At 38.4% G+C, this 259,232-nt stretch overlaps 3 protein-coding genes across 10 annotated transcripts; 2 read left to right on the top strand and 1 right to left on the bottom strand.

Moving 5' to 3' along the window:
* The first annotated feature begins 1,643 nt into the window (after nt 1-1,643).
* On the top strand, nt 1,644-40,513 carry arhgap21b (Rho GTPase activating protein 21b). 2 transcript variants are annotated; one of them, XM_079452901.1, is made up of 25 exons: nt 1,644-1,872; nt 2,752-2,964; nt 15,984-16,157; nt 16,298-16,319; nt 21,650-21,742; nt 21,835-21,913; nt 22,101-22,155; nt 26,646-28,212; nt 30,585-30,725; nt 30,865-30,967; nt 31,057-31,093; nt 31,245-31,367; nt 31,508-31,807; nt 32,350-32,402; nt 32,721-32,848; nt 32,947-33,089; nt 33,204-33,362; nt 33,450-33,528; nt 33,865-33,938; nt 34,029-34,118; nt 34,216-34,341; nt 34,417-34,458; nt 34,697-34,802; nt 37,217-37,248; nt 37,559-40,513. In XM_079452901.1, the coding sequence occupies exons 2-25, from the start codon at nt 2,878-2,880 to the stop codon at nt 39,080-39,082; spliced, it is 5,337 nt and encodes a 1,778-aa protein (XP_079309027.1). In that variant the 5' UTR covers nt 1,644-1,872; nt 2,752-2,877; the 3' UTR covers nt 39,083-40,513. The 2 variants fall into 2 exon arrangements, with proteins under 2 accessions (XP_079309027.1, XP_079309028.1); XM_079452902.1 differs by lacking the exons at nt 1,644-1,872; nt 2,752-2,964; nt 15,984-16,157; ... (2 more) ...; nt 21,835-21,913; nt 22,101-22,155 and adding an exon at nt 25,755-26,042.
* Nucleotides 40,514-40,709: 196 nt separating this feature from the next.
* dpp6b (dipeptidyl-peptidase 6b) lies at nt 40,710-140,791 on the bottom strand. 3 transcript variants are annotated; one of them, XM_079452836.1, is made up of 27 exons: nt 140,501-140,791; nt 140,356-140,427; nt 62,271-62,385; nt 58,773-58,871; nt 56,059-56,171; nt 55,818-55,892; nt 55,479-55,531; nt 54,727-54,808; nt 50,872-50,992; nt 48,505-48,659; nt 47,856-47,953; nt 47,496-47,622; nt 47,127-47,165; nt 46,922-47,029; nt 46,609-46,700; nt 46,430-46,477; nt 46,228-46,340; nt 44,762-44,815; nt 44,319-44,417; nt 44,173-44,242; nt 43,843-44,037; nt 43,544-43,598; nt 43,094-43,211; nt 42,952-43,010; nt 42,806-42,878; nt 42,567-42,640; nt 40,710-42,275 (listed from the first exon to the last, which is right to left on the bottom strand). In XM_079452836.1, exons 2-27 carry the CDS (start codon nt 140,410-140,412, stop codon nt 42,126-42,128), a joined length of 2,442 nt encoding a protein of 813 aa, XP_079308962.1. In that variant the 5' UTR covers nt 140,413-140,427; nt 140,501-140,791; the 3' UTR covers nt 40,710-42,125. The 3 variants fall into 3 exon arrangements, with proteins under 3 accessions (XP_079308962.1, XP_079308961.1, XP_079308963.1); XM_079452835.1 differs by lacking the exons at nt 140,356-140,427; nt 140,501-140,791 and adding an exon at nt 114,631-115,288; XM_079452837.1 differs by lacking the exons at nt 140,356-140,427; nt 140,501-140,791 and adding an exon at nt 78,762-78,890.
* Nucleotides 140,792-174,269: 33,478 nt separating this feature from the next.
* kmt2cb (lysine (K)-specific methyltransferase 2Cb) lies at nt 174,270-258,002 on the top strand. 5 transcript variants are annotated; one of them, XM_079452903.1, is made up of 61 exons: nt 174,270-174,986; nt 177,777-177,959; nt 188,602-188,690; nt 193,321-193,474; nt 195,514-195,702; nt 199,176-199,273; nt 200,256-200,365; nt 204,914-205,076; nt 205,647-205,818; nt 206,004-206,118; nt 206,553-206,725; nt 206,853-207,139; nt 210,686-210,769; nt 211,406-212,115; nt 214,416-214,535; nt 218,195-218,311; nt 218,406-218,510; nt 218,702-218,806; nt 220,615-220,796; nt 221,183-221,347; nt 221,524-221,633; nt 221,744-221,836; nt 222,420-222,632; nt 226,061-226,195; nt 226,527-226,640; nt 227,168-227,313; nt 228,106-228,283; nt 231,718-231,822; nt 232,466-232,513; nt 233,630-233,764; nt 233,855-233,887; nt 233,975-234,100; nt 234,515-234,656; nt 234,778-235,010; nt 235,241-235,314; nt 236,054-236,257; nt 236,426-238,297; nt 238,391-238,707; nt 238,787-240,399; nt 240,549-240,660; nt 240,767-240,833; nt 240,915-240,978; nt 241,092-241,324; nt 241,419-242,993; nt 243,212-243,403; nt 244,482-244,643; nt 244,735-244,873; nt 245,161-245,302; nt 245,763-245,941; nt 246,044-246,180; nt 246,270-246,480; nt 248,401-248,540; nt 249,360-249,461; nt 249,562-250,705; nt 250,850-250,986; nt 252,016-252,146; nt 252,261-252,429; nt 252,858-252,974; nt 253,066-253,139; nt 255,427-255,535; nt 256,133-258,002. In XM_079452903.1, the coding sequence occupies exons 2-61, from the start codon at nt 177,778-177,780 to the stop codon at nt 256,223-256,225; spliced, it is 14,640 nt and encodes a 4,879-aa protein (XP_079309029.1). In that variant the 5' UTR covers nt 174,270-174,986; nt 177,777; the 3' UTR covers nt 256,226-258,002. The 5 variants fall into 5 exon arrangements, with proteins under 5 accessions (XP_079309029.1, XP_079309031.1, XP_079309032.1 ...); XM_079452905.1 differs by having other exon boundaries at nt 249,363-249,461; XM_079452906.1 differs by having other exon boundaries at nt 236,444-238,297.
* The last annotated feature ends 1,230 nt before the right edge of the window (nt 258,003-259,232 follow it).

The raw sequence follows: 259,232 nt of genomic DNA on the forward strand, positions 1-259,232 counted from the left end.
CAACTTTTAATACTTTTTAAGACCCCGCGGACACCCTGGAATTAGCATAGATCAAGTCTGAACAAGGATGGACACTGTTCCTGTTTTCAGGTTATAACTGGAAGGCGTATTTCCAACTTGGTCACAAGAAAGACACGCAGCTGACTGACATTCTTCCTGAGTTGGCTGCTTCCCGGGAGAGTGTCTGCTGTGGCTTAAGCTCCATTTCTGACCAGACTGTAGAGAGAGGAATTCCCTGGGCCGGGAAGTATTGTGAAAGTCCCTGGTCAGGACGACCTCGGAACAAAGGCCACTCAATCCCTGCAACAGGTGGCCCCTTCTGCTGGCCGTGAATGAAGGGAACATTTGTACATGCCTCTAGAAACTGGACACATTTTGCAGGTCTCTCTCTTTTGCTTTTTGTGTTTGTGAATATGTACAATGATACAGATTTATTCAAAGAAAACTGAGCAGATAATTTCTTCTCATCTAATTCAGAGAGTAAGTTTAAATCTGCAAATATCTCTTGTTTGCATGATATGTATATCTATGAAGTAATGGTCCTCTGTCTGCTTCATAAATCTGCATCTGACGATTATCAGCTCATAAAAGAAACAATGCTACAACATGACTGGACTCACATCCAAATATTGACACTGATTAAAGTGTTTAGTGATGTCACTGAGATGATGGATAAACTCTGGTCAAGCGGTCTGAGATTGTGAGCATAGCTGCCACTCCTCGTGTGTTCGCTGTGGGGCACAGTGTGTGTGCACAGACATTCCACAGCCACTGCCAATCGCATGCCAAAACTGCCCGACCCTGCTTTGAACCGGGCCAACATGTGACTCCAGTAATCCAGACAAACAGTTGTATTTGCGAAAGAAAGAAATGTAGGACAGAGAGAGGGAATGAGAGATTGGAGGAGGCCATGGATATAAGTAGAATTGGCATTTAAAGGAAAACTTTTAATTGAAATTCGGAATAAAACAGACTGGAATGTCTGTATCTCTGAGATGCCGATTAATGTGAGACCATAAAATCAAATTATTGATTGTGTAAACAGCCCAATGTTAATCTTTATGTACACTTACAACACATATGCAGTATTTAATCATTGTTCTCCGTGCTACACAAAATACAAAAACCATGGGACGTTGCCCCTAAAATATTTTTCTACCCATATTTATTTCTACATAGAGCTGTGTATTTGTTTGTTAAAAGTGTTCTTTAAACAGTGTCTGTGGATTGAGTCAAAATGTGTAACAGTGAGATATATAAACATCAACACTGTCATTTTTGTGTTTAGAGACAAAACGTCCTAACAAGACGTTCCATCCCACAACATTGCTCCATTTGTGCTGCTGGTAGCATATGACAACTAAACAATCAGAGATGGGAGGAAGCACATAAATCCCTATGGGTCTGTATTCACCCTTGTGAAGTGAAACTAAATGTTAACCTTCGAAAATTAGACCGTAAAAATAAATCAGCGTGATTAAAATGTATTTATTCATAATTTTTTAAAACGACTTCAACAAACTGTTTTGAGAAAGTACCATTTGTAACAACGCTGCCCATTGGACAGAATTTAAACAAGAAATGTTATACAGAATGTGATTGGACGGAGGTTTGCCAGCTCGCAAAAGGGTGGCGTTTCCAAGGATTCCGAGAGCGCTCGAGCTCCGCTCCAACGAATGCTGCGCGCGCGCGCGTGGGCTGGTTGGACCGGGAATAGGAAAACTTTCGCACTGTTTTTATCCATCAAAAACATTCGGAACTTGGATATGACGCGAACTCTCCCTTCTGTTTCGATGAATTTACCGACTTTGTGCGATTTTCTGGTCTGCAATGGGCGTCCACAACCTTACATCGGCGCTTTATTCCCAACAGGTAGGTGCTGGCTAGCCTTTACAATACCAGTTAGCCTTTACTTTGTTTTGATAGCTACTCAAGCTAGCAGAAACCCGTGGCATTGTAGATCACTCGAGAACACTCAAAATGTACAAACCCGGTGCGAAATGCTTTTTTTAACGCATTCAAATAAAGTTTGACACTTTTGAAGTGTGCGTGTTTTGTTTGTCGTGTTTAAGTACACGACATCAATCCAGAGCAGAAAGTTTCCAGCGCTGTTAGCCGCACAGACACTCGCTCAGTGTAACTACACTAGATAAAACTTCGTCGCTTACATTCCCATAATGCTTTCGGTCGTGGGTTATCATTTTCTTTTAACGAGATTAAACATGTTTAATGTGCTCTTGTGTTTGATATCAACGGTTTGAGTTGTAAGTGGATAAACAGGGGGGGCACATGCGACCATGTGGCATTGTGGGAAAGACTCGTGTTTTGCTGGAATAAGCGATTTTTTATAGTTTCTATCAGAATGGGCTTTATTCGCAAAGTGTTCACATAATGCAAAGAAATGTGTAGTGGTTTCTATGCGCTCTCAGTAGTTACATACTAATAGAAATTAAATAGGTAGTGTAAAAATTTTAAGTTGTAAGTAGGACAGTTTTGTACAGATGTGAATAGTAATGTACTGTGTATACAACTATACAAATATTAATATGTACTTACACAATTCTGCATGATCACTAGCGTAGAAAATTGAGTAAAGTGAAATTTTACTTCGCAAAGTGACACTGATAGAACAAAATACTCCAGTTGTCAAGTCAATGCTTATTGCTAATGAGAAATTTCACAGCTGTGGACAGTTTAGGCAAAAACATTTTTAATAAACACCTACGTATTTGTGTGTTTTTGCCATTCCAGGGTCATTCACCCATGCATGTGAAAAATGGGATCGAGTCGGATGTTAAAGTGTGACGTAAGAAGTGTTTTAAGGATTTTTCTCTACATGTGGACTGCAACGGTACTCCGGTGTTTCTGTGAAGTGATATGATGGACACACATTGGAGGAAAGCAGATGAGGATGAGGATGAGGATGATGAACTGAATTATGCTGTTGTATCTGCACACTGCGAGGTGAGACCCGTGTTACAGAACAGTTATTACCTGGAGTGTCAAAATTTGGGTGGGTCCATGGATCAACCCTAGTTAAATAAAAATTTTCATTACCAGTTTAGTACTGTACCCACTAAGCATTTTCGTGCCACCAAAGTCTTTTATGAATTCTTTATTCCAGACACCTCGAATTTAGGATATTTTCCACCTCAACTCAGATATAATTTGCTGTTTTAATGCTAATAAATACTTTCAATATTTATATGTTACTAAATCATTAGTAACATTGTTTGAGTTTACTTAATCCATACGTTACATCCGGGTATGATGTTTGTGGGAAATATCCTAAATCTAAGGTGTCTGGAACGCAGCATTACCCCAATTATGTTACCTGAAGGATTAGGAATAAAAATACTGGCCTCATTTTAAAAGTTCTCAGGTCTAAAAGTGATTTAAAATGGGCAGGGAACGCATTTATATCAAAGTGCACCATTTAAGCATACAGTTCTTTTACACATACAGTGTAACACCCTTTGTGGATTAAGGAATGATGTTTTAAGTGAGGTATTATTGAGATTAATTTCTACTTGTTTGTAACTTCCTCGCAGAGACATGGAAATCAGATGGAAAGCTCTCAGCAAAAACATGTTGTTCAGGTCATAAGATCAAATTAAAGTGCGTTGTTGTTGTGTCGCTGACGGTGCTGGTTTCTAATAAATCATTCCCAAGTGAAAAGAACTCCTTATTCCTGAATGCCAACTGTAGATCTAACCTCAACTCTCTTTTAGTGGAAATGCTTAATCATGTTCTTTCTTATTTCGGTATTATCAAAACGTTGGAGTTGGCGCTTCATGATTGTTGGTGATATAATTTACGTTGTGTTCATAGCATTCTTTGTTTAAACCTGTTTTCTGATGTGGCAAATTTGAAGTTCCAAAGACGACATTTGTATGGTTGGGCTAGTCTTTGTCCAGAATGGTTTTTACTTGGCTTAATGTTTAGAACTCTGTTGTCTTTTAAACATGGTGTTTAGATGCATGCACATTTCAGTCCATATCACAAAACTCTCTGGATTTCTCTCCACTGTCCCACTGTCTGGAGTTTATTCTCTGAAATTCCTCTCTAGTTTGAGAGAAACATAAAGTTCTGCAATCTGCATGCGTAAATGTTTTCAGCAGAAATGAAATTCCTTGGATGTTCTTGAAGGAAATTCCCTGGCAGGTTTTCCTGGTAGCAAGAGCATCAGTTTGTCTGCGAGCACGCTGTGGGGGAAGCTTTTCTAAACAGTCTGAACTAAACCACCAGATCTAAGTGTGGCTTCATGGCAAACAGCTGATGTGAAACCCCTTTCTTTAAACACATGGTCAATGTGGTGACCTTCTGAGTGCTTGACACTCAAATAATATGCAAATGCAATATTTTTTATATGGAAGTTAGCTTTCAAGTTCCATGTAGTTTTTCAGTTGGCTTTAAACTGGACGTGATTTGCTGACTTGGTTAGAAATGGAAGATTTTTTGTTCAGTAACACCAGAGTTATTGTTTTTCCCCATTTTTTGCAGTGAAGTCTGGCTCTTTCCTTGCAAATGTGAGAGTGGTTCAGATTTATCAGTTTTATATTTAGAACAGACTCATGCCCGTCATGCATTTAAATCAGAGTCTCTGGCATGGTTGGCAATCAAACTGCGCGTTCTGTGCCTGAGCCACAAACAAGAAATACTCAAAAAAAATTTTAATAAAGAAAACGAAATATATCAAATATACCATACCACTATTTTAATGGCTGCAACAGTTAAACAGTCTCCTTCATGTTATGCACTTAAATCCGCACTCCAGTGCAGTTAAACAATGCTAGCACCTGAACCACGAGCAAAAAATACTCCTAACATTTATTCTAAATGAATTTAATACAGAAACTGAACGAAATATAGTTTGCCATTATAAACTAAAGCAAACAATTTTAATGTGAGGCGCGTCGCTTCCAGCTCGCGCCGTCTGTAGTTTATTAAAAGTTTATTAATTCTGAACATGTTGCTTGTCCATATTGCACCAAAACGCCACACAAAACTCCCTTGGGGCCGCAGCAACACACCCGCCACGTGTGAACTCGTTTGGATGAACTGTTCTTGACATAATAAAAATGTAAACAGACATACAGACACAGAGATTCCCGCCTTTATTAGAGCGAAGAATATGTTCCCTCTGAAGCTTCGAATATTCTGTGTTGATTACTTTCAAAGCTGCAAAAATGGTATTCGGACCAGCCCAAGTTTCAAAGTATCACTGATGGGTTTGCTGCCCTGGTACGCTATTAGTTCACTCCCATGAATTAGCATTTTTGTGTGCGGTCTGACAACATCTTCCACCAGCTTTCTGAATGAAGACCTTTGTATAAACTCATGCCCACATTCACAGCAGGTTGAAGGTCACTTATTTATAGAATCTATTTATTTCTGTACACATCGTCCATCCCCTTTAATCTAATATGCTGCAGTGGCTCTGTTTTTCTGCTCATGGAGATGGGGAAGGGAAGTTTCTTGCCTGCCAGTGGTAGGTCTGTCTTCATTACTGAGTGATGTGGTTTCAAACTGAGCAGTGTGGAAAGGAAACTTGTTGCCTGCATGCTGATTAGATAAACTGAGAGTTTATTGGATGAAAATTCTGAGCTCTGCATCCACACAGGGTTTTAATGAGTTACTTATGTTTAGGTTTTTGCTTTGTTGGCTAATTTTATATGATTAGTCCTTAGCTTATCATACTTGCAGGGCTCATTTTTCTCATGCATATTTATTGTTTTATGTCCTTTTTGTCCTTAAAATGTAAAGAAAAATTATTTATCTTCTAAATTAAGAATATACTTCTATGGAAAATATTTAGTACCTGCTATTGGTGCTTGTCCACTGCATGGTACGGTAAGGTTTAGTTAGACTCAGTTCATTTCACTTCGGCTCACTTTGCTTTTCCACAGCAGCTTAGTAACGCTTCTAAGTGGGTGGGGATTATAAATGTATCGTCATTGTTGCGCCGCCTCTACTGCCGTAGTGAACACGAAAAACACACGCACAACACAGGAGTAATGGAGCATATTGATGACGAATGGCAGCAAAACAAAAAAGCTAAAGTAGCATTTAGCATTGCGTTTAGGGGGAACTGAATAACAAGATATCGTATTAAAATGCAAATCCAATGACGCTGGTAATAATTCTCTCTGCCCAATCAGTGATCTGTGTGTAAACACGTCACATTTAGGTATCGGTACAGTACGCTTGGAACCTCAACCGAGGTGGATCTAATAAAAAGTATCAGGTTCTAGGTACTGTACCCAGTGGAAAACCTCCCAAAAGTGAGCTGTACCGCACCGTACTGTGCAGTACTATGCAGTGAAAAGCGCCATATGTCATATCCAATTTATTGGTAGACCACAGTTTACTAAGTGAATAAAGAGACATTGGTGGGTTTGACTGACCTTTCCTGGTATTTCCTCGTTGTGTATAAATTCTTATTATTATGCTTTTTTTGTTTTCAAAATCAGAATTGTATACAGGACCCATTCTTTTACAAGAATCTCTGATAAGTGTCCAATCACAAACACAACAAGCATTTCAAAGCAGGTGTGCACTTTGCACAGTTAAAATAACAGTTATTTATTAGTAATTATTTGACTCTTCTAATATTTATTTTGAAATCATGTCTACCTATGGTATCAAAATAATTATTATTAGCAACATCCTAATTTATGTAGCCTGCTGTTGCATGATTTTGCACGTGGCATAGATGCTATTTTAGTTACCGATTGTCATATGAACAGCTCCTGGGCCGGAAGAGTAATATACATTCCCAATTCAATAGAGAAAGACAAATTGATTCCGGTCACTGCCCAGTTCCTTAAAAGAGCAGCATGCCAGACTCATTTAGTGTAGTTATTTGTCCATTTAGGATGGTAAAAATCATTTGACTTGTACAATGAAAATGCAGAAGTTGCAAACACCTCGCAGAAATGTACCATCAGCAGGACATGATGAATTCGCATTCGTGCTAATCTTCTCTGGATCACCTCTTGCCAGCTGAAGACACCAGAATCATAAACACCTTAAACATCATCAAATGTCCGTGTTTATATCCGTCAGGGAGATTATGAAGTAGCTTATCTAAAAAGGGAAATTCTTATGGCTTATGTGATCCCAGCACTCCCCAGGGAGTGTAACATGTTGTCCAGGTGCATATGTAATGATCATGAATTATAAACTGCCGTATCCTAAAAGAGTTGGTGCTCCTTACTCTTCCAAACAATGGGAGTGTGTGTGGAGGGTATCACAAACATTTGTAGTATTTGTGCCAGGTTTAGTCATAGATCTTATTAGAATGTGCCAGTGGGCCGAATGGAAATAACCTGTAACTCGCACCACTGTTTGCTGTGGTGTCTGTGTTAGTTTTTATTTAAACATTTCAAGATGTGTTCTGTTGGATTTGATCAGCTAAACTCTGTCTAGCACTTATTTTTGCAACAGCAATAATAACTGATAATTATATAATTTTTTCATTGATTGTGAAAATATTGAGTAAAATGTTTGTGTGTGTGTATTTGATGTATATATTGACACGACACTAGTCACCATACATTTTGAATATCAACATCGGTTACTGATTAAATTCATATTGGGTTGGCTACCTTTCACATTTCTACCGGTACCAATGGCTATAGCTGAATTTTGATACCTTTTTCGGTACTTGACTCACTGACTTTAGTGATTTTCAGTGAAAAAATAAATAAGCCCAAAGATTTTAACATTTTTCTATTTATTTCTAAATGTTCCACACAAAGGTAATGGTGATGAAGTTTTCTGCGCCAGAGTGAAGGCTGTTACCTCCGCTGCTCTCACTGTGACAGAAGGGCAGGTTGAAAGTGGGACAGCAGAACTTTTCAATGAAGATAATATTGTAAATAACAGGACTCAGACAGGTGCTCACAACAACTCAGTTTCATTAAAGGAATAAGGGTATTTTTTACTTGGGCCTTAGTTTTCCCGACCTTACTTAGCTAATATTCTGCTCACGTAGATTAAAGATTACCCTTCAGTGGGTCCTAGGTTTTGGAGCAAGCTATTATTTTACGGATGTTTACTTTAGTAACTGTAAATAAACTAAGTTATTTATAGAACAGTTATTGACAATAATTAATGCCGTTGCTGACTGCCACAGACTTTGATGTCAGTAAAACAGTTGGCAACTAGTAATAGTCAAACTATGGTTTCGTATACATCTCATGATGTTAATGTTACTCTTTTTAACATACATTGCCGTGTATGGAATTTCAATGCAGCCAATGGTTAGCTCACACTAGTTTCTCCATGCTATGTTAACCTGAACCAACCAAAACAGTGAAAATTTTGTTTTCTCTAACAAGTTATAGATCAAATAAGATCGGTTAATTAATTACCTGTAGATGTTGAAGATGTTTTCAACGCTGATGCTTCACTTAATGTGTCGTAAAAGTACCGAGTTCGGTACCCAACCCTATCGTCCAGTGACAACCACAAATTGTAACGAGATACAAAATAAACTTTTTACTCAAGTGCTCATTGAACTTAGGCCCACCAGACTCTCTAAAACCCCATTCACAAAGTCTGTTTATCCCGGATAAACAGATTATAAAATAATTGCATTCTGCGTGAACGCAAACGCATCCCGGTAAATCAAAAACTAAAAAATAAGCTTATTATTTGTCTTTAGCTTAATCATGTATGAATGCAAGAATCCTAATCACCAAACATAAGGACAGATCCGAGAATAGAGTTGTCTGCTTCTAAACGCTGTTTAAACTTAAAATGAATTAAATAAAAAATTTAATGACTTCTATCAAAAATATTAATATTAAGACAAAAAAACAATGATAAAAGCTTCTATTAACTTGATCGCTTGCCAACCTATAAAACATGGCGGTGTGCACCTTCCATGCTCGTGCTGCAGAGAAGCCTGTGTGTTTCTCTGCAAGATATCGCATAAAACATTAGCGAATAAGCACCGCTTCCATCCAGCTAGTCCACTGTCACTGTCCTAATAAACTGCCACTAAATAACAGGAAGAAAAGTAAGAGAATAAACGAAACACAATAAATGCAAGATTAGTACTCTCGTCAGTCAGGTTTCGATATCTCATAGTGCAGCTATGTGACTTTTTGGTGGAATTTATTAGGCAAATGTGTTTCCAACTCCCATTATTTGCATTAAGTATTTTTTATAAAAATAGAAAACCCCCCCAACAGAGCATAAATACGTTTTTAATTAGAAATTTGGTGTAAACCCGCTTGTTAACAGACTAACTCCGAACATTGATGTGCTTGTTTTTCTCAACAAAAACATTATAAATAATATAGCTGTGAGCAGCGATTACCGGGGCAAACCAAATATGTTTGACATATTTGGATTCAATTTGGAAATTAATTCAAATTTCCATTGTTAAACATTTGCTACATATTGAATAATAAGAAAACCTTCAAAGCAATAGCCTTTTTAATACAGCATGCCAGTCATACAAAGTGGTTTGTTTCAATTTTACGGAGACAGATGATTGTTGAATTGATTGATGATTGAAAGCTGAATCATTTCCAATCCAAAATTGTCTTAATACACAATTAATTCATCATAAGAATGTAAGACGAGCCCTTTCCTTTTGCCTTAACCCTATACACAATAAAACATTTTCCATTGGTTCAAATGAATTCAGTACTAATTTGGTCTGGTGTATTCAGAGTTTAAGTCTCTTTACTTAGCAGTTTACTTAGGCAAGGAATCCCTATACACCAAATTCAAAATTTGAATTTTTGGTATCTCATGACCCATAAGTGCCGATGTACCCACCTTTGGCATGGGCCTCAGATCATGGTGTTGATGAAGTGTACCAAGTTTGGTTTCGATTGATCAAAGTTTCGCCGAGATACAGCCTGCGAACCAATTTTGGGTCGACCTCGTTAGGTTCACAATATCATAACTTTTTTACACTAGTAAGTCAAAAATTCTGTTCAGTCATGTGTGGATCAGTCCAAAGATCATCTGAGCCAATTTTGCAAAGAATTGGAACAATATTGAAGGAGGAGCAGCGAAAAGACAGATTACGGTACTTTTCTAAATGACCGCTACTGTAATGGGTGGAGTCTTATCATTTTCCTTTCCTACGGAAGAATATAAAAACATACAATTACAGTAGGGGCTATAGCCCGTTGGGCCTGGCCCCTAATAAACATCATGATCATATACCGACCTTAGTGTTTATTTGTGTTTTTTATAGGATTATGTGCACTATTAGCAGGTTTTTAATTCTCTTTTTTTAGGTTTTTAGTTCTGCGTGATCTTAATTCTGAAATGGCTACAAAATCTAAATGCTAAAATACTTTTCTCAACCTTTGTTTTAAAAAACACAACTTATTTTTAAACTCACATTGTTGTTCATCATTACTGAAAAATTATTATACCGTGGCTATTGTATTGCATTGGGCTATGTTGCAAAAATAACGGCTCATTTTAACTTATCAGCATTTCGTAATATTTTTTCATTAAGGTTGTGTAAATTTGCACTGAACAATACTGAACAATTTGCTTTTATATGTTTTCATAAAGCCTAGTGGCAGTGATGATGCAGAATTTAGCATCCTCAAGTGATTTTACTTAAAATCAAATGTTTATAGTTGAAATGTCACACCAACTATGATGCGTTTTTCAGTTTAGTAGTGTTAATTATAGCTGTTGTTTTTTACATTTTGCTAATATTCTCATTCTCTAAAGGTTGTGGTATAGAGTGTGTGGTAGAGCAAAATGTGTTGGATAGTTCGAGGGAGTGTGTCTACTTTGCATTAGTGGCACAACCCGGTTACGTAAACACAGTTCAACAAGATTGAGAGAGGACACAGGCAGGTTTTTTATTTTACATGGACATTTTTTTAAAGGCAAATACATTTTGCAGCAAGCTTTTTGAAAATAACAAATGAAAAAATTAGACTAAAAATACTAATGTTTGTATCACTTTATTAAACTCAGGAAAAGCAAAGGTATCTTTGCAAATATTTTGACGATTTAGCAGTTTATTGTGAACTATATCTGAATCAATCAAGCCTGAAGCTGCTGAATGTTTGGAAATCTGTTTGGAATAGCAAAGCCTTGCCCACTCGTCCCAGAGCGAAATCACCACATCCGTGCTGCATGACTGGGCACTATTCCGGATTTGAATCCGGTTGGGATTGTGATCTCACATGAAGGACACAGTTTCTTTGTCCCCGAATGTACATACGCAGGTTCAGATAACTATTTCCGTTGTCAGCAGAGTTTCCAGAAGTTTGTTGGCTCTTGAAGGCATGCTTTCGAATACACTGGAAGGGGTCTTGTCTAGGGATGGATAAAAATATTGACTTTTTTTATCGATCTTCAATTTAAAGAAGCAATATTGATTGTCAAATAGTATCTTTGTCCAACTTTAAGGCACATCCTTGGCTGAACAAGTTAAGAAACATCTTATGGTCTGCTAATATTTGGCCGCTTAAATAGTAGAGGGGGTGTCAGCTAGGGATGCACCGATACCAGTATCGGTATCGGGCCCGGTACCAAGCTCATGTACTCGTACTTGTAAAAATTCCCCGATACCAAAGACCGATACCTCACGTGACGTAATTGACAGAACGTTCCAGTGCACACAGAGACACCTGCCGTAGCAGACACAATGTCATAGAGTGTTCACACCTAAATCGCGCTATCCGTGTGTAATTGAACGCTTGAACATTTTGAGTTTACTCGCTTCATTCATGACTGGAATTCGCGTCATGGGAGGGGCTTCTGGCAGGCGGCTCCAGTCTTGTTGCGAAATGGCGGACATGGATTTTGTTGGCAAGGTAGCTGCGCATAATGTGCTATGGAAGGCTGAAGATAGATGTAGACTCGTTCAGCGCCGTGTCTGCGTCCACAGGTGCAGTCCTTCATTGTTGTTTCAGATTTCTGCCTCTGCTCGTTATGTCATAATCACGTCCCTACTAGAGCAAGCTCCTGATTGGTTAATGCAGTGAAAATTTTCACCAAAGTTCAGATTTTTCAACTCGCGCAATAACGCGAACGCTCAATTCGCGCCACCTCATTCGCGTGAATCGCACCACAAGTAGGTCTTTGCATTGACTTAACATGTAAATCACTCTCTCTTAACGCTTCATTCGCGCTTAGCAGTGTGGAAATATTTCAAAATCAATGATGACGACCCACGCATGGCAATCTGCATGCTTATGTCCTCAGTTTTGTCCTTTGGAGGTTATTGGACAATTTTTGATAAGCACATAAGATTGATTTATTTTTTCATAATATGAGTTGAAGTTGTTAAAAATAAAGATGCTGATATTAGTCTCATTGTGTTGTTCTAAGAAAATTGCCACAAACAAAAAAAACCTAGCATCTGTGTCCGTATCGGTATCTGCGAGTACCAGGGAAAAAGTATCGGTATCGTACTCAATCCCTAAAAAGTGGTATCGGTGCATCCCTAGTGTCAGCACTGTGGGTGTACACTTATGAATTTGGCAGACGCTTTAATCCAAAGCAATTTATTTATTCTGCTCTTTTGTAAATTTTAGTTCATTGCTACAAAGTTCAATTAAAGCATTTTAGCTTGGCTGCACTGTTGATTATTTCATTTGTCAGAAACCTGCTCCACAGGTTCACACAGGGTCTCCGATTTCTTGTGCACTTGCTGTGTTTCGCACTTATTTACTCATTCCTCAACTGCAACTAACTGAATTCCAGCAGCCAAAAACAACTTGAAGACTGCTTGTGTAAGAGACCAAAATAGACCAAAGCCTCACAGTCTGCTACACATTGAGTCTATGTTCTCTAGCCCACACCTGACAAACTCCGTGGAGTTTTTTTTCAATTTCCATTTAGTAGTGAATTAACCAACTAACCATGAGAGGGGTAAGGATTTATTATTGCACTCAGGGCTCCAGACTAACCTTTTTTACCAGGGGCACTGTAGCCCCTGATTGTCAGGAGTTTAGGACGGAACCAAAGCGCAGGCAGACGTGTGTTAAATAATAAAACTTTATTTAAACCAAAAACCCTCGATGGGGAAAACAAGAACAAAACAAGTTAAAGGTGCAAACAAACAATGTCCTTTGAATAACAAATAAACTATAATCCACAAAACTGGGAACAGGAACACGGGTAATCCAACAAGGTGATAAGCAACGCACGATAAGGACAAAGGTGATAATGACAATGAACCGACAAGGGACAGAGGGAAACTGGGACTAGATAAAGGGAAACACTAACGAGGACCTATAACACGGGGAGAGTGTCAGCAGATGACAGGAAGGGAAAGCTAACAGGAGGATACCACGAGGCAGGTGAGTGGAATGAAATACTAAGAGAAAGATGGACCAGGGACTGTGACAGGACTAAACACTAATGCGCCACTAACAGGGAAACAAGGGGGCGGGGCTAAAGGACAGAACACTGGAGAGAGAGCATGGCGTGACAAACCAAACAATGCTCTTTCTCCACACAAAACACATGACACTGACTGACATTTTTAGGAGCGCAAGCAGAAAATTCAGGGGCACAATTTACCCCGAAATATCTGTATTACTGACAACTACCTTTAAACTTTACATTGTCCTTACATTATGTGGGTTAAGTCTATTTATTTTCTCAATTGCAGGGTCATACAGAATCTGCAGACTTCTTTATTAATTCTGTGCTAAAATATTGGTAAAATTGCGTAAATGCGTTTACATTTGTACATTAATGTAAGTATGTGTAAATGTGTTAAAATAGTTTTAAAATACTACCTGTCTATGCATTTAAGGTGACAGTGGTTTAGTTCTTCTCATCGTTTAAATAGAGGAAGAGCCTACAGAGAAACTTTAAGTGCTAAGTAAAGAGACTTTAACTCTGAATACACCAAACCAAATTAGTACTGAATTCATTTGAACCAACGGAAAATGTTTGATTGTGTATAGGGTTAAAGCAAAAGGAAAGGGCTCGTCTTATGTTCTTATGATGAATTGATTGTGTATTAAGACAATTTTGGATTGGAAATGATTCAGCTCTGTCTCAAGAAATCAACAGATAAATAGCGTATTCTGTACTCCTCAGATTCCGCGGTTAGTTCAGTTTTAAACATATCAAATATCAAATCGTTCGTCCTGAGCCTAAAGAAATCGGTCACTGCAAACAGCGAATCGTAGTAATGCGCTCATGTTTTGTCTGTTAACTTGATGAGCTGAGCTCAAAATAGACTAGGTGCGTATCTTTAGCGAGGCGATGCGGAGAGCGGCTTTTGGGACGCTTTGGTGCTGCGCGGCTGGTATAAACAAAAGTTCATGGCGCACAGCTCCAGACTCTTCCTTCTAACACACATAGGCCTACCCTAGTTAAAAATTGCATTCCCTAACTCAAAAACTAGTTGCAAAATGTCTGGAGCCCTAATTTCACTGCAAATATCTTAGAAAATGCTTGGGCTGTGACGGTGGCCGTGACAAGTGCCTTAACGGTGGTGAACTGCCACCGGCGGAAGTGCACGTCACTGTGACAAATATAAGTATAAAAAAACTGACAGTTCCAATAAGGATTGGTATTCGAAACCTTTCAGTTTTGGATGTTTTAATTTAAAAGCTTTTACATTAACAAAGAAATTATTGGCATACGTTGGTAGCCTGCACTGGAAAACCCAGGTTTTGCAATGGATCTTGTTGTGAAATGAACAATTACATAAATCAAAACGGGCTATGACTCACTTGCTTTGTGTTGGTGAGCGCGCAGGTTGCTGCGGTTGGGGAGACACATCTATTAATTTGCACTCTGAGCACATCTTTTGAATGCGCATAAAGTGCAGCTGAACACATCTTAATCTGGACAATTTCAACATTTCAGTTCCCCATCAATGAGTAGGAAAAAGTAACTTTTTATGGCAATCTGAATAGGAAAGGCAAGGTAGGTTTGAACAGTTTGTTTCAAATGAAATTGTTAAGGGCTACAAGGGTTACTCGACTGACTGAAGTTGTCACTGCAACGAGAGCTTTTTTATTTAATTCTTAATTTTCATAAGTTTTCATTATTCACTTTTGTTAATTTAACTGTTACTGCTGTGTGCCGTTTCACTGATGGATTTGCGCATTAAACTTGCACATGGATATCGTCCATGACTCTTGATAGCTTGCTTAATTACTCAACTTTTAACAATAAATATAACTTTGCATATTTATTTTTGCCTTAATGTACAGTATAATGATAAAATGTTTGCAATTAAGGATGTCTTATACATTCATTGTATGAAAAGATTGCAGTCAAACCTTTGTGAATTTTGGTAGTTGTTAATAGGGCATTTTACCTACCAGGTTGTTTGTGCAGAGGAAATGCTTAGACTTTTACACCTTTGCTAGAGTGGGTTTGGTAGTAAAGGGTAAGGCGTGACAATTGGTAAGGTGTGAGGCTGTAAATTCTCTGTAAACCGAGTGGTGCATGTCGGAAACAGAATGCCTTCTCTGCAAATGTAAGGCATTCCGACCCAAGAGTAGGCCCTAGACATTTGAAGCATTTGTATATTATACGGAGTTACCATATTAAAAAAACTTGTGTCATTGACCATATTTTCCTGTATTAGAGTTAATAAAGTGATGTCCAGGAGTGTTAATATATGCTTCAAGGAAATTACTTTCACCCACACTCTCAAGACATGACATCAGGCCAGTCTTGACTCTGTAGGTGTTCCTCAGTATGTAGAGGAAAATGTCAAGGATGATGATGTCACAGCAGGTGTGATTCATCCTTGTGTGGAAACTATGTTGAATACATGTGTCATTTTGATTTACCACAACTTGTTTTGGTGTGCCTTCAGTTGTTTATTGATTTTTGTTTTGTCCTTAAGATATTGTAAGATTTTAAGTTAAAACAAGTGGGTAATGTGCAAATCTGTACTCTCATGATCCCACATAGTTATTATGGCTGCCACTAAATTGCACTTTTATTGACAACCTTAGTTGTCCTTCTGTTTTGTCATGATTTTGTATGTTTCTCTGTAGGATGTGGCAGATGAGGACGATACCTCAAGAGTGCTCTTCCAGACGGAGGAAGAGCCATTTTCCTGGCCGGGACCAAAGACGCTTCGATTGCGCCGCACTTCACAAGGCTTCGGCTTTACTCTGCGTCACTTTATTGTGTACCCACCGGAGTCTGCTGTACACTCAAATTTGAAGGTAGGTTGGATCATTAACATTTCTAGTAGTTACTTGTAATATTACTGCAAAATATAACAAATGTGTTTATATATATATGTATATATATATCGAGTTGGGAGAATTTAAAATAAGGTTGTCTTTTTGTTTTGTTATTCTAGGATGATGACCATGGGCCAAGAGGTTAGTCATCACTTTTACTGACATTCATCTTTGTTTGAATAATTTATGAAACTTGATGTAAGGCTCTCAATTTCATATTCATGAAAGCGCCCAGTTATTTTGAGAGTGCTCTGTTTAGTTTAATATGGACTTCCTGCTCCCAATAATCTGGCACTGAATCAGAGCAGCTCTTCTAACTGTGAATGATTGGCTTTTATTCAGCTCCCATCACTGATCGCTCTCATGACGCGGATCAGTGCAATCGGTTATAGCTGCCAGACATAACTCATCCAGATTCTTTCCCCTGCTCAACCTTCCACTGTGTGAACTTTTGACCTGATGTGTGTGTTTTTAAAGATTGCACCATTTTATTGCAAAAGAGCTGCTTTAGTATATTTAATCTGTTTTCTTAGTTTGTTTACAGTTTTACACTGGTGTAAATGACAGATGTGCAAAAGTTCATATTTATTCAAACTAACTTGTCAATGGATGGTTTGAATGGCCAGTTTGTTTAATATGTGATGTGTTTCTAAAGCGGCACATCAGGATACCCCCTTGATAGCGTCGGGTTTACTCATAAGCATTTCCAAAACGAATTATATTAATAAATTAGTGTTCTTCTCTATGTAATAACTCAAGCTCCTAAAGTGACTGTTTACTTGCCGCCATCACTAAATGCTTCAGACAGCGTACACAATGAACCACTTCTTCGGATCTTGTCTTGGTTACACAAGCAACACGCCTGTGGACACTGACACCTAGTGGCCATTGCTTGTCTACGTGGACAATAACGCACAAGAATAAACAACAACTGGCGCATTGCCTGAATTAAAAACCCACCTTAAGTCTCAGGAGATCCTTGTCTTAAATTTTCCGCATGATCATCTTCATTCAAGGGGAACTCCGGCCCAAATTTTTATTCTGCCATTAATTACTCGCCCTTGAGTAGTTTAGCATCTGTATGACCTCCATTTCTCTCGAAAATGCAAATTTTCAGATTGCAACACAACCAATAACACAAGCCACATGACAGTGCATCCGGTGTCAGCATCACACAGGCTCTATGTCAGAATGCACATGCGTCAAGCAATGCTGACACTGGATGCACTGTCATGTGGTTCTCGGGAATGCACGCTGGAAATTAACACTAAAATCAGGATGTTTTTGAATATAGTCGTTAGTTTTGTTTGTTTGCGCACAAAAAGTATTGCTCGATCACTTTTGGTCCTTTCCTGTAGTTTGTACAGTGCTGTTTGACAAGTACATGAAACCATAGTGGTATGAAGTGCCCAACACAAATTAGTTTTTATTTAAGATTGTAATACTGATTTCCTACTCATGGAAAACTCGTGGAAAACATTCCACACTAAATATGATCTTTTTTTATTCGACACCAGCCAAGCCACATGTTCTTTTGAAAGAATGTAGTATAGGAGGATGAAAGAACATCTGTGTGGAAACACTTTTATTTCATTGATAGTGGAAGATTGTAGAGAATCGCCAGGTGTGGGCCATAGTGGTTTAAGAATGATGGTTTAAATCCAGCATGATTGTTTCCCACAGAACAAATGCCATATTCCATCGCTGGCCTTTTCTGTCAGGGCTTCATAAATTATCCTTGGCTTGCTAAAATGATATTTCTTTTATTGGGCAAAAATAATATTTTGACAGGTCAGGTGTACTGGTATGACTTCCTGGTTTAGCTTATCAATATATGTTGTAAGTGTAATCTGTGTGTTAAATAAAAATACTGATGGGTCACGATGGTCAACTAGTTCTATATTCATTTTTAGTTGGCTTTGATGTATTTTGTCTGAATTAGGAGATGCATTTATTCAATAAGTGTTTAAGTGTGTTGACAGTGCTGGTACTGTTATACCCTAGAGCACAGCACATTGACACAGCATGCCAAAACCCTTTCTTTCAGCTAGTATTTCTACATTTTTCTTATTCTACTGCAGCAGTCAAATTTCCACTTTTCTAATGAATCCCGACATTGCATTTACTGAGCCTACACTTTTTGACACAAGCTTAAATATATTGGGTGTCCTTAAAAGCAACCAGTTGTTCAGACAACCAACCATTTACACAGTTTTGAAAGTTGTAGAACTTGATTTTTACTTAACAAATCTTGTCCTAATTGTGCTTGGTTTTTGCATTAAAAATGAAAGCTATGAAATGATAAAAAGAGATATAAAAACTATAGTTTTTCTGTGGCCCTCGTGTTTAAAGCCATAGCTATTGTAGATTGAAAGCATGAAACTGAAAGAAGTTTTTTTAATTGGATTCAATTGGATTGGATTCAATTTATCGTCATAACACACATACAAGTACAGTGCAATACGCTGTTTAACAGAAATTTGGGTAGTTTTATATGGTTTTCACAAGTGTCAGAATGCAGTTGCAAGTCTTACATAATCCCATTAAAAGGGCATGTACTTCTGTACGCAAAACAGTCAGGGAGTTAAAAAAGCAGCCTAAACTCGTCCCAGGGTACGTGGTAGTAAAATGTTGAATTTGCATGCTGTCTAAATGCCAGTAGTGTTTAACTACACTTGTAGCTTTTCTGTTTTTCAGGTTTGTAGCTGTGGCTTTTCTTTAAGTTGTTGTGTATGTACATAAATAGAAACGTTATTGCTGGGGTTTGTGTACGTAATCCAAATCAGTGTACATGCTTTGCTTTAGAATTTTATGAATGAAGTATTGAATAAAGCAACAGAAATTGAAGAAATATGAATTACAGGTAAACACAATCTATACCAGAATATGAAAGCCAGATCAAATAATTATTAAGCTTGGTTTATGTGCACAGATAAATACAATTCTTAACTGAGAACTATTTACTTTACAGTTTAATTTAATTAGTAAACTCGGTTTTTCATGAAAATAAATGTTATTGAAAACTGCAGTGTATGATGGATGACACAAGAGGGTGCTTTAAATCTTATCTGTATGCATAAAATACATAGATGAACCACTACTTATTATCTGTATGCATAAAATACATAGATGAACCACTACTTATTATCTGTATGCATAAAATACATAGATGAACCACTACTTATTATCTGTATGCATAAAATACATAGATGAACCACTACTTATTATCTGTATGCATAAAATACATAGATGAACCACTACTTATTATCTGTATGCATAAAATACATAGATGAACCACTACTTATTATCTGTATGCATAAAATACATAGATGAACCACTACTTATTATCTGTATGCATAAAATACATAGATGAACCACTACTTATTATCTGTATGCATAAAATACATAGATGAACCACTACTTATTATCTGTATGCATAAAATACATAGATGAACCACTACTTATTATCTGTATGCATAAAATACATAGATGAACCACTACTTATTATCTGTATGCATAAAATACATAGATGAACCACTACTTATTATCTGTATGCATAAAATACATAGATGAACCACTACTTATTATCTGTATGCATAAAATACATAGATGAACCACTACTTATTATCTGTATGCATAAAATACATAGATGAACCACTACTTATTATCTGTATGCATAAAATACATAGATGAACCACTACTTATTATCTGTATGCATAAAATACATAGATGAACCACTACTTATTATCTGTATGCATAAAATACATAGATGAACCACTACTTATGCAGTATACATCAGAACATACTAATGGGAATGCTGACCCCATAATGCAATGTTCTCAGTTTGACCATCAACTTATATGTAACATTTTTCTGGACTACTTGATCAGGTTGTATAATATTAATTTGCTTGAAATAACCGTTTATGATAATAGAAATAAAAATGTACATAATGCAAGTTAATGCGACAAAAATATACACTGTGCAGAAAGCAATCATTTAAACTATGTTTTGTCTCCTGATTCACGTTGTTTCACTATTATATTAAAATAATATAGACAGTTATTCGGTATATTCTGTATAGCAGGCTGTATGCTAACCACATCATAGTCCAGAGATCTCTGGAGATCTCTACCATAGTCGTAGATCTCTGATCCACATCTCATCATAGCCTTTTCTATTTTTTCTCATGCTAAATATGTAGGAATATAATGCCCCGGGCTCTGAAGCACTGCAGCATTCTTTCCGCAATCTCTACAGGCAAGACCTTGAGCAAACACATTTTAAACATGCAGTCACAACCTGTAGCACACTGTTCAAGTATGGTGATATTACAGTTTAATGATGAGCATGTCATAATGCAAAAGCATAAATGTTCTAATTTCGTATTTTTTATCCACATTCATTCCCCTTCTCTCTTGGTTTCTCCTTTTAGGAGTACTTTTATTGTATTATTATACTATTACTATGGACAATTTAAGATCCAATTTAAGATACATTTACATGTAATTGTAACATCCTCTCCAGACTCTCTGAATTCTATCTGACTTCAGCTATATTTTATTTACAGCACAAAGCCCACTCCTTCACACCTACAGCACAGCTGCATTTTATTTGCTTTCACTTAAGACTTCAGATTGAATGTAATTTCTGTTTTACGTTCTTGCATTCCTGAAGAGTCTGAAAACAATTAAAGCATCTGTACGCCAGGCCTAAGTGACTTTGTTTGTATTGGTATCATGCTGAATTCCGCTGAGCATGTTTGAATAGCTGTAATGCTTTAGGTCTAGCAGCAAATCTAGTTGATTCAAATTTATTTAATTTATCTAAACAGCAAAAAATATTTTAATTCTTGAATGTTCAAAAATGTGTCTCTTATTATAGCTTGAGAACTATGCTTCATTTTACTGATGCCTGATGTGGTTACCATGGCAACTAATGTAGATCGACTTATATTATTGTTAATCTTATCTCATTAATTATTGTTGTTTTAATAAACAGATCCAAAGTACCCAGATCTGATAAAGATCAGATTTCATATTTAGGTTTAATGAGTATAAAGCCTCCAGTCACCATGATTATAGTCACTTTTGTCGCCAGGAGAAAGCATCACACTTCCCCACACTAAAACTGCCTGTTCTCTTTAGTGCAAGTAAACATAGGTCACATCAGTAAAATCCCATAGCGGTCATCCACAGGGAGTCTACAGTGTTAGTTTTTCACTGTTGGTCCTGTGATCTATGTGCCGGCAGATTGAAGGCCCATAGCATTCACGTATAGGCTTAGTTAGAGTTGTTACATTAAATGTTTGAGTACACCGATTATTCGCATTCGATGGGTTAAACGTTTTCTTGGAGCTTGTATGTTAAAAATGTTTGCTGCGGCTCGATCTTGTGATCGCTCGGTTCTTCCTGGCTTTGGTTTGTTGTGATCTGGGACACTCGTGACACTGCTGCTTTTGTTGTTGCCAGGGAGACCACGGAACAGACTGGAGCCTATGGACACGATATTTGTGAAGCAGGTCAAAGAGGGAGGGCCCGCTCACAGTGCCGGACTCTGCACTGGTAATTACACCATCACTTTAAAGGGCACATCCTTTTTTTGCCTTTTTATGTCTGATAATCTGGAATTTAACATTGGAACTGTATGTCAACAGGAGACAGAATAGTGAAAGTGAACAGTGAGAGCATCATTGGAAAGACGTACTCGCAGGTCATTGGGCTCATCCAAAACAGGTGAGAGTTTGGTTATTACATTTACATTACTTGTATGTTGAAGTGACCAAAAATTTGAATAATTCAGTAATCTGTAATATTGTTGTAGCAGTAGTGCTATACTTTTATAGTGATATAAAAGTAAGAATGTTAGGCTAGTAACACTGGAGAATTTCTTTTCTGATTTGGTTTATTTTTCTCCATCCAGTCATACATTTTTGGAATTGTGTGTGATGCCAAAAGATGAAGATATTTTACAGCTGGTAAGTTTTTACTGATGTTTGTTGTCTGTGTATTTGTGTCAGGCATGATACATGACAGGATATATTGTTGGTCTGTATTGGCATTAGGCCATATCATGTTTTTAAATTTGACTTAATTGTGTAGTCCTTATTCTATTGAGATCTTCATATTCACTATGACTTTGTTATCCATTTGGTGGAACTTGTTCTATTTGCACCCATGGAAATGAAACATCTGACCCGTTTCAGAGGAAGGAGGCGGGTTCCTCTGAGTGCGGCTGTAACTGGGACTGCTAACCAGGACACTGCATCCTTCCCTGCGAAACTCTCAAAGCATCACAGCTGCCCTCAATTACACACAACTGGAGTGCAGTTGTCTGTTTTGCATTTTCTATTAGACTTTCTTTTATAACATCAGTACACTGTTTCTGGAACTTTGGACAAATATTCTTATTGAATTAAAAGTGATATATGCTGGGCGGCTTGAGTAGTTTAGAAGCACAGCTTTCTGATTCCTTGTTTCGGCTGCTGTTGGCCCTGTGGACTTTAGATGACAAATAATGATTAACTTGTGAGGTTAGTCTTTGCTGCAGTATAATGACACTTTTAGAGTTTGGAGAGGTGTAGAGCAGGATGTTCTCTGAGGCAGGATGGAAGCTCTCGCTTCATGAAAGGCTGTTTGTGTTGAAGCAGCCGCTCAGCTAGGAGAGAGATGCCAGCTGGGGCCTGGCACATGAACTCTCGCACACACAGCTCTTATACAAATTGATCCTTTATATGCTGCTGACCATTGGTACAGGAGTAGCTATTTTAGAGTACTATAAGATGACTATTACATGGCTCTCTGGGACACTTAATTATGATTCGTCAGTTGTGGTATTCTGAAGTCAGATTTATTTGTGTAATGGCCATTTAAACAATATAATGGTTTGTTGTTCATGGATAAAGATGTGCAGTATAGCTATGCTACTGTTATGTACATATGTGCACTTAATTATTAAGTTGTTAGCAAACCAAAATGTCGTTCTTAAAGGTTTAATTGCATCATGATCCCTTGTGATGTTTTTGTTTTTGTTCATCATTTACTCTCCCCAAGTAGTTCCAAACCTGTAGACATTTATCTTTTCTAACTATCTTTCTTTGGGTTCAACAGAACAATGTAAGCAACTAAGATTTCAGGGGTAGTCAAAAAATGGTAGTCAAAGGTGCCCCAGAAATTTTAGTTGCTAACATTTATTTAAATGTTTTTCTTTGTGTTGAACAGAACAAACAAATGTCTGAAGGGTTGAAATAACCTTGAGGATGAGTCAATCAACTTCATTTTGGGTGAAAATCCCTTTAATGGTTTAAGCTAGTCATGACGTAAAAATCTATTCGCATCATATCTCTTTGAGTGAATGTACTTCGCGTTGTGTCGTTGACTGATTATGATTTCAGCATTTTACTAACATCCATTTGAAAGGCATCGGGGTGTAAAGTGACTTCACATGATGTCTTCTGCACATTCCTTTGAGAAATAAAACTTATCCACAGCGTCTTCAGAGGCTCAGATGTCGGGAGTAAATGAAGACTTATGTTCAGTCTTGCATCCAACAACAAAACACCTTGTTTGTTTACAAAACATGCTTGTAGAGCATGTCAACAGCTCGTTCAAGAGGCGACTTTAGGTTTATTTTTTTATTGAATTTGTATCATACTAGGGTGATTCTGTACACACACTCCTGACACACGGATATGTTAAAAGTGCATTTTCTGGATTAGGGGGGCTTTAAAGCAGAAATGAATGATGATCAATCATTCCACCGAAACATCTTAATCTTGTTTATTTTTTAAGCTGAATACCTTTGTGATCCTAAACATAACTTGTTTTTCTACAGATAAACCATTGTTCACTGGACTCATGTTCTGACTGTTTTGTTTGAATAATCACCTCATGTTCGTGTTTCATCTGAAAGTCGTTTTCATGCTTTCTATAATGTCTACACTTTCACACCGCTCAGCGAGCACATTGAGTCCTGCACTCATTTGTTTGCCCTTTAGATTAACTTTTAATGCGTGCCATTTACTGTTGTAAGCATCGTTTGAACCCTCAACGGCTCAAAGCATCTCTGCTGTTTCATGTTCAGATTGCAGTCTAATAACTGCTTTTCAGGAATCTGAGTTACAGAAATAAAACCATTGAGACCTTTTCTTGTTGTAATATTTTCTTTTGATAGCGAAGATCAGATATCTCAGTGTGATGCTTTACATTTTCCAAAATGTACTGAATTTTATTACTGTCATATATCTTGGCATTGAAGTGTATTTCAGTACAATATATACATTTATATGTAATGTATTTGATTAGAGGCTGTATAACACAATTACCTTTATGTATAAATTGGTGACCGGTTTAGTGTATAATATTTAAGAGTTATTGAGATTTTATGGTGCCGTTTTAATGTTTGTGTCTGTGCAAGCTTGTACCGTGTCTGAGTTTGTGCGGTTACGGCGGAGTTGTGGCCTGTCTCAACAGGGTTTTCAGCTGTTTGAATGAATAATCTACATTAGTCACACTAACCGAGTTGATCTGAGGAGGCATCGTAAGGATGCTACAGTGGGCAGTGGCTTAAGGACTTTACTGAGAGAGAGAGAGACAGGAAAGACGAGATTAGATCAGCTGGAGTCAGCTGGCTGCTGTGTTGTGAACAGGTTAGTCTGTCAGGCAGCAGTGCGAGCTCGAAGAGGAAAGGAGGGGGAAGCTGTACCATCGGAGCTGAATGTATAATCAAGCATCTGCCTCCGACATGTGAATGGTTACAGCTTTCCAGGAAGGGAGGGTGGGAACAAGTGAGTGGACATGCTAGCTGAGAGGGTGGGAGTGTGTGCGCGTGTGATCTGCGAGTAATCTGTCTGCGGATGGATGGAGAGGAGAGAGATGGAGAACCGATCGCCGCTACTACACGAGGCAGGCTGCAAGCACCTCAGCCCCCACCTCGACTGGGAGCGTCGAGAACGAGCAGGTGGCATTACTAACGTGACATTCTTCCCACGGTTCCTCCTCACCGGCAGCATTGCAGCTCCCGTGCATTTTTTGCGCTCTGTACAGAGATATCTACAGTGATAGTGGCTGCCTGATTTTCTTTTACGTTTGGATATATGTTGATCTCTCTCTTTTCCCTCTGTTGATTTGTGATGTAATGGCTGCAGTTTTTGCTGGAATTTACTAGTCTGGTAAGCAGATGAGCTGAAATGTTGATTTTTGTTGTTATTTTTTCATTTAGAAAAGTCATGCATGTTGTTATTTGTCATGTTGATGGTTGATTTCCTGTTCCTCGTTTTTTCAGCAGACTGTCATGACGTTTCTCTTCTCATTTAGCGTACTACCGTAAGGTGTGTTACATATCTCGGTCATAGCAGCGTAAAGATTATGTGACCTGTTTGATTCAGGCTTATGGGCAGTGCTCAGCTGTATTCAGCGGGCATGTTTGCTTTGCCTCGCCCCTTTTTATCCTTCCATTTTTTGCCCCTCATTTCAAATGAAGAACTTTGGCCTCTGTGACTTCACACGACATCTATGGCATTTCATAAAAGGAGGGGCAAAGTTCTCTATACTGATATCAGATTCAGTCCATGTAGTTACACAAAAGGAATGTAACTCTATATGATGGTTTAAAGTCCAGTTACGTGCAAGTAATGAAGAAGCTGTCATGTTTTGGATCTTGCCAATAGAAAAAATAAAATGGAAGCTTGTGTTTGTTTTAAATCTGACAATACTCATGATTTAACCGAAGTGTTGTGGTAGTATTTTATTCTGGATTGTGGATTTTAACATGATTACGGAGGTCAGATTCTGTGCTGTCGCTAACCAGGGCAGTCGCTCGGCTCTTGCTTCTGTTTCTCTTCGATCACGTGTGGTTACCCGAACGGTCAGTTAACATTACATTACTATTACTCTAAATTGATTGTTTTGTGATCCTTTTTGGTTTCCTGTAGCTCATTGGTAAGAGCATTGCGTTAACAACGCAAGGTTGTGGGTTGGATCCCAGGGGATTGCACATACCTATGTATAAATGTATAGGATAATGCAATGTAAGTCGCTTTGGATAAAAGCGTCTGCCAAATGCGTAAATGTTTAAATGTAATGTAAATGTTTCTGCTGGAGTATCAATGGGGTAATAGTGGCTGGTTGGCTGAATGCTCTTCAGCACAGGATTTAAAGAGAAGAAACCAACGTCTCACCTCAGATTGTTTTTATCATATACAAAATAACCTACAGAACTGCAAATCTTTGATTGGTTGTTTAAAGTGTATTGTTGGTCTGTGTTAAATATTGCTTTCGGTGTTGTAGAATTCTCCAGCACTCTGCATTACCGCTCACACTTATGACTTGTCAAACTCCCACTTCCAAACTGGAATGCAATCCTCCCACACAAGAGCGTATTTGTAGGAAGTGTTCATGAATATCAAGTATTCTCACCAGTACTATGCATACCATGTTTGAGCATAATTTGTTCTTCTGTCTTTCACAGGCCTATTCCCAGGATGCCTACCTTAAGGGTCATGACGCGTACAGTGGAAATGCCCGCCATATCCCTGCGCCACCCCCTGTATGCTACCCCAGAGTAGACTGCAAGCCCCCGGGGATGGCACAGGCCACTGAGACATCAGCCCCGGGGGGTTTACCATCTGATTTAGGATACCGCCTGGAGATTCCAGTACCCCCATCGCCTCCACCACCGATTCCAAAGACACAGACAGCGGTGTGCGTGTGTAATGAAACCGTTCGGACAGTGGTCTTACCTCCTGATGTTCACATGGGCCGTATGGTTCATAGGGGGGACTATGGTCTTTTAGGTCCGGATCCAATGTTGATCAGAGCTAGACCTGGTACCATGTCAGGCGGTCGCCCGCCATACCTCCACCCTCGCAAAGCGGACATGTTCCCTTCAGGTTACCATGGAGATGGTTATGCCATTCCACCTACACACTATTCGCCTGCAGCCCCTATTACACACCAAAACATTGACTGGAGGACTTACCAGACGTACCGGGAATATATCGATAATAAAGGTCTTCACACTTACAGTCGTACTATTCAGGAGCGTTTGGACAGCCTGCGAGCTGCATCCAAAAGTGTTCACGGTGGGGCTCACTGTGGACCCCAACCTAACTGGGGAAATATGTTACGCCGCAGAAGCACATCTCATGAACGGGCTTACCAGGGCCCATCTGTGCTTCCTCCTCGCAGTGCCTCGCAGGATAGAATGACCGGGGTAGAGAGAGCAGTCCATGCAAGGGACTGGCCTCCTCGCAGCATGTCTTCTGACGGCCTCATGCGGAAGCCCCTTGTTCATTCCTCAGACTATGTGGAACACTGTGAACTAGTTTCTGGTGCGCCATGGGCTGCAGTGGACCGGCAGCTGTATGGCCGAGTAGACCAGAGGAGTCGTCCTAGTAGGCAGTCCCTCCCACCACGGGCGGTCCTTTACCGCCCTCCCACAGGGTATGGCGTGAATATCAGAGGCGTTGCCAGCTCCCATCAGCACAGCTCCAGAATGGACATCCCTCCAACCCCTGGTTTCCCAGAGCGCCTTCGCAATGGTGTAAACCAGGCCAAAGAGCCTCCTCCCCCGAAAGACCAAAGTGGAAATATTCGTATTTCTAATTCTGCATCGAGCCAATCTAGAACTAGAGCTGAAACCATGCAAAGTCCAGAAATTGGGAACGAGACTTCTGTGGGAGCCAGGTCAGCATCGTGTCCTGCACCGCCCCCTCAGAGGCCACAGGGCGTGGCATCTGCTCAGCGGACACACCCACGTGATCTCACAGGGTTAACTGTAAATGGGTCGAATCTGGTGGAAGGCGTTGTTCTCAGAGAGAAGCCCCCAGCAGGGAAGGGTACACCACAACCTCTCCGCCACCCCTCATACATCCTGGCTGTGAATGACACTGATGGATCTGAGCCAGCAGGGGCCGGGGTCTGCTGGTTGCCCAATGATGCACGCCGAGAAATGCACATGAGGAGATTGCGGGATGTTGACTCCTCCTTTTGCTCCAGTAATCTGGACGAATCACTCGACTCCATTCCCTTCATCGGTAAGTGCAGTCTTTGTAACCATAGTAACGCCAACCCCGGCAACATGCTTGAGCCTGCAGTAGATATTGTTTAGAGCTGCAGCAGATATTTTGAGGGATAATTGGATATATGTAGGAAATTATGATTCTGATGCAATTTTCTTGATGCACACACCTTATGCCATCTCATACTGTGACATTTCAAAATCACATTATAAAATCCCAACACCAATTGTGATCTGAAAAGAGGATTATCATGGGCAAATCATGCTTTTGCGTTGTCTGTGTTATCTTAGTTTCATGGTATGAAGAGTAGGGGTGATTTATGCTGGAAGTGAGTGCATCTTGGCCTGTGAGTGTGGTTGTCTGGGAGTGACTGTGTGTGAGTCATGGTGGTGTTCAGTGAGGAGGTGGCCTTCTCTCATACTCTAATGCCTGAGGATTGGTCTGGCATATTGAGTGATAGCCTAGTTGTGCATTGCCACAGTTTATTTTTGATGTGTGTTCAGTGGACCTCCTGTTGATGTTTGAAGCAATGAATATTAAAGGTAAAAATGTTGTGTTGTCTGGTTGGACTGTCTAGCCATTAGGGCTGGGTATTATACACATTATTCTTAATTTTGCCAGTGATCTAAAACAATTTCAAAATCAATTTCATAATTCAGGATATTTTTATCTTTTTAAAATATTGACTAAAATATGTAGCTCAATGTAGCATTGATGTACACGTTTCATGTAGTAAATCTGTGTTATTTTTATTATAGTGTATAGCATTTTATGGGTTATTATAGAGTATAGCATTGTTCGGGATGGTTAAATAAACTCCCCCAGCTTTTAAACGTTTTTTATAACATGTTAAACAACCAGTGATGTAAAAAATACTAGTTGTTGACGTGTTTTTAAAGTGCTCTCTTTCTTATAACAGGTTTACCAAGCTGTTACGTACGTAGCTGATTCAGTAACATTAATTAGATTTTAGAAATTGTGTTTTTTCTGCTGCCTTTGAATGTCAACTATATGCTGTTTATGGTAAAAAGCTTTTTCATATACTACAATATTATGCAGACACATCTACAATGGTGCTTTTCCACTACATAGGACTGCACGGTACAGCTCACTTTTGGGGAGTTTTCCACTGGGTACAGTACCTAGGACCTGATGCTTTTATATCAAACAAAATAACTTTTTAGCAGTATTTCGTTTTGCTGCCATCCCCCATCGATATGCTCATATATCTCCTGTGCTGTGCGTGTGTTTATGTCTCATTCACAACGAAGACGTATAGTTTATAATCCCCACCCATGTTGAAGCGGTACTAAACTGCTATGGAAAATTATAAAAGCATCTGCTAAATGCTAGATATAAAGGAAAAGGATAAGACGTATAAAGAGTATTGTTGCCATCTCTGTCTTGCAGAAAATTCTGGTTTTGTCCCCCTACTCTCCTTTGTAATAGAGTGTGTTAGATGATATTTACATTCTTGTGTCTTGAGGTGAGTTGCGCTGTATTGTACTTTAGGCTAGGCCTGAAGAGGATTTTGCACACTTTTCTGTTGGCCCTTTTTGAGACGCTGGAGGATGCCGGATCTGGGGCAGTTGCTTTAATTTTAGCTGCTCCAGCTCTCTGGCAGCACAGAGCTGCTTTGTACTCCAACCTTTTTTGGCTGACACCTACAGTGGGCCTCGAAAGTTTTTAGTGTTCTTGAAAACGGGACATGTCAAAATCGAAGATAAATAAAACTGTCCTTGTTCTTAGGAAAGTTTTCACAGACTTTCTGCCTGCAAGGAAATGAAGATGTACTATAGTGTTCATGTCTTTTAACGCTAGACCCAATGTCACTCGCCACAAAAAAACTGTTTGTGGATAATGCAACAGAAGTTTGTTTCATTGATTGGTTCAGGTTATGCTCTTAATCAGGTTCACCTCTCCATGTTTGTAAAGTGAGACAATAATGCCACAAAACATATTCTGTAGAATTTTAGGAATGCATATATAACTTGCATAGATAAGCAATATTTAATGAAGTTCCATCAAAGGGAAGGAAGGAGGTGGGAACCGGCGAACAATTAACAAAACTTTAATCAAATGAAAAAAAACTATAAATATGGAAGTAAAAGACCATAAAAAAGGCCATAAAACATAAACGCAAACTAACATATGTCCGGGCCCGGTCCCCTCTCACTGACGCTCGTCCTTTTATGCGCCCCAATCTCTTCCGTGGTACGAGACCGGTGCGTGTACAGCTGACACTCGTTATCACTCATGGACCTCGCATCCTGGCTCTTGTCCCGTCTACCTCGCTACACAATCATTTAAAACAAATATTTCTAATATTAAGTGTTGACTTGCTTTGGTGCTTTATACTTATATGTACTCTGTTACTATAATTTCAGATGAGCCTGCCAGCCCTAGTATAGACCATGATGCCAGCCATATTCCTGCATCGGCTGTAATATCTGGAGGTCAGGCTGTGCTGTCTGACTGCCCAAGCACTCCCAGTCCCCTCATGCGCCGTCAACTTTCACATGATCAAGGTAAACATTTCGACACAAGCAACATTACTACACGCTGAAATCACATGCCTCATGTAAGGTTAAGATGGTGGTCCACATCCACTTGATGGACATAGTTCAGTGTAAGCATTATGTTTAATTTGTTTCTATATGCCTTTAGAGTCTCTCAGAAATGCCATCCTGGGATCACAAACTGGAACCAAAACAGAGCGCTCAAAATCATATGATGAAGGTCTGGACAACTACAGAGAGGAAGGCCGCGGGTAAGCACATGTGAAATCATAATGTTTGTGAATCCTGATACTGTCATGTGAATGGTTGTTTGGACTAACATAATCATCTATTTCTGCAGACGATCCAGTAAACCAAGTCTGAGGGTTTTCAAGAAGGTGAGAGATGCCCCTTAGAAATCACAGCTTTATTAAAAAAAGTACACTGTTCTGTTCCCAAATCTATGTGGGGAGCATTTTAAGGGTTTAAGATATTCACTTAACCCAAAGTCGGAGATCAGTATTTCACATGTTTGTTTTAATCTCATAGGCACTGGATGGCCATAAGTCTGATGACTCCAGCTCCAGGAGAGATTCCTCCACTGAGATCTTCAGTGATTCCACCAAAGAAGGCTGGCTGCATTTACGACAGCTCAACACGGAGAAGAGCAAGGTAAGGAAAAAAATCTCCCAGTTCCTCTCACTGATAATTTTCCAAATGAGTAAATTAAGAGCAGCGTTTTATTTGACCAGATTCGATTGTACCTCAGCCCCAGACCACTATATATAAGATCCTCTTGCTTCTCTTGACAGCGTGTGGGTGGCGGCATGCGGCCATGGAAACAGATGTACGCAGTGCTGCGGGGACACTCCCTTTATCTCTTTAAGGACAAAAAGGAGGGACTTGCTCATGTCAACTCACAGCTGGAGGATGAGCCTCAGGCTATCAGCATTAAAGCCTGCTTGATTGACATCTCTTATAGTGACACCAAGCGCAAGAATGTTCTGCGGCTAACAACTTCAGACTGCGAGTATCTGTTCCAGGCAGAGGGGCGGGAAGACATGCTGTCCTGGATCAGAGTCATTCAAGAAAACAGCAACCTGGACGAGGAGGTTGGTTGACACTGAAAGGTGATAGGTGATGTGGCCTCGATCAGATTTTTTCCCTAAATCTGAGCATGGCACATACGTGATTTGGATAAATTACAAACCGCGTCTGAATCACGGATACACTGAGTTTTAACAACATTGATCTGATATCAATCGGAAGTTAGTGTTAACTAAAGTCTTGACATAATAATAGGGCTCTTCGTGATATAGCCTTCATTATCAGAAGTCTCTACCCATGTCTGCACCCACAAAACTGAATTAAGACACATTGTACTATTACATAAGTATGTCAGCATTTCTCCAGCAAAAAAGTCTTTGTGAACACCAGTGTACAGCTAACAAAACACAACGCCTAGTCATCTGCTGCAATCTGTGTAAAGGTGGAATTGTTTGCTGAAGGTGTGAGGATTACCAGAATTTCTTTTGTTGTTTTTCTCGTTTTGTTTGCCAGAGGATCTGGTTTACTTCAATTCTCAAATGCAGATTGCAGTCACTGACTGTTCACAGAGGTTTGCATTTAATGTTTTATTGTCTTGTGCTTTTAGAATGCTGCCACTGATTTGATCAACAGAAAGCGCAAAGAGTATATATCAATGAGGTAAGGAGTAGGTTACAAACTAGAATATTCATTTTTAACATAGTGAGCCGTCTTGCTTTCGGCTGGTTTGTATGAGAATTCTCTTAGTTTGCAGCAATGCATTGCAGTGCATTTTATTGCAATGCATTTGAGAAAAGTTCAAGTTTGCTCTTGAAGGTCTTCAAAGCACACATGCAACCTTTAAGCAAATTTTTTATGATTTTGCTGCCTGTTGTTAAGGGGAGTGCAACATATTTATTATAACTAAACGTGCAACTCAACTGGTTTTGAAACAGAACTGCAAATCAAATTTCTTCAATTTCTTTGTGTTCGTTGTAGTGCTCCCAGCAGTAAGACAGAACCATCACCAAAGCCTTCACGACAGTCTCTCAGCATTAGACATACGCTGCTGGGTGGCAGCAGTAAGAGTCAGAGCCCCCACTCGCCCAGAAACGAACAAGACAGAAGTAAGAGTAAAACACAGTTCTCTGAACTGACACTGAAATACATTGTTTCTTCCTGAAGTCAGTGAAATGTGTTGACATTAGACATATTTATGTCTCAGATGACTCGAGTCCTCCAAGAGATAAAGCTGCATGGAGGAGAGGAATTCCAGGACTGAAGAAAAAGCCCCAGGACAAGAGGCCGACTGCTGGTGTCACATTTGGAGTGCGACTGGATAATTGCCCCCCTGCACAAAATAATAGAGTAAGAGATTTTCGTATGATTAAGTATGACCTAAACATGTCCTTGACAGGTTACATGAAGTTGATATGCTTGTATAATAATACAAAGGGCATTAATGACATATCTGTGTTTTAGTTTGTGCCTTTAATCGTGGAGGTGTGTTGTAAGCTGGTGGAGGAAAGAGGATTGGACTACACTGGCATCTATAGAGTCCCTGGAAACAACGCTGCCATCTCTAGCATGCAGGATGAACTTGACACAAAAGGCATGACAGACATTGATATCCAAGAGGATGTAAGGCAATCTTTTCCGTGTGATATATCATGAATCGTGTGTGATCAAAAGAGCCTTGATCCCATCATCTTGCGTTTCCTTGAGCAGAAATGGCGAGATCTCAATGTGATCAGCAGTCTGCTGAAGTCCTTCTTCAGGAAACTTCCAGAACCTCTGTTTACTAATGGTGAGAAACACGGTCATTGTTTTCAATAAGAGATGATTCATTTGGATATAGAAAAAGATCAGCGCCCTCTTGAAGAGAACGGCATGCATCCAAAAGTGGTTTTCTCCATTTCTGGAGGAAGGACTCCTTCTAGTGGACAACATTAGCAGTGTTTCATATGGTTATGAGTTTATTAGGAAATGGATTTGTTGATTTCCAGCCAAAGATAAGGAAATTGAAAAAGTAATTGACTTGGAGAGATCCAAGTCCTAGAAATGCATAGTGAATATAATTTAATTTCCAGATTGTTTCAAATAATGTAAAACATTTGCATGATCTAATGTTTTATGGTTTTAGAAAAATATTCCAACTTTATTGATGCCAACCGGATGGGGGATCCAGTTGAGCGGTTAAAAGGACTGAAGAGACTGGTACGGTTTATTTAGAAATAATGACAAGCTGTGGTTATAATAACATGCAAAGAATTGATATTAATTATATACTGTGTTTATTCCTCCCAGATCCATGAGCTGCCAGACCATCATTATGAAACACTCAAATTCCTCTCTGGACACCTCAAAACTGTCTCTGAAAGCTGTGAGAAAAATAAGGTATTAGAGAAACTTGGACAGGACTATTGCACTGAAACATTTCCTCTTTAGACTAGAGAAACACAGAGCCCACAGCACTCTTTTTGTGTGTAATTAGATGGAGCCACGTAACTTGGCCATTGTGTTTGGCCCAACACTTGTAAGAACATCGGAGGACAACATGACCCACATGGTCACGCACATGCCTGATCAGTACAAGATTGTGGAGACTCTCATTCAGCAAGTGAGTACGCTTCTCTGTCGATCACATGTCAGTAATGTCTTCTATGAAATGACAGTCTTTATTCCTCTGTTACAGTACGATTGGTTTTTCACTGAAGATGGAGCTGAAGAGCCAACTGTGAGTGTTCATTTTGGATGTCTGTAGGTTCCTGATGTTCAGTGTAGAGAAAATCAATCACTTTTTAAGAATAATGGATAATCAGAAGATTATGGCCATATTATATTTTTAGCATAGGATGTAACATCGAGATCACCTACTCAATGACAACTGTTCCCATAGAGCATTATCTCTCTAGGGCCGATTTAGTTTGAATGAATTTACGATCTCATCGCTTGTAATTACTTGTGTATATCAGACCACCGTGGAGCAGGAGAGCACAGTTCAGTCGCAGCCTGTGCCCAACATCGACCATCTGTTGACCAACATTGGCCGCACGGCTCAGTCGCCAGGAGACGTCTCAGGTAATCTTGCCATTACAGTTCAGCCTTGGCTTTTATATGAGAACTACAGGTCAGGATTTGATTCAGAGAGCAAAACAAGAAGTGATCTGTGTGTTCAGATATGTTTCGTCCATTTACACGCTGTCTTAGTATCTAAATGATGATAAGTAGATACTCATGCTTTCTGTTTTTTGAATGTTTAAAGCAAACAATAGCAAGCTTGCAAGAGATACATGGTGCATATGTAAAGTTGAACTATTTTAGCAATTTTGCATTGGTCAGACTTGATACACTCCCTGCAAATTGGATAAAATAGTTCCTGTGTATGTAAAGCTTATGAATCAACTTCATTTTTGTTTGACGTTTCCTTTTTGGTCATTGATTTGACTGGTTGTGTTTATTTTAATGCTATGATTTCTCCAGAGTTCTCCTTTTGCTTTGTATTGGTTTGAACTTCACCCTGTCATCCCTCCTTAATGCTTTAGTCTCCGTTACGACTCCACTCCTCCTTTTCTTTCAGTTCTTTTTCCTCCTTACCCTTCTCTTGTGCTAACCCGGCATGTTCTTTCCCAAAAGAAAAGGAACGATCAATGATAAACCACCCAAGGTTTACCCGTCTGACCCATCTTGTCTCTAGTGTTTTTCTTCTGCCTTGTCACTGTCCAGCACTGCTCACGCATTACCCAATCTTGACACAGGCCAAGTGGGCGGCGTCTATCACTCGGTGATGTCCCTGATGGACTCTGTAATGTCTGTGATGGACAGCTGGGACTGTAGGAAGAAGGAGGAGTGTTGTCCCCAGTGTAGCTGCCTAGTCTGCAGAAATCCCAGATTCTTGTAAATTGAAAACGAATCCGGGACAAACCCACCAGAAAAGAAACGAAACAAAAAAAAGAATGTCAGAGAAGTTGATATTTGTCATCGTCGTGTTGCACGTTTCATATCTTATAAGACTATTATTAACAGAGAGGATACAGAGCTGTGATGGTGTCATGTGTCTGAAAAGCCTCTTTGCTGTCTCTCGTTGTCTCTGAAGCTGACCGCATGGAGTTCTAGCATGGTACGGTCTCCAGGATCTCCTCCAGTCATGTGGCTTACAGTAACTGTCATGATGATGTCTGAAGGGGTGTGGTGAGGGGCTGAACCGGCTTAAATCATAAAACCAAAACGACACTCGGTGCAAGATGAATCTCACCCCATTCAAAAGGATGGCGAGTGAGCAAAGGGGCTTTTGAGTGGTGTAGTAGCCCATCTGAAGGACTCGGATCATCCCAGCTACTCTACCACCTAATAGCTTGTGCCCCTTTAGCCCCTTTCTGCCCTCCTGTCATATCTGACCCTTGTTGTCCCGTGTCATAGTCTCTAAGTGCATCAATGCATTTCCATATTATGTGCCGACAATATGATGTACTGATAAACACAAATATGCTTCTCTAAGTGATGGATAGACTCTCGCTGTAAACGGGCGTTCATGCTGATAGTGGTTTACAGTCACTGGAAGTCGTTCCGATTTGATATTGGCGTGATGTCACAGATAGCCATTCCATTACAGTACAAGCAATGAACAGTAGAGCTATTTTTCGACCTCCAGAAATGTAAATGCAGTCAGAGTGAACGCCCTTTAAATATTCCTTTTTCTGCCAACCTCCCATATCCTGTTGCACAATGAAATTGCAGTTTGATCTTGCGAGTTGTGTCAACCGTTATCATTGTGTTTTATAGCCAACCGTTATGTGTTTTATATCATAACCAAAGTTGCACGTTTTAATAAGGGACTCTGATATGGCAATATTATGATAAAAAATGTAAGAAGATTTATAAGGAGTAGAATATGATTTTAAAAAATCCATATTCAATATGTTTTTAGCATTAGTTAGTTAGTCCACCCATGATGTATTTGCTAATAAATCTCAATAGTGAAGCATTCATTTTATGTTGCCAAATATGATTAAATGACTTTTTTGAGGTTTTACAGCAGTTTTTCATAGGTGGTACTAAGTTCACCTAAGTTACGCATTATACAGTAGCAAAAGACGTTCCAAAAGATGCGCCACACTTCTCCCTCCCCCAAATATGTAGCTGTAAAGTTGTTTTTAAGTTGGGAAAGAATGGCTATAGATGTATTTTGCGATTCTCACTCTCACCGTGGACAGTCTGTCTATCTGTATGTGTGAATGTATGCATGATCTCTGCCTCCCGTCTTACTGCACTTTGCCGGATTCATGTCATCGTTCATTCCTCTCTGCTCTATGTCTCTCTTTGTGATGGCTCAACTTTGTTGCCTCCATCTCTCAGATCTCTACATGACTTCACTGTCTGTGCTGTTCCGCTGCTGTTGTGGTGAAGGATATTTTGGTCTCTTGTCTCTGGCTGTTTGTCCCTGTTGTATTTTACTTGATATGGCCTACTTAACTTTTTTCTTTGTGCTCCACTAGATTCAACCACCAGTGACTCTGCAAAATCAAAGGTAAGTCCTTAACTCAAAGAGCAATTCATTTCTGAGATCATTTCGGAATCACACCAGATGAATGAGAAACGTCTTGCTTTAACATTAGATTTCCTGAGCAAACACTGCATCTTTTGTATTATATTGAAAACCATATATGTTTTGCTTGGTTTGTTCTGTGATTTGTTTCAGATTTTTGTCGCCTACATGTTATATAAAGACGTTCATATATCAAATATATTTATATAAGCGTGGCTTAAGTTCAAATACTTTGTGGCTGTTTCAGTGTATTGTATGCTTACTTTGTGGTCTGTATGTGCTTGTTTTTCAGCAGGGTTCCTGGGGGTCTGGTAAGGACCAATACAGTAGAGATTTGCTGCGTTCTTCCATCTTTGCCAGTCGCAAACGCAAAAAGCCCAAGGACAAACCTCAGCCAAGCAGTTCTGATGATGACCTGGATGCTAGTTTCTCGAAGGACCTTTCAGTGCGAAATGATCCAAATTGGCCCACTGATGACCAAACCGAAGAGGCTGAGAGCGAAGTTGGACTCGATGACAAGTTACAAAGGACTGAGGATGGTGACCAGAGCCCAGGGGATAGCCTTGATCTGACTTCCAACAACAAACAGATCAACTCCGAACATTTGCCCCAGCAAATCTCACCCTCACCCAAGATTATTAGTTATCACATTCAGTTGACACGCCAAAGTTCCTTGTCAGATCATCCTTCTAACTATGATGATGGATGCATCTCAGATCTGGGCACACTTAACAGCACCAGCTCCCAGGCCTCGGTACCAAGAATGAGACATGTGAGAATACCAGGCCACTGGATGGAGAATTCAGGAACAGGTCCAGGAGCAGAGGTGTGCTCTATTACTTCAGATTACTCCACCACCTCCTCAATGACCTTCCACACCGGGGTGGAGTCCATCGCTCTCAGTCCAGAGGTACAGTCTGTAGCTGAAAGCCGTGGGGATGATGCTGATGATGAAAGAAGTGAGCTCATCAGCGAGGGACGGCCCATGGAGACGGACAGTGAGAGTGACTTATCAGTGTTCGCTGTTGGCCGAGAAAGTGGGCCATCTGAAGATAACAACCCACCTGAAGGCGAATTGATGCAAGATGTGCCCAATTTAATCCCTTCCCATCGAATCATTGCATGTGATACTCTGGCACGCAAGAGAGGGAGCCGACAGAAGACAGATAGTGAGTCCTCAGCCGAAGGAAGCCGCAGCGACAAGGAGTCTAGTCGACTTTCACGAGTCCTGGATGCAGTTAAAGGCCGATCCACTGGCAGTCCAAGCTCTTCCTCTCGCAGCGAATCAGAGCGAACCGAACCTATGTGGCGACTCAAAATCACAGATCGGTTAAAGTGCAGACTACGGACATCAGCGGACGACATGTTTGGGGTGGGTTCTCAGCGCACCAGATCCCCTGAGACTCGAAGTAAACGAAAAAGCAATATCCGCCGCAGGCACACCATGGGTGGTCAACGTGACTTCGCAGAGTTGTCAGTAATTGGAGACTGGCAAAGGGTGGATGGCACTGAACTATCAGCTATGGATCGTTTAAAGCCCAAGTGCAGTTCACAAGACTTTTCCATCAGAGACTGGATAGCTCGAGAGCGACACCGTGCTAGCAACCCTGAAGTTAGTCTAGATATGCTGGACCTGCACCCTTCCAGATCACAGGACCTGTTATTCGCTAGGCCATCGCACTCATACCAGAGTCAGCTGCTCAATGGTGATGTAGCAGCAGCTCAGATCAAGAGTCTAAACCTAGGCTCTGATGCCCACCCTCACAAACTCTCTGGTGCTCAAGTGGTCCGTTCCCGTTTCTATCAGTACCTGTGAAAGTTTGTGTGAGTGTAAAACACACACACACACACACACATACACACAAACACGAGTACACTGGTTATGAATGTCTGAGTATTGGCATATTTTTAAGGTACTTGATGCTTATAAGCCATGTTGGCGTCAATTGTGGGATGAGTCGAACACTATGAGTGAGAGTGTTATGTTCAAGATAAGGAAAAGGTGTCTAACATTAATGTTGAGCGTTCGCTGATGGTCATGTGGAGGTGAAGGCAAGATTCTGTAATATTTCCTTCTGTGAATGAAATGACGTACTGACCCAATGTTGTAAAGTGAATAGAGGCTCCTCACTGAACTGCAGTATTGCTGGAAAACTGGAAGTCCCAATGAATATATCTTTGACTATAGCGTCGAGATGATTGAAACGTTACATACTGGCACCGTTTTAGTCCAAATGGTTTGGAAGATAATGGCAAGTAACCATGAATTAGGGTGAGCAGGTAGGTCAATAGTCCGGATTAGCAGGATGTTGAAAAGACTAGTTTCTTAAGCTTTGGAAAAAGATGCATTTTCTTGAAAGCGTAAAGAGGTCCCAATGTTGTGATAGATCTTTAAGTAACCAAAACAATGCTTGTCGTAATACTAAACAAACTGCCACTTTCGGGTATGAAGTGTACATAGTTCTCCGTGCTTTTGTTTATTCGGCCTGTGTTTGGACTGCTTTGCGTGCCGTGCAATGGATTCATTGTCTGTTTCGTTTTCCTTTTTAAATGCGGTGCATGGCAGACGCTCGGCACAGTAAACTGTAATTTTTTATAACAAAGACAAAAAGGAGTTCAAAACTACCCTCTGATGCAATTTGCAGTGTGTATATGTTGTTTGTTATACTTTGACTACTCGTCTCTGGCATAAAGCTGGAAAAAATGATGGGAAAAGAATGGATTGTTAAAAATCAAATCAGGTGTCTTTGGAATATGAAAGTGCCTCATTGAATATCGATCTTGGGTTTGTTGAAGGTGCCACATCTCATCCTGATAAATAAGGTGTACAGAAATGTTTGAAAGATGATTTTTTTTAAATCTAACCTTAGCCAGATATCATTCATTCCCTACAGCATTCCTTTGGTCTTAACACTATTTTAATGCATTGTTTTAGGTTTTCCATTTGGTATTTTAACCAGACTTGAATTTTAAATACGCCTGTAAAGTAACTTAAATGTAAATATCTATTACATGTTTTAGCTGCTCGTCTACCTGCAGTTGTCATCATTGCATAAATTCTATTTTGTAAGTATTGTACTATACAGAGGTGAGTTTAAGGGACCTGGGGAGTGGACATGCTACTCATCTCTGGGGGTCTTTAGTTTCCCCGTGTGTAAACAATGCTTCCCAAACCGGTTGTATCATGCTGGGTTCGTTCATACATTGGACGCAAATTGTAAAACACTGGAAAATAAACCCTTTTTGTCTGATAAATGACTAGTTGTATTTATTTATTCTCATTGTGGTGGAATCATCGATTTCAGCATGACACCACAAGGGGGCACACTGCCACCACAGGACATTGCATGCTATTCCATCCCTTGTCTTTAACTGTGAACTACCCACACGCAGCAGTTTAGAAGACTGTAATGGTTTGTTTTTCAATAAATAAACAAACTAAATAGCTTTGAAAATGCTTTATGTACAAGGTACACACAATTAGGGACCAAAACAGTTGTCATTTACACATCAGTGCGTCTGCTTACAAGACAGAACTTAACTTACAACAGTAAATTCAGTGGAATCACATAAAAACATTCAAGCTGTCAAAAACAACACGTAGTTACATTAAAACAAAAAACACCTCACCGCCGTGCCAAATTATATAGAAGGAAAATATATTCTATGCAAAAATAATTTCTTTAACAGCCATTAAATGACAGAACATAAACCTGCCAAAACAATCTAGCTCTATTACTGCATACTTCAATCTACTTTTTCACAACTTAACTAGTACGCAGGTCTATAAGGAAATGTTCTTGGCAGGATTCTGGCATATGTTTCTTATTTGTACATTTTTAATCTGTCCATAAATTATTCAGCCTACCTCATGGACTGCCTGTCTTGAGCAGGTTTATTCCAATAAGGCACAGTGACTAAATTAATATCCTTAGACATTTGTAGCTGCACTCAAACAAAAAGACCATTATCCATTGAATGGGCCTGTTCACACAGAAACTATATGCAATGTGTCTTAAAAGAGAATGCTGCTAATGGATGTTGACAACAATAGCTTGATTTAAAGGATGTTTTACAGTAGTTTTGATTCATGTAACATGAGCAACATATCAGACCCGTTCGAAGAAAAAATAGATTTCCTAACAATTTAGGGAAACGTGTTCTGTGTGTGTAAATTGCTCATAAGCCTCTTTATTCCTTATTCTTTTCAATTCAGGTTAGGATGTTATTACACACAATTTACACAGTCACTCCTCTCATGTTTCATGAATGCAGCTCAACGGTTATATGAAGTATTTACACATTAATTTTCCTCATTGTTATTTGCGTAAATTGGCACATTAAATACAAACAATTTATGTAAGAATGGTTTTAGACGGAACAACTGAGATAGTAATACATTCATAAAGAATGAGGCCCAGTAAGTTTGACATTAAAGACAGAAACAAACTGACATCGATTTATCCAAATAAAGTCCTGTATAATAAGAATGAACATTAGAAGGTTACAAATAAAGGTCATTTGCAGCTTTTCCTGCCATTGACTCATTCTCTTCTGTATATTGTGCTGTCAGCTCAAAGCTTTCCATGAGCAATGTTTCAACGAGCAAATCACAGCCGCCTTCTCGCACCACTTGTGCATTATTCATAAACATGCCACGCTTCAGCATGTACTTCCACAGGTTCTTTTACCATTAAGTCATTTACACTCTTCCTTGGAGCCAATCAGAGTTGAGGGGCGTGGTCCATGCAGTGGCTCAGGAGAACCCATCAAAACTGGGAAATGAAAGAGGTTGTAATGGCGGGAGAAGTTTGCATATTGGGTTATAAGCTGGTCTGTTCAAGGATATCAATATTCATTTAACCGTCATCTTCATTGTCTTGCTCCACTTTTTCCTCGATAAGTATCTCCGGTGGTCTGAAACATTCTACAAAGAAGTTGACCAGTGACAGACTCAGATGTTGCTGTGAGTCTTTCGAATGAATGAAGTGTCCTTCATCTGGGTAGATCTGTGGAAAAATAAATACATTTGGATGAACAATAGTATCTCACTCCCACTCTTATATAAAACAGATTGATTTGCTGTACAAAAAGCACGGATCCTGGTGCACCTACTTCAGGTTTAACACCCACAGACTATACGTCTAAAACCCATAAAAACAACTAATTCCAATTATGAATGGCAAGAAAAAGTGATGCCTTCATAAACAACATTAAAAAGGATGAAGCATTTAAGTAAATAAGGCTATATAAATATTAAAGGCTATAAATGTTAATAGCAGCAGATCAACATCTCTTACCTGTAATGTATAATTGGCCTTTTCACTTATCATGTGGGTGATAAATTTAGCTGTGTGCTGAAAATGCACTTTCTCTGTGTGCACAAAAAGAAATGATTACAGATCATTTTTTTCGCTATGACTGGATTAAATCTGCCAGGCCTGATGTACAGTTCATTCCACTTGGCAATAAAGCACATGCTGTACATGATAGATCCATGAGAATGTGTGCATTTTAACTGGTTAAATCAAGTATTTACCATCAGCCGTTGGATGAATTATTAAGAGTTTCTTGTCCTTCATTTGCTCTATTTGGTCTGCTAAACGTGCCAGCTGCAAAAGAATTGTAAATTATCTACGTCACATGCAAGTATTTGTTTGTCCTGAACGAGAAATCGTACATTACCTCGTATTCTCGCTTATTGAACTGTGGTGATCCTAAATATCGTTCTGAAAATGCAGAAGCTGTGGACAAAAATTAAACAACTAGATCATTTAAACCAAAGCATTATCAGACTTAAGGTTAAGTAAAAGCTGTAAGATCATACCATATAAACTGAAATCTGTAATGGGCGAGACGGCAGTGCCACACTTGATTTTGAATTTAAAAATGTTTGGAGATTCATCTGAGCGTAAGAGTCGGCTGACCAAATATCCTCCATACGCCTGCAGTAGACAAAAAAGATATACTGTAAGTTAAGCACTACACTTAAACCTTTATCAACAAACTGACTGCATGAGAAAAGTGATATAGATATTATTTGTTAATCAATATCTATATTACATTAGATTATCAAACAAAACTGTCAGAATTTAAGACATTTTTATAAGAAGCGTACGCCTTTATTTATGACATAATACTTGACTCACTTCGAGGTCTTGCATAATAATCAATTTATGCTAAACAATATTTCATGTCCATTTGTTTGAAAAGTAGCAGTGTAATAAATGGAATAAATAAATGTAACAAATTGATTCAACTTAAAAGGCCAACATACCTTTCCATAAACTCCAATTCTTGACATGTCAATGTATTTCAGCTGTGATACTAATCTGTAGAGAATCACAAAGGAGATGAGATATAAACCAGCGCTTCTCAATTTCATTACCCAAATTGTGCTGTAGGTCTGTTCAGACAGCATCATGGACATCATGAATTTATCATGTAATTGCATATTTAAGAGTTCGATAAACAGTTACTGTGCACCACTTTTTGATATCCATCTTAACTACTTTCTTTGGTTCCATAAAATGATGCGCGTAATGAGCAGCCTGTTGTTTAAATTATTGATCTGACCTAAGAGCATCTAGTTGGTCTCTCTCCTCAAACTCTCCCAGTTTCTTCTGAACTCGATGAAGAAGGTTTGTCCCCTGAAATCCACTGCCTCGCCCATCCAGACGCATGACAACAGTGTTGAAGTAGCTGACAAGTACAGTTGTCCAGTCCACCTCAAATTGTTCCGTTACCACCTGCCCACCGGGGGTCCCATCCCTGCCATAACAACACTGGTTTTATTACCTGATAGTAGATATGATAAATAGTCTTTGACGGATGAACGGAGTATAAAATATTATTCCAATATGGTGGTCATTAAAATAATGTGTCAGTTGTCTATGAATAACTTACACAAGCAGCAGTAATGGGTAATGGGCTGTTTCTACGAATCCAGCTGGTTTCAGAATCTGGACGTTCAAGCCTGTATAAATGGCAGAAATTCAGTGCACATTTTAGGAAACTGGACTGATATGAATAAGAATGTTGCTGATACTCACAATAATCGTCTACATTGAACTTCTTGTACTCTACTTTGGGCATCTGTGTGTTGTTTACTGTGGCGGTTAACTCTTCATTGGCCTCCACATCCTGCAGCTCTGAGGGAAATTGAGTAAAAGTGCATTAAGTGTCACTGTTTAGCGCAGTCCACTTGTGATGGGATTGTTAATGCCAGGTACAAAATTTCCATCTACTGTGTCCTTCTCCCTCCAGCCGCAAGAACACAATGATAAAACAGACATTTGAGGATTGTATCTTACATCTTGATACTTTTATATCACTGTATCTACAAGCATGCCGAGTAGATGCATATCTAAGCCTTCCACCACCTGAAACATATCTTTCCAGTGGTCTTTTTTTCACACAGCCAGTCACTTCCAGTTCAGAGCTGATGAGATGAATGTGATGATGTGTCTGCAGGTGCTGACAGTGTTATACTCACTTTGATACAGCCCGTCTCTCGTGCTGTACACTGCTGAGTATGGTACACCAGGACCTAAGAATTAAAAACAAAAGAGAAAAGGGGACGATTGGATTCTGTAGCACATGCGATACAGATGTCACAATGATAGTTGACACAAGGTGCTAGACGGATTATTGCATGGAATTCTGCATGTTGTTTCTACAGTAGCCCTAAACTGCTCTACAGAGCACGATTCATTAATACGTTCGGTACTTTGGCAAAGAAGCGAAAACGTGACAACATCTTAGTTCTGTGGCAGACACCGTAGTACTTCGGATGGGTGGGGATGAGTGAGCCGTTGACTGCACTTTGCAACCTCACCGCTAGATGCCTCCACATCGCTACACACCACACAATCGTAACATTGAAAATTTCACCACAGCCAAAAGGTTTTACGTTGTTAAAAAGTACATTTACAAATACAGGAATCCAGATAATCCATTTTTGCTCCGATCTTCTCTTTTGAATGACACATTCTGTGAGGCAGTGCGGTGTGCGACCATAAGGCTCTACTCCGAGTTCATCTAATTTAATAACACAAACGCTGACCTTTCTGTTTGCTCAACAGATCCTGCTAAGCAGATCAGCGGCCATGGCAACCGCGCTGTATTGTGTTGATAAAAGACACAGCAGGGTAATGTCATGACTAACACGCTTAGATCAGTGAGAGAAAACCACGCTGCGGCTTGCCGGAAAGAGAAACTTTGTAACAGACAGAAGATACAAATTCCTGTAGCTCAGTTGGTAAGAGCACTGCACCAGGAACACACACACTGCTAAAAGACGTGTATTTACGTATGGAATGCAAGTAACTTTGGATAAGTCCCTGCCAAATGCATAAATGTAAATGTTCAGTAGAATAAAGCTTACAAACAAATGTAAATAGTTCTTTTGTAATTCTCTGTGACTGTAAACTAACTTTATAATCATTTTAGGCTAAATCGCTGAACAGGATGTCTGGTATCACATTAAGTGGGTTTATTTTGTAATTAGTAGATGGATATCAAATATTCATTTAGGTTTCAAATGATTATGAAAAAGTAAAAAAGTGTGGAGTTGAAGCATACACCTTCGATTCGATATTATGCGTGATGCTGGGTTCACGATAAACAATTGATATTTTGGTAACACTTGACAATAAGATGCTATTTGTTAACAATTTGTTAATGTAATGCATTAGATAAAATGAACTAACAATGAACAATACTTCTACAGCATTTATTAATATTAATTCATTTACTAATACATTATTAAAATCAAACGTTGTCAATGTTAACATTAGTTATACTAACACGAATAACTGTATTGACATGAATGAATATTAACAGGGATTAATAAATACTGAAAAAAAACGTAATCGTTCATTGTCAGCAAATGGATATCATCCACCAATAAGGATCATTCCAGAGTCAAGTGATAATTGAAGATGAACACTGGGCACAAACCTTTACAATTGAGCAGGAAGTAGTTAGCGTCAGGACTGAATGTCCCAGAGACATAACCGCAGGTGAACTCACAGGACAGGCAGCGTCTGTTGAAGGAGCCTGTGGTATTTGCACTGAAACACAACACATGTCATCACTGCACAGGTTTCACACGCTTCACTGCGGGTTACTGTTTTAACATACGGATGTCATCTTGTCATACCTGTAGAGATGACGCCGTCTCGCATCATCTTCTGTGCTCAGAAAATATCTGTTAGATTAAATGACATTTTTTTATAATATGGTTTTGCTTGTATTGGACTATTGACATTTCTGTTGACACGAAATGATGGGCAGTGTGAAGTGTAAGGGTGACACAGGACAGAAATGATTATTGCTTACAAAAGTTTGGTATCTTCGTTGAATGCTAAGATCTGCGTCACATCCCAATCTCCCGACGTCAGAGACTGCAGCGTGTCCGTGCTACTGTTGGGCTGAAACAAACATGACTGTAGGTCATCACCTTTAAAGTCACACATCTCTGCACTCTTTAGGAAGGAAGGTTTGATTTAGAAAAGTATGCATGTTCTCAAAATGCACTCAGCTCTTTTATTACAAAAGATGAAAGGAAGTGTGATTCCTCATGACCCCTGAACCACGCTGTTAATATTTCATGAGGATATCAATATGATTCAGTCCACAGTGATAGGCTCACCTGTGAGGTGGACATGGATATGTGGAAGAACTTTCCCCGACCTCCCTGTGGAACCGCTCGGGTGAAGAAGAACTTGTAGCCGTCTCTTGAGAACAGTGGGGGTTCGTTCTGCTCAGCGAGACAGAATGACATGAGGAGGTAAGTTAAAGTTGGAACAACACTGCGTGTGTGTTTGCTCCGAGAGCTCATGTGATGCATGACTCACCTGTCTGTGGAGCCAGCTTTCACTCTCATCTTCATGTTTCTAAAACATACCAAAACAATAGTGATGTACACTCACGAATCACAATATATATTGACAGACGCTTTTATTCAAAGAGATTTCGAGCATTCAGGCTTTACAGTTTATCAGTATAGCAAGGGAGACGGTTCACTATTTCTCTTTTGTGTGACAAAGCTTTACATTACTGAGATAACATTTCTGTTTAATATAAAATATTGTCAAAGTATAAGAGTACATTGAAAATAAGATCATGCAGCGATCAAGTAAATGAGACAATTGAGAGAAACTATTTCACTAAGTTTCTAATTTGTAAAACACAATGTTTATCAGAGACTAGGTTTATAAATATACCTTGGTACAGATGCCTGTGGTTGCCTCGCATAAAGTCAGGACGGAGTTATTCTGTGCACGATTCAGCCAGTTTACTGCAAGCTTAGTGCTGGTTGCCCATTTTACCATGGTGATGTAGTACTCCTTCCTGCAGAGAGATGCTAGTTAAAAAATGACTCTGTACCACAATATTGGAGTTAAAAGAGCTGTTTTAAAAGTAAAGCTTTTTTTCATGCTATTCTTAAAGGTCCAGTCAGTACTTTCTAGGTTGCGAATTGCAATGAACCGCTCACTCCTCCCCTTCCTTTAGAAAAACTACGACGGCGGACGCAACATGGCGAATTACATGTCAATCACACTTCATTTGTGTAAGATCCTCACCTGATTCTGGGGTCTTCTGGTTTCCTCATCCTTACTGTGTGTAATGGACCGTTCAGACTCGCTACTGACAAATAGATATCAGGATTTTCCTCTCCAGCCTACAGAGAGACGCCAAGAGAGATTACTACATCACCACTTAAATTTGATCTCAGTATGATGGTCAGACGTGTGTCCTGTCACGTGTGTCCTGGCAAGGGTTTTGTGATGGCTGCTAAGTGGTCAAATGAGCTCAGCCCAGTTCTCTATGATATTTTAAGGGTTTAATATATACATTTTTTGGGGTTAATCTAACACCTACAACAGACAAACTCTGAATTTTTAGAACCAGTTTTAATAGAAATCAATAAATCTCAAGGTCATGAGATCAAATCCCAAGCAACACACAAACTGGACAAAAGCTTGAGAGCTCTGCTTTGGGATAAAAGTTATCTGCAAAATGAATAAATGTACAGTACATTAGGTTAGGTAATGTGATTGCTAGTCATGACTATTACGCAACCAGATTTAGTTCAGCCACTAATACATACAAATATAATTCAGGACAACAGCAACCAATCAGATCCCACGTCAAGGTCACAGTGCCATTGCATTACATTTAGGATATGTTGATTAACCCTTAACGTGTTGTTAAAAAGCAGCAGAGATTTACTTTTGGGTATCGGTACTCCTGTCCTGCTGGATACAGTGCTCCTGTGAACATGGGTATCTCCATCTTGGGTACCAGAGTATCGTTGATGGTGGCATATGCCAACCTGAGACCATCTGGTGACCACCAGTGGGCAATGTGATTCTGAAAGATCTCCTCTACATGGACATAAATGACAAAATGGAATCTTTCATCATAAACATAGATGTCAACAATGTACTGTATACAAAAAAGTAACACACGTCCTGCAAGTTTAAAGATTTATTTCCATGCACCCGTATCTCTGTCAGATCCAGGACAATAATAGACGTTTCAGGATGAAATATCCTTCCGAGCAAGCGCAGGCCGAGGGCACGGTGCAAAGATAAATAACTGCAACATGCACAAAAGCCAGCGAGAGTGATTTATCACATCCATTTGGCTCCAGCCTCAGGTGTCTCATCCATCACTTCATAAAGCTGATGGCCTTAGATAGAGAAGCACCAGAAGGGCTGTCACATGAGAAAGCGTAAAACACATCCACCTGTAACACGCAGCCACCGTTCTGCTTTTGAATCATTATGTAACCATTCACATTACCAGAATTAAATACGGAGAACACTAATACAGTATATTTTACAGCATGTTTGCTTGCAACTTTGACAACAGAAACCTTGAATCAAATATATATTGTTACTTTTATGAATTAACTGGAAACCCATGCGAGCACCACAGCTAAATGTTTCAGCATGCATTCATTACTGCACAGCTTTAACTCTCTAATCTTCTAATTCTGTAAAATCTTTCTGTCCCAAGAGACATGGAACCACATGATGGCAGAAAAGATCCAAGTGTGACTAAGCACAACCCCAATTACTTTAGGTTAAAACCATGAAATGTTCAAACTACACACCTGCGAATTAGTTTAAATAAACATTAAATTGTACACTAAATATTCCATCATTATATTTAGAATACCTTAGCGGTATACTGCCCTACAAAGACAAAATGCAGTGACTACACAAACACTGAAATGGAGAAAAAAAAACTGTAATTTTAACTCTCTTGTTTCTCTGAAATGGGACAAAATTGAACCAGGTGACTGGTCGAAAGACAGAACAGATTTTAGAAAGCCCATTTCAAACCTTATCTTAATTTTGACTAAATGTGTAGTTACTGCACTTTGCCTTTGTAGGGCAGTATAGTTGTGGACATACAGTAAATACAGAAGCAGTGTAGGTAAATATTAATCAACTATAATAAACAAAAACATTTGTAATATGAACATTAACACTGTAATGGTGGTAAAATGGCATTATTTAAGTTTCTTAAAAGGACTAAAACAATCAATCAATATATGAAGAGTATCATTTTGTAACCAAACTCTTCATATGTCTAAACATACAGCAAATTGTCTCTATGTTCAACATATAATGTATATTTATAATAATAGTAAAGTCATTCAAACTATGAGCACACATGGTAATGTCTGGCACGACCATCCATTTTATAAACGTTGTGAAGAAGTGTCATACGTTTGCACAATGTTTCTTCATGCACACAGAATAAAACATGTAATACAATGGGGAAATCAACAACCAAAAGTCTAAGTGAACATAATCCCCAAAGTAAACACAATTCTTTTGACACAAACTGCTACATTAATTACTATGAATATTAAAATCCCAGGATATTGTGGGAGATTATATTTAGCACAAATCCTAATAGTGCATAATACATTACATAAAGGTTCACTTTTGAGTTGACACGCCAGTGCTGTTCAGAGACAGATGCTGATAATAATCTATATTTCATTAACATGGATTGGAAAATGTCCATCTGATTTTGTTTAGTGTTTTATTATATGATCTTATTAAATTGAAACTTGTTTAGTGTATTATTTCTGAATTCTGAAATTAATAAAAGATTAAAGAATGTCACAAATTTGTCTGGCTCTGAAATCTTCTTGACTGTATGTATTGAAAGGTTTTAGAGAGTGTCTCTTGCTATGAACTGCAAAAACCTTGAAAGATCGTGTTTTCAAAGACAAATTCTTGCCTTAATCCTATTGTTTATATGAATTTTGTAAGGATAAACACAAAAGTGACTGCTAATTTCGTGTTACTAAAGAATGCCCAGACCAAATCTCGACTCAAAGTCATAAAGCAAATACTAATATATTTTATATTATTTCTTAAAAAGTGGTACAGAAAATGTAAAGTGCTAAAATACAAATATCAGTAGAACAGTGCTGTTGCACACATATCTACATAATGTGTACAAATAAACTCTTCCTTTCCCACAAAATATAGACTTTCACAATCACATCCTTCATTACATACACACACACAGTCCACTGGGTCTTTTATTATTCATGCTTATGGGCTTTACCTTCATACAGCCAGTCGGCAAGTCCATTAAATATGACCCCTTGACTGCCTGTGGAAACCAGCCGGATTGATGGACTGTTCACTCGTGCTTTGTAGTAGATGTTATTCTCAAAAATGAAAATCTGTCAGGAGAGAGGAAAGATTCTGTGAAACACCAAGATGATTTAGACAAAGTAACTCCTCATGTTAAAAGCATACGCAGCATAACAATAGGGTTGTGTGAACGGATATTGAAGTGGTTAAGATAGACATGATGAACCCCGAGGCACAGGGGGTTGTTAAATGATTATAAAAGTCAATTTGATTTCACCTTTTTTTATGTCTAATTCCTAAATACAAATCAACAGAGCCAACAAATTATGGTCTGTCGCTTTATATACTGTCATTTCTTATAAGATTACATCAGTTGCAATCTTCATGTATATATCATCAGAATTTAAAGCGAAAGTTCATCTGAAAAGAAACTTTTCCAAACCTGTATGATTTACACAAACCACAAGGCAGATTATATGCACAATGTTACATGTGGAAAGCATCCGTTATGTTTCCGCCTTGAAATGTTTTTTATCAGACAGCTGGTTAGTTGTGTTTAAGGGCTGTTTCAAATATTTCATATTTAACAGTAACGCTTTAGATTACGGCCTGCAATGTACCGTAGAATTAAACAGAATTTCCAGAGTGACTTATTGTAACAATAATGTACCTCTACAGTACATATCTGTAGGTAAAGGTTTGGGAAATAAAGTAGTCATTAAATAAAAACCTGCAGTATGCTATACAACAATCTTAGCATGAACATACACTACATTTTTGTAATCACAATGTACCCATAAATAAACTATGATGCTATTAATTTAGTACGGGGTTCTTATTTTATTTTTATAGCTAACATGAAACAAGGGGAAATGATATGTTCAGTTTTTGCGCAAAGAAAACAGCACAAATGAAGCACGCAGACTGTTAGCATGTCAACTGTAAATATGACTTAAGTTTTGACTTTATTTGATTGATTTTAGGATTGTTGCTTACAAATAATTAATTTGAACTATTTGAAGTTATTTGGATGAGTTTTAATGTGTAAATTGTGCAGAATCAATGTTGATCTTTTGAGACTATTTTTCCCATACTTTTAACCCCTTCATTTCCCAAACTTTGCATAATGTTCCCCTTTACCTACAGATATGTACAGTAGAGGTACATTGTTGTTACAATCAGTTACGCAGTAAATTCTGTTTAATTATGCGGTACATTGCAGGCAAAAATAAAGCTCTTTAACAAAAATGACCTCGTATTCACTCTAACTCTGAGCACAAACAAAATCACGAGTGCTATAGCACCATTTTGTGTATGGAACACCTCTCTGGTATTTATCTTGAGTGTTTCTGTAGCTTAACTGGTAGTACGATGTTAACAGTGCGAAAGGTTGTGGGTTTGATTCCCAGGGAAAACACAAACTGATCAAACTTTGATGGCACTGTAAGTCATTTGGATATAAACGTCTGGCAACCGTGTAAATATATTTGCAGTACTCTGTTGATTGCAAGATGATTGACAGCAGTGAGAGAAGCAGCGTGTGGCAAACTCTTGTGAGATTTACTGAGAAAAAACAAGACAATCTCCTCACCTCTAACAAGCAGCAAGCAGATGTTTATTACTTTTGTCTTACATAAATCTATCAAAGACTGCAGCTAAAAAAATGCCTCACCGGCCGTCCCAAGGGCTCTGTGCATGTTAAGATATAATATTGATAAACAACAATATTGATAACAAAAATCCTTCAGAGAAAAGCTTACTATGCAGTGGCAAATCTAAGATAACATTAGAAATGCTGAACACTGGTCGTTTTGCATCATTTATATTATTTAACTTTGTTGGCATCATTTATTAGGAAAGACTTTAAACCTGTAATTTTCTCTTATTATTGTTGTCCACGAAACCCAGTCTATCCGTGGTCTGTATCTAACTAATGGTTGAGATTGAGGCCTGGTATTTAATGTGTTTTTGTTATGCATTTATTGACTCACTGTCATTTCCTCTGAATGTGAATAGATGGAGTGGAGCAGAGAGACAAACAGATAATAGCTCAGTGTTCTGTCATTAGTGGCTTCAGATGGAATGATGAACTGAATCAATCACACTTAACTGCTATATAGAATCCGTTGGACACCCTGTCAAAGGCTTGTTGCCGAAACGTCGGTGTAATAAAAAGCTTGCACAAGTGAGCGTGCGGTGGGTGGTTCTTGTACATAGATATTTATCTTCCTTGAGCGGCACTTCTGAAGGTGTGCGTTTGCTTCTTTACACTTTTAAGAATGAATCTGTTCCAACACATTGTCAAATCTATGTATACATTTGTTTATGCACAATTTAACTCAGTTGTACAGACATACGACAAGAATATACAGTATTAAAATGTTTCAAAAATAAACATTAAAGTGTAAAACTTTGTGAACAGAGTTTTTTATCTGCTGAGCTGCAGGTCCACTTCCAAGGTTACACATCAGCCAGGATGTTACATATTCATACAGCAATTTCCAGCAACAAAGCCACCTAGAGTCATTCATCTTTAATGAGAGCCACAACATGAGTGACAGTAACCCTGTCGATGACAAGTAATGAGTTACAGTAACACTTTATGCAAATAGCAGCATTCAAATGCACTTCAAGTCCATGTGATCTTCAACCTGTCACCACATCATGTTTAAAATCAATTTTCAAAACCTATGTGGGTCAGCAGAGAGCGACGATACTCTTACGTTTTGGAACAGAACCAAAGTACACGTCTACAAAAGTTCTCATTGGTTCTTTTGGCACCTGTCCTGCTGTCTGTAAGTTTTCCTCCATCACACCTGTGATGTATAGCGGCGACTCCTCTACATCTCAATCTCTGCTCATCCGTGACCGCCATTATCTGTCTCACTATCTTTCCCTGTTGGAGTTGGAGATGTGACCTTCAGTGTAGGTTCTGGCACGCAGACCGGCTCCTGCTGATTGCTCTGTCATGGAAAACTAATTGCCTGAGGCGTCAGTGAAGCATTGGGCGGCATGCAGGCGCCTACGAAATTACACACCTGATGCTCCCTAACTCGCATACACACACATGCGTATACGTTGTGCTTGGCACGTTACGGAGAAAAACTATCGAAACATATGCCGGTGTACGGCTATGACAATACATTGCAATTACAACATTTCTATGAGGTTTGTATTTAGACTTGGTGTAAATATCAAGATTTAACACTAATGCATTCATTAATATGCTTCATATTTTTCTATGCAGTAATATATTTTTTCATTTCAACACAATTGTGCCACAGTATGGTTTATCATTGTAATTATTCGTTATTCATCATCCGTGAGGTAAAAATAGGTCTGGCTGTTTAGAAAACTAATACCACACCTCCCTTCAACAAGCTGAATTATTTAAGGTGCGTGTAACTAGCATAACAGAGACGCGTTTAATTGAATACTCAATTATTGAAGTATGTTCTAATTCCAAACCCAAAAGATAAGCGATAGAAATAGAGAATCTTCCCACTAATAAGATAAGAAAGGAATGTATGGAAAGGTGCCCATTTGTGCCATCTGCCACTGGGTCGATAAAGATCTTAGCTCATCCCTGTCAGCATGACCACGAGAACAGCCACAACCAGGAAGAAAGTAGCTTTAAGAAAGATGCGCTTTAAATATGGTAAAGTGTTGAAAGAGAGTTTACACATACCATAAAAATAATGTGTATTCGTTTCTAATTGATTTATTTTCTTACATCACCCCATGACTGAATAACTTGGTAGCACCAGTGCCACCTCTCTCAAATGTTAGTCTAGAGCCCTGAATATGTTTGAGAGCCTCTTACCAGTTGTTGTCCTTTGGGCCCCCATCCAGCATACTGGAGTGGAGTTTTCGGTACTTCATTAGGGGTCAGTTCCACTTTCTCCCTGTGAAAAAATACAATCCAATCTCAGGAGAGTATGTTTTTTTGCATTTACGTACTCTAGAAATTTGGATGTGATGGAAAGTAGGCCTTTTTTGAAGACTTGTACTGTATATGTCACCAAAAAAGGTCAAAATAATATCAATAATGCATAACAGATTAAAAAATGATGAAAAAGTGTGCGTTTTTTCTATCTTATGGGGAACAATGGAAAGTGATTATAAACATACTATAAAAATACTAAATGATGAATCTTTCAATATTTAAAAATAAAAAAAGGTTTATGCTGAATAATTGGGGATAGAATATACAGTAGAATTTGTACAGAATAAAAGTCATTATGTCTATGGAGTGTGTGTGTGTGTGTGTGTGTGTGTGTGTGTTTAACCTCTCAATTACACTCCTAATTACTACAGTAATATATACTAGGATATGTGTTAATGCATTTCACAGGTCAAAACCCGAATTCACTCGAGATACTAAAGGCTAACAGTAATGAATAATTTACACCGGGGTGGACAAATTATACCAAGCGACCCAAATTAAAGGCCCATATTTCTTCAGAAAAACACTAGGTGGCAGTGCTACCCACAATTCAGTTATTCACAATGGCTCTTTCCTTTTACAATATAAATGTGAATGTGAGAGCATGTAATTAGAACAGTGGGACTTACGGAGCGTCAAGGCTGCAGATGATGTAATAGGCCATGTAGGAATATTGATAAAGCTGCAAAACAAAGAAAACACAGAGCAGCCACTCTCTTATTAAAGTCATAGCAAAAGATACGAGAAACAAGCAACACGAGAAGAACAAAAAGTATGAAAACTAGAGTCTAATCTTTTTCAGAGAAAATATTTGTGATGCCTTTTCCTCTGCGGCAACACTCTAAAAAACGGTACTATATAGCACCATCCTGAAATAGTGAAATAGTGTATGCCTATTTCAAATACACATTAGACAAATACACCCTTTGCATATTCATCTATTATAAATAAGATCATGAAAAATTTACCGGCACAATATTGTAGGCCAACAGCACATATTTTAAATCAGGAGAGACTTGGTATTTGGTGGGCGTGTAGGATACCTGAAATCAAAGAGAAAAACTTTTAATCATTCCTCTTTAAGTCTAAAATTACATTACAGCACATGAGTAGTGGTACAAGATCTAAAATATGTAAACATATGTTGACTTAACTGCTAAACATTTACAAAGCAGCACGCAATGCTCTTATTTATAAAACTGCACAAACCTGGTTGCGAAAACTCTCAAACATCTTGTTCTTGGCCAGAACCTCTGTATGTTTGTTCACCACATTCCGTTTGACCACATCTCCCTCCCGTGTGCGGTATATCAGTTCAAAATCTGATGAAAGAAACAACTTATAGGTCATTATAAAGGTCAACAGTGACAAAGGTCAAGAGACAGTGGGACCAGTCAGCTAACTCATTTTATGGAGAAAGGGTTTATTTTGACAATAACGACTGAGTGACTATACATTATCTTATTAAGTAACTGGACATAAATTAAAGACTTGAGTTAAATTAACAGACATTGGACTAAAACAAGTACCATAAAGTTAGTCGCTATCTATTCCACGATTTCTATAAGTGGTTATTATAGAAACTCAGAATCCACAATGCTGTGATTGACCAATCAGAATAAAGCATTTTAGAGAGCTTTGTAAATGATACCTGATGCATTTATTTTATTAGCAGGGCTCACCATAGTTATTTACTGTATACTATACCCAATTTAATCGTTCTATATAAACTATCACACTCGTGATAAATGTTAAAGGTTCACCATCAGTGCACAAAGGATCCATTCGGCTGATGGTAGATAACTGTTTACTGGTGAGCTCTTCCATGCATGTAAAATGGCCTGAGATCTTTTTAATAACCCATAACAATTTATTCTTCCATTTACTTTGAACAGGCTTTTAAAACCTTTTTACAAACTCATTACAACCGTTGGACCATTTGTCTCTGCTCTAAAAGTTCTGCGTTTTGCAAAGGCAAAGCCGTGTTCTTTATTTATTCAGGTTGTAAATGTTATACCTACCCTGGTAAACAAGCCTGCGACAGCCCTGAATGCAGATAGCTCCCGGCTTGATAAATAATACAGACGAGTGATCCCTTTTAAAAAAGCTCTATGATGGGTTGTGGAGCATGTCAGAGTCAGAATAATGTGGCTCTTTCTCAGAGGTAAACACAGCCTTAAATCAACAAATGCATTTTCAAGGGCACAATAGCAAAACATGATTTATCAAAACATGCTATATTTACTTATGTTAAGATATACATCTTTCAACCTGTTCTACATGGTACCAGGGCTGCACTTTTACAAACCTTTATACCACTAACAGGGACCAATTATACAGTAGCTCCCCATTCTCTATCCATAGCCTTCCCAAATAAATCTAGCACTACAAAAACTGCTTTTACATAGAAGTGCGCTTATTTTCCTTGCCGTTTCATTATTTATAATATTTATATTATTTATAAGTTCACAAGAAAGACATTGTCTGCGCTGTTGTTTATCACAAAATGCGTAAACTCATATCACAATCACCTTAACAGATCTGTTAATGCCAAGAAATAATCCATCGTTCTTTTTTTCAATAAACCAAAGGATTTTTATATATGCAAGCCACAGTTTCAATGACAGAGGTTATGCAGTATTAGTGCTTCCAGACAAAGTGGCACCGTAAAGCTGTATTCTGCATCATTACATCAGAATAGTCAAACTTTTAAAATAAACAGTAGACCAATTTTCTGTTTGCAGCTTGATGTCTTGTTTTATTGTAATCATGCACCTTTTGTACGTTTACTGATAATGGAGAGTAAAGTCTGATAGGATATTCCATATGGAGCATCAAAAGGGAAAATGATAATATAAGACTGTACACAGAAAGAGTTTATGGAATAAAACAAAAAGTAAATAAAAATGTTAAATACAAATATTGTTGAGGTTAATGTGGCATAATAATGTGGACTGATGGTTCAGAGAGCTGCAGATATACTAATACTGTATTACAATAAGAATATGTTCAATGCTTAGGTGTTTCAAGTGGAACAAGCAAGAAGTTACTGGCCTACATTCATTCAAAAAATCATCCTTCGGTCCATCGTCTACTATTTTTTAATATCATTTTGATTAACAAAATAAAAATAAATAACTGCAAAAGTAAACAGTGAATATTTGTGCAAAAAACAAGCATGTCTTAACACAAAGAATGTATCAATAGCTGTATGAACACCTCTTTTTGGAGTAGTTTGATGCACTTATGTATTTTGTTGCCTATGTTGTTATAATTGCTTCCAATGTTTCCTCATCTGTAAGTCGCTTTGGATAAAAGCGTCTGCTAAATGACTAAATGTAAATGTAAGTGTTTTTAAATGTCATCATATAAAGGACACAGTGTGATTTTAGGTGCAGTATTTATGTCAGCATAAGATGAGCTCTAATTGATAAAAAAAGGTGGATTTACAATCATGATGTTTTTATATACATTCACATTTAAGATATAATTATGAGTTCATATTTGTTAATGGGTAGTCGACCAGCTTTGTAGATGATCACACATCATCACAGACGACCAGCTAGAAATCATAGTAAATTAACTATTTTCCAGCAAGATATGCAGCTTTATTACATTCATTCATTTCTCAGCCGTGAAAAGTTACTGTATCCAATAGGTAATGTAGTACAATTTTCACAGGCGATAAAAACTGCACCATTTAAGTGTATGATGAAAACCTTCAAACACCAACTCAAAATGATTCAAAACTGATCTGAACAGAGGGTTCGGTGGAAAAGTAACGGTGGAAATATAACTCAACAAATGTATTTTACCTGAAGTTTCACAAAGATGATGCAATTTCTTATTTAGTTGTCATAAGATGTTGGAACTAGTGCCTGCAGCCACGCAGAGTCTGACAGGAAAACTCAAATGTTACTCACTGTTAAGCCATGTAGCCTCAGGGTCGTGTGCCTGGAGCTGTCCATTGAATAGGTCCTCAATAGTGACTTTCTTCTTAGAGGCCAGACTGTCATCCTCATCTGTGAGCAGAAGATTAAAACGATATTTCAGCAGAATTCAACTAGAACTGGAACGATTTGAAGATTCACTTTGATGTTGCCTATAGGTTTTAAAAGTCTATTTGAATATTTAAGAAAATACAGACTTAAGACAAAGAGAGGCAGACAGATACAAAAAAATCATAACCAAACAGAACACAACACAATGTAAACAATGCAAATCTTAATTAAATCCCTTTGAACAGTCTAGTATGACTTTCAATACTGGTTCTTCTTATTAATGAATAACAAAAACAAAAAAACAAAAAATGTATTTATAATATCTTGAATGATTGTTTGAATGTTAGAAGCATCTCCATGTCTGATTCATATGTGTAGATCTCTACCAACTCTGCATGCACAGCACTGAAAATAACCAACAGCAAAGTAAAATATTTAGTTTAATCCATTGAATCTTAAAGGGATACTTCACCCCAAAATAAATCATTTACACACCCTCAAGTTGTTCTTAATCTGTATAAATGTATTTTTTGCATAAACACAGAGAAAGATATTTTAAAGAATGCTTGCAACCAAACAGTTCTTTGTGACCATTAACTACCATAGCAGAAAAAATACAATGGTAGTCAAAATTGCGCCAGAACTGTTTTCTGTCCTATATTCTTCAAAATATCTTATTTTGTGTTCAACAGACATTTATAAAGCAATTTTTCCTATTATGGTAGTCAACGGTGGCCAAGAACTGTTTGGCTACAAGCATTCTTTCAACAAATATCTTTGTCTGCGTTCAGAACAAAGAAATGTATACAGATTTGGATCAACGTGTGAGTAAATGAAGACAGAACTTTCATCCTTTAAATACAGCGTTTTATCATTTCTCCTCCTGTGTTGCATGAAAAAAAGTCAGTACTACAGGTTTGTCCCAGAATGGCTTAATAGGCGTAATGAGACTACTGCAACACCCCAATATGTACTAGACATCCTTCTACCTTCTCCACATGGAATCTCTATTGCCCACAACTCTCTCTTCTACTCCACAAGTCATCCAGCTCTCATTCAGTCAGTGGTGACTCATAGATTGTTATAAGGGTATCAGCGCACTTTCCTGGCGTTAGCAGTGCCAACACAGAAGCTTGTGTACTCTGTGATGCAATCAATGATACCTTCAATATTGTCCCTAATAATTCCCAAAGCACATCCAGATTTGCTGCATCGAAGTTAGTGATTTGGCCTTGGATGACCCATCTCATCCCAGTTTCGCAGATCTCTATTTGTAGAAACTTCATTTTAAATGTTAGGAGCTTAAGATTGCACCGTCTACCTTATATTGCACAAGCTCATCCTTCAGTTGTACCTTGGTTTTCATTTGTTTAATAAAATCAGGAATCATTTAATTTAACCTTTTGTGAAATACACAATGCCCATTGATCCATTTGCATCATTGCCAATTTGACAGAAAGCAGGTTTATATAGAGGTTTTGTGAGCCACTTTCTCTAGTATCTGATAATATAATAAGACGTATTTATCAAAACACTGGAATAAATCTTTAAATCAATGTAGAAAAATGTTTAATAATGTAAAAATCTTCCACCGCTTCTTTAATCAATTTAATATTTTTGTTCATAGAACACTTTTTATGTCAGTTGAACTTTGTGAGGTTAAAACACTGGTCTTCCAGTTTTCTTCACTGGTGGCATAACTAAAGAAAGAAACTTAAGAATTTGTGTTCAGATACCATCTCCCTCCAGACACGCGGAAGTGCCACAAACAAGGCAAAATAACGGCGGTGTCTTTTAAGTGTGGGCAAAACTCCCACCATCTTGTCGTGTTTCTTGTCCCGTGAGAGTCGCCTTCAGCAAACAACTCCCTCGCCAGCGCACAGGGCCACAGCCAATTACCAGAGATGACGTGAGGGAGAAGGTGAGACTAGGTTTCCCCAGTGTGTCTCATTCTATTTAGAGCTCTATTGATCTGCACACATTGATGTAATTAAAGTTTTTCTCTGTTAGGCGAATGCGCTCTCCTACATACGTTGTCTGGCTATAATGGGCTCCATTCAGGAGTTTAAACCTCTGTAACTTTGTAAGTTAGATTAAGGAGTGGGAGTGCGATCTCCAAACTTGGTTTAATGTGATTTTTCATTGTACCATCTCAGATATCGAAGTAGAACCTAACACATCACTGTTTGCGGAAAAGCCGAATACTTTGGAGTTCAACTTTTTAGAGAGAAGCTAATCTTTTGCTTTAGTTTTATGGGTTATTGGTATCGTTCTTTAAGCACGACGAGGAAAACAACTCGCTCTCAATTAGGCTGAGGGTTAAAAATGAGTTCACTCATTTCTTCAGGCTACTCTTAATTTAGGCTCTTCAACAAATGATAAGTGTATGTGTGCATATTTAATAATTCATGTTTGAAAAAATTATTCGGCTGAACTCTGGGGAAACACACTGGCCTACTTTCTCTTGATAAAGAACAGTCAATTATACTTATTACCCAGAAAAATCATTTTTGAGACATTTCGAGGACCTAATGTAATAATCTAACTATCAACCATTAAAAACTTGTTGAATTTCTATAACTTTTGCCGCACATGTTTCTATAAATCTATTATGTTTCTATTATTAATCATTATAAGTGTCTTAATTCAAAAGAATTCTTGACATACAATAAGAGGATAAAGTGATAACATTTTGGGTCCATATTGAAGTCTGACTTTTTAGTAGTTAATCTGAACAAAGTCTGCAACATTGTGAAGATCTGTTCTTAAACTCCTGACAAAGACAAGAAAGGTTACAAAGACCTTTTTCTAAGAAGAAAAATCTAAAGCAAAGTTTTCATGCAATCTCAAAGAGACATTTGTAATATTAAAGAAATGTAAGAGTTATAATAATTCAGGTTTTCTCTTTGTTCCGGGGTGTGATAAAAAGGGCGAAAAAAACAACACACAAAAGCTACCTGTGATGTCCTAACCAAGAATGCGCATAACAAAAAATAATATAGTTTAGAAATGTCTGATCAATAGATCTCTTTAAAATATACATTACTGTATATCCACACTTTTCTGTAGAGGATGACTTAGAAAGCTTGTAAACTAAGAAAATAGACTGAAAAGACTATTTATACAGACTTTAAACGTCTTTTTTAGCCTTCTTATTTTTTTAAGAAATGTTATGACAACGATTTAGAAGATCTACTGTACAGTAACTATGGTTTAGTAAATAATGCGTGAGGTTAATTTCAAGAACAAGAAACACATACGAATTTAAAAAGATCTACTGTAACTACAAATTCATGTCAAGACCACAGATATAAAGAATATGGACACACGTGTTGGTCTACAAAACATTTGACTAGCTACGACAGTGCATTGATTATTGGTGTATTGATTATTGTATGTCAGAGGTGCACAGACACTTACTGGGTGTCAGCAGAATGACAGAGGTGACGATCAGAGAGCAAATGACCAGAATAACCAGCAGTGCAATAGCGATGCCTTTCCAGTTCCTCTGTGGAGGACTGCTTCCAACCAGCTCCTGTCAATCACACAAACAATAAATATTCTACTTTAGAAAAGGAAAAATGCAATAGAGAATAGCAAAGAAAAATAAAATCCTAGTAAAAAAGGCTTTAGTGGACAGGTGTTTTGACTTACTGAGCTGACTACTTGTAATGTATGTTTTCAGTGAGAGAGTTTCGCAGTTCGCCACTGTGATGACTAAAGGCTGATTCATCACTATTTTTAGTTGGTACAGGTACAACCATCAATTTGCGAGTCAGTATTCCTGCTTTATATTTAGTAAGCATATTGCACAGGTGGGGACAGTTCCATTAAAGATCATTCTGAGAAACACGTTTTCCCAAATTTTGTTTATAAGTACGTTATTTAATTAAATACCACTGTATATAATGAAACATGTATAAATTATTTTATTTATGAATTTCCCTTTCAAATTCAGTTCAGGAACTAAATTGGATTTGAACGATCTTTCTCAGTATTCAAGACTACATGTGACTATATAATTATTTTCTCAAATGAAAAACACTTCTGACAAATCTGTTAAGCTTTTGCAGTTGCAATTATGAGACATCTGTCAATGTTCTGATCTGTTATACCAACTGTTAAAACAAGAAAAACACAGAATATACAGATTGACTGTGATATTTAGAGGCCGTAAACACAAGAACGCTTTCAACTGAAAAAGCAAAAATTGTATAAGTTTTGGCTGTCTGTATACAAGGAACAGCATTTTAGGGGACTGAAAACGCAAACTTTTGAAAACGGGAATCAAAGTGTAACTTTTTGAAAACGCCGCCGTTTTTGTTTCCATGAAACCGCAAGACGGAACTTTCTGAAAACGATGACATCACGCACATGCGTATTACGCGATCAGTCGTGAGAGTATAGCCAAAATAATGTGCCGGCTTCCCATACAATTAATGGGATGGTTGACTATGCATTACATTTTCCCCAGCAATAAGACTAGCTTTAAAGCTGACTTTAAACAAATATACATGTCGACCAACGGTATTAAAAAGCACTTTTGGCCTATAACTGTGCATGTGTACGTGCCACGGCAGCTTCTGTTTTTTTTACTTAAGAACATCGCCAAGCGTTTTTATCTGTTTTCCTGGAATATATGCAGACCGTTTTGATAACGCTGCCATGTGTACGTGAAACTTTTCAAAAACGCAGAGAAAAAACTTTGGTCTAAAGGTCAATTCACAGAGTAGACTATTTATTCAGTGAGACCGTGCAGATGTTCATTGGTGTGATTAGTTTAGACCAGCGCTGGTGTAATGGGGCTGGTGGTCTGTACGGGAAAGACCAATCACCAGGGGCATTTTCAGAATGTGATTGCTCAGGACAGCTTCCTGTCTGGGTTGGGACCACTGGGGAGTTCTGAATTGTGCTGGTCTATTTCAAGAGTGAAATGAGCCAGAGACTGAGCTGACAGAAACAAATCAGAGAGGAGAGAAGAAATGATTGGAAGTCACTACGCCTGATGTTTTTGTAAACCGGAGCGAACCGGAGTGTAAACCAGAGCGGCTTAAGAAAACATTCTGTGCTGTTTATAGAGGGGACAGGTCAGGATTCTGATTGGACGAGTCGCGATTAAAGCTTGTTGATTGTGTTGATGAAGTGCCCGATTCTATATTAATACGACAAGTTGCTATTGAGCTTGTGAACCATAAACATCCTAGTGCTGACTAATGAACCATATGACTTAGTGCAGGAATGCTTTATTCTATTTAATAATATTAATAAATCGAACTATTTATTGTACGCTGGTGGCTGTTATTATAATGCTGCTGTGGCCAGTACATAAAAACAATTTACACAAGGCCAAGTGAAATTGTGATTTCACTGACACATTCCAATGACTAACTTGTATCAATTCATGTTAAAGTATGATCTGCATTCGCCCAAGTGAGCAATTAGTATTATACTGAATTCATGCAAAATTACCACATTGTAATGTTTCCCAGTGAGATCAGGTTGGAAATCATATTTTTTAACCAGCTAAGATGACTATAATACACAATCGCTTTTACATGCAAGTGGTTTTGTAAAGAATGATTTTTTCAAGAGCAAGGAAAACATTATGACACACAGCTTTTTGTTTTAATTGATATGCCTGGTGAAATTGACATATTATTTAACCCCTGTAGATGAACAGTGCCTCTATTAGAAATCACATCACGAAAGCAGATCACAAATAATGCAGTATCACTCAATTCGCAATAAACACTGTAATCAATGTTGGTTAGTCAACAAGCCATGTTATCCTAAAAGAAGAAATCTATCTGTGTCCAAATAAAGGTCAAGTGCCCTTCAGTGAAATGAAGCGACAATCTGCTATCACCAGATAAACTTTATTTCCTAAAAGCAGAAGTGGCTTTTTGACCACACTTGAAAAGCATCCTTGAGTAGTGCTATGATTTACTATGTCTTTGAAGGGGCCTTTTCACAAAAATCGGACTTTTTCCCATGTTTATGTGCTATAATCAGGATACTGGTGAATCTACAGACTCAGAATACGTGAAAAACGAGCCGATTTTGCATCCTTTCAGACATAGGTAGCAGATCTTATTATTATATAACTGCCCCTAAATCTGAACGTGTCCACCACAGGCATTTTTTTTAGTGTCAATTTGTAAAAAAAAGTTAAATGTTACTTTGACACATTTGTCCGATTACTCCTAGAAAGCAGTGTCTGTGGTTTGTCATGTGTATTTTTGCATATAGAAAACTTGACGCGTTTGTTAGAAGTCCGTTCACAAGACACAGTGTTTTTTATTTGCTTATTTGCTTTATGTGACCTTTCTTTCTTGTTTTGACATTGAAAGCACAGGCTCACAGCCCTGGCTGCTTTTTCTGCTAGAAAGGGGGTGGAGACTTGCACTTAAAGAGACACAAGAAACACACACACACCCAAAACAGTGCGTTTCTCCTCGCATGCAAAACTGGGCATTTAGGGCATGGTACACTAAAAGATCTGCAGTGTATTTTGAGCTGAAACTTCACAGACACATTCTGTGGACCCCTAAGAGTTATATTACACTTGTAAGTAATGTGTAAATGTAGAAATAATTCTCTCTATTAAAATATTATTTATAGATGTGATGTTAAAACCAAGCATTGGCAACTATCGAGCAATTATATAATATATATAAAGACCATCACATCTACGATTCCTATAGAAATAATCTTACATATTGTGTGTTGGTTTACTAAACATTTGGCCCACTTATGACACTTTAATTGACCAATAGCGTCCTCAATAGCAAATTTGACCACGTTTAGAATATATTTAACAGATTTTCAGGTATTGAACGGTAACTAAACTTGTTCAGCAAGCTTCACAGCTCACATAATACATCAGCAAAATGAATATCCAGCATTTTCTCATGAAGCAGCCCATGAAGGAAGAATAAGTTATTTCTCATAATTGGCTGGTTTTAAAGGGATACCTTACCCAAAAATTTAAATTTGATCATCATTTACTGACCTTCGAGTTGTTCCAAATCTTTTCTTTATATTTGGAACAATTCTTATAACCAGACATTTGCCCCCTATTGACTACTATAGTAGGAACAAATACAATGGTAGTCAAAAGTGCCCAGAACTGTTTGTTGTCCTACATTCTTCAACAGAACAAAAAAAACTATAAAGTATTTTTCCTACTATGGGAGTCAATGGGGGGGGGGGCAAGAACTATTAAGTTATAAGCATTCTTCCAAATATCTTTCTCTGTGTTCATCAGAAAAAATGTATACAGATTCGGAACAACTCCAAGATGAGTAAACGATGACAGAATTTTAATTTGGGTTAAGTATCCCTTTAAGGGCAGAGCATTGTTTTACCAGCTAGCTCCAAGGCCACATCAGCCTGATGAAATGTCACTGGAAAGCTAAAGGTTGATTGTCTCCATTACCTCTGCGCATGAGATGGCTAAAAACGAACTGCATTAGAGTCCCTCTGACAGATTTCATTTCAATTCAATTACATCAATTCAAAACATGGTGAACTGGGGCTATTTGTTACACTTTTTAGCTAAGAAAAGATTTCGAAGGGTAGGTTTATTTTTGAAAGGCATTTTCTTTTAGACACATACTGTACCTGTACAGGTATGATCAAAGGTCTATACTTTGTTGTGAGCAATTTGTTTACATCTCTGCAAACTATCTTTTTATAGATGTTATTTATTACTATTACTCCTTGCTGTCTAAATTGCCTAATGTCACTGCATGGATGCATTTGATAAATGGGAAATAGTTCTGCTGACAGAAAATATTTCATAATTACAGTCACACAACAACTTTATTCGTGGATAGTAAGAGCGAAAGGGTTTCAGATAACACTTTGGATCTGAGTAGCATACACTGAATAAAACAAAGTGTGCCCACTCAATTGCGATGCTCCTCACATAGGCCAAGTTGACAAAAAAGCATCTGCAAAACGACTCAAAAACATATAAACTAATATTACTAAAGTCATTAAAACTATAGTTAAATAGTTAACAACCTGATTCACAAATAATTTCTTTGCACAGTGAAAAGTGTTTGAAGCTAGAACAAAAGCATCTGCACTACAGTACAAATACACATAGTATACAATAAGCAAATGTGATTATAAACGTTTCACAAAAAGAACCCTGCGTGTGATATGACAGAGAAATCCTAAAACAAACCAAGCCAACGTTTTGCCTTTGTCTGTATATAAGTATGCTCTTCAATCTGAAAGTGAAATGTTTGTCTGAAACAAACAAAAGACGCAATGTCAAGGCAAATCGGGCAAGTCATCTTTAATTTCGGGATCCAATATTCTCAACACTAAAGCAACAGCCTCTTGTTGAACTGGTTTGAGATAAGGACCCTGCCTGTGATAAATAAAATGAACTAGCTTGTGTGCTTTGACTTAACGCAGGAGAACAAAAGCATCGCGGCAGGTGCATGGGCTGCTATGAGAGTGTCAATTGTACAATTCCATCAGCAATCACTGACAGACTGATTCCTTTCATGCTTTCAAAATTAAAGATGTCTATCTGTCTACCTGTCTGTTTGTCTCTTTATTTTTACAAATCACACACAAGCTATAATTGTGAACCCATTCCAATAATTCTGAACTATTTTAGAAAGCCTTTTTTGCCAACACTTGTGTAAATAATGCAATATAAATAAAGTGACCCAAAAAGTATTTTGAAGAGGCAAACCTTCAGAACGAAGGTAAACCAAACTGCTTATAATTGGTTGGTAGATGTGATATTTCGTCACTATCTGAGGCCACATATTCCTCACGAATGTATAGATTGTTGTTTAAAGCTTCACGGTATAGATGCACGTGGTGTAATAAATTCTGAAAGGTACAGAATGTACAGGTACAGAAAACCACTAAGTATGGTCGGTGGATTTAGAGATAAAAAGAAAACAAGATATTGTTTTCTTCATGATGGATTACTCAAGTCAAATACAGAGATAATGGTGTTATGTACACCTTCAGCATTCTCTGTAATCTGCAGTAAGCGTTTTCTTCTGTTTACTAGTTTATAGGCGCCAAACTCTAAATCTCATTTCTTGCTAGCAGAATAAAGCACTCAACAGCTTCAAAGAGCCAAACTGAAATCTATTGTCCCAACACAAAACATCAATGTGAGCCATGCAGTGCAAAAAATAACATCTTTGTCTGGCACTCATTTGGCAGATGACGTCAGCGTTTCCAATGGAGAACATGTTGCACATGCATTTATTAAAAGTGACAAATCCATGCGAGCTTCATTTAACCAACACTAATAAAGGTTGGAATCTGATGATGTTCATGCGTTCATTAATTCTGGTGATAAATACTGAAGGTGACAAGTATTTTTTAACTTGATCTTACTGAGGATAAAGCAAGCTAATGCTAGGAGAGTTAAGCTACTGGTAGGATCCCAGAAAGTGTAACCGTGCATTGGGTCTCTGTAGAACCCTAACACCTCAACAGAAGCTGAAAATCTGGAGGTAACAGCAATTTTTCATTATCTGTGGAGTAATAAAAATATCCATCAAACCCCAAACTATTTTATTACTATTGCATGTCTCTCACAATGTTTCCTCTAGGGTTTTAAACACCATAGTTTCAAAACAGTCCTTTTTTATAGCTTGTTTATCTGTTTGACAAACACCAAAATCACTGTTTTCCCCTGAGTGCCAATATAATTGTCCAATAAATCTCATACACAAAACAGATAAAAGCATTCTCAACAACAACAAGGGATTTAGTTCTTAGGAGTATGTGTGTATTAAGCAGATTTCCACTGGGATGTGTGAACGAAAAACATTTCGGAAAATTCTCAGATGAAATGAAGATTGTATCTCAACACCACCCCACCTCAACTTTCTGGGAGGTTCAGGCACTTCTGCCATCCCATTCATTGTGAAAACAAAAATAATTAAACAAGAAATGAGAATCTGATCTCAGGAAACCGAAACTGCTTGTGATATCAGCATCAGATATGAGCTTCAATCTCATATATTCATTCCTTACATGCAGTACATAATAATAAATTACATAAATAAGTCTCACTTCACAGAAGGTTTTGAAATCCACAGAACATAACCTATCCACATCCAAATGTAACTAATAACTAAAGATATTCCAAACCATACATTAAAAACACTAATGTAAATCATTGTAATACAGATATCATTAGATAAAAGCTAATCCCCCTTTAAAAAGTTGCCAAATTTAAGTTTCCTGTGGAATTTTAGGTTTACCTAAACAAATATGTTTTTAAAAGCCTGGTTTTACAGCAGGCTACAAATGGAAGGAATCCAAGGCTCAGTAATAATTGCGATAAGGATAAAACATCACAAACCTCATCCATGATGTTTCACAGTAAGAGTGTTTCGTTAGTTTGTGTCCCTTCAGCAGAACAAGGGTAGCATCTCCTCGTGTGCCGGTGAAGGATGAAATAGATCTTCCCTGATCTCCAAATCCCTGTTTCCAGGGGAACCGGGGAAAGCAATGACAACGGGCAGCAGAGAGGGAGGGTGTGATCACGGTAATGGTAAAGTTGGGGCTTATCACTGACCGAGAGCAGAACAAAACTGGCATCGGTGATTTCAATTGACTGATGCTTCTCTGAAATACAAACTGTATCTGACCAGTAGGACAGGTGGATCTTTTAAGCCTCGTCGGATGGGATTTTCCAGATGTCCTTGTAGGGTCAAGACAGAAAAGCACAGCTAAATTACTTATGAAAGTTGTTGAGTTAAATCAAATATAAATGATGTTGCTACACTGAAACGTGACGGACATGACACAGGACTGACTGTCCGCCGTAGTTGCCAACTCCACATTACTTTACACTGATGCCAGGGATTGTTTCTTTTCAAAGTTTGCCTTTTTTTTGCAGAAGTTAGATTCATTTTGTATTTATTGTTACATTTATAATATATCATATGTTTGTTTTACATTTACCGGTAAGGTTGTTTCTGGCACTTATTACATTGACTCATTGACTTAACATTTGATTGTTAAGTTCCCTTTCCAAATTTTGAATGTACATGCCATATAATATATCTTAAACCTACAAAGAAAAGTAAACTGAAATTGTTTATTGTGTTTGTATGTAATAGTGTGTCTTTCCTGCAGAGCTGGCAAGCCTGATGTCATCTCAAGCAAACTTACAGCATCCGCAATATGAAACAGACTCCATTTAACATCAAGGATGAATCTATTTCAAGCTCAAGCAATATCATTAATATATAATCGATGTAAAGTTCTAAATTAAGTATTCATGCTGGCAGAGGATCAGATTCAGGGCTGAATGGTCATCCGTCTGATGACATTCATTTGAAACTACATCCTGCTGGAAAGTTGGGGATCTTCTTTGGGGTTACAATAAGCATCGTCACACAAACCACAGGGCCGAAAGAGTCCTTTTAAGTCCACAGCAGGGCATATTACATAATAAAGACCAGTATGAACTATAAATAACACCCTCTGTTCATAATGTGGTTCACATTGCCGAGACAGCAGAGAGCTCTTGATGTTATAATTGAACAGACAAAAGCCTCGGAAAACATAGCATTTTCCATTGCGCAGAATATAGATACAAAGAGAGCTCTATAAACCGTGTCACAGCGATAGTCTAACCAAACTCTCGTTTTTGAAGTGGAAACACTGTGTTTTATATTATGGAAAAACAGATGTTGAATGAAATGTCATGTTTCAGCCACAAAATACCAACTATTTATTGACACTAAAGACATCTGTGCTGGATCTTTACTGCTGTACTGTCCACTGGAATACTATGACAGGAAGTACAGGACAAACTCACCCAAAAATAAAAAACTTAACTAATCTGCTATCATGTGTAAATATTTAAAAATCGTCACATATTTTTATAATAACACTGCAGATATATTCATTCCTAGTGTGAACCAGATGGATTTAAGGGCTCAATAAATCTTGTAAAAATATACAACAGAAGAGGTCTGTAGAATGTCTCATGCTCACCGCATCTTATAGTCTCGTCTCTCTGTTCTTGTATTACACTGCCACATTGATGTAAATTGATATTTGACCTTGAGTCACAGGAAGAGTTTAGTGTTTGGGATAGTTTTGGCTCTTGCAGTATGTCCTTCGGGTCAGGTTACAAGAAATGTCAACCATTCAAGATCATCTGTTTTATCAGAAAGAACTACAAACATTGAAATTTGATTATATACAGCACACAAAGGAACTTTAATAAAGAAGTACCAATGCTATTGAATTAGAAAACAAAAACTGTTTCTACTGGAAATGATGCTAAAGCTCTGTAACAGTGTTTTGCTTGCCAAGTGTTGAAATGCCACTTGCACAAGTGTTGAAATGCTTGGCTTTATTGACCAAATATCCAATTTAGAAATAAATGTATATACACGGTAGGCCTATGTATACATATTAATGTCCAACATATATATGTGTCAGCTCTGTTATGGAATGCTTGCAGTATGCATGGTATATAATATACAAGCTGAAGCTTACATTTCAAAGTTGATGTAAATCATTAAAAGAATATCACAATAAGAACACTGGAGAAATCTGCTCTGGGGTAGAATTGCAATATTCCACAACTCTGTTTGGTTGTAATTGAAATCGTATTGATTTTGGGATGACCTTTGCAACAGCTAACTGCTTTGTTTCTGGCGCTAGATAAACAGATGTGTTTGTAGGACAACAATCTTTCTAGGATCCTCCATAAAACTGTAGTGTATATTCGTTGTTAGCAGAGCTTTATTTTATCGTTGTTTAAACCCTGAAAGATATTTTGTATGTGTTTCTTTAAATCTGCAGCACTTGACTTTGGCCTCTTTGTCGCCATCTCAGTTTGAGACATAAAACGTCAGTTATTTTCTTTATATGGCTTGTGTTTTGGCACTGCTGCTCCGGCGGATTAATCTGAGCTCTTTGCTGAATAACAGACTGCTCACACCGCATCGGAGCACATCTGTACATCAACGTGACTGTAACATGTGTGACCGTGTCCGTGCCTAAATTGATCGCACAAATGATCGTACAAGTGATATAAATATTACGGTCTGTTCCTCAAAAGCATCGTAACTTAGTTAGCACTTGAAAATCATTTAGATCTACGGTTGCTCTGGAGTAAACGTAAAGCCCTAAGTGCATCGTAAGAAGACAGATATATGAGGTCACCTGCAGGACAACCGGAGAATTGCGCATACACTTAAACAATCCTCTGTGTGAATGCTTACATGGTGGTTGTCAGTGTCTATGTCTTTCTACTGCTGCTTTAGTGCAGCCAAACTTTCCTAATTTCCTCACTATCCTCTAATCATTTAGAGGAACTATGTGATTCAAGATTTTCAGGCTGTTACAAACCTTATATATCACACACTGACTAACATGTGTCCCAACAACTGGAGAAGCCATTTCTTAAAGAAACCAAATCCCTGATTTGATGAGAAACGTTATTGTTCTCTAATCGAAAGGTTCATATTCATAATGACCAAATTTTGTGGTTATTATTAATGAAGTGCTGGTAATATACGTGTACAATAAACATTTAGTTTGGAGCTAGAATGCTAAATAATACATAGGCCCTAATTAAAATGTAACTTGAAATTGACACCACCACACCACCCAAAAGTGTAATAAAATGTTGTTCAACAAAAACATACAGCATTTTTTTAACTGTTGATTTAAACATTTTTAGTTATATACATTGCACAATTACATTAGATAAGTCCTATCTACATATAGAAAAAGTATTAAACATTGCACAAAAAATATGTTAAACAACGTTTAATACATTTAATATTCACCTACCGCGTGCACATCGGGTGAAAATAATTAGCTTAAACATTTTGAATACAAGCGTGTGCTACAAAAACGAGTCATTGTATAAGGTGACATATCAGCACCTGACAAACAGATAGCGATTTGTAAGTAGCACATAAAGCCCTGCTACATGCAGTCGTGTCAAGTGCAATTTTGGGAAATGCACGTGAAACTATGAGGAACGGTCGCAATGTGGCTCATAGAAAACGTTCTTAAGTGAAAAGATCCATCGTTATCGGGAAACCCAGCCCTGTCAATGTATTGACTCAACAATTGATTTCTGATTATTTTACTAAAACATTATCGCGGATTGCCGCTTTAAACATCACGCTCCAATAATGAATACGGAATCAAAATGGTTTGCTGTAATTAAAGCCAATATTCCCCGTCAGATTCCCTTAGACGAATTCTAGACCGTGAGCAACCATTGAGTTTCTTGTGACGTATCATCTCCTTGGAGATCCCTCTATTATATTGAGGTTGATGTTTAGAAATGGTCTAAAATTGTAGAATATAGCATTAATCCCAAAGTGCAGAAATTGCAGATATGAATATCTAACCTGTACAAAATCGTTTTACTTCTAAATTCTGATATTATTTATTCACCCATGTGTTGTTTTAAAAATACATAAATAAAAAATAAGAGAACAATCATACAACTAAAAGGATTGTATTTTTTTTAAAGCTGGTTGATATGAGCATAACAATGCTATGATATTTAGTGTAGCTTATGGCAGAAGCTACATTTCTTAGAAATATAAATGTTAAATCTATAGATTTCTGAGAAATATAAATAGCACCAGGTGACGCATGGAGGAGTGATGTTAAGTATGGTGTAGGCTGTAGGATAGACAATTCACAAATGAGATCTTATTGAGTATTCTCAAACGTTTCAAACACATTTCAAGCACTTTGTACATGAACTAGACACTCAGTAGCATTACAATTGTTCTTACTTTGTATAATAAAGCTGACTACTTTCAGACCGATAGAAATTCTGATAGTTTGCGTACAGTCATGGAAAAAATTAAGAAACCACTCCAGTTTTGACTTTAATGAGAATTTCTGCATGTATTGTGGTCATTCCAATGAATTTCAGCAGAAACAAACTTCGGGATTGACACCCAACAGCAATGTGAAAGACTGCAAAGATGCATGAAACTTGTGAAATATTAGGCTTGTTGCATTAAATATTGTGTTGCTTAAACATTAACATGACATTTGTTGGCACTACACAGACTGACAACATTTTTTTACTTAAATATAAACAGTCAAATTTGGAAAACTAAAAACTTTTTTGAAGTGGTCTCTTAATTTTGATGCATTTGCTTCAGTCACTTTATTTCCCACCAGCCGGGTATTAATGCAATAATCAAAAATGTACTTGCCCCAAAATGTCATAAAAACCAAAACAAGATATTTTCTTTTTAAGCAGTTTGGCTGCAAAGCAGATCAGACTACGGCAAGAGACTGCCGCTGCAAGACCAAAGAGACCATAACCAAAAAAAAAACAAGCCACGATCAGGGTAACCTTGAACTACTTCAAGAAAGTGACAATGAACAAGACATGTTCATTAGTTTCAGCCGAGGAAGCTGAAGATAGAACTCTGAGCAAGAGGAAACTGGAGGCGACGCTAAAAATGAAACGATCTCATTTGTTAGACCTAATGGGCAAACTAGAAAACAGGCAACAGGAAATGATGGAGTAGGAAAACAAGCCATTGTTACAGCACTCATACATAATGTGGCATAGTTTTCTTGCATACAGAGCTTCACTAAAGAGCCATCTTCAGAACCGAGCAAAACCGTCTAAATGTTTTTATTTCTTTATGGGAATGCTGGTGCAGAAACCATAAATCGATTTGTGTCACATTTCCTGCGAGATATGTTTTACTTCACTTCCCAAAAGGTCATCCAGAGACATATAGTGATGTCTTTACGGCATATAACCGTCCCACCAATTTATTTCACTATTTATAACCTTTCATTTCCCCATTCTGACAGCAATGCCTCAATTGTATTAGGAAAATATTACAGAGGGAAGACATATAAAGCATATGATACAATATATCAGCTCTCCACTTTGCACCTATGACAACACCATACATTTAGTCTGCAAAAAAGCGGTCACCTTTCATCTTCCAATACCAGTCCTAACACATCACAACAGCAGACGTTTGTGAAGGAAAGCACTCTATAGCACTCTGGATGGGCACTCTATAAGCATGACACGGACAGGACACATGTGGGACGTCAATAGTTACAGTATGTGATGCATTCCTTCCCTTCCTTAAGGGACCAATTATAATCTGAATCATGATTGCTGTTAGAAACAGGTCTGGGAAAATAGTCACAGGATAACACCATGAATCCTGTTCCAAAAATTTTGCATATGCAATATCATTGTATCATTGCATAAATTCATCTCTAAACATTCCCCAGCAATAAAGAAATATGAATTTCGTCAGAGAGGTAAATTACAGGAACCTAAATATATTTTTTTTTACTGCAAAATAACATTTCTTCCCAAAAGTTTTACTAATGCAGTGTGAAAAAAATGCACTGTTCTGTAAATAATTTGTTGCTATCGTTCTGAAACCTTGGATGTCCAAATTCCAGGAACCTGGCAGACCTGTACGCGCTACATCAATAGATCAAGAGACGAACTGACAGGGTTATCTCTAAGTGGCCTGACATCACCTACCAGACAGAGAAACCAAGCGTTTACAGTTAAGATAAATCGAGAGCGTATACCTGATAGATGCTTGATTTGGGCAAAGTTGAGATATTTTTGGACACATACCCAAATCATAATCCACATCAACAACAGACAGTAGTTTTCATAGCTTTCCTGTAGCTCAGTGTTAAAAACGTGGCGTTAACAACGCCAAGGTCATGGGTTTGATCTCATGGGATTGCACATGCCTGGCAACAAATGTATAGGATAATGCAATGTAAGTCGCTTTGGATAAAAGCGTCTGCCACATGCTTAAATATAAATGTAAAATGTAAAGTGTTATGAAGTGAGTAACAAGCATTCTTGATGACCGTTTCTGTTCTGTCCGCTCGTTTAATTGTGTTTAACTACAGCTGTCGTCAGTGTTTTTGTTTGGCAATGGCAGCAGGTACTGTATTCTGTCGATTGTGGCTCTAAACAACACAAAAAGATGATATTTTAAACTCCTTATGTAGCCGTTTTGTATTGGCTTCCTCCAGTTTTCCCTTTGTTTTGCCTCCAGCTGATGCCGTGACGTACAGTAAGTGTGACGCCAGCACAAAAAGGGTCTATATGGCAAAAAAGGTAGAAAATCAAATGGCGATATGACGTGTCAGAATGACAGCAGCGATATATAACTGTAAAAACAAATTACACATCACTGTCTGGACATTTGTTCGTTTTATTCCTATTTTATTGTACCTGTATATTTATGTATTTCTAAATAACAGTAATGAGAATAAGGTTATAACAGGCTACTGAAAATTGTCATGTCATGAAAATCCTTTTGGACCTGACAGGCTTCATTTATTTTACACCAAATAGCTTCACAGGTTTCCTTTTAATTGACAATTTTACAACATTCACCCACAAAGGAAATTATTAATGTCATTAGGCAAATCTAGACATTGTTTTGAGTAGACAAGACAAGCTTTAGTAGGGTTAGCAAACCAATGGGTTTCCACTGTTAAAAAACAAAGAAACAAAATGCATGCTACAGACGAATCCTGAATTAATCAGAGCAGTTATGCTGTAGACTAATATGGGTCAAAAACTCTCACTACATTTCAGACAAGAGCTGACAGAATCTATTTCTAAAACCAATGTTTGCATCCTGCGGCAAAAGGACCCGAGTGTAGCGAGGACATGTGGAGATGTGCCCTGAAGGTGGTGGGGGATAGAAAGACTAACAGCTCTAATAGAGATTGTCAAGAAACCAAGCAGTTGGTATATGAGCAATGTTGCTATACTTACGGTTAACACATCGAACTCCTTAGCAACCGTACATCAACACCCTGGTTACCATTTATTCCTCTCGCAACTACAAAGCAATGTCCAAAAAAACCCTGCATGTGTGAGAGTATAACGTTTTATATACCTGTGTATATATATTTTTTCTTTCTATTTGATGTCAAATTAAACCAGAAGAATAGAGTTTTCATAACAGACCAAACAGGCACTCAGGCAGGATCACTTTGCATTTCTAAACCCTATAATAGTCAACTTATAACATTTACTGTCTGACGGATATTGAAATCTGTCACTTCTACAAATATGTTATGAAAAGCCAGATGAATGTGATAGAAGTAATGATAAGCACACTTCACGCAATACAGCAGCAACCCACACAAAAGGTTAAACAAAAACCCACACCTGTTGTGTAAGTCATAAGCACCTATTCTATCTGCAAAAATGGCACGAGATATTAAACAGACGCCAATAATATGAGATGTTCCATGCATATTTAAAATAATAATGATTATTGAAGCTCTAGGGTTTAAAAATCCTATACGTAAGAACAAACACAATCTCAAATTGTAACTTCCTTATTAGTATTGTTAGGGTAATAAATGCGATCCAAACTAAACTCCTGTCAGCTGAGCTGTTTTCAATGCATTGCTGTACTGCAACATGCGCTCTCTTTATAACTGTATAGCTGAACCAATAGCTCGCAAATGTACTTCGCGAGGGATATTCTATTTCATCTGGGTTGCAACATCAAACATAATTCTCAATTAGTCCTGTTTATCAGACCCACTTTATCGCCAGTACTCCAAATAAAACCCCTCCTTCCAGGAGAATCAAAGACAGCAATTCTTCCACTGCTTAAACCTTAATCATTGCCATCTGAGAGCAATACTTAAGGTTAAAGTGCAAAGAGAAGCTTGAGTGGGTGGGTAAGAATTTACTTTTAGAGCATCTCCGATCCTTCTAGCAATTCGATTTGAATGAGCAATGTTCACGGATGTTTTAAAAGCATCTCTGTCTCCTGCAGTGTCTCCAATGAATTTTAAAGTGAGACATCAATAGTTGATGTTAAATGCTTGACAATGGGTCATGTGTTGGAGAATAATGTAACAATTCAGGTGAATGTTTGATTAATGGATGGGATGGAGGTAATCGGAGCACAACAGATGCAGTAGTTTGGCTTAATTGATTTTAATGAGTTGCCATGCTTTGCTTCTGATGCCACAATAGACTGTCCATCGGGACAATAAAGAGACAAAAGTGAAATAAAGAGTCATATTTACATCAGCCATCTGTTGTTGAGACAATATATAGTCTATATCCATAATCTAACAAAACTATATGTCATTTTGTATAAAACAATAAATGTTCTCCTAATTGTAAGTCGCTTTGTACGTTTATTAAATGTGAATGTAATGCAGTCTACAGCCTTGAATTGAATTTTCTCAAAAGAGAAAAAAAACTAAAGGAAACGAATATATCAGCAATATATATAGACAATCAATCATCTTTGCTGTAATATATGATATGAAGATTTATTTATTTCAATATTTATTAATTGCTTATTTAGTTTGATAAACAACTCATTGATACCCTTTGTAATATTAATCATGGTTTAACTATATTAGAACTGTTAGAAAAGTATAGTATGCTCACTATGGTCTCACCACAACCATAGTATTTGGTAATTAATATGCTAAAAAATAAATGGTTACACATGGTTAATTTTTCAACAGGTAGTCACTTTACAAAACACATTATATACGTATAAATTCTATTCAATACACATTTACTTATATAGCGCTTTGCAGGCTGCATACTCCGTCAAAGCAGCTCTATAGATACGTATTCAATATCACTACTGTAACTATACCTATACCTAGGCTGTGTTATGTTTTGCACTGGTATGACAATCACAAATAGTAATGTAAAATAATATCAACTGCACATACTATAATGAAACGAAATGAATGCACATTGTATCGAATACAGTATAATAATAAAAGAATAAAGGTTAATAATAGCGCGCTTATAGCCTGACAGTTTTTTCTCAGACATGCCAAGATAATTTCAACAGAGACTATAAGGGAGAAGCTCGACGATTTTAAAGTGGCTACCTGCTCTTGTTGAGACGCTTTTCCCAGCGCACCGGAGTCCGCTGAAGTCATGCTGAAGAGGGGAATATCAACAGAGATGCAGCCACTGTGAAGACGAATGGAAAGCGCTACACACGGTGAAACCCATTCAATGAGGGCGAGAGAGAGAGAGAGAGAGAGAGAGAGACAGAGAGGAGGCGTGCGAGCAGAAGAGAGGTAGCGTGGAAAAGCTAGACGAGCTGTATTTAGAGTGGAGAGTGGCATGCTGAACAGCATTCTCTTATTCTGAACAGCAGCTGAGAGAATATGAGATGCGCTAAGGGGTTTTCCAATCATATGGCAAATTATTTGTCAACCAGAAGTTTTAATATATTGCATAAGAAAGCTTGTAAAGTATTCAATTGTTTTTAATATTATATTAAGTTACTTTTCTTTGATTAAAATATAGATCACTGGGGTCAGTTTTAAACATTTTATTTGAGTAGATCTGCAAGTGGACTTAATTTTCCTTAAACTGTACTTACATCGAAATCTTTTGAACAAGACATGTTTTCTTTATTACTTTCTTTCCAGCTACATAGTCCTTTCTTACATCAAAAAAAGAAATAACATACCGCCATGCTACTCTCACACTGTTATGTATCTAGCAGAATACACTTTGGCCACTCCACAGTATATGCAGAATTTGTGTAGAAGTTAAAGCGTTAAAAATGTATGTCATACATATTTCTGCCGACACTCTAAAACAAGCTCCTGATGATAAAGAATTGATAGAAACCAATGAACAGCACTTAAATTTGTGCCAGCAACTGTTGGCACCATGTGAAATAAACAAAGTAATTAGAAATGTTATCTGTTTATGGCCGGTCCTCTGCACAAGCAGTGCTCTCTGCTGCTTTGATGTTGCCTATTAGTTGGGGCACTTTGCCATCTCTTTTATATTACTGTATGCATACACGTAGCGTGTTCATGCTGGTAATTGCAACTATTGTACAGTAAATTTATTTTTATGTGTGTGTGGCATCTCGCAGTTGCAGCTGTATTGCAACCATTTTTATATTGTATATAAAACAATTTCAATAGGGAAACTCCTTGGATTTTTGTTTTTACTTGATGGTAGAAATGCATAGTATATGGCTACACAATGTAGATATTACAGTGTATATAAATATACCCGCCCAGGTATATTTATGGCAACCCAAGTATATTTGGCATCACATTTTTTTATCCCTCCCTGCTAATGACAGTATCTGTGACCGAATAACTAGTGAATACATTGCGCTTACGCGTCTTCTCTCTTTCCTGACTTGCTTGGTGTGAGCGTGGCCTCATGTGTTAGCAAGCACTTGCATTTAAAATCCAAGAATACAGCGGTATACAGCAAAACATTGTCGAGAAAGAGCAAACAACATATAGCCGCTCCTTAATGTAGATGTACAGTATTGTGATTTTGTCCGATGATGTTGCGTTTATAAATCAGGATTTTAGCAGCGGTTAAAGTGACTGCTGGTGGTATCCTGTTATAAAATACAGTAAAATGTGACAGACAAGAAAGTGCAAAAAAAAACAGATAAGTGCTAACACTAACACGACGTGATGACATCACAAATATGCTCATTACGTCACCAGCACCACAAGTCTGTCAAAATCCTATGGGAAACACTGTATTATCCATAAAGAATCACAACTTAAAGTGCATAACTAAAAAGTAAAATTGTTTCAAAAGTTTCAGATTCTGAAGTCAATTAAAATTTTGATAAACCGCCTCAGATGTGATTTGAGCACATCAGAACATAAAGCTTTTGAGATGAGCACCACGGTAGTAATCTCTCATTCAATTAATATTCCATGGTACTGCCATAGTATTTTCTTGCAAAAGTGAGCAAAAAGCAAGAAGATAGTCTGGCAGAACTAAATTATCTTTTCTTTAATTGTACCCGTTGAGTAAGGTCAGACCCAAACTGTTCCAGAAGCTACACATCATACCTCATTCAAGAGTCTCTTTAACCAGCAGCGACTCCCAATTTAGCACATGTGAGAGGGCTCATGCTGCACCTTCCAATTTCCCCTTGTTCAAAAGCCTGTGTATCTTAACACATTCATATGGAAATGTAACAGAACAAGCAGAGAGAAATTGGACTTTAATGAGTGACAGAAAGCCCAGGGTTGAATAGGTGGAGAGATTGATCTACTTCAACAGCTCAGGAGGCTTTATTCATTAGAGAAATGTTACTGACACTTCTGCATTGATTCAGAATTCATGAACCAATGACGCTCTCATTAAAAAACACTCGTTTATCAGATTAATCCTAATGAGAGGAAACATTAAGGACATTTGATTCAATCATTTACTTGAAAGATGTCATAGCTGTACTTTTTATTGAAAGTTATTTGGCAAGTTAGTCTTAACAGACCGTTCATTCAAAGATGATAATACAATACATTACCTCACAATTACTAGTTTCAAAGAGTCAAGAGATTAAACTAAATAAGTAAATAACTAATAACTAAAAAATATTAATCAATAAAGATAAATCTCTCTGATGCTATTTTGAATTATACATGCATATATATACACACACATATATATATAAAAAAAATTCTACAATTTAAAAAATTAAGTTTGTTTTCTACAATTTTGCTATGTCACACCAAAGGACACATATATCTCACACACACACATTATATATATATATATATATATTTGTCAGCTACCCATTCATAAATCTGGACTACACATAAGTATGGACTACATTCATGATGCATTTTGTTATAAAACTGCTGAATTATTTTAGATTGAACAGGAAAAGAAAACAATCGTGCAGGTTTCGAACAACATGAGTATGGCAAGAGAATGAAATGTAGTTTTTCACTACGTATCAACTCGGTAGCTTCAATGGAAACGTATGATATACTAAACCATCATGAAATAACCAAATTATTTTTGCATCAAACAAAAACTCATCATTAAGGACGAATAGGGCCTGCAGTCAATAAGGCAAAACAAACAATACACATGAATATGCCATGTGATAATTAAAATGGTCAGGTATTTGGGGTCCTTAATTGCATCGTAATTTGCATGAATAAAAGCGTACGTCCTTTTCTTGCCGTTGTATTTTACGATAAATGTTGTCATGGCAACTAAGACCAATTGCCAGGCCTGTTTTGTTACTTGGCTAGCAGAGCAGCGAGGAAGTGAACAATGGTTTCCACCTCCCACACTGTTTTGTCATGTAGTCATTTACATGCATGGAACGAATGCTACAGTAATAAATTAATCTTACTGCTGGAAATAGAGCAATTCAATTGAACAATGTTACAGAAATGAAATATTATATTATAACAAATATTTATAAAATATATACTGTATATTATGATCCTTATAAAATGTTTTATATGTCAGGCAGAAAAAAGTCAAACAATACCAAAGATTTCAAGCTGTTGCTTGCTGTATAAAATAATATGGCATTAAAAAAGAAGGATACAGCCATTGTAGATCATATACAGTAATCCAGCATTTAGTGGAAACAGCTAATGGACAGCATAAAGCAACAGTGAACTGATATCTTAATAAACACAAACATCTCAAGGCCAGAGAGTCCACGTGGTGGTAAAATGGGCACTAGGTTTTACACTGACTCATGTTGAACAATATCTTTCAAATGCATCAAGAACTGATGCTCTGGTTCCCATCTATCATGTGCATTTGTAATGCTTGTGAAAGATGATGCTTTAGTCACTTGCCGTGGATTGATTTACCAGCATGTAAAACCGGAAGATGTCTATAATTTACAGTATGCAGTTGGCAGATCCAAAACGACTTACAGTGCATGGAAGAAATACAATTTGTGTGCTATGAAAATCTAAACTTTTGTGCCGCTAATGCAATGCTATACAGTACCAGCAATGCTATACAGTACCACTTGAGCTACAGGTACATCTATGTCTTGCTTGTTGAGTTATTGATTTAAAAATACAGGAGAAACTTCTTACTAAATGTGGCAGTGTATATTGCCAAATGTTTTTTTTAAGCATGTGAAACATTACACATTATGTAATGGTCAACAATTAAAACAGGAGTATTGCATTATGTGATACATTGCAGGCAGTCTGCACTGTTGTTGGTTATTGGTCTTGTATGCATATTAAAAATGTGAAACATAGGATAGAGTACACACTACATACTGCAAAAATATTAAGAGAAGTATTGCAGCATGGTATTTAGACAGAGTCCTGAACCCCCTGCTTTGACATTTTCATCAGAATTTTATATTTCCTCAATCTCACACACTGGTGGTATATTCAACAAACTGTAATAAAAGGCTGTATAAATGTACACACTCCCACGTCTGCATTTGACTGCACTTTTTTATAATGTATTATTCATTGTTGTCAGTGAAATATATCAGATACTCATCAAAGTTACACGAACACATCTGGCATCACTCCAGGAACAATGTGCTATTTTCAAGAGTCCAATTACAAAAGAGAACCACAGACAATGGCGTCTACAGTATAGCACTCACCCAGGAATATTCAATTTATCCGTGCCAAAGCATGATTTTTTTAATGTAGAGTCTAAAACTTTAACCTCATCTCCCCTTGAGAACAGATGAAATTTGCCTGAATTGCTGATGGTGCACACACTCTTATTGCTGCTTTTCTATGCTATTTATGGCAAGTGATTATGTTTGGAGAAAGCGCAGGCTTATGGTGTTATTTCACTGAATATGTTAACTAAACTGCTAAACCATTTTGTACTAATAATATTGCTATGGCTTAAGCACAATGCAGTAAATTGAAATTATTTGCAAATATAAATATTCATATATATATATATAATATTACATTTGACTAAAAGCTGTGTTATGAATAGAGGGCTCTAGGCTTATTTTTCCCACTGGTGTAACTCACTTTCTTAGTTGGTCGCACCAACTTACAATTTGGTCGCACCTTTTTTATAGTAATCATAATAATCTTGCATAATGACCTCAGGTGATGAAGTGTTCTGTCTTTTAAAATAGTCGGCTATAGACTGCTTCATATTTGCGCTTCAACACTTCCTAGCCCAATAAATCCTAAACAAATGCAAAGAAACTTTGTATTTTTTATATTATAAAGTTGTTATTAGTTAGTTATATATTCAAGTTATATATTTGCTATTAAATGATCTGACACAAATGTAACCTGTCACTCTTCTCAATCCTCCTTTATTGCCCTCTTTGCAAAAATCTGGAATTTTGCCACTGGCCTTCTTTATTTCTACCACATAAAATTAAATCAAATTAGTTAGCTCAAAATTCAAAAGTAACTCGGAACTAAATTATTATGTACGTTACTACACATTGTCATAAATAAACTTTAAATACTTAATTTTACTAATCTTACAGTTTTGTTAAATAGTCTAAGCAGGCTTGTGTTGTGAGGTGTTCTGAGTGACTGATTTGATGGGTGAGTTCAGTGTTTGACATATGAGATGTTTCAACAAAATGAATTGGTTCAAATGAGCCATTACGTCGCGAATCAGACATTAGCAGACATTGATGCACTGTTTTTTTTTACAGCTGTTAGGACATCGCAAAAGATAGAGGTTAACACGGAAAACACATCACTGGATAGTGGATTTATGTCAGCTGCATGTGCGGGACACTTGTCAGGGAAGAAAAGGCCTAGACGTCTAGGTCCCCTAAGAAAACCTTTGTAGTTAAATTTAGATCAACATAACTGTAAACTATGAGAATTAAAAGTGTAAACAATTCTTTACCTAATGTAGCGCGTGGTTCTGAAACCATCTAGCTGTTAACAGTTAACACGCAAATGTGATGTGTTTTAACTAACCAAATGAGTGATCAACAAAAACAAAACACGATAAATATAGTTTACTCAAGAAAGCTAAACATACGAAAACACATCAATAATTCTCTGACATATTATCATGGGCAAACATACAGTGGATTGCAGTGGAGTGCATTATGGCTGACACCCACATGAACACTCTACAGCTGTTTTTGTGACTGTTAGTCATTCCCCTTAAATGCTATTGAAGTAAGAAACTTCAGTCGCAGTCTAGAGCCCTGAAATAGTCATGAAAAACCATTAAAGCTCTTTAAGACCCGCTTATCTGTATGTAAAATTATGACAAAATATTGCTGCAGAGTCAACAGAATAATTTGGATGTGAGTCACTTTAATATTATACGTATAATCACTTACATATTTATCAAACAAAAAACAACTAACTATTTTTCACAATAGCAATATCTAGCGGATGTTAATAGAAAAATGTATATCCAATAATTTGTTACCTTTGAAGATTTTTTATTTCCATTTCCAAATCCTATTTCTTAAATCAAATATAGTTTTTCATGGTATTGCCTCCCCAAGCTGAATCGCTATGAATAAAAGTGAGAAGCCTGCAAGTAAAGCTTTACAGTAAATTATAATAACATCAACCATATTTGTGTTGTAATATTATTGACAAATTCTTGACAATAATTTCTTCTTCAGCCTGACACTCCCATCTGACTTTTAGCAGATTTTACAACGCAGTCAAGGCTGTGTAAAAATGTTCTTTGCTAAGAGACATCGTTTGACATGTTATTTACATAAGTATCTATTCTACTGCGGTCTTAGAAAAAGTTACACAGCGACAAAGACTCTGTTAGCATACTCAATCTCCAAACAGCCAAATCTCATTCTGGAAAGTCCTCAGATAGGCACCCCGACCAAATTGCTTCAATCAAAGAAATCATTATGTAAATCAGGTGCTTTATTGCTTAGCTGGAATAGATCATTACCACAGCGGGCATTCTCTCAAGTCCAACTGTCCTTTTGAATTATCGTAAAAGTATGAAAGTATTTATCAAGCAAACTCAATTCAACTAGCAAAATTGAGAAACGCTAATTGGTTTGCTCGAAGAGCCTGTGATGAGATCGCTAATTAGCAGCACATGCAAATGGGGAGAGCAAAGCCTTTGGTAACACGGTTGATATTCAGCCAACATGATATACAATACAACTACAGACTAAGTTGTGGAAACAGGTAGCCAACATGAGTGAAGTTGAGTTTATCGCGTCCAGACAGATCGTCTTGAAACTCAACAAACAGCAGGTTGAGTTTTCTGTCTACAATTATACACCCCTCAACATGATAAAACATCTTTCAAATTACAAATGTTTCAGAAGTAGAAGAATATTAAATTGAGCCAGAATCTAACACTACCTATGTCCTAAAAGGTCACTAGAAGACAAAATGCCTTGTTTGTGAGTTTTGAATTTTTAATATAGACCTCACATTCTTTGAATGTAGTTAGTTGGGACCGTGCCACTTCAGTACTACTGAATGTCCTTTCGGTTGTCTAATTGGAAGAGGTTTTAATGGCAGGACATACAAATAAAGGTAATGTTACAGCAAATAGCTTAATCTAAATAAAGCAAAATATATTTACAAAAAGCTGTGATTGAATTATTGAGTCTCAATGGCATGATGATTCACAAGTGCCCTACATTCAGAAGCCACAATTAAGGAACTGATGCTTTGTCATGGTTCTCGAGTGGTGAGACACGGAGAGAGGACCCAGGTGCAGACAGCGGGTAAGGGGTTAACAGATAATTTAATAAATAATAAAACAAAGACCCACGTGGGGGTAACATAACAAAACATGGATACATAACATGACAGGACTAAGACTTACTACACTGAAACAAAACTTAAATTAACTCTTTGACATAAACTACACATGACTAAACTAACATAACACAGGAACTCACCACACAAACCACAATGAACCAGCACAAGACAGAAGACACAAGGGCATTAAATAAGGGAGCAAATCAAGAGGGGAACAGGTGTAGGGCATTAATCAATAACGAGGTAACGAGAGGATGGGAACAGAGCCGAGACCAGAGCCGAGACCAGAGAGAGTGTATGTAAGACCATAACCATAATTGCCTCTCTCCGCATTAAACATGAGGTTCTGTCATGATCCTGCCACTATACGAAGAGAAACATGACATGATGCAGCAAAATCATGACATGTTTGCACCCAGCAGGCTGTTTCCTCCATAAAAATCTCTGGTTTCTTTCCAGCGGGCTGGCACCACTGATGACCTTCCCAGAACTCCCTCTAAGAGGACTGATGTGGAGGTCCATCCAAACAGTGGACAACCTGCTGTTCCAATAGACTGCAAATAAGCTGAACATAATGGCCCCCGTAAGTAAAGTATTTAACCCTGGATAAGCAGACAGGTTAAGCAAAGTCTATTTAATGGCTCATGAGTTCTGGTATAGTATTATACTGAACAAGCACTTACATATTCTGCCAGTACTATGAATGTCAGATAATGACACTTTTAAAGGTATTTCAATCTTATCAAAAGTGTTGTACTTGCATTATCTGATGAAAAATTAAGGGAACAATGTAGCCCTAGATTTCTGCACGGCTCTTTATGAAAACATAAAATTTGGAAAATCCAAAAAAGTTAAAGCACACCACAAACTGTGAATTTTCATACCATTGATTTGCAATAACATTACTGTGTTGAGAAAAAGGTGGATATTATACAGAGCTCTTAGCAGTGTGTTTTCCAGTGAGATGGAAACCGAACACACAGGCTAGATTCACAGAAAATCTGCAATTGAACAAATATTTCCTCTCTTTAGTCTTTGGATGATTCAGCACACATTAAAAGTTCATTAACTCTAGCGCTGTTATGGTGCAATTCCACAGACTTACACCCCGCCTGAATTTTATTTCCTCCAATCAATTTCTATCCTAATGGCATTAGAACCTGCCTTAGAAACAAAACAAATTATATATAGGCAGACCAAATCATGGTTTATTTGCCACAAAGCACCTACAATAACAATAAAATACTAATTATCAACAATTCGATTGGTATGGTGAATGAGGTCTGTGTAGCATGTCGAAATCTCATCGGTACAAAAATCCATACATAAAGTGAAACTCAATAAAAAGAAGAGAAGATAGTATTGAAGAATATAAAGATATTACAGGGACAAAACTAATCAAATGTTTACATTTTAAAGTTAAAATTACTAGTGAACCCTGATTTACAAGCATGGGTTAAAGCATATATGAATCTACTTTCAGGGGAAAATAAATACATTCTGATTTGAAATTTAGAAGATTTATTTCTTTTAAACCAGTCCACACCTTGGAGAACACAATTAAGTAGACCTAAAACCTGTAAAATGTTTAAAAAATATATAACAATAAATAATTATCAGAAGCTAATGTTTAACCATTCAATTATATTCCTTCAATAACATCCTCATTGCAAAGCAATATGACAGACACACAAAACAATCCACATTGAAAGTCAGACTAAAATGATTAGGAATCTTAATCTAAAAAAGCAATCTATTTTTCAAGTTAGTTTCAATAAATGTTTATAAATGTGTTCAATAGTGTTTTCATTGGAAGGAAGGGTAGTTTTTGACAAAAAATTTCATGGAAAAACTGATATCACATATGACTTCTTTCAACTGGGCTTTTAAAAACGCACATTTAAGGCATCATTGGATTTGAAGTATGACTATGCTATCTCCTGCTACTACTCAACAGAGACAAGTATGACATCACAGTATTTAGATTTTCTGTAAAGCTGCCTTGAAACTATGTGCATTGAGGAAAGTGACTTGACTACTGTGAATAGGGTGACTAGGACTTATGAACACTAATGAATGCACCTTTTAAGGATCCTTAAGGTTTGGCCTAAATAACACAAGAGCAAGAACCACTCAAAACATGACACATTTTAAGTAATGTCTTGGGTGTTTTTATATGAATGTCAATTAAATCCTACTTTTAATGCTGAACTTTCAAATGTTTTGTATACTCATGTATGTTCATGTCCCTGCTAATAATGAGATTTGTCTTCACATTTATTTTATATATATGTTTCATTTGATAACCTTTTATCAAATTTGGCTCTGCTTCCAAAATATTATTTTCAGCCAACTGAGTCTATGCATAATTGTCAAGCCCTGTCCCTAGTTGTTATCATTTTTGTTTAGTTTTTTCCTTTCACTCCTCTCCCGCCTGGTCCCTGATTAAGCTACTCACGACAGCATCGGTTATTACCCCACCTGTTCCTCATTAACTGCTCCTCTATTTATGCAGTTTCTTTCTCACACTCAGCGTGGTGATGTATTGTTTGTGCGCTCGTATCCGGACTAGACTGTTGTTTGTGCGCTCGTATCCGGCTAAAGACTGTTGTTTGTGCGCTCGTATCCGGCTAAAGACTGTTGTTTGTGCGCTCGTATCCGGCTAAAGACTGTTGTTTGTGCGCTCGTATCCGGACTAGACTGTTGTTTGTGCGCTCGTATCCGGACTAGACTGTTGTTTGTGCGCTCGTATCCGGCTAAAGACTGTTGTTTGTGCGCTCGTATCCGGCTAAAGACTGTTGTTTGTGCGCTCGTATCCGGACTAGACTGTTGTTTGAGCGCTCGTATCCGGACTAGACTGTTGTTTGTGCGCTCGTATCCGGACTAGACTGTTGTTTGAGCGCTCGTATCCGGACTAGACTGTTGTTTGAGCGCTCGTATCCGGACTAGACTGTTGTTTGTGCGCTCGTATCCGGACTAGACTGTTGTTTGAGCGCTCGTATCCGGACTAGACTGTTGTTTGAGCGCTCGTATCCGGACTAGACTGTTGGGACTAGACTGTTGTTTGTGTGCGCTCGTATCCGGACTAGACTGTTGTTTGAGCGCTCGTATCCGGACTAGACTGTTGTTTGTGCGCTCGTATCCGGACTAGACTGTTGTTTGTGCGCTCGTATCCGGACTAGACTGTTGTTTGTGCGCTCGTATCCGGACTAGACTGTTGTTTGAGCGCTCGTATCCGGACTAGACTGTTGTTTGTGTGCGCTCGTATCCGGACTAGACTGTTGTTTGTGCGCTCGTATCCGGACTAGACTGTTGTTTGTGCGCTCGTATCCGGACTAGACTGTTGTTTGAGCGCTCGTATCCGGACTAGACTGTTGTTTGTGTGCGCTCGTATCCGGACTAGACTGTTGTTTGAGCGCTCGTATCCGGACTAGACTGTTGTTTGTGCGCTCGTATCCGGACTAGACTGTTGTTTGTGCGCTCGTATCCGGACTAGACTGTTGTTTGTGCGCTCGTATCCGGACTAGACTGTTGTTTGTGCGCTCGTATCCGGACTAGACTGTTGTTTGTGCGCTCGTATCCGGACTAGACTGTTGTTTGTGCGCTCGTATCCGGACTAGACTGTTGTTTGTGTGCGCTCGTATCCGGACTAGACTGTTGTTTGTGCGCTCTCGTATCCGGACTAGACTGTTGTTTGTGCGCTCGTATCCGGACTAGACTGTTGTTTGAGCGCTCGTATCCGGACTAGACTGTTGTTTGAGCGCTCGTATCCGGACTAGACTGTTGTTTGTGCGCTCGTATCCGGACTAGACTGTTGTTTGTGCGCTCGTATCCGGACTAGACTGTTGTTTGTGCGCTCGTATCCGGACTAGACTGTTGTTTGTGCGCTCATATCCGGCTAAAGACTGTTGTTTGTGCGCTCGTATCCGGACTAGACTGTTGTTTGTGCGCTCTCGTATCCGGACTAGACTGTTGTTTGTGCGCTCTCGTATCCGGACTAGACTGTTGTTTGTGCGCTCTCGTATCCGGACTAGACTGTTGTTTGTGCGCTCGTATCCGGACTAGACTGTTGTTTGTGCGCTCGTATCCGGACTAGACTGTTGTTTGTGCGCTCGTATCCGGACTAGACTGTTGTTTGTGCGCTCATATCCGGCTAAAGACTGTTGTTTGTGCGCTCGTATCCGGACTAGACTGTTGTTTGTGCGCTCGTATCCGGACTAGACTGTTGTTTGAGCGCTCGTATCCGGACTAGACTGTTGTTTGTGCGCTCGTATCCGGACTAGACTGTTGTTTGTGCGCTCGTATCCGGACTAGACTGTTGTTTGTGCGCTCGTATCCGGACTAGACTGTTGTTTGTGCGCTCGTATCCGGACTAGACTGTTGTTTGTGCGCTCGTATCCGGACTAGACTGTTGTTTGTGCGCTCGTATCCGGACTAGACTGTTGTTTGTGCGCTCGTATCCGGACTAGACTGTTGTTTGTGTCAAGGACATTCACAGTGTTGTCCTGTAGCCACTCCTTTGTTATCTTGACTGTGTGCTTAGGGTCATTGTCCTGTTGGAAGATGAACCTTCGCCCCAATCTAAGTTCCAGAGTGCTCTGGAGCAGGTTTTCATTGAGGATTGCTGCATTCATCTTTCCGTCGATCCGTCGTAATTTTGAGGAAAATAATAAATTGAATCCATTTTGGAATAAGGCACAAACAATTAGAGTACAGTAGGCCTATATGTAAACTGGCGTTCATTGGGTCTGTACTGTAGGTCTTCATCGCTCTTTACTCACTATTAGATGAGCATCTTTAGTGTGTTGCGACTCTGTCTTTAGGTTTGTTTATTCTCATGCTTGTCTTTGCACTGAGAGTTTCAAGCTAACAGACATTATTATGTAAACAGAGATTAACTGTACATGAAATTTGATTGTTTATTGACCCTTGCTTCATTGGTTGGTAAATCTTTACCATCTCATTGAAGAAGCAGTGCCTTGTCTTGTATATTTGTATAAGACATTTAAGGTAGGCCTATAACATAACTACCCCTAAAAGCCAGACTGGCACCAGCTCGGGTCAGAACCGTCACTGCCTACAGACATTTACAGAAATTGCAAACATAATTTCCTAGGTGAAATGCCTGACAATGCATGTCAAGTTTTCTGTTAAGTAGTTTGTGCATTAAGGGAAGGCAGTGGCCTCTCGAAAGACTGCAGTAAATGTGTTGCCGTAGTCCATTACTGTAAGTGGCTAACAGCTAAATGGATCCTCTGGTACAGTAAAATTGGTGATTTGCTGAAACTTACACTATGGTACAACATTATTTATTGTGTTGATGAGTGTTATGTTGCAACACAACACTATGACAAAGTAATATATACAATTTGACTACTGACTCCATGAGCTGGGTTTTTAGGCATGGTGTTCTTTTACAATGTGTGAGCATTGAGTAAAGTGATGTTCCTGTATATACGGTTCAGCTTCGAGCAGAAAATTTCAATTAATTGCACGAAGTAGAATCAGCGATCGAAGGAGATTAAAACGATATACCTCTCTTGCATGATGAAGACTTGATGGTCGAAACGTCAATACATTTTTGAGAGCAGTTATTTCAGTGTGTGGACATTTGAATGTTTTGTTTGTCTTCTGCTTCCCAAAAAATGTTGGAACACTTATTGATTGCTGTATCAAAATTCATAAGTGAAGGGAAATATTAAATTGTAATGCGTAAGCTTCCAATTATTAAATAATTATGTATAGAAAACTGAAAATAAGTGAAAAAATAGCAGTGCAAAAGAATTATTTTAGGAATATTTAGGAACTTTACATTGATTCAGTTGTTGTGACAGTGAAACCAATGAGAAATTTGAAAATCGTGGATAGTTTTCAATATCTTCACATGATGTCGATTGTGTGCTATTTAAAGATGTGGTAAATCATAATTTTTTTGTTTTTAAAAGCGAACTGGCCATGTGCACATATCATAAAGCTGGCCATTAATTTGATAAACATTGTAACGTTACTAGAGATCACGTACTAAAGAGTGCCTTTTTACATTTTTAAACATTCTCTCTTTGCTTTGTTAAAAAGACGATAAGTACTGCACCAAGACGAGAAATGTAGTCCAAGTCCACTTAACATGATTTGATATATTACAACAGATTTTGACAACACGTCTGTAAAATATAGGAAAGAATCCTTGTAAATACAGTTTACTGTCTTGCGTTTTTATTGTCGGATCATACAGTGGTTTGATGATTACGCAAAATCTATTAAAACTGCGTAATCTCTTTATAAAGTATGAGCACATTCAGTCTAAGTAATGCTTATATTTGTTATCTATTTAATTGAGATAAGCGGTCCACATTTCAAAGTTTGTATTTTAAAAATTGTAGAGTCTCTCACAGGAGCAGTCCATCTTAACTTAAGATCTGTGTGTGAAGCACTCTTTTTCAAGATGCAAAATTTTAGGTTCGCCTGGTTGTAAGTGCAGCCGCGAACAGCAGGTGTTGCTCATTAGTTGCAAAATAATTTTTAATAGATTCTAGAAGAGTTTTACAATTCTAAATATGAAACACAATCTCATTTTCTGTCATCAGAATAAGTTATTTAATGCTGCGATTAGTGCAATACACCACTTCCGCCGCTTCACAGGAAGTTTTACCCACTTTCATTTTTAAAGTAGCGCCCTCCGGAAACTTGTGGATACAGCAACATTATTTTCAATAATAATATTTAGACAATTGCTCTTATCAACTACATGGGGAAACTGTGGGCATACTTTTAACAGTATTGCTTTAAATGAAAAAAACTTGTATAACAAGTACAATATTCTGCCAAAATGTAGACAAAATAAATCTTAAATACAATATTTCTGTTGAGTTCTATTACTGAACGGAAAGGTTGATAAATGTACTCGAAGATGAAAATATACTTGATATCAAAAACATCACAATATATTCAAATAACAAAATGTTGATAACAAGGGGCACAGCTCAAGCTAAGAAATATCAACAGCAATGAGTAAATGTGCAAAATGTCGATTTCTAGTGGTTCTCACAGGAAACCACATTAGTGCATTACCGTTTAAAGGGATTTGGTTTAGCAACCAGTTTATGAAAAAAAAGAGGATAAAAAACAGTGTAGAAAATGATACCAGAGTTCTTAATACAGTGAAATTAAAGCAATATTTGTATCCTTATGAGAGGTGCAATCAGTTTAAACATGCTAACAAGTCAGTCAAATGTTTATGATTACAGTTGAAATCTCAGATGATATTCCACATACCTGGCTATATACATATATATATATATGTGTGTGTGTGAAAATATGCTTTGTTATTGTGAGTATGGCTTTGATGTTCACTCATTACTGAGATGAGAAATTCAGCAACTAGATTTAACTGAATCTCAGAGTATTTTTTCCCCTAGAGTCCAAGTCAAAGAGCAAAAAGTCATTTTGTAATCCTCACTTACTTGAGAAACTTTCCGGAGTGCGACAGAAAGCCGACATCTAAGGACACTTCTGAGGAGACATCATTTACATTCTGGGATTTCTTTGCCTTTCATTTCAAATACGGCATAGAATTGTTTACAGGGTTTGCATACGTTTTGATGTATGAATGTCTATAGATCTTTTACAGTCATTCACTGCTCATTTAAATTTTTTTATAGTGATAGCACTCACAAAAGGCTATTTCAATCTGATATATTTTGTTAGAGACTAACTTTTCACGTTAGAAATTTCCATGACTTTGAGACATAAAAAACTTATTTTATCATAATATTGTTTAGGCAACACTTTACACTAAGGTACTATTTGTAAATAATTAGTTAATGCATTAGCTAACATGAACTAACAATGAACAATACTTTATATTAATTCAATTGAATCAATATAAATTCATGTTGATTTCAGCTTTTACTAATACATTATTAAATCACACCTTATTATAAAGTATTACCATTGTTTATAATTCCAACTTTTCCATGACAATGGGGAAATACTGATAAAAATATATGTTATAAAGCAAAATCTAGTTATTTGTACATTTATGTTTTTTTTGTTTTAGGCATAAATATAAAATGCTAAAATATACAATGCCAATGGGTTAAAAATGGCTACTTGCTTGAAGTCCCCAGAATATCTACAGTATAATGTTAAATATATAGTACAGCGACCAGCCTACAATTAACAGACCAACATTTAACAATCGATTTGAGGAATGAAATGAAACTGCAGAGGGCCCAATTGTGTCAAACATGTGAAATGAGCCAATAAAATCAATACAGACCCATATTACATCCCCTGTAGTATGGGTCTATCCCCCGAGACCTGCCTTGCAAAAACAGCTTACATACAGCTTACATACAGAACCGATTTGTTTTCGATCGCATTCATAGACTTTTTCTCAGAAGCAATCCATGCACAGCGCATGCAAAAATATTACTTACAACCCACAACCTCTGGATTCTGGACAGCTTGCGTGTCTTCATGCTGTGAGGACGGTGCAGGTTAACAGAAGGATGCGTGTGGGAGAAATGCGGACCAGGTCATGGGCTGAAGATATTTTAATGGCGACGACACACCTCAACTTTAAGTGCACATGATCTGGATCCTAACCACACGCTGAGACTCAGCACTAACCCTGCCAAACACTCACATTAGAGGCCTCCCCGATGTCTACTGTAAGTGTGTGTGTCTCTGTCCAAGGTCCGTTTCTTACTTAACTGTTGACTGATCGACCTGTGTATGAGTGTGTGCTGTACGATGCTTAATGTAAGAAAGCAATATTTAATTCCAAAATTCTGTTTTCGTTCACTTACCTTCATGTCGTTTCAATTCTGTGTGAGTTCTTTCTTTCAAGAAACAAAAAGTGAGACGTAAGTTCCTACAGTCCCAGCTCCTGTTATCCATACAAGCAAAGTATAGCATTTATAGATCCAAGACAGACAAAGACACAATAAAAGTGGTCCTCATGATTTGCGCTGTACGTTCGAGCCTTCCGAAGCGATTGATAACTTTGTGTGAGCAACAGACTGAAATTCAAGTCGTTAAGACGGTGTGACGTCATTGACCACTGATTCTAACTTGTTACATCACTAAGCACGGTTCAAATGCAACCACAAATGAGATTTGAGAGCTGAGACAGACTGGTATCGGTAGACTTTCGAATATCGTGTGTCTTCCGAGAGTCATATGGACTGCTTTTGTGGGTTTTTCTGTCCTTATCACCACTCCGATAAGTTCTGAAAACAAGCTTAGACACAATTCCTTACATCTCATATTGGGTTGAGAGGAGGAAAATGTACCTCATATTATTAAGGGGTATGTCAATTATTTATAAGATTTATCTTTCTGTTGACTATTCCTTACAATTTTTTTAGGATGTACTTACATCCTATGTACGTCTGTGTAAGTTCTTATGGTGTATGTGCGCAACTGCAAAACAAACTGACCTTTCTCAAGTACCACTGAGATTATTTGAAACCCCTGCTAAGTGGAAAAGGGACACATGAGAACAGTATCAGCCTTCATCAGGTCAACCATGCGCAGACTCTGACAGCCACAGATCAACGCGCACAAAAACACAAACACACACACACACACACACACACACACACACTGACAGAAAGCTGTATCAGAGCATTTTCCAGCATCAGCATCGAAGCACTTACCCGGCCATTAGCCCCCATTTACACTTCAGCGCATATCAGCATTACAAACTACAAGTCTTAACACTCCAACAAGCTCCTACTTACCTCTTCACTACAGCTGGTAAGTTCTGCTTATGCAAATGCATCGGATTCACTCTGCTGCAGTTAAAAGAGGAGAATTTATCCACAGGTACTGGAGCGGTGCACGCGACAATAACCGATGCCTACTCCAGGCCTGATGGAGAACTTAAAATGGCATGAAAGTGGATGAGAGCGTGCTGTTTTGTGAGTGTAATGGCTTGGCTTTGTATATTGTGGAATAGGCAGTTTGAGTCTGTGAGCTGCCTGAGAAGATAATTACGTTCTTCAAAGAGTAGCACTGCATGCAAAAACCACGCTGAGCTTGGAAAAGGAAAAGTGAGACAATAAAATAAATGGATACAGCACAAAAATCTGCTTTTTACATAGTTTGAAGAAATTGTGGGTGGCGATTGATTATTCCAAAATCAACTAACTGATCAGTGTGCATCTGGTTGGTGAGGTCAGGTGCATGTAATGCTACTTTAGCACATCGCTATATTGTGCTCAGTGGCTGCAGGGTGGTCGCTTGAGACCTTTTGATATAATGGTATGATCTTGCTTGGTCTATAATCACCATGCACTGTGCTGTGTTATACCTTTTCTGTGCTTTTGTGGGGTTTTTTCCCATTGTGTAAAGCGCTATATAAATAAAGTTGAATTTAACTGAAGGTCCTAGAACAGCACATATTACTTCAAAAAGCACAGCATGAGACATCATTACAATATGTCAATAGCACAAAGAAAACAGATGTTTATTTAGGAGGAGTAGCACTTCAGAATGTAATACTTAAGGATTCAATGTATCAAGATTAGCGGCGTCTAGTGGTGAGGTTGCGAATTGCAACCAATGGCTCACTCAACCCCTCTCAAGGCACTATGGTGGCTGACACAAAATTAAGATGCTGTCACGTTTTCACTTCATTGCCAAAGGAGATTTCAATGTAGGGTGTATATAGATAGAAATAGCTCATTCTAAGGTAATAAAAACATAACGCTTCATTATGTAAGGTCTTTATACACATTCTGAAGACAAAGTTATGAATATATTTCGCATTTCTGTCAATAGATCCTCCAAAAAAATACACATTGAACCTTTAAAATAAGAGACTTATTTTAAACCCCAACCCTATGAGTAATATCACATGCTTTAAAAACATCACTAAATAAATTAAAAAAAAACTTTATTTGGCATATTAGTAACAAAAAATACTTTCTATATTTAAAAATATGCTTTAGTTCTTTTGTCATTGAATAACAGCAGATGATGGAACTAAAAGGCTACAAACTTGGAACAAAACCGTTTCATGTGGACTTAACTATGGGTTATTACATATAATTGCTTTGATGTCTGCTTGGTTCTGAGCTCTGTCTGAATGTTGTTTCAGTATCAAAGGAAAGGATCATCAATTAAATTGCTTTAATGTTTTATCGTGACTCTGCAACAGAGTTTTATTTTTCTCTAAGACGTTAGTAATTAAAGAAAATATGTTTTAATTGGGCGATATCATTTCTTCCTCATACTTCATATTGTATTTTAATGTACTGTAATTCTATTGCCTTTAAAAGCACAGTCGGTCTGGTAATGAGAAGTGGGACTGTTCATACAGACACAGGTGTTTAATGGTTTGACTCTGAACTATGAAAAGAATGACGATCACTGCAGTACAATTTAGCTGAAGGTGAATGATTTTAATTGCTTGTATTCAAAGAAGTATTTTCTGTGTTACTGGCCAAAATATACTGTATTGATTGTTTGGTATTTAAAACCTATATAAAAGGTATATTAAATGTAAATTTAATTCTCCCTATTGAAGCTTATATACAAAACCCGGTGAGTTGAAGGACTTTGCAAATGCATGACAAAATAACAACCTGCCAGCCACAGCGAATAATGTTGTACAAATGTACCATCAGAACGGCCTCTCAAGAGCTGCTACCTCCTCATATAAGCCTTCATTTAAACCAACGTGGACACTGAAACATTTAATATCTGCCTGTTGTACGGGAAGGTGGGTGAAGTGTGCTTGATGAGAGCTCTAGAATATAAGGAGCTATGACTCAGACACTACATCACGAACATTGCCACCAAAATAACCTGAAGGATGCTCTAAATCAAATAAATTAGCACAAAATTAGCCGATTGTTAGGGAAGCCGATAGGTGTCACAGTGCTGCAACGGAAGAAAAGACATGCAAACAGAAAAAACACAAGCAAATTCAGAAAGCACCGTGATGCACTGCACACAAACACATGCACTGGAAATACTCGCAACAGAAACGCCCTGCAAGCAGCACAAACGACCTTCCTTCAGTCTGTAGTTTTGTGATCCTCTCCAGTCCGGCACTTTCTCTCTCATCCGCAGTGCTCGTGCAGGGATCTGCGCGTGCATATTAAAAAGCTAATTCTCACCACGTTTTTCAGGAGTCAGATTGCTTTTTAAAGCTGTTAATAGCTTTAATATATTTTAACTTTAGGCGAGCCAAGGTGAAACTTGCATTGAAATGAGCGATGATGCTCGCCGCATGAGTGCTTTGACGTGACGTGCCACTTGACTCCGTTTTGGGAGACGCGTGTGGAGTCAACAGAGACTCACAGTGTAAAGACAAGCGCGGGAATAAACAAACCTAAAGACAAAGAGTCGCAACACACTAAAGATGCTCATCTAATAGTGAGTAAAGAGCGATGAAGACCTACAGTACAGACCCAATAAACACCAGTTTCTACCTGTCATGTTCTGTACTCTCATTGTTTGTGCGTATATTCATACTTCATTGTTGGACATTTTGTCTATCTTCCTACTGTATACATATGACATAGCCAGAAGATAAATATAAATACATGATAAATCTGATTATCAGAATTTAATCTGATATCTTAAATTCACTTTCATAACTTGCCTACATTTTAACTATGGTGAGCAAAGTAAATCAATCTAAGAAAAAATCTAAGAAAACTTTGGTATAAGATATAGAATTATAATGGGAGATTGTTACGGTGAAATAAAATGACTCATTCCATGAAAAGAATATCTGCCATTCCCTTCCGTTGCGTTGAAAACAAAATTAGATATTTTGAAGAATTTAGGAAAATTAACGATTCTGGGGCACCTAGACTACTAGGGATGTTCATTTCGGATAATTTTCTTAACCGAAAACCGACGCTCGTTAACCGAACATTAACCGTTAACTGAGATTTTTATATAAATCGGACGTTGAAAAAAAAATACAGTTGCCAATTGTCTGTGACCCAGTAAAAACTCATTTTATGGGTTTATTATGAAAGTGCAAACAGTAGCGTACAAAACGGATCAACAACGATCACAAGAGAACCTTGATAACGAACAAACATAATATTATTCACAATATAAATGAAGAATATAATTTAATAAATAAATAAACCTAAACTGAAAAAAAATCACATAAATTAAATAGTTAACAAATCTTCTGTAGTGGCCATTGCCAAAGATGCACATTTCTGTCGAAATGCTCTCACACATTACTTTTTTTCGCTCGCTTCATTTTGCGTTCTCAGCGAAATGTCTGTTGGCACATGTGGCTTCACGCGCCGACGTCTTTCACGTGTTGACGTAAGTTAAAAAGTATTAGCACATCTTTCGTTGTCATGCAAAAAACATGAAAATCTATTATTTATTATCTGCATTGTCATACCAAAAAATATATATTTTTCTCTATTAAAAGAAATTAAACCGTTTAACTGAAGTGGGCGGAATGGTCAAAAATCTATTTCAAGAAATGAGTAAATAATTTTAAGGTGACGACATATTCATGAAATCTTGCATTATAATGCTATATTTTACACCGAATTTTTCTTAGATTGATTTAACTAATTTATTTATTACAGTTTATTTAAACGCTCACCATAGTTAAAATGTAGGCAAGTTATGAAAATGTACTAAAGATATCAAATTAAGTTCTGACAAGCAGATGTATTATTTATTCATATCTATATCATATGTATACAGTAGGAAGATAGACAGCATGTATAATAATGAAGTTTTAATATGAACAAACTGTGAGAGTAGAGTATTCGTGTTATAAACTGCTGTGGGGTCTGTACTGTAGGTGTTTATCGTTTTTACTCTCTATTAGATGAGCAATATTCGTGTGTTGCTCTCTGTCTTTGTTTATTCACTATGTTTACTCCTCACGCGTTTCCCAAAACTGGATGTTAGCGTGTCACAGGGTTTTACTATCTGTTAACGGTTAAATGATTAATATGAACATCCCTATATACTACCATTTAATTTGACCTGCTATGGTGGTCAATGATGCCTCAGAAGTGAAAATTGCTTACACTCTTACAAATATCATTCTGTGTTAGAATTTTCATTTTTGGGTAACTTTCCCTTTAAGGCTACACATCTTTTCTTTGCATATTAAAATATTTATTAGGGTTTCGAGCCCGAAGGGCTGAAAACCTATTGTATTTGTAAGGATTTTTATTAGGGTTTCGAGCACGAAGTGCTGAAAACCTATTGTTTTTGTAAGGATTTTTATTCTTCTTCTTATTATTATTTTTCCACGATAAAACGCGTTGGCCAGCCCAAACCGTAAGTCGTAGAAACTCGAGATTTTGTCAATTGGTTGTATCTGTGCAGGTTACTCAGATACAATGACCCAGCCAAATCGGCCCATAGGTGGCGCTATATCAATGGCCAATGCGTTTGGGCTCATTGCTCGTAAACCGGATGTCGCACAACAAAGTTTTTGGTGTCATTGGAATCCTTGGCTCCAAACTTAAAAAATGGCTATCTCCGATTTCATTTCCGGTATGCAAATTTTTCCGCTAATTTGCATTTTATAAAAAAAAAAAAAAATGAACTAGTCCCTGGATTTTTGCCCGATCGGAACCAAACCAATGCTGATGAATTCTGTGGAGTGTGAATATGAATAATCATAAAAAGAAGTTGAAATTTCGAATCAGGGTCGCTAGGGGGCATCAAAACGTCTGAACCGGAAGTAGCCTATTTCACTCAAATGGCCATAACTCGTGAACCGTTTGAGCTATCTTCACGGGGCTTGGACCCTATGTGTAGACTCTCAGTCCAGGGTCACAGTAAAAAGGAGTTTACGTTTGGCCACTAGGTGGCGCTATAATAGCAAAGAACTCCAAAAGGGCTATAACTACGCAACCGTTTGCCCGATCGACTTATTATTTAGTATGTTGTGTCTTTGTGTCATGCACCATGACTGTATAAAAGGACTTTGACGTTTCTCAAAAAACATGGCCGCTATCGGCCAATGAATTTTGAGCACTCATTACACAGGGTTAACGGGGGCCGATCGAAACGACACTCGCTGGGCTTGTTCAACTCGTGGTCCTGAAGGTCTGTAAGAAATATGAACTCATTCGGCCACCAGGGGGCGAAGTAACGGTTTTAGAGCGCATAAACAATTGTGTATCACGTGACATTTGACACATACTCAAACTATTTACATCATATGATAGCTCTTCTCATTCTGAACAACTTTGCCTCTGGACACGCTTCTGTCGATCAAACGGATCGTGAGTTATCGCTGACGATGTCAAAAATCTACTTTCGGAACTAGTCCTTGGTTTTTCAACCGATCGGAACCAAACCAATGCAGATGACTTCCGTGGAGTGTGAATGTAAATAATTTTTGAAAAAAAGTTGAAATTTATATTCATACACGGTAGGGGGGGCCAAAAACTGAACTGGGCGGAGCCTATCACATTAAAATGGCCATAAATCCAGAACGGATTAACACATCATCATGGGGCTTGGAACATATGTGTAGACCATCACTCTGAGGTCACCTACAAAAGAAGGTGGCGTTTGGACACTAGGTGGCGCTAAAACAGTAAAAATGGCAAAATTTACGCGTATTTCATTTCTTATTCAATTGTGCATCACGTGACATTTGACATTTACACAAACTAATGATATCATATGATATTCCTCTACAGTCTGAACAACTTTGCCTCTTGATCCATTGATGTCAATCAAACGGTTCACGAGTTATCGGTGACGATGTTCAAAACTTACTTTTGCAGACTAGTTCTTAGATTTTCAAGCAACTTCAAAATTTCCACCACAGTACAATTCTCTGGACTCTCTAGGTCAATAATGATCAAAAACATGTTGAGTTTTTTTTGTTGTGTGACCATTACAGGGTCCTTTTTTATATTAACGTGAAAAATGTACGTTAAAGGTTGCTACTCCTTAATAAATAATCCAACTGACTTGCAATTAAGTAGTATTATACATATTATGACTCAAAACAAGCATGCTCATCAGAAGAGGCGTGCCTTCATAAAAGTCCAAAAGGTGAAATATTCATTCAAATGGGCTTTTCATACATGTCTTTGTCAGCATGCGTAGTCTGCATAGACTGTTACTGATCACCTAAGTCAAAATTCTGGGTCTAAAGGCCTATCATTCATTGAGGATGTGTGTTAGGGCCATTTCTGAAATGGATTTGACCTATTTATCCTGATAACGTGAGTCTTGCTACTGAATTGTCCGAATGACTTGATATGAGAAAATGTAATCTATGTCCTATATGTGCATGTGTGTGTGAGCATGCCTGGGTCTGTATGAGCCAATGCTGACCCTTTGACTCATTTTTCTGGGTGTGGGGTTGTATTGTCGATTGTGGACATGTTAGTTTGCCATCCCTGAGACTGGTCGACGTTTACTTACCTAAACTTCTCGAAACCCGATAATTGCTGCTTGCAGCTATATTTCTTCTTCTTCTTATTATTATTTTTCCACGCTAAAACGCATCGCCCAGCCCAAACCGTAAGTCGTAGAAACTCGAGACTTTGTCAATTGGTTGTATATGTGCAGGTTACTCAGATACAGTGACCCAGCCAAATCGGCCCATAGGGGGCGCTATAGCAATGGCCAATGCGTTTGGGCTCATTGCTCGTAAACCGGATGTCGCACAACAAAGTTTTTGGTGTCATTGGAATCCTTGGCTCCAAACTTAAAAAATGGCTATCTCCGATTTCATTTCCGGTATGCAAATTTTTCCGCTAATTTGCATTTTATGAAAAAAAAAAAAAATGAACTAGTCCCTGGATTTTTGCCCGATCGGAACCAAACCAACGCTGATGAATTCTGTGGAGTGTGAATGTAAATATTCATTGAAAAAAAGTTGAAATTTCTATTCAGGGTCGCTAGGAGGCATCAAAACATCAAAACCGGAAGTTGCCTCTTTCACTAAAATGACCATAACTCGTGAACCGTTTGAGATATCTTCACGTGGCTTGGACCCTATGTGTAGACTCTCAGTCCAGGGTCACAGTAAAAAGGAATTGCCGTTTAGCCACTAGGTGGCGCTATAATATACATGAACTCGAAAAGGGCTATAACTACCCAACCGTTTGCCCGATCGACTTATTATTTGGTATGGTGTGTCTTTGTATCATGCACCATCACTGTGTAAAAGGACTTTGGGGTTTCTCAAAAAACATGGCCGCCATCGGCCAATGAAGTTTGAGCACTCATTAGACAGGGTTAACGGAGGCCGATCGAAACGACACTCGCTGGGCTTGTTCGACTCGTGGTCCTGAAGGTCTGTAAGAAATATGAACTCATTCGGCCACTGGGGGCGAAAAAACTTTTTTGGAGTGCTTAAACAATTGTGTATCACGTGATATTTGACTTATACTCAAACTATTTACATTATTTGATAGGTCTCCTCATTCTGAACAACTTTGCCTCCTGAAATGCTTCTTTCGATCAAACGGATCGTGAGTTATTGCTGATGATGCCAAAAACCTACTTTTGCGAACTAGTCCCTGGTTTTTCAACCGATCGGAACCAAACTAATGCAGATGACTTCTGTGGAGTGTGAATGTAAATAATCATTGAAAAAAAGTTGAAATTTGTATTCATACACGGTAGGGGGGGGCCAAAAACGGAACTGGGCGGAGCCTATCACATTAAAATGTCCATAAATCCAGAACGGATTAACACATCATCATGGGGCTTGGATCATATATGTAGACCATCACTCCGAGGTCACATACAAAAGAAGGTGGCGTTTGGACACTAGGTGGCGCTAAACCAGTAAAAATGGCAAATTTGACGCGCATTTCAATTCTTAAACAATTGTGTATCACGTGACATTGGACATATACCCAAACTATTTACATCATATGATAGCTCTTCTCATTCTGAACAACTTTGCCTCTTGAAGCATTGCTGTCAATAAAACGGTCCATTAGATATCGATGATAACGTTAAAAACCTACTATTGCTAACTACTTCGCGGTTTTACGCCCTATTGGAACCAAACAAACGCAGAGTGCTTCTGTGGAGTGTGAACATCAAAAGTACTCGAAAAAAAGATGAAATTTGTATTCATACACGGTAGGGGGGGCCATAAACTGAACTGGGTAAAGCCTATGACACTTAAACGGACGTTGTTAGAGAAGGGTTTGAGATAGCTTCACGGGGCTTAAAACATATGTGTAGACCATCGCTCTGAGGTCACGGTAAAAAGAACGCGGTGATTGGACACTAGGTGGCGCTATAACGGGAAAAATGGCACTAAAAACTGTAATTATGCAGCGGTTATACATCTACAGGTTCTGATACGCTTTGAAAATTAACGTCTCGTCCCAGGAACTTCAGACTTCTTGAGTTTGAAAGCACGTTCTCTCCAATTTAAAAGCCAACAACAATGAAAATCGGATACTCATTAACGAATTGTCCAAATGATTTGACAGTCAGAAAAATAACGTTCTTGTAGTATACGTGCATGTTTCTGTAAGCATGCATAGTTTCTTTGAGTTCATACCTGTCATTTTTCTGTGTGTGTGTGTGTTGGACTTTGATCCTTCATGCGTGTGTTGAGGTGTGACCCCCTAAACTGTTCATGAATGCATGACTGCTTTTGACTGCCTTAAAACTCGAAACCCGCTTAAAGGCTGCTTGCAGCTTTAATTAAATATAGCATTTGCTATAAAGCATAATACTCCCTACTGTCACCAAATGACAAGTTCACATTTAAAGGAAATGCACACAATGACATATGCAAAAAACATTCAATTACATTTTTTTGTGTTTCACTAGTGAGCGAATACAATAGTAAGCAAAACCGTGTCTGCAGTTCGATTCCTCTTGGTAATTTCTGAGTCAATAAATGACAACTTGTGTGACACGTCACATTATTTCTATGGCTTCATCTTCAAAAGCAAAAACAACTCCCATGCTGTGAGGAGACACAATACAGCCTTGCCTTTTATATTTTAACACAACACAAGACAGGAAACTGATGTGTACAACATCTTTTTGCACAATAAATATTTTATAATAAAGTAAAAGTATATATCTATTTTGTATTATTTTTTTTGCCAAGAGGGTAAAGTCTATTTGCAGCTCAAATGCTTTCAGGCTGTAGATAACATACATTTAAAAGATTTATCCACAGGATCTCGGAAGGTTTTACTGCCCCCTGGCGATACAAATTTGGAGTTGTCACCTTAATGAAGGCTTGCATGCTTAAGCTTGTTTTTGGAAAAGAAAACGGCATCCTTTCTGTAGTAGAACATTATGCACTTTAACCATAATTCAAACATATTTTCACTATCACCTTTGTGATTAATTGTCTGTTTAATCAAGTTTTCACTATATACAGACATATTCAAAAATATTAAAATAAATGAGACATTTAGAATTCATTGCGTTGATTCATAAACTTGGTCTCCTCAAGTAACAATCTTTTTCATCAAATACATTTAAAGCATGTTTTTGAGCTGAAAGGTTGCTTATAATCAGTTCTCATGAGAAGTCACAACCTGATACATAAATGTTAGGTAGCTATATTCTAAAAAGGACTCTCGGACCCTCAGCAGACATAGGAGTTTACTCATGCAACTTTCAACAGCATGAATCTTCTAACTTGCCACACACTCATCATTTGCTCATGAATCCTGCTAAACCAGTGTTAGATTAAGTAGCTCAGGGCGTTTGACTTTTTTCTTTCTGTGATGACCACGTGGACAAAATGATCGCTTTTGCTCATTAATATCAGCCTTAGGGGGGAAACGCTGAACTCTCATTACCTGCCTCACTCAATCCCCTTCACACTCGATGCTTAGAGTGTTAAAGGCTAAAAATAGATGTAGCCTGGACCCAGAAATGGGTTTATACTAAAAGTCTTATTTTCTGGTTCTCATGGTTTCTCATTTTGACTTCCCTCCTTCCCTGCCTCTGTTAATCAATGTCAAATGGATCTTCACAGTTTTCCGTTTTCAATGTATAACACATCCATTCACATTATTGGTCCATTTAAACATGAACTCATTCAAATAAATGTAGGACGGCATACATTTTTTCCATCCAGGATTGACTGGGTAGTGAAAAGTGGGGGGTATTAGAATGGGACCATTGGAAAGCTTGACAAATTAGATGGATTCATTGTGATGTCAGCCAACAAGAAAAGTCATTTTAGGGTTAAAACAAGTTACTACAGTACATAGTATAGTCACACACATTTTACTATTAAGTTTGTTATGTAGATGGATTACAGAATTTATATAATAGTAAATATATGAAGAGTTTATTTCCATATATAATATATATATATATATATATATATATATATATATATACACACACGTTTACAGTTCTATCAGTTCTAATGCACAGAAAACAGTACAGCCTGTCTTTGTGCCAATGCCATTTGCTGGAGCAAGAGCTCCCCTGGAGGCCAGCAGGTGTTTCAGCAGGTGTCCATAGCTCACAGGATGGTTTGCCCTACTTTTACCCTGCAGATATCAATAGGCAAACTGCACACAAACAAGCGATAATCATCTTCTCTCAGGTTCCCATATGGAACAAATAAGCCCCAATTCTACCCTTACAAGGCAGAAAAGATTCAAAACTGTATCACACAATGGCAACATTAATTATTTAAAGTTGTAATTAAAACCATGAAATGTCAGTGGGATAAGAAAAATAAACTTGAATTAGGTACTTGAGAACTTAAAGGGATAGTTATCCAAAAATCTTTATTCTGTTATTTACTCGCTCTCGAGTTGTTCCAGATCTGTAAACATTTCTTTGTTCTGAGGAACACAAATAAATACATTTGGAAGAATGCTTGTAACCAAACAGTTCTTGGCCACCATTGACTACCAAAGTATGAAAAATGACAAAGGTAGTCAAAAGTGACCCAGAACTGTATGCTTTCCTACATTCTTCAAAATATCTTCTTTTGCGTTCAACAGAACAAAGAAATGTACAAAGATATTGTTCCTACTATGGTAGTCAGTGGTGGCCAATAACTGCTTGGTAATATCTTTCTTTGTGTTCATCAGAATAAAGAGTAAGACTCAAACCCAGGTCCCTGTGATCCCTCTCTTTTACATCGCGAGCATGTGCATGAACCACTGCACTACAACTCTGAAACTGTTTTTAATATCATCATAAGGAAGACGAATTCAGTTAAATGATTCCAAACATTTGAGTGGCAGTGTGTGTGAGATGAAGGTCATGCAAACTGTACACACGCTGGTATTATAATTCCTTTTAGACAGTTCTGTTTTTCATTCACAGCTCTGGATATTGCCTGCTAGTCATATTACTGTAATGTGTTCTTGGAACACTGTGGCCTTGGTCATATTAGGACGTACAGCTGCAGACACAAAAGACTGTTTATAATATACAACCCTGAGCTGAACCTGAAAAATGTATCCAGCATACAGCTATTGAATCATACTTCGACTCTAAATTGTATCTATGGTTTTACACCATAACCTCATAGAAAACAAGTTCAGAGAAATAAATTAGCTCATATCAGACCAACGTTAAAGTAGCAAAGTAGCACAGAGTTGTTTATCACTACTGGCCCAGTAAAACTTGGGAAAGGGCTTACGGTGAAAGTAGGGAGGAAAGTGGAGCAAAGTAAGTAAACAGAGTGCTATTCTTAGCACAGAGAGGATGGAGATGTTCTCCAGCCAAAAGAGGTCTGATAGAGAACGTATAAAGAAAGAAAGAACTGGAGAAATTAGATTTCACAAGCAAGGCTTAGATTATTAAGTCAACATAAATACAAAAATGACTTGATTTACTTTTTGAGGTAAATATTTCTGATCTTATTGTCAATTATTGTTATTTAAAGTATACAAAATGCCTGTCGATCAAGATGGTTACCATTAAAGGGATAGTTCACCCATAAGTCTGTCATGAATCACTCACCTTCTAGTTGTTCCAAACCTGTATATATTTCTTTGTTCTGTTAAACACAAAGAAAGATATTTGGTAAATAAATGTTAGCAACTGACAATTCTGGAGTATCATTGACTACTATAATAAAAAAAACATTTTTTGGTTCTGTTGAACACTACAATCGATATTTTGGGGAATTTAGGAAAGCTAACAGTTGTGGGGCACCTTTGACTACCATTTTATTTTTAGTCAATGATGCCGCAGAACCTTCAGTTGCTAACATTTTTCGAAATACCTTTCTTTGTGGTCAATCGAAAAAAAGACATTTAAACAGGTTTGGAACAACTAGAGAGCGAGTAATTCATGACAGAATTAACATTTTCGGGTGAACTATACCTTTAAGTCCTACATCACATACTACAATTTCATTTATTATCTTTTCATTGTTGAAGTGCATTATGTCACAATTCAGTGATGTTCTCTGTGAAAGCATGCACATACAGCAGCTGTTCAATGTTTCTATCTCATTTACCATTTATTTATGTAGTACATTTAACTTTTGAGCACCATAATGCTAACAACCATTACTCATTCAGTCACCTCTGACAGGCAGCCCTGCTTTACAGAGAATTTATCACCCATTACATACAGCTAAATGCCTGTGATTCTATTTACACTGTGTATTTAAAAAAAACAATCACAGCTCTCAGACCTCTGCAATCACTTGGCTGAATAAGGCAAGATTTTCCTTCGCTGAGCTGGCCCATACTGATGGCCTGCCAACACGTCCCAGGGCGTGGCAGGAAATGACAGATAGGCTGTCATCACAGCCGTGGGCGGGGCTGAGAGCTGACTGATGGCCCGTTGAAAAGCTCCGGGGTGGGTTGTAATGAGGGAGGTTTGGCAAGGAAAGCAGATCGATGCTCGGTGACAGCAAGCTCTCGAAGACCTGAAGACGAACGTGATGTGTGAAGAGAGCCTGTCACCCTCACGCACACATTCTTCGCACATGCCTTCTTTTTAAAAGGGTAGAATTATTTATGTGTGTAAATAACAGATTTTAGTAGTACTAAATTAGAAAAACATGTGAAAGTGGTGAAGAAATGCTATCAGAACACTGGCAAATATAACCTCAGATGATGACATGATATCATATTTGGCACTTCAGCTTCTGATTTTGCGAAAGTCTGCATCAGCCTCACCCTTTCAACCCAGAAACCATGGCAACGGTGTGGCAGAGGACCTTTTGAGGGAAGAGGGAGCTGCTTTTGTGGCAGAGACAGGAAGCCATTACAACAAAAAGCAGTCAAACTTTCAGGCCCTTCAGACTGATTTAATAGGTAGACAGGCAAAAGAACAGAGCCAGGTCTGCTACGTTTATTTGATTGTGGTGAAAGTTCAATTGGAGTGAACAGGAAGTGTCTATGCTTGTAAGGAAAGTTTGTCTCTTGGCTAAAAATGTATGAACCGTATATTAGATCAAAAAGAATTATGAGTATTCTGGCTTCTATAGGAGGGTTTATTTAATCAGGTTTTTCATTCATTTTTACAAATTGAAGGATGGCTATGAATAATGACTGTATACTGTAGATAACCTGCAGAGGCTGTTCCAAAAATGTATGTTAGGTCAAAAATAACCTTTATGCTCGAGTTTCGAAAATGGAATTGGTTTTATTTTTTAACTTTTTCTTCATTTTTACATATTTACGTAGCATGGCCTAATATTAACAAAATGTGCACTAAGAAAATGTGACGTACAGTTCTGTGATATCATTCTGCACGTCAGCTTCTTATTATAGGAAACTGGGGACTGGTCCAGTGTGTAATTTTTCCCAGGATTCATTGACAGAAACGCAATATAAAATACATTACTATGTATTCAGATGGTTATAAAGACCTTACATAATGAAGCGTTACGTTTTATTGCCTTAGAATGAGCTTTTGCTACAGTATCTACATACACCATGGGTCCCTTTACATGGAATTTGCCATGTTGTTTCTACAGTAGCCCTAAGGGGACAAACTAAGTGTATTGTGGAATAGAACAACCATTCTTCCTTACAATTCCCATGCCTACTTATAAACAATTCTATTGTGCAGTTTTTTCATTATAAGTGGGAAATGCAGATAATTTGTTCTCATTGGTCATCAGAGAAACAGACATTGTAATCAGCTCTAAAACACTCACTCCAGATGTCTGTACGGCCTGTGACCCTTAAAGGAGTTGATTATCTACCCACAATCATCTGTCTGCATAAAAAAGGGCTACAAACTAATTTGCCAACTAAGGGTCAAACCAAAAAGCATCAACTAATGTGATACAGGTGGAACATGTTATCATAAAATTATCTGGACAGCAAAGCCAATACTTGTGTGTCTGTGTCAGTGTGTTTAGTCAGTGGGGAGTGTTTGCACATTCAAACTGGAGTCTAACGCTCACCATGACAGCTGGGGTTTGATATGACAGGCCTGAATTGTTGCTGCCTGCCGTCTGTTCGAATATGATGCATTTCACAGAGTCACATTTCAAACGGGCAGAGCCAGTCTTTCCAATCAACTTCCTTTCCACACTCAATCAAACTCAATTCCGAACACATGAAGAGATTATTATTGGACGAGGCAGGTCGGGCTTAAGGTTTGGTAGGATTTCAGCTGTTCAGCTGCAGTCTATATATAACTTCTATTGAAATCAAAATCTGTTCGTCTCAAGAAATCAGTCTAGGCATTTGTGTTGGCTGATCTTTACAAGTGACAGACACTTGAAGAATTCACCGTGAACCGCGTGCGATGACAAGCAAAAAACTGCGAAACAATCGCGTTTGATGAGAAAAATGTAACGCTTTGTGTTGTGCCAGTTTAGGTAAAAATAAAACGTATTTATAAATCTAGTATGTAAACGAGAACGTAGAAAGAAGAATAACAAGAATAAGAAAGAATAACATTTCATAAGTGCACGTCGAGTCCTGAGGGAGATCTCAGTGATACGTCTCTCTCATGCTGAGCCACTCGGAAACAAAACATGCATCAGGAATAACAACCTGTTCTGCCATTTTCACAGTTGGAAACACAGACATACTGTATGAACTCTCAAATGTCACTTATTTTAAATATGTATGTTAGTTTCTCTTTGGTCTTGACTATAAAACATCTGAACAGATCAAAGGTATCTGCATCATTGTCATTCAATGACTTAGATGCATTTTAGCATTAAAAGCACATTTCAAAGAAACTGATATATTAGCCTTGAGGTTTTCTTTAAGCTTGTGTGCCTCAAAGCAATGACAATGACCTTGTAACAATGCAACACACACTCAGGTCTGAACAACCTGCGGTGGGCCTCCCTTGACTGAGGGTGTCTTGTGATAAAGTGCCAAAACACCCAATGAGTATTGCATTGATGGGAATCATACAAAGGGCATTATTAGCAGCACCTCACCAAAAGGCATCTTTCACCCAGGATGATGGATGTGATGAAAGTTGGTAAGAATGTTGATAACCAAACAACAGCGGAACCCATTCATTTAGATTATATGGAAACAAAACCAATGCAAGTGATTGGGTACCGCCGTGGTTCGATTACCAACATTCTTCAAAATATCCTCTTTTGTGTTCTGCAGAAGAAAGCGGATGAGTAAATGATCACAGAATTTTGGGTGAACTATCACTTTAAAATGAGCAGAAAAAGTCACTTTAGTAGACAGGATAACATACAGTATAGGATAACCACCACATCCACATACTGCAGAGAGAATTGTTTAGCTTTCAGACATAAAACCATCATAGTCCCTCACACCTAACAGATTTTGCCTCGGGATGTGTAGTAAAATGGCTGAATGACTCGAATATGCCCCAGAGAGATGTGATGTAACCAAGAGATTAGAATTGTGGATTAATATCTTGGAACAGATCTAAGCACATAGCAAAGCACGTCCAACCAGAGAGTGTGCATTTGCTGAAGCTTAAAAATCTTTTATACGTCTATTGTAGGACATTTTCTCAGAATGAATATGATTTAATGTTAACACACTAAAGGCATCAAGTACTGCTCATGTAATTCTGTGCAATGCCATTTGCCATGTTGGTATAGTTACACTTAATAGTGTATTCATAATAGAGAATTAAGCCTATAATTGAGTGTAATATTTCAGCACAGATGGTATTATTTTCACTGGTGTGTGGAAGGGTAATTAAATGGATTGTGTCGATCAAGCTACTCAAATGTCCTAACACGAGCTGAGTCATGTGGCTATGTTAAACTAGTGATGCATATGAAAACCAACAGTTGGGTCTGGAGGCTCAGCCACAATTTTCAACCTCCTGTCTTCAGGCCCCTGGTTGATCTTATCTAGCCTGTCGCAAGGGGTGGACGCTAGACAAAGCCAGACTGTTTGACAGCCACCCCCCAGCTGAGTATATAGTAACAGTCAATATGTTTCTCTTCATTAATGGAACCGTATGCAAAGGCCTCTGTCCTTTTAAATGTCACTCTTTTCTGGTCCAGTCACCTATGGATGATTAATTAAGGTCACCTTATTGGCTCACAGCCCTGCTGAACAGAACAAAGAAGCACGAGATGAAAAACTTGGTGTGACATTTCCTACACTGACAGGATCTGAGAGTCTAACTGCATACTATTGACAGAAAAAGACGGATTATTTTGATAGTGTGACAACATTTTAAAACACACCATGTCAACACTGTATTAACACCAAGTGTAAGTAACAGTTTTTTTAGTCCCAAATTGGTCATATTAGATAAGATTATATACAAGTACAGTGTAACGAAATGTAGTTTAGGTCTAAGCAGAAGTGCAATTAGCAAGTGCAAGATATACAGTTTGAATAAGATAAAGCTGATATGAAGCTGATAAAGGGGCTCTAGAGTAGTCAAATCTTTTAAATACAAAAAGTTAATGATGGCGATGTACCTTTATTCTGAAATGTAACTATTTCATGTAAAATTCCATAAACTAAATATGAAAAATAAAAAAAGAGGTTGCTCGTTTCACCCATCTGTTTGCACAATAGTTAATATTTATAAAAGAGGACAGGTTATAAAATGAAGGGGGGCTGACAGACCCCATCTGTTGATAGTCAGTGCATTGTTCATTAAAGATTCAGATCAAACCACTTGTGTTGACAGACTTACACTGGACAGTGTGTGTTCTCATAGGGTCCACAAGTCTGTTGGCCCCCTGCAGTTGCTAAGGCTATATAATACAAACAATAGAAGGCAACAAACTGTAAACAGACACCTCCAAGCAAAACTGCTATTGGGTTATATAGACGGTATCATTGGATACACGTGCCTGGCCCAAAGTAAGCTTCTGGTCTGTGTTTGGTTATCGGGGAGGGGTCAGGGTAGGGCTAATTCATGGATTATTTGATCGTGAAATTACAGTCTGGAACAAAGACAAATCTATAATGTTTTGATTTGTTAGTGTGTGGATTGATTTGTTTTGATTTCTACCAACCTGCCTGGTCAAAATAAAAAAACAAATTTTGCATTGCGAGTGTGAAATTGGAAATATTTAGTTAAACGTGCTCAATATCTCCAATCCATTGCCAAAAGTCTTGATTATTCCTAAAACTTCAAGTGCTCAGTATCATGGTTTACTCAACGAAATAAACTGGCCAATGCTGTCTCTGAAGGACAACTTACTGTATTGATAGACAGCAGGTGGTACAAAGCTAAGATACGCTTCGAAAGCATTTTTATTTATTTGCTTATTCAGATCATTATTTGTTTTTATCATTTGTAATATCATAGCTTTACTACAAATATCGTGGATAGACTTGGTGGAGTAGGTCTAGAAACATTCGATACAATTAAATCCACAGAAAATAAAATAAACACTAACATACTACATCAAGACTAGGTTCATGTAAACAACACAAACGTATTTACGTACAAAATTATTCATGTCATATTAGCAGCAGGTGGTATAAAGCCGACAATTCGTGACGCATCATAAACTATGACGTAATTCTCGTCTTCGAAGGTCAACTCGATGAAAACAGCAGCACGCGATCAGCCTGTGGCGGACGCAACGTAAAACTCAATGTGATGTGTTCAACACCAAAGCACCCTACTGGTCACTAGTTGTTTTGCTTCTATTTAGATGAGACTTAAAACAACCCAGGACCCTGTAACAGTTTTGCGTCAGTTTAATAACCACACAACGTCTGCTTAAAAATAGACGTTAAGTGCACTAAACAGCCATTGTAAACCTTTTGTTTTACAAATATATTATATACTAACTTTTAGCGCGTTCTCGTCGCAAAAAAATGTAAACGCAACACCAAATTACAAGTATTCTAGACTGCATTTCTGTTTGGTGCGTAAATGGGTTAGAAAGGCGATTTCTTACGTGTTCTTCCTCGCAGGCGTTTCTCTTGCGGCACTGGGCAGGAGGTCGGGATGAGGGATGATGGGGACTCTTCCCAGCCTTATTCTCTTCCTCAGGAACCTGTCCACCCAGGAGATGGCTGGCTTCAGGTGGATGTGGGAAAGACTTGTTGGTATTAATCTTCCCCGTTAATCTCTGGTAAAGCGAAGCCATGGGTCCGGTATAAATCACTTAAGCATCTCAAAACGTGAGATCTCTCATTAGCTGCGCTCCCAATGTGCTTGTTTTATGTTATTTTCCCTCTTCCGTTGAAGGTAAACCCGTTTCGTCTTCTTGAATAGCGCTGGGGCAAATGTCTTCAAAAATTCAATTGAAACGAAAGTATCATGCAGTCGGAAAAATATAATATTTCTCTGCCTTGGCATTGACTCGAGCCCGCGGTCTCGGAGAAAGTCTTCTCTGTATTCAAAGCACGTTGTTTCCTGTAGCCAGTCTGCCGAAAAGCGACTATAGCGTTTAAAATGTAGTATGTATTCAACTATATTCAGCTATCGAGTTTAACAAATGGAGTGTACAACATTGCACTACACTGCAATTGTGAAATGAGACGAGCGATGTTAAGAGAGCCGTGTGAGTATGAGCTTTACGCAGAGCAGTGCATGCGCGCGCGTGTGCGTGTGTGTGGAAGAGACGCGTGCTGCATGAGAAGTGACCACAGGATATTTAACTGGAGAACTCCTTTCACCCATTACACACGAACTATAATGACTACAAACTTCAGCCTTTTTAAATAGTTTATAATCCATAATCAATTTAGGAAAGTTCAAAAATGCTCAATATTTAAGAATAACCTTTCCTTTCACTTCAAATGACGCCGGAAAGGTCAGATGCGCAGTACTGGAGTGCCACTCTGTGGTACAACACAATAATGCATCCAAAGGTAAGACAGCGTTACCGCGACAGCGCTGCTTCACCGCGGATCAAATAAAAAAGTAGTTAAAAGAAAGCAAAAGAAATAAAGAACAAGGAACGAAGGGTGGGATACTGTAATTATTCACGTTTTTCTCCATGTATCAAAAATACAAATACTGAATTACTACCTCATTTTTTATAGATAATATATATTTTTTAGAATTTAATTATAAAAATAAAATGTTTTAGGCAGGTATTTTATTTACTTTCTTATTATGTTTATTTATGTTTTATGTTTTGCTTTATGGTTTGCTGGAATTTGTTTGTCTGGAAATAATTCCATACTTTCTATTCCAGATTATTTTCTATTCAGTCAGATCTGAAAACGAATTCAGCTCGTTCAGTAAATATACACATGACACTTTAAGAAAAATACATTCAAATAATAAGACTAACCTTGTTGGTCGATATAATAATCATACGTTTTCTGTCAGTAAAGTTGCTCACCTGTCTAGTAAAACACATTCAAGATCAGTGTCTCTGTCTAGTAAAACACATGCTAGATCAGTGTCTCTGTCTAGTCAAAATGTCTTGGTTGACATAACCAGCTGCAAAAAGTAAAAAATAATTGTGCTGCATAGCGACTGCGCAAAACAAGATAGTTGCTTGCTAGACCAATACTTCCACATTTGTCCACGGGACTGCGTTGTCATGGTTTCTATGGCAGTAAAAGCGACTGTGTCATTAGGAAGATGCAAGGTCTGGAGAAACGTAACGGCATACACGAATTGTGTCAGCCAATCATATAACAGCCTCTAATCGGCTTTCCTGAATTCCGCGATTGACTGAAGGTTGCAGGATTACCTTCTTTGGTTACTCGGATATGACGCCATTGACAGGCGACTGCCAGAAACGGCCCCGTGTCACAGGTTAAAATGAACATTATCTCACGATTTACATATAGTTGAAAATATTTAAGATGTTGTAAGTACTCAAATTAACAAAATACATAACACTGGACTAGTGGTTTTCGGATATTTTACTACAAAAAAGTTACAAACTCAGTGGCGGCCGGCCAATAGAGGGCGCTAGGGCGCCGCCCCCCTTAAGCCACAGAAAAAAAAAAATTAAAACAATTAAAACAAAAATAGTAATAATAATGAGAAAAACATCAGTATGTCAATATTTGTGTGTTTTAAATATGGAATGCACCCAGTAATACATGTAAAATATGATACAAAATCATATTTGCAACCTTTCCTCTGCCTGTCTGACCGCTTCATCAGCTCTGGGGCGATAGAGAAAGCGCCCCAAGGAGGCGGGTCTATGTAGCAGTTAAGCCAATTGCTAATTTAAGATATGAATGTATGACGTAAAATTTAGCCAATCAGCGTTCTTAAATAGAATCCAAGAAGGGCGATCATTTTATCGCCCCAAGCCCTGATAAAATAAGGACTGGGCTCTAGGGGCGCCATTTTTACTAAACGACAATGGCGAGCGCGGACGTTACTCCTCCAAGACCCAACCCTAACTCGGTGAAATCTCTCCTCCAAGATCCGTTTGAGAGGAGAACTTTGTCGGAGAAAGTTCGGGTGAAAGAGCTGGGCCCAGATCAACCTGACCTCTCAATCAAACAGCAGGCTAGCGAAAAAGGGAAGCAGTATATGCGCGGCTTCTCCCGTAGCTTCACACACACACACACACACACGTTTCTTTGTATATAGTTGACCTTAGCATAAAAATCATTCAGTTATATATGGTACTCTAAAAAATGTTAATAGTGTGTTTGCTAATATTACTGTATATATGTTTTGTATCAATTAATTGTTGCAGTTCTGGAGCACATTAACAATTAGTTACATTTAGTTTGATCATAAAATACTTTATGCTATTCTTCCAGTCAAAGGTTTGAGTTCAGCCACTTGATATCCATTTCTATATTATACATCCTTTATACAGTGTAAGAATTCCTATAAACTTTATAATAATTTAATGTTATTGTCCACTTTCCACTCTGTTCTGACAGCATGCATATTGTGTTGCCTATTTACTACCAATGGCACCAACAGCCTTTCCAAAAGATGTTACTTATATGTAGAAATAGTCAATTGTTTACAAGTTCAGTTTAAATGCAAATAAAAGGCTTGTGTTTGTGCATCATGATGTTTATGTTTTTGTGTACGAATGCCTCAACTTTTTAATATTGGCATTAAATAATTACTGACTATTTCACTGAGCACTGCTGTCCTGCAGTTTGTGTTAAATTTTATTGCGATGGTTACGGAAACAAAAAAGTATGGCACAGCCCCACCGAGAATATTTTTCACCAGCCGCCACTGTACAAACTGTATCTTTAATGCTTATGTCATTATGATGTGTGGCATGGAGACCATTATGCTCCAAAGCTCCTGAGATGTCAATGGAGATATTTACCAGACATACATTGATGAAGATGATCTACAATGATCAAAAATCAAACAGTAGGTAGGTGCTCTCTACCACCGCGCTGGGTGCCGCCGATGGGGAAGGCCGGCAGTTCAAAAACATTTACATGTGAAACTAGTTCGTGAATGTTCCGCCAGGAGGCGCAAATGGACGGTTTGCACCTTCAGTATTTAACCACATGTAGGGTACTGTGCGCAGGGGCCCCAGGAATTTTGGGCCCCATGACAAAAAGATTGAATTGGGCCCCCTCGGTGCAGCTGTTGGCACCACATCTCTAGGACCTAACTGTCCAATCAAAAGCTTTAAATAACTCTAATCAAAGGCTTGCAACTGTCTTGCTTCTTGTAGTTCAATACTAGTACTAGCAAAATATTTACTGCTGGTGATCTGTAAATGCAAGTCTGCATACAGTATACAGTTCACTATTTGATGCAAGATTAAAAGCCACCATAAAAATGTCCATTCTCAATGTATTTTTATTGTAAAAATATTGACAGATTTAAAAAAAAAAAGAAAATACCTAAATATATATTAACTTTTTAATAAAAATAAATTAACATCATCATCTCAAAACAATGAAAACAGCTGATTTATTTCCTTAATTGCACATATATGCTAACAACAAAAAGTTGACATGTAAAATGGAATTTCCACATCACGGTTATTATAGTGCTACAAAACAGATCAAGTGATCACTAAATCAATAGGTTTTTAAGGTTTGGAATATGGTCATAACAAAACTAACAGTACAAGTGACTTCACATTAAAAGGTAAGTTAACATTGCAAAAATAAAAACAATGGAAATATATACCAATAAATGACACTAACACTACAGAACATTGACCCAAATTACCTATAGTTCTGTATTATCATCACTTGATTACATACATTAGATATGATAGGTGTGTGCTAGCGAGCTTCTCAAATAAATTGGACTTCATGATGGGAATAATAAGGTCTGTATCTATAGATGTTATTTAACGGACAAAATTCAGTCTAAATGAACCATCAAACTGGATTATTTTACATGCTTATTGTCTGTAACTTACATGCAGGTTGAGGTAAACTACTCATTGTTTCTAAATGCATCTAATACAGACAAGAGGTTCTTTTCTCTTTTTTTATGTCATAATGGTCATTATGTGAGAAAATAATTTGTGTTTGATTTCTGTCATTGATGAATATTCCACTTTCTTTTTTGTTATAGTAAAAATATCAAGAGAGACAGTGAACCCCACACAGACTCCCTGGAATGATGTTAAGTCCTTAACACAATGTTGCTCACCTTCTTCACTGGGACAGGACGGGGTGCAGTTATGGGGAGACTGGGGTGCTGCCGACTCATCTGTTGTTAAGTCTGCTAAGATGGGCATGGACAATTATTTAATATGAATATCTTGCTAAACGTTTCCCTGCACTGATTAAATGTTGATGAAATGCTGGCTGACACTAGCCTGCAGCTAGTTAGCTTATTTCACTATGGACAACAGGTTAATACCACTCTACCCGTCTTTCTTGGTGAAAAACTGGGTTACAGATTGACACCCTTTCTTTTGTCTTTGCTCTCTCCATTTTCTTTCTTTTTCTTTTTTGAAAACCAGATTTTTTACTGCGCAACATAGTGGTCTCTGTTTCTGACGCGACGCGACTTTCTGCAACTAAACACAGTCACTGATGAGTGTGCTAAGGCAGGACCAAACCATGTCATGCAGATACAGGGGGGTGGTCGGTCAATATGGATGTTAACTTTTTCGTCAATTGGGGATATTTAACTTTTATTGCCAAAATAAGTAAAATAAAAGACATCGTCATTTTATTATTATTTGAAATATACTTAATGATGATGATTTATATAGTGTATAATATAATAAAATTAATTAGTTTTTACCCATTTGTTGGGGCCCCTGTCAGTCAGGGGCCCTTGGAATTGTCCTAACTTTTACCCCCTATACGGCGCCCATGACTGTGAGACTGTGAAATGGTCTGGAAAGTGAACTCCTTTAGCAGGCAACATATTTAAAAACTATAGGCCTACCTTAAAAAAAAACTGAACCTAAACTTAAACTTGATCCTTACATGCTTATCTACCTGATAGGTAGGCCTATAAAAACACACCAATAATACAAATATTAACCAGTCTTCTATGTCCTTACACGCAAATCGTTGAACCGCCTGGTTTGTTTTCAATTGAAATAAAGTTTGATAACCACAATTTAATGCGTCCCTTAGTCGCGGATATAAGCCTGTTTACGTACTGTTTCACTGAAAAACAGAGTCACCAGCGGAATTCACTAGCATGCTATGAACAAACAAGCCCCATGAAATATATAAGGCCTATTTATGAACACAACAATGTCTTTTAAAAAGCGTTTTTATCATTTCAACATTAATTCAAAATATATTATGTTATGAGTGCAAACATAGTAAGGTAAGGGATTTCAATATAAACTGGGGATATAAATAGAAGGCAAAGATTAATGTGTGAACATAACTTAAAAATAAAAAGAACAAACCTTTATTCAAATATGAAAATATAATAAACCAACAATAAACATGTAGAATAAGATATCAAATATATAAATAACCTCTTAATAAAAATAAAAAAAACTCTTAAACAACCCTATAACAGACAAAACCATATGTAAAACAAAATATGTGACCCCAGACAACAATTACATCAGTCTTATTTTTATTTATTCATCATCTGAAAGCTGAATAATTAAGCTTTCTATTGATGTATGGTTTGTTAGGATAGGAACAAAATTGGCTGAGACACAACCATTTAAAACTCTGGAATCTGAGGATGCCAAAACAGAAAGAAAAAAAACGCCTTTGGAGTTGTTAAACAGAGGTAGTTGGCTGTTGCTAAAAAGAAACAGATTTGTGTTAACACTCTCTGTGGGCTTACTGCTGTGATGACGTTGTGGAGAGTAGAAGAACCCGAAAGCTGAAATTCTAAGCTTTACATATAGATAACAAACTTGAGTGGGTAATTTCCAAAGAACTGGCAGCAGCGAGCTATGTTTGTGTGCATGTTTCTGGCCATTTTTGTTGACGACTTTGCTGCATCCACTCCCAAAAATAAATTTTGATATACGTGTATGTGGGGTTGGAAATTTACTAAATATCTTCATGTATCATCTTAATATCCTAATGATTTATGGCGTAAAATATTGTGGCTTTAGCCACAAATATTTCCATGCTACTCAAGACTGGTTTTGTGGTCCAGGGTCTTATATAGCATAATCATTGCATCATTTACCAGAGCCTAACGGTATTAATTGCATTCTTAGAGTTCTTTACTTGTGCTTTCTTAAAAACTGCATAGAACAGTTGTAATCCATATTAACATGGTAAGATTAGTACACCATGCAGACACATTTAGAGAAATATGCCTTTAGCAAACTCACCCAAAGCTCCTAATACATTTTAAAGTTGTTGTTAATGTGGTTTTAACTCTATCACAATTATTTCTAGAATGCACAGGAAATTAAATAGCATGTAAGAATCAATTACTTTTTCTTTTACCGGGAGTAATTTCCATTTTCCTGCAGAGCATGCAGCCATCTGAAGTGTGCTTACTCAAAACAGAACAGCTGGAGGCTGAATAACTTATAGCATGCATTATTCATGCAGTCTGTGCTACAAAGGTGTTCGTATTTAATTGATCTCAACAGGCAAAAGTAGAGATAGCACTATCATGAATATACTTTAATCATTTCTTCTAGATAATAAACTATTAAACCTTCAAGGGACATTGTCTAACAAGCAGTGTCTACATTCAATAGACAGGGTCTTTCATGTGAGATATACTGTTTACTGTTTTTTAAAATCAACTGGTCAACACATACTGCACAAAACCCCCCTGATTCACGTGTCTGATGACTGATATCAGAAAAGTGCAGATGTTTCTACGTGTAAATGTGTCATGAAATTCAGTCAGATTGTCAAATAGGATACCTGCAGAGCAACAAAAAGTAGACAAGAATGAAAATGCACTTTGGTGGATAAGAAAATAAGACTGATTGTGATGAGAGATTCACATGCTTACATCACCTTGTCAGAAACTTTCTCACTGTCCATTTGTCTTGGATTCAGAGTACATTAAACTAAATTGAGATTTTGATCAATTTGAACATCAATCTTAATGTCACTCTTGGCACTGAGTAATGCAAAGACAGGTCTGTTTATCATTTTGCAGTTATCTTTATAGAAAAATCTAGACATCACAGATAATTGTATGCCCTATGTATGACAGACAGTGAAACATGCCTAATTTAGCATGTATATAAAAATCCAATTAAGCACAGCGATGCTGACCCCAATAAGATCCCAGATAGTAGAGAAATAAAGTCCTTATCAATCATTTATGCTTCAACATTCAATTACAGCTTTGGCTCTTTTACACTCTAATGTGACACTGTTGAATACAATTAAAGTGCTTCAAGTCTCAAAGCACCTTCATGGCACAGAGCCAACGGGTATGTCTGAAAGCCTCTAGAAGGATTGCAGAGCCTTGAGCAATTCCAATGCTTTCACATTCATTCAAGACATTCGGTTGCCTATGATAGCCCATAATCCTGCAGTTCATGAAAATGCATGTTAAATTTGTTTAAAGGAATTGTTCACTTTCAACTTGCATTTTCATGATAATTTACTCACCCTGTTGTCATCCAAGATGTTTATGTACTTTTTTCTTTAGACGAAAAGAAATTAATGTTTTTTTTTTAATGAAAAAATTCCAGGATTATTCTCCATATAGTGGACTTCAATGGACTCCAAACGGTTGAAGGTCAAAATTACAGTTTCAGTGCAGCTTCAAAGGGCTTTAAACGATACCAGACGATGAATTATCGTCTTATCCAGCAAAACGATCAGTCATTTTCTAAAAATCATCTTCATTACGATGAAAAGGTCACGTTTGACGTAGGCAGAATCCAGATAATAATCCGTTTCGCTAGATAAGTCCCTTATTCATCGTCTGGTATCGTTTAAAGCACTTTGAAGCTGCACTGAAACTGTAATTTTTGACCTTCAACCGTTTGGAGTCCATTGAAGTCGACTACATGGAGAATAATCCTGGAATGTTTTCATAAAAACCTTAATTTCATGAAAATGTATGTTGAAAATCAACAATTCCTTTAAGACTTTTAAAAATTCTCTTTGGAATTGGCCTACTGGCAGTTGCATTACAATGTACAAGAGCTGACTCTAAATATCTACTCAGGTGTAAACAACTTGAGATTTGATGAGTTGGATGTTTGTGGCTTTATCTTTGAGCTGTCATCTCTCTTTAAAAGCACATCTTTCTTTCTGGAGAGTTCAGCAGACCTCAGCCCATCTCAAGCACTGAAGATCAATAGAGTAATCTGTCATGACGCTCCGCAAACACTCTATGTAATGCCAACCCAGGTCATAGGATGACAGAGAAACATCACTTCAAGGTTTGTAGTGCTGAGTAACCAGAAAAAGTATTTTTAAATATATAAGGAACACAGGGGCTCAAGGCTTGTTATGACTGTGATTCATCTCAACACAGCCTGCCATTGGACCTCAAGCAACTGTTAACTCTGCTGTATTAAACAGTACACATCTTTATACTTTTTGTGTCATCATACTTTTCTCTGTTGTTTTGTTGTTCTCACAATTACCTATAAATATCTAAAACAGTCTTACCCACTAATAGCTTCACAATACTGTATAACATACAAAAAGTTATAAAGCAGGCCAATAAGATCAGTGCCCCGGGGTGCCCTGAGATCTTTGACCACCAGGGGCCTAAACTGAACATCCCTAAAGATTCTCAGTAAAAGGTGTCACTTTTGATTTCATGTGGATTTTTAATTTGAAATTCCTGGGTCCTTTTTAGGCCTAACAGTGCTCCCGAGATCTCTCTATTTCCGTATTTTTTATTAATTGACAATAGATGGTGTTGGCTTAAACTATACATAATAGAGTCTGCACTTTATGGTACGTTTCACATTTATTTATCGGAGTTTCTATTTACACGGAGTACAAACAGCCCACCTTGTTGGAAGAAATTATTTCCACTAACTCCGCCCATCAGTATCTGATTGGAATAGAGAAAATGTTAGAACGAAACCTTTTAAGACAACAACTCCAGTGGTATAAGGTGTAAAGTGTGTATAGGTTTGATGCTGGAAATCGCTCTTTTACATTTTTCCAGCTTCGATCAGATCATGAAGGCATTTGTTTTAAATACAATACCCTAAACTTAAACTTTATGAATAAAACGTAAAGTTGGCGGTATGTGTAGGGCTTTATTTTCTCAATAAGTTTACCATCCTTTTGATATTTTTTATACATATTATGATTTGCACTCTATTATTATTGCATAACGTTTAATGCAGAATAATACTGAGGTGCAAAAAGTATCTGCCACTATGTATAAGTACCAATAGAATCTAGCAGCTTTCCTGTAGCTCAGTGGTAAGAGCATGGCGCAAGCAATGCCAAGGTCATGGGTTTGACCCCAGGAATTGCACATACTAAGAAACAAATGTATAGTAAAATGCAATACAAGTCGCTTTGGACAAAAGCGTCTGTCAAATGCATAATTCAGGGCTCAACGCTAAGGATGAGCAAGTGTTCAAAAGCGGTCAGGCAAGCGTTTAAAATCTTTACTGGCCCCACCTTAAAAAATAATAAATAAATAATATTGTCTAGTTGTTTTTTTACATATGTAATCTCAATAAATAAGGTAATGATATAAAACTGTTGGCCTAACTGAGATTTCAATACTGTTCATACTGTTGAAGACAACTAATAAGTAGGTATTAAAATAAAAAAGTAGTATGCTTTTGCACATATTAACCTACTGCTTTATAAACTTAGCGGAAATAGCATCTGCATGTCCCTATTTTCATTTATTGTCTACTTACAATTACTGCGAATAGCCGCTGCCTTTATTTATTGTGCTATTGTGCTTTATTTTGAAAAGTATTTTCTGGACACTCACACTGTGGTGCTTTCAGCACAGCAGTTTAGTTTCATTTACATCTTTAAAGGTTACTTTATTTATTTCCATCAAGCACTCATCATAAAAGTGACTTGGAATAGCTTATAGTGTAACATTTCTTCAGTCGTGCAGGGCTGACATTAAGTTTAATTTTGAACTTCAATCTCAAATTCTTAACCGATTTTCAGCACCTGAGGTATATTAAAAAAAATCACTTTTGCAGACTCAACTGATTGCAATGGTGGGCAATTCATTCATAACTACTTTGAATTCTTATGAAGCTTTGATTAAAATCGTGGTACGACAAAGACATAATTCTTTCAAGTTGTATCGACAAACTATGATGCTCAGAACCTTCATATACACCTATTGAATCACACTTTCATCTTTAATATCTCTCTTTTCAAGTAAGTTGCATGAAACGGAGCATGAAAATTAACATTTGTTCTCCTCTTTACTGAAGCCAGTTTTCTGAGACAGATGATGTGCTCTGTGAATCCAATTTTAAAATGTTCAAGATAAGGGTGCCAGCAAAATAAAAACTATGGATGATATGCAGAGGGCTTTGGTAGTAAATCGCAAATGACTAAATAAGCAAATATCTCTATTGTTCGACAGAAAGGGCATGCAGAGCTAGATATATGGACTGGAAACTGGAAAAATCACATTTTAAACTGGTTTCACATCTAAAGGCTGGAATATCCTACAAGACTTTTGCTCATATTTTGACCAGATTTTCAGTCTGGACTTGTTGGGGAAAGTCTGTGCCAGTCTGCAGAGTTTAACGTGTGGTGTGTGATGCATTTTAATCTGTTCAAATTTTATAAAGTCTTGTATTGTATTCCAGCCTTAAAGGTGGTTTTGGCTTAAGATCAATCTATGGTAAAGTATGATTCTATAACTGCTGTACCACTATAATAAGCGTATCCATTACAAGGTGTGATAAACATTTCAAGCCATTATGAACAACAGAATGCATTTCATAACTTGGTACAATAAATAATATTTATCCCATAACTCAAAATATCTGTACACGAATATGCATCTTTATATGTTTGTATCTTCTAAAACAAGTTTATATTTCTAAAAGGCCTTAGACTGAAAGGGAGATACATCTATTGTGTTCATCTTTAATGAAGTACATGCATTGAGGTGGTATAAACAAGGCATGCAGGGAGCAATTGAAAAGTTCATATAACAGTTGGAGGTGTCCTTGGTGACAAAAATGTCAAGGAGCTCTCTTGACTGTACAATAAACACATCAAATCTTTCAAGTTATTAAAGTTACTTTAATAACTACAACATTGACAATATTCATGATCTGTCATCAGAAGTCTGTAATCTTTATCTTATTCTGCTTATATAGCTCTAACTTCAAAAACCATCAACCATTTAGCATTGTACTCATAAAGAGGTATATAAAGCTTATGAGTGTTGTAATAAATGCTACAAATATAAGGCCTTACCTTTCCTGTTGAAGTGCTGGTGTCGATCTTTAACTGACTTGCAATAAGAACTGACATTGTGGATCTACAGAACCGGCAGACGGTTTTGAGTTCGGTGCAGTGAGGTTAAAAAAACTCTACTTGAGGTGCAGCCTGCCTTTCCTGCCTAAAGATCATATTTTTTCTCTGTTCTTGCTCTTAAATGTTCAGTCTTGTCCACAGCCCAAGTATACAATTCCACGGCACATGCTGCTCTAAGCTGTATTTTTCTCCTCCCACTGAATTTCTCTGTCCTTTAAAGCTTCCCTTACACTCTTCCATCACCTCCCTCTCGCCCTCCCTCTCTCTGGTGTTGCCCCACTGAAGCGTGAGGGTAAACCACTTAAATATTCTGGGCAGATTTCACAAAACACAAATAAAAACAGCGGCCGGTGACAGTAAGCTCTTGCCAAACAGATTGGAGACCAAAGAAAGGAGCAGGGATGTGTGTCTTAGGGATAGGTAATATAGCAAACATTCACAGTATTTTTAACAATGTCATTGTTGGAGATAAACACGAAGAAACTGCAAATACAGTACTGTGATGATTTTAATGTGCTTTGAGTCTGGTCATAGTTTAGTTATAATTTAATAATTTAAGTAATGCTAGCCAACATTTTATTTTACAAATAGCAAGTATAAAAGTGTAAGCAGATATTTTAATAGCCTACAATCTGTAAATCTAGTGTTTTGCATCCCAAATGGTTTTAGTTAAATTGTTTTATTGCTGTGTACCACCCATTTAAAAGAACCTATTAAAAACACTAATTAAAATGTATGTGGCATCTTACGTAGCAACTTAAAAATGTTCAAATATCCTTTTTAAACTTAAAATATTATGATCTATGTATCTTTAAACTCATCCAGCACTAGTGCCTTGTTGTGTGTGCAATGTTAAATTTATGGAGCATAGTTGCCTTGTGCACGGCCAGTCCAGGATTCTGACACCCAAAATACAATTTATTACACAAACCCCAGTGACTCTGCTCTGCCAGTCACTCTGGAAGATTTGTTCAGGACACAGGGGAGGAGATGAGTAATGCGAGAGAGAGAGCGAGAGCACAGTGGCGCAGTAGATTACAATTTGTTACAAGACCAGAGAGTTTTAATAAAAACAGACAGTATTGATGGCCAGCAAGCTTCTAATTGTCTGAGATAGACTCTAGAAGCGTTTTTACAGTTCAAACACATCCAAAACAACAAGAGCCCAAAGATGGCCAAATTAACTGGCAAAAGAACAGTGCATGTGTGCGATCACATCAAAGTGTTTTTTTAATGTCAGCATACAAATATTTTTCCTGTATTTAATATTTACTGTATCAATTTTACTGTTGAATATTTACGAGTAATACAAATATTTTAACACCTGTGAATGTCTGGTATTGGATCATCAATTGAATTAATATTTATTAATTATTAATAATAGGATCACATTTAATTATTGTCAACTTTTAGTTGAAATGAGATACAAAACAAAAGCTCAAATCTGATGAAAAGCAAGTCAAGCATGGTGCAAAAACAACACTTCAGTAAAAGAGCATGCTTGCCATCTGTAAACAGCTAAACTTTGCATAGTGATGCATCTGACAACACTCCTCAAATATCTATCGTCCTGACTTGTTTAAGACGTGTCTTGCTCTGTTTTGCATTAATCAATGTTTCTTCATAGTGGTCACATGCAAGTTATTATCTACTACCATTCAATTAAAATGGTAGTCCAAAAGTGCCCAAGAACAGTTTGCTTTTTCTAAATTCTTCAAAAGATCTTATTTTGTGTTCAACAGAACAAATAGGCCTAAATTTATAAAGGTTTGGATCAACTTGAGGGTGAGTAAATGGTGATAGAATTCTTTGGGTGAAGTGTTCATTAAATGTGCAATGCAACTTGCACAAATACTGCAATAAAACACTTGAACACTTGGTCTTGTTGCCAAAGAAAGGCATTACCAGAAAATTATGATCGAAGACCAGAATAAACAATCATGAATGCACTGCATTGGTCTGGCATAAGAATAATTAATAAATTGCTATAACATTGCTTTTTCAATGTTATATTTCAACAAATGTTTCAACCATTGCATCACAAAGACATATAATGGATAGCACAGACTTCCCTGTATCTAGTGTTGGACTAAGAGCACTAGCAAAAAGAGCATTCTTATTTTTCAATTCACTCCCTGGGCACAGTTAACAAGCTTGGGCCCTCTTGGCTGCCTCATAAGGACTGATATATGAAATGTGGCAGAGTTGTGCAGCACCCTCCATTAGGGTCAGTTTAAAGATGTGGTGTAGGGCTGTGGAGAGAAGGTTATCGGCATGTGCAGACTGATAGTGCCCACACATTTATTTGCAGAACATTGCATGCTTTTAGGCAAGGAGCTTTTAATTTGACCTATGCTCTAAACTTGATTTCTGATGGCTTAGAATAGAAACTTGAAAGATTGATAATCAATAGCTTGTTACATGTAAGTGTGTATTGAAGACTGAGCTAAATTTATTTAGTGATTTTTCATTTCATGCCAGCACCAAGTTTGATTGCAAATTTTGGTGAGATATTAAATGTCACCTTGGTGCCAGAATTATGAGTTTGAAGGGTCATTGCACTTCCTAATTTTATTCATCCCAGTTTGATGAAAGCAGTTAGGTTGGGTAAATTAATTACTGCTTGTTCCTATTATATTCCAAAATCATTCCTATACTGAATAAATGTTTGACTATAAGATGCAAACCATACATTTTGCCCCCGTCAGCTTGTTTTGCCAATGACCGTGAAGGGACTGAAGACACTCCATACAAATTCACAGAGACAACAGGCAACTGTCTGCCAGAATATTTCCCATAGGCTTACGAAGGTTACCTGGATCTGTCTTGATTGAGTTCTGCTTGACCACCTCTCTGTAAAGTAGACATCCTGAACATATTGCCTTTTCTCTCTTGAGTAGCTACGTTTCCTCCTTTTCAGTCCAGGTAGGGGTTTTAAAAAAAGGAGTATTATGTCTGCCAAAAAAGGAACTAAAAGCTCCCCTATACACCAAAGTTATTTACTGCATATTTGTATAAATTGTTCCTAGGGCTGGGCGATATGGCTTAAAAAAAAAATCTCCGATTTTTTCACAACAAACCCGATTTTCGATTTTAATCGATTTATTTTTTCTATTTAAAAACAAACTACAACTGACAAAGAACTTGCTCAAAACAAATGTACTCTTTATTTTGTTCTGATTTTCCTTTATGCAGTTTAATCTAAATTTCCCATTGGGGCATAAGTGTAACAGGAAACAACCCTTAAAACATGCTTGTAAACGAGATGGCAGGCCCTGCCATTGTAAACAGTGAAAATGTAGCTTATCAGTTTTCTAATAACCTCAAACTTACAGTGACACAATGCACCTTCAAAATAACTTAAAATATGAAAAAATAATTTAATTGTGTCCCTTTTTGGTCAAATAAATGTGGCAAAAATGACTAAATTAGAATGTACAAAAATACATACAGCAGTGGTATTCATAAAGTGCAAACAAAACTTTAAACGGTTTTCCTGAATCCCTGAAATTGTAAACAAAATGAAACATCTACATCCATTACTTTAGTTTCAACATTCTTCATTTACACATTTTTAGCCAGGAAGACAAGCCTGTCTACTACTACCTCTGGCTTGAGGCATGCCCGGTTACATTGCCCTCTCCCACACTGAAAAGCCTATCTGATAGGGCACTTGTAGCAGGGACAGACAAGTGTTTTTTGGCCGGATTACTGAGCCTTGGGAAGTTTGGTTCGTGACGCTTCCACCACTGCAGTGGATCAGTGTCTGGGTGTGCCGCTACCCTCTCAACAAAATCCATGTCGCAATTAGACGCGAGCCGCTTGCCAGAAGCCCCTCCCATGATGCGTATTTCACTCACGAATGGCGCGAATTACACGCGCAAATGGCGCGAATTACACGCGTGAATGAAGCGAGTAAAATCAAAATGTTCAAGCGTCCAACTACTCGCGAATAGCGCGTTTTATTCGCGCAACTCGCGTTTGGTGTGAACACTCGAGAGCGTCGGTAGTAGAAGTTAAAGAGAAAACCGATTTTCATTAAAAAAAATCGCCCTAAACGTCAAATTCGAGTTAATCGATAAAATCGATTTATCGCCCAGCCCTAATTGTTCCTGTTAGCAAAGTTTGTATATATTCATAATGTTATAATGCTTGAAGAAACTCTTTGATCTGATTTATCTTAGAAATCATACAAGTTGAGTCATGCCATTGTCATTTGTATGGCTGCCTTTGCGATAGCATAGGCTCCTCCCCAGTCATTTCAATGTTAAAATTCAGCAGGATGAAGGCAAATAAAGAGGCTCATTTATATTGGCTGTCAAAATCGAGACTTTGCCACCAGCACAATCAACAGAAGCACAACTGAATCATCCATTTACCAAATGCAGCTAAGCAGAAAATAGATGTTTTGTTTCCCTGTAAGCTCAGAAGTAATCCTTCACTTTGGGGGGTTGAAGTTTATTATTTAGATTAAGACTGTTTTCACGCTGGTTTGGGGTATGAATGTTTGTGGTCATTTCACTTAATCGGGTGTTGTTTAGGTTTCAAAAGGAGAGGTGTTTGGTAACGTATGTAATTCTACTTTTTACACCTGGCCACCTCTCAGTTTGTATCTTGGTCTATTTTCTACCGAACAATGCATTAACCCTGTACAACATAACTGTATCACCTCAAAACAAATCTGAATCCAATCTTATATACTTCTATCTAGATGATGTTGATTCCAGACAGTGAACTTCTGTTGCCAACCACCGGAGATTAAACAAAGAAAACTGTTTGTCGTTGCTGTTTCTACAGCATTCAGAAGTATACAAGTAGAAACCCGGGAGAAGGAACAGTGAGAAGGCTCATGTTATGTGTCAGGTGTGTGTTCAAGCTGCATTTTCTAACCTTTGCCACTGTTAGTACTAGGGCTGTGACGAGATCTCATGGAGTGAGATCCGATGTGTCCAATTGGTCTCGCGAGAACACAATATCCTCATGCAATTGGTATGATGGAGTGCTGAGCTCGAAATTGCGAAAATTTTAGTCACATATGACCCCAATATTTAACTTGTGCCACCTCAAAATATATTTGGGAGCATTTGTGTGAGTGCACATTTTGTTTTCATTACTGTACAGAACACGCTAATAACTGCACAAAGTATGTGCCTGCTGTGAGCTACAGTGACCCAGCCATTCATAAAGACAACGTGATTCACCATCCCGCAGCGCTACTTTCCTACCGTTTCTCTATGTAAACATGCGCTAGATGGATGGTTTCAACATTCACGTACACCTTTTGCATCCGCAGCGCCTCGCACACTAGTGTTTAGGTCGGTTCACACTGCCAGCAGCGCTTTGAGAGTGTGCAGCGCGCAGTTGAACTGCAGAGGACTGTACCACAACAAGTTGAGTATAGCAATTGCAAGTTCACATTACGTGATTTTAAATACATTCACAGGCAAACCTCTTCAAAAACTGAGGATCTGTCTCTTACATATGCGCAATGTAAGCATAAAATATGTTGTGTTTATGTTGCATTAACTGATTCTCTGACGACTCTGAGGGTTCAGTCAGTGGAGGAAGGAGGATTGACAGTGTGATATGATCCCCACCTCTGCTAACATGAGCACTATTCAAAAAATATGTAAAGAAAATAACCACAGCTCTTTCTTAAAGCTGCACCTGTTAAGAAAACAAAGCATAATTTTTGTGCAATTACTGCCTGTGCAAGTTCTGACTAAACATTTTTTTTCTCTATGTGGTATGTGTGGATGTCAGACCACTTAACTGGAGGTAACGTAATCCTGACAGTTTGTTCATCCATTTAGTGAGCGTGTACAGGTCGGATAATCTGGTTCCTTCCGTTAAAGTTAACTTTTTCAATAACAGTCACAGTTCCAGGCTGTGACTGACCTTACATATGGAAATTAAACCGGATTCTCTCCAGGCACTGTCAAAAAACAAGCTATCGAAACGTAATCACTAGCGTTAGTAAAGCAGCCACATATGCTCCACCCACGAAAACGCTAACAAAATTTCACTTACAAAAAAGGGGTCTATACCCACAGTTCTGAGTTGCTTTTATAACGTGCGGATAAACTTTTACAGCATCACATTGGTGCGTTGGTTATATAACATTTAATATGATTTATGAATGGTGAATGACACTCTTGTCATAAGTGCAGGAAAGAGCGAGCAGGGAGCTTGTGTACTCCCTCTGTCTCCAAACTAAAGTGTGCGTTTGACTTCATTCGGTGTAGATCAGACCGAACAGCATAGGTCCATCGTGGGGCAGACTGCTCCAACGCTTTTAATACACTCTCATGGAACATTGATGTCATTTACATTTACATTTAGTCATTTAGCAGACGCTTTTATCCAAAGCGACTTACAGATGAGGAAACATTGGAAGCAATTATTACAACATAGGCAACAAAATACATAAGTGCATCAAACTAGTCCATTAAAGCCTAGCACAGTATAAAAAGCTAAGAATAGTGAGGTTAGTAAGTGTGTTTTTATTTATTTATTTTTTTTTACGGAAAGGGAAGAGAACTAGGAAAAATCAATCAGCGACGTGTTGACGGAAGAGATGCGTTTTTAGGCGTTTTTTAAAGATGGCATATGGCAATATGACATAAAGAATGTCATATTACGATCGGTCTGTGCAGCCCTTAAGGAGCAGTTTCTGAACTGTCTCCCTCACACACTAATCAAAAGCAAAGTCGGAAGTCAGCATAAATGTTTTTGTGTCGCATTCAGAGAACATTTTTACCTGAATTACATTGGTTGAATGTGCTCAAAAACATGTTGCCTTTCTTTCCCTGACAAGTGTATCGCACATGCAGTGGAAAAATCCTATACAGTAAAGTGTTTTCAGTGTTAACTTTTATCTTTTTTATGTCCAAACAGCTGTGAATAAGAAACTAACTTAAGTCTAACTAAGTCTGCTAATGTCGATTCGCGACCTAATGACTCATTTGAACAGATTCATTTTGTTGAAACAACTTATATGTCAAACACTGAACTCATGAGACTCACTGTCGGAACCCATCAAATCAGTCACTCCGAACCCATCAGAACATAAGCGTGCTTAGACTATTTAACAAGACTGTAAGATTAGTAAGATTTAGTAATTAAAGTTTATTTATGACAATGTGTATTATATAAAGTATATATAAAATAATTTAGTTCAGAGTTACTTTTGAGTTTTGAGCTATATAGCTAATTTAATTTAGTTTTATTTGGTAAAAATAAAGACTGTTACTTAAAAATAAGTTCAGGCAAAATACTGCTTTTTGCAAAGAGGGCAATAAAGGAGGATTGTGAAGAGTGACAGGTTATATTTGTGTCAGATCATTTCATAGCCAATTTTATTACTTGAAGTTATAAAACTTAATAATTGTCATGGTTCTGCAAGGTCTTGTCAAGTTTTTCAAAGAATAATGAATCATTTAAAGCTAAATCACAAGACAACGCAGGATGTGAATGAGCTTTGCTCATTTAGTAAGACAGGTTCATTTAGTTGGCTATTGTGTGCAGAAACGTTAGTTGAAAAGCATTAAAAACCTTTATTTAATTTTAAACCATTTCTGTTTGTAATTTAATAATTGTAATTTTCATCAAATTCTTAGAACGTTTAATATGTTTTAATATGTAATGAGGTTGGTTAAGCCACTTTAAGGTACAGTAGGCCTACACATGCATGTGTGTGTGCATGTGCGTGTGTGTGTGTGTGTCCAAGATCAGGTTGGGCATGCACCTCATTTTGAACCAGGAAAAGTGTAGACTAGATGCCGCTAAAATCTCCACATTGCTCCTTTAAAACACAACCAACAAAAGGATTAGACATTTGGCTTGTGGTGAAATACTTATTTAGAACTGGCCTTAAAAGACATAACTTGGGAGTCGAAAACAAAACACTTAAAACAGCGGCTCGGTGCATCTTAGCAACAAGCCAGTCAAAAATATTTAAAAAATGTCTGTGTCTTTACAACCAAACCAATACAAACGTAAATCAGGACTAAGAAATGGTTATTTTCTTGCCCAATTATATAGCACCAACTTTGAAACCACTCTCTTCCTGATCTAGTGCAGAATACATCTGCACCTGAACAAGGAAGTAATATCTACAAGACTCAGCAGTATCTGCACTATTAGTTAATAAAAGTAAATGATGGTACCTAACCTTTCCTTCTGGTATAAATTGCAGAGAGCAGTGACAGGCAGTGGATGAATACTGGCATCATATATGAGCCGCATCAGCTCTAGGAGACAGATGGCACATAAAATAACAGAATCGTGCACAGGAAAGGCTCCAGCAATGTTAGAGTCCACTGAGCAAAGAGCAGACTATAGCAGACATGACACTGTGAGGTTTGATTGAAGAAAGGTTTCTGAGGTCATCATCCATTCAGGCAGCAGCTGTGATAGATTTCACTGTAAGCACTGATTCCAATAGGTCTATCTTTTGTAGTGCTGTTAAAAGGTTGAAAGAATAAAATGGACTAAAATGTCAAAATCGAGTCAAGGCTTTCATCAGATGAAACTTCAAATGAAATGCATTTACTTAATGAATGTGAAACGGATGCAAATAAATGCTTTTCCCATGGCAAGTTTAAGGTGTTATTTGTTTATTTAGGCCACGTTTCCACGATGAAAAACGGAAAAGTTGAAAATGAGAACGCTGTGGTTTTCAAAAACTTAACTTTGAAACCCGTTTTAAAAAGTTTGCGTTATCAGTCCCCTAAAATGTTGTTGTGTAAACGACCCCTTACTGTGAAAGCTGATGTCTAGGCCCAAAGGATTTTTGCCTTCAAGAAGAAGGATGAGATTTCAGAAATGGAAGCTCATCCAAACTCTCTCTTGTTTACAAATCTGTCGTTGTGCCTGGCTCTCTGACTTACAACATATCAGCCCCTGAAGCAGAACGGGATGGGTTCTCTCTATAACGTGGTGATATATTACGAGCAATGCAGTAATTTAGATGCTTCCAATGACACTTTACAGCTCCTCCATTCACAGCTCCAGCAGACTGGCTTCTGCTGATATGTGCAGGGTTATTTAAGACAGTTATGAGCATCGGGGTGGTGCGACAAGGACAGAGGACCCAGGCGCAGACAGCGGGCAAGGGGTAAACACAAGACTTAATATTAAAAACAAAACAAAACCCACAAGGGGGTAACATAACAAAACAGGGGAATATAATAACATGACAAGACAAGACTAACTACACTTAAACAAGACTTAAATTAACTTTTAACATGAATTACAAGACTAGACTAGACTAGACTAGACAACTCACCAAACAACCACAATGCATTTCTGTCTGCCTACGGCGTGTTTTCTTTTGTTTCCAACAGAAATGCAGCATTTTTTGAAACCGCCAGCAGCTGACGTTCTTTTCGGCAGGCTCAGTGTTTTTATCAAACTTGGCTTATCATCGTAACCAACGTCCCTCTGCTTTACAAAAATAAGCTGTTCAAGCGTCAATGACGGAGCATTAAAGAACAGGTTAACTACAGATTTAAAAACTCAGTAAGTGCATAACAAACCAAACTTACAGACAAACAAAAAAGAAAATGTGGATAATATAGAAAACTGGTAATATGGTAAAAGTTAAACGTGGGTAAATGGTTAGTAATGATATTTTTTATAAAGTAAATTATATTTAGGCATGCTTTCTAGAGCCAAAATACAACAGTGACCTCTTTTCCACTATCACACCGAACCGTTCTAAGCACAGTCTGAAACTTTTACAACTATGTTTTCCACATGAGCATGGCTCATAATTTTCGGTACGGTTGTCTAGCTTAATTGTGCTAATGAATATGCGCGCAGAGGTGTTATAGTTCAGTCTCTTGTGTAACCAAGGCAGCGCGTGACGCATTTGTTTTAACATTCTAAAAATGTCCGTTATCAGTCCTGCGGTGGAAAATGAAACCATTTACGTACCGGCTGGCATGGATCGGCACAGAGTATAACGATTAAGCAAAGAGAACGATTAGGCGCGAAAAGCACTGAGTGTCTAGATGAGTAATGTGAGCCATTGCAACTCAATTTTTGAGAAATGTAATCAAAACAACCTTTCACCGGTCAAAAATCATTTTGTGTAATCATTTTATTCTGCAATTCATTAAGGTAGACTGTTTTACATTGATGTTGCCTTTAATTCTATTTGCCAATTGTGGTCGGTGTATGGTGTGTAAAGAACAATGAAAATGTTTATATTCAAATGGCTTTTGCTAGGTCACTGACATAGAGTCCTCATATGTGAGTGCAAATCATTTTAATCTACTTCTATATAACAAAATGTACTATTGATTTCTCTAAACCTTTTAATAAGGAAAAAAATATTCTTTGGAAGAAAAACTTTATTGAAGAGGAAAAAATACTAAGAGCACCTATCATTTTAAAGCTGAAAGTCACACTTTCCTCCTTAACAATGTCAGAAATATTGTCAAAAAATGCACCAAAGCTGTCCATGGGACAGTACGCAATTCTCTAAACGTCCACAAGATGGCGGCACTTATCGGTGAATCCGATATTAGAAAAATAAACCCAATGATGGGAAAATGCTTAAATATCGGGACAATTATCGGGGAAATTATGTATCAGTTGATCTCTAATATATATTTACATTCTAACTCTATATAGAAATAGTATCTACAATTATTTTTAACAAATGTTCATATATATCATAGTAGCACTTCCTGCAATCCCATTGCCAGCTCAATCAACAGGTAAGATGCTTTTTAGTCAATGGACGACAACAACCATAGGCGGGATTTACAGGTGGGACTAGGGCTGGGTGATCTTCCCAAAAAAGCATTTCACGATCTTCATAACAAAGAATCTCGATCCACGATCTGAATGGAAATTTAGGGTTGCACATTAAGTTTTTTGCACATAGCACTGGTGCTAGAGATGTTTGAAGTTTTGTAGCACAGGCCAAACAGCAGGTTGTAAAAAACATCTATGTAATCACCTTGATCATCACATAAATAGACTGGTTAACAATAAAGGACATTCGGATCACTTTCGTCGACAAACATGAAAGCATGCAAAGCTCTCTGCTCTCGCGGTGCTTCAATGTCATACACCAATGGGTCTGTGCAGCGCAGAACGTTTGTCGAACAGACCTCTTGTTTTAGACGACAGACAAGATCACGATCCTTGCGATTCCGTTGAATAGTGGATTGAGGACGCGTTCAAGATCGATTTTGATTTATCGTCAGATCACCCACCCCTAGTTGGGCACGTCCGCACCACTTTTTGGAAGTAATTAAGAAATGCTTGCGGAAGGTGTGTATTATTAAGGTGTATTATTTAGATTATTAACATCTAAAACTTGTTAAAAACTCTGGATGCTCCGCTTTCTCACCATCTTCCGTGACTTCAGAAACACGCCAGTATTGACATGCGTGCATCGTAGGTGGCGCGTGCTTGTGCTTCCAGTGTCAAAGTACAAAAATGCGTTAACAAGTGACATTTTTTGTGATAGGAATAAACAATGCAACCCAACAGCCAAGTGACCTTCCCCAAATGACAGTTTGGGACCCACATACCGTGTTCAGCCCCGACAAAACGTTGCAAAACGTTTTTTAAACGGAAACTGTGATGACACAAGTCTTGAACTAGGCAGGTGGGAAGGAAAGTATCTTCGGAGCCTGATGAAATCAATATAAACATATGTGTTGAATACTGCAAAATACAAGTCTTCTTATATATTCAATTGTTGCGTATACATAGCTGCAGCGAACACAATTGTAAACGACTTTACTTGGACCCATTGTGCGAGCTGTCCTTTTCATACAGCATGGGTTATACACGTTGCTACTGATTGTGCTGAAAAACCAAACAAGAGAAAACGTATCCCAAACACTGTTGCAAGGGTGCACACTGTTTCCAGGAATTTTGTCGTTCAACGCAAAACGTTGCGCACCAGTTTGAGCTTGAACATGGCCCTGGAGTCGAAAAGTGGAGTATCTAATAGACGGACCGCCCACTATACTCACTGTTAATGATAAATATTACCAACAAAGTTATAATTTATTAAAGTATTGTTTTTGTCATCTCTGTGCCCACCATTTTTCAAAACAAAGTTTAAAGTTCTGAAGTCATGCACTTACAAGTACACATTTTGCCAGCAGAGGGCACACTTAGCTTAGTTTGCTGCATCCTCAAAATGCGGAACACTTCTCACAATCTCACAAGAACATGACAAGAATAATACCACTGTTGCAGTCCATGACATAAGAGCCTCTTTTCCCCAGTAAACATAACATTAACAAACCACTGAGTAATAACCTTTTCACTTCCTCCTCTTTTCCCGCCTCCCAAAACATCAAAGAAAAACAATATGTTCCAATGTAAGCTGTTGACAGTTTTGATTTTTCAAAACTTGAAGCCATCTGCCTCACAGCAGAGCGAGACAGAAACTTTTCAAAGTCTGGAAATAATAACACCCCCATCTTCTCCCTGCCTCAGTTTTCACTTTCTTGTTCATATCTGGTGGGTGCAAAGTTGTGTGACTATTTCAAATGAGTACTGAATTGCTAATAAAATAAACACTTGATGTTTTTATCCCTCAGTTGCATCTTCATGGGGAATTGACTTAAATATCCTTTTTATGTGGGTCAGGATGCTGGCAATTGCAACCTCAGTGATGTTGTTAAGACCTCAAACTTGGTAAAACAATGCCCGGAGGTGTTTTCAGATCACAGTGTCACAACAAAATAAGAAAAACACGGCACATACATATTAAGACAATAATTCAACTCTGATGTTGAGGATAACTAGGGTAGGAATAGCTGGGAGGTTTAAGTAGGCTAGCACTTGATTTATTCACAATATATATGTTTTGAACATGCACCATGGCTAAATGAGATATAGGCCAAACAAAGGTGGAAGAATGGAATCGTGGAGATAGAAAAAGGAACTCTGCACGGAGGCTCCAGATTTGCTTGAGTGGCAGAAAATTGTGTGTTTTAAGCATGGATTTCTTAATATGTCTTAATATGCAGCAAGCATACTGTCATCTGTGTCTAATATATTGTCAAACACCTGGATGGCTTTTGTTCTGGAAAAGCGCAGGGTTAAGTTACTTGTTGTTGTGTCGTCTGTAGGATCAGGTCACCAAGCCAAACACTTACTGTAAGTTAACTCCAAATATTTTTACCAGGTCATTAGGCACAAGTGTGACTTTGTACAACTAAGCCTAACTGCATTCGACCGTAAGTACATTTCCTATGCATTTCTGAGTTGAGTAAGTTATTTGTACTTAAAGATGTATACTTTTTATTTCATCCAAGTTAACCTATGTAAGGTTATTCATACAGCTTGTTGGACATATGCAAGGTCATGTACATACACTTCGCTTTGACAATATTATCAATGTTAAACAAAGGTCACAAAATTGTCTCTCTAAACAGGAGCATGTAACATCAATACGACTAATATTTCCAATTTCCATTCAGTTTATGGAACATTCACGTTCAAAACTATTTTAAAACACCACAGGTTCAACATCAAATTCTCAAAGGGAGCTTTCCTGGATGCTCGGCTTTTGGCAGTCCTGCCATCCCTTTCTTAAATCCTGACAAATTCACCCAATTGTTCTGTCCCCTGAAACTCGTGATGGAGTTTGTCACTGCAAAATGAGATGCAGTAAAACAGAACAAAACAACAAAAGCTAACAGAAACAGAAAAGGTGAAAATCATTAACCATTTAATCAAGGTAGACAATGGACGTGACACTATTGTTGATGTGTGCTGAAGCTGCCTCACGATGAGCAATTATATCCACCATTTTTATACTGAAATGGTCCAAAAGGAGTGTGAGACCGATACATTTCTTAAACACATCTTCCATTCGTTGTTTTAAATGAACATCTTACCTTTTCCCCTTTGGTCGAACCTCTCCGGTAATTACCTGCTCCAGCCGACGAGTTCATCCCTCAACCTTATGTCTGTGAAAGATAAACCGGAAGTTACTCCAAAAATAACGTTTTAACAGTATATCCCAGCGCTCCGTTTTCATACCAGAAGTGTTGTTATGTCGAGTGAGTTCAAGGAAAACGTATAATACGGCGAACTGGCGAAGTGTGTGAATTGCAGTCTAGAACTTTCCCACGCTGATCTATGAGGTAAAATGTTGACAGCGCGGTTGAAGACAGTTTCCCGCCAGCGGGAAGTGAATCTATCTTAAAACTGCACGCGCCCGGTGGCGTTGACCCTCCCTCACAACCGCACGCGCAGTGAATACGACGTGCCTGCGGGAGTTCGGAGACAGAAACGTTGCGCGCGCGGAGCCGCTGGGATATCAGCCTCTGTGCACCGCCTACCACAGACAGCTAATTATTCAGCATGCAAAACGATCCTTTAAGAAGCTTTGCCTCTCTTCAATGGTCCCGCAGCTTTACCTGCTTGAAGATAGGCTTACACAACTCTCACTTGTCACATTCATAATGTTTAGAAAAAAAAACAGAAAGCCGGTCTGGAGGCATTTGACTGAGGATATATATGAATAACATTTTGATTTAAGTTGAAATGATCGACAGGTCTGAAACTAACTAAATAAATAAGCTGCTTTTCTTCACAAAACCAAAATTCGTTGTTCAAAGATGTTGGACCAGTGAGAAAAGCTGCCATTCCAAGTTATATTAGATTCAGAAACAATTCGGAGATGCATTTGGTTTATATTATTTCTGCAGTCGGGTGGATGTTACTTGTTTTAATTCTCTTTCTGACATTTAAAATTGTTGAACAGTACAATTCAATTATTGTAGCACAAAATTTAGATTTTACAGATAGTTTCATGCATATTTGGCTTCCCATTGGACTTTCCTAAAAGGGCACAGAAGCCTCTTTTCTCCCATTAATAGTTTAATTAGTTTAATTAGGGGACAAAAGCAATTTTCCATTGAATGTGTTTATTGCGTGTGAAGTAAAAAGGTAAATTAGAGACACAGTTGGGGTGAGGGTGTGATCTTTATATAGGATGATTACTTCTGGTTTGTTTATTAAAAAGGGGGACAAGAGAGGAGAGTGCATTGTGGTCATAATAGGATAGGATCATTTAAGCTTGTTTGTTGAGATGTTCATTTGGAAGTACACTGTTAAAAAAAGCTGTTAAATTTACGGTAAAATACCGGCAGCTGTGGTTGCCAGGAATATACCGTGAAAAAATGTGGAATCTGTAAAAGACAATACGGTATACTGGTTTTGTAACCCTACATTTTACAGTAGACAACATATTTTTTTACCAAAATCATGGTAGAAAAAAACAAATATATTTGTCAATTATACGGTAATTTTATGTAAAACAAATTCAACTTTCCATAGCTTTTTACAGATATTTGCAGTAAAAAAGTTCTAATATAATAATATTTACAGTAATTTGTTTTTAATTTAACAGTAATAGGAGAGACCCTATTATGGTAAATAACTGTAAAAATATCAGAAATACGTTAAACCTTATTAAAACCTTTGACAGTAAAAAACACAGTGAAATTGTATAACAAATTACAGCATTTTATTTTGACCAGATACATTTTACGGTAAATTCCTGGCAACCACAGCTGCCGGTATTTTACCGCTAAAAATACAGTACAATATGAATTTACATTTGCAACCGCTAAATATAGAAAAATCTAAAGATGCTCATATATAACCAAGGTAGTGAATATTACTGATAAACAATGAGAAAATTTGACATACCATTTGAAAACAGACATATCATTTTCTCTATTCCTACCAAACAGCATAGATCTTGAGAATACAGCATGTGTCCATATATATGGCTGGTAATCCACGGAGGAATTAATAAACATGAAACAAAAAATGCTGTATTCTCAAGTTCCTTCCTCAAGTGGAGGAGTTTAAGTATCTCGGGGTCTTGTTCACGAGTGAGGGAAGGATGGAACGGGAGATTGACAGACGGATCGGTGCAGCTTCTGCAGTAATGCGGTCGATGTACCGGTCCGTCGTGGTGAAGAAAGAGCTGAGCCGCAAGGCCAAGCTCTCAATTTACCGGTCAATCTACGTTCCTACTCTCACCTATGGTCATGAGCTTTGGGTCATGACCGAAGGACAAGATCCCGGATACAGGCGGCTGAAATGAGCTTCCTCCCCAGGGTGGCTGGGCGATCCCTTAGAGATAGGGTGAGAAGCAAGGTCACCCGGGAGGAACTCGGAGTAGAGCGGCTGCTCCTCCACATCGAGAGGGGTCAGCTGAGGTGGCTTGGGCATCTGTTACGGATGCCTACTGGACGCCTTCCCCGGAAGGTGCTCCGGTCCCGTCCGACCGGGAGGAGACCCCGGGGAAGACCTAGGACACGCTGGTGGGACTATGTCTCCCGGCTGGCCTGGGAACGCCTCGGTGTCCCCCGGGAAGAGCTGGAGGAAGTGTCTAGGGTGAGGGATGTCTGGGCATCTCTGCTTAGACTGCTGCCCCCGCGACCCGGCAACGGATAAGCGGTAGAAAATGGATGGATGGATGAAACAAAAAATGACCTGCCCCTGACCGATCAACAGTAATTAGTCACTGGGTCCTGCGTTGGTAAAGGAAAGCACTCAGTGGACTTTCTAATGCGCATGGTGTCGAAGAAACAAGCTCTGCTGGAGTACTGCAATGTCCATCAGGAGTTCACTTTGGACTGGCAGGATCCCCTCTGCAGCAAAAAAAGGACAAAGTTTCAAAAGTTTGATCAGTGCTTGAGCAAAATTTGCTTTTTTTAATGGTATTTACTGGTTGTATTATTACGGTGGACCCTATTTTTTAACATCTTGCTTCTGTAAAAAATGTTTTTTCTTGCTTAAAAATCTACAGATTTATACTGTGAATTCCAATGTGCACAACCCCAAAAGATGTAGTTTTACTCAAATAATACCGTAAAATCTAAGGTTCAGACATTTTCAAAATTACAATATTTAATTGTAAAATGTATGCATATTTATTTGTTTTCACAGAAAATATTTATAATTTCAACATTTTAGTACAGTAAAAAACACAGTTTTATCCAGTCTCACAATTAACGGTTATTCAATCTATTTAATACAGTAAAAGGAAGTTTTGGGTTTTACGCTCCATTACCGTTGGAATTTGAAGGTGTTTTGCTGTATATTTTGCTTTTTTTACAGTGTATTTATTCAGAGTAATCCCATATGTTCAAGCAATTGTGTGGGAAATGAAATATTTAAGACACTAAACTTTCATCACATTGTGGCACAGCTCATATATCACATTCTCTTTGTAAGTGAAGAGATTATTTGACATACTGTGCGACTATCGCCTCACTTCTCATGAATTAAGCAGACCTTGACAACCTGTTAGAAATGAAAAAAGCATACATTGATTTTCATCATACATTGATTCCTAATCTAAACTTTCATTCCTAACGCAATGGCACTAAGGATTTTTGTTGTTGTTCGTGCCATTTTTGGGTTAGAATTATATAGAGGCATAATATAACTATGAAACTGCACATTTTACTACAGTATTTTAAGTCATTTTATTTTAATTGAATCACTGTCACAAACTATATGAAGTCATTTGAGCACCCCTTTATTGGCATTTACCCTATATAACATAATGAGATTTTTTTTTCTTAAGATCTAATTTATATTTGTCGCTGTGCGGACCTCTCAGCATATTACATCAAAGAACCATGAGAGTGAGTCGAGGGGCTTGAATTGCACTGATAGCTATAAAAATCACACAGATTTAGTCATGTGATCTAGTCAACAGTATACAATCAATATGGCAGTTGTGTCCACACCTAAACATATGTCAAAATACATTATACTCTGAAAAAGCAGAGTGTCTATTTGTACTGAGTACAAATAGCCTGCCTTGTTGGCAGGGACTATTTGCACTCTGCCCACCAATATATGATTGGAATAGAGAAAGTGTTAGAATGACACTATTTCAAACAGCGACTCCAGTGGTTTAGGTTTAAAGTGTGTTTGTCTTGGCCAGGGTTCTAATCCACCTTTTGCTGAAACCCGCTTTTACCTCTTTCTATTACCTTAGAGATCATAAAGGCATTTGATTTCAATGAAATTGATTTGAGACTTAAGTCATTTTTATTCGTAAGGTTTAGAATTATGGTAAGGTTCTGGGTAGGTATATGGCTTTAATATCTCAATAAGTTGCAATCATTTTAATATTTTTTGTTATTATTGCATAGTGTTTAATTCACGAAAATACTGAGGTGCAAATAGTAACGTTATCTGTCACAATTTATAAGTAGGCCTTAATACCATCTAACTACTATTTCTACCTAACTCAAAGAAAATTGATTTTCAGTATAGTGTAAACAGCATATATAGTTTTTTACACTTAGTGCAAATTGCTGCTGCCTAAAAAGACTATTTCTAGAAATCTTGGTCATCATATAACCCCAAGATTTCTAGCGGGCTTTATTCTTGAGCATACTGTACCTGTATGTTGCTTTCTTGACGGGTGGGATGCCAAGAACTTATCTTTGTGAGGTTGAGCTGGAGATGGCATTGCTTTACCAAATCTAAAATGTCAGAAAGACATGAAGAAATGTGCCGAGATCATGGGGTCACTGGGTTGAAATGACAGGAGCTGTGTATTATCAAGTGATGGGAGAAGCAATGAGACACTAGTATATATAGATATTGCATCATACGTGTGTATGTTACATGAGTCTGTTTTTCTTAGTTAATGGTTTTTATAGTCCATATCAAGTCTTAACCTACTCATGTTTTTCTGTCTTTTAATTGTATACTTTGTACACTGTTAACGATTTGCTTGTATTTTTACAGTAACTTACTGGCAGCACGGTTGCCAGTAAGTTACTGTATTTTGATTTACAGTGCTGTACTGTAATAGATTACTACAGTACAAAAAAATATTGCTGTATAGATACAACACAGTACTTTACTGTATTTTTACTATATTTTTACTGCAATTTACTGTAATACCTGTAATTGACAAATTACTATTTAATTCTTATTGGCAATAATTACAAATATTATTATATATTTTAGCTAGTTTGGATATAAATCTGTAGTTATTAATATTATAAAACTGCTATACTTGACATTATGAATCAAAAGGCAATCCAGGCAAATTTTTTATTGAATCATTTCATTGAAACAAAAAGTATTAAAACATTTAAAACAGTATTGAAAAATGATGTATTACATTAACAACATATAATGACTATGTACAGTAGTCAACATTTAAAGTGGATCAAAAAGGCGAGAACAATACCTATTCTTGTAACTTTTTTGACCCACTTCAAATGTTGACTACTATATATATTACAACATTTAAGTGAGCAAAAATATTCATACATTACATATCAAAACAAACAATAGCAACAAAGTGACAGGATTCATCTAACACTGGCAAAGAAAACACTGGTCTGTAGTTAAAATGTTCCATTCAAACTGAGTGTCGTGTGTAAGAGTGTTGTGTGTGGCTGTGTGAGAGTGTTGTGTGTGGCTGTGTGAGAGTGTTGTGTGGGGCTGTGTGAGAGTGTTGTGTGTGAGAGTGTTGTGTGTGGCTGTGTGAGAGTGTTGGTGTTTGGGTGAGTGACAGTGTTGTGTGTGGCTGTGTGAGAGTGTTGTGTGGGGCTGTGTGAGAGGGTTGTGTGGGGCTGTGTGAGAGGGTTGTGTGTGTGTGTGAGAGTGTTGTGTGCGGGTGTGTGAGAGTGTTGTGTGGGGCTGTGTGAGAGGGTTGTGTGTGTGTGTGAGAGTGTTGTGTGCGGGTGTGTGAGAGTGTTGTGTGGGGCTGTGTGAGAGGGTTGTGTGTGTGTGTGTGAGAGTGTTGTGTGCGGGTGTGTGAGAGTGTTGTGTGGGGCTGTGTGAGAGGGTTGTGTGTGTGTGTATGAGAGTGTTGTGTGCGGGTGTGTGAGAGTGTTGTGTGTGTGTGTGAGAGTGTTGTGTGGTGCTGTGTGAGAGTGTTGTGTGGGGCTGTGTTAGAGTGTTGTGTGTGTGTGAGAGAGTGTTGTGTGTGGCTGTGTAAGAGTGTTGTGTGTGGGTGTGTAAGAGTGTTGTGTGGGGCTGTGTGAGAGTGTTGTGTGTGAGAGTGTTGTGTGGGGCTGTGTGAGAGTGTTGTGTGTGAGAGTGTTGTGTGGGGCTGTGTGAGGGGGCTGTGTGAGAGGGTTGTGTGTGTGTGTATGAGAGTGTTGTGTGCGGGTGTGTGAGAGTGTTGTGTGTGTGTGTGAGAGTGTTGTGTGGTGCTGTGTGAGAGTGTTGTGTGGGGCTGTGTTAGAGTGTTGTGTGTGTGTGTGAGAGTGTTGTGTGTGGCTGTGTGAGAGTGTTGTGTGTGGGTGTGTAAGAGTGTTGTGTGCGGGTGTGTGAGAGTGTTGTGTGTGGGTGTGTAAGAGTGTTGTGTGTGGGTGTGTGAGAGTGTTGTGTGTGGCTGTGTGAGAGTGTTGTGTGTGGGTGTGTAAGAGTGTTGTGTGTGGGTGTGTGAGAGTGTTGTGTGTGGCTGTGTGAGAGTGTTGTGTGTGAGAGTGTTGTGTGGTGCTGTGTGAGAGTGTTGTGTGGGGCTGTGTTAGAGTGTTGTGTGTGTGTGTGAGAGTGTTGTGTGTGGCTGTGTGAGAGTGTTGTGTGTGGGTGTGTAAGAGTGTTGTGTGGGGCTGTGTGAGAGTGTTGTGTGTGAGAGTGTTGTGTGGGGCTGTGTGAGAGTGTTGTGTGTGAGAGTGTTGTGTGGGGCTGTGTGAGAGGGTTGTGTGTGTGTGTATGAGAGTGTTGTGTGCGGGTGTGTGAGAGTGTTGTGTGTGTGTGTGAGAGTGTTGTGTGGTGCTGTGTGAGAGTGTTGTGTGGGGCTGTGTTAGAGTGTTGTGTGTGTGTGTGAGAGTGTTGTGTGTGGCTGTGTGAGAGTGTTGTGTGGGGCTGTGTTAGAGTGTTGTGTGTGTGTGTGAGAGTGTTGTGTGTGGCTGTGTGAGAGAGTTGTGTGTGGGTGTGTAAGAGTGTTGTGTGTGGCTGTGTGAGAGTGTTGTGTGGTGCTGTGTGAGAGTGTTGTGTGGGGCTGTGTGAGAGTGTTGTGTGGTGCTGTGTGAGAGTGTTGTGTGCGGGTGTGTGAGAGTGTTGTGTGGTGCTGTGTGAGAGTGTTGTGTGGTGCTGTGTGAGAGTGTTGTGTGGGGCTGTGTTAGAGTGTTGTGTGTGTGTGTGAGAGTGTTGTGTGTGGCTGTGTGAGAGTGTTGTGTGTGGGTGTGTAAGAGTGTTGTGTGGGGCTGTGTGAGAGTGTTGTGTGTGAGAGTGTTGTGTGGGGCTGTGTGAGAGTGTTGTGTGTGAGAGTGTTGTGTGGGGCTGTGTGAGAGGGTTGTGTGTGTGTGTATGAGAGTGTTGTGTGCGGGTGTGTGAGAGTGTTGTGTGTGTGTGTGAGAGTGTTGTGTGGTGCTGTGTGAGAGTGTTGTGTGGGGCTGTGTTAGAGTGTTGTGTGTGTGTGTGAGAGTGTTGTGTGTGGCTGTGTGAGAGTGTTGTGTGGGGCTGTGTTAGAGTGTTGTGTGTGTGTGTGAGAGTGTTGTGTGTGGCTGTGTGAGAGAGTTGTGTGTGGGTGTGTAAGAGTGTTGTGTGTGGCTGTGTGAGAGTGTTGTGTGGTGCTGTGTGAGAGTGTTGTGTGGGGCTGTGTGAGAGTGTTGTGTGGTGCTGTGTGAGAGTGTTGTGTGCGGGTGTGTGAGAGTGTTGTGTGGTGCTGTGTGAGAGTGTTGTGTGGGTGTGGGTATTTTTGTCGAGAAACTACATGACTTGCAGTTGTAACTGGACATCCTGGGATGACTTGCTTGGTTTAAAAATGACCAAATCCAGCCAAAATATCAATGGTGAGACTGTAAAGCCAAAAATAACAAAATCTGTTAGCCATTGAAATAAGTACAAATTGTGAAGTAAATGGTGAAAGAAAATTCATTAACACTTTACTATAAGGTTTTATTCCATAACATTTATTAATGGTTTAGATAATATGAACTAACAATGAACAATATATTTTTCAACATTAATAATATTTGAGAATTCATTATGAATTAACTAATGTGAACAGCGATAAATTGATTGATTTAAAAATGTATTGCCAAATGTTAAAATGTATTAACATCCTATGTTAACAAATATAACCTTATTGTAAGTGTTACTAAAAAGTCAGAAGTAAAACCAGAAACAAATTTGAATAAAAGTTGTATTATATATACATGGTGAATACTTACAGAAACTCATAAGCCCAGGGTGCAAAAGTGGACCAAACTGTGACGTTAGAGCTGTAAGAAGAAATATATAATGATATGTTACTTGCTGAAATTTAGAAACCATGTTTATTATATACGCTTAAGATAGTCAATCAAAAATGTAGCAAAATGATCATTTAAATGTTTTTCCCTGTATACATTAACATTAAGAGTTCAAATATTTGGGATTGCATTTTCTATACCGTTGGTGTAGCGAAAGTCAATGTGTTTTTGGAAATGCATTTAAAGCTGATCGCGCTCCTCTTTCCGTACAGCGTCATTACGTAAAGGCGGAGTCAGCAGCGCTCTTTAGCAAAGTACGAGCATTGGTTTGAGGTGTTGGAAGCAATATCGCTACAAATATATTGTCATACAAAACTTTTTGGCCAACTGAATGTAAAACACTCTAAAGAACATCATATCTGCTTCTGCGGATATACCGTAAATACAGAAATAAGCGCCGCAAACACATTTATAAATCTGTTAGTAATGAAATCTGTATGGATCGCACTCATCGCAGTTAAATATGACGTTTCATTTTGTGTGAAGCAGTATGGTAGCTGTGTGGGCTACTTTACAGTGACTTTGTTATTTCGTATGAGATTTATTTAGGAGGAATCTTAGTTGAATTGGTCAAAGATTATTTTATTTGAACACAAACGCGAGTTTATCTATTACCAAATACAAGTCGGTTTACCTAGCTTGCCATTATAAACGAACTTCAACTATTTGACAGAAAATAAACTCACCAAAACCCTCATAAATGGTTGAAATAATCCTATATTCATTAAGTGAGATGTGTAAAACGGGTTTAAGCAGTGGGCTGACTTAGTTTAATTTCTGAGGTAGAAGCAACTGGCGACCATATCTCTCTCATTCCACGTTTAAAACAACACTGTGACAAACTGTTGTGCAAAATACAAAAACAAAATATTTTTTTGTATGAAACACATAAAATAAACAAAACTAAAAACTTACCAAACTGCCAGAAATCGATTATCCTCCTCCAGCTGCAGCCAGGATGTGCTCTGTGTGATTTGACGTGATGACGTTGTGACGCACTTTCGTTACACGTTACAGCAAAGCTACAGCGAGGTTACAGCGAGACCAAAATTTACTGTAAAAGTTTCCCGCTCAATGAAAATTACCCAGAATGCATTATGAGCTGCAGTATTTTACTGTAATATACAGATGCAGTATTGTACTGTGGATTTTTACAGTAATGTGCTGCTAATCTACAGCGACATCTAACAGTGTAGGGTTTACACTTTTCAGCATCTTAAGAGAAGGTTAAAACAGCATGACTGATAAAGACACATTAAGTTAACACGTTTGTGATATATGCCCCGAGCCATATAGAGAGGAAATTAAACCTCGTTGATCTGAGCTTGGCAGTGTCTAAATACAGATCTGTGTTTCGCATGCTCTTATACTTCACACATTTCCGCACCAGAATGTTTTACAAGTAAATTATAACTTAACTAATGTATAGTTCCTTTGTTCTCTAAAAGAAAGTATCAGATCACGGTGCAGACATAATGAAGTTCAAGTTCTGGTCCATCAACCAGATAATGATCACAAAGTAATAGATAGCTTTGGCTGTACAGCAGCATTCGTGTTAGAAAATCAAGACGTTCAGAGTGTGATTTGGAATTCTTATTCCTTATTCTTTCAAAGCATGCTTCAAGGCCTAATGTTTCAGCAAATTATATTCTCTTGAAAACAAGGGTTTGAAATGGGTTTCTCTCAAATACTAAACAAAAAGACAAATCAAATACATAATTATCACAAAATCCCTTGAAATTGTTTAACTTTAGCTGCTGTGTCTCTGGCCAGATCTACATGACTTGTTTCCATTAGATGCAGGGCGACAATTATAGCAATGTTCCCAGAGAGGACAAAAGACATATGATCTAGAAGAGAGCCTCAAACATTAAAGATTGTGTGTTTCCCAGTCTGCATCTCTGTGTGTGTGTGTGTGTGTGTGTGTGTGTGTGTGTGTGTGTGTGTGTGGGAGACATATACTTTATGCAAACCTGTGAGTGTCTCCTATGTTCTGGCATTGGCTTACAACAATCGATTGATATGCCACATTTCCCAGTTCCTGCTGTCAACAAGTCGTTGGAAGAGATCTTTAGAAGCATTATGATAAACTGTGAAATCATAACACCATTTCAGTCTTATTTCTCAAAGGGTTCTTCCTGAATACACTCACATTCTTATAACAAAAAAAGAACATACATTAGTGGGCAGTGAAATTAACTTAAAGGATTTTCTTTCAAAATGCAATGCACACCCAAGTTAAATTGTATTGTCAGGCCATATCATTAAATGTACAACTTTATCTGTTGACTTCAAAATGTGGGCCTCATAATATTTCATGCTCTGCTCTTGTTCCTGAATAAAGTCCTGGGTGTGACCAAAAATATAAATTTCCCCAACCTCGTGAATCACATCTAGTTGTTTACAATGACAACACCAGACAATAAAAAGTCTGAAGCACTTTATTCTTTCAGATAATTGCCTTTGGTGTGAGGTTAAGTAGTGGTTCACTCAGAGCAAAGTGCAGAAAGCCAGTTAACAACTGATTTGACTTGCTAACTCACTTAATGATTCACTCACTTGCTAAGTCACTTTGATTGCTTACTTTTCTGATTGCTTCCACCAAAAATCTACCATGATGTAGAAACAAATGTATAGTATAATGCAATGTAAGTTGCTTTGGATAAAAGCATCTGCCAAATGCATAAATGTAAATGTGACTATTGTGGCAAGTCACCCATTGCTTTACCAGCGTCGCCATGGACACGGAGGCAATCAGCCCGACACACCTGCTGGTCGTCAGCACCTGCAGCTAGTTCCCGGGCTGTATAAGAACGTAATCACTTTGGCAATTCAATAAAACACTCCAGGGGTTTGCAAACTGTTTGTTCGTTTACGAGACGAGCCGATGCCGACGGAACCTGCCTCTCCAGGACCACTGGCTTAGCTAACCGGCTGCATGGTCCCCCACTCACTGCCTACAGGAGCCCCGGAGAGAACGATACGCATCGGCTGAATACCGGCGACCTGCTGCAACCAACAGTGGTGCGGTCCCGGTCCCAAGAAAATTGTCGATCCCCATTACTTGTGTAGGGAGATACCCACAATGAGCAAAGAGAGGATGAGTGACTAAGGAACTGTTGGGCCAAGGAGCAAGTAGAAAAATGACTACTTTCCTCCCCCATCTTCTGGGCGACACAGTAGAGCAGACCATTTTGTCTTTTCATACCTCTGCCCATGATCAAGGTGCCCTTCGAGCACATTGAGATGGACCTGGTGGGTCCGCTGCCGAAGTCTGCCCGCAGCCACGGGCACATCCTCGTCATCCTGGACTACCCCACACGGTATCCTGAGGCACTCCCCCTGAGAAAAAAACCTTGGCGAAAGGCCATTGCCTAGGAGCTCTTCCTCCTGATGGACCAGGGGACTCCTTTCATGTCCCGGCTGATGGCGAAACTCTGCCACCTCCTCAAAGTCAAGCAGCTCCAGACCTCGGTGTTCCATCCCCCAGACAGATAGTGGAATGCTTCAACCAAACCCTCAAGAGGATGCTCTGGCTGGTGGTGGCAGAGGATGGGCGTCAGTATGACTTGGTATCCAAACAGCGACATTACCCATTCACTTCTATTGTATGGACACGAAACCAATGCAAGTGAATTAGTACCGTCGCTGTTTGGTTACCAGCATTCATCAAAATATCTTCTTTTGTGTTCTGCAGAAGAAGAAAAAGTGAGTAAATGATGCCAGAATTTTCATTTTGAGTGAACTTTCCCTTTAAGTTGTCTGCATACATAACTTAAACTCATAATGCAGTTCTGGATTACAGGAATACAGCTGGATTTTATTTCCACCAGTTGCACAGCTACTGTCCAAGCTTAACAAAATAAAGAAGCAGTAATGCAGTAATTATCTCTTGTGGCGAGAAGCTCGATGGGGGTTAATAGTTTGATAACACAATTATTTCTAAAGCATGCATGCCTTGGCCAGGGCCCAGATAACTATAGAGAACTATAATTTGCTTGGATTTCAAGGGCGTGGTACTTTTAAACTATATACATAGTACTATGTAGTAAATAATTATATAGTACATACCTAATATAAGGACATGTATGCAGTGAATATGTTTTAGTTATGTTTTGTTTGATTACTTTAAAAAAACATGAAAAAAACAACCTAAAGAAAATGTTAATTACCAAAGATGCATTCAATTAATTAGGAATTACAGTAAATTCATGTACAATGTAAAAAAACTTAGATTTCGTTACAATTAAGTTGCACAGTGTTTTTAGTGCAGTCTAAATAAAAATAAAACACAAATTATATATATAAAAATTAGGGATGGGGGAATTAACGCGTTAATCTTTGCGATTAATTTTAGATGTTTAACGCGTTAAAAAAAAAATAACGCAATTGACGCAGCACTTTTTTTTTTTTTTTTTGCCTCGATCGTTTCCATGACTTCCTATTGCTTATTGTGAATGTGAACAAATGTAAACCGACTGGTCTGTCTCAGTTGCTGGCTTAATGTAAAAGAGTAGGCAAAATCTTTGGGTGAAAAAAAATAAACATTCTCCTTTTGTTATTCATATTGCAAAGACTTATGTTCCTTTTTGAAATTCAACTGGCACTTAAACATTTTTTTTTTAAATATATTGTTGGTGCATAAAGAAATTATTTCTTTTGGCCAATTGGCTTAAGTTCTAAACTGATCTAGACTTTTTGATGACCTTGATGGTTTTAATATTCAACTTTCACTTTGTTTATAATGTTGCTGCACACATTTTATTTGATGGGAACAGCTACTCTGTGGTTCTGTGGAGAGTCTGTTTACAGTTCAAATGTCATTAAAATGTTATGTCATTAAAAACTTTGTGTTGTTTAATTTAATTAGGTGATTCTACATTTAAATATTGATGATAACAAGCTTGGGGGAAAACACAATTAATTGCAATTAATTACAGAAAATGTGCAATTAATTAGTTAATTTTTTTTAATCGATTCCCAGCCCTAATAAAAATATATTTATAAAGTATGCATCAGAATAACTAAAAAGTTTACAAATATCTATCATTTGTAGAACATAAAAGATGCAATGGTGTTTTTTTATATTGTAAAATATATCCGAGTGAAACGGCTTTTTGATGAGTGGGACTTGATTTCATCCTATGGGAATTAATTGATCAGATGATTGGAAGTTCTAAGCCAGGCCAATTTGCATGTCAATTTTTCCCAGCGATGAGAGACACGTCATGTCGTTTGGGGGTGGGAGTTATAGTTTTGGACCCTAGTTATGAGGACAGTGTTCAATTAAGATGAGTTGTTAGTTTTGAATTCATAGTAACTTCAATGGAATGTGCTTTAAGATGGCTGTAACAAAACGATTCACAATTCAGTAGGGACACTTTGTATAGATGCAAGGTGAAAAACAGGCATGTTTCAAGTGTTGTTTTTATTGATTGTAACAGTTTAATAGCAGGTAAAACAGCATGTTCTGGTGTCAATGAAACAGTATGACCTATGTGTGCAAAACTGGAGCCCAGATGATACTGTGACACTGAGCCACTAGCCGCTTCCTGTGATAGGATATAGCAGAGCAGTCTTACTTTTTGCCAGATAATGTTTCCTTCACACAGATACAGCAGGGCTTCATCTATCCCACTCTATCTGTAATTTACATTATGAAGAACACCAGCAGGGAGCTCTGAACGCTCTGATTTAACAAAGAAAGAAACATATAGGTAAAGCATGTGGCATTTCATGCAAAAAACATACATTTTTTAGAAAGCAAGAACAAAACACGCTGCTAAACAGGGGCGGAAGCAGGTCGAACTGAAATGTACAAATGAGATCACACAAGTCCATAAAAATGTGCCATTTACTGGAGTTGTTTGGGCAATATACATAAATTGTACTCCTTCTGAATGGATCAACATCAGCTGGTTTGGGAGCCCCACAACCCACATACAAGCAATCACTGATGAGACATACTGTATGAAGACTATTGGAAACCATGTTGACTGTGTGCTGACCCGAGTTTGGGTTCCAGCTCACGGTCCTTTCTCGCCTCCCATTTAAGGAGACAGACCTTAAATACGTGTGGATTGTAGGTCACTTTGAAAGGAAGTATATGATCGATAGAAATCTAAATGTGAATTGCAAATATATTGATTACAGTCTGTTACTCTGTCGGAAACAGAAGAGTGGAAATTAAAGATGAAGAGTTTCAGAGCACATAACGAGAAAGCTACAAGCAACATGAAAGGCAAAGTGGAAGAAAGTGAAGAGAGCAATGGTGTCTGTTTACTTTATTCTTGTCTTTTATTCTGGCATGTTAAAAACCACACAGACATTATTTTGAATGTAAGTCAGCAAAAGTTGTGAGTTATGCACTAAGCATTTAAGTATTTAAAACAGATGCATGCAGAACATCTTTTGTGTTCATTTGAATGGGAATTTCATTTGAATTTCATTTGTTTTAAGGGAATCTTCTTTTGGGGGGGTGAACAGTCTTATTTAATACAAAATTTGATTAATCTTACTATTATTTTAGTTTATTTTAAAGTAAGAAAAAACAATATGCATGGTCATATGGGCACTGCAGAGTGGGGATGCAGTGCATATATTTACGTGCATATATTTAAAATATGCACCTAATGGAGTGTTTCTGTCATGATTCTGCCTCTTGTCATGCTTTTCTGAGTCTTGTGGCAGAATCATGACAGACCCACGTGTCTAATGTGGAGAGACACATTTATTGTTATTGTGGCTTGCCATACACTCTCTCTGGTCTCGTCTTTGACCGCGCCCCCTTGTTTGCTTCCCATCAGTTTCATTCCTGACACCTGCCCCTTGTTAAAGTTCCTTTGTTAGTCTCCCTATATATGTCTTGTGCTGTTTCGTTTAGTTCATGGCCGTGTTTTGTTGGTTTGCCATACCTTGTTGGGTCTCCCTGTCAGTGTGCGTCTCCCTGTCAGTTTGGGTTATTTTAGTTATCCCGTTCGCTCGTCTTTTGACCCCTTGTGGGAAGTTTTTGTTTTCAAGTATATATATATATATTAGTTGGGTTCATTGATTTGCTCCCTATCACGGGTTTTGTTTTGATTTAAATAAAGTTACGTTTTTAACGCACTGCTGCCTTGCATTCTCTCCCTAGAACATCCTTGACAGTTTCACTCATATATCATATCTCATTTGTAAGCTTTGAAAATTCCTTCATTCAAGAAATGTTAAACTTTCATTCTGAAATTAATTTTGAAATATGTTTTTACTATTTTACTTAAATAATATTTAAGGTAATACTATATAATAATATTATTTAAATTGTAAAGCATTTTACAGGTCTGGATGATGAGAAAGCAGAATTGAGTTCTGCTGAAGGGGCTGTGAAAAACTGCTTTAGCCAGCTACTTTTATGAAATATGATGTCTTTATTTGCGTCCCAGAGTTATAATAGTGCCGAGTCAGATCTAATCCTATGCATTTCTCCAGCTACATCGAAATCCGAGTACATGAATTAGAAAGTGCATGACATGCTAAAAACCATACAAATGATACTAGGCTAACGATTGTATTTGGGAATTTATACAGACTTGTGGTTAGGTATCGGAAGCAAGAGTGATATGAAAATGGGTTTGCATGAAACGATTAATTCCAGATTTTTTAATTTTTTCAGTTTCTGAGGCTTTTTGTAGATCTTGCTTATGTTACCCTCTATACAAGCCTAGCTAAATTCTTTAAAAAGTAATCATCCATCTAACTGGCTGCTCTGAATATCTCTTGTCTATGATGACTGCAGAATGTAAAGCATTGTGATAACCTTGTTTTCATTCAGGTACAGAACCTCCACTACCTTAACATTTTTAAATTCTGATTCCAAAAAAGCAGCTTTCATAGCCACAAGGCCTTGCTGCAAGCCTAGCTTTTAGTCAGATTGGTCTGAGGTTCTGCATCTTCAAAGAAATGTTACAATTTGTCTGAGACTTCAAATGCTGGTTGGTGAGTTCCTTTTCTCCCTGCATCCTTCCACTTGACTGTCATGTGACCTATGACCAAGACTAAAAAATACATATCAAAGAAAACCATTTTAATACGACCAGCTCATTATGCTCATCATCGCACAAAATTGTTGATTTTTTAATGTCCAAGGGAGTGTTGAGCGTAATTTCTGCAACAGTCGCTCAACACCATCTGCCACCAAATACTACAAGAAGATCGCGATCAGGACGTGTGCAGAGGCTGCATAGTATGGCTGTTATTATAAAAAATTACGTCTAGTTTTATGAAAATATTGAACGACTGGCTTCACAAGACGTCAACATGTCGCCAGGAGCCGCTTTTCTGGAATTATGTGCTTTAGGAAATCTTAGACAGGTGGACCCCATAGACTCCATTTTATGAAGCAAAGAGGGCTGCGGATTTACCAAACAATCCTCTTTATGGTTGGCCTGGGGGTGAGTAAATAAACAGCAAATTTGACTTTTTGGGTGAACTATTTAAAATATGCCCTGTATAACATACACAACTATACTTTTACTTTGACATTTGTTATCTTTTTCTGTAATCTTATAGTTACTTTTATGTGATAAGTTATCTTTGGATGTATCATGAAACTACACAAGCCCTCCTTACTTGCCTACTTATACAGCTGCTCCAAGCCCTTAATTAGAGTTCTGTGTTGGCAATTCATGTGTTTGCACATTGCACAATATTTTGTCATTTCTCATGAGAAGCAGCAAGTGGAAAACAAAGGAATTGAGCATGCCCGTCTTCTATTAGGATAAAAAGTGTCTGTGAATGTCACCAGTAAACATGACCATGTACATAGTGTTGAGATGGCTCGTAAATTTCTGTTCATATATTGGTTATTGGTACATTGCTGCTGTACTAGAGTCATACAGGTATGTAGCTTCAAATGATCTCACAATGCAATGTGTGCTGTGTCACAGGCCTTCAGAGAACTTGTATAGCACATTTCACATACTGTACAGTATCAGGTCTTGTTGTCAGGGTAGCATATGTGAAGTGTTGTAACATAAGATTTGTGATACTGAAGAAAAATTTATTATCGTATAAAAAAGTTCTTTAACTTGAGAAAACCAATATCGGCCAATGCCGAATTTTTGCAATCGTAGTATTTTATTGCTAAATTTGTATTTATTTCTTTGGCAAAACCTTAATTTTCTTTTGCAAAAACCTGTGCTACCTTCCACGAAGGACGCTACTTCATTTCAGAATATTGTGATATATTCTCTTCAAAGTCAAGTCAGTTAAGGTCTGGTCAAGTGTTGTCGAGTTAAGTTCAGTTTATTTAGTGCCCTGTGAAGTTCATTCATTGTCGCCCCGTTGAATTGTGTTTTACCCCTCGTAGAGGTTTTCGTTTTGTGTTATTCACAAGTCATTGGCTCCTTCCACCACCATCTGCATTTGGGTTCTCTCTCTCTGCGTGTTCATGACAGCAAATCTAAGAAATGTAAACTTGTGTATAAACTGAAATTCTACCAGGAGTATATACATATATATTCAAATCCATTTCTGGATGGCGAGTGTTTTGCTCTAAACACAACATGTTAAAGGGCGAAAATAAAACATTGTATCATTTATTTACCTCATGTTATCAAAACCTGCATTTATTAAAGACAAAATATAATCTTTGTTTTATTGTATGGGCCATACAATAGAAGTTAATAGGTGCCACAGTTGTTTAGTTACCAACATCTTTTTAAATATATCCTGCAGCAGAAGGACAGACATGAAGGTTTAGAATGACAGTAAATGATGAGTAACTGATCAACAAATTTTCATTTCTGCATTCTAAAGTGATGGGTCAAAAAGAGAATTTTTCATTTTTGACACAAAAATGGGTTAAAAATAACCCAGTGTGGGCCAGAGTCTACAAAATACAACATACTATAAAAATGTGCCATTATTAAAAATGATAAAATCAACTAAATGCCATCTCAAAATGCAATTAATTTTGTCACCACACTTTTAAAAGCCAAATTATGGCAAGCATAGTTTTTTGTTTTGTATGCACACAAATTCATATTTATGGCAGTCTCATTCTGAGGTAAAGCCTCCACTTAGATAAGCAATGGCCTCTCTGAAATTTTCCCCTGAAACACTGCTTCGTTTCAGAATGTTGAAGTTCGGTGAGTTTAGCTTAATGGCTTGTAGCGAGTTTACCTTCTGCTGAGCCCTTCCGCATTGCAGTTTGAATATGTTTACTGCTCTACTCTGAGCTCTCCACTGTGGCTTCTGCTTCGACAGACAGAGAATGTTCTCCATTTGCACCACTGAACAGCACTAGTTAGCATTTCAAAAGCTCAGCGTCTGTACAGCCTCGCCTACTCTTATTCCCCCAATATCTGCAGCACATGTCCCAATATCTCAGACTCAAATTTGGTCACACATTTCACCTCCGACAGTGCTCTGTTTACATTTGCCTTACTAAGTCATGTTAATATTAAACATCTATCTGAACTTTTAAAGGTCATCAAACGCCCTCCCCCTCCTTACGTGTCAAAATAATCACCTCTTGCCTCAGAGTTGTTGAGTTTAGTGATCAATTTTAGGAAATCAGGATGTGCTTAAAAAAGCAACACTCAGATCCCAAGTTCTAGAATCATCCATGAGAGCTAAAAAAGTTCAGTTTTTATAGAAGTTTAGGTCCAACATGAAGAAAAGAGAGGCTGGATCCAAGCGCAATTTAGAGCAAAAGATGATGATGCAAAGTGGTCAATGGAAGAGGCCTTTGAAGTGGTCAGTTTTGAACACTTCATTTGGGAACGACCCTTCAATATGGCGACCATGATTGTTATCACTCCAAAGTGCTCGGAGGTGGACCCTTTGATGATTCATGAATCGTTCAAATGTAGTGGCTCTGACCAAATATGAAATGCTGCACAGCAAAATATCAGCAAACGTTTGAGTGAATGAATAAGTTAAAAAACAACAGCTGCCTGCTACATTCATCTGGTTCCTTGGGAACTCCTGACAAATTGTAGTTATTGCTGTTTATAACCATACTGTAGTATACTACAGTTATATCATCATGTGGTGCTGCTGTGTCTCCTTATCTAAATTAATATTATTGCATTTCTTCATTAATTTAGCTTTTTTGTATAATAAATTATGAGTGTATTAAGGCAGAGAAAGCGTTTGTAACCACTGTTGCTTTGTGTGTGCAAAATGTTAATAACGTGACAACTAGATACTGGTACAACAATTATTGACAGTTACCTCAATCTCTAAATGTTGTATTTCAGAACATTATTGAATTCCCATGATGCCCCTCACAACTTTCTCTGTAAATGAGCTCTCATTCACGTAATACTTTGGATAATTACTTAATGCATCCATTTTACCTATAATCTCTGGTGTACCTTCATTCTGATATTGCAACTTTTTTTGCAATTTTCATGTTATGCAGTTTAATAGATTTAAAAGATATTTTAAATTCAGCTGTATCTAAATTGTTATCCTTAAAATGCTTCAGTAAACATATTCAAATCATTTGATGTCAGATCACCAGGCATACAATATATACAGTATACTGTATATATTTATTTATTCCTATGATTCACACTATGACATCACTCACTACATCACTATGTATGGTAAAGGCACAGATGTTTACAGCCATGGATAAACAGATTTGTAAAGTGGGAAATATATTCCATTATTTATCCATTAACCTGATTTCATGACTTTGATGTGGTGAACTCTCCTCTTATAGTTTGTGGCAATCACTTTAGTCATGCAAAAAGATGAGAAAACAGCTCTTTACTTCCAGTGTGTCTCATCTTAAACAACAGAACAGAAACGAAGGAGTCTAACAGAAACTAGTTCAAAGAATTTAATTTTTAGGCTGCATGTGAGGATTGACCAAAAATATTAAATATTTTGGAGACATCTGATTCAATCAAAAAGATCTGTATAGAGGATATGTTAGATATTCATTGACTTGATCCTGTTTCACAACATTCCCATCCTTTTACCTTCCTATCTCCCGCTGTTTGATTTAGGGCCTAACTGTTCTGTCTTATTTATTATGGTCTTAATCTCAGTTTTCTGCCCCGGAGAGTATTTAATTGGACCAGATTGTTAATTTAAGTAATCTGTGTGATTTATTTCATTGTGGCAAACCATTGTAATTCATATGTGCATGGTGTTGTGTAACACAATTAAGTTATTAGACCTCGTTTCTGTGATGCTGTAACCCCAGACATTCCGTGCATAACAATTACTGTCTGGTGTTTGATGGTTTCATCTTGTTAAATTAAAATAGAGATAGAAAACAAATCTTAATCTCCGTCCGGACAAGGGGTTGAATGACCTTATATTTTTTGAAGTCGACTATTATATGATAAAAGTTGCGATGATGTCATTAATAAATCAAATAAGAGCCAGATAATGTTTTGAGACGGTTGTTTGCAACAAGATGTGAAGGAGAATGGCCTCAAAATAGCCTATAAATACATGTATCAAAATACAAATAAACTGTTGTTCATCTATTGCACAAGAGCAACAACAACTAACCTAAAATAAAGCTATTTTAAAGCGCGAGTCAGCTGTGCAGTAAAAGAGCAGCAGATGGATCTCTACTACAGTGTTACTTCAGATCTGAGGCGTGCACAGACCAAACTTTTACATGTCAACTGAAACCGTCATGTGCACTAATAGATGAAACAACAGAAAGAATGTGTCAAGTTTGTTTGGGACAGGCTATGACTATTTAGAACAACGTCAATATATTTATTAGACCAATGCAGCAGACACAGTAACAGTAACTCTAAATCGTTGTAATGTGTTTCAGCAATGCAATTTCTAAGATCTACATTGGGCCTCATTTTTTAACCATTCTTAAATATAGGAGTATATTTTCCGAGTAATTTGCGCGTAAAACAGACCTTCCCAAAACCTTTCCTCCGGATTCACAAATACTTCGTAAACGTTAGATTTGATAGTAAAATGTGTGAAGGTTAATATATATTCCAATAATATAGTAATATATATTCCACCGCCTATGAATTACAGCTATGCAAATTGCGTATCTAGGATTGCCGGAATCCTCTGGACTTCGAACTCTGGTACTTTGGCTACATTATATTGCATAAATGCATAATATACTAATAAGATATATGCTTACCAAAATATTATTCAATTAAACTGTGTCAACCATAGAGTTTAGGCCAGCTAAAATAATACCTGGTGCTGTTCTGACAATGACCAGCTGTTGATGCCTGAGAATACCGGAGGCACTGCGCGTTATTCCGGAGATGCGTTGGTTGGTGTGAAGAGTTAGCCTACTTGTTACTAGTATCGTATTTTAAAGACTATAACTTAACATGAAAATGCAGTAACCATTCATATTAACTTCTCCATTGTTGTGTATGAGAAAAGAATACAGAACGTTACGTGCGGTTTTACGCACTATTTACACGTCGCATGGAGCAGGTGTAGGCCTACATTTCTTTCGTACCAATTAACATTTTGAAAATACGAACATTGTCATGAATCAGAAAATGTACGTCAAAACGACATTACGAACGATTTACACAAAAAATCATTCTGCACGTGTTTCATGAATGAGGCCCAATGTGTTTAAGCAATTCTCTTTACCCAGACTTTAAGTGTATTACTTCATTTCATACCCCTCCTGTTTTTTTATCTTTCTCTGTCTCTCTCTATTATTTTTACGTGATCTGACATGATGTGAATTGAGTTTCCGGGGCTAAAAGGTTTCCTCTCCTCTACTACTCACAAAAGAGACATAAGATATCTGCTGATTTTCTTTAAGCACATGAAAGGCATTTAAAGCTGAGCCTGAATTAGAGAAAAATTGAACATTGTTAAACTGATACAACTGATGTCATTAACGGTTTGAGATAACACGGGGTTGCAGGTGCATGTGTGACAGACAACTTGCGAGTCTAGTTAAATATGCATGACCAGATACAGCACATGAGCTCAAGGTGGTGTCACTGGGTCTATTTATAATGAATGACTGTTGTTCAGGTGTTCTACACACTGCTTGACATTAATCACCACTCATGCCGTTCTTCAACCGGTGTCACAATGACCATTATCATCAAGCCATTCAAAAGATTATGAGGGAATTTCTGAACTTTTCATTTATAATATTAAATGTCACCTATTAAATAATCTGAAGTATGTTTTTAAACCCAGTTTGCCACTGCCAGGATGTGAAATCAACACCATACAACTCGGGAAGAACTTGTATAAACCAATGACCATTTAAAACCGGATCTCTTATCTTAAATAAACCAAATCATGACATAGAGTGTCATGCACAGAACAAAACCTCAAGATAAGCCAGTCATGTTCTCACATGTCACCTTCACTTTACAATTTAGGATGCAAACAATGAAACAACAACTGCTCTGTGCTGAGAGACAAACTTCAATACTTCAGTCATGGTATAGCATGATAAACAAAATGATCAAAATCGAAGTTTAACCACATTTAACAATACAAACCAAATATAGAAAAAATATTTAAAATTAAGATTATTGAACGAGGGCAAAACTTATTTTCATAATAAGAACACTGGCACAAAATAATAAGCACTACGAAATAAAACAAAACAGAAACCCAGCTGAGAAGCATGACAAACAGTAGCTTTCAACTAAATATTTTGTTACAAAAATAGAAAACGGTGCAGATGTATGTATGTGCACCCACTTCAATTAATCAGGATATAATTGTTCAAACTAAAAGGAATCACACTTCCGCCTGCCACAGTACATGTGATAAGAGAGGGAGGACATTTTAGGTGTTTAATTACTGCGCCAGTGTACTTGGCTTTAATGCAAGATCATCATGCACTCTTTTACCATGATTCATTGCTACTTATTGGATAAAAGGCTTTGTTTTGTTAAAATCATCTTTGCATCTTTCATGGGATATTAAAAAGTAACTACGACACAGATATACTGATTATTTAGTGTAACAACAGGGGTGTTTATCAACACAGAAAGCAATGCTTTCTGAGCCAGTTTACATTTGACATCATTTAAAAAAATGGCTGATAAAATAGCCTAATGCACACCACTACTGTACAACTCCTTTGTTACATTACAACTGAAAAAGAGACATATATCCAGTTAATTCACCAAATATAACACAGGTACATCATCCTTATACAGAAATTGCTGTATACGTGTATGACAAAATAAACAGATCACTGGCGTCTAGTCCACTAAACACTATAAATCACTGAACCAAACATGTTGCCAACCAGAAGCCAGAGTCCTGTAACGCAAACACCCTTGAAAAGCATCAAATGCTTGTGACTTGTTTTTTCAAAGTAAACATAACAAGCAATTTGGCAGTGCAGCTGAACCTGAAAAGAACTGAAGTCGTACTTGAAACCTTTGATAAAACCTTTAATTCATTTTATAAACTTCTCATACATCTTAAGATTGGTGTGAGACCCTGGTATGGTTACTCTTTTGTCTTATTTTGAACATTTCACACATTGTCCTCACCTTTGTGGCAAATCATTGCAAACTCTACACCCATCATTCACAGTGCAACATACATTTTCTTAATACTGCTTACGTATGCGTTTACATTTACCTTTATGCAATGGCAGACACTTTTATCCAAAGCGATTTACATTGCGTTATACTGTACATTTGTATCAGAGTACGTGCGATCCCTGGGATCGAACATATGACCTTTGCGTTGTTTAGCGCTCTCTAACTACTGAGCTACGGGAAAGCTTTTAATTTTTATCAAGTCAACTTATTTTGTTACTTACTTAAGTGAAGTATACAAAATTCCCTTAATATTTATCGAATTGTTTCCACGTTTGGACTTAAAATGGATGTCGTTTACATAGGACTTTTAAAGATATACACCAGATACTATTAAACATAGATGTAGATTTAAATTTTAAAGTACATGTGTGTTATGTGTGTAAGCTTTTAGCAATTTCGATAGCAAAAAGATTTAAAATCGTTAAACGAGGGTATAATATCCATAGATTTAAAGTCCTATTTTTTATGAAATATTGCAGTGTTTATTGTAAATTGATTTTCAATGTGGGTCATTCTCTTTTTAAAATTTGTGTGCCCTCATAATCTTTAGTTAAAATCTGAAAATGCACTTCCTTACTGTAATGACTATCCATTGTAAATGACGTATGTTAGACAGCTTGGGCGGAGCATCGGTTAACTCGGCCTATTCAACTGTCAGTCTGCTGCCAGTTCCAAAATGCAACAGCTTTTTTTATACATCCAATCAAATCGCAGAGAAAGACGAAAGCCACGCCTACTATTTTTCTCATTTTAAATTCCATTTCACTAGCCCTTATAGCCTAAAATAGTGCACTATTTGAGGGGACATCCATTTTTAGTGGTGTCTGAATTCATAGTGGACATTATTGAGGGCACTTATTCAATCCCATGATGCATCATAATAACAGGTGTACAACCCATATAGCCTCACGGCTAGCTGTTAGCCATCTATTATGATACTCGCTCTGAATGAATTACAGCGTCTTGGCAGAAGATGGTCCCCGCAGCGATTGTCTAAATTTACTCGATCGTTTTCACCTGCTCCTTAAAGTGGACAAAAGTGAACTAATGTAGGGAATAGTGAATGAGGGTATAGTGGCCAATTTTGTACACATCAACTTGCGATCGACACAGTGGGCAATGGTCACAGATTCTATATGGAAGCAGCGTTAGCGTTCAAAAAATGCTTTTTTGTGATTGACTGTAGGAAACGTGAGTATGTGAGCTTCATAGTAATATATTTTTATTATTACAATACTACAAAGTATGTAAGAAGCATGCAGTTTCACGTGAGGTTTGTCTTTTATCCTGTAAAAAGCCTTGTGTTTCATGAGAACACAGAGATCCCTGTGACATTATTTGTCATATTTTGTCACTGCCCTTTTGATCAAAAACTCCTCTTTTAAAAAATTCTAAAGAAAGAGAATGATTATTTGAGGACAATGTAACATCTCTCAGGATTTTGTATCTAGCAAAATTAATAATAATATTCATATATTTCTGAACCAAATTTGGGCAGACTTCTGACTTTAATGGACATTCACCTGATAACTGAATAATCTCATGGAATCTTATTAGCTTCTGTGTAACAAGTTATTAGCAAGACTTTAAAATACATTTGTCATTGCCACAGAACATAACTCATATGAGGTTTCATTAACCAGGTGCACCACAGTGATAAAACTTTGAATAATTATTGAATCTTATTAAGAGCTTGGTTTGCTAACAAAAAGTTCATCAGGTTAATGGACCTTATTTTTTGCAAGGGGTACAACAGGCCTTTTTTAAAGTTAAAGAATGCTAAAACAACTCCACGCAACAATCCATTAGCCTGGATCCCCTGATCATCCCATCGTGATTTTGGTCCCTTTCATTTAGTTCCTCACACGTTTGTTATGATTACGTCATTACATAAAAGACAATTTCCAACCTAAGGGAATAATCTGTTTTCATTGTAACCTTTAGACTTTCCAATATCATCAAGTTATTGTTATCAAAAAATAAAAGCAATATTGTAGTCTCATTAGAGGTGTTGTGAAAAAGCAAAGGACATGGTTATAGTTGCATGAAATCATTATGCAATTTTATTCAATTATGATTGAAGTAATAAACTCTGAATGAGGACAGTCCAACTGGGGAAACAACCGGAGGCTGGTCGGAGGGGGGGGTTGGGAGGTAAAGCGACACAGAGATCCTCCACACGTTTGATTTGGTTTCATTTTTATCGCTTGCGGCTAAAGGCACAGATTTAAAAAACATTGTCTTCAAACGGAGGGATGTGTGTGTGTCCATGTGGTCTACTGACAACCTAAATTAAATATGCCACATCTCGCTATTTTCTCCTGTTACACCGTGCTGTTTTGTTCCTTTTGTGATGTTTGGCTTTCCAGAGTTGCCAGACACTCAGTGTTCCACACAAAGCAGAGCTGCTGATTATTTGTTTCATTGAAGACTATTTCTTTTTCTTTTTAAAACTGAACACAAGTAAAAATGTTTAAAGACACACAGAGAGCGCCTTCCTCTGACACCTCACTAGTTCAAACAGAGAACTGTGTGACCACTCTTACTAAAGCCTGAAACAATTGCCAAGTCTACAGATTGACATTAATAAGGCTTGTGTAATTACCAGTTAATGATTGAGAACTTCATTTTATTACATGTTGTAGTATACAGTTTTCATAGAAAGGATCTGTCGTTGTTCCAGTTTTACAAAGCATTGTGGTGAAGAACCCTCTTGTGCAGAGAATACAGAACCTGCGGTAGAAAGACCTGGAAGATGTTTCAAGCTTTGGTCCTGGGGATCTTGCCAGTTTTCTTTGGGCACAATGTGAGCAAACTGTGATAAAGTGCTGAATTGAGAACAAACCCTCATTTGTAGCCTATTCAAGAACTAAATTTGACATTGACAAAAAATTCTCTTTGAGACGTGTTTAGAGGTGGCATACAGGGCATCTCTTACATGTTTGTAATAAGAAAGCAATATTATTAAAGACTTAAACATGAACAAACGTTTATCTTAGTAGAATCGACAATAATTTAATATTTCAAGAATTTTGAGATATTACTAATTTCTTCTTTTTCTCAGCAATTTTAGAAGACAAAGTTCTGTCCACGAGACAGTTCAGGAGCGGACATGAGCCTGTTTCCAGGGAATCAAGAATGCAGATATATTTTCAGTAAGGTTTGTTAGAATGCACTCTAGAGGACACAAGAACCAGAGGACACAGACAGGTGTATGGGATTCATAAAGAGCAATGACATTAACTGGTTAGTATTAGCATAATATACATCATACCTTTCAAGGGTAATATTACCTTCTCTCGATAATACACCCAATCTGTATCAGCTGGACAGTGAAACTGTATCCTGGAAGAAGCCTACTGCTACACCTAGTGGTGCAGTAGGGTTGTCTGTGCCACCTTGTAAGGTTCTTGTTCTTCTGCACTGTAAGGTGAGACGGAGGAAAACATGTGAAACCCTGTCTCTTTTGCTGACTATTAACAGTAAATTGTAGCTCATTAGACCTGACATTGTGGTTCATTATGGAAGCTGGTCTGAAACCAATTCTTATGAAGCAAGAAAACAGTTTCTAATACCGCTGACTTTATTTACATTTAGTCATTTAGCAGACGCTTTTATCCAAAGCGACTTACAAAGAGTTCGGGGAGCAATAAGCGATATGTCATAAAAGAGCAATAGTATATTAGATGCTAATACAAAGCTACTAGTTTCAACAAAGGCTAGACCACTACCTGTTGAGAGAAGAGGGTTAGTGTACTTTTTTTGGTCATGTATTCACAGAAGTGGTGTGTTTTAAGTAGTTTTTTGAAGGTTGTGAGTGATGTGGTTGACCGGACCGCGTTAGGAAGAATGTTCCACCAGGAAGGAGAACGCAGGGTTCTTGATGGGAGTGTAGTAGGGCGTGAAAGTATGCTGGCGCAGATCCAGTGATAGTCCTGTATGCAAACATCAGTGACTTGAATCTGATCCGGGCTTCAACCGGTAGCCAGTGGAGAGAGATGAAAAGGGGTGTCACATGAGCCCTTTTGGGCTGTTGGAAAATGAGGCGTGCTGCTGCGTTTTGAACCAGCTGAAGTGGTTTGATAGCCTTTGCAGGAAGACCAGCAAGGAGAGCATTGCAGTAGTGCCTGGACAAGGAGTTGTGCCGCATGCTCAGTGAGATAGGGTCTAACCTTTTGAATGTTGAATAGGGCTTATCAACAGGATCGATCTTTGCAATGTGATCATTGGAGGACAGCTGTTCATCAAATTTGACTCCGAGGTTCCTGGCTGATTCGGATTTATATGGTAGCTGTAATCGCTTTCGGGTGTAGCCAACCTGGAATCTTTATTTATATAATTTTTTAATACTGGTGATCTAAGAAAAATACAGGTAGGGTAAAATTCTCACTGACATCGATACAGCAATGCCAACAGGGGTTTATTTTGCACCCAAAAAAAGAAAATTTGTTTTTACTCATGTCATTTTAAACCTGTATGACTTTCTTTCCTCTGTAGAACACATAAGATAATTTTAAGAATGTTGGTAACTGAACAATGGCGGTATCCATTTGTGTCCACACAATCTTAGTTGAATGGGTACTGAAGTTGTTCGGTTACAGGTCTGTTGCAGTCAATGTCTTTCTCTTTGTCACAGCAGTGTCAAGACAAACTAAAACATTTAATCAGAACTCTCGTTTTGTTTTTGGGGTCCATTTTAGAATTGCAGTGAGCAGAATGATCTTCAAATTCCAAGCATGTTATTATGGAAAACACATCCCACTCCCTGCTAAGACAAAAGAGCCTCTTCAGCACAGACAAATCACACTAATGTTCTTGAGAAAAAAATATTCCAGTCTTTTCTACATACAACATTTGAGTTTTACATAAACCAAAGAGCAAGTGGTTGTTTCATGTAGGCTTTCCGTTATCACCAAAATAAAAAATAAAATTTTTAAAACCACATTCCTTAAAACTATGCCAATATTTCATTGCATACCCGTTCAATGTTTTTGCTTCTTGTTGTTATTCGTGATGTTTTGAATAATTTGTGAAAGTGATTTTTTTATTATTGTTTACTCGATTCCATCCCCACAAAGACATCATAACAAAACCTTCTTTTCCACTGATTTATTTATTTATCTTTTTATTTATTGTTTTAATCCTTTGAGCATTCCTGCTGAAGCTGGGACCCGTTTCAATAAGGAGGTTCAAGCAACACTGAGTTAAAATATGAACTCTGAGTTGATTTACTCAGATAATCGCTACTCTGAGTTTTCTGTTTCAGAACAGCTGGTTTCAATGAGTTCAATCCACTCTGAGTAAGTTCACCCGAGGTTACTCGTGTTCACCGCGGCTTTAAAAAGCCATCATCAATTGAGCGAAGATAACACGATTCACCATGGCAACGCCACGTGACAAAAAACGCTCCGTTTATTTCTCGCCAGTCGAATTGGAGGAACTATATATATATATATATATATTATGTATATCGTATATGTATAAACATATATACCTACGATTTTTTGTCATGTAGGTGCAATCCTTCTGCAATAAAAAGAACGTGGCAGCAGCTGGAAATGAAATATAAAAACATCATTCAGTCCGGTGAGTTTAAATGCTCTTGCTGGTAGGATGCCTGACTGGGAAATGTTTGATATATTTAATAAACTGGCCTTGAAAGTTATGAGGATATGAGAACCGAGCACTGTGGCTATTGAAGACAAAAAACTGGCCATGCTTGCCCCTGCTCCAGCTATGTGTAACGGAGGCCAGCTAGAGATGCTCTAGCGACAGACGTAATAGGGACTGCGGTCGTTAGGCTCGTGGTTAGAGCGCCGGTCCCTCGTTCTGACCGACGGCAGTTCGAAGCCCGCGCAGAGCGGGGCGAGTGGGACCTTTTAAATGTGCACCCAATCACATTGGGAAATCCTAAAGGGTATTTGAATTATTAGAGGTGGCAGCAAGAGCACATTTATTTGATCAGCTTATTCAGAAAGACGTTCACCATTCACCTGCAATCCTATGAAACTCCTCTTTGATGGCTCTCACAGGAAACTTAACACAAATGTATATAAAGTGCTTGAGAGCGATACACACTTTTCTTACTGCTCTGCATACAGTTGCCTTGCTAACGTGTTCTGCATCCCCGGTGTTATATAGAAAGCTTCCGTTAGCAAAGAAACGTAACAGAGAATCTGCTCAGATGTAAGAGTGCAGCCACGACGAGTGAGGTTTGTGATGTAAGGATGAAGCAGAGTGTGAATATATTTAATGGACTGTAAAGAAAAACTGTGCCTCTCAAATAAAGAATCCTCCGGATATGATAAAACATCCAAACGTGGCTTCACCATATATTCTCTCCCGACGTAAATGTAACTCTCTCTGAATGAATGCAGCTTCCTCATCTACGGGTACTGAATAAACGGACATTTAATGTCTGTGTTACGAACTTGTGCGCGATTAAGGAAAACGAATGAAAAAACGAACGGCGAAGGCAATTTCAACACCGCTCGCGCTTCGAAAAGGGGCGGAGATTGTAACAAACCTCGGGTTAGTGGAATAAAACCTGCTCCCGACCAGGTTAGGTTCACAGAGTAGGTTACTATGGTTACTCACTCTAAGTATAAGATACCTTGATTTCTGAAACGGGGTTGACTTACCCCGCGGTCACGGGTTTGATATACCTCGCGTTCTGAAACTGAAAACCCAGAGTATCCCGTTTTCTGGGGTTAACTTACACTGAGTTTGCTCTTACCCTGCTTTCTGAAACGGGTCCCTGGTCTGGTGTTTTTGTTTTGTTGCTTTGTCATCAAACAATTCAAAAAATCGGGATCCCGTATATATTTTCAACATGAAATTAAAATGAACTATTTTCTTTAATGAATGCACATTCCTAAGCGTAGTACCTGTCTCCATAATGGTGTGCAGCTTTTTTTGTCACAAATTCACAAAACTAATTTTCGCCCTACATTTATTTGAAAAGAAATACTAGATGTCTGAGACAATTGGCTGCCTACACCATTTATTTTAATTATTTTGAGAGGCCATCCTAAACTTATTTATAGTATCTAATTAGCACAAGCTACAGGCAAAAGTATAGATGTTAAAAAGAGAGCCTTTTACATGAATGATGTATAATGTAATGGATAGCAATTCAGTATGGTTTGAAAACATAATACCCAAAGCTAAAAGAAAACCTTGAAGCCATCAAACTACTCCAACCTATTCTATTAGAATGCAGAAGCAAACTGGGTTATTTCAAGCAAAAACTGACTTTTCAATGAATTTGTGTCCTCATCACAGGATATTTAACTTTTTAAATGTTTTGGTACTTCAGGTTAGCTCAGAGTCAGAATGAGATCTATGATCATTATCATATTGTGTAGCGTTGTTGGGAGGGAGGCCTTGGCTTAACCTGTTGAATTGTAATGAGAGGTGAAACTGAGAAGGGTTGGACCTGACAAGGCTGCAAATTTTGAATTCAAGGCCCTCTCTGTGTGACATATCTCAGAGAAGACCCAAGACCCAGTGTTCGAAACCTCTATGGTATCTCATTATTCATACTCTGAGGAGACTGCTTTGTGTTTTACTGTCACAGTGGATAAAGATTAGGCATGGCAACTGAAGGTTGTACGTTAGAACCCCATGCTGGCCAACCTGTGAGGCATTATTATCATGCCCTTAAGCAAGACTTAACCCCAGGATGCTTTTGGAAATGAGAATTCAGCTACTGCTACAGGAGGTTTAGTCTCTAAATTTATTTCCAAGCAAAGGTCCTTTCCTTCATCCCACTATTGGGAAGAGCCAGTGCTGTATGGGTATGATATGAAATATTTCACATTTTCTCAGGAGCAGTTAAAGATTCTAGGATAAATGTATTGTGGGCATATCATTATACTAGCAATAATCAACCTAAAATATTTCACGTTTTACATAATTTTATAGCAATAACCTTTTTGACAATCGGTAGCCTCCAAGTCACTTTTTAGCACTGCATTACTCATTCTTTCAAAGAACTTGAAAACCTCTCCAGACCTCTCAATCTTTTTTCAAACAGCCCATCTGGCTTAAAGTAGTATGCCCACATTGCCCAGTGGACAGATTGTGGCAGTATAACCCTGAAGCTCAGCCCATTACATAGATAGATCTTGATGGCTTTTGTGTATGAAACAGCTCAACGCAAGCCCTTTAACAAGCTCAAGCTGAATGTGTGTAAATGTACTCTAAGGCCTTCATGTTGCATTATAACATGTTATCGATCGCCTTTATTCATTGATGGCTCAATTATCAGTTCTAATTTAAGGCTTGTTTCACCCAAGGTTACCAGACACTGATCAGAGTGCTGACATCACGTTGTTCTTTGAAAAGTGATGCATCTGATTTTGGGGACTGGCTGCCAAGGATTGTTAGTTATTGTGACTGTTTTTGTCTGTTTTAACATATTTGTCCTGGCATCATTTCTACTATCTTCCCACAGGTCTTAACTTCTATAATACAATTCTCAATCACAAAATGAAAATAATTTCCTTTTACCTTCTTTTACGGTAACCAATTACACATATGCCATGATCTGAATATGTTCTGTGACTTGATAATCCTTGATGATCATAGTTTGTGGCTGACACACACACATAGCATATAGTTATGTTGATATACAATAAAAATAATCTGAAAAAAAATAATCTAATCATTAAAACAGAGACATGGTGAACAGGGGTCACGTTAAACAAATAGACAAACCATCCATGGTGAGAAGACGATATATTTTCCAACTAAATACTTAAGTATTGTTAGCAGATGGTAAATGAACATTAAATCCGTTTTAGAAATCTCTCTCAAGACATTCAGAGGAACAAAGTGCGTTTTGTGTGTTCCAATGTATGAATAAGGAGTGATAGTAATCTTATCTCAGGTGTAAGAAACAGTAAGTAGTGTCATACTGCCCCCTGGCTACATTTATTTGTAGCAACTTTGTGAAAAGCCTTTGATCAACTTGTTAATCAAAGAGACCAATTAATTGCCGGTAAGATTTTATAATTTTACCTCAATATTGACTTAAACATAAAAGTTACTTAAATCTTAAAACAAATGTTCTGTCAAACCAATTTAAATGAAATATTTAAGGATATATCTACATATATTTTAATCAAAGTATGCCCTTACATTGCATATGCAAGATTTAGCAGATTTGCACGTTTGACCAAAAAAAGTAAGAAATAAAAAGATCACATACTTTCATATACTTAATGCTTTCCTGTGGCTCAGTGGTTAGAGCATGGCGCTAGCAACGTCAAAGTCATGGGTCTGAACCCAGGGATTGCACATTCTTAAGTACAATGCAATCTAAGTCTGCCAAATGTATAAATGTAAATATACAGACATGTTTTTTTATTCAATATATCTAAATATAATAATAAAATGTTTAATGAATGTGAATGTTAATTTGTTTGGGTAACAGTTTTAAAGCTGCTTGTTTTTGTTTTAATTGTTAGGGAACATTGTTACTATCCTCTCCTGAAATTTTAAGGAAACTATAATTTAAAGTGGAGGTCTGCTCCTAGATCTCAAAATTGCAAACAGCCTGTGCAGTCACTTATCAGTGATAATCCCTGAAAGATAAAAAAATAGATAGATCTTTACAGTGTACCGTTTGAAAATGCATTACAATATATATTTAAACACTAATAACCAACTGAAAATAATGACCGCTTCTCCTGTGTGGCTTGGATAGACGGCGAAGATCAGGCGTTCCGCTTCAGTACTGGGATCCGTTCCGCATTTTGAAGAGATTTTTGTGCGTGGAAAAAAGTCGCCTCACCTGCTGAGCCTCCAACGTATTACTCCGCAGGGTCAGTTTATAATATTTTCATTTTGCACTAGGTTTTAAAACGACTGTTCGGGTTTTAGAAATACATTACAATTTTATCACGAAGAATAATAAAATGTATTTTTAAACGAGATGGCTCTATTCAACACAAAGCAGCGGTTAATATAGTGGTACTACTTAACATGGCATGGTTCGCTGTGCGTACTTCGGCTACACTCAAATATGGCTGCCATGGAGTGAGAGCTATAACTTTAATATTTGTATTATTACTGAAATGTAACGTTCTGCTTTGTTCTTCGTTATACAGCCTCGTCTAAATGTCGTATTTGTGTTGTATGCATGGCTAACACGTAAGCAAGGAAACCAAATCGACCTGTTTTGTGCTAATAAAGTGTTGCTCGTAATTTCAGCTTGCTTCGCGAGCTGCTCGAATCGTCGCGATTGCAAACGAAATCTGCTTTCGGTTTTTCCATCGTTTGTGGATATTGTCGCTATTTTTGACCGAATGTGGCGAGGGATCGGCTCCTGCCATCGCCTCGCGTGAGCTCAGATAGCGGTCGGTATGGCTTGTTTTCGCACGAGCCTCGCTGGATGAGGGATGTAAACCCATAAGGATTTGGCGATGTGGGATGAAGCGGAATAAAGAAAAGTGATCCGTTCTAACCGAAGGAAAGCAACCGCTTTCTGCTTATGGATTACGCATCGTTATTATATTGGATATAAAAGTGGATTTGACCGGAATACGTGTACAATATCGCAGAAGACATTGCTTTGTCACGTTGGCTTATTTTCCAGAGGAACAGTGGTCCGTTCCTCCCCAACCCCCCAGCGCCACAAACACTAAACAAAAGTCACATATATGACGATTCGTGTCATGACGGAAATAAATCAAAATTGCTAGGGTCGAAGAGGTAAGTAAACGTCGAACGACGAGTGTTATGTGTTTCTCGTAATTATTAGCGATGGGTTTTTGTCGTTTTTATGGCGTTTCTACACGCCGAACAGTTTATTTCGACCGAGTCTGCAACCTTTCTTCCACAACTAACGTCATAATATTCCGATAAACCACTAGAAGAGCTTTTCAAGGCCTTGCATCTTTACAGACACTACCTTTAATGGGCCGTTATATGATTCCCGCTTGGATAGGCGACTCCAGGCTCGAGTGATGTTTCCAAGTTAATCAAGCCGGCTTGCAAGGCCTCTACTGTATCCACGTATAACCTTTCCTTTGCGTTTGCACTCGTCTTTAACACCGACACATTTTAAGTTGTCATTACTTAAATTGCACGCTTTGATCACCAGCCGAGGGACGAATGTTGTGTCTTTAGGCAAGTGATACAGCCAGGCTCAGCCTTTGGACTCCCTAAGCAGTGTCGATCCGCAGCTACTATGCAAAGTCACCGGCCTTTCAATGTTTTTCTGCTTTAAAATAAGGATTTAACAATGAAAAACTTTGGAGTTTTTCATGGTACGAAGGCATTATTGGCACCCTGTGCACATAACGCTCTGAAACACAAAGCTCTGGAGACAAGTGAACAAAGGCAAAAAGCTGGACATGCCCCCTCATGTGAAGAAGCACTGGCTTTGTGTGCTTCTGTTGTTTCCACAGGGCTGTCCTTCCGACTTGGCTTTATTCTTGCACGTAGTGTGACATTAGATAATTTGAGATGTATGGTTTTATATGCATTATGATCGGCTTTGTGGTGACCTTATGAGTTCAGTGTATGGAAGTCTTTATACATTTGATCGTTTAGGGACCTACGAATCAAGATAACTTGGGAAAAGTCCCCTATACATGGCTGCTAAAAAGTGATTTTATCATGTGAGATAAACAGGCATACATAAGTGTTCCAAAGAGGCAGTTTCATCTGTATGGTGTTTTTCTTTTGGTGGACATGGGTATATTTGAAATAAATATGTTTCTTAGGAGGGGGCAACTTCATATGCTAAGGTTGATTTAGTCATTTGGGATGCTATTGACAAATTGTAAATAGAAAAGAAACATTGGGACGTCAAGCACGTTTTAGGATACTTAACAGAACATAGTTAACAATGCAGATGGGGTATTGACCACAACAATAAACAGACAAAACGACATCAAATATACATTATACATTTTTTTTAATACCGAGCCCTTATGTAATGTGTATGTGAATGCAATGCATATAGTGTTGCTACCAAGTGAGACAAAAAACCTTCAGTACACATGATTTATGAGAAAGCCCATTCCATATTGGATTTGTATGAGAAACAAGGCAAAAGCAGTGTAAGATTCAATAATCTATCCACCCTTCTATTTTCTCTTCTCATGGCAAGTACACCAACTATTTCAATAACTGTTTTGTTAAAATTGAGGCCATCTGTAGTTTTGGATGTTCACAAAATAACCTCTCTTCAGATGCATTCATTGAAAACCTTTTCTTTATGGGTTAATGCACCTAGATGTAATGACTCATCCTGCACACAGAGGCATATATACATGTTTTTGTTCAATACAAAAAAATCACCTTCCCCAGTACCACCTGCAGCAGACTAGTAACTTGCAAAGCATGGTTCACCAACAAGAACCTGTTAAAAATGACCCCTTCACCAATGTCCCCCCACTTCCTGTTTTTAAAGGAAATACGTCAACGTAAAAGAAAATTGTGCTCATTAAGCTTTTAAGTGGAGTATTTCAACGACTGGCGCACACAGTTGTGTCCATACAGGCTAATGGTAATGCACACAGCCTCACTGAAGGCTTGACTCAACCATGTGAGGTCTAATTGTTTACTCAAGGCAGGATACAATGAGCGCAGCCCAGGGAGGGATCACACGTAGTTCCCGGAAAAGACAGCATCCCGTTGGCAGTATGCCTTGTCAGCTGAGTGGACAGGTTGGCAGAAGCACCATGCAGAGCAGGCAAGCAAGGGTCAGTGCTGTGGATCTGGCAGAGCAGCAGCTAACAATATGCACCGCATTTAGGAGGAATACAATAACACAGCTAAAACTTGGTCTCTCGGTGTGGCGTCCTCAACCTTACAACGTGTCTATTCTGGAATTTGCGCGTGTTGTGTGTAGACACGGTGTTAGGGTGCCGTTGTAGAAAGAATCAAAGCACAATAAGAATAAGTCTTTTGTAGAAAGCTGATTTCTATACAAAACAATCTGTTGGTTGATAAAGTTATTAGTGCAATTGCTGGTGTAAATCATAAATAATTCAACTAAACCAAATAGTTATTCTATATGCAGCAGGCACACCAGACTATGTTTTTTACTTTTTCTATGTAGAAGAGTTTATAATATGTACTTTTTGTGAAAATTTTTCTGAGTCTGTTTTTTTTTGTCTTCGTTGGATTGTGTGAACTGTTATTATTTGGAATTAATAAACGTGCAAACTCTGGTTTTGACTCATTTTTATTTAACTTTTGTTGCAAATAGGAGTTTTGTCGACTCCCTGCAATGAGAAAATAATACAAGCTTTATAAAATATTGGTTAGGCATTAACCTCGAGGTGTATTTTCTCTTCTAGTTTTCATAAATGAAAACACCTAATAAAATATGCGAATGTTATGTTTAGAACATGCAGTGTTAAAAGCTTACCTCAAAGTCATTTATGTTTACATTTTGAATGGCTTACATCTATATGGTGTTTATTACCCAATTGTTAATGCACATCAAGTGTAACTTAATTGAGCTAAGGATTTTGATTTCTGTCACAGAATGTCATCAGAGGAGAAAAGTCTGGAGCCCTCTGACAAAGGACCCTCGCCACCCCCTAGCAGCTCTGGGGCCACTCCCACTGGAAGTCCAGCCCCCACAGATAAGCGGCCCCGTGGCCGCCCTCGCAAGGACATATTATCCACAGCACCACCACTTCCATCTGTGTACCGACAGAGAAAGAAGTAAGTTCAGTTTAACTTCTGGTCTAACGCAGGAAAGAGATGATTGTAAATTGACTTTGTAAAATTGAATAGATTTAAATGCACTTCAAAAATGTGTATAGCATTGCACAGCTGATGAGCTTGAAACTAAAGGCATTTCTTCTCTAGAATTTCTTGATTTGTCATGAAATAACTGTTTCCTAACCTCTGGAATGAATTTTCTCATCTAAGTTAAATGTTAAGATGTGGAGCGGGACTTGGGTCCAGTGATTGTTCGATGTGGGTGGGGCAACCCAGTGCGTTGACACAAATAGAAACCAAGCGGCCAACAACATGTAGTGACGCTTGCCGCTGTCATGGTTGGTTATGTTAGAAACTTGTTTTCAAACACGGTGGAGATCACTGTTTTCGCTAGTCGTATCATATTAATCCAACTAGTCTCAAACTATGTTTATTACACGTGTAGAGTAATGCACCGATATGTCTCTCTGACAGACAGACCTGAGTGATGGAGATTTCAATTATTTCCTCCAAACCCTTTAGCTATGTACTTATAGAAAATATTCACAGAAATCATTTGAGTTAATTTACTCAGAAGGACTTGTTAAGAATTTACCTGACTGGCAGTGATCCAGGGATGGGCTTCAGGCTTACAAGAGTCAACTCAATGTACAAGAGCAGGTATTGAACTGTATTTCTGTCAGACTTCCTCAATTTCATATCTGGATTTGTGAGAAGTGTATACATCTTATGTGGCTTACATAATCATCTAAACGGAGGGGAGGTGCCAGGCATTTTTCCTGAGGGATTTAATTATATAGGAGCGTTTGAAGTGAAAAGCGCAGGTGTCTCTGCCAGCTTTGGAGCTAAATGTAAACGTTTTAGGTGTGATGTCAGTGTCTGCAAATGGAAACCGTGCCATGCAAAGTGCGTTGTTTCGTTTCTGATCGCAAAAATTGTAAGTGCTTTCAAGAGGTATTAATCAATAATAAGTGGATTTTATATAATATTTTTAGACAAAGTGTTTGGTCCTTGGCCACCCAAAAAATCGCTGCAATGATGCAATGGTGTTGCAATGCGATTGCTAAAGTTTTACACATTGCATAGGTTGCTTGGGTTGGTGGGTTGCTAGTTGATTGTTTACTGTGTGTTCTGACTGTCTCAACTGTCTTTATGATATTCTAATGCAGAGATGTCTGATAATAAAAAGAATAGAATAAATCTGATTGCTTAGAAAAGAAATAGCACACATCTCAAGCCAAAGTTGTTACACAAACAGTTACATACATAATAACTTTTTCTTGCCTTTATCTTTAGTGTAGTGGATTTTGAATTTGCTCCCATACTGTATGAGGAAACTATATGTGACCTTAGACCACAAAACCAGTCTTAAGTAGCACGAAAATATTTGTGGCAATAGCCAACAATACATCGTACGAGTCAAAATCTTTTAGTTTTCTGTTATGCCAAAAATCATTAGGATATTATGTAAAGATTAAGGGTGGGAATCGTTTGGTCCCTCACGATCGATATAGAATCGATTCTTGACGTACTAATTAGCATACAGTCTTTACTAGTCAGACTAGTGTTGGCACTTTCACTTCCAGTCTTTGAACTGTCACATATTATATTTTAATATAAATAAAGCCATTCTCATTGTGGCCGCCAAGTGCCCAATAAAGTCTCATTGACATTTTCTGTTGTCAGTCATTAAAACAAGTGTATAATAGTAAATTAATGCGATTCATTAGTGCCACATGTTAAACGGCAGTCACTTTCACGAATTGACACATTCTCTGACATAATCATCATACATATAAGAGAGGTGATTCTGCACCTCTCTCGCGGTTTACGCACGCCTTTTTTGTTCTGATGACATCACGTTATTATAGTTAATGATAACATTGAACATCTTTTTTGTTTTTAAATGTGTGAATACTTTTGAATCGCCAGAAGACTGAATCGCGATTCATATGTGAATGAATCGTTTTTTTTTCTCCCACCCCTAGTAAAGATCATGTTCCAAGAAGACATTTTGTAAATATCCTACCAGAAATATATTAAAACTTTATTTGTGTGAGTAATATGCTATGCTAAGGACATCATTTGGAATACTTTAAAGGCCATTTTCTCAATATTGTGAATTTTACCCTTAGATTCCAGATTTTCAAATAGTTGCATCTCGGCCAAATATTGTTGGATCCTTACATATCATACATCATTGGAAAGCGTATTCATTTTGATCAGAAATTGGAGCCTTATAACTGCTTTTATGGTCCAGAGTCACATATGATTTGTTTGACCTATTGAGAGCATCCGAAGCTTCCAGTCCATTTTGAAATTCCAGTCCAGATTTTATCCTACTCATCTGTTGGCTCTACTTCCTAAAACAGTTTTTTTTCTCTCTCTATGGTGTGTTCATGGGGATAAGTTATAGGTCTCTGGGCTTGGGGGTTGGGTGCTGTGCAAGCCTAAATGGACCATGCAGTTCTGTATTACCCTCTTTTCTTTTTACTTAACCAACAGTCTAGCAGCGTGTATATACACAAATATGCTTAATCTTTAATCTACAAGTGTTGAAAATGCTTTTGATTTCAACTGAAGAAACAACATGCGAGTTAAAAACATGCAGCGGCAACAGTATTGTGTAGTGCCATCTGACAGGGAATTGGAGGTTTGCTGTGCACCAATGTGTATCACTTCCATCAGTCCTGTTTTACTTCTGAATAGGACCAAGATCATGACGTACAGTAGTATTTGAAGTTACATCCATATTGTACAGTTAGCAGTTTGTTTAGTCAGTAGCAGGTTTCATCCGTGCCATCACCCAGACAGAACTGATGTTTAACTGTCGGGGTACCGTGATGCATTTTTAATTCTCTGTCTGTTACCAAGTCATTTGGGGGTTGGGCATTCAACTTGTTTCAGCAGTGCCTCCATCCAACCAGTTTGCATAGCTGAAAATTCACTACAAATGTGCTGTGGCAACTGGACGAATTGATCATTGAATACATTGTGGTCGGTCTGATTATGTGGCACTGTCGTGTTAGCATGCACATTAGCATGTTTGTGTTGTTCTGAATGATTTTCTCCAAAAAAGTAAATTTGACTGGTTATCAATGTGCTCAGGTTGTAAACAACTTTTGTCGTCTGTTCTAAGCAAGTGACACTTTTCCACCATTGTGCCGTACCGTTCTGGTTGCTTTATCATTGCACTTCATGCCAAACTAGGCCAGCCGCTACGTAATGCTTTATGTATATGAGAAATATATTTCACTGCAGCACTTTGCACCCCTTGACACCCTTGCAGTTTTGAGCATATACTGTTTACTTATTAGGGGGTGTAGAAATATTGTGAAGTATTGCACATTGCAATACAAAAACATTAAGATATGTATCAAAGAGCTATAGCACTATATTTTTGAATGAAATACATTTATACATTATATTTTTATGTTAAAATAAAATAAACTTGTTTTATTTCTCAGTGACAGATCTATTCTGTTTTTTAGTTTACATGAAAATGGTTGAATTTAACCCTGGATTTTAACAAACTATTACAAGTTACTAAAAACTGTTAATATATTGGCGGAAAATCTGTCATTTGAGTCTTATATTGTTAGTTTTTTTTACAAATATCATGATGCAATCGTAATCATAAACCCAGTATCCTATATCGTATTAAATCGTGAGGGGAGTGTATCGTTGCACCCCTATTACTTTAATAATATACTGTTTGTTTATACTATATGCATTATAATAATTATTATTATTATTAAGTTCTGAACTTAAATATGTTCAATATGTTACTATCATTTGTATGTGAAATTTTGTTGTGCTTGCACAATGACAATATTCTATTCTTAAAATATATATAGATATTTATTAATTCAACGTTATTTCACATAGAAATGTTATTTCAGCTAAATGAAATATCAAATGTTTTTTCTGGGCTTGATTTGTGGCCTATGCTTTTTTTTATCAATGTGTGTTTTTAACCTCTGGGGTGATATCGTTCAGCCTTGTTAACTGTCTGCCATAGGAAGTTATTTGCAGGGAGGAGTCATTTTTGGCATGGGACAGACTGTGATTTCTCTCTCCAGTGGCACTGGTAATTACCCTTCCATCTCTCACGCTCCCTCCTTACTGCGGCCCTAGAGAGGGGCTGGCTTCCCTCTCAACTCTGCTCGCTGTACCTCCTTCGAATTTAAAACGAGACTTTAATTTGAATGCCTGACAATTATCACCCTGATGAAGTGATACATAGATCAGACAAGGAGAGCCCCCCACAGGATTCTGACACCAATGGATCTTTACTGCACTTCTGTGGGGTGAATGTGCGAGTGCATATGTGGTTATGGATGGATGTGTTGCTTGTTAGTGATGACTTATGCAGTGGTTGTGAACTGGTGAGTTGTGACCTTTTGTAATTGATGTCAATAATTTTTCATGTAATATAAAAGTAACCCAAGTTATAATGTAATTCTTTTGTATTCTTATTTTGTTTTATTAAAACATTGCTGAGTGTCAGATATCACTGATATTGTGGATGTGTGCTTGTCCAGCAGTACCATGAAACTTTACTGTTACTGTATTTCTGTATTATATGAACTAGGGATGCACTATAAATTATCGCCCATATCGGTATCGGACGATAAATGTTATTTTTTATGTTATCGTATCAGCCAATAATACAATTTAGGCCGATATATATTATAGGAGATAAATAATTTTTTTTTCCTCAGGTTAAACTTCTTCAGCTGCACACTGCTTGCAGTTAAAATACATTGTGATCATTCCCATAATGCTATTAGCAAAACATTGTTGATGTATGTACATTATGTAGATACAGTTTTTATGAATGCCTAAATTATAGAAACAAAAGCACATTGTTGAATCAGACTGCTGTCAGAATGCTTTCTGTCTTGAGACGTGTGACTGTTATGAACACTTATCTGGGTTGCTCGGGAAGAACATCTATGAATTGTTTATTAAATAAAAATATACAAGAAAAGTTAAATGGTGAAAGAATTGTTAACTAGTGTAAAGTAGAGGCTTGGTACAAGATTTTCATTTGGAAAAGAGAACTAAACGATACCTTGTTTTCTGCAGTGAATGTTTTCAAATAAAAGCAGTTGTCCAATTTTTGCCTTTTGCTAGTATACAGGTGCATCTCAGTTAATTCGAATATCGTGAAAAAGTCCAATGTTTTTTGTCGCTCATTTCAGAAAGTGAAACCCATATATTATAAAGATTCATTACACATCGAGTGAAATATTTCAAGCCTTTATTTGTTGAAATATTGATGATTATGGCTCACAGATAATGAAAACACAAAATTCTGTGTCTCAGAAAATTAGAATATTACATATGATCAATAAAAAGAGGATATTTTAAACAGAAACGTGAGGCTTCTGAAAAGTGTGTTCATTTCTATGCACTCAATATTTGGTTGGGCCTCCGTTTGCATGAATTACTGCATCAATGCGGCGTGGTATGGAGGCAATCAGTCTGTGACACTGTTCAGGTGTAATGGAAGCCCAGGTTGCTTTGATAGCGGCCTTCAGGTCATCTGCATTGTTGGGTCTGGTGTTTCTCTTTCTCTTGACAAAACCAGGTCAGGTCAGGCGAGTTTGCTGGCCAGACACACACGGTAACACCATGGTCATTGAACCAGCTTTTGGTACATTTGGCACTGTGGGCAGGTGCCAAGTCCTGCTGGAAAATGAAATCAGCAACTCCAAAAAGCTTGACCCAAAATTGACGTCAAAAACTTAATTAGCATACTTGTGACGTAATCAAGTCGTGTTTGCGTCGTGTTAGTGGTAGCACTTGATATCTGTTTTTCTTCTACTCTCTGATCTGTCACATTATACTGTATTTTACAACTGAATGCCACCAGCAGTCACTTTAACTGCTGCTTAAATCCTGATTTATAAACGCATCATCATCAGACAGAATCACAATCACAGAATACAGTATATATACATTAAGGAGGGGCTATATGATATGCTTTCTGCCCTTTCTCGACCATCTGTTGCTGTATTATGAATGTTTTTTTTTTTTAAATGCAAGTGACAGTTAAATACACTACACAGCTAGCTAATCGGAAGTGAGTGCATGCGAACATGCGGCACTCACACCAAACAAGTCAGGAAAGAGAGAAGACTGGGAACCGCTGTTTATCCGCTAGTTAATTGATCACAGATACAGTCATTATCACGGATGGATAAGAAATTACAACATGTGATGCCATATATGCTTGGGCGCCCAAGTAAATGCGTTCTATGGGAAACGCTGGGTGTATTCAGACTTTAAACAGTCGTCTATGCATCGATCAATAACAAAGCTTATCTGCCTCTATTTAAATGATCAGATCCAAATCTGCTATCAAATACATTAAAATATACAGTAGGGATGCTCCGATATGTCAATTTTGGCCGATAACGATAACCGATGATTCTTTAACCGATATACACTCACCTAAAGGATTATTAGGAACACCATACTAATAATGTGTTTGTCCCCCTTTTGCCTTCAGAACTGCCTTAATTCTATGTGGCATTGATTCAACAAGGTGCTGAAAGCATTCTTTAGAAATGTTGATAGGATAGCATCTTGCAGTTGATGGAGATTTGTGGGATCCACATCCATGACACGAAGCTCCCGTTCCACCACATCCCAAAGATGCTCTATTGGGTTGAGATCTGGTGACTGTGGGGGCCATTTTAGTACAGTGAACTCATTGTCGTGTTCAAGAAACAAATTTGAAATGATTCAAGCTTTGTGACATGGTGCATTATCCTGCTGGAAGTAGCCATCAGAGGATGGGTACATGGTGGTCATAAAGGGATGGACATGGTCAGAAACAATGCTCAGGTAGGCCGTGGCATTTAAACGATGCCCAATTGGCACTAAGGGGCCTAAAGTGTTCCAAGAAAACATCACAGTGGTAACAAGGCATGTTGGATCCATGTTTTCATTATGTTTACACCAAATTCTGACTCTACCATCTGAATGTCTCAACAGGAATCGAGACTCATCAGTCCAGGCAACATTTTTCCAATCTTCAACTGTCCAATTTTGGTGAGCTCGTGCAAATTGTAGCCTCTTTCCTATTTGTATTGGAGATGAGTGGTACCCGATGGGGCTTTCTGCTGTTTTAGCCCACCCGCCTCAAGGTTGTGCGTGTTGTGGCTTCACAAATGCTTTGCTGCATACCTCGGTTGTAACGAGTGGATAATCCAGTAAAAGTTGCTCTTCTATCAGCTTGAATCAGGTGGCCCATTCTCCTCTGACCTCTAGCATCAACAAGGCATTTTCGCCCAGAAAAAGGTTCTTAATAGCCAAAAGTCTAACAGGTCAGCATTCAGACAGCAGTCAAACAATATGCTTTTGTTCCTATAATTGACACATTCATAAATACTGTATCTACATACTGGACCTACATCAACAATGTTTTGCTAATAGAGGTAAATGAATGATCACGACAGAAAGACAGTACTGTACTGTATTTTAATTGTGAGCAGCATGCAGCTGAAGATGTTTCACCAAAGGAAATTATTTATGAATTATAGGCTATAATATATCAGCCTTTTTTATTGGCCTACATTTTATAACATTAAAAAAACTGTGAAAGTGTGATGACCTAAACTGTTGTAATTTTGTTTTTACTTTAAACTTTAAAAGTAGCCCGATTTTCCCTATTACATATGTATACTTGACTTCCTGGATTGATGCGGACTCTATCCACATGATATTTCCAAGTCACAAGAGAGTAATTGAAGACCACGGAGCAGTCGCAGTTCTGCGATATCATTCGCTGTCTGCTCATGCTGCAAGAAGTAGAACTTATGCTTACACGGGGTCTGGGCAACTTGTAGTAGCAAACCTCTAGCAGTAAAAGTGCAGTAAATCAATGGGAGAGAGCACTTTTTTCTTTTTGCTTACTTTACACCATCTGCGGGGTAGTTCACCAACAGCCTCGTAAAGCGGAAGAAGCACACGAAGTTGGTTCACAGACCGGCAAAAAACTGCATCAGAAGAAGAAATACGGAAAATGTCATTCAAAACAGCATGTGGATGAACTTTGTTATCAAGTTATTAGATCATTAAAAAGATATTTATGATTTATAAGGCCGCCATGCCTCAATTCATTGTGGTTGATGATGTGCACTTTTGTTTATGTTGCTTAACGTTAGCTTTATTTGAGACGAGTGGTTTTTGTATAACATTTCCTAAGACTCAAAACAGCATGTGGAAGAACTTTGTTATCAAGTGATTAGATCGTCAAAAAGTTATTTATGATTTATAAGGCCGCCATGCCTCAATTCATTGTGGTTGATGATGTACACATTTCACAAACGTTAGCTTTATTTGAGACGAGTGGTTTTGACTGTGGTCAGTCTTAAATTTAACATATTGTGCTTATTGTGTGTTATTCTGCATAACGGTGACATTTTATCAGATAAATGGTAAATTTACTATGGTCAGTTCCATACGTTTAGTTCCCTGTAACGTTACCAGTTTAATATTAAGATTTATTATAATAATAGTTTATTTGCTGGTGAATCTCTGTTTACTGTCTGCTAGTGTGGCACTGGTATTCTTAGCTGAGAGCGCTCTCATGAGGTGTCATTTTTTTAACCGGCATTGTGTACGTTAGTCTGTGTTGGTTTTATGATCAGACTTGGAGGCAGTGTCTGTCATGTGGTCCATTATTCAGTTGAAGTGCACATACACACAACACACTGATCATAATGCACATGTGTAATAATGATTTTTATTTGTATTGCATGTTATTATGGTGATAACGGTCTTGCTGTGTTTGGCTAGTTGCGTTTCAAGTCTGGAGTAGCATTGTAAATGTGTAAAGGCCATTGCACATTGAGTCGTTGAGACGTTAAAAATAAATACGACCTCACATTATGCGAAGGTCTGTGTGAGCAGAGGGCCAAGGCAAAAACGTCACGGTTTGCTACTAAGTGTTACAGTACATATTCGTGTATGTGTTAGCATCTGCATAGTCTGGGGTAGATAGAAGGCCTGGAAGTACTGCTTGTTCCAAAAAAGGAGCGTTGTACAGCTCCATGGCAACAGCTTCAGACTGCAGTTTTCTGAATGCAAACTCATATGTGTTGCTTGGTATTCCCTTTAACATCAGTTCAATTGAATGGATGAGAGAGAAAAAGAGAAACAGTTATTGGCATCAGTATAGGTAAAGGGGGTTGCGTTTCCATCTGTCCAAAAACAAAGAGGGATTTTACAAGCGCCACGTAGTACGAGTCAATAATGCATCATAGAGCAGACAACAATTTGATTTTCAAAAGACGCGAAACAGAAGACAGCTATAACAGTTTTATTTTGGGTACTAGAGCTTTGTTACTGCTTTTCTGGAGCTTGATGCTAGTTCATTAGTTTGCTTCCCAGAGAATGCACATCCGATACAGTATAAGCCATAAATAAACTTGCTTTGGGTACAATGTGTGGGACAAATGCATAAACATAAATGTTTTGTATATTAGTTCTAGTTTTGAACCGACAGGCATGATCGACAAAGGTTCTGCTAATATTGAGGAATAGAATTTAGCATGTTATGTAGGAATGTTCGTTCATAATGACCGTTAACCGAAAGTAAAAAATGAATAGTTTAGCAATATTTTATGAACGCATTAGCGTATCGTTACAAAATTTGATATGGGTGATCAACACCATTCCCTGAGAGAGCCCATAAAGTTTCAGACCAGCGCCACCTAGTGGTGAGGAGATATATTTACAGGCCTATACTTTGAATGCGGTTGACTGCTTTTTGTGGGAGTCATGTGCTTAGATTTCGGAATGAATTTAGTGGTTTACTATGTTTTGCAGGCCAAATGTCAACATCTGCTTGGTAAGTGGCCGAAAAATGCAAACAGTTTGGCTTGTGTTATTTTTTTGCTTTTCTGAGTGAACATGCTAATAACTTATAAACAAAATGAGATATCTTCGTCAAATTTTACACGTTGACTTATTATCCCATTGGATGATCGTTTACTAGACTCCAGGGCTGAATGTGTTGGGACACGCATGCTCTGTATGCCTTTTAATGTCACCATTCTCAACCTATTATAGGTTGACAATGTGATGCTTAACAATGGAAAATGTACATTGATTATCAGGAATCATTATCTTTGTCTGTGTGTCAGGTGGTTGGATGGGAGGGGTTAAAAACAAGAGACCTTGCTGATGTCAACATGGATTAGGAAAGCAAATGGGATAATTTTTCATATTCATTTTGAGAAAAAGGTTTTTCAAATGGGTGAATCAACAGAAAACAACTAGCCAATAGCAATTTTTAGAGATGAACCGCCACACCAGAGCGGGTTTGTGTCTACACAATGTGACAGGCTCCGGCTTCCATGCCTATGAGTAAATGAGGAAACAGGATCTTCATGATGCTGCTCTATTGAGTTGGTGGTTTTAATGAAAGGTCCCATGCACTTTACTTCCCCCTTAGTGCCCGCACTCAGCCACACATTTTCACGCAGACGCCCCACCCTTGCAGTGCTGAGGGTACTCTTAGCACTTAGAAATCAGTGATGGCTGTGATATATTTAACTAAATCATGACAAACCAGTGTTTTCTGAAGTAGAAAGGTCTAGTAAAGCTCTCATCTATTTCTCAGGAACCGTGGGCGAGGGAAAGCTCTGGTGGAGGATGAAGACAGCACAGATGGAATGGAGACCGCAGAAACAGGAAACACACAGGAAACAGGTAAATCCAGCGCTCCTGCTTATTTCTTTCTCTTCCGAACACACTAAACAGTTGTGGCCTGTTTACACAGTCCCAGTCCGATACTTTGGATTGCAAATAGAATTCTTAGTTAATTCCCCAATTATCGTCTAACTTTCACTCTTTTTCCCAGCTTACTCTCCCACTACCCCCGCCTCACTTCCCCTCTTCAAACATATTGTCTGCCGCCTTTCCCTGCGCTTTCCTGTGTCAGTCTTTTCTTTCAGTCATCACACCCCCCTCCCTCAGGAGCAAGCGAGGCAGTCTCTCCTCCGAGGCAGCCAAGGCTGTTCCAATGATAAACAAAATCACAATGTGGAGCCCTGAATTGATTTTCTTTCCCAGCTGTGCAGTCAATCTAACTCAAACCTCCGCCGGCCAAGGAGGAGCTTTCAAGAGGCTCGGCCGTCCACACTCCTTGAGCAGGATTGATGAGATTTTCTGCCGTCTCCACATGGCTTCGCTCTCTAGCTGTAATTGAAAGGATTTGACTCCAGCCACAGCATTTCTGCTCTAGAGTCTCTCACCCCCCACACCCCCCCACCTCTCAAAACGTGTGATTGAGGTTCACAGCAGCCAGTGGAGGCTAATGCTCTCTGAAAGCCTTTTAAAATCTCATCTTGTGCATTTTTCCCTCATTTTCCGGGCCCTTTTGGCTGCGTGTGGCTGATGGCCATGAGTAGTTTCTCAGATCTTGGCTCAGGTTCACAGTTGGCTTGATTTTTACTTGCTCTAGTTGTGATTATGTATGGACTGTTTTGAACTTTGAATTGGTCTTCAATTAGAACATCTCTACTGTTGTTCATATTTAGTGTTCAGGATTTGTTCAACCCCTTAAAGTTAGGGATGCACCGAATGTTCGGCAACCGGAAATAGCAACAAAAAAAAGCATGTTTCTCCGAATGAGTAAAATGGCAGAATAAATGACGTTTGATATGATCAAGCCAGCAACCAGGCAGAGAGAGAGATGGGGGGAGAGGGAGAGAGAGGAGCGCAGGCTTTATAAATGCAGCAAACATGTCGGCAGTGTGTGGAGCATTTGAAAGTGTCAGAGAAAGAAAGCACAGCAATGAACTTGTCGCGCCGGAGTAAATGTCCGAACGAAAGAAGCCTTTACCGGTCAGTAACTTGTGTACTTTAGAGTGGAGGGGCGGTCTGACAGTTGCCCCGCTGCTCGCTCTTTTGACATCATACAGTGGTCGCATACTCACAGTTCCCTGTACTAAACAACTTGTCAATGTAAGTTCTGTGCATCGCGGAGTTTAAAGGAGTAACATGAACTGAAATGGTTGTCAGTCAGAATTGCTTGCATGGATGTTTTTATTTCTTTAAATCATTTTGCCGTGTAGCCTATAATAAGGCAACAATTTTCATTTATTCATTTATTATTTAGCCTATAATGTTGAATGAAACTTTTTAAAGAAGTTTCTTTTTGTAGGGGTACGGAGAACAATGCATTCTTTCAGCAGTCAGTTATAGGCAAGAAGGAAGAGGTCTCAAGTTATATATTATATCGAGTTTATATTCAGTTTGTGCAATAGTGAAAAAAATTGGCTAAATTAATAGAAGAAATACAAAAAGCTATGTTCGGTATTCGTCCTTCGTCCCAGTGTTTCATTTTTATTCTACGTCGGCCAAGAATTTTCATTTCGGTGCATCCCTACTCAAAGTCTAAAACCAATATTAAATATGTGCTCTGAGTTTGTCATATCATAGAAAAATGTGTTATTAACCACTCATCCAAATTTGAAGGATAGCAAAAAAACAGCCAAGTTTTGTTATCAAAATCTTAAAGAAATAACAGTAGTATCTGCTCTCAAATGCTTGGGGCGTGTCGGCGCTGAAACCACACCCACTCGCCTCTGCCAAAGGATGGTCGCTTTTAGCAACTTTAAGAAACTTAAAAGCTTTAATAAATTACAGGCGGGTTAAAACTGTTGTGTTGTATGTCATAGATTAAAGCAACACCGTAGTTTTTCGACCTTAGAGCAATGTCTCTAGAATTATTTCGAAATCTGCCGCTGCTACCTGAGCAGCCGCATGATGGCCACAAGCACACTGTGTGTTCACATAGAGCTGGCGAATGAGGCGTCAAAAACGCGCTATTCGCGAGTAGTTGGACGCTTGAACATTTTGTGTTTACTCGCTTCATTCGCGCGTGAAATTCGCTTCATTCGCGTCATTCGCGCGTGAAATTTGCGTCATTCGCGCTATTCGCGAGTGAAATTCGCTTCACGAAAATGATTTTACAATTTCCCATATTCTCCGACCTCCTCACTCACTTTCTTCCAAGCAAGATCCTTTTTATTCCTATTTTTATGAACACGTATCATATAGCTCCGGGTGTCCACACACTGAGATGAGCTTGTCTTCCATTTTTTATTTCTGCCTCTGCTCGCTACGTCGTCTACGTCACTACTAGAGCAGGCGCCTGATTGGTTAACGCGGCGCGAATTTTCGCCAAAGTTTAGATTTTTCAACTCGCGCCATTCGCGCTATTCACGTCATTCGCGCTATTCGCGTCATTCGCACGGCCTCATTCGCGCAGCCTCTTTCGCGCCGCAAGCGCGTCTATCGCATCTTTGCATTGACTTAACATGTAAATCACTCGCGCTTGACGCCTCATTCGCGCTCTATGTGAACACACAGACAACTCTTTCAGGTCTGTGTTCGGTTCATCCCCTGCCTGCGGAAGAGTGTCAAATGTTTTTTCATTCGCTTGTTCCATCAGCTTACTACACGAATCCTTGTGTATTGCGGCCATACAGCGACATTATTTACTACACTGGTAACAGACAATTGCGTTTATCAACCACATGGGGGAGCTGTGACTAAAAATTATATATTGCTGCTTCAAAACATAAAATTATTAGCAGGTTGTGTAAACCACACATCTTATTTCAGGCAATTTACCAAAAATCCATTCAAAAAACCAATAGACTTTGGGGTAATGGAGCCGGAAAGGCTAAAACAGAGTTTGTATACTAAAATACATAATCTCTGAGGCATTCTGTCTATACACACTGCAAAGAATTGTGTAAATGCCGTTGTCACTACCTGCATTTTTTGGGAGTTAATTTGGTAGTAGAATGCAGTTGTCACTCCTGTATATTATCGAACTGTGTGTTCAGAACAGGATTAAGCATGCACTAAAAGTCAAAGGTGATAACCAAATTTAGCTTCAGTGTGTACTTGGCGTGTGTGAGGATTTTAAGTGGACTATTCCTTTAACTCTCAGATCGTTTCCTAATCGTAATCTATGTTTGTATTTATTTGCAAAATATGTCATTATTTAGTAAATTGGTTGTAGCTGCAGTTTTTCCATTCATTCAGTTATTTTAATAGCATTTGAATTGCCGATTCTGTCTGAATGTCTGGTCGCTTTTACCTTCGAGGTTGGAGCACACAGGCAATAATATGAGCCGGCATCATTGAAGGTTGTTTATGTAACTGCTTGACTACCTGAACCCCAGATAGGTCACCACATTAAAACAATTCTGATTTCCAAAATGTCATAAAAGGTTGAGCTTCCGACTAGTATTTCTAAAGGGAATATGTGTTTTGCTTGCCACAGTGCTTGGGTGTTCGGAGTGATTTTAGGCTAATTTGTAGCGGCTGTTGAAGTTTTATTAAAGCTCTTAGTACATCTGTAAGATTAGACCGCATTGGATAAGATGAATACAGGAGGTGGTTGAGCTCGGCTGTGGTTTCAATGTGGTCTATTTAAATCCACTTCAAGGTCCCAGCTTGCTTTGCACTCTTAGTCACAGGTGACTCAAACCTCTAAGTGTCCACATTGTATCTTTTACAAAGCAAAATATTTCCCAGTTTTTGTCTTATCAACACACAGCACGTGTGTTTTTCACATTTATTCTTAAGTAAAGCAGAGCATGTCAAACAGGAACTGGAGTTCTTAGCTTTCTGTGTTGTGATTGCGGTAGAATTTGTAAAAATGCAGTCGTTGTTCACATGTCATTTGGGTTTTCACAATGAAACATTTTGGAAGCGAACAGCAGGTTGGCTGGAAGCAATTAATGCTGTTTACAATATATAAACATTTCATGGATGAACATTAATTTGAGGCAAAGGGACATTCAAAAATCATTCAGGCTTACAATGTGGTCGGTCTCATTAGTTGAGGATGTAGCATGAAAAAATTTCAAAACAAAAGATTGATCATATTTAACCTTTTGATGGTTTGAGTCAGCTCTGTAGACCTGTCATTCAGGGCAGGAGAGCTGAACACTCTATGGGGAGGATTGGAAATGATGTGGGTGGAAAAAACCTTGAAGAATCACAAAAACTAAACAAAACCCCAAGGGTCATCAGGGTCATTTGCCTTATTGACAAAATGGTTTGTTGTTGTATTATACTTATACTGACAGTGGTGAAAGAAGTTAAACTTTATTTTTTAATAGTCACTGTGGGTTATGATTATAGAGTACATTTCTAAAGTCATTGTATCTTGCTGAAAAAAATCTAAAGTTTTATTTATATTAACTATTGACCATCAAATCAGCCATGACATATCTGTATTCCAAATGTCTATATCAGTGCATCGTTCATTCATGTTCATAAATATCTCTGTGTGTGTGTCTGTGTCTCCTATTAGTCACTAAAGGGCAGCCGGAGGAGATGGAGGGCGCCACTGCCGTGGCAGTTCCAGGAGGGGGGGAGGACGAGGAGCAGTCGTCATCGCCTCTTCCTGCGCGCTGCGAGACGGGGGCGGCACAAACATCGTCAGCCTTTGGAGAAGCTAAAAGCAGGTCAGAGCAGCATCCTCTTGCTGGGTTGAGTCACAGCCAGTGTGGGCGCGCATGTGGACGTGTGCGTCGCGCCATGAACGCTCATGAATGGCTTCGTCTTTTTAACCCTTTTCACTCTGTGGCTTCTCTCGAACAATTTGAGATGGGAAGGATGCAATGTATGTAAACGATAACAGATCTGTCAACATGAGTGTGTCTGTTCGTGTTGCTGGTGGCTACTGTTTTCTTTTAAGGTGGAGGATGGGCTCTTAATCAGGCTTAAAACAAGAGCATTCTGGGAAAAGAAGACTGCAATACAGGAACACAGGAATAAGTGCTGCTGTGTCACAGCTCTTTAGCTTTAAGAAGTCCCTAAAGCACAAAGAAGTGCACTTTAAATGTATATGTGCATCAACTAAAACTAAAGAAATGGCAAGAATAGAAAGCTCTTCCAAAACTTAACACATTCGATGCGTGTTTATTTTCAAGGTCATGTGACAAAAGTGTTTATATAGAAGTTATAGATAACGCATAATCTTTTGTTCTTTTTTGTAAAACTTGTGGTAGTATTTATTCTGTGCTGCTCAGGCTATAGCATCAAAAACCTTTCAATCTCTTGACTTTGTGTGACTGTTTGCTTACGCCCCCAGCTGAATGTTCGTCAATGTTGATGTTACATTATGAATTTAAGGTTCCCCTGCCACACGCACAAACACACAAACCACTGTCCAAACAGTTAACTCACCATGGCCGCGGGTCTCTCGAGCATCAGTGCATGAAAGGATGTTAACAGACTGAATGATCTCTTTCTATGACTGGGTGTGCTGCCCATGAGGGCCAATGATGTGGGCAACAACTGTATATATGAGGTCTGATAAATATTTACCACTTTTCTGGGGCACTTATTCTACCATCAGCTGCTCGGTTAACACGAACAGCCTCGCTCACACAGAAGAGCGTAACTGGGCCTTGTTGCCAATGTGAAGTTTAATGCAACAGATGCATAATTCAAATGCATGAATCTTTTACAGAAGACAAATATCAAAGCTTTTTTAAATGGCACCTGTCAACGAATGATTTCAGATGTTGCTTATGGAGAGTTGCTAACTCTTTAGTGTTTGGTTTATACTTTATAGTTTAATATAACAATCGCTACATTTTGAGTAAGTTAAACAGTCACTAATTAAGGGTAAAGCGTATTATTTGTGAATTTGCAAAAGGCGCTCTGTAGAGCAGTTTGTCCTTTAAGGGCTACTGTAGAAACACTGTGGGGAATTCCATATACTATAACTGGATTTTTATTTCTGTAGATAAAATTATAATAATAAATAATAGTAATTTTAACCATTCAACATGACAGTCTTATTGAAAATCATGTCAGGTATCAGAATCAGGTATAAAGTGCAAGTCTGATGCAAATTGCAGCTAAATCTATTGTTTTTGTCACATTTAGAGAGTTTCATTTTATTCTGTAGTGACGATTTGATCACATTTACATTTATGCATTTGGCAGATGCTTTTATCCAAAGCGACTTACTTTGCATTATCCTATACATTTGTTTCTAAGTATGTGCAATCCCCTGGGATAAAATCCCCTACCTTGGCATTGTTAACGCCATGCTCTTAACACTGAGCTACAGGAAAGCTGGTTTCTAAGTTGTAAAGTAGGAGTTACTCATAATATTGCTGGGAAGATTTTCACGGTTGAATCTGTGATGTCTAAATGTTATGTGTAGCTATATTTAAATCTGTTCCTCCCAGCGAAGCTCTTGTGGAGTCTAGCTTTATTGTGGAAAATATTCCCACGTTCAGTGAGTGTGAAAATTAGAGCTAGTATGAATTCTAACACTCCCACATACGTATTTGTAGAATAAACTATGGTTTTTGAACAAATTTTAATAAGGAACTTCTGTTTTTTGTCTCCTTGGCATGTAAACACAGAGAAAGTGGACTCTGGTAGTTTCTCTTGAGCTATAACCAATTACCAATCAAATGCTTGATAGCGGGTCTCCGAGCTACTTGTTTCATTTGTTAAACGTGTTCCTCCCTTCTCCTCACAGCGAGCTGCTCTGTGCCTTCTGTTACTGTGGGGGTCGAAGCTTACTGGGGCAGGGGGATCTGAAGCCATTCAGGGTCACGCCCGGAAACGACCCTCCACTCCACCGACAATCCTCGACAGAAGAGGGCCACGACCATGAGGACAAGAGCAAGGCTGATAGCCAATCGGGAAGGCACAGGGGCCCAGAGAGGTAAGCTGATTGGCTGGTGTTGCGCGTAAGTTGTTTGAGGATGTGAAATGAAATGTGAGGTTTACCGTACTGTTTATATGAGATCAGACAAATTGGATTTCTCTCACGGCAACACCTCCAACGGTCCGTCACAATTGTGTCTTTCTTGGCCAGCCTCTGTGAAACAGATCACACAGTATCGGTCATTGTTAGAGAGAGGAAAGTGTCACACAAGCCAAAGCATGTGCGTGTGTTTGCATACGCTTTTGAACGGCAGGCTTGCTAGAGGCAGAGAAGCGCTGATATCTGACGTCACTGGTTGAATCACCCTCATCTGGATGAAATTTTGGGCAGAAACTGTTTGAATATGGCTCATTCCAGTCGAACACTATGCTCATTGCTCTAGCATGTGTGTGTTTTTGCTTAATATCCTGGAGACAGAGTCATGCAAAGCAAAACAGAGTGTTTGTCCTAAAGTGACCCGCTTGCTTGAATGCTAATGCTTATTTGTCCCGAATGGGCTTTGTCCTAATAAAGAGATAAAGACATATTCACAATTCGCAGCGCATTCGGAACCTACTGTCTCTCATCTTCCCCAATAGCGGTTAATGATTTTTATGACATCATCCGGGAATTCAGCTTTTTATCAGATTCCAGGCCTTTTGATAGATTATATGCTAAAGAGTACAGCAGGGATGATATATATTTTTAGATGAATGTGGAAAATTGCCCCGTATTGGTTCCCATAGACACTTGGAAGATCGCAAAAAATAAGCTTTGTAATTAACAAAGGTTTATGATACTTGCACGTTTTGTCTATCATGATAATCTTTACAAATGATATTTTGAAAAATACAATTTTTGTATCCTTAATACTATCGTCTGAAGTAAAAAGATAACTCTAAGCTATTAAAATTACACTACACGAGGGTCAATCGAAATCAATGTCACCACCACCATCCCTCCGACAACTCTTTCAAACTGTATTAGACATGTTCCCTGATAAGTTATTACTGTGTGAATGAATCCCTATCTGCGTTTTCTAAGATTTGTGCACATATCTGTGAGACTTTTATGCGTGATGACATTTGACGTCCCTGCCAATGCATTTCACTTTTTAGCAATTTGTTAGCAACTTCTGTTTTTAAGACACAAGGGGTTTATAACTGGTGTGTAGATGTCTTAGAATAAATGTGAAAATATTAAGAGCTTTTGTTAACCACAGACCTTATTTTAGGCTTTTAACCAAAACCCCGTTCATAGAACCAATTAACTTTGGGGCGATGGAAGTGCTAAAATGCTAACATGCTTCCTGGTTCTGCATACAAAAACACATCCATGTGGTATTCTATTGGCTATTGTTAAAGGGCGATGATCCACTCAGTATGTCTTAATTACTGTTTAATTGGTAAATGCATCTACACATCAACGAAAATCACTTCTCTCTACAAAAGCAAATGTCAGACATCTTTCAATTACAGACGTATTGGTGAAGCGATATCATTATGATGAATCCAATATAGGGCACCCTAAATAAACCAAACATTGAGGCATAAGCCAAATACAGTTTCATTCCCTCCATTTACAAAGGTATAAAGACACACAAGGCAGTTGGGTATTTGATTTTCATATGTTGCTCTTTGCAAGTCTTTCTGGTCTGGCCGATCATTACCCTGCAGCCATCCTGAGTCACATAGAGCGAGATGTGAGACGCCGGTCCCAGCATGCGCTCAGCCCAACAAAAGGCCCTCTCCCCGCTCTCTCGCACAGCTGCCTAATTTGTCTTGGCTCTTTGGAGCCAATCAACCGTCTCCCAGGGGCCCGTGTGACGTAATGTGCTGCCAGTCTGATGTTGACAGCTAGCCAGTCATGCTGAGCTTTGTCATCTGTGGGCCACACTACTAAGCATCAGTGCAGACCGATGAAAGAGCAGAAAAGGACGGTTTTAAGAGAATATGTGATTTGTTGAATTAAGAGCAGCGTGAGGAAGATTATCCAGAGGGTTCAGAGCGGGTTTGTGATGTTTAATAAAGTGGCACTGTTTGGAAATTCAAGAGAGAACCCTGTGAACCCTGTTGAGTATGTTGTTTCCACCCCCAAATCATATGTATGACACATTTTGCTTAATGAAATGGATTTGTAGGTGCATTATTTTTTGAGTTGTGATTATTTTCACAACAGTTAAACGCATTGCGCTAAATGATTTAAGCACATTGCGCTAAATGTGTCAGTCAGACAGACACACTGTAAATAAAACAACTGGATGGGAAGTTTCAATGGATTTTCATGACAACAGCAATTTTTTTAACCAAGTTTTAAACATATTTGTATTAAATAAATAAAAATTATACAAAAATTTATAATAATAATTATTATTCATAATAAGTTAATTGTACTTACTGTATTTTAACACATCTTGTGAAAATGGCATTTTACACAACATTTGAGTTAAAGAAAAATCTTAATAATATATTAATATTATCATCCTTATTAGCATAATTTAAAACATCTTTGTTTTGTTTTCATTGAATATCATTTTGTAAATTGAAAAAAAAACTGAACCGTAATTCAGCAATTCAACTAACAAAAAGCCATTACAAAATGTATAAATAAGCGCTTTTATGTAAAGTAATGTCACATAGTTTTCATGAAATTGTTCTATTAGACTCCTCTCTGTTGTCATGGGATTGCACAGAATGACATTCACTGACAGGTTGCGTTTAAAATCACTGTTGACCCCTCGTATATGTCACCCGTCCCGGCAGATGGATAGAGGAGGGGTATAATGAGATACTCGGGACTGTGATGTGATGGATGCATTTTTATCCCATGATGTGTTTACGATGAGTCATTTCTGTGTAAGTGGTTAATCAATCAGCACCGCCTCACAACCCCCCCCCCCCTCATGCCTAAATTAAAATGGCTGTGAGTCAAAGCCCCTCAGTTGCTGAATGTCAAGAATAAATTAACACTCCCAGTGCCCATGGCTGATGGTAGAGGACCGGTAGTCAGAGTGTTTACACATTTATACATTTACTGTATGTATTATCTATATATTATATATACAAGTTTTCATAACTTGTATTAACAATAGTATTAGCATAATTTGTCTTAAGTAGCATGAACAAAGCTTATTAAACGCTGTGAAAATATGTTGCTCATTGTAAGTTATCTAAAGAACATGATTCTCATTCATAAGTAAGAAAGTACAAAACGGCATATTTTGAGAGTCAACTAGTGGTTCTCACATTGAATGTGACATGTTTTTAAAAGTGGAACTATTTTCAACTTGACACAGTGTCTTCATGCGATGCTATGGTACAACTGCTTGTGGTGTGACACCAGAAAATAAAAACAATATTTTGTACTATGTTTGGGCCGTATGATTGACCGTAATACTTTATGGGTGGAGTGGCTGCATTATAAAAATAAGATATTATCTTTGATGCAATATCCATGATTTGACTGACCTAAGTAATGTGTTTGTTCTGTAGTGTTGTTGCTGAGGACTCAAGTGGCAGGTTCTGGGACGAGCTCCACCATGTCGGTCTGCCGGACGACATTGACGTCCGATCTCTCTTCGATGAGTCGGGTAAGCACTCTTTAAACAGTTTACACATGCTGAAGAAAACCCTACATGAATATATAAAATGCTTTGCTTAGTCTCTAATTTGCCGTAGGTTATAAAAGTGCTTCTTTCACATAATATAAGAAATAGAAGATGAAAGAAAAGTACACTATTAGGGCTGGGTATCGATTCTGAAGTTCCAGTTCAAGATTGCAATTCACAAGCGCTCGATTCGATTCCCGATTCCAGGCAATGAATATAGATTTAATACAAATCCTATAGATATTTCTAAAAAAGATCAGTAAATATCACATTACAACGGTGAATAAAAAAATGAAAAGAAGAGCCATAAACCTGTATATTACACTTTAAATACACTTGACTTGGGTACATAGAAACGGAACAGGTTATTTTACATTTAAGATACAGTATAACAAACTAAATTTCACAAAATTAGCTGTAAAGAGGGCCTTCAATCATATGAACCGCTGTCTTTTATGTGAAAGCGATGTTTATTTTCGACGACACACCCGAATCCGCCATGTTAATGAAGCAATGATTGAACGATATCCTCCCTGTTGTAAAATCCACCCGTTATAAAAAAGAAAATTGACATCTAGTGGATAGTAATAGCAATAACATGAATGAATGTTCAGTGCTTGCGGATATATGAAAGATTAAATTCGATTCACAGCTTTTGAGAATCAATATTGAATTGACTGCATTTAAAAAAACGATTGATCGATTTTTTTTCCCAGCCCTTTAGACTATGGCTATAGATCATTTGGAATGTAGTGCATGAGTCATATGGACTTCTTTAATGATGCTGTTGTTTTCCTTTAGAAGCTTTAATCTGAGAAAAAACAAACATTCAGCCTAACATCTCTTTTTGTGTTTCAAAAAAGAAAATAATTCAGGCTTTGAGCAAAATGAATAGGTGATGACGACATGTACACACTGTGAAATATTCGCTTAAAACAATCTTTTCCCTTTCTTTCGCCCACAGGTCAGTGCTGGGCCCATCAAAGTTGCGTGTTGTGGTCGAATTTTGTGTGTCAAGCGGAGGATCAATCACTGCTAAATGTGGACAAAGCCATCCACTCAGGGAGCACAGAGGTATGCTGGGATATCTCTTCTTTAGCTGACTGGTATCGTCTGCAGAACTCATGAATAAAATAATGACTGTAAACCTTATGCAAATATTACATCACCTCTCCGGAGTACTTGAAAGGTTATGTAAATGAGGGTTAAAATGCTAAGCTTGGTTTTAATGGCTGTGCCAAAGAGCAGTTGCCTAAAGTGACCATAATGTGTGGCTGTATTATAGGTTTTTAAGTATGAGGACCATCTTTTTTTAGGTTATGTAAAAGCACTTTTAGTTTAATTGGTTTAACCAGCAAGGTCACTAACCACTACCAACTTTACATGTAAGTTTTTTTTTAACCACACTTATGTACAATATGTACAATTCTCAATGCTCGATCAACTCATACTTTTCTATTCCATACATCCCAGCTGCCAAAGCGCCTATAACATTTTATTTATACCCTGCCTACCAACTGTCTAATGTAACTGTAACAACATTAACCTCTCGTGGTTCTTCATATACCCGCTACCTCCTCTGCTAGTGTGATACACAAACGGAGCCGGAGGACCGATCTAACAGGCTGCTAAAGGTCGCCGCTGATCAGCTGTAAAAGAGAAAAGGTCACGGCTTACGGCTGCGACGTCATCAAATTCATCACTTAGAACCTGCCGCCCCATAACCCCTTCAGATCGCATTCCTTAATAGGCCTTTACCATTTGATCTTGTGAATTAGCTGCGACGCTGCATTTAACATTAAAAGGCACTTTGGGGTTGGATAAATATATGGGAGCTGCTCGTGTTTGACCTGGCTTTCTGGGTAAAATTCTCTGTGACCTGATGATGGGTGAAGAACTGGCACTTATTTACGCCCTGAGGTGTGAATGGAAATGCGCAGTTAATGATATGCAGAGAGCAGCTGTAAACATGAGGGTCGACGGTGTGTCAGGTCCAGGCTCATCTCAACGTTGGTTGACTTTTAGTGGACAGATGGTTTCTGAGCAGCTCATTAGGCTGTGTGACGGACAGTCTGAGACTCCGAACAGATCGATCCAAATAGAAAACAAGAACACTGGGCTATACTGTTGTTTTGGGAATGTTTAGAAAGCTGTCGTAGTTTACTGCAGTTAAAACCGAATGGTACCTAAAATTAAAGCAGATCACCAGACTCATTAAATATCGTCTGGAACGTCATTTTTAATGAACTCACCTGGCATCCAGGATGGAGATGTCACTGTAGAGGTGCGCTTTGTGAGCTTTGTGTAATTAGCTTTTTTTTTACTTTCACTGAATATTTATTAGGTCGTCGCCTAATCGCTGTGAAGGTACAGCTTGGCAAGAAATACAGAAATTTGGTATTTTGCTGGGCTGCCAGGGTGACAGGGTTGTTTTTGTAAACATTAATTATTACGGTATGGTGTGTTGGGCGAAGATGCCCTAGTTTCATTTCTGCCAGTAGTTTTCCGGTAGCAGTGTTTATCACTTGCTACTATTGACCCGAACCACTGGGAAGTACTGCTTTTGATTAGGGATGGGCTGATATGTTTTATGACCAAAAAAAGACAAATTTGTGACTTGATCAAATGTTTGCCATAAAGATAGATCAATGTTTTGGTCATTATTTAAATAGGCAAGGTTCTGAAACATGTGCATTAAAGGTACAGCGTGTGATTTTTGTGATGATCTATTGATAGAAATGCAATATAATATACACACTGTAGCTATGTGTAAAAAGAGCTTACACGGTGAAGCATTATGTTTTTATTACCTTAGAATGAGCTATTTCTATCGACATACACCACGGGTCCCCTTGCATGTAATTCGCCATGTTCTGTCAGCCGTTGTTGTGTTTCAAAAGGGAGTGAGCGGTTGGTTTCGCAATTCTCAACCTTGCCACTAGATATTAATTCCTGGACCTTTAAAGGGATAGTTCGCTCAATAAAGAAAATTCTTTCATCATTTACTCAGCCTCAAGCCTTTGTTCTGTTGAACACAAAAGAAGATATTTTGAATAACGTATAAACCTTTCTAGGGAACCATTGACTACCGTAGTAGTTTTATTCCTACTATGGTAGTCAATTGTGCCTCAGAACTGTTCGGTTACAAACATTCTTTCAAATGTCGTCTTTTTTGTTCATTGGAACCAAGAATTTCATGTCAGGTTAAACGATGACAGATTGATGACATTTTCATTAGCTATGTTCACATTAAAAGTTGTGAAATGATAAGGCACCGGGCGAACAATTTCGAAGTAACTTACTCATAATTTTGCGCTAAATAACAGAGAAAGATGGAAGTAGTACAAGTAGGGGTGGGCGATATGGACAAAATATAATATCTAGATATTTTTGGCGATTTTAACGATAATGATAATTAGACGATATCCATTAAAAATGTGTTTTTAAAAGTTACTTAATCACTGATGATAATAATGGGCACCATGTTGAATGAAAACAGTGCTTATTTATTTTCATTAACATGTAAGTATTCAAGTAAAAACAATTCAAAGACATACAAAATACTAATTGAATTAGTGTACGAACATCGAACTCTTGAGTAAATATTCAGTTGTACACCTCTGCTGTACTGTAAATTGTACAGCATACAAGCAAGATGAAATTCTAATATATGATAGAATTAGGGGAGGGCAGTTGAGCTGAAATAATTTCGACTTGGCACTTTCCCTACCTACTGGATCGGCAGCATTTATTTTGCTTGGTGATTGTTTTAGCATTTGTTTAAACTTGGTGATAGCATTTGTAATGTCTTGGCACTGTTGCTTTTCTTATCGTAAGGCACATTTCCGCTAAACGACTCCGCTAAAGTTTGCTGCGTATGTTGTGCAACAGGTACCTTAGCCGATGTCTCTCAAAACCGAACCACTTCGATGCAAGCGAGTTTGAGCCACGTTTAGCAACTAAGTTATCTGAAGTAGATTGCGAGGCTCTGGGTGTCTGCATGTTGTCTCTTTCTGTCAAATGTTTAGCATAACCACATTCGTTAACCGGTGTTGAACATGCGTGCGGCCATGCGCCAACCTGTGAGAGAGATGACGAAGTGTATGCATACAACTGCAATCACGTGACGCCCTGCTGCAGCCTCTGAATGTGTGTTTTGGAGTGTTTTTTCTGAGTAATTAAAATACTTTATAATGAGAATTTGCACATCGTTAACACAACAATCCCGATATTATCGCAGACGATATATATCACCCACCCCTAACAGCAAGATATTGTAGGTTTGTTTTCATAATAAATTACATGAGCCTCAGAGTGCAATACACGGAGTCCTGTCATTTCACTTGCGAAGGAGGATACCAGTGGTTTGGGACCGTCGTCGAGTAAGACATTTCTGTGAGGTGGTTTTATTGAACCACTTTTATGGATTTAAACTTTGGGTGCTAATGACATGGTTAATCCAGTTATGCCGTACCGTTGTTCCCCAGATCCAACAGATAAATGCAATAAATTAAAATTGGGGACAGATGGAAACTTTGGTGTCCATTTTCAGTAAACACGGATTAGTTCTGTTTAACATTCAACATGTCAACATTAAATGATAAGCTATATTGTATATTTAATCATTTTTTTACCAGAGAAAAATGTTGAAATATGCAACACCAGACATTATAAAACTAAGTGCCTTCACTCTTAAGTAATAAGCTCAGTTTTTAAAATCAATGTGTTGAATGAATGAATTATGAATGGTTTCATATTGATAAAAAAACATCCGATAAATATTGACGAGTCACGACCTAATCTGATACATGATTGCATCTCTTCTACTAAAATTATTATTAACCCCTTTTTACGTGAGAAAAGGTCAGAAAAAGAACATAATCTCTCTGACATATTTACATGATAGTTCAACAGAATTTGCAAATCAGCCTTTGAAACATCTCAGAAACCAAATATTTCAGTTTGCATGACATAAAAACATGAACACAAGTAGTGTAACGAACATATTCCTATGCATAGCATGCCGATAGCAATGCTAAGGTCATGGGTTCGAACCCAAGGGGGTGGAATAAAAATGAATGCTCTGTAAATCACTTTGGATAAAAGTGTCTGCTAAATGCATGAATGTAAATGGGAGGTCACAACATAAGCACTGGCATGATAAGCCAGCTAAAGACTAACACACTGGTCATAAACCATCATAGGTCAACTTTACAATTGAACTCTATTATACTCTATAATTAGAGTGTTGTGAAAGAATTGTGACAGTATGATAGACAGTGTAACAGCTTCTCTGTGGTCTGTGGTGGATTACTAGCTTGAAGGGATAAATAATGTTGAGTCAGTCTGTCATCATTGTGGGTTGTCACAGCTCACTGTTAGCCTGACCACACACATTACACTGTCAGTTTTGATGTCTTATTGTTAAGATTCTTCTGCCTTCCCTTTACATTTTATGTGTCGATTATGTGATGAGTACTTAATGCACATAATGTTTCAGTTATGTCTTTGAATGCAATAGACCGTGTCAAAGGAATTGATGGCCACTCATTCTTAACATGTTTTATCATCAAAACTGGATAGCTGGTGTCTTATGAGGTGTGTATCCCTTCTCTTTCGTAGCATTGTGCATATTGTAAGCGCCTTGGAGCATCCATCAAGTGCTGTGAGGAGGGGTGTGATCGCTCGTACCATTACCCCTGTGCGGGGGCCACTGGCACCTTTCAGGACTTCAGGAGGCGTTCGGTCCTGTGCACAGAGCACATTCAGCTGGCTGTCAGCAAATGTGAGATTCAGTAAACTTCATCTTTCAAATCTTTATTGTCTTTTCACAGACAATTGGTAGGATGGGGAATAGATTGGGTCGTGAAAAATGATGCTTAAAGCGATAGTTCACCTACTCTGTCATTATTAGCATGCCCTCTTTTTATTTCAAACTTGTATGACTTGCTTTCTTCTGCAGAACACAAAAGAAGGTATTTAGAAAAATGTTGGTAACAGAACACTGTTGGTCCCCATTCACTTGCAATGGTTTTGTTCCCATACAATAAAAGTCAGTAGGGACCAACGGTTTTTCAACACGGGTTTAAAAGACAACAATGTGATTAGATGATGACAGAATGTTCATTTTGAAGAAGAACTATTCCTTTAATACTGCCATAGTTAAAGGGGAGGGGTCAAAAGCTTATTTGTGGTGTCATCAGACAAACAAGAGTCGCAGCTAAATTTGAACAAATATTAAAATGAGATTTTTTTATTTGGAGAAACGCACACCAGTAATGGTGTTTAATGCTTAAAGAAAGTAAATAGTGTCCTTTTTGGTTTCATGTTGGCTCAAATGTGTGTTCTCTCACAGATGAAGAGGAAGCGAACTGTGTATTGTGCGACAGCCCCGGGGATCTCCTGGACCAGCTCTTTTGCACCAGCTGTGGATTGCACTACCACGGCATGTGTCTGGACATCAGCGTCACTCCTCTGAAGAGGGCAGGCTGGCAGTGCCCAGAGTGTAAAGTCTGCCAGACATGCAAGTGAGTCGCTGCCAAGCTTTGCCTTTCATTTCCTGTGCACGTGCAAAACTAATTATTAAGTGCTTCTTTATTAGCTTGTATGTTTTTATTATTTCAGTTTTAATGTGTATACGCTGTTGAAACACAAACACTTTATAAATATTTTATTCTGTTGTACAAAAGTATAATTGATTTGCGTCCTTCAGGGAGCTGGGAGAAGATACCAAGATGCTTGTGTGTGATATGTGCGACAAAGGCTATCACACCTACTGCTTACAGCCGGCTATGGATTCTATTCCCACCAACGGCTGGAGGTGTAAGGTACAGACAACTCTGAAATGTCACAATAAAAGGTTTCTAGAGATGCATGGATTGGTCACTCATTTCAGAAAGATATTTACAACTGCAGCATGTTGCAGTTGAAGGGGCGGTTCACCCTCAAGGTGTTGCAAATCTGTATACATTTCTTTGTTCTGATGAACACAGGGAAATATATTTGGAAGAATGTAGGAAAGAAAGACTACCATTGTTATTTTTCTTACTATGGCAGACAATGGGTGCCAAGAACTGTTTGGTTACAAGCATCTTTTCAAATATCTTTCTCCATGTTCATCATAACAAAGACATTTTATGCATCTAAATCTGTAGTATAGAGTTTCATCCGGTTACCAACTTCGGCCTTAGATTTCCACTTTGGTGCAGTTCCAGTTACTTTGTGTAATGCAGTAGATCTAATGTCAGTCCTTTTCTTGTAGAACTGTCGGATGTGTGTGCAGTGTGGCACACGGACTAGTGAACAGTGGCACCACAACAGCCTGCTGTGCCAAAACTGTGCGGATCAACAGGATACCAGCCTCAGCTGCTTGTGTCCTGCTGATGTAGATCCCGACGTCCACAAAGAGCCGCTTTCTTGCCGTCACTGCAAAAGGTAAATTTCTAAAGCAGTGCTCGGAGCAATTCTAAGGCACCTATAAAAATCAAATACATTCCTCAAGCTCACAAATTCTAGATGCAGAATCCATATGGTTTGAGTTTGATGTGGTGATTTTTTGCAGGTGGTTCCACCCAGAGTGTGAGCAACCGGTTGAAGGCCCTGCACGTGCACAGTCCAAAGAAGATAATTTATGTTCCATCTGTAGAAACGGCGGATTTGAATCAGGTTCTGTGTGCACGGTTGTAGAAGCAACCCAGGAGGAGATAAAGTCGCATGTGGAAGTTAAAGAAGATGCACAGCCGGTTTCGTCAAAGGAAGATCCTGAACCTGCCAAAGTTGAAGAATCTCTCCAGCTTGACATTAAAATGCAGAGTTTAGAGGTGGAAACATCTGAAGAACAAGCGACTGGTAAGACTTTCTTAGCATCTGAATATAGTGAGCTTTGCCATGGCTTGCAAGGTTATCATTGGATTCATATTGTTTTGGGGGTTCTTTTGTGATTTCTTCCCTGGCCAGACAAATATAGTGCGCTTTTGCCCAAATCATACAGACTGTTTAATTGTTTATGTAGATATTTTATAGCTCCTGCATGGATTCTTTTATAATATATGTTTTATAGCATTTTATAGTCTTTCTTGCTCATTTTTGGCTTTGGTGTTTTTAGCTTTCATATGGCATACAATTGAACCATGAGGTTAGCCCAGAGTCTTTGATACATGAGCACAGAGGAACTTCAATCCTTCAGGCACATGTTGTGGAAGTGGAGAGTAGGCCAATGTATCCCATAGGCCCACATGCCTCAGATCTGGCTGGATTAATCTGTACTGGTCTGGTGGAAAGGGCTATTTGAAACTTGCCTTGGCCTAGTTTTCCTGTGTAACGCAGAGACTCTTTGAAAGTGATGCTTGCCCATGTGATCCATGTGGTTTCCATATCATCTCCCCTGAAGAGATTCAAATAAAATGGCGGCCGCAATGCCCTTTGGAGCATAGTTTTGTAAGTTTAATTTTAAATGTGTGATTAGTTTTTGCAAAGACGCTCTCTTTTTATAATTCGTGCACAGACGCTGCTGCCGAAGTCATGGCGTACGGCTGCTTTTTTTTAACTAAAAAGCATATTGTCAACTATTTCTTGTCAAAAAAAGAAGTCAAGTCTGAACACAAACTTAAAATAGTTTTTTTTTAATTAATTGAAAAATTTAAAGATCCCTAAAAAAGTCAAAAGGGTCATGTGATCGACCCTTTCCACTGTGATGAGAGTTTAAGGCATATTTCTTGGATCAGTCTTAAAGGGAAAAAGGGATTTTAATAAAACAAGTGTTGTTCTGCATCAGCATCACCACTTTAATCCTCATGTGTTGTCTTGTGGTTTGCCTTTATCCAGCACCAGTGACTGTTTATAGATCTGTGCCAGTGGAAGTTTCATATTCTTGAAAATCTCCTCTGTGTGTAACATTCCATCCGAGTCTTTTGATCAAACAGCGTTGGGTGTGTGGTACGCTAACACCCCGCTCTCACACTATCAATCTCCAACACAGTGTCAGTAACTCAATTCCCCAACCTTTAGAGGACCAGCTGCCCACAGGCCCTTAACAACATGAGGGTGCAAATCTCCGGTTGGAATGGTGAGATCTGGACCCATCTCATGCTGGGTTAGAGGTGATTTAGGGTGAAGCAGGCTGACTTGACAAGTGTGCCTGTATTAAGTGTACAGTACTGTAGATGTGGGTTGAATTTGGAACGTGAAGAACATTGTCTGGTTTTTGCAGGTCTGGAGCTGATAATATAGATAGGAGATACATACTGATAATCTAGCTACTTTTTGTTTCTTTGGACAAATTTTTCTCTCTTTTTGCATAACATTTACATTTAGTCATTTAGCAGACGCTTTTATCCAAAGCGACTTACAAAGAGTTCGGGTAGCAATAAGCGATATGTCATACAAAGAGCTATAGTACAATAGGTGCTATTGCATAACATTACATTGCAACATGCACATCTTAGTTCATGTTTATTTAAATCAAATACAATCAAAGTCATGTTAAAATAACTTAAAAAATGTCAACATAAGTAAATGCACTATGAACTAACATAATTAACATCCTGCTGAAAACTACAGTTCTCATTGTCAGTTTATGTTAGTTAAAGCATTTACTACTGTTTGCAAATATAACCTTGTTGTACATTGTTACCTACATTGTTCATGTTGCACACAGCTTGAAGAACTGAACTTACAGTACTTTACTACAACTGCATGCCCAATAAAGCAGTTGTTGTTTATATTCATATATTTAATGTTTCTGTTTTCAGACAATAAAATAATAATTACAGCCAAGCCAAATGTTCATGTTCATATGTCCAGTCAGTAACAATGACAGGTACTTGTAAATGCTATTTTGTACTCACTCTCATGTAAGTTGCGGTTTGATCATTAATGTGCCGCTTCTGCCACTCACTGAACAGAGAAGATGCAGAGAAAGACATTTTTACACTCACTGTAAGCTAATGTTTATCCAAAAAGACGCCACTCGCTTTTCTGAAGGAAGGAACTCTGTAAACACAGCACCACTGCGTGCCTGTATGAGTCCACGCGACATGAGGGTCTGAGTGACCAACGATGCATCTGCACCGCGAGTCTCTGCTGACCGTGCGTGCATTTTCAAAAAATTGCCAAATTGCCCATATTGTAACCCGTCAAAATGATGGAGGGCCTTCAGATTTTTCTGTCACTTGTAAAAAATTTATTTTCGGGTAACACAAACTGTTGTTTGTTTTGAGATATCGGGTATATGATGTATCGGCCTTACAGTGCTACGGAAAAACCGGTCTGTGCTGAGAATAAATTAGCCAGTGATACAGTTTGGCAGGTGTATTTGTTGTTGCGCTTGTTTGTTTGTGACTCTGACTTTAAACGATTGCGTACAGCTAGTTTACTTAGTTTTAGTCTATTTTGCGATATAAGTAGGTGCGAAAACTCGCTGATGCTGATATCTGTTATTTAAATGTGTCATCTCATCTGGCTGTTTCGTGTGTCTGCCTGAATGAATGAACTTGACAGTTTAACGTGCTACATATGTGATGCTCGTGGATTTGTCTGCGTCTGCACTGTATGAGGACATGAACACATGAACTTCATCTCCAGAGTTGCTCTGAGAGCTTATTCCACAAGGATTTCAAGGCTAAAGTCAAAACACACTGAAACTGAAGTGGGGATGCGGTCTCTTTATTTTCTTTGCGGTGGTCCAGACAATACTTTATTTATAAATAATATTTAATCAGTTGAGCCCAGTCGAATTTGTATATAAAAAGATAACACCTAATGTTAATATTTTATTTTACATTCTGATGTATGTATGAAACGTAGAAAGGCCCGGTAACTCTGATGTGTCATGTTTGTTTGTGAGGGCCTATGACTTTAGAACAACGGCAATATATTTATTAGCCTAATGCAGCAGACACCTTTTCATAACTGACTTGAAAATGCAGGACCTCAGTGACAGCAACCATCTTTGCTAAAGAAACATCTTTATTTATACTGTACTTATCACAAATTTTTATTTCACTGTGGAATTCTTATAGGCTGTTTTACTATATTCACTGTATTCAAACGCTGCATCTAACTTTTTTTATTTAAAATAAAGCAGTCGAAGCCACAAATCACGTGTTTAGCTCATATATATGATGACAAAAAATAATTGGCCAAAATAGAAGGTGTGGTTTACCATCAGTGTGTTTGCAGTGCTCACAGCGATTTGTATTCTCACGAGCGTAGTGATTTCTTTTTTTTTTTTTGAAGAGGACACAGGCGGTATGTGCATGCGTTCACACTTTCCCCAGCATTTTCTACCCTGTTGAGTTGTTTTTCCAATCCTGTAATTGTTTCCAGTAGTGCTCAGAGCAGTCTGGATTGCATAAGTTAAGACTCTCTATTTACTCAAGTCGTTTTTCTTTCTAGAAATTGGTGCAGATGCTACCAGCGATGCAGCCGAGCCAGAATCCAGAACAGAACAGAAACGCACAGAAAATGAAAAAACATCAGGTACTGCATCTATATTCTTTCACTTTAGTGACACATACATGTTTATTTATGTTATTTAAGATGTCTTGAATAGAATTGTTACCAACATTACTTTTTTTATGGTGGCTTTGTGGATATGTTGGTGGAGATTCTACACCCTTTCCTGAGTTTATCTGACAGTTTGATCATTTAAATGATTTGATTAAAATGAAACTCCTGTAATTAAAATGAAAATTAATAACATAATCACACATAATTAATGAATGTGATTACATAATTGATTTATAACATGCTAGTTATTACATGCTTCAGAGCATTCTAAATGAATAAATGCAAATGTTTATCAGAATACATTAAAACAATATGAAGAATTGCATATAAATGGCTTCGCCACAAAAAAATTCAAGAAAAGCAAGAAAACCTATGACTGCAGATTGTATGTAATTTGCTATATTTCCTGGCCAATGAAATCAGACTGCAGCTTTATTTATTGATTATTCATTGAGTTTACAGCTTTTGGTAGTTTACTTTCTTCAATAACAATAAATGTTCATGAATTGTATTCACACTATTCGGTTTGTGTCTTTGTAAATCTTAGTAGAGTTATTTTGGGAGCTCTGCCATTATTGTCACTCATCTTGCCTCTTGCTTTTGCAGTCACGTCTCCTCAGGAGACAACACTTCCAGAGGATTCAGAGTCACGTCAGCGGAAACTGGATTCCGCTCCAGAGACGTCCACAGTCCAGCAGCTCATGACATCCACCGAAACAGAGAAACCTCCAGAGATGTCAACTAAACTCTCTGAAAACATCTCTCAGCATGAGGATGACAGCAAGTCCTGCCAGGAGGTACTGAAAACCAACCAATCACCCACCAAAGAGCCAACTCCAGCCTCAGCTTCCCATGAGGAAGAACCCATGGAGGTTTCTTTCACGGAAGAAGCTTCTGCAAAGGTGCACAGAGTTTGTGTAGAGCCTGAGGTTCCAACTGCTAAGACTTCAGCAGGAGTTCAAAAAATCAAGGAAGAGAAAATGGACGATGTGGTGCAGAAGCACGATACGATGGCTGGGAGCCACATGGAGGAGATGGACAGCAATGGTGATGAGCGAAGCTTGGCCAAGCTGAGCTCGCTGGTGGAGGAGAGGACGATGTTCAAGCAATCCCCGTGTAGACAACCTGAGGGTTTGCCCTTATTTGGTCATGTGGCGTCTCAACCCCAGCTCCTTCCTCAGATCCATGCTGTTTCAGCAGAAGCCATCAGCAATGTGCCTTCATCCACCTTCATACCACTCACTCCAAAAATCGGCATGGGCAAGCCAGCTATTTCAAAGAGGAAGTTCTCACCAGGACGCCCCAGAGTAAAGCAGGTCAGACATGAGGAATTACTCTACATTTTGCAGTCCTAGATTTTTGAGGGAATAGTTCACCCATGTAAAATACTTTCTGTCGTCATTAATTCACACTCCTGTTTTTAGTAGTTGCAAACCTCTATGATATTTTTCTAATGTGGAAGGTGAGTAAATGATGATAAACTATTCATTTGTGGGCGAACTTGTTTATATAGAAGGCTCTCTCATACGACACTTATCTTTCAGGTTAGACATTTTTGCGAATCCCTGTAGAGAGGTTATCAATTTAAAAGGGAATATCAGGTTTTTAGCTGAAGACTTCTCGTACAGACATGTCACGCAAAGGCCATCAAACCATCATTCACACATCACATCCTGTTTCTGATGATGTTTTCCTAGTAACCTCATGCATTCTGACTTCACAAAGGCTGTGTCCGAAACTGACTGAAGTTGACTCAATGCCCACTCGGTCAATTACTTATCAGAAAGTGTTTTTGTATGAAGGCACTTTTTAAGGACACTGGTTTCAAGCAGGCTTCCAAGACAGCGTACCATCCCAAGTAATGATTTAGAATAATTCACATGCGCTTTAGATATTTATATATAGATTGATGGCTACAATGCTTATTTCTCAGTAGAACTTTCTCAGTAGACATTTAGAATGTAACTTTTATTTTTGCAGATGTAATGCATTCTGTTGTTAAAGCAGGCAGTTTTATTAGGTGTCAATCTTTTTTTTCTTCTTTTTTGTGTGGAACACACGGCTATTTTATAATTCTGAACTCCGTTGTCTTTCTCGTGGATCAGCATTATCGCGGCTGTTATACGAAAATGAACAAGTTTTTTTCTGCAGAGCATTATATTGGACTATAGCGAGCAACATGCAGAACCTGCCTTATTTTGGGGGCAACCTGTTTGTGTGCACCATCAGTACACGCTGTGTGCTTTATTGATTTTAAAAAACACGTACGATAGTTTCAAATGCAGAAGTGGTGTAGTGTCATTTGCCTGTCAAATTAGCTCTTTACAGCTTTAACAAACTTGAACAGAAGTTCAGAAATATATGCGAATGAACTTTATTTGCATGCAACTCCTTTCATGCGTACTCTGAACTTCTCAGAAGGGAGACTGCACTGATTCTAAACTTAGTCTTGAAAGAAAGACAGGAACTTATTTGATTTAGGCCCTACAGGTTTTTATGATGTAGATGTTACGTTTCTTCTTTCGCTCCTTCTGCCTGAAGGGATGTTTTTGTCCCCATGCAGGTTAAAATTGCAATGTGCGGGTGCTTCAATGATTCTGCATGGTCGCTAGCATGTGCGCACCTTAAAAAGAACATTGGTTGTAATAGTTCTGTACCCATGCTTTACATTTTTAACAAAAAGTTGCCTGTGAGTAAACAGTAATTAGCGGACCCTTTGCAGTTCCATCGCGGACCCCCTAAGGGCCACAGGCCCCATTTGAAGACCCGTGGTATACTACATAATTTAACAAGTCTTTACATTTTTATTCAATATCGTGCCGTTTTAAACATTAGGATTTGAAAGAGCTTTGTTGTCTGCATGTGGGTAATTGATAAATAAATGTGTCCTATGGTAGAATTTAGAAACAAAAAACGTTACCATGGCAATCCAAAAATAGTATCATCGAAGAAAGATGGTCCATGGAAGAGCTACTTCGAGCAGTTACATTTCTATCAACATGCTCATTATAACATTTGCATATTCAGTTAAACCCGATTGTGTCATTTTTGGCTCCTGTTCAAGCAAGACTTAAAACTGAAACTTCATTCATATTAGGGCTTGTGTTTCCGGAGGATTACCGGGTATTAATTTACTTTAAAGCCACAAACAGATTAATTAGAGGACTTAGAAGGTTGTAAGTGCCGTGGCCATTTACACTCTTTGAGTATTTGATTCATGTGTTATTGTGCTGGCATAATCGCACGCATCTGTAAACAACTGAGGGGTTTTATTGTCATGGTAACAAGTTCATATCAAGAAACCAAAACAAATCTGTTGACAAATTTTAAACATGTAAGTATCCCTTAATAAGACCTTTAATAGGATGAATTTCATTAGCATGTTTGAGAGAAACATTGTCGTGTTTGCCATGAAACGCTTAAACATCTCCAATAAATCCATTTTTGGGTCTCCGTTCATCCGCTCGGCTCTAATGTTTCACATTCTCTGTTAACCATGTCTGTTTGTACATGCATGTATCCGTATGTGTTTCTGTTGCTGGCTGTACAGTTTTAAGTTGATGCATGTTCTCGCCCACATTTCCTCCTCTCTCTCTCTAACCCACCCCATCTTCAGGGAGCATGGAGCATCTCTCGCAGACTGAGCTCCCCCTCATGGTCCCTTGACCCGACTGAGGGCTGGGACGGCCCAAAGAGCAGGCAGCCCTACAGCACGGCCGCCTGGATAATCCGTGTGGTAAATACAGCATAATATTTCACAGCCCTGTTACGGGCAATAAGCTAATAACATGTACCAGACACGAGCAGAAACTAGATGGCCTCCATTAAGTTCTATACATACTTTTTTTTTTAAAGACCCACTATAAGAAATGTAAATATGCAATATAACCACACCAGACTCACAGAATAGCATGGTAATTTAGTGAAAATGTAGTCATCTGCTCATTTTGGACAAATTCTACACTAACCATGTTCATGTCGGAAACAACCGCAGCACGATATGATGTCACTAACACGGCTTGTGGCTTCTCAAACCATTCAAACCATTTATTTTCAGCATGTGTAGAGCTTTGACACGACTTGACTTGGGCTTAAGAATGAAAATGAGTTCTAAATGTCTTCACGATCTGAGCCGTAGCCCACGAGTAGGAGCAGATGTGCTGCATGTCGAGGGGTCAGGGGGCCACGCAACGGCCATGTTGACTCCGGTAGGGGTCTTAGTGGACTACATGTCCATCTGTTCTTGCGCTGCCAGAGATGCGTGGGTAATCCATCTGGGCACGAGGCCAGACCAGGACCAATTGCATTATCATGTCTTGACTCCACGAACATGGTGTAGCGTCCAGTGCATGTCAGGAGTCTTTAAAACAGTGTGGCTGTTGAGATAGAAGAAGGGAAGGAAGAACAGTTACTGAAGTATTTAAAGAGATAGTTCACCTAAAAATTTAAATGTGTTATTTGTTCACCCTCATGTTGATTTGTATGATGCTTTTTTTACTGTGCAAAAAATGAAATACTCTTTTTTTACTGTTTTTAATAGAAGTGAATGTTAACTGGCTCGGTCAAGCTCCAAAATGACAAACGATGGCTCAAAAGTCTCTTAAATGGTCTTTATGATAGCTATGTATTTAAAGTCACCATAAAATGTAAGCAAAAAATAAATAATAAAAAAATGTATCATACATTGGACTATATGGTCCAATGGCCAAGCTTCCAACATCCCAGTCAATTCCCAAAGGACGAATTCAAGTCTCGTCCTACACTTTTCTCCTTTCAGAAGCTGTTATACTAAATGTCACAATCTGTCAAAAAAAACGCGCCCCAAAAAGGTAAAGGTATTATCTCGATTTTTATGATTTTGTTTATAAAATGATGCCATGGCGAAATTTTTTAATATGTGCTGAATAGTTTACTATATGTGTAGAATTAACACGATTTCGATATTCTGGGGGGTTATATCACGGTTATTGTCAATACTGGTATATTGTGACACCCCTATTTAAAATAAGCTTTAAAGCAGGGGTGTCAAACATACGGCCCGCGGGCCGTATCCGGCCCGATAAGGCGTCCAATACGGCCCGAGGGAAGATTTGAAAAATAATACAAATATGAAATAAAAGTTTATTATTATTTTAATTAATTTAAAGTTTATTAATACAATCAGGTTTTCGCTGCCATATTATGTTTTGTTTCATTAAAATTTTTATTTTATCATTGATCATTTAATTGGGCTTCTGCCGGAACCCCTAACAAGCATGCGCATTCTAAAGCGCCGCCTACATTTCGAATACAAAGTCGGCTAAGTTGTGCGGCAAGGACTAGTGATTTTAAAATGTCCAAATAAAGAAAACTGACGGAAGAAGACGTATTTCTTCTGTGAGTTCAACGGTAGCCCGGTATGTTTAATCTGCTCACAAGCCGTGGCTGTGCAAAACGAGTACAATATTAAACGGCACTATGAGATATACGCAGAGAAATATGATAAATACACTGGACAACTTCGAAAAGTCAATAATTTAACTTTAGCCTCGGAAAAAAGCAGTCAATGTTCACAAAAAGAACAGAGACTGATGAAGCTGTAACGCTATTTGATTGCCAACGAAATCGCAGCGGGATCAAAGCCGTTTTCAGAGGGAGAATTCATCAAGAATCGGTAATGAACATTAACAAGTCCAACCTGCGCTCTCGACTCACAAACAGACAGCTAAATGACATCATGAGATTGATGTGGTTGAAGAAAAGAGATGTCAGGAATTAAAATCATAATGCAGATGCGATCTAGATCTTTTGTTGTTAAAGGGAATTTCTAGTATATATTTAATGTTCATATCCAAAGTGAAGTTGTACTACTGTACTAATTGTTAAATATGTTAAGGCAGTTTTTCCTATTAGTGAATTATATTGTATAGCTTGTATGGTTCATATTTAATGTGACCGTCTGTACACAAATAGAGTCTGTTGCATTTTTGTCATTACTAGTTTAAAAAGTATCTGACAAAAAATATTCATATTCAAAGGAAAGGGTTTTGATTGCCTTTACCTAAACAAAATAGTTTTTTCAAAGAGGAATAAGAGTGTTATTGAACCGTTCTGAGGATTTATTAAATGCACCTTTTACAGAACAGTATGTCTTTCTAGTTTTTTTTGCTAATTCATTTGTAATTTGGTGCAATATGGTTTAAAAAAGGTGATTCGGCCCGCACATTGTCACTTTTCTCTCCATCCGGCCCTTACCCTAAAATGAGTTTGACACCCCTGCTTTAAAGCTTTCAATAATCCAAATTTGAATTTATGTCTCCCTTACTATCTCATGCAACAACAAGAGGGTGTATAACTGACTGAAATTTACATTTCGGATCAACTTTTAATAAAAAACACTGCAAAATGTTTCCCGCCATAACCATACCATACTGCAACTTCACCATGGAACCACTGCACTTTTACGTAACGCAAGATGAAAGGACCCATAAAAATAACAATCAAGTCTTGAGTGGCAGAGGCAGACGTTGAAAGAAGGAATGAAATTATGGTACAGCGAGAGGAACGGCAGGCAGGGAGGGAGGGAGTGTAATTCTAGGAAAGGGTTTTCATTGTGACAGGGTGAATGGCGGCCCCTGAGGAAAGGAAACGCGCTGACAGCGTAATAGAACTGAAATCACTGGAATAACACGGCCGAGGCCTCTTAACAGCCTGATAGCCATGTTGGCATTTCCCTCAGATGCCATCTCACACCGCATGTCACAGCCTTGACGAAATTGGTGTCATTATCGGGAATGTGGCTCCACTATGACAGCTAGTTAAATTGAGGTAGAGTCGTGTTTGCTTTGGGTTGGTTACTCGATCAAAGTGCGTTAAAGTTGAGCTGGGGTCTGTTCATTCATGTAAACAAAGAGAAAAGAAAACAGAGACAAGGAAAATTGCTTCGGTTGTGTCGGTGCAAGGTACCAAGCTGTCTTCAACAGATGGTCTTTTAAGTGGTGATGTGAAGAAGGAAGACTAGTTGTATGACATTGCAGGAAATGCGAATAAAGCGACACCATTTGACCATCATGAAATCATTTATTTTCCTTTTGCATTCAATGAAATGTCATTCATGTCTATCAGTTCAGTTTTACAAAGTAACAGCAATGCAGTTATATTATTTGAGAAACTCATTTTGTCTTCACTTGGCTAAAATCTTCCTTAATTCATTTTTGGATCACGTCAGGGAAAATTATAAAGGCTGTTGTAAAATGTAAATGTATACTCCAATGTAAAGACAAATTTAAAGGGGCCTTTATCATCCCAGGACAATTCTCCTGGTTGTCCCTCCCTTAGGATTGTACTGACTGGTCATAAGCTGTAAAGACATGGAGTTTAAAGTTGACCCTTATGCTATCTCTGTCATATCAACAGGGCCGAGGTTCTAGCTTCCCTGGCAGGAGACGGCCGAGGGGTTCTGGCGTCACAGGCAGGGGAGGCCGTGGCCGTGCCAGAATGAAAAATGGAGTCCCTCCAATCCCAGCACCAGGAGTATGTGATATTATCTGACAGATATTGTAAAACTAGCTTTGGTTTGAGAATCTGAACAGAAATGGCTGTATTGTTTTTTTATGTTTGTTCACAGGTAAACGCCATGGAAACAGTGTGCACCTTTAGGGAAGAGGATGAAAACGCCATGCACAACACGGTGGTGATTTTCTCCAGCACAGACACGTTTACAATGAAACAGGTACATGTTTTTGAATTGTCAGTGTGCTTTCATTAAAAATATTGTTGTTCCGTTATTAAATCTAAGTGACAGATCAGGTTTATTTTCAATGCTGTCCATAAACGTACTGAACCCCGAATCTTCTTTTACGGCTCAAAATCTTGAGTACAATGCTCGCTGTGTTGACCATATCTTTATTTGCTTTTCTTCAGGACATGTGTGTGGTTTGTGGGAGTTTCGGGCAGAGTGTTGAGGGTCGACTCCTGGCCTGTGCTCAGTGTGGCCAGTGTTACCACCCATACTGCGTTAATATAAAGGTGAGCAGAGCTTAATCCCACACAAGGACATGACTGTTTAAACAGGAAGGGGCCTGTGTATACTGTCAATGCTGTTAGAGGTGTTGATAGATTAAGACTGTTGAGTCATTGTTAGAGATCTTCAAGATGTTGCTTTTGGCACACGTCCTGTGTAAGGGGATTAGAAGAACATCAGATGTATTGTAGATCTGGTTCATTACAACTGCCAAATTCTCTGGATTATTAACAGAAAATTACATAAAATAACACAATTTAAGCGTCCCACTAGTAATTTAACTACAGTCAAACTACCCTTTAAAAACACTAACTACACTACCTTATACAATATCTTCGGAGGTGGTATTAAAACTATTAATGATGCAGAGGAACGCTGTTGTTAAGGTTTTGAAACGACCACAACAGACGTTACTGCACATTCAATTCAATTATTCAATTATAATTTATTGTCATTGTTACAAAACAAAGAGATTCCTTTAGAGCGTCAATCAACAGTGCATTTACATAAAGTGCAGATGAATAAGAGTCTACAACAGCGACATAAGGCACAATATTGTCAGCAACTGCACAATAAACAGGACAAACGAAACAAAAGTAGAGAAACTGTTGTAACCAAGAGATGTTTACTATTGTGTGCGCTACAGGAACGCAACACACAATAATACACATCTCTTGGTCACATGTGCGCATACTTCAATTCTGGTACACATTCATAAACAATAGAGTGACTGTAGATTATTTCTTATAACAAGCAAAAGAAACCGAGAAGAACCATTACTTTGATGAACTTGCACCTCCAATATTTTGAATTTATACTGTGATACCAAGCTCAACCGCTAGATTTCAATGTACCGTACGGTTCCTTTAAATGCAGACTACAGGACCCATTTAACAACTTTTGTATTCATTAAAATACACATGCAACAAAATTAAACAAATCGTTTATTCAATACAATTGTTATACAATAAAATCATAATCTAAATGAATATTAACATAAATTAAATAAAATGTAACTATATGCACTTGACCAATGAAACGGTCTAGTTATCTTTATAGTTAGCCGTTAGCATTCTTAGTGTCATAAAGTTTCTTCTTTTAATTTTTTTTAAAGTTCTATGTTTTATTTGGTTTTGTCTTTTTAAACATATAAAGCCACTTTATTGTCACGCCTATGTCAGAGTGACATAAAAGTAAGTAAAAGTACATTTAGCTACATAGCGTTTGTATGGGACAGGAACAGAGCAGAAATCACTTAAATGCACACTAATAAAACACTTCATTTATGCAACTGAAATAAAAAAATGTGCTGATGACTGCCAGTGTACAACGAAATATTTCTGTTGCTATAAGGAAGAGGCTAATTTTAAATACACAAGTTGAGCAGAGACCCAATTTCAAATTAATGTGTGTGCCAAATTACAAAAGTGTGGTGGCACCAATTATCAGTGCCAGACAGCAAACTAAAAGCATGATGTAAAATGGTGTGCACAGTGCTCATTGGATTAGAACCATATCCAACCAAACAGCATACATGCAGCCAACAATCAAAATATTTCTGTGTGAATAATGTGTGAACACTGTGCACTGTTTTTTGTGGAATTCCTTATTAAAATAAAATATTTGAAAACACTTTTTAATTAAATAAAATAGATTCATTTGAATGGGAATGAAATAAATGCATGAAAATGTTTCATCATAGATTTTTTTATAATCGGACAGCAAATATGCATATTTTTTCACCTCATCAGCAACAACAAACATAAATTCAGTGAGTAGATTTTAGGTTTAATTACACACGTTTGGTTGTCAGATCAATAAGGTGGTGTTGAGTAAAGGCTGGCGGTGTCTGGAGTGCACCGTGTGCGAGGCGTGCGGACAGGCCAGCGACCCCGGACGCCTGCTGCTCTGTGACGATTGTGACATCAGCTACCACACGTACTGCCTGGACCCGCCTCTGCAAAATGTGCCAAATGGGAGCTGGAAATGCAAATGGTATGCCACATCACATCTTCTAAAGATTTGAATTGCATTAAATTGATTTGATTGAAATGTGATGTAATGACTGTATGAAGATATGTAGAACGCTATAGATTTTTATTATGTTATAGACTAGTTATAGATAGTTATTTGTAGCATTATATTTTGCTGTTTACATGTTATGTTTAAAACAAAGATCTGTGAGGGTACTTTAAATTTAGAGATTCAAAAAGAGCTTTCCGAACTGTTATGAATCTGTGTGAACCTTTTCAATGTGTTTCTTCCAGAGAATTGTTTTACTTGTCATTTATTCCTGCGATCAGTTATTACACAGGCTAAAATCTGTGGAGCCTGTGCAGTTAGTGATTAATGCCATTGTGCCACTCTCCGGCCTCCCATAGGTGTGTGTCCTGTACCCAGTGTGGCGCCATGTCTGCAGGTCTGAGGTGCGAGTGGCAGAATAATTACACTCAGTGTGCCCCCTGCGCCAGCCTGGCAACGTGCCCGTTGTGCCAGCGGGACTACAGAGAGGAGGAGGTCATCCTGCAGTGTAGACAGTGTGACAGGTAAGCTGTCCTCCAAATCACCGGCTCTGACCTGTGTGTGTGTCTGGGTGTGCTTGGTTTTCTTTCAGCATGGAATATGCAAGATCATTAACACAACAAAACGTCTTATTTTTTACATCACTGCTATAAATGCTGTTTTATCCATTAGTTTATTGTGTGTGTTTCTGCACGTGCAGGTGGGTGCATGCCTCATGTCAGGGTGTCCACTCAGAGGAGGAAGTGGAGAAGATTGCAGAGAGCAGCTTTGACTGCAGTCTGTGTCAAGGCCACGCCCCCCTCTCTCCCGGTAAATGCAGTCAGCAGTCTCAGAAACAACGGTTTAATATTACAGCTGTCTGGTCTACATTTAGAAATCTTTTTTGTGGTTAGTTTAATGTATTTGTGTTTTAATTACAGCACTTGGAACGCCGGCCAAATCAGTTATGGAGTTAATGGAGCCCGTTCTCATGCCACAGAGAATCCCAAAAGCAAGAGATCATCCTGGAACAGGTTCTGTCATTTATTTACAATAAGATTACATTACGATTAACAATTTGATTGACTCACTCTTGACCACGTGTATAGCAATCAATTGAAAAACTCACCTGTGTTGAACTGGAGGAGAAATGGAAGTTAATAGAAGATGTATTCACTAGATTTTGCACAAGCTGTAGTGAATTGTGCAAGTGAATCATTATTTAGAATCAGTTTTTAATGAATCAATCAAATGTCTTTCTTTTGAGTAATCAACTAAACAGAAGGGTTTTAAATAATACATACAATTTGAACATAACATTAACATACATTACTAATTCTAAATGTAAATGGTTGGTTTCATTTGTTTAATGATTAAACAATTTTTACACTGTGCTTTAAAATTTTATAATCACATTTGATCTCATTGATTATAAAAATGTAATTCAAAAGTTGAACCTCTGTTATATTGAAGGTGCCTATATATTTACGATTCAATGTCTGTTCACAGAACGGTTATGAATCTGTCATTCATTGACTTTCCAAATACAAGTACTTACAAATAATGCTAATGAGATCAGAATGTCTAATGATGTTTCTCTGTGTTTTGGCTCCACAGACCTCACGAGGACATACACACAGGACGGTGTTTGTCTCACAGAGTCGGGTTTGTCTCAACTTCAGAGTCTCGCCAACGCAGCCTCTCGACGGAGACGATCGAAACCCAAACTCAAGCTGAAGATCATCAACCAGAACAGTGTGGCCGTGCTGCAGACGCCTCCAGACCCTCAGACCGAAGCCTCCAGAGACGGGGACCACGAGGATATCAAAAGTACCATCTTTTGTATAACACTCAATTCATGTAGATTCAGTTGAAGGATTATAAAAAATGACTTACACATACAGTAGGTTGTCAACCAGAATGCCTACTATCGCAACGTTGTGTGCTGCCGATGGGGAAGAGCGGCAGTTCAAAACATTTACATGTGAAACATGGCGCAAAGGGAGAGTTTGCACCTTACGTACTTAACCACATGTACTGTTTAACAGTGAAATTCAATGTGATCAATTCTTTATTACATGACAGGAGGCAACACATTAAAGATTTCAACGAGAGTTATTCACGTTTATAATATAACAAAAAAAAGCGATATAGGCAGAGAATGAGCCAAATGGAGGACATAAAGTAATCATTAAATCATTAGAACAAACGTGTTATGATCACAGAGGTTCGTATAATGATAATGCCAGTCTAAAGTGACTGAGTTATAAGAACACACTCTTATAATAAAATAAAAATAACCATGCAACTTTTCTGTCCTTATACGAGCAAACTGTTGAACCGTTTAATTCATTTAAAAAAGTTCCATAACTACAGTTTAAAACGTTTAATTTTAAATTACATTTTATAATAACATTAAACAGTAACATATCACCAAGTAAAACAAAACCGCAAAGATTTTGAATGCGCAACAGCCCAATACGGGCATTATTAGGAACACCATACTAATACTGTGTTTGACCCCCTTTCACCTGCAGAACTGCCTTAATTCTATGTGGCATTGATTCAACAAGGTGCTGAAAGCATTCTTTAGAAATGTTGATAGGATAGCATCTTGCAGTTGATGGAGATTTGTGGGATGCACATCCAGGACACGAAGCTCCCGTTCCACCACATCCCAAAGATGCTCTATTGGGTTGAGATCTGGTGACTGTGGGGGCCATTTTAGTACAGTGAACTCATTGTTGTGTTCAAGAAACCAATTTGAAATGATTCGAGCTTTGTGACATAGTGCATTATCCTGCTGGAAGTAGCCATCAGAGGATGGGTACATGGTGGTCATAAAGGGATAGACATGGTCAGAAACAATGCTCAGGTAGGCCGTGGCATTTAAGCGATGCCCAATTGGCACTAAGGGGCCTAAAGTGTTCCAAGAAAACATCCCCCACACCATTACATCACCACCACCAGCCTGCACAGTGGTAACAAGGCATGTTGGATCCATGTTTTCATTCTGTTTACGGCAAATTCTGACTCTACCATCTGAATGTCTCAACAGAAATCGAGACTCATCAGACCAGGCAACATTTTTCCAGTCTTCAACTGTCCAATTTTGGTGAGCTTGTGCAAATTGTAGCCTCTTTATCCTATTTGTATTGGTGATGAGTGGTACCCGGTGGGGTCTTCTGCTGTTGTAGCCCATCCGGCTCAAGGTTGAGCGTGTTGTGGCTTCACAAATGCTTTGCTGCATACCTCGGTTGTAACGTGTAGATATTTCAGTAAAAGTTGCTCTTCTATCAGCTTGAATCAGGCGGCCCATTCTCCTCTGACCTCTAGCATCAACAAGGCATTTTCGCCCACAGGACTGCCGCGTACTGGATGTGTTTCCCTTTTCACACCATTCTTTGTAAACCCTAGAAATGGTTGTGCGTGAAAATCCCGGTAACTGAGCAGATTGTAAAAATACTCAGAACGACCATGTCACGCTCAAAATTGCTTAAAACACCTTTCTTTCCCATTCTGACATTCAGTTTGGAGTTCAGGAGATTTTCTTGACCAGGACCTCCCCGTTACGAGTCCGTCTCCTAAGCCGATGTGGACCGATTCTCGGTTCGAGGCTCGCTCTGCGCGGGTGTAAAACTGGTGATAAAAAGCTAAATCAGAAATGAATGATAAAACTGGACAACATTATACACTGTCTTTCAGTCAATACGTTAGGGCGAATGGGACAGGATATCACTATTATTATAATTATTAATGAACGCAGACAGGAGAAAGTAAACTGCACAAGACAAAAATTTTACATGACTATATTATTAATGAGCAAGGACATAGGCCCGTGTGAAGACGTGAACGAAAAAACATTTTTGGCAGAATATGCACCGTTTAATTGGTATTAAATTAAAGTGCGATAAAATAGTGTATTGATCTGTGTTTAAAGGACAAGCATTAAAATGTTTAAAATTATCTTTATGTTAGTAGGCTATAGGCTTTTAAAAACAGATTCCACTTCTCAGTTCACAGGGGGATGGGGAGATGTGTGAATGTTTGGCCTTTTGAAAGAGCAGAGCTTAGAATTAACGTGCACTTTTCCACCATCGCGCCGCACCGTTCTAAGCACAGTCTGAAACTGTTACAGTCATGTTTCCACGTGAGCCTGGTTTGACATGGCACGATTACAAACTGTTCTCGGCACGGAAGTTTTGGCACGGTTGTCTAACCGTGCAGAATCGTGCTAATGAAAGCTTGCAGAGGCGTTATAGCTCCGTCTCTTGTGTTACCAAGGCAGTGCGTGACGTGATAGATAGATAGATAGACAGACAGACAGACAGACAGACAGACAGACAGACAGACAGACAGACAGACAGATAGATCAACGATAACATTATGAAAAAAGCCTACAGCAGAGACATTTCTTGATTTATGAACACCTATCCCTAATGTACAGTATGTGAAAGTAGCCTACCAATATTTATACGTGAATGTTTATGACTTCATACTGGGCTAACATCGGAGAAACACAGATGTGTTTTGGAAGTGGGATTTATTCTATATGGGGGATATATGGTGATAAAATAATCCAACGATATTATAAAGCACATACGGTTTGAAAGGAATTAAAGCTAAATCTTGTTACATTTGGGTTCACAATTTTTTCTGAGTGATACACACTCACTGTATTTTTCAATTTGCACAAAACACAGAGTGAATACAAACATTAAAGCTCTGTACGCAACCCAACAATAAATGAAAAATCTAAACAATATAAACAATATATTGAAAATGTTTAAAACCGAATAAAGCATTGATTGAATGCATGGAGCAAATGGAAACCCTTGTTAAATGAAATTGTTTATTTACGACTAGTATTAAATATAATTTTTGGTGCCTGGGGATTTAAATTCTTGTAGCTTTGATATGGTAGACAGCGTTTGTCTTTCACGCCTAAACCTTTAACCCTTGCCCGTCTGCTGAGTGAGACTGTGAGCTTGGCGCGTCAACTCGTGCTTAGAGAAGAGTCAACACACATTTAAGAAGTACCGCCGCGGAGATGGCGACGGTGGAAGCAACATTCTGGTTGAGTACATACTGTAACTTTGCTGCTTTAAAGTTTGGAGTAATGGATATGAGCTTCATACCAAAGATTCTCTTTTAGGCTATCTAGCTGGAAACCTGAGGGATCTAGTTAGTGTAAAAACATATTAATGGCTGTTTTTCTGCAATATTTTCTCCTGTACTTACACTGTGTGTGTGTTCAGCTTTAGCAGCAGAAGGGGACATGGTTGATGGTGAAGTGAAATCAGATTCTAGTCCTGAAAGAGAAGCTACAGCAGAAGACGACTCTAAAGACACAGATCCCTGTAAGAAGAGGAAGAGGAAGCCCTACCGCCCAGGTAAGAGCCAGAACACTTCAGTGGAGAATAAAACTGCACAACAAAAGCATTTCTCATTAATATGTCTGCTTTTATCTGATAAAATGGTAAAATTGTACCATTGTCAGATTCTGTATTACAGCAATAGTGTGCTGTTTGCCATTTCACATGATAAAGAGAAACATCTTGTAACAATTGGACAGTAACAAATAAATAAAGCAAAATATTTTTTCTCCAGCATTATATACAATATTAATATGAAAAATAATAAATTAAAAATTAAACAAATGTTAATAAATCTATTATAGTCACCGGCTTCACAAGTATATTGATATGTTTCTATTTTTCTTAGGTATTGGAGGGTTCATGGTGAGACAGAGGAATCGAACAGGCCCTGGCAGAACCAAACCAGCTCTGTCCAGAAAGGACTCCACTGGCTCTGAGAACCTGCAAGGGAGAGATGAAAGTGAGAATCAGTGAACTGCTTTACTTGGGTTATTTTTAACACTTGAAGACTTTTCTGTTACGTCCGATCTTAAAGGCACAGTTCACCCAAAAGGGAAAATTCTGCTGTCATTTACTCAACCTTGTCCCCACAAACCTGTATGACTGATGTTAGATGGCATATTAGGTACTGACAGCATCAGTATCCATTCACTTGCAAGTCATATTGGTGTGAAATGTTATGAGTAAGAAATCTGTGGCAGTATTCTAAGTTTTAATGGAACCGTTACTGTAAATATAGTACAATACATTATCTTCTATATTTTTTGTATATTATATACTACATAGTATCAGCTGCTAGATGTCTCAGTAAACATCTTGCATAATCTAAGTCAAACTGTATTTTTGTGATCTGACAAAAATATGTTGCATTGATCTATGTTATTCATTTCTTTGTGGATGTTCTTCTCACCTATTTATTTACTGATTAATGTATTGAATGTACAGATTCTATTTAAAACATAAACATGGTCAACTTTTTTTTCCTAGTAGGCTGGGGCGACCAAGCGCCTGACACTCCAATTGATGAAAAACATTGTTTGTCTGATCTTCCTGACAATCCTGAAGTTAAAATACGTAAACGCTACAGGAAAAAGAAGACCAAACTGGAGGAGGCTTTTCCCACTTACCTACAGGTATGGCCAAAACTTAAACAAAAACAAGTTGAAATGTATTAAATTATTACACTTAACACAGTGTAAAATAAGTTGCCATGACTTATTGATCACATATTTTTTTTGCAGTGTTGGCATGTTTGACAAAAACATATTTAGTGCAAAAACACCTTAGCATTATATAACACTCATTTTGTTTTTTAAATCAACAAATATATTAATCTCCGAGCCCAGATCACTCCATTTCTATATTAGAGGTGCAAGTTAGCTTGAGTTAGTTTGAGAATGACGTAATTGGACAGTGTAAACTTGAATAAAACCTGAAGGTGCTTCTCAGAAGCACCGCTTCAAATGAATTATTGAAAACGGAGGCTTTTAATGTCGTAGCCAGGCAGGTTCTTTGGAGCTGGAGGATGTCAGGTGAGCTGAGCTGAAATGACAAACCAGACAAGGCGGTTGGAAGGCGCATTACCGGCAATACAGCAAGCATGATGCTTTCATGGTCGTCTCAGTTAGTTTCCTGAGAGCGTCACAAGCACTGCTGCATGTATCTTAACAGATTGCGTGTCCTGCGAGGATGCATTTGAGGGCTGTGAGAGAGTTTAACTCTGCTCTGACCAACCCGGTTTCATCAACAACCCCAGGAAGATCCCTGCTCATCTCTAAAGATACTGTCTCAACAATATTTTCATTAAAAACATGAGAACACTGCAGTGTTTGACCAGATGTGTGCCATACGAGAATAGGAACAGCGCAATAGCATAACATACAAATATGTTATGTGATGTGCTCTGACTCTATCTGTGCTTCCAGGAGGCCTTTTTTGGGAAAGACCTGTTGGACAAGAGCAAACAGAGCCGACAGGAAACCACACGGCTGCTGGAGGATGAGCGAGACAGGAAGCAGCTCACGGCCAATCAGATGAAGCTTTCATCAAACTCTTCGCTTGGTGCATCATCTGCTCCGCTGCCCAGGAAAGCAGTAGCTACACGTATGTTTATATGGATGCTGGGACACACAAACACTGTCTGTCTTTTAAATCTTTTTGTCTTTTGTTTGTCTTTTTTTACATTACAGTATTTCACTGCCATTTGATGTTCATGTCCAGTTTAATTTATTGCTTTTTTTTTTTTTTTTTTAAAGTCAACATGAAATGAACATTTATTTTCACGAGAAAGAGAACACGATCTTCCACCAACCATTGGCGCGACAAAACCATTAGGTGGCAGTCGTGTCACAATCACTGATTCTGCAGCTGTAAAGAACATGACATGTGGCTGCTTGCGTCAGGATGAAAGGGCCGTTTATCACTTCACCTTATGTTACTGTAACAAGTTCAACAAAAGGAAGGAAGGAGGCGAGAACCGGCGAACGTAAAAATACTTTTAATTAATAAATAAAAACGTAAATAGACAGCCGACAGCCCCCTTACGGGCGACTGCCGGTGACACACACAAACCACAACTAAAATCCAGGTCTTGTCCTCTCTCACTGACGGTCCGGTCGCTCGTCCTCTTATGCTCCCGATCTTCTCCGTGATACGAGACCTTGAATCACGGCTCTCGTCCCGCCTACCTCACTACAGTTACAAATACATTCGACTGCTAAAGGAGTACCGTATGAGAACCCCAGACTCAAGTTTGTGCCTATTTACACAACACTGTAAACAAATTAATTTTGATTTATGTTATTTAAAAGGCTCAGATATTGGACCATTGTTTTATTGTGAAAGTTTATAACCTCATTGAACTGTAATGGAGGCCATCTGGTGCATTACAGTATTGGCCTACTGTACTATACACTGTAGTAAAGTTGAACTAGTGAAGTTGTAGTATTATAAGAATAAATGCTTGATTCGTATTTTGTCTTTAAGCTGCAGTAATAATAAAGAAAACCCATGTAAGCCAAATGTAGCAATATGTAGGATATTTATTTGTTCTTTTTTTATTTAATCAACATGAAGAGAAAAAAAGTATAAGAAAACTCAACAAGCAGTATCAGCTTATTACTCGTATTCCATCCATTTATCTGTTTACTTTACAATTAATAGAAACATGCAGTTAAATTTTAGTATAGCTATAGAAGGTATTTATTTCTTGGCCTTTAAATAACAGCTGCCAATAATTAGGATCATGGGTGTCGGAAGCACAAAAATGTGAGTGCAAAAATGACAGCACGTTGAGTAAGACGTACTACAAGAAATGTTCGTTTTGAAGCTATCAATCAAGTTCGAATCCACCTTTCACCAAACAAAATGTTCACATCACATATCATATCGTACCCGCATTTATTTTTCAACAATACACAGGAACATTTTTATTTTATTGTGTGCATGTTTTTGACGCATGATCTCACAGCATGCCATTGTCAGGTTTAGTCATATAAAATCATTTCCCAAAAACTAAATTGTTGATAGTGAAATGCTGGATGGCTAGTGTAACAGAGACAGGTGAGAGAGAGCTGTGGAAGGAAGTCACAGACACTTAGCCTCCTCATTAGTGCACTCGTCTCCCATACCGGATAGATGTTGGTTCTAGACCCCCTCGGAGTGGGTAGAGCGGGACTTATTAGTCTTTTTGGAAAACCACTAGCCACAGTATCAAGCCCTGTTTACTACATGTTGGTACATGTTTGTTAGTTAATGTATTAATTAACACCTGAAAGTAAAACTTATTAAATTGGACCCTAATAAAGAACACAGTTAGTGGTCCTTCGATTACACATTTGACCATTGTTTCCTGTGGCTCAGTGGTTTTGCATGGCACTAGCAATGCCAAGGTCATGGGTTCGATCCCAGGGGATTGCACAGAGTCAGAAACAAATGTATAATACAATGCAATGCAAGTCGCTTTGGGTAAAAGCGTCTGCCAAATGCATAAATGTCAACTTAGAGTGTGAAAGAATGCCGCGCAGATTCAGTGATGGTCCTGTAGGCGAGCATTAGGGACTTGTATCTGATACAGGCTTCTACCGGCAGCCAGTGGAGAGAGATCACCAGGGCCTGGACTAGTAGTTGTGCCGCATGCTCAGTGAGGTAGGGTCTAACCTTTCTTATGTCGTTGCAATGTGATCGTTGAAGGACAGCTGTTCATCAAATATGACTCTGAGGTTCCTGGCTGTTTAGGAAGGAGTGATGGTGGCATTGCCAAGTTGGATTGTGAGATCGTGTTGCACCGTGGGCTGTGCCGGAAACACGAGTAGTTGGCAGGGTTCAGATGGAGGTGATGGTCTTTCATCCAAGCCGAGATGTCTTCTAGGCAGGCTATAAAGCGAACTGCTACAGTGGTATCGTCAGGGTGAAATGAGATATAAATCTGCGTGTCGTCAGCATAACAGTGATAGGAGAAGCCTTGTGTATGATGGGTCCCAAGGATGTCGTGTAGATGGAAAAAAGCATGGTTATGTGCAGCCATACAGAAGAACGCATTTGATCTCACAGAGCGAATGAAAAAGCCGCTACTAACGCAAACTGCTCAAATTAGCTAATTTATAGATCTAAACACTCGAGTTATTATGATGTTAAGATTATTTTACATGTTCTTGTTGAGGAAATTAAAGCATTTTGCTCGGATGTAAGTCTGCTCAATGCTTGTGAACTATAACTCCGTTTTAGGAATCTAAACATTAATCAAAGAAACTTCAAGTTTCTGTGAATCTACAAGCTGACATTTACATTTAGGCATTTGGCAGACGCTCTTATCCAAAGCGCCTTACATAGCATTATCATATACATTTATACATAGGTATCTGCAATCCCCTGGGATCAAACCCACAACCTTGCGTTGTTAACGCAATGCTCTTACCACTGAGCTACAGGAAAATATTAAGTATTAAATTGACTTAAATTGTATTTTTTGACCTAAATAATAAAGTGTAGTGTCAATAAATCATTTATTTCAAGCATTTATCATACAGTCATGAATAAAATTTTGAATACTACATGTTAAAGGTAGGATTGTGATCGGCCATTTAGAGCAATACACACAATTATTAATACAATATACTACAGATTAACAATAAAAAAAATGAAAATATTATAATTAACTACAGGTTCCCATCTGATTTTAGATCCAGTTAAATAACTAAGCGCAATGAGGCCTAAAACAAGTCGATGTGCCACCTGGTGGATCTTCTGGGAAATGTAACAGTTGGTTTTTATTCAAACAAACAGTTCAGACCAGTCCTGCGGCAATCTGCATGATCGCCTTCAGGATCCTGCATGAAATAAATAATTTTTAAAGGCCAGATCTGTACATTTTATTTTTTACGCTTAATTTCCTGCTCGACTCAAACATACAGGAAATTAGGGTAAAATAAATCACGAATGCCATTTCATGTTGACTTTAAGAATGGTCTGTACAATTTAGACCAGTTTATTTTACTGTTAGACCTGGTAGTTACTTTCTTCCTTATGCAAATCCACAGAGAACTCTGCAGAGCCTCTGGTAGAGATGTCTGAAGTGCTGAAATCAGACACAGAGCTGCTGGGAATGTTTTCTGATAATATTGGCAAGCAGACAGAACAGTCCGGTAGGCCCTTATTACAGTTTCAATTTATGATCAATTACAGCACAGGTTTGCTGCTCAGATTAACCAGTTGCAGCAAAACAACAAGTTGAGAAAACCCTTGATGTATATCCTGGATATGTGTTGTCACTACAAATGTTCCTAAGGTTTATAAAAGTTTGTTGCAACTGGCTCTAGTACCCAAGTTTAGTAATGTCAGTGTCAAGAAGCCTCAAGTTGTGCCTGTAAAAATGTCTTTGTTCTTGATCACAGAGAAAGATATTTGGAGGAATGATGGTAACCGGACAGATCGCGGCCACCATTGACTGCATTCATCCAAATTTCTTTCTCTGTGTTCATAAGAACAAAGAAATGTGTACAGATTTAGAACAACTCAAGGCTGAGTAAATGATGACAGAAACTTTCCCCATAAATTAGTAGTTATATTTTAGTAGTTTTGCTGCTATTCCCAACACTGACAGTTATATGTTTTTTATATGCTGGTCTTAATTGTCTTTTCATTAGGAATAATTTGCTTTTCATGGTCTCATTCATTCCAGCGTTTATGAATAACCTGTGGCTTCATCGAAGGCTTTCTTTCTTTCGCTCACATATTTATTTTTCCATGTTGCTGATCCTTCATTGTGTTTGGTTTGGGTCTTTGTAGGTCTTGATTTTTGCCCTTTCCAAGTTGACTGCTCTCCTTCATCATTTGGTAAGAGTCTCATGGTCATGTTTTTATTTCTTTTATATTTCTTTTCCACCTGTCCTCGCACCCTTTCTTGTTTTATGCTAACATTAGGGTTCTTTTTGAAAGTGTATTTGGTTTGGTTTGACTGCACCACACCTGAATTTGGCCATTGTGCCTCAACGGTCTATTCAGTTTTACAGCATCCTGGAGCTGTCAGAATCATTTATATAACCCAACTGACTGAGAATGACGCAGCAATTTAATGCTGCACTGACAGGCTTGGTCAAGGACTCTTCCTCTGTTACAGTACAGAAATAAGACGCACTATAGAGAGGCATTTTAGAAAACTGAAGGCATTGTTGAATGACCTTCCTCTCTGAAGCAGCAGTCAGGGTCTTGGATTGTATGGATGAGTGGAGAATAGGTGCACCGTTCCATTGAGATCCACACGAAGCCTTGGTTTGATTAAAAGGAAACAGCCCTGCAATTTATGTATAATGTTTCTGCATATAAATCCCTGCTGGTGAAACAGCCTTGTAAAGACAAAAGTGGAAAGACCATTTGAGGTCTCACAGTATATTTATTCAGTGTAGAAATATATATATTTTACACATTGCCAACAGGTTAATTCTATGGTGTAGGCCTTTACTTATGATATTCTTACATTTTTGCGTTTCTTGTTTTCTTTTATTCACAGTATTGTACACTAGTAGTAGAAATTGATATTTTAATTTAATTTTAATTAATTAATTTAATATAATTTATTATATCATATAATATTGTTAGATAATTATAAATATATGTTTTTCTCACCCTTATGGTGTTCCAAATTGTGTGAGTTTTTGGGGTAATTTTGGCATAATTTGCACAGTTTGTGTTTCTATAATGTGTATTTAGTCTTTTTTTGTATATTTATTATATATAGTCGCTGTAGTCTTTATTGAATGTTAAACAGTGTTATTGTAATGATATGAGGTTAAATACTTTTAGAATATTTGTTAAAATATTTTGCCCTTATTGAACAATAGCAACACTTATTTTCTGGGGCACTTCTGGAGAAGTGCTATTTGCACATAGTGCTTTTCCATTTTCCAACAGTTAAACAGTATGTATGAAGTTATGTTCGCTGTTTATGCATAGGTCTGGACGTTGCGCATTTAACAGACGAGTTATCAGGCTCAGCTCAGACTCATCTCGGTCGATCTCACCTGCGTCAGACACCAGAGCCACTGGATGGCATCCTGAGCCCTGAGCTGGATAAGATGGTCACCGATGGTATGTATACAATAACTGTGTGGATTATATGAAATACTCATGTGCTTTTTCCCTAAACAGCTTTATAAAACAAATCTTTTGGTTTTACAGAATCCATACTCAGCAGACTCTACAAAATACCAGGTGGGTTAAAACACAAAGCAGCAGCTGCCAGTAAACGTGTTCATTTTGGTAGATTGTAAGAAACTGAAGATCTGCGTCTCATTGCAGAGCTTGGCGGGAAGGATGTGGAAGATCTCTTCACAGCTGTCCTGAGCCCCAGCGTAATGCCTCAACAGATCCAGGGAGCTCAAAGCCTTCATGGATCTGGTTTACACCCCTCCCAACCCAACTCAGGTTTGTTGGTAGCATTGGATGAATGTTATGGTAATGATACGTTATGATAGTCCCTTGTCTTTGAGAATTTGGTTGAGTTGGTCCAATCTGGATATCAAAAATTGCTTGTACAGTACTGTGCATGCAATAAAAATATATGCGAATAAATGTAGGAATGAGTGGAAATGATTGTCAGTGGTAATTATTAGCACATCACAGATAGAGGTTAACTTGTATTAAATTTTGTATTTAAGTATACTTCAAAAGCAATTATTCAATGGAATTGCACAGCTTTGCAGCCTAATTGCTCAGTCTTTACTTGATATGCAAAATTGGCAGACTGTATTGCATTGTGTTAAATCTTGAAGGCCAAAATATGTTTGAACAACCATGGCTTGCACTGTAGGTCAGTTGTATTGGTGTGTTTTTGTACAGGAATGGCCGCACGGATGCCAATCATGAATGGTCTGATGGAACCCAAACTGTTTTCACAGTCACAAATGGGTCCTGGAGCGGGGCCCGATATGGCTCGAAATATTCCCCCCATGCAGCGCATGCCTTTTCCAGACAATCTTAGGTCAGCCATGAACATGTTTGCCTCTATCATATCTACATTATAATATCAGAATATTGAGTCCTAATTCTTTGAGTTGGGCCTTTCTGAGATTGAGATCTAATATTATATATCTGCTGTTCAGAGACAGGAAGTTTAATCTGATTGCACAAGAGACCGCAGGTCCATGGTCTGCTACAGGTTCATCTTCAGCCTCTGCTCCTATTGCTTCATCTGAGATGGAGGGAGACGCCATGTCAACAGCACAGAAGAGCACTCTGAAGTGGGAGAAAGAAGAAACGCTAGGAGAGCTTGCCACTGTCGCACCTGTGCTCTACACTAATGTCAACTTTCCAAACCTCAAAGAGGAATATCCAGGTCTGAAAAAGACCCTTCATCCACAATAAGATTTATCTCAGGGAATTTAAAGAAGGAAACACATTTGCATTTACATTTGGATTTTTGAATATTAGGCACTAATAAACTGAACAGTAAGACAGGAAATATTTGTAAGCCGAATAAATGTAAATTTTGTGTTGTGTTATCTATTAATATAATACTCTTGAATATTTATTTTTCTATTACATTTGTCTATTATAACCTTTTAGACTGGTCAACACGTGTAAAGCAAATTGCTAAACTGTGGAGGAAAGCAAGTTCTCAGGACCGGGCTCCATATGTGGTAAGATATCATTCTTGCTAAATTCTCAGATCTTGTTTATATTTTACCACCAAATGTATTTAATTACAATTAGTCATAGTATGATATGCTTAGAAAGCCCCAGATGCCAGGAATGAAGATAATATACAAAATTTGATTTTTGATACAGACAAAAGCAGTCTTACTGGCCTATGGTCCAATCTAATGACGTGGTGGGTCCTGGATTTAGGGGAAGTTCACATAGGACTAGGTCCCATCTGCAATTATTTGTGTTGGTCTGTTTACATATGCAAACATATGGATCAGGAACCTTGAGCATTGACAATTATTTTAGTAAAATCACTTGTTAAAAGACATGTTAAATTGACGGACCTAGCTTTGAAGGACACCAATGCTGTCCTTGCTTCATCTGTCCAATTGTGAAAACCTAATGGTGTTACCTAAATAATTGTCATTTTCTCCTTTTTACCTTGATAAAAATCTGAATCAATTAAGCAACTGCCGACGTAGCTTTTCTACTTTTTTATTGCTCTCAACTAAACTCAAGCAGTTCAATTAGAGTTTCCTTGATATAACTGGGCTTCTGAGAAAATATGGAAGATATGAAGAAGATATGGAACAATTACCTTGAGTATCACTTTGAAAAATAATAGCTTTTAGGCAATTAGTCTAAAACCATGTCATCTCACCAAATGAATGCAACCTTTGAATTTCGATGGTCTGTCAATGATATCAACACTGCACAACCGCCCATTCACAGCAAAAGGCCAGAGACAACAGGGCAGCCCTACGTATTAACAAAGTCCAAATGTCCAACGAGACCATTAAGCGGGAGCCGCCTCAGCCCCAGGAGCCTTTAGAAGTGTTTGATCCTGCTATTCCTCCACTGGACCCTGAGTTATTGTTCAAAGACCCACTGAAGCACAAGGAATCCGAGCATGAGCAAGAATGGAAGTATAGACAGGTAAGTGTAGTATTGATCAGCTGATTATATAGTTGGGGAGTTTTTATTCCCATAAGCATTCCTCGTTATTGTTGGAACTTTTTAAATAAACATACAGTCTACATTAACACATAACACAAGTGCTTTTGTTATAAATTATTTTTTTGTGTGCATATTAACGAAACTCAGTTTGACGGTATGTTGCAGCAAATGAGACAGAAAAGTAAACAGCAAGCTAAGATTGAAGCTACACAGAAACTTGAGCAAGTGAAGAATGAACAACTTCAACAGCAGCAACAACAGCACCCGTCCCTCAACCAATCTGAGAATGACTCCCCTGGAAGCCTGAGTAGTCCAGTGTCTGTGCATTCTAATAATGGAAACATGTCTCCCAAGCAGTCCAATTCAATGAATGGGAGTTTAAAGCCACAGATGCCTGGCACGCCCACATCATGTTCGCCAGATGACGTCTTTTTACGCCCTCATCCTCCACCCCCCTCTTCTGGATCTCAACCCCAATCTCCTCAAATGTTCTCTCCAAGCTCCTCTGGCTCTAGGCCATCTTCACCCTGGGATCCCTACAACAAAATGGTGGGCACTCCCCGACCACCGCCTTCTGGGCAGGGGACTCCACGTCGTAACTCTGAATCAGGTAAATCTCCGAGGGGTCTTTCAGAGCCTATTGGTTCACCAACAGCCATCTGTAATGACCCATATGCCAAGCCCCCAGACACCCCGAGACCAGTAGGAAATACAGACCCTTTTCTCAAGCCCATGTGTCCTCCCAGAGCGAGTCAGACATTAGAAGGGAGACATCTTATTGGGTCTCCAGGCCATGATCCATTCTCGAGGGTGTCTGTGAGAAAAGAAGCCTACCAGAGAATGCCGCAGGGCAGGATGATACTCTCAGACCCCTATGCTCGTCCATTACTCACTCCTATTCCAGGCAGTAATGAATCAGGGTCTATTCAGGTCTTTAAAACCCCTATGCCCCCCCCTCAGGCTCAGGAACAATTTGCAGGCATGCAGACACGGAGAGTTAGTGGGGATCCTTTTGAAAGGCCAATTATTCCCCATCGATCCACTGAGGGATTCTCACAAAATCAACTGAGTGATCCATACGCACAGCCTGTGCTCACTCCACGTCCCGCAGGAGGTGAAGGCTATGCAAACCAAAGGCTTTCACGTCAACCCCAAACCCTCCCGTTTTCTCAACCTGGGCCGATTGTCAGACAGCCTCCTTGTAACCCATACGCCCGTGCCCCCTCCACCCCTCGGCCAGACTATTCTCAATGTGATCCCTATGGACAACAACCTGCCACACCAAGACCTTCAAATGACCCTTTCAGCCACTCTCCATTTTCTAACCCGTACGCAAGAATGCCCGGCACACCGAGACCACATGACCCTGAACCCTACTCTCAACAGCCTGTATCTCGCCATCCAGTCATGATGAACCAATCAACCCCACAATCTCAGCAGCAGACTCAAAACCGCATAATGTCTCCCATGTCCATGGATCCGTATGCACACCCTCCCGGGACCCCACGTTCTGGAATGCCGGACAGGTTTCCAAAGTCTCCAAGTCACCAACGGAACCCTGATCCTTTTAGTCAACCTGCAGGATTGCAACGCACAGTAGGACCTGATCTTCACGCACAAGCAATGGGAAGATCATTACCTAATGATTCATGTGTACATCCCTCACGCACACCTCACCCCGGAGGTTCCGGGCAGCCCATGGGTCCTGGGCCCATGTCCAATCAAGATCCATTCTCACCTCCTCAAGTCTTGATGCAAGACACTTTCGCCAGTCCAACAAAGCATGGACCTCAGACCCTGAAGCATCTGGTTATGACAGATGATGCTGTCTGTCAGCCACTATCCAGTCGCCCTAATCAGACACCAATTCATGACCCCTTCGAGCAGGCCTCCATGATTCCACATTCTCAGTGCGTAGAAAATAAAGATCAACAAGGTTTGATGCAGAGTATGAATTCTCAGCCGGGCACTGAAGCTCAGTCGGTACAACTTGCTGAAGCTGAAGAAAGACTTAGACAGGTGTGGTTTATTTATGTGATGCAATGTATGACATTTTAAATTAAAAATACACAGCTGTATGCAACACAGACTAACAGGTTTATTTGTTCACAGCGTCAACGTATTCGAGAGTTGATCCTTAGACAACAGCAACAAAAAAGTGCCATACGGCAAGAAAAGAATGTACTAGATCTTCCTTTGACCATGCCTCCAGGGACGCCTCAACACTGGAGTCAAGAGGCTACCAACCAGCAGGGTGATATTTTCAATCGACCACCACCACCATATCCTGGTGCAGTAGCTGTAAGAGGTGCTCAGCGATTCCACGGACCCTACCCTGGAGATCAACAGGGGCATTTTCCTGATGGCCAATTTTCTGGACCACAGTTTCCTGTGGATACCGATTCAACTATAAGGCAGCTTGGGCCAGGGTGAGAAAAACTACATATGAGAGAAACAATTTTACATTTTAATGAATGTGGCAACTAATGTATTTCTTGTTCATTACAGGATGGCTATCACTCCTGGTGTCCAAGGATCCTTGGGTGCTTCAAGACCCCATCAAATGCAGGACCAGATAATGGAAGCTCATCCACAAATGAGAAGGTCCATGTCCATAGACTTGGGAAAATCAATGGGAGGAGGTCCCATAGGAACTCCCAACTTACTTCCCTGTGGAATGCACATGCAACAGCATAACTTCATGGGGCAGACTTTTATAGAGCTAAGACATCGGGCCCCAGATAACAGGCTTCGACTTCCCTTTGGACCTCATTTTATGCAGGGAAACCGAATGGAATCCCCATCACAACAACGCCCCTCAGGTTTCATGAGTGGTCAAGACATGGGATTTCCTTTCAATCAGGTTCTAAAGCCAATGGACACAACAATGAATCAGTCTCAGGTAGTTGTTACACAGATGCAGGGCTCTTTGAGCATGGGGAATTTACATCAAGCCAATGTTCCATTAAGGGCTGGACATCCACAAATCCCGCTCACAAGGTCTATAAGCCAACCTGCATCCAATGAGACTCTCAGTGCTCCCTTACTCACAAATGATGAGGTTCCTTTACCCACAAATGAAGGACCAGAGGAGAAAATAGACACAGATGAATCTGCTGTGAAGGACTTTGAAGATGTTGAAGTGAAGGACCTTGTCGATGCCGATTTAGAGAACCTAAATCTGGACCCAGATGATGGAAAAGACTTGGATCTTGAAACGAATGATCTGCATCTTGATGACTTTTTAACATCTGGGAAATTTGATATAATAGCTTACGCTGACGCTGATTTAGATCTTAGCGAGGACTTGGATCTCAGTGACCCAATGGAAGACCACACTGAATTGTCAGATGTCCACAAGCCTAAAACAAAGACTGAAAGTTTTGGTGATACACCCTCATCCTCCTGTTTTGCGTCAACGCGGAAGGATGGCATAGGCGCGGATTCTAAGTCTCAAGATCACAATCAAGAAGTTCCTCGGGATCTAGAATTGATTTCTTTGAAAACCGAAGAGGATAGTAAAACTGGGATCAAAGATTGTATGTCCCAGGACACTTCTTGCAAGGATCAAGTAATTGAAAGCTCTAGTTTAGAGGTTGCAAAGCGTGGAATTCATCCTGATGCTACTACAGTGCTCTCAAGTTTGCTGGTTGATGTACCACCAGAAGGTGAAGCAATGAAGCAAGAACACTGCAGACAGTCAGTCACACAAAGCGACCCCACAAATCAGGAAGCTACAGTGCCACTCGACAGCAATCTGCTGGGTCAAGAAAACTTCTCAGTGCAGGGGATGGAGTCTGGTCTCAGTTTAGACCAATCGTTGGTTTCTTCTCACAGTGAAAATACATTAGAAGTTCCCGGCTCTATTCAGGAACAACCACAAAGCCATATTTTTGGTATGGATCAAAAGGATGCTCTTCTCTCAGAGGAACAACACAGTATTCTTACTCAGCAGGCAATGTTGTCTCAGCAAGGCCATCAGAACAGACCACTGCTTCTGGAAGAACAGCCTCTTCTTTTACAAGATCTTTTGGATCAGGAGAGGCAGGAGCAACAGCAACAGAAGCAGATGCAGGCTATGATAAGACAGCGCTCTAATGAATCTTTCTTCCCAAACATGGGTAAGATGTTGTTCATATTAGACACCATCTTGATTCTTTGTTTAGTTTTTTAAACTGTGAGAAATTTGCTTTTAGCAATGAATGGGACTATAAAGTACATAATTATGTTTGATATTAACACAATAATATTTCCATTTGATTTTTTTCAGATTTTGATTCTATCACTGATCCAATCATGAAGGCAAAGATGGTTGCGTTAAAAGGCATCAACAAAATGATGGTTCAGAACAACATGGGAATGTCTCCGATACCCATGAACAGGTGAGTGAACTGTCATTCTTAAAATATGTAAAGATTAATTTTATTGAAATACCATTTGTGTAACTGTGTCATCATTCATTATTCCTCCCTCTTTCATTAAATCCAGTGTCCAGACAGGGCAGGGACCACAAGGCCCTGATGGAGCTGTACCTCCAGTACAGGTGCCTGGACAGGTGAGACTCTTTCACACCTTCTTCACATCATTCACAACTAATCAAGCTGTTTTCTCATAGTGCTGTTGATCTGTTATTTAGGATAACAAAGTTGCTCCGAACATGGCACAACCCAATTCTCCAAATTTTGGAACAGGATTTGCCCGTAAGTTTTTCAAAAAAACTATGATGTTAATATAGATGTTTTATTTTCTAGTTGTCATAAAAAAGTGTTTACCAAGTGTTTAATCATTCCATCCATTTTCTTTTGCCTCCAAGATGACAACCAGAAGGTGCAGTATGAGGACTGGCTCAGGGAAACCCAGCATCTGCTTCAGATGCAACAGAAGTTCCTGGAAGAGCAGATCGGGGCCCACAGGAAGTCAAAGAAGGCGTTGTCAGCAAAACAGAGGACTGCCAAGAAAGCAGGGCGGGAGTTTCCTGAAGAGGATGCAGAGCAGCTGAAAAATGTGACAGAGCAGCAGGGGATGGTACAGAAACAGCTGGAGCAGGTAAAGCAAACACAAGGGAGAAACCATTTATGACTTGAAAATAATTAAGTGTGCATTTTAGTCAAATTTGTTAACATAAATTTTTTTATCCTAGATCCGCAAACAGCAGAAGGAGCATGCAGAGCTCATAGAGGAATACAGAGTCAAACAGCAGACACAGGGTGGCATGCAGCCCCAAATAATGCCTGGAATGCCACCAATGCAGCCTGAAGCTGGCATGATGCCAGTCGGACCCCCGATGAACCAACCTGGGCTGAATCCTATGATGCCTGTTCGGCTCCACCCTGGTCAAATGGACGCACCTAATGTCCCAAACGCTTCAGGGTGGCACCCTGGAGCTCCAGTTCCCAGCGGAGGACCTCAAATTCCAGGAGGAATGCCCTCTCAAGTAGTGCAGGCACATGCTACGCCGCAACCAATTGCTAGACCCAGTCAGGGGCAGACGGACGGTGAGTCTCCTCATGTGAATTTTGATGATACCAACCCGTTCAGCGAAGGCTTCCAGGAACGTGAGCGTAAGGAGAGACTACGGGAGCAACAGGAAAGGCAAAGGGTACAGCTCATGAAAGAGGTGGAAAGACAGCGCCTGAAGCAATGCATGGAGATGGAGCAACAGCAAGTCCCTAACTGCCAAGATGGTAACATGAGAGCCCTTTCTCAGATGCCTTTTTATAACCAGACCGAGCTTCCACCGGACTTCATGCAACCACCCAGAATGCAACAGCAAATGCAAGGACCAGCTTTTCCACAGCAACAGGGCATGCAGCCAGGGTTCACCGAAGGCCCGTCCAGACCCATGATGGGTAATGGCCCATTCCATCAGGAAATGGGACCTGGATTTGTTTCTGATAACCTAGCACCACATGGGCCTAACTTTGTCCAAATGCAACCAAGACCACAGAGGTATCCTAGGCCAAATATGATGCATCAGAATCCACCCCAAGGGCATCCGTTTTCAATGGAGGGACCCACGCCTTTACCTCCAAATTTCCCAGGTTCTGGTCCCTCGCTCATTCAGCTCTACTCCAACATCATCCCAGAGGAGAAGGGCAAGAAGAAAAGAAACCGCAAGAAGAAGAAAGATGAAGATTGTGAGTCACTGAGAGCACCCTCGACACCTCACTCAGACCTCACAGCCCCTTTAACACCCTGTGTATCAGACACATCATCCACACCTACGAGAAACCCAATAGTGTTCAGTGAGCATGAGCTCTGTGAGACGTCTCAGCCTGGTTCATCCACCCCGGGCTCCATGTGCAGCCAGCCACACTCTGAACTGGAGCGGCAGCTTTCGGAAGGCAGCTGTGGTGGAGGGGTTGAGATGGGCCATCAGGAAATGCATGACAGGATTCTGTCCAACATCAAACTGGAGAAGGTTGAGGCAAGTGACTGCCATGGACATAAGGGAATGGAGATGGACATAGGAATTGGGATGGTGAAGGTGGAAGGAGACAGAGATGGAATATTTTCTCATTCTGCGAGCCAAAGCCCTGCCAACAGCTCTAAAGGAGAAGCTGGGAACGAACTCCTCAAACATCTGCTGAAGAATAAGAGAACTCCCCCTCATGTTTTACCCCATCAGAGGTCTGAAGACAGCCTGAGGTCAGAGGAAGAGGGATCAACGGACAGCAAAGCATTGCTGAGGCAGAGCTCAATAGACAGCACTGGGGTGAGTAATTCCTAACCGTGAGTTATGTTAGGGATCGGTTTCCAAAAGTGTTATCTTTGGGTTTTATTTGACAGACTTTCTCATTACAGTCAATACAGACTGCAAACACAGGCCATAGTATCTGTCACCATGCAGATGTACAGCTCCTAGAATGAAACTAGAATAGCAAAACATGTTTTTTTTACATGCCATGTTGACAGTTTTTTACTCTCCCACAGATATTTTCAGATTCAAACCACCCTGACTTTCCTGGACCATTACTTTCGGAAGACAAGAAGAAGCAGAGGAACAAGAGGCTTCCCAAAAGCGGAGATAGACCAGCCCCGCGCTGTAAAAAGAGGAAAAAAGAGGAGGATGAGAGTCAAGCACTTTATTCCTCCACTGAGCCAGTAATGAGCCAGTTAAAACAGGTATGACACCTCAGACTCAGTCTTCTCAGACTTACATGGGTCTACAAGCGTTACTGAGTTTAAGTGTGCAATAAAACTAAGACACCAAAATTGACAATTAGCATACATAGATTGGCGGTATGATTCTGTTCTGGGAAAAACTCCCTGCCCATTAATGAATGAATAAGAGCTGGGAGTGCAGTGATTAGGGTAAACAGAACAAACTGATGTCATTAGTTCTTATGTGTTACACATAATTCAATGCCATTAACACTTATTAGGAAGAATATCATAAAGTTGAGTCCTGATTGAAAATTTGTAGTGGAGTTGGGGATGGAGGAGGGTAATGTCCTCATGAGCAATGCGATAAGCTGTGATAGCGTCATATTTCTTTTGTACAGCTATAAATGTAAGAGAATATCTAAAACAAGAAATGAACATAAATAAAAGGTCCATGTGAAATTATTTATTTTCAAATGTCCATGTGAACATAGCTATTGTTAAATATAATTTTGATAGAGGGCATTTTTTGTGTTCTTTTTTTGCATTAGCTATTTTCCTTGAATGGTTGTCTCTTATGATCAATACTGTTATATCTTTTTAGACTTTAACCATATGAGAATGTTATGTTTTTAATTAAGCATGACTACAGACAAGAAATGCTCTGACATATAGATTCATTGTTTATCATGCTAACAGAGATCACATAGCATAGCAAGATGTTGCTATTACATAAAATAACATTTTTAAGCTAAATATATAATATGTAGAATACTATGCTATGACTATTTACAGTAGTTGACCCTTTAACGCCCCTTGTCGTTGTGTTCAGAATTAAATTGAATCAGTGTTTTTATTTGTTTCCATTATTAGTTGTTTTCATTGTTTTTCTGTTGTTTGAATGGAAGGATGTTTTGGATTATATCATAAACAAGTTGTGCATACATCCCTTTGCCACCATAAAATAATATTTTTATAAAAACATTTTAAATAGGATTAAACAATTACTCTCAAGCATAATCCGAGGTCACATGACATCTAATGCTGTCCAGCGCATTCCCTTTACTCACAGTTTTATCAATTTTTATTGCATCGTCAGCTCTCTCTCTTGCCTCTGATGGAGCCTCTGGTGGGGGTGAACTTTGCCCACTTTATGCCTTGCGGAGGCGGACAGCTGGATGGTGAAAGCCGTCTCTCTGGCACATTTGGGAGCGCCTCATTGGATGGCGTTTCAGACTATTACTCCCAACTGATTTACAAGGTAATTAAGAGCAGCCGTGGCCATTGCATCGCCAAGAAAATCTATGTAGACGAGCATTGGGCTACTCACATTTCTCACATCTCTTTCACAGCAAAACAATCTGAGTAATCCCCCCACACCCCCTGCCTCCTTGCCCCCGACCCCTCCTCCGGTGGCACGCCAGAAACTCCTCAATGGCTTTGCCACAACAGAAGAGCTAGCTGGCAAAGGTGGCTTCATTGGACATGACGGTAAGTGGCAGTTACTTTTTTCTCGACTGGCTAATAATCAATTGACTTGTGGTTGATTGTGATTGAATTGACTGTTCAATACGAGGTCCACGCTATCAACCACTCCCGTGGCCTGCTATCTATTTTCACAATGATTGTGACCTCCTTTTGGAAAGCAAATGTTGACTAACATGGATTTAAAATGGAAATGTATAAAGCGACCTACAATGGGACTATTTGAAATGTAGAGTATACACAATACACGTATATTCTGTCGCTGATGGTGGTTGTGCTGTTTGTTTTTACAGTCACTAAAGGGCTGCTTTCCAGACCACTGCAGATTAAAGCTGAGGAGGAGCTTCTGGCCCGAGCTTTGGCTCAGGGGCCTAAGACTGTGAATGTGCCCGCTTCTCTTCCCACCCCACCACACAACAACCAGGAAGACCTCAGGTCAGTTAGACAGGCGAGATTACATTGCCAAATGAGGTTTTATGTGTCCACCATGGAAATCTTTACATGTTCGTGACCATTCAGAAGCTTTGAAATTCTTGACTGAAATGTTTGTTATGATCTTTAAAATTGTTGGTTAAAATGTTTGTAATCACCTTTGTAGACTAAAATATAATTATATTAATATGACAAATATGACAAATATATATATAAATATGGAAAGATGACTTGGACTAAATAATGTATAAAAATGTAGTCGATAAAAGCCTGTATTAAATGAAAATGTGATCAGAAGTTGACATAATTCTTATATTTCCTATTGTGTTATTCCATAGTTTTGATGACTATTATTATAAAATGTGGAAAAAATGTTAATAAAGAATGTATTGAAATTGAGTCATAATATTTTTGTTTACACTACTATGAAAATGAAAAAATCGATTGAATGTCTAACATACAGAAGCCAGGAACACTGTGAGGACCGAGACACCCCAGACAGCTTTGTCCCCTCATCCTCCCCGGAGAGTGTCGTTGGCATGGAGATCAGTCGCTATCCTGATCTGTCATTGGTCAAAGAAGAACCTCCTTCTCCAGCTGTGTCTCCTGTAATCCCAATGTTTCCTGTATTAAGAGGCAAAGGTAACTAACACTTTTCTTTAAGATTACAAAACTAATGTTCTATTCGCCTTTGGGTACCACAGGGGATACGATTTCAAGACGTTTATCGCTCTTTTGATGTAGGTTCAGAGGTTAGGTTACGAGAGGTCAAGACAGAGCCTTCATCTTTGTTCTTCGGCTCTTCATTCGGAGCGGTGCAGAATGGTTCCAACACTGGGCTGGTGTCCATAGCCATCACACTAAAGCCAGCTGCTGCTGAGGTGAGCTCTTACTATAACATGAACCATAATCCCTTGATATGCCACTGCAGAGAGAATTTGATTTTCATGTGTAATCTTCATTCTTTCAGAACATCACTGATGTGGTAGCAGCCATTGCAGACCTAATCCGTGTCAAGATTCCCAGCAGCTATGAAGTCAGCAGTGGGCCGGGGAACATGGGTGCCATCAAGACATATGTGGAGCCACAATCTCCAGCTTCTGCTCTTCATCGGCCTAATGGACCAGGACCCACACGGCTGGGACCTCAACAACTGCAGCTTCAGCAGAACCATAACAAAAGTGAGCAAACGCTACTTGTACAATGTTTTTTTTCACGTTGTCATAAGTACAGCAACTTGTAAATCAGTGTTGACTGAACACAGTGGCGTAGAGCCAAAACTAGTAGTCAAAACTAGAAAAATCGAGGGGAATGGATCCCGAGAAACGTCGTAAAATCCCATGTCAAACCGTGAAAACATATATTATGGGTGTCACTATATACCAGTATTGACAATAACCACTATATAAAAAACATGATGATGGATGTCAATTCTACACATATGATATAGTGCTGCACGATTAATCATATCGTAATCGTGATGTCAGGCTTATGCCATTACATGACGGCAAAATGTTGCGATTATATTAAAGAAACAAGTGCATTCGTGGACATGACAAGACATCCATTCTAAGAGATATATGCCCCTCTTCAATGCGAAAAAAAAACGAGTCGTCTTGTGTGGAGGTGGCGCGTGTGCTTGGTCACGTGACTTGCGGGGCGCAGTGTGGAGACGGGAGAAATGGATGCAGAACAGGCTGACACTGAACTAGTGCCCAGAAAAAATGCTAGCTCTGTTATTTACCTGTACTGTTGAGCATATAGATTTTTTTAAATTAATTTAATTCAGTAATGCAAAGATGTTACTGTTATTTAATTTATAACATTTAAATTGAATTTGAAAACTTAGTGCAATACTTGTTGCTAGTTTGAACTGGCTATCTCAGTTGAGGAATACAAATTTCAGCATTTTCAGTTATCATTTTCCTTGATAGCAACCAAGTTGACTCATTATACCCATCGCAATTCTTACCTCAATAATCCCAATGTGACATTTTCCTCAAATGGTACAGCCCTAATATATAAGGAGAAAACACAAAATTAGCTAAAATAAGATGAATTTGAACTAATGAACTAATAGCATTATTAATTATTGTGTTTTGGGGTCAAAGGAAATGTCCAGAAAATGTTGTTTATGGTTATATAGTATTAGTATACAGGTACATATAAAAAAATATAAAGTGAAAAAGGGCAATATTTTTGTCACTCAAAATATATTGACCTTTTTCTTGATATAATTTTTTTTGAGATGTAACTTTATATATAATTAAATACAAGGGCTCCACAAATATATCAAATTTATTGAAATATGGCAGAAATAATAATACATAAAAAATGCTGGCATGCAAATGAAGAGTTTGGCTCCAAAATGAGAAAATCTAAATTAATGTTGTTTTATTGTGCACTCCAATCAATATCAATCAAACTAACATAATAAAACACAATAATGAGTTATCTCATTTTGGAAATTAACTCTTGAAATATTTGTGTCTGTAGAAGAGTATGCTTTTGCTCTTGCTCTCAAAGATCTGGTTTTGATTAAATGAAACATATGCATGTGAAACGTAATATTTAAATTTTGTAATTTTTTGTTATATTTAAAATTGTTAAAATTGATTTCACAAATTTAAAGCATTATTATATCACTAATTTCTATTTAATATCATGCGTGCCTACAAAATACAGTATATTCTGTAGCTGTTGATCTAACTTGATTCTGACATCTCAGTTAGATTGAACCTGCTTCCAGTCAAACTAACACTATAGTCTAGCTATCGAAATCTAATTGTTTGTCCATCAGTTAACTGTGCGGTAGTATATCTGTGTCTGGCTCAGTTGCAGACAGAAAATCATTATTGATTTTACGAGCGATCGGAGAAGCTACTTAAACCCAGCAGTGATCTTGGCCTGAACTCAATCTTAATGAAGTCTGTGTCAGATATTCACTTAATGAATGTACTCAATCAGATTCTAAGTGTTGTTAGGATACAGGGAAATGACTGGGCTTTCAATGATAATTGTGTAACTGCTGTTTTTATGCAAATTTAGAGCTAGTAGGACGGGAAAAGTTTTCTTTACTGACAGCTGCTGGTCTCTTTCAGGTCCTGTTGATGGTAGAGGGCAGTATAAAAGTAGGCGGGGCAGCCCAGGGTCAAAGCACCAATGGTGTGGACACTGTAAAGTGGTTGTTCTGGGAAATGGCGTGAGGAAAGCCAGCAAAGATGAGCATGGCAAAACACAGGTATGAAGATGCATTTGTTATTACTTTACTCAAAAATCCACAGCAAATGGCACGTCCATGTCCTTTTTCTTCGTTTGACTGTTTAATGTAATATATCCAAATGAAACATGATCAATACAATGTAATACATTTTCTGATATTAAAAAAGAACTGTCATCGGCTCAGTGGTTAGACCATGGCGCTAGCAACACCAAGGTCATAGGCTTGATCTCAGGGGATTGCACATAGTCAGAAACTAATGTATAGTACACTGCAATGTAAGTCGCTTTGGATAAAAGCGTCTGCCAAATGCGTAAATGTTAATGATACGCTTGTCCGATTTTCTTGAAATTTCTTGCAACACAAATCTTTATGGGATAATACACGCTGTTTCTGCCAGTCTCATATTAAAGATCAGGTAACATGCTATGTCATACATTCTGACTTCTTTGAACGTGCTGAAGCATGGCCGAAGTGATCGTCATAGTGACAACAGCCAATAGAATTGTTCTCCGGTGTGGCATTAACGCAATTGGCCATTGGAATGTTATTTGCATAAGGTGATCTGATTGGCTGACGCCTGCGTTGGCGCTTGAAAAGTTGACGGACCCAAAATTTTGTTCAGCAACGCATGACGTCACCCATTCATAGCAAATGAGAAGCTGTGATGCTGACGCCCTGTGTGAATCCAGGGTAAAGATGTCAGAATGCACGACATAGTGCATGTTAATGTGCCTTTAATAAGTTTGAGGTGCTTCCACTTTTCAAATACCACTCAAATCATCTCAGATTTTGTTAAATGTTTCACTTACAACTTTGTCCTCCTCTGGTTTCTCAAAGCAGTTCAAGTTAAGTTCAGATGGAGGTTTGGTGTTCTGTAGTCATAGCTGTCTCATTCTTCACTCGTCGTCCTCACAATCCAACGGAAATACAGAACCCAAGGTTTGTTTTTCTGTCACAATAACTCAAACACAAACTGCTTTGTTTGACTGTTGAATTGACGTTGATTATGCTTGCTAAACATTGTGCACATATGTTTCAGACATCTGTTGCTCTGCTTTCTGAGTGCGCTTTGAAACAGAGCCCTTCCAAAGTCCAGCATCAATACAACAACAACATGTCCTCGCTAGATGTCCACTGCCTGGCACAACTACAGCCTAAGCCGTCTTTCATTCACACGGTTTATACCTCTGGCGAGCCGACACAAGCGATCAAGACAGAATCCAAAACAGAAAGTATATCAGAAAGCCATCTCAAAGTGACGGTTAAGCTAAAACCGGGGTCGCTTAACCTCCCCGAAGACAAACCGTGGCATCATGGCAAGCGTTGGAAAGGCCTACGTTGGCGAAAATGGACGATACAGATTGTGATGCCGAAATCTACAGCTCAAGCTTCTGAATCTGAGATTGAAGAGCTCTTGCGTCAACTGAACTCATCCTTGCGGCCTTGCTCTACCATCAGAGATTACCGTCGCTGCTGTTTCTGCCAGCAAGTGGGCGATGGGCTGACAGACGGTCCAGCCAGGCTCTTGAATCTAGACTTGGACACCTGGGTGCACCTCAACTGTGCTCTGTGGTCCTCTGAGGTCTATGAGACGCAATCCGGCGCTCTGATCAACGTGGAGCTGGCGCGGCAACGCGGGCTAACGGTGGTGTGCGCGTTCTGCCAGCGCTTGGGTGCAACAAGCGGCTGCCATCGCCTGCGTTGCCTTAACATCTACCATTTCACCTGTGCGCTGCAGGCTGGCTGTACGTTTTTTAAGGACAAGACGATGCTGTGCCACCAGCACCGCCCGCGGGGAGCCGGCGCCGCCGCTGGCCTGCACTTGGAACAGCAGTTGCGCTGTTTCTCTGTGTTTCGCCGTGTCTTTGTGCAGCGCAACGAACTGCGACAGCTGGCGGCAGCCGTGCAGCAGCCCGAGCGTGGTCACACCTTCCGTGTTGGTAGTTTGCTTTTCCACACGATGGGTCAGCTACCACAGGCCTTGTTGGCCACGTTCCATTCACCTATGGCCATCTTTCCACCTGGCTATGAGGCAAGCCGACTGTACTGGAGCATGAGACACGGTCAGAAGCGCTGCCGGTACGTCTGCTCGGTGGAAGAGCATGAGGGACGTCCGGAGTTCAGCATCCGTGTCATAGAGCAGGGGTATGAAGATCTGGTGCTCACTGACACCACCGCTAAAGGTAGAGCATCATCTACAGTCAGTCAATACCAGTCAGAATCAAGAATTACAGAAAGTTGTGTAATAAATGTAATTGTTGCATTGATGCATTTCATCTTTCTGTTCTACATAGTTTCTTTGTCTTGTTCTCACTCATGTGTTGTAGGGGTCTGGAATAAGGTTCTTGGGCCGGTGGCAGAGAGGCGGGCAGAGACGGGCATGCTGAGACTCTTCCCCATCTATCTAAAGGGAGAGGATTTGTTCGGACTCACCATCTCAGCCGTTACCCGCATTGCTGAATCAGTAACTACACTAAACCTTTACATCATTTAATGCTAATTGTGAAGTAAAGTAACTTTTTCTTTATGCAGTAGAGGTCATATTGTGGGTTTAAAATCTTTTATCAAATACAATTTCGACAATCTTATTTTCCCATAGCTGGCACAAACTTCCGATTCAGATTTTCAGCCTTTTATGCTTTTTTAGACTGTTTAAACTCTGAATACTCCAGACCAAATTAATACTGAATTAATTTGAACCAACAGAATTTGAATTTACAGTGCTAAAGCGAAACAAATGGCTCATCTTAATACGTTCTTTGGGTGATTTTTATTGTGTATTGGGACACTTTTCATCATGTTCACAACACAATGTAAAGATAGCTTCACATAAACTTAACAAGAGCATTCCCTTGTCGTTCATTCTTGTTGTGAAAGGTTTGGAAATGATTCAGCGCTGTCTCAAATTATCAACAGATAAATGGCATATTCTGAGCTCCTCCGCGGTTAGTTTCATTTAAACATCTCAAATATCAAATCGTTCGTCCTCAGGCTAAAAAAAATCTGTCATGGTAAACGTCTGTAAGCTTGTAAATGATAAGCTGAGCTGTGACCTACGTGACAACAGCTAGAAACATCAGTCACCCAGCCGCGCAGCTCCGGACTCTCCCCTTCTCACACACATAGGCCTACACTGGTGTGTGGTGGATCTACAAGTATTTTCACATGATATATAACAAAAAAAATCTAAATTGGCAGGTCACACATGCGCAAGTGCTTGTAAAAACGCTTGCGCTGTCTCAAAAACTGGTCACAGACCATTTAGTTTCAGTCTGGAGCCCTGCATTGTATTATACATTTGTCTCTAAATATGTGCAATCCCCTGGGATTGAACCCACGACATTGGCGAGGCTAGCGCCATGCTCTTACCACTGAACTACAGGAAAGCTTAGATAGTATTTGTGGCAGCAAAGTTTTTTTTTACAGGGTACTTTACAAAGTTCTATTTTTGACTTTAAGAACTATTGACTAATTGGTTATCATTATATTTCAGCTGCCAGGTGTGGAGGCGTGCTCAAGATACCGATTCCGTTATGGACGTAACCCCATGTTGATGCTGCCGCTGTCAATCAATCCATCTGGCAGTGCACGTTCAGAGTTACAGACTTTCCTCCATTATGATAGGTCATTGCTTTAATCACAAAAAGATTGTAGAAATCTTGCTGAAATTTTAATAGATTTTGTGAACATATGCAGGCGAGTGTGCTAATTAAATTTATTTTCGGCACACTTATACAGAGTGAAGATCCTCTCTGTGTGGAGCAGAACATCTCACTGCATCCAGAACTCAGCCATGGAGAGCCGATCATCTCACAGCAAGCACTTTGTGCACTCAAAGTCATCTCAATACCGTCGGCTGACCAGCGAGTGGAAGTCGAATGTCTACCTGGCGCACTCGCGTATCCAGGTGAGCTCATGACCATCAGTCATGAAAGAAAATAATTTAGTCTTAAATGTGTGTGCTAGATGTTTTGTTTTTTAGTTAATACGCTTTTTAAGAAGTTCATAAAGTTTGACTATCAATATTATTATAGATGGTTTCAAAGCAACAACATAAACGTTACTGTGCATGTGCTGCCCAAACATAACTTTCGGCACCACAAGAATAGAGTCCATCTAGCTAATTTCCAATAACAAGGAAAGGTATTATTTTGGGTTACCAGTAGAAGAACCATTACTTGGCTTAACTCTTCAAAATATAAAGGTGATGGTGTGAGATGCTGAAAAACAATGAGATGCAATTTTAACTTATGGCTACAGTCCTCACACACACTAGCAAAACAAAATCTATGTACATGAGTATTGATGCATGTGAAATACTGCATGTGTCCACAGGGTCTTGGACTGTTCGCAGCACGTGATATTGAGAAACAGACCATGGTGATTGAATACATGGGGGATGTTCTGCGCACTGAGGTGGCCATGAGGAAGGAGCTGCTGTACAAGACTATGGTAAACTTAAGGCTTTAATGCAGGGAATAATGCTACCTTTATATGCTGTCCAAGTTCATTTGTCTGAATCTGAGTGGATTTTCTTTTTCAGAATCGGCCAGCTTACATGTTCCGTATCAACAACGACCAAGTTATCGATGCAACCCGTTCTGGAAGCCCTGCAAGGTAAGAAATGAACTTGAGTTTTCACATCAGCTTTCAGATGTGAACTTGACAATGCATCATGGGTAGTATAACTTCTGTCTTAATGTGATTTCTGAATGTTTTTCAATATTACTTTAGACAATCTGTTTGAATTTCAGTTTAATTTATAATAGTCCTTAACTTTGGCTTCTTTGTCACCATCTCAGTTTGAAACATGTAATGTCAGTTATATGTGGAGTAGGCATGTGCCGATTTTCGGTTATACAGTACACCTCGGTAGTGAAAATACACGGTAGTGTTTCTATTTATTTCTTATTATTGGTTGATATTTGAAAAAGTTATTAAACTTGTTTTTGACACTATACCACTGATATTGGCTTATGTCTTTGACCTGTTATTGTAATGCATTTCATCACCTTGATACTACCGTCTACCGTAATAAAAGCTTCATCAATTACCACCACATAAAAATGTGCTACCGGGGCAGGCCTGATGTGGAGTTATTTTCTTTTCCTGGTTTATGCAATTGGCACTGCTGCTCTGCGCGGATTCATCCGAGCTCTTTGCTAAATGACTGACTGCCTACACCGCATCAGAGCTAGGGGTGTTCGGTTCTGGGTTTTCTGGAGTCGACGCCGATTATCGACTCCCACTTTTGGAGTCGATGGAATCGATACTTTGATTCCATGTACAGTACAGTAATGTAACTTCAGAAGTTTCGTAATTTTGTGCTGGCAACCAATCGCCAAAGTCACTAGCAAATACACATGCATTTGTGCAACGAACACCATCACAGAAAGCTTTTTGCGCTGTCAGTCCAGTTACTGCTTTCTGCTCCTAAACCGATGTGGTTTTCCAAGCGCATGGACATGACGGACCCAGGTCTATCTGAAGCTAAGACATTTCGTTTCCTTTGTAATTTTTATAATTTCATTTTTATAATTTTTATATTGGATCGATTTGAGAGTAACAGTTACACAAATGAATATGATTTGTACTTAGAGACTCGCATTTCATTGTTTTGAATAGAGGCTCCGTAAATGTGCACTAAACAACCTAAAACACGTTTTATTATTTTTTATTATTAAGTACTTCCACATTTAAAATCCCTGTCGATATTAGCTTTTGCCTTAGCACGAAGCTGTCACTTTAGCTCTCTGGAGCGCGAGGTTACTTTATTATTAACAACAGATGATTCCCCAGTAGGGTGACCACCACCCAACACACCAAATGTGGGACAGGTAATCCGTTAGTATCATGTTGTACACTTTGAAGATCTTCTCAAAAACAGAAAACGAAAGGAATAAGGGACAAACAGATCATGAAAAAGATGAGTTTCTATTTTAAAATGTAGTATTTTTAAATAATGCATTTCATGATAATTTTATTTTACAGCACTAACCACAACCTAGAGGCTAAACCCAGTTTCAAAGCCACACAATTTACGATGTATAGTGACTTTTTATCGTCAGGTTGACATGGGAGGAGCGCCACGTGATCTGACAGACGTTGCAGCCTCTTGATGACTGAAATCACTGCCTTCTTCTCATCCATTGGATAAAAGTCAGGCTGTGAAAAATAGTTGCCTTTGTATGAGCACGTTGGACTCTGTTGTGCACCATGTTGCTGCTTTTGACACAGCGCTGTTAAATAAACACAGCGCAAACAAGCGTCTCATGTGTGTTTGGGGTTGAAGAATGTGTTACTTAATGTGACAACTTAAAACCAACAGACTGAATAAAATGCGAATCATTTTGTCAATATGCGACTTGCGGGACATGGGGTAAAAATGCTGTGTGGTAAAATGCAAAGCGGGACGGGTGATCACCCTATTCTCCAGATGTAATCAGTGTCAGAACTTAATAAAAAAAGATGTTGACATGACATTCCCCAGATGATCACTTTTAAACACAGCCATCTAGATGATGATTTAAATTCCAAGCGACTGTCATAAGATTAACTACACTGTCACCCATAGCAGTGCAGCTGCAGTGCCATCCACACACATGTGCAAAACTAGCCGGTTCCTCTCCTTTGTGTTTACGGACATGATGTAATGATTCCCCCGAATTCAAAATTCCCTGCATGGGGCAACCGGACAGCCCAAATTATAAATCATTACTGTAAGCTTACCGTTGTGAATCAGGGTAAAATAAGACAAACTTTTTGAGTACTGATCTGTCTATGTATTTACTCAATAATTGATTTCTGATTATTTTTACCCCAAAATAATCCCAGATTGCCACTTTAGAACATGATTAAGGTATGAATTGAGTCATTATTCATTTCAATATAATTTATCCCACAGGTACATCAATCATTCTTGTTCACCAAATTGTGTGGCTGAAGTTGTGACGTTCGAGCGGGGCTACAAGATTATCATCAACGCAGCTCGCAGGATTGAGAGGGGAGAGGAGGTAAGGAGGGTTCGCCAACAAACAATTGCACCCACTCATATAATAGCATCATTTATTTGCATGTGCCGTCAGGTTTGATTTAGTACCCCATTCATTCAAGGAATTATGCTAGGTGATGGCACAAACATGGCCACAAATGGTCAGAATTTGCACAAAACACTATTTGGATGGTGCAGTTGTCACAGCTTCCAGAGGATGCAGCTGATATGCAAAACCACACAACTGAATGTGGTCTTAGAAAAGTTCCATAGTAGGAAAAAATGCTTTATACATTTCTTTGTTCTGTTGAACACAATAGAAGATATTTTGAATAATGTCTGAAACCAAACTGTTCTGGTGCACTTTTGACTACCATGCTAATTTTTCCCAATATTGTAATCAGTGGTGGGCAAGAAATTTTTGGTCACAAGCATTATTCAAAATTATTTTCTCTATGTACATCAGAACAAAGACATTTATACAGATTTGGAACTCGAGGGTGAGTAAATGATGGAAGAATTTTTATTTTGGGGTGAACTGTCACTTAAAATTTTTGCAGCTTACAGTAAGCTTCTTCTTATGGCTTTTAATTGTCTTTGAATGATTTTTGTGTTTCAGCTCTGCTATGATTACAAGCTCGCCTTGGTTGAAGATCAGAGCAAGATCCCATGTCACTGTGGAGCTGCCAACTGCCGCAAATGGATAAACTGAACGTTCAATCAAAACAAGAACTCCGTCCCACAACATGGTGCCAATTTTCCGTAGGAAAAGCAAGCTCCGAAATACGAAGTCGGTCGGAAAAAAGCTTTTTCTAACGTGCAAAACCGAGAGGAAAAACACAACGCGAGAATACAGCATTGTGTGAGAGCCATTCTTAACGTTTTCTTGACTTGAAAGGAAAAGGTTTCCGTTACGTGCATGTGCCATGAGGTGTGTTTGTGTGCGCGTGTGAGAGAATTTAGGTTTGTACGAATGCGTGTGTCACTTGGAGCAGATTTCACCAGCGAATGAAGAAAGAGCGAGAGGGGGAGCACTGTGCCGGGTAATGCCTTATAGGTGGAAAAAGGAGGCAGACCCATCTGTACGATGCGATCAGTAGAGACTGTACCGTAGAAATCAATGTAGAACATCACTGAATGGAGAATGTACGGAATTGACTTCCGCAAAAGGGAAAAATATGTTGCACTAAAAAGAAAAAGAGAAATACAAAAGAAAATGAACTTAGAAAAAATCTCAAAAATACTTGATTCCATGAGTCAGTTTTAACCTAGATATCTCTCATTGTTTAGTGTAAGAAAATAAAGGTGTTTTGTATTTATTACTGTGTGAGTGAATGAATGGGCCTATTTTTAAAAGCGGTTTTATGCCGACGAAAAGGAAGCCCGACTGCGATTCTTGCACGCAGTTTGTGGTTCTGTTACATCTGTAAATAATGTGTAAATATAGAGAATTATGGGAATGATTGACCAAATACTACCTTATTCACTATCTTATTCATGTTGTTTAGATATTTTAGATGTGCTTGTTTTGTTTGGCTTTTTCTTCTTTTCCTCCTCAAAATTATTTAACAAAGACACACCATGATACCCCTTTCAGAGGACATGTGTAATTATGATATTGTACAGAATTACAAAGGTAATGTCAGTAATTCACAAGAAAAGTATTTTCTCTGTGCTTAGAATGTGGTATTGTAGTGACTTTGTGCTTTCTACATTATTGCTTGGTTTTTCATTTCATTTTATGTTACAGACGATCACATTTGCCAGAGAATTAAAAATAAGTAACATTTTAGGAAATCAGGTTGAAATATAAATGTAGGATAACTGTGAAATGAACTTCAAACCTCACAAACCGAATACTAATTCATGTGCGTTACGTAAACAGGCGCAAGCAGAGGTCGCTTGTTTTTTCTGAAGGGTATCGTGTGGATGTCATATACAAGGGACATTTGAGCTTCAGGAACGTTCTCAGAATGATACGTCTCATGCTTGTTAAAGACCTTATGAGTGGGAATGGGGTGGGGTGTAATTCTCTGAAAAATATGTAGATATGAAACATAGGCTTGTATTAGTTTTATTGATTGAAGTGGAGCATCTGTTAAGAGAACGCTATTCATTTTGTAGCCAAAAACTGTTTTCACATTTCACATGCCTTGTTGTTTCAGATTTGGGAGTTTTTGTGTGCACAATTTCACATCGAAAAATGGACAGTTTAGACTTTGTATTGTACTGGGCATGAATTTTTTCAAAAGAGTCAGTTGTATATATTTTTTTCTCAATGAACAGCTGTAACAAAATTGTTTCATGGATATTTTCCTTGTCTTGTAAAATACATAAATTTCCTAGTGTCTTTTTTCTTTTGCTCTGTATAGTAGTCTAAATTGTTTTGAAACTGAAGCTTTTTTGAAGTACACAGAGCGATATAGGGTTTGGTATTTGAGGAACTGAATTTACATTTACAAAAAAATAATAAAATATTTTACATCATTAATTTATGTCCAACTTTTTTTTCTGCTATTAATATTTTTGTAGCTATAGGTCACTAGAAATGCATTTCCGGAATCAGTATTGTTTCAACATGTTTAGCAAACAGTATCATTAATTGCTGTAATCCAAAATTACATTTAGGTGCAAATTTGGAACAAAAGACTAGATCAGCAGGAGCTATCTGGTATAATAAATTGATCTGTGTGGCAACATAATGGCAATATTAAAAAAAAACTTTTGATGCAAACTAGACTGGACTCAAGGAGGAATTTCTCAGCCATGCAACTTGTAGTCAGTGGTTCCATTGTACATGATAATCTACCAATGTATCTAAACTTCAAACCCCAGGCGTTCTATCAGGTGTCCCAACCGATTCATCTTGAGAGCTGACTCAATTGGAACAAAGCCCAGAACTGTTGTCAGACATGTAAGATGGAACTTGAAAGCGCCCCATGCAATTGCCAGCTACTGTAAAACCATAATGGAAGTAATTCAGCCTCAAAGTGGGACTATATCTGTACATCAACCAAACCCAAAATTATATAATTTACAGCTGAGGCAAAAATTAGTTTTTTGGCAATCAGCATTACTATTACAAGAAAACAGTTATAATCTATCAGTATCAACATAACTAAAATGTTAGAGGGAAAATCTTTTGCTGCTAAGTATGGCTGATGTTATTGATGTAAGGATGGATGATTGTTTTTTATATATCTATTTCACAGTACAAAAATGGTACAGTTTTAACTAAAATGTATAGCAAAATGACGAAATTCCACTCTGCTCCTAAATTGCTCTCCTAAAATCAAAGTACATCCCTATTAATGAATGCAGCCTCTTCACATAAAGGATCCTCTTTAAAGCACAAATGACATTTTAGTCACTGAGATGGTCTCTGTGTGATCAAAATGTGTGCAATGAATGACTATTAAATGAAGTACACCAGAAGCTCTTTAAAAAGGGGAGGAGAACTCTGGGTTTACCAAAGAAAACCTGCTGCCGACCAGGTTAGGTTCACAGTTAATTTGGTTACAGACTCACAGTATAAGTTACCTCTCTTTTAGAAACGGGCTTGAGTTACCCCGCTTTCTCAGGTTTGACATACCTTGCACTCTGAAACAGGAAACCCAGAGTTTCCCTCATTTCAGGGTTAATATACTCAGAGATTTCACTAAACCTCCTTTCTGAAACGGCCCCTGGACTATCTAATCAAGGTGTTCAGGGTTGCTTAA

The sequence above is a fragment of the Barbatula barbatula genome, assembly GCF_947034865.1.
Source record: "Barbatula barbatula genome assembly, chromosome: 3".
Classification (NCBI taxonomy): Eukaryota; Metazoa; Chordata; class Actinopteri; order Cypriniformes; family Nemacheilidae; genus Barbatula; species Barbatula barbatula.

Excerpts from the sequence above, each read along its gene's own strand:
- arhgap21b (XM_079452901.1), top strand. The coding sequence starts at position 2,878 with ATGATGGACACACATTGGAGGAAAGCAGATGAGGATGAGGATGAGGAT. Across the intron at positions 28,213-30,584 it reads CGACTCCATTCCCTTCATCG|ATGAGCCTGCCAGCCCTAGT; the intron begins GTAAGTGCAGTC and ends CTATAATTTCAG. Across the intron at positions 30,726-30,864 it reads TCAACTTTCACATGATCAAG|AGTCTCTCAGAAATGCCATC; the intron begins GTAAACATTTCG and ends ATATGCCTTTAG.
- dpp6b (XM_079452835.1), bottom strand. The coding sequence starts at position 114,822 with ATGGCTTCGCTTTACCAGAGATTAACGGGGAAGATTAATACCAACAAG. Across the intron at positions 48,660-50,871 it reads TGCCGACTGGCTGTATGAAG|AGGAGATCTTTCAGAATCAC; the intron begins GTAAAGCCCATA and ends ATGTCCATGTAG. Across the intron at positions 44,816-46,227 it reads CTTCCTGCTCAATTGTAAAG|GTCCTGGTGTACCATACTCA; the intron begins GTTTGTGCCCAG and ends TTTAATTCTTAG.
- kmt2cb (XM_079452903.1), top strand. The coding sequence starts at position 177,778 with ATGTCATCAGAGGAGAAAAGTCTGGAGCCCTCTGACAAAGGACCCTCG. Across the intron at positions 218,807-220,614 it reads CATACTGCGTTAATATAAAG|ATCAATAAGGTGGTGTTGAG; the intron begins GTGAGCAGAGCT and ends TTTGGTTGTCAG. Across the intron at positions 245,942-246,043 it reads TCCTGTATTAAGAGGCAAAG|GTTCAGAGGTTAGGTTACGA; the intron begins GTAACTAACACT and ends CTTTTGATGTAG.